Source organism: Lissotriton helveticus, chromosome 12 (assembly GCF_964261635.1).
Source record: "Lissotriton helveticus chromosome 12, aLisHel1.1, whole genome shotgun sequence".
Lineage (NCBI taxonomy): Eukaryota > Metazoa > Chordata > Amphibia > Caudata > Salamandridae > Lissotriton > Lissotriton helveticus.
The window spans coordinates 194,521,000-194,809,357 of NC_136073.1; the positions used below are offsets into that span (position 1 = coordinate 194,521,000).

Sequence of the window (288,358 nt, forward strand, 5' to 3'; positions counted from 1 at the left end):
GGTTAACTGTTGGATCATTATGTTGACCAATATATTATTTTGCTAATTGGAATCCAAATAATTCCTCCAGGAACACGTTTATTTTCTAACAGCATCACCCAGTTCCCTGGGGGAAGATTGGTTTGCCCCGTCATATAGATTACTTTGAGAAACTTGGCATTTTGTTGTCCTAACCATTTGAAGCCTGCAGTCTGCTTCTAGGGTCACATAACTGCGTGTAGTTGGCAGCTGACCATTTTATATTCCTCCCACAACAGAGGGACTAAGTTTGCCTGGGTGGGTAATCTCAAACAAGTTTGGAGGGGGGCTGTTCACAGCAACACTTGCACTTCCGTAGACTATTTCCTGCTCTCACATAAATAGCTACTAACTAGCCTATTGTGCCTGAAACAGGATGGGACCACAGTAGGGAGGCAAGAGAATTTGAACTCTTCTGTGAGGAAAAGCTTTCAGATGTTTCTCCAACTACAGAAGAGGCACAAGGCATAAAAATAGGACCCTCAGACCCACTCTTCAGTTCACTGCTGGACCTGCGGAAGGATAGTCTGCTTCTGTGGCCAGCTGTGTACTTCAGGAGGAATGCTTTGCTACACCACAGAGCACACTGCTGCCCAAAGACTGCTATGAGACCCCCCCCCCCCCCCCCCCCCTGAGGTCTTCCCTGCTCTTCTACTTGGACCAGGACTTCCAGAGTGACTTCAAGGGCTAGTTTGCTGGCCTTTTGATCACAGTCTAAGGGACAGAAGATTCCAACCATCTTGAATCTGTACTGGGACCCTGCCTGAGTGAGCCTGGCGTCCAAGTAGTGCAGCTTCAGGCCTGGGCCCTTGGAAGTGGTGCTAAAGGTACTCAGAAAGCCCAAATCCAAAACTTGAGACTTAGAACTGAGAGGAGTGCAGGATCTACTGCCCAAGGTGCATGACCTGTCAGCGTGACTTCGCTGTACCTCCTGCTAACTTCTTCTCCCTAGCAGCAACTCCTGTTCAGCAGCCTTTCACAGAAAGGGTTCAGCCTCATGGAGCCCTCGATGGCTACAGCCTGCACCTTTGTCCACTGGAGATTTTCAACTCCTAAAAAAGACAATAAGTCTAAATGTAGGAATCTTCACTGCAGCTTTGTCCAGTGGCTCCTCGACGAAGACACCACCTTCTCGGACACCACCAGATTCCCAATACACTTTGTGTATTGGGCCCGTGCTCCATTGTAGTCGGCCATCATTTTAGTCTTTGCCCTAGTCTCGTGGAACCAGCCACATCAACTAAAAACCTAATTTCTCAGAGAGTTTAACTGAGCAAAGAACAAAAATCTGTACGCAAAAAGATATTTAATAGTATACATAGCTGTACTTTCTTTGGTCATGAGCAAGAAAACACTTGACAGTAAATTTTAATGCAATCCGCACCATTGTTTCTTCTTATGCCTACCATGGCAGAGTGAAGTACACAAAAGAGAAAAAAGATTATTCAATTGGATGTAATTAGTATATTAGGCCCTGGGTCCCAATGGTAAACAGTATCCAATATATTGTTTTGCCCCCTGTCACAAACTGTGAGTTACAACTATGGCCTGGGACAGCAAAGTGGGTATACAATCTGCCACTAAGCAGGCAAAAGACGGAGAAAGTGGTCTGTAACTTAATGGCCATTTAATGTCCTAGCTCAATGGTACACTTAGAGCGCTGATCATACCTAACATGTCTGACACCATCAGCACACATCACTTAGATGGTATATTAAAACATGGTTCACATTCACAATACTGCTTTTTTTGTCCTCATAATCCACCACACTATGTGAACTGGTGGTGCACGCTGTCACGTTATATCCATTTATGTATTAAGGATATCGATATTTCTGCCTCTTCCGTTTTGTAATGCTCTTCGGTAATATCACAATACACAAATCAAAGCTTATTTAACTCCTGCCTGATGAAAACACCTCAATGGTTGCTCTGTTCTAAAGACGAATTCTGTTTAACAGCTGGCATAATGAAAAAACTTCAATAATTTAAAATTATGCAAAAGGACACAAAAGAACACATTTAAAAGGAATGAAAAAAGATTCCGAATGGTACACAGAGTTCATCTTTAATATGTTTCTTTCACTGACAATTTACAATAGAAATGCAAACACAGCAGTCAGTTATTATTACTCTTTCCATACTTAAACTTGCAAATGATTCCACACATCAACACTAACAAATGGTGAATTGAACATATAAAACAAGTAAACATTGTGAAAAACAAATCAGGCACAAACAGAAAACAGAGGCAATGATTGCAGGACGATGACCGCTGGGTTACTGAGGCTGGCAACATACTGCAGATCTTTCTGCTATACTGCAGAGACATGTCTGGCCATTTAAAAGTTATATTTTTTTCTGAAAATTCTGCAAAGAACCGTTGCCTCTGAAAGACACTCTGTGATGTAATATAGAAAATGCAATAATTTGGGGACTGTCAGACAAGTAAGAGAATCTGTGCACTAACCATCACTAGCATTTTGTCTTGAAAGCCAGTGATCCGTGCAACATTCACAAAGGGCTGCTCTCCCACGAAGTCATCAGCAGCACTCACACGGGAAAAAAAAAAGAAGATTGAGTTTTGCTGTGATTAAAAACCCTTGCTCCAAGGCGAAAAGCAAACAAGGGATATTTTCTCTAAGATTTATACTTTAAAGGCACCCTCCAGTACAAATCTCTGGGCAAACAGGTATATTGCATATGTAGAATGTTTGTGGGAATTACACCTTTTAGGCATAGGAACATTGCAGGGTAATGTTTGTGTCTGCTTTCATTTGAAACTAGGATTCCACACAAAGCCAGGTCACCCCTACATTAATAAATCTGGTATGGTATGAAAAGCTGGAGGTGTTTTTAACATGGGTTTGGCAAGAGATGACAAAGCTTCTTTGCTGGGCACTCAGTCAATTTGTCACAGTAAATCACTTTTGGGTGCAATCATTATTGCTGGTCGTGCTCAGAAAATACCCAATGCTTCGCTCTGACCAAAAATTGGAACTCGCCCACACCCTTATACTATCCCATCTAGACTAATGCAACCGCATGGGTGTAGGCATCCTGAAGTGTTATATACAGAAGACAGCTTTTGGGACAGGCAAGCAAGGTGGAGCCCAACAGTAGGTGATGTAATAAATCCCGAAGAAAGGAGTTTTATCAATATAAACTGACACTCCCCATAAAAGTAATGAATTAGGCTGGGTGCTGGCAGTCCTCTTCAAAACCTCCCTCAATTTAGGAAATGATGATAGACATGCAATTCAGACTTGTTACAGAGAGGAGGCAACCGTATTTGTTAAAGGGAGGACCTCCATCTGGAATTCATTTTGCGTTATTCCTATCAATTCAGTCCATTAACTTCTTATTTACCCATTCAAACTATTGCCTGGGCAAATCAATGTGTAGCTACTTATAAACTGTACAATTTACATCAAGCTTACCTTGTGCTGATGACTAAAGACTGGAGAATAATCGCTAGCTGAATAAAAGGGGTTTGATGTATAATGCATATCATGCATCAAGTAAGACAGCCACTGATTTAAGTTGCTTTAAGTAGTCATCTTTTGGCAAATCAAATTAATAGATAATTTCCAAAGCAAGAAGGCTATGCTGGCTAACACCGGAACCTTTCATAAAAGTAAATCTATGAGATAAAAGCAGCAGGAATTATGATTCACTCTGTAAGTACTGGTTGAGATTTGATGATTCTCATGAATCTATAGCTGTGATAAACGATTTGCACTTAAGTTAGCCCCGTAGGTGAAAAACTTACATAGTTTTTCACAAACAAACCTCCTTGAGGTTGGAAGAGCCATTCATGAGAAACCAATTACATTTGAGTAATGTAATAAAAGAACAGATGCTGCTCTATGCGATTCTAGTTTTAGAAGTCCATCCACATGACAGCTATGAATTTGTCATAAAGGAAGCATTCCCAAACAGAGGTGGAACCGGGAGGAGCGAAGAAACTGCTAAATCCAATGCTACCGAATGGTTTTTGCAAGAAGTAGTTAGCTGAGAGGTGATAACCAATGCTTTAATGATTGGACAAATTTACCATGAAATTAGAACACAAAATGAAAGCAGAAGGCATCCGTAATAGCCAAGGCAGTGGCCATGCAGATTGCTGAAATAGGTCAATCTTTGAAATTAGCTATATTCAGTCTTTCACTTTAATATAATGTGCATCCAATCCACGAGGACAGTTTCTCTTTTACGTTAGTATTAAATAGACGTGCAGATTCTACAAGTACGAAAACTTTTAATGTCTTGGGATTGCATCTAGTTCTGAAGGTTCTGGACTTGGAATGGATTTTTGTCTGAATTCCCATTAGTGAAGACAGGATTTTTTTCAGGTGGCCGATTGGATAACATACAGTCTATTTGAGAAGCGGACATACCTATTGCTGCTAAATAAAAAGTGTTTTAACCTACTTCAATGGTACTCATTTGACCTACCTAGGAAGGTTGAAAGGCTGAGTGCACCAATCCAGATTTGAACCTGTGACCATGAGGTCAAATACAGACTCCTGAAGTACAAACATTAGTCCACTGAGCACCAGATCAAACCAAATTTGTGACCTGACATTTTACCATGCTGCACAGACAAGTCCCCCTGCTCAGTCGTGTAAATTTAATGACCATTAAACAGAACAATATGATTTCCTAAATCAGACAATGACCTTCAAATATTGTAGCTCAAATCCATCCATGTGAGAAGTGTCCCTACTGAAGCTTGTGTATCCATACTAACCAAAGAATTAACAGCAACATCTATTGAATTTATAGAGATTGATTACTAGACACAAGTTCTTGTTTTCTTTTTTTATTAAAATTAAGTAAATTATATCGTACCCTTCTTAAGCAGTTCCTGAAATTCTTGTTGCACTAAACTCTGATCTGTGTAAGACAGATGAAAAGAAGTTCTATTTGACTACTTTGTAGCTTGAAGGACCCAATGGTCTTAGGAAACTTGAGAGCAATTTTCTTTAAAAAATGCTTTGGGACCTGTTAATAATAAAGGAGGTTTTTGTACACTTGCTGATGTTCGAGGAATCTCTTGAATGTCCTCTTTGAAATAGATTTTTGAAACTTCTACTTCTTTGTATGTAACAAAAGCATCTATTGTTGATTCCATGGTTTCCTCTTGTAGGAAAGAATTGGGACCTGGAGTAGAGTTGAAAACTACTGGGAGAAAACCCTCCCCCTCAACTGGAACTTCAAAACAAAAAACCCTTACTCAAAGCCCAACTTTCACTCCGAAAAGTGTTTGATCCATGGTTGTAAACGTTTTGACACATTTAGGAACCGCTTTCATGAACCGGTCTCTTACAAGATTTTGAGAAGTACTGGCCAGTTAGACGGCAGGACAAGATTAGGCAACCTTCTATATTGTGGTTCAAACAGAAAATATGGCCTTTATGTGAATGAAAGGTACTATCCAGAGGCAAACCGTACTTTTACGTTAAGATGGGGACAATCCATGCTTCCTAATGGCTAAGTTTGATACTCTAACATCACAACACAGTGACCCATTGTATACATAGACTAGAATGGTAATGTGGAGGTTTATTGCCTACAGCATTAAGTCCTGCAACTTATTATCCTTAGGTTATTACAACCAGATTGGAGTAAATTACCATTCCCTGGTGCAGCTCTGGAGGGTCGTTGATGGACAATGGGTCTTGCAATATTTTGATTCATAACAGAGCTTCTATTGTTCTGTTTTCTGCGCAAAACCAACCTTTCGTGCTCATCCTCTTTTCATGGCCATGGTTCCGTTTAGCATAGTTTTTCAATCACAAGCATCCAAACACAAGATACATGTGAACCTTTATGCCAAAAATATGGGTGACTAAATGTCATCCTTGAAATAAGATTAGAAAGCACTTTTCCTATTCAAAGTGCAAAAATAGCAAGAACGTAAAAGAGAAACACTATGTAGATTAATTACTATGTTATGAGGAAGAGACCAAATGTTGAAGAAGCTTGAGATAGGAAGGGAGTTTAGGCACAAAATGAAACTTTGTAAGTGCAGCAAAGTGAATGCTCAGGCCTCACTTGGCTAAACAATATTTACTAAAGAAGTGCGAGTGAACAGCCTCAAACACATTTGTTACGAGAAATATTTGAAACAGTAAACTCTCCTCAGGAAGTTCAAGAAAGCTGGTCCCGCACATGGTTAATACTTGGTTTATACAAAATAGATGTCAGTCATAAGCATTACTTGTTTAGAGACCATATTGCTCTGTTGCTTCCTGTAAAAGTCTAAAAAGTCCCAAGAGGAAAAGCTTACAAGACCAGGAAATTCCAAGGACCACGTTACCTCCCTCTGTAGAGACTGACTGAGAAACCAGTGTGTAAAAGGGAGGGAGGCGGGAGGAGTGTGTGCGGGAGGAGACTAAGAGTATCTTGTGGAGCCCCAAACTTGACACTAAATGAGCCTTGGGACAGCAAAGCGCTTAACACATGCCAGGATATCCAAACCTTAACGAACCAAGAGACTGTATCAAATGTGCTCAGAGGCGCCAAGTAAAGCTGCATATCATGAGCCACTTTTATAAACTTATGGCCAAACTTAGAGTTTCTGGTGATAGAAAGCATGCCAATTTCAGGAGCACAGAGCAGAATGAATGGGCAGACCTAAATCCTCAGAAAAGGACACTGAGACAAATCCCAATTACCACTAAGATGGAGGTGTCCTCCCTCATCCGGGATACATCCTAATGGAGTCAGGGAATTCTCTCAAGGTGTAGCAAAATATGTCCGGAAAAACTTAAAAAGACATTCTCAGTAGTCATAAGCAACTTTGGGGTAAAACAGGTGGAAATTGGTAACTGAATCATAACGGAATAATTTGTTGCTCACTAAAGACTAGGCAGATGGTACTAGTTCAAATAAAAAGGCACAATATTCCAAAAGCCTTTAAGGGCATGGATTCACTCCTGAGGCTACCCTTTGTCTCCTCCCTCACTGGCTTAAAATCTACAACACCACACAACATACCTTTTTACAAAGAATTACATTTCATGTTGTGATGTGCCCTCCTGGTAAGAACTGCTGTACTTGAGGACTCTAAATATCTAAGTTTCACAGGATTGTACTGAGAAATTACAACTTTAAAGCCTGGACTTGCCTTTCAGACGTACCTCGTACACTACAATTAGTGATGCATTTAAATGATATAACCTCTTAAACCTCTCTAGGCTCACAGTTCAACCATACTTATTTGCTGGCGATAAACCAACATTTGAGCAAAAGAACTGCATAAGTCAAGCACAGTGCATACAGCCAAAGCCTGGACTGAAATAACAGTGAAAACATCATTCCTCAAGGACGTGATTGAGGGTAAGCGGTGTAACAGAAGATGGCCTAAAAACGGAGAAGATGTGGAGGTGTCCGAAATGCCCACCCTATGATTTACTGCAACCAATTCCAGCAACTTCTACCTTTAGATTCATGTTTAAAGACCTCAACAATATTTACAACATAAAACATCATTAAAGCTTAAGAATAATTGAAGTCGTTCTAAAGGATGTGAACAGATTTTAACTGTACTCCTCTCACCAATATATGCAATATTGTAATGAAGTTTGGTTATTCTCCTGTAGCACTTTGACTTGACCAAAAGTGCTGAAAATTGGGAACTGAGAAGAATCCATGTCTGCAGAAAGTACACTAAAGATATAACAAATCCTCATTCTTAGCTACAGTCCCAGGATTATCGTCTTCGGACCCGTGCATATTCTGCACTACTAAATTCCTCTTCTTCCTCCTCTTCCTCCTCCTCCTCCTCTTCACTCTCGACCTCTACTGGCTTCTTGGATCTTTTTGGTTGAAGGGTGCTTTGGGCACTCTGTAGAAAGAACAATTTATCTAGTATTTAGTTTTCACAGAGAAGACAGACTTCAAGCAGAACGGTGCTTTCCAGGTATTCCTTATATTATAAATTTATACATCTAGAATTGCATTTTCAGTCATCGGACATATCTTTTCGGAGTTAAAAAACAACAATCAAACATTTTGCCTACTTGAAGGACACAGAACATCTTTTAAAGAGAGACCCAAAAGCAATATTCTTAAATGCAAAATAAAAAGCACATTTTCTGTGTTTTGTTTTTAAAAACAGAAAGTGAGAGGTGGAAAGCAAATAAGCTGAAACAAGTATAAAATTGTTTACTAAATAAAAAACTAATATGAAACAATCATAGATGTAGCCTTCTTTTTGGGACAGAAATTCATATGCTTAGTTAACAATACAAGATAAGGTCTGCTGTGATGTGAAAAACCAAAGTAGACCCCCACCCCTCCAAAAATTCAATGGTTTTACAAATTAAGACAAAGCTGACATTTGTGTACTCCAATAAGTCCTAAAAGTAGTTAAATGTAACCTTATGGAGCAAAGCAAATAATGTATACTAATTTCAATTTGTCAATATTTATTAAACAAAAAATAACCAACTTCCAATAGCTTTACATGAAAATGTAAGTGTAACCTATGAATAAGATAAGCAATACCTTCAAGTAAACATTAATACTAAATTTCAGACTCTCACGTGACCTGCTAGAACTCTGGCTGTCTTAAGCAAAAAAAAAAAAAAAACTTTCGCTCGTGATGTGCGAGAGCACTCTTTTATGACCAAAATTCTCTTTAGGCCCTGCCATAGTATCTCAGAGATGCTGAGACTTGGACTTGGCATGGCAATTCAAAAACCTTTTCTTGTTCAGCAATTACATACTACATTTTCTGGTGTGCTTTGGACCACTGTACAGTTGTGAGATACACTTTCGGGTAAGCTTTAGCTGTTGGGCAGATGGTCTCACATTTTCCTCTAGAACATGCTAGCTTATAGAGGAATTAATTGCAGACTCAATGACTGACAGTTAAGATCCTGCAGCAGCACAGCAGGCTAAAATCATCATGCCACAACCACCATAATGAACATCTGGTAGGAGGAGCTTGTAGTGATACGGAGTGTTCGGTTTTCATCAAACATGTAGTGGGTTACAGTCAAACTCCTCCCATTTATTTTCATATGTCCTGGGGACAAGGTTCCATGTTTTGTGATCCATTTAGTTGCTTTTTAACAAACATAGCCGAATTTGCTGTTTAGCAAACAAAGCTATCCATCATGGCTGTCCTTCATTGAAAGCCCCACTTGTTTAGTCTTTTCCCAATGAGAAAATCATGAACTCTAAAGTGTCTAAGGTTTAAAAAATATTTCTAGGAGCATCAGGTCTGCTGGTGCAATCAGCAACCACCTCACACTTTCTCTATTTTAAATTTGAGTTCTCATTGATTTAAAAGGACCTCGTAGTGCTTGAAAATAAAACTAGCCGATTGAACAGAAGCAACAACTCTTTCTTACGGATCCCTTTTGACCTTGGTTTATTTGATATGTTATTACAAACTTCAATTCTCCAGACCAAACTGAAAACGGTCTGATTTTATAGGTAGGTGACAACATAATCAAGTGTTGAAGCGTCCTCTGTGTAGAGGACGACCCACTGGGCACAACTTATTTCCGCTTACGTGCGTGCGAAATTTGTGAAGATATTTGATCCAGTCAAGGTTAAACTTTCATAAGTAGGGTGTTTATTTGAAGATAATTGTTGTCATTAACTTCCAAGTTAAATTCATATTGACAATTTTCACATGATTTTATAATCCATAGATTTTTTCAAAAACGTTCCCAATGCATTTCGTGCACTAGGTGCACTTCTTCAGGGGAATCTAAACGTAAAAGATCAAATGAACTCAGTATGAGGATAGGGTCCTACTAAACATATAGGTGAAACGTTTTTACATCGATCAAAACATTTTTAAAACATGCAATCTGATGTTAGCAAAAATGATGACTTGAGAAATATTGGTAATGATGATATGTCAGCATGATAAACGAAGAGGAAGATGTGGATGGGGTCCTACTAAACATATAGGTGAAACGTTTTTACATCATCGATCAACACATTTTTTAAAACATGCAATATAATGTTAGCAAAAATGATGACTTGAGAAATATTGGTAATGAAGATATGTCAGCGTGATAAACGAAGAGGAAGATGTGGATTATTTTAGTGGATCACCAAGGTGTAAACGATATTCTAATTATTCTTAGTGCATATCCGGGAAAACATGAGGTGCTTATTAATCAATGTTTGTGAAATCACTCGAAAAAGTGCATTCACTCGAGAAAGTGCATCGCGCTATTTCGCGACTAAGAAGTGTACAAGAAAGTGCTCGTGACAGATCTCTTACCTATAAAACATGCAAAGAAGTTTCAACTGGTGTCTTCCGTGTTCTAGCCGGATTCCGTAATCGAGCCCGCAGTTCAATCATTGTAAGTGTGTTTGGAAATAAATATAGGACTGAAGGGTGATGATTCGAAGTGAGCGCCATCTTGAAATGGTGAAATACATGCACAAGTGTGTTTAAAACAAAAGATCTGTGCTAATTTACTTTGGGTGCCATCTTGAAAAGGTGATGCGTAAAAGGATATTAATGGGAAAGGATTCAATGTGTAGAAATGTGATATAATCATTAAGATCAATAAGATCAATCTGAAATTGTGCACCATAAACATGTAAAAAATCGTGCAATTATAGATTAACAGTCTTAGTAAACGAATTATATGGACCATAAAACGTGCTGTAGTAAATAAGGTTCAGAAAATGATTGCTAAACTCATCGCTCTATAAGTAGCAAGAGAATTCTACTCTGTCATTGAGCCCATTCGGTTTCATGGCATTCAAATAGTATATCCAATGATTTTCTCGTTGTAACAGTGTTTGATTCATGTCTCTGCCTGGGGTTTTAACAATAGTTTCCAATACCACATATTTTAGTTCACTGATATTGTGATGTCTCTCATTGAAATGTGTGGCCACACTAGATCTCAAGTTGTTGGTTCTTATGTTGCTCTTGTGTTCTGATATTCGCACTTTAATTTTTCTGATCGTTTTTCCCACATAATCCCAAATTGTGGGGGATTGAGGTGTAGAGGGACTTGACGTCGATGGTACACATCCAGATCTCTTGATCCTCTTGTAGTTGAATGTTGGAAATTTTGTTAATGAAATCAGTTGTGTCTTTGATGTATGTGTTCATCTTGGTTATGAATGGGTGTCCAAAAATTTCCCAATAGGTTCGTGTATGCTCCCTTTTGTCGACACTATGGGTCGAAATTGAGATCTGGATGTGTACCATCGACGTCAAGTCCCTCTACACCTCAATCCCGCACAACTTGGGATTAGAATCAATAGAGGAAATTCTCATGACATCAAACCTTGAGCAAAACTTTCAAATATTTCTCATGGAACTACTCACCTTCACCTTATACCAAAGTTACTTTAGATGGGAAGATGAACATTTCTTACAACTCACAGGAACCTCAATGGGCAATTGTACCGCTCCAGCGTATGCGAACAGTTTCATGAACATTTTTGAGAACAGATACATTTTGAATCAAGACTCTTGGAAGAAACATGCTCGAGTCTTTTTTAGATTAATCGATGACATCTTTGTACTCTGGGAAGGGACATTACAAGACCTTCTATCATCAGTGAATCAACTCAATGAGATAAATGATCGCATTCAATATACCCACACCATTGACAATAAAACCATCGCATATCTAGATGTTCAACTCACACGAAACAGAGACAAGATTGAAACAACCCTATACAAAAAACAACAGACCGAAACAATCTTCTCCATTATAAGAGTTTTCACCAAACATCCTTGAAGAACAACCTTCCCATATCACAACTATACAGAGTGAAAAGAATAGTATCTGAGGAACACGAACTACAAAGGCAATTGCAAAATATGATCACAAGGTTTGAAGAAAGAGAATATCCGAAACCAATTTTGGATAAAGCGTTAGAGAAGTGTACAACCAAAACTAGAAAAGATCTTCTACAAACCACTTCAAAACAAGAAACATTAAAAACAGTGATAGTATCCAAATTTTCATCCATGAGCCACCAATACAAGAAGATAATCAAAAAACATTGGACATTGCTCACCAATGAACCAGATTTTCAAAACTTTATTGCTCTTCAACCCACATTCGGATATACAAGAAGCAAAAACATACAAGACATCTTGAAACAAACTGGAGACATGGAAACAGGCAATTACAAAGGAACTATACCTTACTATAATTGCAGTTGTTGCAATAACATAATAAAGGGCAACACCATGACACATCCAATGAGAGGGACAACCATTAAATTAAGGACCACAGCTACCTGTGACTCTCAGCATGTAATATACTATTTAAAATGTCCATGCGGACTCATATATGTGGGAAAAACGGTCAGAAAAATTAAAGTGCGAATATCAGAACACAAGAGCAACATAAGAACCAACAACTTGAGATCTAGTGTGGCCACACATTTCAATGGGAGACATCACAATATCAGTCAACTGAAATTTGCGGTATTGGAAACTATGGTTAAAACCCCAGGCAGAGACATGAATCAAACACTGTTACAACGAGAAAATCATTGGATATACTATTTGAATGCCATGAAACTGAATGGGCTCAATGACAGAGTAGAATTCTCTTGCTACTTATAGAGCGATGACTTTAGCAATAATTTTCTGAACCTTATTTACTACAGCACGTTTTATGGTCCATATAATTCGTTTACTAAGACTGTTAATCTATAATTGCACGATTTTTTACATGTTTATGGTGCACAATTTCAGATTGATCTTATTGATCTTAATGATTATATCACATTTCTACACATTGAATCCTTTCCCATTAATATCCTTTTACGCATCACCTTTTCAAGATGGCACCCAAAGTAAATTAGCACAGATCTTCTGTTTTAAACACACTCGTGCATGTATTTCACCATTTCAAGATGGCGCTCACTTCGAAGCATCACCCTTCAGTCCTATATTTATTTCCAAACACACCTACAATGATTGAACTGCGGGCTCGATTACGGAACCCGGCTAGAACACGGAAGACACCAGTTGAAACTTCTTTGCATGTTTTATAGGTAAGAGATCTGTCACGAGCACTTTCTTGTACACTTCTTAGTTGCGAAATAGCGCGATGCACTTTCTCGAGTGAATGCACTTTTTCGAGTGATTTCACGAACATTGATTAATAAGCACCTCATGTTTTCCCGGATATGCACTAAGAATAATTAGAATATCGTTTACACCTCGGTGATCCACTAAAATAATCCACATCTTCCTCTTCGTTTATCACGCTGACATATCTTTATTACCAATATTTCTCAAGTCATCATTTTTGCTAACATTAGATTGCATGTTTTAAAAATGTGTTGATCGATGATGTAAAAACGTTTCACCTATATGTTTAGTAGCACCCTATCCACATCTTCCTCTTCGTTTATCACGCTGACATATCATCATTACCAATATTTCTCAAGTCATCATTTTTGCTAACATCAGATTGCATGTTTTAAAAATGTTTTGATCGATGATGTAAAAACGTTTCACCTATGTTTAGTAGGACCCTATCCTCATACTGAGTTCATTTGATCTTTTACGTTTAGATTCCCCTGAAGAAGTGCACCTAGTGCACGAAATGCATTGGGAACGTTTTTGAAAAAATCTATGGATTATAAAATCATGTGAAAATTGTCAATATGAATTTAACTTGGAAGTTAATGACAATTATCTTCAAATAAACACCCTACTTATGAAAGTTTAACCTTAACTGGATCAAATATCTTCACAAATTTCGCACGCACATAAGCGGAAATAAGTTGTGCCCAGTGAGTCGTCCTCTACACAGAGGACGCTTCAATCCTTTTATGTGCAACACTCTAAGGGGGAGAGAGTGATACCTCTGGAGCACACTACATCAGCACAAATTGAACACGTAAAAGCCTGTGCGCAGACCAAAAAGCTTTGTTTTTCAATATAATCAAGTGTACCTGTTTGGCAGCATCTGATTGTAAATAAATTCTTAATTGATAAAGGAGCAGGAAGGGTACAGTTTTTTAAAAATACAATTTTCCTGAGTGTTAGTAACTTTTTTGTTTTATAAATGATGACAATATAAACATTAGGTGTGTTATTTTTCACATTAAGCTAAATGTATGTAATGTTAGAATTTGGTGAGGACTAGACGGTTAGTTATATATAAATATGCAAAACCACAGTCTCTTAGAGGTTTACTTTTTAATCAATTTAGTGTAGTTAGTGTAATCGGTCACTCACCTGACTGCCTATGGACCATGGTAAGCTGGAGGAAGGATTTGTTGCATGGACCGGTCTTATATCTTGGGTTCCTTGACTCATACGGATTGCTGATCTAAAATCCTGTTTTGGAAAGTTAGCAACTCAGATATACATCACCATACAAAAAAATGCAACAAACAGAACAAGATATTTGCAAATAAATTCAAACCACAACAGGTTCAAAGAGCTGTGGAGGCATGCCCTTCATAGATTGTGAACTTGCACACCGCATCTGTAGCTGTTTCAGCCCACCTCTCAATGCTCTCTGCTGTGGGAACTGCTAAGCTTCAGTATGCCCATCACCTGCTGCAGGAACAATCTATGTAAAAAGGTTTTTTTAAACCTGTTTTTATTACTTTGGTATACGGTTATAATTGTACAGGCCTATCGTGTGGTTCACAATGTAGATTAACTACACAAATTTGTGGCTGTTTACATGTGGTGGGTGGGTTTCTTCCCCCTTGACAGTTCAGTGTAGCAATTCTTTTCTTTAAAAACATTGAAAAACAGTAAACTGTATATATCAGTAGAAGCATGCCGGAAATGGTGGGGATAATCCCTCTCTCTAGGGGTGACGTGGAATAATCTAGCATGAAATTTTCATCACTCTGTGGTGGGGATTGTGTCGGGGCGTGACAGAAGTGTGATGCGCTAGTCTCTAGTGTGCTCCGTGGGTGTGGGTGGAGGGGTCTATCAATCTCCTGTGTGTTGGCGGTGTGTTCACCTCGTTATTGCCTTGGTGCTCAAGCATGAGCATTCTCATCCAGCATGCAACTCCATTCATTCCAAGTCTCGTTCTGCATTGTCGTCCATGCGCACTGCTCGGAGGCGACATTCTTCAGCTACTCTCCATTCCCTTACATACGCTTTCCATCTGCTCAGCCTGGGGGTGGTCCGCGCGGTCAAAGTATTGCAATGCAGCGCTTGGCTAGGATTAGAACCAGGAGGGCGAACCTATGTAGTTTGCGCGCCCCTTTTTTTGGCATCAGGAGCACCCCCAGGAGACATTGTTTGATCGAATCCTCGATTCTTACACCCGTGGCTGTCTGGAGTCCCTGTATGACTTACTGCCAGTATGATTGTAGTCTAGCCCTTGTCCAGGTCATGTGTATAAACATGGCAGGGTCAGTCCCACAGTGTGGGCATGTGGCAGAGCGATTGTCATTAAATCATGCCAGTCTTTGTGGCGTTAAGTAAGTATGATGGAAGTAGTAGAACTGGGTATGCTTGAACCGAGCATTGCTGGACACTTCGTCTACCTGCGCAAATACACTCCTCCACTCACCGTCGGTGAGGGGGAAAGGTAGGTCTGCTTCCCATCTGTCTTTAATTGGGGAGACAGCAACTGTGCGGTCTTCTTTTAGGGGTTTGCATATCCGCAAGATCAGTTCTCTAGTGGAACCCAGTTCTAATAGTAGCATCAGCATATGGGACTCTTCTGGCTCCTCGGGGGCAGGAGGTCTAAATCTTACTAACTGCACGTGTTAATTTGACGTACTACAAAAAATGTCCTGCCAATACATGAAACCACTCCCCGCCTCCTCAAGGCATAGAAAGATCCTGTTTGCAAATAGATCTCCCGCCATCGTACATCTCCCATAGCCCATTTGGTGATGTCCTTAACTGAATGAATTCGGAGGAATCCCTGCAACCATTAAAGTGGGCGCGCAGCGGCATATGGGGCCCAGCGATAACGCGTGTAACCGCCTGTTCCCATGCTTCAGTTACTAGTCTGACTACATACAGGCAGTCTCTCGGTGCCCTGGAGCCCATCATGAGCTATCTCGGTAGGTCATCACCACTGCTAAGGTTAGCCAGCAGTGCCTTTTCCGAGTTGCATATGCAGCTGCCTGCGTAGTAATAGAGTCTGAAATCTGGGAGTCCCAAACCTCCCATCTCAGTGCCTAGCCTCAGCACTTCTAGTGTTACCCTATTTCATCCCCCGCCCACACTAACGAAACCAGGAGGGAATTCAAGGTAGCAAAAGTGGATGCCAGGATGCTGCAAAAAGAGTTTTGCATGGTGTATAAACATCGGGGGCGTATAAACATCGGGGGAGCATGACCATCCGGAGCATGACCATCCGGAGCATGACCATCTGGAGCATGACCATCTGGAGCATGACCATCCGGAGCATGACCATCCGGGCCATGGCCACCCGGCCGGTGACAAAGGGGAGCCTGTTCCAGAACCAACCGACTCCTTCAGGCCTGTGATCACTGCCCCCATGTTCAGGGCGTATTGGGATTCTGGTGTGTGTGTGCTACTTTATGGCAAAATCTGTCCCTCTTCCAATTGAGTTCCACGTCGGGCAGGCCTGCAATGCTTCCCCCTGCCAGCAAAGGCCAATGGGAATATGAGAGATTTTTGGTGTTATGTGTAGGCCTGACACGGTCCTGAAGGCAGTTAACACCTCCAGGAGTGCCGGTATCGCCTCCTCCGGCTGCTGGACATATAGAGTGCGTCATCTGCATATAGGGAGAAGACATGCATGCGTCCGCCCACTGTGATACGCCATCTGTTCATGTTGCGCCTCAGGCGGATCGCCAATAGCTCCACTGCCAGTGCAAAGAGGAGCAGGGATGATCACAGCCCTGTCTTGTGCTCCTTGCAATGGGTACTGTACCCGATGCTAGGCCGCCATTGCGGACCCGGGCACTGGACTGGTGGTAGACAAGCTTGACCCAATTTATGTATTCTCTCCCAAATCCTATTTTCCTTAGTACCTCCCACAGATATTCCCATCTCAAGGTGTCAAAGACCTTTTCAATGTCCAGGGCAACTAATGCCACCCTCATGTCCCTGCCTGCCACAGAGTGCTTCATGTGTGAAAGGCAGTGAGATTCTTGTGTGTACCTCTTCCCGGCATAAAGCTGCATTGGTCTTCGTGCACCAGGTGCAACACCACCATGTTGAGGCGTGTCACTAGGACTTGATCTAGATTTTTTACATCTACTCCCAGCATTGATAGGGGTCGGTAGGCCCCCAGGTCCTTTGCATCTTTGCCCTGTTTCGGGAGCATAACAATCTGTGCCTTTGCCATGGACTGTGGTAGGACCCAGAGCCTATTAGCTTCCTGCAAGGTGATCAGCAACCAGGGGAGCAGTATATCTGTGTAGGTCTGGTAGAATTCCACCAGCAAGCCGTCGGGCCCAGGGATTTACAATGAGCCATGCCCTGTAGTGCCCTCTTAGTTCATCAAGTTGAATCGCGGCTTCTAGCTCGGTCTTCTGTTCCCCCTGTGGGGGTTGGGAGAGGCATCTCATTCAGAAACTCCAGGGTTCCAGTCAGGTCCGCCACTGGGCCTTGCCTGTACACCTTGACCAGGTGAGTGAGCAACATGGAGTGAATCTCACTTGTGTAGTAACCGTGGTGCCGTCTAGGGAACGAAGCGTCAGTATAAGTGGGGGTGGGCGTTCCTGGCGGAGGAGCCAGGCCAGCAGCCTACACGATTTGTCACCCTCCCTGAGGAGCAGCCCACGATACTCGTGTCTAGTGAAACAGTCCAGTCTGTCCCATACCTCTACAAACGCTGCGCTGTGCTCATAGGGGAGCCCCACCGCATGGCTCCCTGTCTTGTTCGATATGTTGTGTTTTGGTCAACTCGCCCTCCGCTTCAGTGAGCTCCAGCTTCAACTCCTAGTGCGACCTATTCTGGACAGGCATTTTTCGCAAGTGTCCACTTTTAGCCTGTCCAATTCCACCTCTCTGTTGGCTGTGGATAACAAACTGGTGGCAAAAAAACAGTTAAGACCTCTCTAAAATCTTCACTAAAAACTGCATCCCAAAGGGCTTCCGATTGCAGGTGCCACAGTGGTACCCTCGGTCAGCTGTGTTCCACCCCCCACTCAAGCAATGCTGGGGCATGGTCCAAAAGATAGGGGTCCAGTATAGTGTTCTGGGCCACCGCCGGGGAGGCCTCTTCAGAGATCAGAAATCTGTGGAGTCTACTGGAGACAATCCAGGATGGGATGTAGCAGGTGTACCCATGTGCAGTGGGTGCTGTTCGCGCCAGATGTCCACACTGTGTAGGTGTGCCATAACGCTGCGCAGAGCCACTACCATGTTGGGTTTGGTGTGTAGTTTTGGGGGATGTCTATCCAGGGTGCCATCTAGTACACAATTGAAGTCGCCTGCCCATATTAGTGGCGTCCCCATGTAGGGAATTCGCTGTCTTTCTAGTTCTAAGCAAAAGTTACCATCATCAACATTTGGGGCACAGGCTTTCACCAAGCACACTTCTATGCCATCCAACACCATGCACTACAACATATCGACCCTCTATGTCTGCTTTGTAACTGTGGATCCGCAATGGGTCTTGTGGGGCCACCAAGATCGCGACCCCCTCGCATATGTGGAGTAGGTTCTAGAGAACAGTTGTCCCCTCCATTTCTTATGTAGCTCCTGAGTCTCTGACAGATGTGTCTCCTGAAGGAGAACTACTTGGGCTCCCTGGTGTGGCAGATACGTCTGCACTCTGTAGTGCTTTACGAATGAGTTTAAGCCCTGCACGTTCCAAGTTATAAATTTAAAACATCTTTTTTCCTAATGTTGGGTTTCCTACGTCAGGTTTCACTGCCACCATTGCCGCCTGTGAAGTATCTAAAAACATTAGAAACTCCCCACCACCGGGTAAACACTGCAGAAACAATTTGTACCTCCCCATGTGTGTCCAACTCCCCTTAAACCCTCCCCCACCCCTTTTCCCCATAAGTAAGTCCAGGTGAAGTATGAGAGGCCAGAGTCGACAGCATGAGAGCACTGATCCATAACTGTGATAGAGTGGGAGTCGCTCTGTTTACCATTCAATCATGCAGCACTGACTGACGTTGCCTGCCATGAGAACTTCAGTTGCCCTACATACAAGGTACACTTTGTGCAAGCTGAGTATGGCGCATGGCCTGGTAAAGGATGTGCCAGCCAATACATCTTCCTCAATCCTAGTCTTCACTCACACTCAAGCTCACCGTCAGCCACCTAGTCACCCATCCATCAGACATGCAGAAGATTAAATAATGTAAAGAGAGGAGGAAGTGAAGAGAGAAGAGCGTGCAACTGCCCGCTGTACAGTTATTTTCACCCAGTCTCGCTATTGTTCAGCCCATGGCCGCGAGATTCCGCTGCATGGCCAACATGACCTGGGCATGGCCCCACTCAGCTCAATCAGGCATGTCTCCATCTGACAGTGCACATTCAACCGTCTCCAACTGCCAAAACCTAGGTCAGTGATCTATCAGGTGTTCTCCTGCTGGGGAGTGTCCTCTACCACAACTCCTTTGCTGGCATCTAAACTCGATGCTATGACTTAAACTAATATCCTTGCGGCTTTACGCTCGGCTAGTTGCAGTTGTGGGTCCACTCTGGGTGGCCCTCGGTCCTTAGCTCCAGAGTTAGAGTGTTCCATGTCGAAGGATTAATCTTGCCGAACCACTATTCTCTGTGTAGTACGTGCTGCAGGACCAGGCCGTCTGCTCCAACCAGTGGTCTTTCTTCGTTTACCCCTGCTAGAGGGTTTTGTTGCTGCCCCCCCACTCCCCTCCCCCACCCCGGTGCAGGGGCCTTCCATTGACACACACCATCGAGCCAATCCCTTGACTCTTCTTGGGATGAAAAGAAATGGGCACGGTCACGATGTAGGACTTTTGGCTTGGCTGGATAGAGGAGCATAAGGTTCATTAACCTAAGTTTCTGTTTCACCCTTCCAAAGGACGCTCTCTGTTGTTGCACTAGTCTCTTGTAATCTTGGAAGATGCATATCACATGGTTTTCAAATCCCGGGTCCCCATCTGGGCAAATTGCTTTTAAAATGTTATCACAGTCTCTGTAGTTTAATACTTTTACGATGATAGTTTGTGGAGGTGCACCAGCAGGGGGCAGTCGGGATAGCGCCCTATGTGCACATTCTACCATAAAGAACGTAGAGAGGTTCACCCCTGTGAGAGATATTTTGATCCATGCCTTTAGGAAGAGTTCCGGTGTTTTTCCCTCTACTCCTTCCAGAAATCCGACAAATCAGAGTTTGAATCTCCAGGAGCGTCCCTCCGCGTCTTCGGCACGTTTTCCAGGTCTGCAATTTTAGCGGTTAGGTCCGATAGGGTTTAGCAGATAGGGCCGATATCAAGCTAGACACCGCACCCTGTAGTTCTATGACATTTTTCTTGGTCACTAGAGATCTTTCTGCCACTCTGCGGAGGTCAACTCGGAACAAGCCTAGGTCTTGTGCGTTGTGTCAATCTTGGCGTGTACAGCAGCACTGGATGTTTCGATGGCCACGAAGATCTGCACTCCAGTGGGTTGGACTGGCCCATCGCCGCTGTCCATGGCAGTGTATCAGTCATTGACACACCTGCGGTCGCAGTGTATTGGTCCACTTCATTTGTTGTGGCCTCCTTTGCAGCTGGTCTTTCCACATGTTTGTGTTGCCCCTGTGGCGGTGAGGGGGGGATCCCGGGCTCAGTGTCTGCGTGGCGCTGACACAGCGCCGTTTTTTATGGTGTCTTCCCTGGAGCTCAATAGTGAGCTTGGGTGAGCCAGGCTAGCTTGAATACAGTGGCAAAGTGAGCAAGGGACCCAAGTCTGGGCATACCCTGCCAACTTAGGGCGAACAAAGCAAACACAAGGAGATGATGGACGTAGTGCTGAAACTTTTCAAACACTCACCCTCAGTCACAGATCTGGGTTGAATCCATCACCATTCTTTAGCTCACTTTGCCACCCAAGTTCAGACACAGCTATATGCAAATCAGCCTTGACCCTGTGCTTCATGGTAACAGTCTAGCCCAAACTGCCAAGCCATGTCTTCCCTGGACCCGAAACAATTGTACAGGTTTAGGGAATGAGATCTGGAACTGGTGGTTGGTTAGCAGGAACCCAGTGCACTTTAGTCAAAATAGCATTAGATACCAGGCAAAAAGTGTGGGCGACCATGTCAAAAAAGTGCACTTTTTTTTTTTTTACAACCACAGAGAACAGTGCGTGGGACATTCAGAGCCACCGAAAATGGCTGTATAAAGGGTCCCCCACCCTCTACAAACCACCCGCTATCCACAGATTTTACAATCTGGAGCCTTATGGTGGTGTTGCTCAAAAGGAGGGGGTGGTCAGCAGTTTCAGAACAGCTCTGAAGTTCTTTCCTGTATCCTTCCTTCAATTCTTGAGGATAGCCATAGCATTTCAAACAACTATGAAGGGCAACCCTGTGCCGAAGCACTCCAAATTTTTTCAGACTCATCTGTTTCCGCCCTGAACAGCCTTTAGCACTTTACAAAAAGGACACAGGTGTGCTTTGAAATTGATCCCATTTGTTTTCAGAACTGCCTTTAGAAGATATTAGAAGGTCCTAATTGAAGTGGCCTGTTAAATTCTCTGTTATCTTTCAATTCCAGAATTACCATTATCGATAGCCCAAGTAATTCCAAGGGTGGGGGAAATAACAGGGATTATAAATTTCTGAGGAATAATTTAGGAATCAGTGTTACTGCGTGGATTTTTAAATATTTACCCTAGAGTTTCTTCTAAAAATAGGACTGCTTTTAGCAGCCAAAACGTCAGTGTGGAAAATTAAAAGAATTAATTCTGATAGGCCTGTTGCATAAAAATATGCGGGCCAATCTTAAGGAGAACCATGGTGTGTATAATTCAGTTTTCTAGCAGAACCTGCTGTTAAACAGCCTTGTTCCTACAAGATCGCCATGTCTTGATGAGGTTTGATTCTGGAGGGATTTTTCAAGATCTAAAGTTACTATAAGAGGAGCACAGGCCTCAAACTCACTAAGGCATATTTGGTTAATGTGCATGCCCAGCAGCCCTTCATAACAATACAATAGAGTTTTTCTTCCTTAATTAAATTGAACTCTTCCTTTCCAAAACTCTAAATTCTGTAAAAGAACATACCAGAAGCAAGGGGGCGCTAGAGGGTGTGCAGGGAAGATGGGCGCATTAGTATGAGGCTTCGGTGTCCTGGGATCAACAATAAGGCATAATCCTACTCACGCAAGGGCTCGGACTCACCAAGTCCTGAAAAATTAAACAGGAGATTCTTTAACACGGAGCTGAGGCGGCACAGCCTTCAGAGGCCTACACATTTGACGGAACTGGCTGAGACCCTGTGGGCGGAGCTGTGGCTGCACCAGGGCATCATAAGCCTCCACCGCTCACACCGTAGGTAAGGAGTGTGCTGAGAGGGTGGAGGCCCCCGGAACGTTACATGAGCCGACAAAAACGCCAACTGGTGCACGCCCGTATGGTGTGACAGAACCAAGGACGCTCCGTAGACTACTACAGCCTTCCCGCACGCAGAGCGGCGGGCTGAGAATCGCCTGCCGCAGCAGAGGCAACTCGGTCTGCCGAACTACACAAATTGGAGAAACCGGGTGAGACTCCAATCCACGGAGCAGCGCTTGACCAGAGCAATGTACAGGCTCCCCCCCTCCACACTGCACAGAATGTGAGAAGCTCACCGGGAGGGTGTCCGCCCCCTGCACAGAGACGATTGCAGCTGAGACCATATTGCAGTACCGCCTGGCATATGCGACATGAGTTGTTTTTTTTTGCAGAGTTTTATATAGCGCAAACTAGACCCGAACCGAATCAGGTATCAGAGCGCTTTACATAGCACCAGTTACGTTACATGAGGACGGACACACATTCATTTTAGGCACGGGGAAATTAAGTGATTTACCCAGAATCACAGGAGGTTTTGGCGTCGTTACCGAGACTCAAACCCAGATCCCCAGGTCGAGCGCCCTAGCCGTTAGGCCAACTCCTCTCCCCAATCTGTCCCCAATCCTCTCCCCAACCTCTGCCTATCCTAAAAGGCCATGAGTGGCAGTGAGGTAGACCAGTTGTGCTGGGTCAGCGCTAATATCAATCGGGGAGAGTGTAGACCTCTGTTGGTGAGAAACTGCTGAGGCGAGTGAATATATGTGATCCCAAAGACAGGACCTGAGTGGGAGCTGCCCTCTGAAATGCTCTTAAGAGAATGCTGAACATAGGTCTAATTTGGGGCCAATGATAGTGATTTAATTACCTCCTCAATACCGTGGATAGAGATCCGGATCTGGTGCGTGGCTTGGGTCTCGCATGCAGCAGTCCCCTGCTCATAGCCATGCGGCCTGCGAATACGACGGCGCGCCGCAAGACCCGATTGTGGGTAACGTTGAAACGTGCATGATAAGCCTGTTCTCCTGCAGCTAACAGCATAGTGAAGATCACGCTAGGATCGATCAACTAGTGTGGATGGGCAAATAGGTCCGCTATGCAACCAGTGACCAAGAGCAGAGCACACACACTAGACCAATACTGGAGGTCAGCAAAGCGACAGACATCTCCTGCCTCAGACCTAGACACAAATCCCCAGTAACTGAGATCAATATGTATAGTCAGACAAATAAACGCAGCGCAAGTAGCCCACGTGGCTGTCGCACAATAAAGAAGCAACAGGAGACACAGAAACTGCTAGACACGATGGGCAGAACTGAGAAAACAAGCCAAACTGCAGTTCGAACCATGGAAAATGCCCCAAACTCAGGGAAATCACGAACAGCAGATGACCGACCAACCCAATAAGGCCTCACAATCCGCAGATGATAACCGCAAATCACTTCTAACCACCATGAAGCATAGCCTCACCTCAACAGAAACCAAGATGGACTCAATGCTCAATTGAATAGACTTCATGGCCCAAAAACTGGAGAAACATGACGCCCGAATTAGGGAAGCGGAACAGAGATTCTCCGACCTGGAAGATAATTCAGCGGCAAGGAAGACACAATTGACACAAATGGATCGTCTTTTAAAAGTTATTGCTGCAAGAATGGGAACCTCCAAGCGTGCTCTAGATGTAATATATGGATTTTAAGTGTGCCAGACAGCACCAACACCGGAAAATGGAAGACTATGTGGAAAGCACCACCTTTGGAGCTGAAGCTTTCTCTGCACAGCTGGTAGTGGAAAGGGCACATCGCTCACTGGGACTGAGACCACCCCCAGGAGATCCATCAAGACCCATCATTTCCAAGTTGCTCAATTACCAGGACCGCGATACAGCCCTTCGATTAGCCAGGACCAAGCAGCAGATCGCATTAGACAGACATACTATCAACCTATACCCGGACTTCACGAGTACAAGAAGCCAGGAGGAAGTTCGTACCAGTTAAGAGAAACAGGCACAAACTGATTATGCAATGATGTATCTGGTGCGCCTCCAAGTCACCCATCAGGGGAATCAGCATTTCTTCACGAACACGCAACAAGTGGACGACTTCCTCAAATGACTTAAAAGGAATCAGACCAATCAAGAGAGAGATGGCTGTGATGACCACTCGCTATCCCGCTATCAGAGAATGAGTAATTAGACTCCTGTTGGACTGGTCATGAGTGTGGTGGGGAGTTGCACAATCGACAACATCCTTGAGTCACCAGGACTTGCATGTAATAGTTAAAGTTATGCAAGATTTTACCATTGCTATCACTTGTCTGTATTGCCCTTACAGTTTAATGAGCACATTCTTTGACTGTTCCGGGCACCCCTCTCTCTCTCTCTTTCTCTCTTAACCCTTGGGTGGAGGTGAACAGGTTGTTGTGCCCTCTGGTGCCACTCTCTTTAAGGATCTCTTGGGCGGTAGGACCTCTACACATCATCCCTTCTCTTCTTCTTCATTTCACTTCTTTCTTATTTACTGATTGAAACTACTGTGGTGCTTATTCATGACAAAAGCAAGCAAAAAGAATTCCCTGCTTTTGCAGTGGTTAGTAAATGACCAGGTTCACGAGGGTGGGTTTAATGACCTCGACAAGTTTCGGTTGTCGATGTGGGCGGGGGGAGGTAAGAGGTAATGTCTCATTAAGTGCATAGCGCACAATGCAGGCAGAAGTACATTGCAGTCACAAGGACATACACGTAAAAGGACAGCTTACCTCCACAAACCAATAGCTCACCTACCACTCATGCTTGCATAACAGATCCCCAAAAATTAGAGGTACACTTTATGACCTGGAACGTGAGGGGACTTGGAAACCCACGTAAATGTAGGCAAATCCTGGCCCATCTGGATAGACATGGTACCCACATAACAATGCTACAGGAAACCCATCTTAATCCCAAAGGGCCTTAACGGTTTGCCACCCGATGGGTGGAGCATAGATGCTTCACATCATATTCCACATACTCTATGGGCACGGCGATCATGGTTAAGAAAAACACACCATACATACCTACGGGAACACTGCAAGACCCACAGGGCCAATTCAGTATTAGCTGGGGCAAACTGGTCTCCTACTCTGTTACACTGGTCAGCTGCTATGGACCCAACACAGACTACCCACAGTTTTTCCCTAATTTATGAGGCAAAATAATGGCCATTGGATCTACCTACATGATTTGGGGGCAGACACTTTAACACGACACTCGCGCCAGCGTTGGATAGATCACATTACCAGCCACATCACAACACCAATACCCAGCGGCAGATCCAAGACATATTTACTGAGAATTGCCTCTTAGACACTTGGCGACATCTACACCCAGGGTAGAAGTAGGGCACTCAATATGCCTCAGCACATGCTACATGGTCACGCCTGGATTACTGGTTGGTTTCCAGGGGGCTGGGTTCCTGGCTTACACGGGTCAAGCATCTTGCACGCACCTTGCTAAGACCACTCCCCAGTGGAGATGAGACTCAATCCTCCGGTCGCATATGTTCCCCACATGGCCTGGCGCATCAACTCAACAATGCTACTAGACACGGTGTTCCGTGCAAATATGGGTCAAGACTTACATGAATACTTTCAATGCAATATTGGTACAGTTGATCATATAGTGAAGGTATGCGAGGCTTTTAAAGTCACTATGAGAGGGATTTGTATCGTCAAAGGTGGCGGAGTGTTTAGGGATCTGCGGTCAACTCTTAATTGCCAAGTAGGAGATATTAAACAAATGGAGCAGAGGCTCGACCACTCCCAGGCTGCATCAGAAAAGGTAGCACTTAGGGACAAAATATCCGAATACAGAGACACAGCAGACCAGGACTTCCTATTTCTGGGCAAATATTTTAAAGTCTGCAGATATGGGGAGAGGGAAAGGCCGGGCAAGGCGCTAGCTGACCAAATCCGCACCACTCGCTTTTTGAACTACATATTGGAAATCCAGACACCAGGGGGAATGGCACTTGGAGATAAGACTGATATTCTCCAAACATTTAGGACATATTACTCATCACTTTGCACCACAAAAAGACAACATCCAATCACACGGTCGCCCTATCTAGAACAGGTTGCTTTGGGCTGGTTGGGGAAAGCGCAGAGGGACTTCCTCTCCGCTAAGATTGAAGAGGGTGAGATTCGGGCAGCGATCATGCAACTTTGCTCGAGCCGAGCCCCTGGCCTAGATGGCCTACCAGCTGACTTTTACAAGGCATATATGGGGCATTTAGTTCCTATTCTAAAAAAAGTGTATGAGGCGGCCAAGGAATCAGAAACCCTCTCCCCCACTATGAGGGAAGCTGCCATCATCTTATTACTTAAACTGGGGAAGCCACTCTCCATGATCAACTGTGACGTAAAAATCTTAGCAGGTTAAGCCTACTCATGGGGACACTAGCACTACCTGATCAAGCCAGATTTGTACCGGGCAGAACCTCCTTGTATAACCTTAGAAACCTCTTTACGATAATGCAAGATTTTGATCCACAGCTAGCAGCAGTAGTGGTATTTTTAAACGGGTCCAAGGCGTTAGATTCAGTGGAGTGGGACTTTCTATTAGGGATACTACAGAGAATGGGATTACTGCAAGTGTTTTTGTTTAGGATACAACTGTTATACCAACAACCACAAGCTAGAGCTTCAGTAAATGGGGTGAGCTCAGCTCCCTTCTTTATTATGAGAGGCACGAGGCAGGGGTGTCTGCTCTCCCCCCTGGTATTTACATTGGCCATTGAGCTGTTGGTGGCCAAACTCCACCAATACCATTATGAATGGACACTTTTCTACCCTACCAGACATGAGTTGATATCACTATACGAAGATGACATTACATTATATATTCGGGAACCACAAGTTAGTCTTAACCCCATTTTACGAGAATTCATAGCCTTTGGTGAACTATCGGGAGTCCAAATCAATTGGGAGAAATCCTAGTTATTTCCGCTTACCGCCGCAGCCCAACCCTACACACTATACTACCCTATTGTGTAGCGCCCTGATGAGGATGAGGTAAAATACTTGGGGATAACTATTACAAGTGATAAAGCGGAACTACTCCAGGCTAATTACAGGCGAACGCTCCAAAATTTACCGGAGTCCATTATCAGATGGATCGCCTTGAACCTGTCCGTAGCAGGGAGGATATCCCTGATGAAAATGGTTATCCTTCCTAAACTACTACACTTCTTTATTAACATACCCTTTAGTCCAGGCCGCACTTTCTTTAAAACCTTGAGATCCCAAACGATAAGGCTTCCCGGGGAGGGGCAAACAACCCAGATTGAATTGGAGGACATTGACTCTACCCTTTACACAGGGTGGTTTCGAAGCACCTGACTTTGAACTGTACTACCTCAATGCGCAGGCACACCTTGCGACAAACTGGCTCACACTGCCCCAGTACATGCCACACCTAGTGGTAGAGCAATGCTACATGAAGCAGACACCATTGTTGGGATTCATAGCATCACACGCCCGAGAGAGAGCGATACTGATCTTACTAAAGTAGCTTGCACTGTGATAGCATGGCAGAAAATTACGAAGAGATTTGATATAGCTATGATGTATTTGCCCTTGCTTTCACTGGCTCGCCATCCTGACTTGGAGGTGACCCAGTAGCTAAGATATCGCCAGTTACTAAAGAAGGTTAAAATTGCGACATGGGGAGATCTCTATATAGGAGGGGTCTTCAGATCAAAGGAGCAATTTTTCCTGAACACGGTACCAACGCCAATGGAGCTCTTTATGTATGTCAGACTATGACAAAGTGTGAAGGCAGCCACCCACGCCTGAATTCCCCAATGAACCGCCTATGCAACTTCCATTATATCGCCTACTACAGAGCACTAGCCCTTCACATGTAGTATCGCTCATCTACCACAACACGCAAACTGCTACACATAGCTACCAGATCGGATCCCGGCTATACTGGGAGAAAGAACTGGGTACATCACTTAGCGATAACCAATAGGTCTATTGCTGCCAACAGACCGGCTGCGTCTCAGCTAGCAGCAGGCTACATATCATATACTTTAAGTACCTTCATAGATTATACTATTAGCCAGTTAAAATGCTCAAGTTTCAGCTGCGGGACAATGATGCTTGCGACCGGTGTGGGGAGGAGAAGGCAGGTTTCCTGCATGGTGCTTTGAAATGTGCCCCCATCAAAAATTACTTGAATCAGATATTCAAGGCTTTAGGACAGATGACTCTAGCCCCACTGACCACATCGCCCGTTGTTGTGCTCTTAGGATATACAGAAGAGAGCCCTCCTACATACAGACGATATGTGGAGCTGGGGCTGCTGTTGGCCAAACAAAGAGTGGCGTGTAGATGGAGCAGAGGGCAGGCACCTCAATTTAAAGAATGGCTACAAGACCTCCTATTTTCGCAAGAACAAACACTGACTTATGCGGAGCTACACCCCATATCCTCTAGGCCAAAAGACCTATGGGATCCTCAACGTGCCTACCCGATTGTTTACCTTAAAATAATTAACAGACAAGGAAATGCAACCGGAGAGAGGGAATGAAAGAACTTTCCCTGCCATGGACCAACTACATCCTACTGAGAGCTAGGCTGAAATCTCACTGCACATTCAGGATATAGAGCTCACATAATGCGTCAACATGAGGGAAACATCTTTTTTTTCTGTCCAACGAGCTATGGTACAGGTATTTACAAGTGTAAATGTTATATATGATTGCGATATGAAGTGTATTCTCCATGTGCTATTAGAGATACAAACATTGCCTATGTTACTATGACTGTACCTTGATTTAAAAAGGGCAATAAAAGAAAATTACAAAAAGTAAATACCCGAAGCAAGTCGGAGTATGGGGGCACTCCCCCTTTGAGCAAAATAAAACGAGTGAGCTGAACGGCGTACAAAAGTCAATTATTAATATACTTCTATGACACTAATGTTGCAATATATCCGCAGAGCCCTATACTATTGTTGCTATAAGAAAGCGCTTTAGTGACATGTGCAATATTATAGAAACCACCTCAAACAAATATTATAATTAATAATGACAATGAAAAATAAACTTTTAAGAAGAGGTTACAGGATAGTAAAGGGACGGCAACTCTTTACACATTTTTAGTTATGACCGTCAGCAAGGCATGATAGATATATATTGAAAAAGTTGTACAGAAAGTGATCAGACAGAGCAACATACAACAGAAAAAGAAAAAGATGATACCAAGAGCTGGAGATGAAGCCAAGATATTAGAGAGAGTTTATCACTAAGGATTTCATTTATCTTCTGGTGGGCCAGTTGCCAAAAGGCTGGGGTGCAGAAGCACCACGTTGTTTGGCCCTTACGAGGCAGGCATGATCAATTTGAAGTTAGCCAAGGGGTCGGCAGCTTTTGGAACCACAACGGTTCCAGTTTTAAAGCTGGGAATACCATTGGTGATAAGAGTGGTGGTTGGTTTGTTATGTCATGGTAGCACAGAGGACCTGGCAGTAAGTTTATTTAATTTCTATTCTCCATTAAACCAATGTCCCTGATTCACCGGAAGCTCTACCAGTAATCCTTACAAAATAATTTCCATGGACAAATCCACTGCAGACCACTTTTCACAGAAATATGATGTCTGCTGGGAAAACAACCATCGTCAACACTGTAAAAGAGGAGGACGATACTCTGAAATGAGATAATCGAGCAGGCACCAATTTTTTGTGACTGCCCTGTATCCACTCATCTCTAAAACGCAATGGACATAGGTTCTTTTGGAACAAGCGCCACTCCACTCGACCCCCAATAAAAAACATTTTAATATATTACTATGCCAGATCTCATCCATTAGTATGGAAGGGATAAATTAACTGAGGAGATTGACAAAACTAACATTCTGCATTCATTGTAAGAATGACTTACAGATTACCTAAATGGAAGACACTGAGCTTAAACTCACCTCAATATCTTTCTCCATGTCACAGGTTTGCATGTTTTGGAAGGCACCTGAGTAGACTTCAAGTGCTCTAGCATGAAAAATCATCTCGATGGTTAGAAATTCTGAGAAAATTTGCTGCAGGGGATACAAATGACATGTAATCAATTTCAGTTGGTTGGAAATCAATTTGTAAATCAGTACGTCTACAGTAGCATCAGATATTTTGATTAAAAATAATTCTTAGAGTTGCACATCTGTGTGCAATTTGTAACCCTACAAACAGACCTGCTAACTAAGGAAGCAGAGAAGGACTACTACAAACGCATATGAACATGTGTGCAAATAACGATGAATCCACTGGTGAATCACATGCCAAGGTCTGCCTTGTCCCAATTCTTACAATGAAGAAATTGCATATAGGATTCTGCAATCCCACTGAGATGTAGCATCAAACCGCTAAAAGCAATTGTTACAAATTTAAATGAATACACCGTTATTAACATTTTATTTTGAATATATAATAAAAGAAGTGCACTACTTGTACAACACAACCTTTTTGTGCACGACTGCTCTTACAAAAGGCACGTTCAAATGACTGGTGCATTTTTTTTATTTGATAGCATCAGGTGCATGCAAACATTTTTCTGATTGCATTAGGCAAATTAATACAACCTAAAAATGTGGTTCAGTTGAACATAAAAAATATATTAAAAACAAAAGCCAAAACCATGGAGAATTAAGATTCTTCCAAGGTGGAACTGGAAGCTTTCAAATGCTGTTCTAGAAACATTTCTGAGTAAATTGGACTGTTCTGGAGATCAAGTTTAAAAACATGCTGAACTATGTGAGACAGCCATGTGAAGTTTGAGAGGATGGACAAAATGTTAGACTATTTCCAAGATGCACACACTGGAGTAGGAGCAAAGCTGATTTGCTTATGGTTAGTCTAGAGTGGCAAAGTAGGCACAAGGGATGTCTGGAAGGCAGAGAGTAATTACAAGTATAATTGTAATTATCAATGGCTGAGTTGGTTCAAGTATTCCACTCAGCACCTTTTTGTTTTCTTCAGTGCGACGACCAAGGAAAGAAGCATGTACCGTGCAGATTGCACCAAAGGAATCAAGATATATCTTACTGTAAAAGCCTAATAGACCAACATTGGTCTGGGGTTGCTTATGTTCCCCATCTGGAGGGCACCTGGCCTGGTAATTCTGGCTGGACCATTCCTATTGAAGTGAGACCAAGGCTGATGGCTTATGGTTTCTGGCTAGGGTGGCGTGGACGCACAAAAAGATGCACTTGAGTGACATTGAACTTGTGGATTGGATTCAAATTAATTCTGAAGTAATAACATAAGTAAAGAAATCTCTCTGATCAGTTGTGTGCCAGATTTTCTAACCGTCGACCCTTCAGGATGAAGGGAGAGGGGACTACTTGTGTAAGTCACCACATCCTGGTCAACTTCGATTTATGGAAGCCTTAAAATGTCTGCATTGTTGTTATGGCCACGGAATTTAGAAGTGTGTAATTGAGGAGGTAAATAACAAGAGCTGACCTCTCTACCTTTAGGTTGTTGTATGTGAAGTTTGTCCTGCTGCTTATTAGAATCAACATATTTTACAGCAACCTGTTCCACGAAACAAATACAGTCCTGAATCGGGACAACCAAGCTACTGAAAAGGGAAAACTATTACTTCTATGTAAGACAAGTCATTTACCAGGATTGACAGCATTGTTTTTATTTGCTTTTCAGCCCTTTCCAAGGAGCAAGCAAGATAGATCAACAAATACAAAGAAAATCTGAACTAGTTTTGTAATTAAAACATACAAGCCAATGCTGCCTACATAACTGCAGCACTGGCTATTTAAGCTGTCAGCCTGTGAGCGCCAACAGTGCCCTGCACCAGCTCAGTCCAGCATGTATTGGAATTATTTTATTTTGATCCAAGATCGACTCGAAAGTATACTAATTTGCCCACACATATGCAGGTTTCTCCTCTCTCTACCTCCCAGTTTAATGGAGGACAGGCTCACTCCCCTTTCCATATGGGTATAGACCATTGCTTTGATCGCCTCAAGTTGGTAGGGTATGCCCAGACGTGAGTCCCTTGCTCACTTTGCCACTGGATTCAAGCTAGCCTGGCTGATGAGGGGTGTTAGCCAGAAACCGGTCCCAGTATGCTAGTTTCCGGTCCAGGGAAGACATGGCTTGGCAGTTCAGGCTGGACAGTTCCCATGAGGCACAGGGCCAGGACTGATTTGCATATAGCTATGTCTGAACTGGGGTGGCGAAGTGAGCTAAAGAACTATGATGGATTCAACCCAGATCTGTGACTGGGGGTGAGTGTCTGAAAAGTCTCAGCGCTCCGTCCATCATCTCCTTGTGTTTGCTTTGTATAGACGTTATTCCACAGAAGTTGATTCTCATGAATATCTGCCAATAAGTGAAGCTATTTACCAGAAATGTAATAAAGTGGATAGAGGGCACCATTCACAACGACAAAATAGAAGTCACTGGTGCCTATTTGCAGAACGTTGGGAATACTGAATTAATAACTTAAGCCTATTTCTAAGCAACTAGGTGGTGATAAAGGCACTAAACTGCTACCATTTTCAAGCCTTTGCCAGACCATTCTTGTCATCCTATATTCACATTTTAGGTAGCTTTGCCTTTAGGGCAGATCATGTTCAATTGGTCAGGGATTTCAAAGTATGGTGGACTGCCCAGAATGGTCTGAACAATAGGTCTTCCTGGATAACTTTAAAGTACGTATATACAGATCTTAACCACCTCACATTGACACCACAAAAAGCACTGCTTGAAACATTCAAGAAGAGGTTATGGTCCAGCAGCTTTAAGGTTTCCTTGACCCTTAAGGACGTCTTGATTCACAGGCTTTGGCCCAGAGCACAGGACTAAAACATCTTTTGTATAAATAATGGATGAGAGCATGTGCTAATTTGCAACTATAAAAGGACACTGTGGGGTGCCCCAGTTTGCCGTTTTCCCCACATTTATTTAGCATCTACCTGAAGCCCTCGTGGACCAGATGTACATCAATGTTGCTTACATTTATTTAAAGATAAGAATAAGCGAGCCATTCTTCAGTGCTTACTAGCTAGTGGGTAAAAGAAAAAGAATAACTTACCTAGGAGTTGCTTTTGGTAGGCTTTCATCAAGACCTTCATGCGCCTGGGATTAGATGCGAGATCCCTACAATGTTTCGGCGTCCCCACAGAAAAGCTAAGAACTTGGGAGTATTCCATTTTCCCAGACTTACAGATTTATTCCCAGTAAATGGTCAAGTAGGCTTTCTTTAAAGTTCATTCCCACCTACCATCACAACATTCTAATTGAAGGCTTTAAACTGGGTCACTACAATGCCATCCATATGGGCCTGCCCAATAACCAGTTGATGTATTTGCAGGGAATGCATACTTGGGCTGATTGCTTGGTTTGGGGCAGAGAAAAAGGAATCCAGTCCACCACGAAGTGAGGGTTTCTAAAGTATCCCATATAGCATCCCTATTCAAATTAAAATGGTTCCACAAGCACACATTTGCATAATGTGGCCCCAGACTACCTGAAAGGCTGTTTACCTATGAGTCTGTTCACAGTAGAGAACTTAGAAATATAGATGTGTGTAGGAGAGATACTCATCTTTCAAAACTCTTACCATTTGACCCAATTTACCACTGTGTTTGCAATGCAGCCGACTTAGGTTTGTGGTGCATAGACGTGACAGCTTATATACTCTGATCATTAAATTTATCAAATATATTCCCATTTTTTATTTGAGAAATATGGATGTTTCCCAACCAAGCTACACTACCAGTCTTTAACAAATGGCCCTGGGTACATCTTCAAGAGCCCGATTAAAAGTTTAATGGTTTAGATTTATTAAAGATACTATCGGTCTTGCAATGAACTTCTGTACATAAGGGACCTTGCCTCTGGCCTAGTTTAAGTTGTCTGGGGGATAGTGTCTGTTCTGTTTTTCGCTGCAATATAAATGCCTATTTGATGACTGATGTGTGTACAGACTGAATCCCAGGTGCCTAAACAATCAGCAAAAATTCCTAACTCAAATCTCCTTACTAAAACTAAATTCAGTGAAATATTTAGGTATAACTTTTTTTTTTTTGTAAATAATTTTTATTGTAGTCATGCATGTGCAGGTCATTACATATAAGAGTAGCACCATAAAATATAGCAGATACACAATATGCTTCGTCAATCAGTACACAGCCGTCATGCCCACAACCCGGGGGTTGGGCGGCGTTGTTATCTCTGCTCATCCTTGCCTGACGTTCAATATTGAGGAGTGGATAGTGTCCGGATTATGTGCATGACTACTTTTATATTCCTACCAACCTACGCGCTAATCCCCAACTCCCATTCCCTGCGCAAAACTAAAAACTCCCCCCCTATCCCGTCCCTCACACCACCCCCCGTCTAAGGCCACGTTGCGATTATGTCTGGATTGCTGGCATCAACCCCCCTGCATACCTGCTGCTCCTAGGGCCTCAGCTTGCCTCAGCTTGCCTCCTCCGCTCCTTCCGCCCCGGGGGCCCCCTCCTCGTCTTCAGCCTCGCTGTCCCTAAGTGCCTGCACCATTACTTCCCATGAGGTCGCAGTGTCAGCTGCTGTTTGGCTGGGGGACCTGCGCGCAAGCTGGTACCTATGCGTGCTGTCAGCCGTAGCCCATTTTAGAAATTCCTGCCGCCACCTCCGCGGAGTTGGCCCCACTCTCGCCTTCCAGTTTCTAGTGATCTCCCTCTTAGCCACCATCAGTCCCATGTCGATAAACTTACTCGTGAGTTTATTTTTGGGGGTATGGGGAAACCAGTGCAAAAGACATTCCCCTGGCCCATATTCTATTGATCTTTCAGTCACCTCATTCAGCACCTCCCCAACATCCTGCCAATAGTCCCGCAGGGCCGGGCATGCCCACAACATGTGCACTAGCTCAGCCCCCTCTTCCGGACATCGGGGACAGGTCACTGTCCCATCTCCAAAATACCGCCTGATTCTACCCGGGGTCATGTACGCCCTATGCAACACATAGTAGTGGATCAGTTGAAACCTAGCGTTTCTCGTGCTGTTGCGAGCCCTACGGACCAGCTGTGCCCACGTCGTGTCAGGTACGTCCCTACCCAGGTCCGCCTCCCACTTGGCTTTCAGGGCCGTGAGAGGAGGGATATTCTCCCTAATCATTCTATTATAGAGGCACGTCACCGCCTTGATCGTGCCCGCCGCCATCATGGTGTACTGGCACGCCGCTGCCGTCCCAGGTTCCTCAAGTCCCGTACCCCAGTGGGCTTGCATTGCCCTGGTCACCGCTGCATGAAGTAAAAATCCCCCTCTCGGTATGCCAAAGCGTTCTATTAACTCCTGGAATGGGAGCAGTGCGCCGTTCTCAAAGAGGTCTCCAACCACCTGTATTCCTGCTTCCTCCCACTCCTGTAGGCGCGACCAGTCGCCGCCATGTGGCAAGGCCGTTAGCATGCCCAGGGGAATCTCAGGCGCATATGGGCGCTGGATACCCGCCCTCTTCTGGGCCCGATTCCAACATTGACGATACGTGCACTGCTCCAACGACAGATCCCGACTGTCCAGCCGTTGCCGGAGGACTATATATGCCAGGACGTGTCTGGGCGTCCCTCGCAAGCTGTCGTTCTCAGGGCCCCGAAACACCCTCGCTACCTCCTGCGTGAAGACTTGCAGTTGGGCCGCAAGGTAATAAAGCTCAAAGTCCGGCACCGCCAGACCCCCCTCATCTTTCGGGCGAGAAAGCGTGGCTAGCGCTACTCTGCATCGTCCCGATCCCCAAATGAACGTCGTAATTTGAGATTTAAAGAGTCTGAAGAAGGAGCTAGGTAGCCAGATTGGGAGCGTCCGGAAATAATACAATAATCTCGGTAGGGCGACCATCTTCAGCAGGGAAATCCGGCCCGCTACCGATAGTGGCAGCGTGGCCCAGAAGGCCATGCAGCCCTTCAGTCCGCGTATGCATCGCCCCAGGTTGCCCTCAAGCAGGTCCTCCGGCTTATGGTAAATATGGACCCCCAGGTATTTAATACAGGTAGGGTTCCAGGCCACCTCCGACCGGTGGTGCGGCTGGGCAGCGCCCTCCAACAGTGGGAACAAACTCGTCTTGGGCCAGTTAACCCTTAGGCCCGACATCTCTCCGAAGCTCTCCAGTAGGGCTTCCGCTCTCCGTAAGTCCTCACCCCCGTCGCAGAGGAACAGTAGTAGGTCATCGGCATATAGCGAGATGAAATGTTGCCCGTCTCGGGCCCGCACTCCGCGGACGTGCCGCCCCGTTCTGGCCGCAGCCGCCAGCGGCTCAATAGCCAGCGCAAACAGAAGCGGCGATAGGGGACAGCCCTGTCGAGTGCCCCGCTCCAGAAATATTTAGGTATAACAATGTAAGTGTCGCACAAGTTACTACTTGTGTAACGAGATATCTGTAAGAGACATTAGTTCGTGATAGATTCCTTACCTTAGAATATTCCCCAGGCGTCAGTCTGGATCCGGAAAGTTTTCTACTTAGCAGTACCTCTGCGTGCCAGTAGGTGGCGCCGTGCGGCTCCGCGCTAGTCACTGGCATTGTAAGCGCCGGGATGACGTCACGGAGGCTACTTAGGTGCCACCATTGTGCGGACGTAAGTTCTGTACACAACATTCCGCGCCGAAAAGCAGAGCCATGCCAGAAACAGACCTTTGGCGCATAAACTAGGACCCTAAAAGGGATGACCTTAACCCTAGTAATCAGTTCGCTGAACAGGGAGGATGGGTGGGGCGTTAAGGAATCTATCACTAACTAATGTCTCTCTCTTACATATATATCATTACACAAGTAGTAACTTGTGCATCTGAAATTGACATGTTAGTGATAGATTCCTTACCTTAGAATAGATACCCCAGCAATACCAACCCAGGTGGTGGGTTAGCGAACAAGATTACACCAAAAAGTCACAGAGCGGCCAACGAAGCGGTCTCTCCGAACCGGACTGTCAAGGCAGTAGTGCTTGGTAAACGTGTGCAGCGAGGCCCAAGTAGCTGCCTGACAAATGTCCTGCAAGGGAACACCATGTCCCAAGGCAGTAGTGGCTGCAGTTACCCTGGTCGAATGGGCATGCAGCCCCACAGGAGGCTCCTTTTTGGCCAAGGAGTAAAATTTTTGATGCACAGAACGACCCACCGGGAGATAGTCCATTTGTGCACAGCCCGACCTTTTTTGGCGCCCACGTAGCCAACAAAATGCTGATCATCCACCCGGAACTGCTGTGTACGCTGCAGATAGAATGCTAGCGCACATTTTGGGTCCAGACGGTGGAGCCTCCCCTCTTCCCTTGAAGGATGCGGAGGCAGAAAGAAGGTGGGCAAAGTGATGGTCTGCCCGATGTGGAAGGGTGTGACAACCTTTGGCAGAAAAGAAGGACGGGTCTTTAAAACCACCTTGTCCAGATGAACAGAAAGGAAAGGAGGTTTGGAAGAAAGGAACTGGAGCTCACTCACTCTTCTGGCAGAGGTGATAGCAGCCAGGAAAGCTGTCTTAAGAGTAAGAAGACGTAAAGGACAGTTAGGAAGAGGCTCAAAGGGAGCGCACATCAGAAAAGTCAAGACAAGATTTAAGTCCCATTGAGGCATTATGAAGGGCACGGGAGGAAACGTGTGTAATGCTTTTGAGAAAGTGGTTAACAACTGGGGACTTAAAAAGAGAAGGCTGATCAGGGAGCCTCAGGAAGGCGGAAATGGCAGAAAGATAGCCTTTGATAGTGCCCAGAGCAGAGCATTGCTGGGCCAAAGAAAGGAGAAACAGAAGAACCTCAGAAAGAGGAACTGAAAGGGGATCCACAGCCTGTGCTGTGCACCATGCCACAAATCTGTTCTATCGGCAGGCGTATACCGTTTTCTTGGACGGTCACCTGGCTGCCAAAATCACATTACAGACCTGGGGGGGGGGGGGGAAGGTCGAAAGCCGTCAACTGTTGCCGTTCAATCTCCACGCATGAAGGTGGAGGCTGGACAGGTTCGGGTGGAGAACTGTCCCCTGCTGCTGCGACAGAAGATCCTCCTGAAGAGGCAGACTTATCGAGGGATTGATGCTCATACTGAGTAGCTCGAGATACCATACTCTTCGAGCCCAGTTCGGAGCCACAAGAATGACTTGGGCCCGGTCGCGCCTGATCTTCTTCAGCACTCTGGGCAGAAGTGGTATAGGCGGAAAAGCGTACAACAGACCGCAACTCCACTCGCGACGAAAAGCGTCTCCGAGCGAGTGCCACCTTGGAAACTCCAACGCACAAAACTGATGACATTGCGCATTCTATTTGGTGGCGAATAGGTCTAACCAAGGCTCTCCCCACTGCAGAAAGAGACCTTGCACCACGTCCGAGTTCAGACGCCATTCGTGATCCACCCATGCATCGGTGGCTGAGTTTGTCCACCCTGGCGTTCAGAGAACCTGCCAGGTGTTGAACCACCAAGGTAATGCCTTGATGTTCCAGCCATGTCCAGAGGCACAGAGCCTCCTAATATAGGGTCCACAACCCCACCCTGCCCTGTTTGTTGCAATACCACATGGTTTTGGTCCTGTCCGTGAACACATTCACCACACTTCCCCAGACAGAGGGAAGGAATCCCTTCAGTGCAAGCCAGATCGCACGCAGCTCCAAAAGGTTGATATGGAGCCAGGACTCCGTCGGGGACCAGAGGACTCTGATCCGATGAAGAGGGACTCAGGTGCGACTTCGGCACATTGATGGAGAACCCCAGCAAATGCAGGAGGTCGGCCATAGTCTGGAGGTGGGTGACAACTGCCTGGGGCAAGCCCGCCTTCAACAGCCAGTCGTCGAGGTAGGGGATGACTGACACCCCTGACCTGCGCAGATGAGCTGCGACCACTGCCTCACCTTCGTGAACACCCGAGGGGCACTGGTAAGGCCGAAGGGGAGCACGGCAAACTGAAAATTCTCCCGGCCTACTGTGAACCGCCGGTGGGCCGGCAGGACGGGGATGTGGAAATAGGCGTCCTGCAAGTCCAACACAACCATCCAGTCTCCAGGGTCCAGGGCAGCCAGGACCTGAGCCAGAGTCAGCATCTTGAACTTCTTCCGGAGGAAGCGATTTACGTCCCGGAGGTCCAAGATGGGACGTAGGTCTCCCTTGTCCTTCTTGGGGACCAGGAAGTAGTGGGAATAACAACCACTCCCTACTTCCTGAACGGGAACGTGCTTGACGGCCCCCTTGGCCAAGAGGGCCGTGACTTCCTGACGGAGAAGAGCCAAATGATCCCCTGACATGCGGTGGAACAGAGGTAGCATGGCTGGAGTGGAGGACTGAAAGGGGAGCGAGTAACCTTGGCAGCTTATCTGCAGCACCCACTTGTCTGATGTGATGTCGCTCCAATGGTGGAGGTGATGACGAACCCTGCCACCTACCGGCGTGGGGTGCACCCTGAAGTCCGGATTCGGAAGGCTTGGAGGCAGAAGCAGCGGGAGTGGAGGTGAACTGACCCACCCTCTGGTTACCAGACCCGCCCCTGCGGTAGCCGCTTCAGCGGCAACGCTGAGGCAGGTTCTGCGCAGGCTTGGAGGAGGAGCGCGTCTGGGAGCCTCTACCCTGTCCACGAAAGGAACGAAACCCAGACGTGGCAGGGGCCTTCATGGAAAGGCCCAAAGACTTGGCCGTGGCGCGCTTGTCTTTAAAGCGCTCCAGGGCATTGTCCGCCTTGTCGTCAAAGAGACGGGAGCCATCGGAGGGCATGTCCATGAGCGAGCTCTCGACAACGGGTGAGAACCCAGTGGAGCGCAACCAGGCGTGGCGCCGCAGCGTCACCGTCATGAAAATCACCCTGTTCAATGAATCAGCGGTTTCCAAACCACACCTGATGGCAAACTTCACTGCATCCTTGCCCTCCGCAATCACCTGGGAAAGGACAGCCTGGACCTCCTCAGAGCACTGAGGCAGAAACTCTGCCACCGAATTCCACACTGCGTGGGAGTAACCAATAAGCAGGCGGTATTAACCGATCTCAACCCCAAGCTGGCCGAGGAAAACAACCTCTTACCATATTGGTCCGGCCTCTTAGAGTCCTTATCCAGTGGAGCCCAGGGAAAGGCACTCTGTGATGTCAAGGCCTGAATGACCAGGCTCTCAGGAATGGGGTGAGTGGTGAAGAAGGCAGGTTCACCAGGCGCCTAGCGACGTTCTTATCCACCGGTGCCCCCGAGGCCGGCCACAACCAAGTACCCAATAGGACTTCAGTAAGGGTCTCATTGAAAGGGAGCAGCGGCTCTGATGACGTAGACGCCATCTGGAGCACCTCCGTAAGGAGGTTGGCCTTAAGGGCCACAGTAGGGAGGTCGGGATGGAGAGCCTCCATGGCGCGCCGCAGCACCATTGTATAAGAAGCGCTTTCCTCCAGAGTAGGCGGAGCGAGCCAAACCCGGGTCAGATGACACATCAAGTTCACCTGCATGTTGAAGGTCATCCACCCAATCCTGCTCGTTGTCACACTGCCGCGCAAGGGGTCCTCGGATCCGTCCCAGTCCTCGTCTGGCTCCGGGGTAGAAGGAGCCAGACACGGCGGCAGGGCCGGACCCGGAGATGGGGTCACTGGCGCCAGGAGCGGCGCCGGGAGTGGCGCCACCCTGGGTGCGCCGGAGCCGGATCCCAACGTGGATCCCAGGCCGGAACAAAATGGTCCGGGAACCGGGGTAGGGGCGGGATAAACGGCACCCAGTGCGGTGCCTGTGGCGGAGCCAGGGGCGGCGCTGGGGCCGGAGCCAGCAGTGCTGCACCGAGGGCGCTGGATCCCGTGGCTCCGGGGCTGGCAGGGCCAACAGGACCTGGACGCGGGGCCCAGAGGCATGCCAGCGGGAGCCCGGGCATGTAAAGGAGGTCCAAGGCAGCAAGGAACTCTTGCACCTGTTCAGAAGTTGCCGACGGACACGGGTATAGCGGGTAGGCCGCGGGACTCCCAGGATCCGGAGGAGCCGCAGGGGCGGAGACTCTGCCCCCCACGTCTGCCTCCGGAGGGCGACGGGGGAAGTCGGAGAGCGAGCGCGCTTCTTTGACTTTTTTTTATGGCGTCGCTTACCGGAATCCGAAGGGGAAGACTTCGAGTCCGAGGAGTGACGGCTACGGGCCCGCTAGAGGTCCCGCGAACTGTCCCTAGACCCGGAGCGGCAGTGAGAGGAGTGCTGGACCTCCAGCAACTTTCGGCGCTGCTCCTGTATGGCCTTCGGGGCCATGACACGGCAGTCCCGACAGTCATGGTCAGGCTCCAGGCAGTAGAGGCAGACATCATGGGGGTCCGCCACCGACATATTACGGTGGCATGGCCTGCAAGATTTAAAGGCGGGCATCCGTACGTGCACCAAGAAACAAGAAAAGGAGACAAAAGCCTCAAAAAAGTGGTTAAAAAATAAAAATAACCGAAGTAAGTGCTCAATCCAGTTCTGCGCTTTCGGCGCAGAAAATGAAAGAACGGACGTCAGCGCGCATGGGTGGCGCCTAAGTAGCCTCCGTGACATCAATCCCAGTGCTTACGATGCCAGTGACGGGCGCGAAGCCGCACAGCCCCACCTACCGGCGCGCAGAGGTACTGCTAAGCAGAAAACTTTCCGGATCCAGACTGACGCCTGGGGAATATACTAACCTAAGGAATCTATCACTAACGTGTCGCTTTCAGATATAAATGTATTTATACAGATTAGCAATTAAGGTTCTTAAGTACCGAAACCCTAACTCAAACTAACATTTTAGACCGATATTTCAGTAAATAGGCACAGTTTCAGAAAGATTTTTAAAGATGCCTTGAGTATAGCTTTAAATGAAGGACACATTTGTTTTGCAAACACAAGATTCAACTCACAAGAAAATAACTTCAAATAAATCTTGATAAAAGGAACTGTAAAAAAGGATTTTGAAAGATGTTATTCTCTGTTAGTCAGCAGATTAATATTCAGGCAGGAAAATGTAAAGCCTTATTTGACATGGTGATGTGTCAGATCGGAGGCCACCGAAGTCATCTGCGGCGTTCCTCAAGGCTCCTCGCTCAGCCCAACACTCTTCAACGTCTACATGAGCCCCCTCGCAGCCATCGCACGCCAGCACAACCTCAACATTATCTCCTACGCCGACGACACCCAGCTGATCCTCTCCCTCACCAACGACCCCGCCACCGCCAGAGCCAACCTACACGAAGGGATGACAGACGTTGCCAAGTGGATGATGAACAGTCGCCTGAAACTGAACTCGGACAAGACGGAAGTCCTCATCCTGGGATCTTCACCCTCCGCCTGGGACGACTCCTGGTGGCCCCCCGCCCTGGGCAGCGCACCCAAACCCACAGACCACGCACGCAACCTGGGCTTCATCCTGGACTCCTCCCTCTCCATGACCAGACAAGTCAACGCCGTCTCCTCGTCGTGCTTCAACATCCTGCGCATGCTACGCAAGATCTTCCGTTGGATCCCCACCGATACCAGGAAGACGGTCACCCAGGCCCTCGTCACCAGCCGTCTGGACTACGGCAACTCCCTCTACGCCGGAACCACCGCCAAACTCCAGAAGAGACTCCAGCGGATCCAGAACACCTCAGCACGACTCATCCTGGACATCCCCCACCGCAGCCACATCTCCGGACACCTGAGAGACCTGCACTGGCTCCCGGTCAACAAGAGAATCACCTTCCGGCTCCTCACTCACGCACACAAAGCCCTACACAACCAAGGCCCAGGATACCTCAACAGCCGCCTCAACTTCTACGCTCCCAAACGCCAGCTTCGATCGACCAGCCACGCCCTCGCCGCCGTCCCCCGCATCCGAAGAGCCACCACAGGAGGAAGGTCCTTCTCCTACCTGGCCGCCAAGACTTGGAACTCCCTTCCGACCCACCTCCGCCTGACCCAAGACCACCTCGCCTTCAGGAAGCAGCTCAAGACCTGGCTGTTCGAGCAGTAGCGGACCCACTCCCCCCAGCGCCTTGAGACCCTCCGGGTGAGTAGTGCGCTATATAAATGCTTTGATTGATTGATCGATTGATGCAAGAATCACTTGCTCCAGATAGCACAGGAGATCGAAGCTGCTTTTTCTTTCTTTTTTTAATACGCTAAATACAGAATATTTTCCATTTAAAAATACAGCATTGTCATATGGACTACATTTTGCTTCATTACGTACATCCCTAGATGTGCCATTAATGATGGAAAGTTCTGGCGACATCTTGCCTTCCAGTCTGTACAAATGATCTAGTCTGAACACTAAATGATGATGTGTTTGTAGGAAGCTGGCTCTTTATATAGAGGACCAAAGAGGTACACTGTGTAACCAATCCAGTCAACCCTTATTGGTTAACAGAGGCAAAAAGATTACACTAAATGCTCTCTTTGGTGCTAGTGTGGGCGAACAGTTTAGGCTTATTAGGGGGTAGTGCTAGGCATTTGTTGTACTAACAGAGGTAATAAATGAGACCCACTTAAGAATTAATCTGAGACCAATTTAGAAAAATAAGGCGTATTTTTATATAGATTTTGATAGCAAGAACTTTGTTATCAAGTAAGTACTTTTTTAAATATTGAACTTCACAGGTAAGTAAACAGTTCACTTAAATTCACCAATACACAGCAATGCTTTTCTATGGAAAACAAAGACATATGTTGCATACAGTTATTTACGGTCAGTATCTGAGGGCCTCCTTCGGGACGTAGGGTTGTAGGGGGGGCAAGGTCCAATTTACCACCAACAGTTTCTGGTTACCAGCCCTGAGGTGAAAGAAGGGCTGCCACCTAGAAACAGGCTGTAGAGGGCGACTCAGGGACAAGTCAGGGAACTCCCAACGGGGAGCTTGGGTCACTGGGGTCCTGGGAACAAGGGGAAAGGGTGTTCGTCTGTACCCAGGCGGCATCCCTGCGGTTGTTGCCTGCAATGGCAGTTTACATGTTGGTGCAGAGGGAGGTCCCTTAGGGTGACAATACATGTTACAGTCCTGTGTGACCCTTTTTAGCCTTCTTGCCCTAGGTACCAGGGTCACCCTTTACAAGGGACTTACAGGGGGGGGGGCTAAAGGCATTGCCAATTGAGGGCAAAATTGTACAGTTTTAGAGAAAGAGATCTGGTACTGGGGATCTATATAGCAGAAACCCAGTGCACTTCTGTCAAAATTGCATCAAATACCAGGCAAAAAGTGGGGGTGGGCTTGTCAAAATGGGGCACTTTCCTACAGTTTCTGATGAAGAACTGCACTGAGAAGGTACAATCTCTATCATACTGGTGATGGAAGCCTTCATTTTCTGTATCACACTGGTAACAGCAAAATGGAAGGAATTGCACATACAATTCTCCCAGACTATGTTATCAATACTACAATGTTCAACGCCTTTGAGGACCAAAACAGTCAACCTGGAAATGTGTTCATTGGATGCGAACAGATCCCAGTCTGTCAACTCTCCACTTGCCAAGAATGTTACTTTAAACCTGTGAATTCAGGAGCAACTTTTGTGCTTAACACTTGGCCCTTAGGTACAGCAAAGCTATGTTAGGGTAGCTACCCTCCTTTGAACCAGCAAGTTCAGAACACTGTGAAGTATCACAGTTGTTATGCAAGATGGAAAGAGGTTCTGACAATCTTATTCGGCAAAACCAGATTAGTTTGCAGTTTTAGGGTCTATTGAACTTCAGAAGACCCTTCTGGAGCAGAGGAAATAAGAGACCTGCATAAAGGAATTCTCGCGGAGAGGGGAAAAGATCATCCTCCAAGGGCTTCTTTCTAATTTCCAGATGAGATGCAAAGTTCCAGCATTGAGGATCAGTTTTGTTGGCAGGTACTGCAAATAACCATTAGGACTTTGGCGGATGCCTGAAAGGATACATCGAGATAGACCCAAAGGGTATAGTTGCACCCAAAGACCTGCCTCTTCACACCATTTTTCAAGAACACCCTCAACAGATGGAGAAAAGGTAGGCTTTCCATCAAAATCAAAATCCATGAACTTTCAGGCCTGCATAACGGACATCTCAAATTGAATGAGTGTAAATTTGCAGAAACTAAAGGGAGGTACAACAGAGCTCCACTGTTGCTCTCCTAGTAAGGTTCTGGTGCCTCTGCCCTCTAATATCTGGCCTCTCTCCATGGAGACTCCCCTCAGTTACTCGGAGAAGGTTCAGAAACTTGGAGTCATTTTAGACGAACATCCTTCTCTTAAAAAGCACGTCAACGGTGTAGTAGGAGTTTGATTGGCTCTTCTTCAGAGCCTTAGAAAGCTTTTTCCAATGTTACCTGCTCAAGCAAATCTCTAATTGCCAGGTGGACAGTACTTAGCAGACTGGACTACTGTAATGCCCTTCTCTTGGGAGCTCCTAACTATCTGATTAGCAAATTGGACAGAGTTCAGGTTGCTTTAGAGAAACTGACTCTAAATAGAGAATTCTTATGCCGCTAATGCTCTTAGGGACCTTCACTGGTTACCCTTTGAACAGAGTATACTTTTCAAATGGCTTTGCATTGCATTTAAAGACCTCCAGAATAAGGACCCAAAGCTGTTCCAGACCTGACGGAGGAAATACGCTCCTGGAAGATCCCTACGTTCAGCTACAGCAATTCTTATTCAAGAATACAGATTCAGTAGGGTGCGTCAAGAGGGATGAGCCTTTTCTTTTAAAACTGCTCAGGTATGGAATAAGCATCAGTCTCAACTGAAATAACAGGTTAATTTGCTTAGGTTTGAGAAAAGCCTTCAAGACCAGGCTTTTCCCAAAATAATATTCATCTGAGGACAGCTACCTCCATCCCAATCATCTATTCTTATTTCCCCCCCCCCCCCTCTGTTTCTTATCATGACTTTAGCACCGAGATAACATACAATATAAATCAATTATCTTGATGTACTGATTAAGGGAAGAGTTATGAACTCAGTCTTGCCTGCACACAGATAATGATCAATTAATAGTGGTTGCTGTAATATCTACAAGAACTCTGAATTGCAGAACTGCATCTAAGGGTACCAAGTACGCAACTTTGTTGACTCTTTCTGAAATTTTCCAGGTATACATAGTCACGACCAAAAAAGAATTAATTTGTTCATGCATTCACCTCCATGCCAAGAACGGAAAATTGCCCTTCATCTGTGGGTGTCAGCACTTATGATTTAAAGCTGCAGACCTACAAGGCTCAAACTGTGGTTTAGCTATAGGAAAAAGGAATGTTCTATAATGCAAACGTATTTACTAGGAGCAGGCTGAGGAAAAGCAGGTGTCAGCCAGGAAAATAAACCTGATAAACACGAGAATCCAGTGTAAGTCAATGAATCGCATGTTGCTTTTAACATTACAGATTTTAACTGTTTATTCTGTGAATCAGGAGTGTTAGTAGCAGCAACATTTATATGACTTTTAGGAGGGTAAAGACAGACCACCATCTCCTATACTAAGAGGAACTATCTCAGCAGGAACATCCTGTTTACTTGATCCTGGAACTGAAGGACCCTGTTTAAAAATAGAAACAGCCTCTATAGCCACAAAGCTAGTTAATCAAGGAAAGCATCTGAAAAATATGGGTGGATTACAGTTTCAACATATTTTAGTTGCTAAGGCCTGAGAGCACCCAGGCTGCACCACGGTAACATAAGCAACAACCTGCCATTAGCAGTGAGCTGGTATACATTGCTGGCCAAAGTCTAGGTACCTGGAAATTGGTCACAAAACTGAATGGGTCTGACTAATACTTGGATAAGGAACATGAAAAGGAAGGTTTTTTGCCCAGCAATGTAGCAGTCCTGCTCAAATTAGAACCAAAGAACTGTTCAGAAGGAACAGGAAGATACTTTGCCTGAAACCCTTATACAGAAAAAATCTACATTGTCTCAATTTGGGGTGCAAGAGACTGACAAAAACACTCTTCAACCAAATCCCAAAGCTCTGATGGTCGACTCTGGAAGAAAATTGGTTTAATCTGCAAAGATAAAACTTTGAATTTGGTCAGAATCCCATTTGTCCCTTCCATGGACTCTTTTTAAAGACCCAGATTCAACCTGGAATGTTCAGCTATTGTTTGATGAGGCTCCAAAGGAGCACCCCTCAGTTGTAATGTTTGGGTACAGTTAGGTTTCAGCAAATTATCCACTACTGCAAAACCCCAAAACAATATGTTTACACCCATTTATATACAAGAAGTAATCTCAAGTGTATGCTGTAGTATCTTCATGCTAAGTAAACAGTAAAATATCTTTAACAGCAACCACATTACCAATGCAACAATTCAACCTTCTCTAGCACTTCACTATTGCCTGTTCCCATTGACCATTAAGGGACTCAAAGGATTCATGTGCAGCATTGAGCGTGCAATCACCAAATTATAGAATGAAATGATACGAAATGGGATTACACTCATCTCTTGTTCAAAAATCGGTCCTTGACGAATGGTGGACGACCCTTAAAAAAAGACAAGAGCCTCACCTTTGAAACAAACACCGGAAATTGAACTCATCTCCTGGAAAACAAAATAGCCTTCTCTAACTTCAAGTAAACTGAACTGTTGTGGAATCTAAGTTGCTGGCAAGGCTTGTTTGGTCTGCACTTATCAATCAGTATTTTAGAAACAGGTATATAAAAGTGCTTAGTAACTTAAGTTCAGCTTCCTTTAGAGAAATGCATTGTACACCGTTGTGTACTTAAAGTTTTCGTTTGAGTGGTTTCATTCCTCCAAGATTACAAGTGCGCTGAGCAGTTGTTTTACCAACACTGTGATACGCACTTATTTATATTCTTACAACCATACTATCAGCTAACACTGCGTTGTGTTTTCACTACATTTCTGCTTGCTAAATAATTGAAAAGCACTGAGACACGCACACATTCCACCCTTGCGTGTCAAACAATTTCATCTTTACTAAGATTACCTGGGCGTTCAACAGTTCTAAAGAAAGACTGCGAAATGAACAAATGACATTTTTTGCTCATTATCAATCAACAAAAACTGTGATGTGCACACATTTTCATCTGCGTGTCAATTTCAACGTGGGAATTTTGTTTGTTTTTTAACAACTCAGCACTGCGATACACATTATTTGTTTTGTGTTTGTTTCTCCTACATCATTTTGATAATTTATGAACAATCTCTAGAAGACTGGAACAAACTCATTGTTTTTAGATTTTGTTTCTGTATTGTCTAAATGAGTATGCAGAGTATTAATGCACCTCCGCCTTTTCTCCAAGTTCCTGGAGATCCTCCCATTCCATGGCATAGAGCTTTTACAAAATATCTTGGTGCAATTGGCTTCAACAGATATGGTCCAGAAAGAAAAAGGTTTTTATTGGAACTTAGCTTGGGTTTTGAGGGACAGTCAGTATATGAACATCTACCACCTTATGAGGTAAGAGAAGAAGAGGAAGATATTGATGAATATCATTTAGCTGTCAAAAAATTAGAAAAACAGTTTGATGTCTTATCTAGTTTGATTGTTAGACACACATTTTTCACCAGGGAGAAACAACAAGATGAATCCACTGTTACATATGTGGTCGTTTAACGCACATTAGCGGCTGAATGTGAATTTGAAGCGGGCACGTCTCAACTCAGAGAAGAGATTGTGGGCAGGTGTTGGGATGAGAAAGTTCAAGAGAAGTTGTTGACGTTGAAAAATCCTACCCTCACAGAAACTATAGATATTGTGAAAAGTATAGAACGTTCACGTAAGTCATCCAAAGAGTTAACTCGGAAAACAGAAAGCAGTGTGTCAATTGTTAAGGACTACACTAAGGAGTATACTATTAAAACACAAAAGATCCTAGTAAGGTTGTTTCAAAGACAAAAGAAGGGAGAGATCGATTTTTCCAATCAGAAGAACATCTGTTTAAGATGTGGTAACGCAAGACACGGTTAAATTGACGCCTTTGTCCTGCCATGAGTGTAAAGTGCAGACAATGTGGTAGAATGGGACATTTTGCCCAGGTCTGCCATTCCCCTAAAGATAAAATCAAAGTTAACTCCGCTGTTGAAAGAGAAGTGAGTGATGATTCAGGAAATGAATAATTTGAGAAAGATTATATTGTGGTTGTACAAGGAGGTGAGATGGATTGTGTTCACCCGTATGAGGATGTTGTGGTTGATGGAAAAACAGTTAAATTTGATAATTGATTCAGGGGCTAGGATGACAATGGTCACAAATGATTTGTTCAAAAAAACATGGAGTGACAAACCTTTACATCCTCTGGACAGAAATCCTGTTAGTTAGTTCGATCTTCCTCCCATCATACCCAACTAACTAACTGCCATTTGATGTTTAAGGAAAGGGTGATTTTTGGAAAGGTCTATGTAGCAAAGAAAGTTTTGAATATCCTTGGATGGCATCACCAAGGATTATTCAGCGTGACACGGAGGCCTGGTAAAAAGGTTCAGGTGTCATTGGTTGCAGAACGTCCTGCTTGCGAGCAGTCAGATCAAAAAAATGGCAGTGTGAAATGGATTAACAAGTTTAAAGAAGTTTATAGTGACAAGTTGGGAAGGATTGCAGGTTTTAAGTACATGATTAATGTACAGAGTGGCACCACTATGGTTAAACACAAACTGAGGAATGTTCCTTTTAGTATACGAGAAAAATTGTCACAAATACTTAAGAAAATGTGTGAAGAAGACGTTATAGAGACTATCGAGTCATCTCTTTGGTTATCTCCTTTAGTTATTGCAAGGAAAAAAAATGCCAACTTAGAGTTTGTGTAGACCTTAGGAGCTTGAATAAAGTTCTTTGGGTGGACTCACATCCTCTGTCAGATATTGATGACATCGTCTCTACATTTTCTTGTGCAAACGTTTTCAGTTAGATTGATTTGGCATCCGCCTATCATCAAGTTGTTCTTCATGAGTCATCCAGACATTACACAGATTTTGTTTCTCCAATTGGGACTTTCCAATTCAAGAGGATGCCTTTTGGATTGGCATCCGCCGCCTCAGTTTTCCAACGTGTTTTGGAAAATGTTTTGGGTGGTGTAAACGGAGTAGAAACTTTTCAAGATTATATTTCGGTGGAAACTATCTTGTGCATCATGATGAGATTATGGATTTGGTATTGAGGAAGTTACAAAAACCTGGTATTGTTGCCAATCTAAAGAAATGTGAATTTGCTAGAGAAAACAGAGTACCATGGACATGTGATCTCAGAAAAGGGGGTATCACCTAGACCTGGTCGATGCCATTACTAATGCACCATGTCCAACAACCAAGGAACATGTGTTATCTTTTCTGGGAGTCTGTGAATTCTATGCAAAGTTAGTTGAAAGTTTTTCAGCAAAAACAGCTAATTTGAGGTAATTACTTTAAAAAAATGTGTGCATGGTCTTCTGTGTGCCAAGAAGAATTTGACAATCTCAAGAAAGTCACTAGTTCTGCTGGGGTGTTAGCACCGTTCGACCCTTTGAGAGAATGTATTATTACTGTTGATGCAAGCAATGATGGATTGGGTGCAACATTGTCTCAGAAAATCAAAACTGGAAAAGAAGTCACATTGGTTTTTGCTTCAAGGTCATTAAGAGAGAATGAGAAAATATATTCTGTGATTGAAAAGGAGTTGTTGGCGTGTGGTTGGGCGGTGGAGAGATTTAAATGTTTCATTTGGGGGAGAGGATTTGTGTTACAGACAGATCATAAGCCATTGGTAAACATTTTAAGTGGCACCGTCATTACAGATCATACCCCGAGACTCTCAAGATTGAGTGCAAAGTTGTTGCAATATGACCTGAAAATAGATTACATCCCGGGTGGGAAAAATGTCAGGGCGTACTATTTATCTCGTTCTCCTTTTTCTGTTGATGTGAACTCTGATGATTGTGATGAAGATTGTGATAAGTGTTTAATAGCTGCCATGGATGTTTGTCAAGGACAGGCGTTCAGCGAAGATGAATGGAAGTTCAACATGGAAAAGGATCGTGACTTGATATTTGTAAAGAAATTTGTGATTGAAGGATGGCCGAGGGAACAAATGTTGCCTGTGAATTTGCAAGTGATCGCAAAAATTGCAGATGAACTTCATGTCCAAAAGAATGGAACTTTGATGAGGATACAGGTTTGTTCCTCCTTTTGGATTGATACAAAGGATTACTGAACATGGCCATGAGGGGCATTTAGGACAGACTATGAGTAAGAGAAAGATTAGAGAGGATTACAGGTGGCCAGTAATGGACACTGACATAATTAACAAAATAGAAAAGTGTGTCATCTGTGCCAACAGTGACAATAGTATCAAACTCCCGGCTCTTCCTCTCCAACCTTGTATCTTACCTGAAGGTCCATGGTCTAAAATTGCGGTAGATTTCATTGGTCCATTCAATATCTTACCACGCAGGTTCAAGTTTGCTCTAGTCATTGTTAACTATTACAGCAAGTGGTGGGAAGTAGATTTCTTGGAGGAACTCAACACTGCTTTTGTTTTAAGGTCTCTCAAGAAACTTTTTCTTAGGGAAATAGTGTTTATTTCTAGAGAGATGAGAGAATTTCTGGTCAAAAATATCATTGTTCATAAACGCATTGCGTTGTACCATCCACAAGCCAATGGTTTGGTGGAGAAAATGAATTGCACTTTGGTAGATTGCATTCAATGGTCTGTTCAGAATTCTGTTCATGTTCACAAAGCTGTTGAGAGCATGTTGTGGTCCCATTGCACGACTCCCAATGCTGTGACTGGTAAAAGTCTGTTTGAATTGATGAGGGGAAGGATACCCACGTCAAAATTGGGTCCCGCGTGGTTAAGACAAAACTTTACGTCCCTAAGTAGAGATGTACCAGAGCAGGATGAAAGAGTACTATGACAACAGACACAGAGTTGGACAAGACCTTACATGCATTTGTGTGGGGGATTGGGTTCTGATCAAGGGTCCTACTCATGTCGTGAAAGGGAATTTGAAATTCAAGGATCCTGTACGAGTGGATGCTGTGTCAAAGAATGCTGTTAGAGTCAATGGACATGAATGGTGGAATAAAAGCAGAGTGCACAAAGTTGTGTTCATGGATAAGAAGAATTGTGTTTGTGATGGCCAAAGTAAAATGTCTGACAAAGGGGGATTCTCAAGGTTTTCAAGCGATGAACTGAATGGCATGGGTATGTCTGATGATCACATGCAAAAAAATGTTGATAAAGATGTTTTTCCGGTAGAACTCCGCAGAAGCAAGAGGTTGGTTTCTAGGCCTATTAATTTTGTGATGTTTAGGGTTTTCTATCATTGTTTCTTTCGTTGTATTTTATTCTCACTTTTTAGATTTTATTTATTTCCCAGTTTGTAAATTGAGTACATTTGTTTATTTAACATGTTTGTGAAAGGAGGGAAATATGTTGTGATGTGATGCATTCCGCATTCCAGGCTGTCCAAGCTTGGAATGTGGAACGCACAGAGATGAAGTCTGTAATGTTCTTTTGGTGACAGTTGCTGCTGGGAAGCTGAAGATGGTTGAGCAATAAAGCTTTCTTCTACCTACATCTGGATCCGTCCGTGTTACTGTGTCTAACTTGAAGCTGAAGAGGGTTGAGCAATAAAGCTTTCTTCTACCTACATCTGGATCCGTGTTACTGTGTCTAACTTTCACACATCCTACTCAGCCGTGCTCCATTTCCATACTGCTCCATGCCATGCGGTAATGGGAGGGGTAGCGGGGGAATCGCCGGTGCAGTGTGAGCGTACCCTTGGCCAGAAGGAGCGCTAGTGAAGCAGGCACAAATATTCTGCTGCTTTGAGCACTTGAAGATTCTGATGGAGCATGCATTTCACATGTGTAAATTGGGAGCTCTGGGACTGCCTGTATGGTGGAATGTAGCGTGCCAATAGTCACGGAGGGCAGTACAGGATCAGAGCATATTCTTGAAATCGACACCTGGGTCGTGGCATCCAGGACAACTCCCTTGGAAAATGGTGAAGAGCAGGTTCAACTGTGCAGGGGTGAGATATTCCCTATGAAGTATGGGAAATTGTATATTTTTTAAACAAGACTTGTGGGCAACAATTTTGGGGGAATGAAGTGCTTTGTCCCACTGCTTATCATGCAATGCTCTCCCAAAATCATCTTACCCTTTGTGGCAGAGGGGTAACAAGGAAGTAAATGTAAGGTAACGTATGGCTCTATAGATATTTATTTATAAAAACATGTGATGAGGTGTCGACCAGAGCTCATGATGAGGATGGATTGGAATACTGGGTGAGTGGGAGGTTCCTCCCAATCACTGTGCCAGAGTTTACGACAGGTGTGTGAGTAGCCGGTGCAGGATAAATTGGCCTGGCTGAAGGCTGGAGTCCTCTGCTAGCTGCGCGAAAGAGGACTCGTCCATCAGAGAAGAGATCTCCAACGGTGGTTAGTGAGTGCTCAGGCCATATCCGTAGGGTCATGGCAGAATAGAACCTAGGAAGGCGGGGTAAACCGAACAAGGTAAGAGTTGGGGCATATGCAGGGATGTTAGAGGAAAAGCAGTGTATGTGCATCATACAAGACCATGCTACGTAGACTTGCAAGAGCCAAGGCAAGGGGGGTAGGGCCTTCAGGAGGTGTTGGCCCTGGGATATGCCAGTGGTGGCCTCCCCAAGATATTGGTTCACCGTCCAGCAAGATAACTATATGAGTTGTGTAGCATAAAAGTACACATCGGAGGACGGGGCCAGCAAATGTTGCATGATCTGCTAGGGTAGTGTGAAGAGGCGTGAAATATATAGATATATCATGTAAATATATGAGTAGATCTTCAGCATAAAGTGGTACTGCATGTGTCCTGTCCGTTAGCAGACTGTCCAAGTCACGACCCTCAGAATGCAGATGGATGGCAAGGGGCTCAATCGCCAGAGTAAATAGAAGCCGTGAAAGCAGCCACTCTTGTTGTGTGCCACGTTCGACCATAAAAGTGGCCGAGATGAGTCTCCCCAGTTGACTGCGGAAGATGTGGTTAGAATAGAGCAGGTGTCTCCACCAAGTCAATCGCAAGCTATCAGTAGCTCGTTGACACCTTAATAGAAGTTCACAGCTTTAAGTACATTTTCTTTATAAAAGTACCGGGTCACATTTTTCTTTTAAAGACATGGGAAGGCTGTTTTATTTTACATTATTATCTTCAGGTTGGAGATTGCAGGGCCCGATAATGAGCAGTGCTGGAGTAAGATTTATGATCCAGGGCACAGAGATGAACAACTGAAGCTCTGAGGTATTTACCTCTTCAATAGATACTTTTCAACTCAATATTGAAGTGTGAGAACAAAATGTTTCTTAATGCTTTTAAATGGTAGAAAATTAAAATGAAGTTCCCTTAATGATTAACTTAACTTTTCATTTTTATTTTCTCCCATTTCAAAGTATTGCATTTACAAACAGCAGGCCTCTTGCTCCCAGTAGCCTGTTGATACTTTGCCATATAACTAAAAAATACAGTCCTCTTTTTTAAATGGGAGAAAAATGTAATATGAAGAAAAATATTTCTATGAAAACATTACCTCTCTGTTTTTCTCCACTCTCAATTAGGCCAATTAAGTCTTAAGGTTTTATGAAGCATGTTCCTTCACTTTAAATTCCTCCCATTTAAAGAAATGGCAGTTTTTTCCCGTTAATAAATAGGACACTTTGTCTACAAGCCACTGGAAGCAAGATGCCTGGTGTTTGTAAATGTGACACTTTAAAATGGGATTCAATTTAAATGGTGAGTTTGATGGAATCCATATAAACAAAGTTAACTCTACAGTTTAATTTTCTCCCAATTCCTAAGTGTCGCCTTCACACACAGCAGACATCTTGCTCCCAGTGGCTTGCAGACACAGTGCCATATTTATAACTGAAAAATACAGCCATTATTTTAAGTGGCAGAAATTTAAAGTGCCGAAAATGTTTCCATATCATGAACATTTATGTAGAACATTTTCTAGACTTTAAATTTCTCCCATTTTTAAAAAAAGGTGATACGGTGCCACATATGACAAAAGGTATTCCAGTGCCACAAGTGGAAACAACATAGGCTCTCATTCACCCATACACATTTATCCCATTCGGAAGTACACATGTTCATACATCCCCAAAGGCCACACTGTCACTGACACAAATGAGAGTCCTGTCATAGTGTCCCTAGTCAACGTATTTTATTCAAACCACAGAATCTGTTTCTTTGGGCATTAGGCTTAAAGTCAGTGAAGCTGGATGTGAGGTTGCCGCGTAACAATGCGCGAGTTGCTTAGTCTTCAGTGGCTCATGATGATTTTCCCTCATCAGAAGTAGCTCTCACTACAGAAAAGGTTGGAGACCCCTGGATTTGAGTAATCGGGTGTATGCTATTAGTTTGGACTCTACTCCTATTCGGGTGAGGAATGCAAAAAGGTGAGTCCATGTCAGGGTGTTGTAGGGTTTTTCCAAAATCAAGGATAAGGCACGTTGCCTTCGGAAAGCGGCCCTGTACCTGATCATGTTTATGCAATAGTCGGCGTATAATTTGGGTTACTAACCCCCGTACACAAAGTCATTTTGGTCCACATGTAAAAGGGTCAGAAGGACTTGTGCATATTTATCTGCAAGAATTTTACCCAGGATTTTGTCAAGAACGGCGACAGGTCTGTAGAAACCAAAGTGTGTAGGTCTTTGCCTGGTATGGGTATGAGGAGGGATTCTCGTAGTGACCATGGGAGCTCTCCATGTTGGACCGCTGCCTCCTACTTATGCGAACTGGGGAGCAAGAGAGAAAGTAAAAGTGCTATAGAACTTCAAGTGCAGACCATCTAGGCCCGGTGTTTTGTTTGGTGAAAGGTCTCTAATTGCCTGAGCCACATTGTTGCTATGACTGTGGTGCCCTATTGGTCTCCGGAATAAAGCGAGGAGGGAAATGTTGTCGAGAAAGGTCTCTAGGAGGTCCTGCGGAGGGTGCTTTATATATGGAGGATTAATAGCCTTACAATGTCTGTAATATTGTCGCTAGAAGGTGGATTGTGGTTCTCTTGAGGTCTATTAGCTCAGTAATAGGGGTGCAGTAAAGTTCTGTCTGATAACGCAGGCAAGGAGTCTGCTGGCCATATCACCCTCTCTATGTACTTTAGAAGCATGTGAAGCAAAATTATAGCGTCACAAATCCTCAAAGAGGGCTGTATAGTCAGTTCTGGTTTGGGTCAGATGTGGGAGGAGTGTCAGATCAGTGTTGGAGGTCTTCCTCAGAGCTGCAAGCGTGCATTCAGTGCGTGTTATGTCACTGTCCAGAGTCCATCGGACTTCCACGATTTTTGGGATGCAAACACCTCTTGCCACCACCTTAACGTCATCCCACTCTAGCGCGGAAGTGGAGGCTGGGTCAAGTTGTTACACATTTAAAACTTCTAAAACCATGTGTTGAAGCATTCGGCTGTATTGTGTAAGCTTTAAACACAGTAACAAATATTTCTATTTCCCAAATGCAGACTGTTCTCTTACCCACCTCAGAAGGCCAAAAGGCAGCTACTTACAGATTTGAATACGCAAGTCACATGTTGATTTACATGACTCAAAGTATATAGCCCTGTTTGCTTTGTTACTTTTCACAACATGACATACCTAGCGAATAATATCCAGAGTCCTACCAGAATGGAACTTTAATAGCACGTTGGTTAAACAGCAATTGAAAGGGATACGAATGATTTCATAGGTAGTTGTACTGGAGGAGATCTCCCTAACCTGAACATCTTCCAACTTCTTCTTTTGAAACTCGTCCATTGTTTCTTCAAGTTGCTGTGTAGTACGATTAGCATCCACCGACGCTTTCTGTACATTCGATTCCGCCTGCAATTAGAAATCACTGACAATGTACAATGATCAACGTTCATTTGTAAGTCATTCCCAATTTGAATGCGCTAGTGGTGTCAGATTGTGCCTTCCTAGTTTTACTATAACAAGATGCTGGCATCACAAACTCTGTTGACATTACAGTTCTAACAAATTTACTCCGATTATAAAGTAGTTTCATTGTTCACAAAATCATCCTCAGTGATTTGTCTTCATGAAATAGAGCCATGTAAAACATGTTGGGAGCAGTGACTACTGGTTTTAGTGGTTTAACCTTGCAATACTTTAAAGGTACGATGTAAGGTTTAAAAGGTGCACCTAGACAGTAAATGACGAGTACAAGTCTGCAAACTTCCTCTGGAGATGGTGGAATGAATGAAAGTGAGAGTTATGGTCAGGGTGTTATCTAAGTGGCCTAAAAGAAGGCACTTGTGAGCATTCGACAGTAGTACAACGCAATCTATGTGTTCACGAACATAAAATTACTTCAGTTTAAATGGAATTTTAGGAAAATGTAAGTCATTAGCAAGGTTAACTGAAAACTGACCATACAAAAAGCTATATGTGCCTTTTTCATATCATAGATTGCCTCATAGCAAGGCATTTGTCAGCATACTACTGGCACATGTGCTGAATCAATTTATGCTCAGAACCAATAATATTTTCAATCTGTATGAAATCGACCATGCAGCACCAAGGGTGTGACAGATCATGGATGCATGACTTGAAAAAGCTACCGAGCATACCCCTCAACACTGATGCAAGTTAAGGAATGAATGATGGTGCTTAGGAGGCACAACACAATTTAGGGACACATTTAAAATAGGACTCAAAGGAACTTAGCACCGGATCAGCCCTATCCTCCATCCCAGAACCTCAGGACATCCTCTGCAATCTTAATAAACACTTAGCCTACTACACTTAACAGATATGGTGGCAGATCCTTCCAAGTACAGTCCTCCTCGCGCCCTTGAACTACCATCCTCAGCTACTGAGGATGGAAAAAGACGTCCTTAAATTCTGACTTTTTCAATTTTACTTTTGGATTGCACTTATCTGGTTTTCTGCTTAACTTCTATAAAATTATTGAACTTATCATTTTTTTTTATAATTTTGTATTTGTTACATACCTCATACAACTTCTTGAATATACCTTCTTTCACAACTAAATCAAGGGTATGCAAAATGTCATTGACCACCACTGCCCACCTCTTTCACCAGCAAGTGCTCTGAGACAGCTATTAGTGCTTTAAAAGCTTAATAAAAAAATAATGCTAGGATACAGAATAAGTTGGATTTACAGCGATAATGCGATTGGAGAAAAGGAGGGGGGGGGTTAGACCTCAAGGGTGGAACTATTAAGATGTATATCTTTCCAGATGACAGTGCTAAATGTTGCTATCTTTGATCAGAAGTCAAACGTTTACATTCTTTCGGAAAAAGAGTGAGAGGATGATGAAATTAAAAGTTAAGGCATGCAAGAGGCAGGAGTTAGAATGGGAGAAGTTAGGCATAAATAAAGGAGTGATTGGGTGGCAGGTGGATGCGGAAACCCGCTAAATGGGAGTTACTTTAATAATGTTGCAGATTTATCTATTTATATGTGAGTGGCAATAAAGTAAGCCTAAGCATACCACCAGTCACCAAAATGTGTGTTAGTACAAAATGTGCTGAATTAATATACATAGGTGAGACAGTCTGACATGCACACACAGACGTCCACACAAGTATAAGGACACTACAGGTGACTAATATACTAGCAGTTAGTCTAGCTCTAGTTTCTACCAGCCCTTCTAACTAATGCTGGGATTTATATTTCACACTTAATTCGGAAGAAAGGTTACACACTTAGAGGGTATGCCGTGCATGTTACCTGAGAAATAGTATCACTGTCCTTGAAAGACTGAAAAATAATAAGAGGCATGCTTTGACACATTCTTAGTTGTTGAGAGGACACGTTGGATTACCAAAGAAATAAAAAATGCATGAGATACTCTAAATGATGGAAACCAATGTAGATCTGTGAAGTCAAGTCAAAGAATTTAGTAGCAATCTTAAGTTTACTTTTGTATCATCTAGATGCCTCTGTCAACTCTGCTTACATTGACAGGTGGTGTAAACACTGCCGGTCTGTAACATCTACAAAAGAAAAACACAAACTTTGGTGGAAGCCACTAAAGTGGCATGTGCCTGTTTTAGTGACATCTTAACTAAAGAGAAAATGAGAAATGACAAAAGGCACAAGGGTGCAATTTCCTTAGAAAATATTATAAAGAGGCAGCTTACATTCTACACGCTTTGTGTAGATTTGTATTGTAGGTATGAATGCACTTAGAAAAGAGGCTTCTTTTATAATCGTGGAAACACAAATAAACAACCAACACACAACCTGCTACAACACATAACAGCAACTAAATCAAGGGAGTCACCAACTTAAGAGATAAGGGGAGGAGTACACGGAGTTGCAGAGCATAAAAGCACAAAGTTATGGAGACCAAACAAGATGCAATTTTATTTTTGTGTGAGAATCAAGGTAGTTTCTGTCCGGACAGGATGTCCATAGAGTATGCATCCCTGAACTGAGGAATATCATCCAATGTTTCAGATATAGTATCTTCTGCTGCTGTATTATAGATTCTAGGTTACATGGGAAAGTGAACATTCAGAGCTGTAGTGTACTATGTATTTGCACAGGTATTTTGAGGATAGTGCGACGGGATTCCACAAATACATTTGTTGGTGAAGCGGAGGGTCTTGATGGCGACTTCGATATTCACTGAGTGCTAGTAAATGGCTCCTATTGGTTGGGTCATTTGGTCAGAGGTGTTCTTCACATCGACCAGCAATGCTGAACCACTTTGCACCCAATGTTTAACAGTTGAGCACAGTGGAGTGAGGAGTGAATGGTGGCTACCAATTCCACTCTGAAAAATAAATAATGAAAGCACAATAGGCATCAAGTACTGCAGGAAGCTTAGGCAGGGTAAGGGCCCACAGTGTCCAGAGATTACTAAATCAACGACAAAGTAATCGTTCTGAATTAAGGGTGATCATGATCGGTTATTTCATTTAACCTAACACCACGTGGTAAGTGATATTCCAACACAGCTCTTACGACGCAAGTCTGATTTCATCTATAACAAGCATTTGCAATGCAATAGGTCTTTCGCATTACTGAAAGTTTGAGCTATTGGCGTTGCATTATTATTTGCAGCGCAAATAGCTCAAACTTTCAGTAATGCAAGACCTTGTGCATTACAAATGCTTGTTAACTCCTGCATGGAGTTTAGGATTATGCTAGAGGAAATAAAGCAGATGGGGGTCAAATTACCCTGAATTTGGCATGCAAACAGAGCAGAGTTTTTTTCGTGGGTATTTTTCCAAATTCACCTTAACTCTGTCCCATAATTGTTCTACAGTTAAAAAAAACCATTTGCTAGTTCTCGGCTTCTCAATTTTAGAAATGGCCATGAAACCTTGAACGGCTGGTCAGCACATAATTTCAGATATTTGGTGATCGTCTAAGCAAATTGTTGGGAGTTATCCAAGTTCACAGGCAATCAGGGCTGGGCTCGCCTCTCCTGTTGGGACAAGGGTTCTAGCCCCAGTAGTGCTGGCGGGGTCTTCATTGTTGCATGGTGCACATCGGGAGGGTGTCCTCCCACTGGTTGGTGTCTGGTGGCATATTGCAAGCACTGACCCGTGCCCTACTGCATGCCCTGACCAGTGTCTGACATGTGCCTTATGCACATTCTGACCAGTGGTCTTTCACAGGCTCTCACCTTTATGCTAGCACATGCAATGCCTGGCTCTCTGTGCGAGGCTTTGACCTCAACCCTGCCAGTACAGATGACATTTCCCGGGCACACATACAGCCGCACCCGGGTACTTCACAGGTCTTTAAAATGTTAATGAAGCTTTGTTGTTTTTTCACCCTTCTTAGAGCCCCTGCATCTCCTCTCTGCCTATTGCTGGAAGAATTGCTCTGGGTGCATTATAAATATGTTTTACTGAGGTGTTCAGCCCTCTCGGCTATCTCCTGATCTGTAGGTTGCACACAGCTCTTCGCAGCAGGCGCTAAACCAGCATCACCCTCTCACCAGTTACCATGTCTGCAGCTTCATCGTGTGTGCAGGCGCTCTGCAGTCCGAGACAAGAGCTGGCACTGAAATGTGCAAACTCCTTGCACAGAGGGATGGAATGGTAGAGGGGTAACTACCACATCACCTTTTGTGTGGAACAGCCATTGATGTGGTTAGTGCAGGCCATTACCCCCCCCCCCCTCATGTTCGTTCCGTGGCACCGATCTCAGTGGTTGCTCGGGCGGAGGCTTGAGGCTGTTGGGCATGCCCACTGTGTAGATGGTCAACCCTGTTAGTTGGTTAGACATTAAATGGGAAGGTCCCACAATGGGTGCATTGACCCCTGCTTGCCCGGGCCCTAACTGGGAGGTCACGGGTTATGGTTTTGGGCAGAGCGAGGACCAATGGCGTGGAAAAGGCCAAAAGCCATTGCACGGTTTGTCCCCATTTGCTGATAGTTTTATAATTCCAAAGAAAAACCATAGGACGGAGAGAAAAAATTATTAAATACCTAAATAAAGCGATACAGAGTGGTCAGCAGACAGGCCAGATTGTTATTTACACCCACACACTTTACAGAGTTTGCCAGTGAAAGCGCTACTTTCTTTTTTTCTTCTTTCTTTGAAGAACATTGTTTTCCCAGGGTGGGGAAGTGCACCATCCCTATAGGGACTGCAATACCTGGTTGATGAGTGGAGTAGAAACGTTTAATATGATCGTTTTCAACTGTTTTAATTATTATAGCTTATAAAATGTGTACTGCAGCTCTGTGTTCGGGGATGTGGTCTTTTTTTAAACCAAACTGCTTACATTTTGAAAGGATATAAGCAATGGACATTGAAACGGGTCCCTTCCTGACTGGTCCTGTAGCCATGTCCTGAAATTTACAGGCAAAATCACTTACTGATTTCTGAATAATGAGTTTAAAACTGTTAAGGTAACCATGTTGTTCCTGATTACATTTCACATGCTTTGCTTATTCTTGCATTCCTTATGAGCGTTTGCTTTTTCCAGGGTGTTCTTTGTTTTTTTCAGGCAGCATTTTACTGTTGTCTAGTGCATACTTTAAATTTAGTTGCAGCACAATTGAGTTGTAGCTTAAGGCAGTGCAAGTTTCTCTCAGTGGGGCAGTATGGTGTTCAATGTGGGAGAGGATGTGGCACTCTGGCCAGAGCTGCTGAATTTGGAACTTGAGCACCATTTTCAGCCTTCATGACCAGTCCACCAGACCACACTCCTGACGAGGCTCATTCCGATGTTACACCTTAGAAGGCCCGATAGACCTTAGAAGCCCTGGTGTCTTAGCACCCGTAGGTGGACCCTAATGGCGGCAAGTGTGAGTTACCTTGAAGGCCTGCCCACCACAATCCATACTGCAGTTCACCTCCAGTCTTGCGAGCAGGCATACAAAGAAGCACACCCTAGACACACCATCGACAGTGACTGTCACTGAGGTCACAAGATCCTTGAGGCCAGTCCACCGCACCCATTGGTACCTCCATTGGCCTTTTTTAGCAGTAGTGGTGCAACTCACCAGCGATCAGTAATGAAGGATTTGCATGCACACCAAACTTATGGGGTGATTATAATGGAGGTGGGACTGCCCCGTCACCCCCTCAGTGGCAGTTCCACCGCCATCGTTGACTGCATTACCGCCAGCAATATTACAATGTGGTACAAAAGGGGATGTCCATCACCACCCCCTTTTGTACCGCTTTGGCCGCCATAAGTGTGGCAGGGTATGCTCAGACGTGAGTCCCTTGCTCACTTTGCCACTGGATTCAAGCAAGCTGGGCTGAAGACGGCTGTAATGCCAGAAACCGGTCCTCGGAAGCTTGTTTCCGGTCCAGGGAAGGCATGGCTTGGCAGTTCGGGCTGGACTGTTCCCATGAGGCACGGGGTCAGACTGATTTGCATATGGCCATGTCTGAACTGTGGTGGCAGAGTGGGCTAAAGAACGGTGATGGATTAAACCCAGATCTTTTGACTGGGTGTGAGTGTTTGATTGGTTCAGATGCTCCGTCCATCACCACCCCCTTTTGTACAGCAATATTACAATGGCGGGTGGTTCCCTGGCGGTCGGAAAGACCGCCGCCACACACCCAACTGGCGCCTTGAGACCGCCAGTGCGGCGGAGGAGCTCGTGGTTCCTACAATGCTGGTGGTGGCTACCAGCCACCACAGTAGGGATTACGATACCCCTTACCCACCAGCCTATCCATGGCCGTTCACCCGCCATGGAAAAGTTGTTGGAAAGGGACATTGGGGGCCCGTAGCAGGCCCCTGTCCCCTCAGCCCCCAGACATGGGACCCAGGGGATATCTAAGATGCCCCCCTACATATCACTGCACCATGTGGCAGGCACCTGATTGTGCCTGCCATGTAGTGCAGTGATATATGTAACATGTCCTTTTTCACATTGCAGCGGATGATGCAGCCAGCAGCACCTGCTGCACTGTAAAAGATAGGCACTGCGAATGCCATAGTGGCGGTCACATTGTAATGCCTATCATGGGGCCGCCACCTTGAAGGCCAGTGGTCCCATTCCCCAATTCAATGGCGGACGGACTGAAGTCCTCCTGCCACCGTAATCAGCTTCTAAGTTTGCAAACTTCATAGTCTCTGCTTCATGCACAAACACTTTTAACATGTGCAGTCTGCTTTCGGGCCACTGGAGTTATGCAGCAATGGAGGCCAAAAAGATGTTGCAGTGTTGACTAAATTATGCAACAATAAAAAGGCTGCAGCGTAATGCAGTGCATTTTATGATACTTTATTATTTTGACATATTTATACATACTAACAGCCTCTGCAAAGCGTTTGCCTCATTTGTACCTGTGTTACATACAAATGCAGCAGTGGGAAAGGTGACCAGTCAACCTTTGCAAAGGGCCCTACACTTCACAGCAACATAAGTCACATTTCTCTTAGTAATTTTTGATCTGTTTGAGCAACAAAATTGTTTTTGGTCAAATCGTTAGATTATGCAGCAGATGATGTATTATGTGGCAAATATGACACAGCCATAGTTAAGTGGAAAACATTTTTCCACGTAACTTATTTTTGCCCCAGCATTGTAGTTGATCAATTTGCAAGTTCCCCAAACCGAAAAGTCGAGTTTGGGCACAATTTTCATTTTAAAAGCAGCCCTACAACACAGGGCTACTTGTAAACTGACCTCAGGCTTCAGCAGTGCACACATGCACACGCAGGAAGGGCTGCTGGCCTCAAAATTGCCATGCCCTATTATATTCTAGGGACTTAAAGGTAGTTCTAATCCCCCTGCCCTATTATGTACTAGGGCCTTATAGGAGAGGCCATGCCAATCATAGGGGTACCCTAACCCATAGTGCACCCTAGTGTATGTAGGTGTTTTCACAGTATCTTTAGGTGTCTCTTTCAGAATAACACTGGCCCCGGGCCTGTTCAGGCAGAGGCCAGGGTCAGTCAGAGTCAGGTACCACCAGTACCAGTCAGCAAAACGTTGGAGGGCCGAGGGCAGAGGATGGCTTTGCAACACTAAAGAAACACAAACTCAGAATTTAAAAGATAACACCATGGTTGTGGGATTCTCTTTAATAATCAGAATTGATTTCTATCCTAATGAACCCATTTTCTAACATTAGGATAAGGAAAGACTGGGGAAAAATCATAACGTTCTAATCTATACCTTGAAGTTTTCTTGCAGTTCTTTGATGATGGTTAATACCTCACTGTTCTATGTTAGGATTTTAACTTATAAACTGCAAATACCAAAAGAATCTCTCAGACAAAAGCAGTAACTCACTGACCTATTTACATGATATGCATTTTGTGATCTGCGTGGTACACGTACTTTGCAGCAGGCATATTACCCCACTGTGGCTACCTTACCAAGAGTCAAAACGTCCACTAGAGAAACCTCCGATCTCTCTCAATAAAGAACATTAATCACCGAAGTTATCTTCACATTTTTATTGTTGCCTGAAAATTGCTGGAGACCAGGAATGCAGCAGCAGGTATTTTTCAAACCATAATGCACTTGCAAACACAACGCCCCCACCCTAAGTCCGTGACCTTTGTTTGCTTGGTGCATGAAGATGCAAGATTCATATACATGTTTTTTTTTTACATTTGGTCTGATTACTATATGAAATAACAAACAAGCATACATGCAAACTGTGACAACATGCCTGCTTTTCTCGATATTTCACTTCGAAAGTATGCGATTGTATTTGTTTAACGGGCGGTGATTTTTATAGTGTCACTGGGAAGTCCACAGGTTGTCCCTGTCCCCCCCAGAATTTTAGTGTCTCCTACGCCCCTGGACTGGAGCGCACTGCCTCTGCTCTGCCCTACCCGTGATTTTTCCTTAATGTACCAGGGGGTGCATAATGAGGGGGGTGGCCCTACACCTCCTAGGTAGGGGAAGGGGGTCTGTGTCCACTCGAACCCCTAACCCGTGCTGGACCAATTAGAAGCCCAGGAGAGGGTGGAGGTCTCCAGCTGTGTGATGAGGGGGGGGGGGGGGGGGGAAGCGGGCAGAGCCTCCATCACCAATAGCTTCTCAGCGCCTCTCAAAAACAACAACCTCAGTGATGTCATCACCACGGTGCAGACTCAAATATCAGATAACCCTGCGCCCCACAGCTAACAAGCCCTGACCTCGGACCCTGCATACATTTTTTTTTGCAGATTTATATAGTGCGAAGGCGACCCGACGGTAATGGATCGCTTTACATGAGCACCAGTTACGTTACACAAGGACACATTCATTTTTAGGTCTCCTGGCGTTTAACAGCGCGTCAGCGCTGTGTCCGCCAGGAGATCTTTTGTCGCTGACTCTGCTTCCCAGGAGACAGCACCTGGCGCGCGCATTTTCTCTCCGAGGAGGCGATTAGAGCTGGCCACGCGCACGAGCGCTGTGGCCAGCTGCTGTCTCCTGGGAAGCTCCTACACGCATGCGCATTCACACAGACACAGACACACACACGAGCACCCATGCACGCACGCACGCACATACATACATACATACATACAGAGACACACACTCTCCCATGCATACACACACACACTAGTGCGCCGAGGCCCCCCCGCCGTCGCACACATACATACACACACGAGCATACACACACACACACACGTGCACCGATACCCCCTCCTACCTCCTACAACTAAGTTGTCCGGTCCTGTTCTCTTCTGTGCAGTCCTTGGATTCCGCCGGTTTCTCCTCTCGTTGCCCGCTGCCCGTCTCTGCCGGTCTGTGATCCCACTTCTGGCCGTTTAGCGCGCATGCGTGTGATTGCACGCATGCGCTTTCCAGATCCAGCGGCGAACACTACTCCTGCTTGAGCAGCGTTAACCCCATCGCTGCCAGCCAAGGCTGAAAACAGAGCAGAAGCAGCCAGGCAGCGGCTGCACAGCTCACTAAAGGCAGAGGGCACAGGCAGCTCAGAACGATGAAGCATCAATTGTATTTATTAATAGCAGCCACAGCAGGTCAGCTGCACTCCTATATACCGGCGCGCGCCGCGGGTTCAGGGAGGTACACTGGCAGGGAGAGCTATATCAATATAATACTATACTGCTGACTTTCAAAGGGGCTGCTTCCATTAGGACCGGAGTATCACGGGGTCAACTGGTGGCAATGGAATATTTATATACCTTATATAGCTGCCACCGAGCACTCAGGATGGTTTGCAGTGACTGCTAGGAGTCAGTGAGCTTACAGAGAGCCCCCTTTTCGGTCACAGGCTGCTCTGAAGACAGGCAGTAGCAGTAAAACACACTACTGTGTGTGTCACTACACTGTCCGAACACCGTTATCTTACTGGGACATGTGGTATGGTAACAGTTATGTATTACACTGGTGGCCAAAGGAGCTAATGTGCCTACTCCAAGGATCTGTGTTTGCTCTCCTATACTCACATGTTCACTTGTTTGATTTCACATGAGTTTACATGGCTTTTCATCCTTCTAAGGTCGATAAAATGAGTACCATTGAACAAAGGATCTTTGACCATTCAATAGCACAACTAAACTTTTCAGTGAGCTTACAGAGAGCCCCCTTTTCAGTCACAGGCTGCTCTGAAGACAGGCAGTAGCAGTAAAACACACCACTGTGTGTGTCACTACACTGTTTGAACACCGTTATCTTACTGGGACATGTGGTATGGTAACAGTTATGTATTACACTGGTGGCCAAAGGAGCTAATGTGCCTACTCCAAGGATCTGTGTTTGCTCTCCTATACTCACATGTTCACTTGTTTGATTTCACATGAGTTTACATGGCTTTTCATGCTTCTAAGGTCGATAAAATGAGTACCATTGAACAAAGGATCTTTGACCATTCAATAGCACAACTAAACTTTTCAGTGAGCTTACAGAGAGCCCCCTTTTCAGTCACAGGCTGCTCTGAAGACAGGCAGTAGCAGTAAAACACACCACTGTGTGTGTCACTACACTGTTTGAACACCGTTATCTTACTGGGACATGTGGTATGGTAACAGTTATGTATTACACTGGTGGCCAAAGGAGCTAATGTGCCTACTCCAAGGATCTGTGTTTGCTCTCCTATACTCACATGTTCACTTGTTTGATTCCACATGAGTTTACATGGCTTTTCATCCTTCTAAGGTCGATAAAATGAGTACCATTGAACAGAGGATCTTTGACCATTCAATAGCACAACTAAACTTTCAGTGAGCTTACAGAGAGCCCCCTTTTCGGTCACAGGCTGCTCTGAAGACAGGCAGTAGCAGTAAAACACACTACTGTGTGTGTCAGTACACTGTCCGAACACCGTTATCTTACTGGGTCATGTGGTATGGTAACAGTTATGTATTACACTGGTGGCCAAAGGAGCTAATGTGCCTACTCCAAGGATCTGTGTTTGCTCTCCTATACTCACATGTTCACTTGTTTGATTCCACATGAGTTTACATGGCTTTTCATCCTTCTAAGGTCGATAAAATGAGTACCATTGAACAGAGGATCTTTGACCATTCAATAGCACAACTAAACTTTCAGTGAGCTTACAGAGAGCCCCCTTTTCGGTCACAGGCTGCTCTGAAGACAGGCAGTAGCAGTAAAACACACTACTGTGTGTGTCACTACACTGTCCGAACACCGTTATCTTACTGGGACATGTGGTATGGTAACAGTTATGTATTACACTGGTGGCCAAAGGAGCTAATGTGCCTACTCCAAGGATCTGTGTTTGCTCTCCTATACTCACATGTTCACTTGTTTGATTCCACATGAGTTTACATGGCTTTTCATCCTTCTAAGGTCGATAAAATGTTTACCATTGAACAGAGGATCTTTGACCATTCAATAGCACAACTAAACTTTTCAGTGAGCTTACAGAGAGCCCCCTTTTCGGTCACAGGCTGCTCTGAAGACAGGCAGTAGCAGTAAAACACACTACTGTGTGTGTCACTACACTGTCCGAACACCGTTATCTTACTGGGTCATGTGGTATAGTAACAGTTATGTATTACACTGGTGGCCAAAGGAGCTAATGTGCCTACTCCAAGGATCTGTGTTTGCTCTCCTATACTCACATGTTCATTTGTTTGATTCCACATGGGTTTACATGGCTTTTCATCCTTCTAAGGTCGATAAAATGAGTACCATTGAACAGAGGATCTTTGACCATTCAATAGCACAACTAAACTTTTCAGTGAGCTTACAGAGAGCGCAAAGTAGTGAATGCAGAGTAGTGAATGGAGAGTAGTGAGTAGTGAGTGCCGAGTAGTGAGTGCACAGTAGTGAGTAGTGAGTGCAGAGTAGTGAGTAGTGAGTGCAGAGTAGTGAGTAGTGAGTAGTGAGTGCAAAGTAGTGAGTGCAGAGTAGTGAGTAGTGAGTGCAGAGTAGTGAGCAGTGAGTGCAGAGTAGTGAGTAGTGAGTGCAGAGTAGTGAGTGCAGAGTAGTGAGTGCAGAGTAGTGAGCAGTGAGTGCAGAGTAGTGAGTGCAGAGTAGTGAGTAGTGAGTGCAGAGTAGTGAGTAGTGAGTGCAGAGTAGTGAGTGCAGAGTAGTGAGTAGTGAGTGCAGAGTAGTGAGCAGTGAGTGCAGAGTAGTGAGTAGTGAGTGCAGAGTAGTGAGTAGTGAGTGCAGAGTAGTGAGCAGTGAGTGCAGAGTAGTGAGTGCAGAGTAGTGAGTGCAGAGTAGTGAGTGCAGAGTAGTGAGCTGCCTCAAGTGAAGTACTCTGGTACCCAAGGATGACTAGCAAACAATATTATTCACAACGTTGCTTACTATTCAGCAACATTTGACAGTTTGCAAATCATCTTTATACAACAATTCAGAGTTTGATAACAAGTTAATGTAACACATTGTAATATACAATGCCAATAGCTCAAACTTTAAAGCTGGGAGACCTATTGCATTGTAAATGCTTGTTTCGGTAGGTGCGGGGAGATGAAGTGATTTGCCCAGAATCACAGGATGCTGTGCCGACGCCGAGGCTCGAACCTTGGTTTCCCAGCTCCACAGTCGGCAGCTCTAGCAATGAGACCACTTCCTCTCCACAGGTGTACGGGGTGAAATGACGTCACAGCAAGGTTGCTCTTAGATGCGGAGCGGAGACCCCAGGAGGGATGGCAGCGCAAGTGTTAAGTACAGTTACAATACATTTCATGCCAGTGAAGTAGGAATTAATGTTTAATCTAGAATACAAGGTATTCTGTAAAGAAAAGAAGCCCTTCCGGTGTCAATGAGCCTGAAAACAGAGTAAATCTGAGACTGAATAAGAGGGATGCACAGAATTAAAGCGGCGCACCTTTTATTATTACAAGGCGCATGCACATGCTCATTCTGCTGACTGCAACACTGGCTGTTGTGTACAAACTATTTAACTCTGGGAGACAGACCGGTTAACTAGAAGAAGATATTTTGTGTTTTTATGTAAGACATTGACTGCATTTGAATGGCATTTTGGGTATGATGTGTTCAATGTTTATAGCTTTCTTACGTGAAACACACATCCCACTGAATATGCACTATAATGAGTAATAACTGAGTAATAAGTCACAAACTTTGTATCTCATTGCCCCATAATTTAGTCAGCCAAGCAGCATAATTTCATCTAATATTGCTCCATAATTCCTGTTAGTCATGTCATCACGGACTGGCCAATAAGGAGGAGACGTTAACAATGCACGAAGGAGTCACAAAGTACTGTGCAAGGTGAAACTTTCTACTTTGTCATCAAGAAAGTTCAATGCACCAAGTCATGGCATAGACTAGTAGACCTTAGCGCTTAGTTGTCAGTGACCTTAGCTCTTAGTTGTCTGTGTTAAGGAGCTCCAAGGAGAAAATACACACTTTAACATTTATTATTTTGTGGAAGCTCTCCATAGCGCGCCCCTTCCACGGACCTATCCTCTCTGAAGAACGTCACAGGTGTCATGGGGCAGTGCTGAAGCTGGCCCCAAGTGGTGTGTTAGGTCGCTGAGGGGTGTTGGTGGGAGTCAGCAGGGGGTTAGAGACAGATGGGAGGGCAAGGTAGGGGGCTGATAGAGTGTTAGAAATTGTGACTGAGGCACGTTAAGCGCGATTAGAAGCACTTTAAGGGAAAATCACTGTACCCCGGGGACAGGGGGCGCTGCATTCGGTTGGCCAGTGGCCTGGTCGAGCACGGGTTTCCAACTGTTGGCGTCACAGGAGAGAAAGTGCGGAGCCGGGACACCTCGCTCTGCAAGACCTACGCCATTGTCCCGGCTCATTAAAACAAGCATTTACAATGCAATGGTTTCGCCTTTTGAAAAGTTTGAGCTATTGGCATTGTAAATGACAAAATTTGTATTTATGTGTTGGTTTTGAAAACAGATAAATAAATGGCCTTGTCATTTACAATGCCAATAGTTTAATCTCTAGATTGTAAACAGCTACTCCAACCGGAGTGTTCCGGCGCTAGAGGTTCACAAATGACGGCAGCCAAGGACGACTTAACTCGTAAAAAGGCATGTTTTAGCGGTTTCTTAAAAAATTTGTCGTATCAGTGGATATCGAAAGCACTTTTGTATGTATATTGTCAAAAACTGCACGAAATACACTAGCTTGACTAATCATTTCACATGACAACTACACAATAGCACTAGCTGTACCACAAACCTTCCCTTGATTGAAATCACCAAATTCAGACCATTACTATCTCGACGACAGAAAAACACCGAATTCCCTCTCAAACAAACTCAGCCACATGTAGACTCTGTTTACTAGCAGCATGGAGCTTCTTACCAACAGGAGAGCCATCGGGGTTGTATGCACCAAACATGAACATACCGCACACGGACAGCGGGAGGGGGGCGGGAATGGCACACGGACAGCGGGAGGGGGCGGGTACGGGCACACGCACAGCGGGAGGGGGGGGGGAACGGGCACACGGACAGCGGGAGGGGAGGGGAGCACTCACCTGGACTTATTCCGGGGGCAACAATGACAACACCACGGAGACAACATGAGGCGAGATAGACGTAGCACAGAAACAACGTAAACATGCCGACGAAAGCATTCTTAACTCTTAAAAAGGCATGTTTTTAGCTGTTTCTTAAAAAGGTAGTCGTATCAGTGGATATCAAAAGCACTTTTGTATGTATATTGTCAAAAACTGCACGAAATACACTAGCTGGACTAATCATTTCACATGATAACTACACAATAGCACTAGCTGTTTAACCACATACAAGTTCCAGTACAATCGTCAGTAAGTTCTATGAGCCCCATCAGATGTTATAATGCAGGTCAATCCTCCTCCTGGTGATCAGTCCAACTGGCTCCTGTTAAGATACTCGGGACTCTGGAAGCACACATTCACCTCCTCGTGAGGCTACTCTGGCATGCTCCACTCACACAGCAGACACTCCCCCCTAGATATCACTGACTGCCAACTCACATCCCACCATCAGTTCAGCTGTTGCATCTGCCAAGGTTCTGGACGGTACCCAGGAAATACTAATAGTCTATTAGTTTGTCCGGCTTCTGAATACTCATGAGGATGAAAACACTGTGGAGGAAGGGGCTGAGCACCCACCCAGCCTCCTCACAGATCCAACCAACGCCAGCACCTGCACAGATGCTTCAAATGTGAAAGAGCCGGGCTGGCTGGATCCCCAACCAACTCAGCCCATGAAAATGTTCAGCGTGTGTGTTGCAAAACTGCAGACTGAAGAAGGCAGCTGCTATGGAGTCAGGTCCAACATTACCTGGCTCTGCATAAGCAGGCCTATGTCCAAAACCAAGAACAGCTGAGCCCAGGAAAACAAATGAAGCTTAATAATGTTTAAAGAATTCATAGTGATGTCTAGAAAATCACAACATAACTAATGCTAAGCCTGCGCCCTTGTGGGCTGTTGCAGAGAAGATGTAATATTATAACAGAAGCAGCTCAAACGTTGTGCTACTGACAGCGGTGTGGGTGAGGGGTCCAGATGAGACATAATTAGAGTAGCCTCGGTGTGTGAGAGAGGGTGGTGCAGCTACACCTCGACACGGCTGAACGACGCACGCTGTAGTCGATGTTTACATACTTCGAGTTATTGAGAATAACTAATCATTAGGCTTTACATTCTACAATATAGAAATGCGGAAAACCCACAAGAGGGGCAGGGTTCCTGCAGTCTTTATTTTAAGGCAGGGTGGGACCCTGGGGAAGGGATGCTGTCCACGGAAGGGCAGAGGAGAGCCTTCTTGGGCTGGGACGACCATCAACACGTTTGCAACACAGGAGGTATTCACAGGCATTCACCGCGGCCTTTTCGACCTTGTTTGCTCACTTAAATTCGCTCCTAAAATGGATTGGAGGAAATGGTGGGAGCGTCCTCTAAAACCCCCATAATTACTGGGGATGAATATCTCTGAATGGAAGGAATAATATCTTACATACAGAGAAAACAAAATGAAAATGTTCATTTATGCAACACTTACCCTGGGGACTGCCCGCACATGAGTAGAGAGAGGGGGGATACATGTGGGATACGCAGGGCTGTTCTTCGTCATGAACACACGCTGACACAGAGCACACGGCGTGCTTGCGGTGGAACACAACAGCTGTATCACGACATCCTGAGAACATGGCTCGACGTTATAAAATGATTAAGACTGTCAGGCCCTCAGCTGGCTGAGGTGCACGCTGCGAGCGAGGACAGGGCTGGTACCAGTCCAACAGGATGTGAACAAACGTGGCTCACACAAACAACGCGTCCTCTGTGGGTGCCATGTTAGTTTCCCGCAGCTCGAGGGTGGGTGCCGCGTGCCAGATTGGACGTCTCCAGTAAAGTGACACCATGCTAAGTGCATCTGTGTGCCGATGCTTCGCTGCTGCAGCCCGTCCGTACCCTCTTAATAATGCATTATCCTTTCAAGAAAGCGGGTTTGGGCTCAGAGTTTTTTTTTTTTTGTAAAATGTGAATACTTTCCACATAGCTATATATGCGCGCCAGAACGTCGAAGGAGGTGCACATGTGTTTTTTTTACATAATGTGATCAGAGGGACTTCTTGGCGCTGGACGCTTATATGACTTCGAAGCTCTAAGTGGAAAACTTATCAAACATCAGTAACATTCAGCTACATGTAATCATCACTACAGTAAAAACGCGTTCCTTACTGTCTGCATTGATTTCCGTTGGGTGGCTTTAGTGTCACTATAAAAACCAGAAGAACAAGTCAGGTCCCGAGCCGGCAGCCAATCACAGCGCGGCCCGGAGAATGACGTCACGGGGTGTCCCGGGCCGGCAGCCAATCACAGCGCGGCCCGGGACACACGGCATCAAGGGGCGGGACTTAAAAAAAAAGAGTCAGAAACGCCCACGATTCGCGTTCTGACCGGGAGAATGTGATTGACGCTGATGTCTTCCAATGGCCAGCCTCCATTTATGGAGCTAGCCAACGGGAGACAGAGGCGTGACCAAAGCCCCATATGTAAGACATAAGATTTCGCCCTGGGCGGAGCAACTGCTACGCAGTTGCAACGGCCAGGGCGAAACCTAAAAAAAAGTACAAATACCGTGTAACATCCAAGTAAAGGGGCCAGTAGACATGGGAGGAAACAAATTACAACACAGTCGTACTAAGGAGGTATTAACAACCCTCATAATGAATCAGAAGACAGAATTTACAAAGGACAAAGACACAAGACAATGAAATTTAAGGACAGGGGTAGTGGGCGAAGCTTCTCTCGGTAATCAACTAACCCAGCTCTTCGCAGAGCAGCTCTTGCGCGCTGGCTCACACTCAAACTAAAAATGATCGCTTTGTAAACATCATAACAAATAGAAAAATATCACAAAAGCCAATCAAATCCTGGTACCTTGCTTCCTTCGTGATGAACATGTTCAGCAAGAAAGGAAATAAAAGACACATCTGCTCTTCAAACATACAAAGTAACAGCCATTACCAACACATTCTGCACAAACAGTTTGATAGCTTTCCCGTTGCCAGAAGCACAGAGATCAAGTGTATGATGCCTGGGTGATGTTTCGAGAAGGAAAGTACAAATGCAATGGATATCATATTGTATACAAGTACAATTGACACTGGTGTAGAATAACATGAATTTTATTACAGTCATTTTTTATTGCAAAGGAAACCCTTGAAATGAAATGCTCGAGGGTTTTATACCAGCTGAATATATACTCTGTGTTAATGGTAGTTTCAAGTCGTTCAAGAGAGATATATTTGTGTATCTCTCACTAGTGAAAAAAAGGGTCTAATGTATGTGCAAATCCGTAATAAATGACTCCCCAAAACAAATGAAACTATGTCAACTTATGGAAATTATATCCAGATGTATGCAGGTAGAAAATGGTACCTGTCCCTGCTTGATATTACCTACTAAATGGTAGTGTCAATCAACATGTGCAAAACAGACAGCCATGCAAACAAAAGAAACAGTGGTTGTTAAACAGCAGTGCCTTAATTGACTTCCTATCTAATGAGCTTCCAAAAGACTAGGAAATGCATAGTATGTTTAGGTAGATGTATTCTTCCGAACACTCTACCGTCTATCTAGTGTGCTTGAACATTCCACAATTACAGTAGGATAAATAAATAGACGCTTACAATTACTACTACAGACGAGTTCCAGTGTGCTCCAAGCAATGTACTCTGCAGGTTTATATATTAGTTTGTGCTTTTCGGTTAATAAATTGTGATATGACAATGCATTTTGTTACAGCCGTAAATCAAATCTATTCTGAAAAATGCTATGTTCACCCTAATCCAGAAGAGCCTCACTCAGATGTAAGTGTAAAATACTGCCATGCTATACTTACCTGTTGCTATTCTTCATTCTATGCTAAGATTAGCCACGCTTACCTGTGACTGAAGAGCAGGGGTTAAGGAACAATGCAAAAACAACTTTCTACAACTGTAAATTATTACTCTAGCAGTAAGTATTACATTAATAAATAGCAAAGTGGTATCTTTACATAATGAAAGACAAAAAAATTTAATAAGGAACTGATAGAGGCAGAGGCCCTAGACTAACACAAGTTTATCTCTTTTTATGACCATAGCGCAGCATAACTGTCCCATAGTTCTAAACAGTTTTAACGATAATACTTTGTATTTTCATTTCAAATTTAAATGGGGATGGAAGATTTCCCACATTTGAACTGGATGCTAACCTCACAGAACGCAAATAGGCATGCCACTCCTTCCTTTCATCTTCTCCACTACGTACAATGGATGAAAAGTCTATTCTACGCTTATTACATACCATGCAAACTCAATCACTCGCTGCACACATCTCTATAGGGACAGTTGACAGATTATTTAACTTAAAGCCTGCTTCTATCAACGTATGTAAATACTTTTAATAGCGCAAAAGCAGACAAAATCTATAGGCATTTTCCTGCCTAGAAGAAGTCTACGTAGCAGCAACTAAACAAGCATTACCAATGCACCAGCCTCCACTGCCCATGGGTTCAAACTGGAATGGCATGGTGAGCAAAACAACGATGGATTTAGGCCCAGATCTCGTTACTGGGGAGAATGTATGACATTGTTCTGCATTCTGTCCATCAATTGTTTTTTTTTGCATTGAGGCACCATGGCATGTCACCACATCTGATCACCCTTACAAGGCACGCCGGTAAAAGTCTCTGGTCAGTTAGTACCTCAGTCGAAATAGGTCCCTGATGCTGTAGCGCCTCGTAACAAAAGCTTTTGTTCATATATGTTATTGATCTTAAGAATACAGTTACATTGCAAGATATTAGAGCCAGCCGGCCCTGACGTATGGACATCCTATTCTATCAATAAATATCCACCAGTGATCAAGGTTAGAAGCTGTGGCTCACACTACCCCAGTGCACCGCAGAAAGATCCACAGTCGGAAAAAAAAGATATACGAATGTAGAAAATAAACAACAATAAAACATAATTGCGAAACATTTACCTCTAGTGAAGGATTAGGGTACAACATAGGGGACAATATAAATATTAGCCAATACAGTGTATGGGAGGTAGGCACTCGGGAAGGCTCTGCAGGGGGGGGATGGTATGAGGGGGGGATGTGGGGTCAAGCAAAAATAGGTGACTAAAACCACAATGTGATCAGTGGGTGACCCCCACCACACCCAGGGTGGTCTCTCATCAGACCTGCCCTCCACTGTAGGCAGGTATCCCTCCCAGTCAGGAAATAGGCAGCTTCGCCTACGGTTGTGCCTCCTTGGTGCAGTACATCTAATTTTGTAAGGATCCCAGTTTTCAAATCTTGTAGCCAGCACGACAAGGGGGGAGGGCGGATTTCCAAGCATGTTTTTGTATCTCACCCCAACAGACACTTACAGTTGGGCAATCCCAGACCATTAGGAGAAAATTGGCTGCCTCAGCAGAACAACGTGGACAGGCATCCCCGACACCTGGGAACAAATGGCTGATCTGTTTGGGGGTTAGATAAGCATAATGTAAGAAATTAAATAGGACATACTTCAGACTGGAATTAGAAGAGGTGTGTTTGACCACACCTAAATACTGCTGCCACTGCCCATCCAAGCGGGGTCTCCCAGTGTGTCTTTAATGCGGTGAACATTTGTCCCATATTGTGACATGTGGCACAGTAGAGACAAGTGACAGAACGTCCATGAACAAGGAGTGTCTGAAGAAAGAGGAACATTGCAGGTTCTTTGTGTGGCCTATTCCATATCAGATCAAGCTGGTGGGTAAGATCCGCTTAGAGGAGGAAGGTCCCCGTGGTATATCAATTTCGAGAAGGAAGGTCCCTGGTGGTATACCATACCTTTCTATCAATGGTCAAAGGGGCAAAGCTCATCAATAAAGAGATTTCCCATGTAAAAAGGGCCGCCTCTGACCATGTTCTCACCTCATGCATTGAGCAGAGAGCCTTACAACACAGTAATGTCCACAGACGGAGTACAGGTGTGTAAGGGATCTGGCTGTTACGCAAGATTGTATAGGTTCCCCAGCATTTCTTCCCTACCCTCATGAGAATGTTCCCTCCTCCTTTAGGCATCACCATGTTGGAAGGCAGCAGCCACTGCAAAACACTCGTCAGAGGAGAATCTTAGAACCAGTGTCCCAGTTCCAGTGTGCTTTACCCACCTAACCAGCACGTCGGTCACTGCGGCTGAGCAGATGTATAGTAGTGCTCACAGTTTGGGGCTACCAAGCTGCCCCTCAAGAGCGGAATGTACAGTTTAGTGGTCGCTGCTTTACATTTTCTAGAGCCTCATATCAGTGCTATTGGTAATGTGCAACGCCCTATAAAAAAAGCCTTTGTTCAGCACAAAAGTATAGTAACTGTGGGAGTATGAGCATCTTAGACATAGCAATATGACCCATAGGGGAGAGTGGTAGGCCTGTCCGAAACAAGAGAGTTCTTCTGGAGGACAGAGCCCATCCTATATTGCCATCTATTAAGTCTTTCTCGTTATGGTACACACGGATCCCCATGTATGTAATGGTGTCATAGCTCCAGGGAAGGGAATGTGGGGCAGAACCGACCGCTGCATGCTGGATAACCCTGCAAGGGTTACAAACAGGGTGTACCCCAATTCACTCTGAGGCCAGAGGCCCTCCTAAATTGTTGGAGGTCAATTAAGTGTAGCATGTTACGTCCCTCATCTCTGAGGTAAAATCAAGGCGGCATAGAGGGAGATTATGTGTTGCCGACTATCTACCAGAATCCCCCAATCCGAGCCCCTAGCGTGCAGAGCACAAGCCAGCGGCTTTGTGGCTAGTGCAAACATAATTGGTTATAGAGGGCAACCCTGCCTCGTGCCCCTTTCTAATTGTATTGGTTCAGATATGATCCTGCCCAATTTCACCCTGGTCATGGGACTAGTATATAATCGAGATATCCAGGAGAGAAAAAAAACTCAGTCCCATCCAGACTATGGAGGAATTCCTTGAGATAGGCCCAACCCAAGGTGTCAAAGGCTTTTTCTATATCCAATGACGCCACCCAGAGGTCAGTGCTGGATGCACGTGCCCAGTCTATTACCATGAATAGGCAGTGCAGATGAAGGAAAATAGTTTTTTTCCAGGGATGATGCCATTCTGATCTGGGTTAATGAGCCTTTCGGCTATTGGTATCAGTTGATTAGCCAAAACCTTTCTGTGAATCTTGTAGACAGTATTTGACAACAACAGTGGGTGTTATGATCCTACTAGTAAGGGATCCCCGTCAGGTTTGAGTAGGACCACGAGTAAAGCCTCCCTCATAGAAGGTGGGAGTACCCCTTGGGTGCGGCCGAGCTCATAGTTTCGCAGTAGTCTCTGGATTTACTGTGGAGACTATGTTGCCCAAAATTCCCCTACCAACCATGAGCTTCATGGGCTTTGCCCTACGCCATTTGTTCATGATTCAAGTATACCTCATCAGAAGTTAGCTGGCCCCTTGTTCAACGCAGTGGGGGTTTGCAATCGGTCCAGGAACTCCTGTATTGTAGGGGAATCTGCGTCTCCCTGAGCAGCATACTGTGCACCATAATTGGACCGGAACATGTGATGAATTGCCTTCTGGGTATTAACTATGCCTCCAGACTGAGTGTGTATTGCTGTAAGTGGGTTTCTGGGGGACTCCGATCGAACAAGCCAAACAAGGTGTCTCCCCACATTATTCCCTTCCGCGTGCTAGCAGGTCATGTATTCTCTATGATCTAAAGAACCTAGCTTAGCGAGGGTAGTCCTATAAGCGGGTTTCGCTTGCGCTAACTGTGTTTTGGCAGTAGGGTCTGTGGACACTTGAAATTCACGGGCTGTTATATCTGCCTGAAGCTGCTGCAATTCTTTGTGGAGCATGAGCTTATTACCGTAAACTAAATTGCTTAACACTTTATTATAACTTTTCAACATTAACCTATAAATTCATTTAGTGGCTGGAAGGGTCCAAACCAATGTCCTCTCGCCATTCTTTCTCTGTTAGTTTTTTTTAAAGAATTGAGGAAATGAACTCGCGCCACACAATTAAGTGAAAAGAAGCCACACCTAACAAGCATTTACAATGCAACGGTCTCGCCTTTGCCAAAGTTAGAGCTATTGGCATTGTAAATGACAACATTTTTATTTATGTGTTGGTTTTGAAAACAGATAAATAAATTGCATTGTCATTTACAATGTCAATAGCTTAATCTCTCGCAAATGCGACACCTATTGCATTTGCACCCACACACACACACAGACTCTCACACACAGAGCCACCCCCACACACGCAGAGAGCCTCCCCACACACACACAGCCCCCCAAATACACAGCATCCCCAAACACACAGCGCCCCCACACACAGAGCCCCCCACACACACAGAGCCCCCCCACACACACAGAGCCCCCCCACACACACAGAGCCCCCCCACACACACAGAGCCCCCCCACACACACAGAGCCCCCCCACACACACAGCCACACACACACAGCCACACACACACAGCCACACACACACAGCCACACACAGCCACAGCCACACACACACACAGCAACACACAGCAACACACACACAGCAACACACACACACAGCAACACACACACACAGCAACACACACACACAGCAACACACACACACAGCAACACACACACACAGCAACACACACACACAGCAACACACACACACAGCAACACACACACACAGCAACACACACAGCAACTGTTGGACCCGGCCTCATGGCGTGGTCCTACCCCTCCCGCATGGCGGGCCCAGGACGACATCGGCCCTCCATCCAGCATCAGGCAGCCCTTTTGCCCGACACTGCACGCCCCAACATGGCTGGTCCGGCCACCATCCCAGACCCCCACTGCCGACCTGGCTCCATCTTGGGCCCACCACGTCACGACCACGTGGCCTCGGCCCCAGCAAAGCCCAGACATCGAGGCACCAAGATCCACCCAGGTGGTCGAGTGGCCACTCGACAGATCCCGGAGAAAGGGGTGTTTCGATGGCCCTCCAGCCGTCCCCGGACGCCTGGTTTCGATCGCCCTCCGGCCTCCCTGGGCGCTGGCTCCACCCCCCTGCTGGGTGTCTGGACACCCTCATCCCAGCCCCTCTAACCCCCAGGCGCGAGGGTCCGGACATCAAAGGACTCCAGTCCTATATCTGGGCCAGCCCTGGATTAGGACGTCAGTTGTATCCTGGACTGGAAGCCCTGCTGACGCTGTCACGGCCGACACCAGAAGAACTCCTTGCCTGTAACTTGAAGAGACCCTGAAAGCCTGCTGGCGCTGCCGCGGCCCACCTTTGCTGACCCATCTTGAGAGCCTGCTGGCGCTGCCGCGGCCCACCTTTGCTGCACCATCTTGAGAGCCTGCTGGCGCTGCCGCGGCTGAACCATCTTGAGAGCCCGCTGGCGCTGCCGCGGCTGAACCATCTTGAGGGCCTGCTGGCGCTGCCGCGGCTGAACCATCTTGAGGGCCTGCTGGCGCTGCCGCGGCTGAACCATCTTGAGAGCCTGCTGGCGCTGCCGCGGCTGAACCATCTTGAGAGCCTGCTGGCGCTGCCGCGGCTGACCCATCTTGAGAGCCTGCTGGCGCTGCCGCGGCTCGACCTCTAGCAACCCCCGGCTCGAGGATTGAGAGCTGTGCGCAGGGTATCCCTTCCTGTATCCCTACCGAGACTGTCCCGCTACCCTGTCCCTTTTACGAGACTCTACAGATCCCTCGATCTGCCTGTATATACCGCTGAGACCCAGCAACCTTTATTCTTGATAAAGCCTAAGAACTTAACCTCTGGTGTGGTGTCCGTTTGTAGTGTTGTGGTTACTCTGCTGTACGATCCTAGGAGAGGGCCCTATTCCAGGAGGCCTCTCGACAACGCTCGGCTACTTCTCGAAGAAGGGGTGGACCTAGGGGTGGTCAGTCAGACATCTTCTGCCTCCCCCGGGGTCGCCTTTCTAATATTGGTGGCAAGCGACGGGATCCGAGCCGACGCAGATCGTACAGAGGGTGATTCACTCACTACCGAGAAAAACACACCACGACCATGACTACGCAAGAGACAAGACCGACTACGGAATTCCAGAAAGAGAAAATGGAAGATTACAGTCACAAAGAATTAAAACAATTCTGCAAAGATCTGGGCATCGCTACCACTGGGCTAAGCACCAAGGAAGACTTTAAATCAGCCCTACAAGCATGGGTGGACACCGATGACACTCCACCCCGGAATGAAGACAACCCGGGCCCGAGCGGATGCCCGGAGACCGACACGACCCCAGCGGGGGAGAGACCCGCCAATCCAGACACGAGCCCCCACGAAGACGCCCAAGAGCGAGAGAGGAACCGGCTCCACGAGTTGGAGCCCGCCCGACTCCGGTTGGATGGAGAACTACAGCTGGAGGAAAGGAAAATCGCACTCGAGCAACGACGGCTAGAAGGAGACCTAGAAGAGAAGAGAAGAGAAGACAAAGAGACCTCGATGAAAAGAGACTCATGCTCGAGCATGAGCGCGGCCGAAAAGAACTAGAACTCAAAGCCAAAACGAATGATGACAACGCCTCCGGGGGCAAGACCTCGCCCCCGCCCTTGGACACAAAGGTGCACATACCCAAGGATGTCGTCAAGGAATATTACAAGAACGACGACATCCAACAGTGGTTCAAAGCCTACGAGGTCGCCATGACCGCCCATCGAGTACCCCTCAAGGACTGGGGCGCCGGCCTGTGGGGGAAGTTCGTCAATGAGGGGAGAGACGCCCTGCTAGAGCTCCCCGACGCCGAGATGACCTTGTACGAGCACATGAAAACCGCTCTCCTCACTCGCTATGGACTCACCCCCGAGATGTACCGGCAGCGATTCCGAGACTGTAAAAAAATACCCGGTACCACTTGGGTGGAATACGTGAACTTTTAGAGCAGAGCCTTCGAGGGGTGGATCAAAGGCAGCAAGGTCACCACCTACCAGCAGTTGGTCGACCTCATTATATGGGAACATTTGTCCAACAACTGCTTCATCGAACTCCGGCAGCACCTCCTCGACAGCAAACTAACTGAGCCCCGAAAACTCGCTGTCGAGGCGGATAGATGGGTGAGCACCCGAGTCCCCCGGAGTCCGATGGGAGACTACGGCCGGGGATCCCCGGGGATCCACCGACCACGGGGCGGCGGAGGAGGCCAGAGCAGGGGACGAGACACCCCCACGGGGTCTTCCCCTACCTCCACTTCACCAGCCCTGGGCCGAAGGGGGGTTCCCCTAGCCCGACCCGGGCCCCGCCTGAATGTGACGTGCCACAGATGCCAGCGACAGGGTCACTACGCGAATGACCCCCTCTGCCCGATGAACCAGCGACCCGGCACCACCGGTCCTCCCAACCGCCAGATCGCGGCCGCCGCCCTGGGGGAAGAAAGAAGCGAGGACGACGACAACGACCACGAGCAGGCCGAGTGGGAGCCCGCCGCCATGATCTTGGCATGCCTGGGTGATCGAGACATGGTCCCCCGAGACCCAATTCCAGGCAACACCCAGAAATATCGCCAATGGGTCACCATCAACGGCCGCCGGGCCGAAGCCCTCCGAGACACTGGAGCCAGCGTAACAGCGGTCCGACGCCACTTGGTGACCCCAGAGCAAGTTCTCCCCAATATCATGTGCCCGGTGCGGACGGCGGACAACTCCGAGAGTTTGTGCCAGATGGCCCGCATCCCCTTCGAATGGGGAGGGGTGTCGGGTATGCTGAAGGTGACCGTCCGGGACGATGCCCCCGTGGACTGCCTCCTCGGGAACGACCTGGAAAGTTCCCCCTGGGCCAGCGTCGAGCGGAGAGAGCATCTGGGGATGCTAGGCCTTCCAGAGTGGGTCTGTGCGACCACCCACTCCATGTCCGCCCGAGCCTTCGCCCCACCAGAGGATGCTCCAACCGAGGAACCAGAGTGGCCCGCACCGCCACCGCCCGCCGTCCCCGAGGACGCCGACCCTGAACCTGGCCCCCAGGGGCCCAACCATGAAGACCTCACCGAGCTCGGCCACCTTCCAGAACTAGCTCAATGGCGCCAAGAAGGTGGCCCCACCTGCGAACAATTCCGGCAGGAACAGAAAACCTGTCCCTCCCTCGAGGGAATCCGACAACAAGCTGCCACTCAAGCCGCTGGAGGTCCCTCGGGGTCCCACTGGGTCTATTGGGACCACGACCTTCTCTACAGCGAGCAGAAAGTTGCCGAACTAGGGACCAGCCGAGTACTGGTCGTTCCCCTCCGTTTCAGAGACTTCCTCTTGAACTTGGCACACGACGTGCCCCTCGCCGGGCACCTAGGGCAGGATAAAACTTACAGCCGCCTGGTGACCCATTTCTACTGGCCAAAGATGCGCAACAATGTGCACAACCACTGCCGATCCTGTCCGACGTGTCAAGCCAGCGGGAAGAGCGGGGGAAAAGTCAAGGCCCCACTCCAGCCCTTTCCTGTGGTCACCACCCCCTTCGAGAGAGTGGGGATCGACATTGTGGGACCCTTGGACCCCCGCACCTCTCAAGGGCACCGCTTCATCCTCGTCCTGGTGGACCATGCCACCCGCTATCCTGAGGCCATCCCCCTCCGGACCATCACGGCCCCAGTAGTAGGCCGAGCACTGATGGGGATCTTCTCCAGGGTCGGCTTCCCCCGGGAAGTCGTGAGTGATCGGGGTACAAACTTTATCTCCAAACATATGCGATCCCTGTGGCAACAGTGCGGGGTCACATATAAGTTCACCACCCCGTATCACCCCCAAGGAAATGGACTTGTAGAACGGTTTAACCGGACACTGAAGGGAATGATCAAAGGCTTAGACGAGCCCCTACGACGCAGATGGGACGTCCTGCTGCCCTGCCTCCTGTTTGCGTATCGAGAGGTACCCCAGAAGTCCCTGGGGTTCAGCCCCTTTGAACTATTGTATGGACACCCGGTCCGAGGCCCCCTCAGCCTGGTCAAAGAAGGCTGGGAGACGGCTGTCCGAGGTGCCCCACCAGATGTCTACCAGTACCTCCTGACACTCCGCAACCAGACTCGGAAGTTCCGGGAACTTGCCGAGGCCAACCTCGAGGCCAGTCAGGAGGAGATGAAACGCTGGTATGACCAGAACGCCTCATCCATTGAATTCGAGCCAGGCCAGCAAGTCTGGGTCATGTCCCCAGTTGAACCTTGCGCCCTCCAGGACAAATGGACGGGGCCCTTCAAAGTGGTGGAGCGCACGAGCCCCGTCACTTACCTGGTGGACCTGGAATCCCCCCGGAACCCCCTCCGGGTTCTGCACGCTAACCGGCTCAAGCCACACTTCGCCCGCACGGAACTGAGTCTGCTGCTAGCGACCGATGACGGAGCTGAAGACGACTCCGAACCCGTACCAGATCTCATGAGCCTCACCGAGAAAGACGGCTCCTTCGAGGGGGTCACGCTCTCCTCTACCCTGACCCCAGAACAGCACCAAGACTGCCGGGAGCTGCTGGGGCAATTTGCAGACCTGTTCTCCCTCACCCCTGGAGTCACCCGGTGGTGTGTCCACGATGTGGACACCGGAGACAACCCGCCTGTAAGACACCGAGCTTTCCGAGTGCCCGACCGAGTTCGGGCCTGCATTCAATCCGAAGTGGCCAAGATGCTAGCTCTGGGGGTAGTCGAACCCTCCGACAGTCCCTGGGCCAGCCCGGTTGTCCTGGTCCCCAAAGCCACCGTCCCTGACGCACCCCCGGAGCTCCGGTTCTGTGTTGACTACCGGGGGCTGAATGCAGTCACCCGGACCGACGCCCATCCCATCCCCCGGGCGGATGAACTGATCGATCGCCTGGGGGCCGCCAAATATCTTAGCATCTTCGACCTCACGGCGGGGTATTGGCAGATCGGCCTCACCCCTAGAGCACAAGAGCGATCGGCCTTCTCGACCCCTGATGGCCACTACCACTTCAAAGTGATGCCATTTGGCATGAAAAACACCCCAGCCACCTTCCAGAGACTCGTGAACCGGGTACTGGCCGGACTCGAAGAATTCAGTGCCGCCTATCTCGACGACATTGCGGTGTACAGCCGCCACTGGGGTGAGCACCTGACCCACCTCCGGGAGGTCCTGTCGGCCCTCCGACAGGCCGGACTAACAATAAAGGCCAGCAAGTGCCAGATCGGCAAAGGGTCCGTGACGTATCTGGGACAGCAAGTGGGGAGCGGCCTGGTGGCTCCCCTCCAGCCAAAGATTGACGCCATCCGGGCCTGGGAGCCCCCCGTCACCCAGACCGCCGTCCGAGTCTTCCTGGGGCTCACTGGATACTATCGGCGCTTCATAAAAGACTATGGAAGCATTGTGGGACCCCTCACAGAACTGACCTCCAAGAGGCTACCCCAAAAGGTGCGCTGGACCCCAGAATGCCAAACAGCCTTCGAGGCTCTAAAGACTGCCATTTGCACCGCCCCTGTGCTCCAGGCCCCCGACTACAGCAGAGAGTTTGTGGTCCAAACCGACGCCTCGGAACACGGCATTGGGGCGGTCCTCTCACAAGTGAACCCGGAGGGAATAGACCTCCCCGTTGCCTTCATCAGCCGGCGGCTGCTGGCCAGAGAACAGCGCTGGAGCACCATCGAGAGGGAAGCCTTCGCCGTCGTGTGGGCACTAAAGAAGCTCCGACCCTACCTCTTCGGCACCCACTTCCGGGTCCAGACAGACCACCGACCCCTGCGGTGGTTGATGCAGATGCGGGGAGAAAACCCGAAACTGTTGCGATGGTCCATCTCCCTGCAAGGGATGGACTTCACTGTGGAGCATCGCCCCGGCAACGACCACGCCAATGCTGACGGCCTGTCCCGATTCTTCCGCCTCGGCGAGGAGAATCCCCAAGAAGATGGGTGACTCTCCCCTGCCTTCAGCTGGGGGGGGGGGACGCGTGTTGGACCCAGCCTCATGGCGTGGTCCTACCCCTCCCGCATGGCGGGCCCAGGACGACATCGGCCCTCCACCCAGCATCAGGCAGCCCTTTTGCCCGACACTGCACGCCCCAACATGGCTGGTCCGGCCACCATCCCGGACCCCCACTGCCGACCTGGCTCCATCGTGGGCCCCTCACGACCTAAGCACGAGGCCGCGCCCGACTCCATCTTGGACCCACCACGTCACGACCACGTGGCCTCGGCCCCGGGCCAGGCCCCAGCGAAGCCCAGACATCGAGGCACCAAGATCCACCCAGGTGGTTGAGTGGCCACTCAACAGATCCCGGAGAAAGGGTTGTTTCGATGGCCCTCCAGCCGTCCCCGGACGCCTGGTTTCGATCGCCCTCCGGCCTCCCTGGGCGCTGGCTCCACCCCCCTGCTGGGTGTCTGGACACCCTCATCCCGGCCCCTCTGACCCCCAGGCACGAGGGTCCGGACATCAAAGGACTCCAGTCCTATATCTGGGCCAGCCCTGGATTAGGACGTCAGTTGTATCCTGGACTGGAAGCCCTGCTGACGCTGTCACGGCCGACACCAGAAGAACTCCTTGCCTGTAACCTTAAGAGACCCTGAGAGCCTGCTGGCGCTGCCGCGGCCCACCTTTGCTGACCCATCTTGAGAGCCTGCTGGCGCTGCCGCGGCTGAACCATGTTGAGAGCCTGCTGGCGCTGCCGCGGCTGAACCATCTTGAGGGCCTGCTGGCGCTGCCGCGGCTGAACCATCTTGAGAGCCTGCTGGCGCTGCCGCGGCTGAACCATCTTGAGAGCCTGCTGGCGCTGCCGCGGCGGAACCATGTTGAGAGCCTGCTGGCGCTGCCGCGGCTGACCCATCTTGAGAGCCTGCTGGCGCTGCCGCGGCTTTACCTCTAAGAACCCCCGGCTCGAGGATTGAGAGCTGTGCGCAGGGTATCCCTTCCTGTATCCCTACCGAGACTGTCCCGCTACCCTGTCCCTTTTACGAGACTCTACAGATCCCTCGATCTGCCTGTATATACCGCCGAGACCCAGCAACCTTTATTCTTGATAAAGCCTAAGAACTTAACCTCTGGTGTGGTGTCCGTTTGTAGTGTTGTGGTTACTCTGCTGTACGATCCTAGGAGAGGGCCCTCTCCCAGGAGGCCTCTCGACAACGCTCGGCTACTTCTCGACGGAGGGGTGGACCTAGGGGTGGTCAGTCAGACATCTTCTGCCTCCCCCGGGGTCGCCTTTCTAACAGCAACACACACACACAGCAACACACACACACACACACACACAGCCACACACACACACACACAGCGCCTCCCACACACACACAGAGCCACCCCCCACACAAACACAGAGACACCCCACACAAACACAGAGCCCCCCCACACAAACACAGAGCCACCCCACACAAACACAGAGCCACCCCACACAAACACAGAGCCCCCCCACACAAACACAGACCCCCCCCACACAAACACAGAGCCCCCCCACACACACAGAGCCCCCCCACACACACAGAGCCCCCTCACACACACAGAGCCCCCTCACACACACAGAGCCCACCCCCACACACAGAGCCCCCCACACACACAGAGCCCCCCCCACACACACAGAGCCCCCCCCACACACACAGAGCCCCCCCCACACACACAGAGCCCACACACACACAGAGCCCACACACACACAGAGCCCACACACACACAGACACAGAGCCCCCCACACACACACAGAGCCCACACACACACACAGAGCCCCCCACACACACACAGAGCCCCCACACACACACAGAGCCCCCCACACACACACAGAGCCACACACACACACACACAGCCACACACACACAGCCACACACACACAGCCACACACACACAGCCACACACACACAGCCACACACACACAGCCACACACACACACAGCCACACACACACACAGCCACACACACACACAGCCACACACACACACAGCCACATACACACACACAGCCACATACACACACACAGCCACATACACACACACAGCCACATACACACACACAGCCACACACACACAGCCACACACACACAGCCACACACAGCCACACACACACAGCCACACACACACACAGCCACACACACACAGCCACACACACAGCCACACAAACACACAGCCACACACAGCCACACACACACACAGCCACACACAGCCACACACAGCCACACACAGCCACACACACACAGCCACACACAGCCACAGCCACACACAGCCACAGCCACACACACAGCCACAGCCACACACACACAGCCACACACACACAGCCACACACACACACACACACACACACACACACACACACACACACACACACAGCCACACACACACACACACAGCCACACACACACACACACAGCCACACACACACAGCCACACACACACAGCCACACACACACAGCCACACACACACAGCCACACACAGCCACACACACACAGCCACACACACACAGCCACACACACACAGCCACACACACACAGCCACAACACAGCCACAACACAGCCACAACACAGCCACAACACAGCCACAACACAGCCACAACACAGCCACACACACACAAACACAGCCACACACACACACAAACACAGCCACACACACACACACGGAGCCACACACACACACACACACAGAACCCCACACACACAGAACCACACACACACACACAGGGGCTCCCCGGAACGTGACACAGCTGAGGCTCAGGCACGAGCAGCACATCTGCTTGTAGGATTTATACTATGGTGTAAAGTGGTGGCAAACGCGTGTGATATTTTGTAAGTTGGAAGAGGATGGGCACGAGAATGATGTGATCTGGGTCAACAGCAGATACTGAAAATGTGATATTTTATTTTTTGGGTGCATACACGTAATGAAGCAGATGTGGTTCTAAAGCCTCCAAGACAGCGCTGGCCCTCTGATTGAAGGGGAGGGTGGCAGAGACTGACCAAATGCCCACTCATGGCCGAGTGTCACTTTCGAGGCAACCGTCCGCATCGCTCTACTTCAGGGTGCAGAATTGCGAAGAGAAATGGGCGCACATGCAGGACCCCCTGGAGAATGGGGTGAACTAGGCTTGCTCCTGGACCGTGAGGCTCCTTGCAGCCAAGGAAGTAGCCGCTGTTTCCGTATCGCCAGTGCAGCTGAGCTGATCACAGCCTCCGTTTCTCAATTTCTCTGGTTTCGAGTTGGTGGCAAGCCTGACCCCGGAGGGAGGCACCGGAATCTGCTGAGAAGACTAGCCCAGCTCTGGGATCAGAGTGCCAGTGGGACCGGAGTGCCAGCTCGGTGATCTCCAGGGCACTCGCTGCAGCTCTGCTCCAGTCCTATTGGTGCAGAGAGCAGTTGGATGCAAGGCAGGTAAATCGAGAAAGGGTCTGAACCAGCCTCTTTCCCAGGTGTGAAGTGACCCCCGCTATTTGCTGATTTCACGAGAAACTGATCAGGCGCTCCCTGGTGCCTCAGCATGAAGGTGTCTGTCAGCCCGGCTTCGGAAATCTCAGGCCACTTTAGAAGAGAAGGGAAAAAGGCAGTAGGCGGGCACGTTCCGGAGAGAGGGAGTGCGTGGGGGTGAGGACCCAGAACTCCAGTAAAACTGTAGCACACCCAGCCCACACGAAGGATCCCACAGCGAAGACGCTGCGGGCCCTGGTTACTAGACCTCTCCTGTCATTCAATCACAATTACCAGTGTCTATCTACCCATCCACCACACCGTTCTAGGTATAGCATCATATCCTCAAGTGTCTCTGCAGCTAATCAAATGTTCCCAGTAAAGCTCTTTGTAGCTCCTCGAAGTTATCTCAGCGCTACATCAAAATGAGAAGATTGCCCAATTCGCAGAATGTCTATGTGGTAGCGATGGCTGGCTGTCTATTTGGTGACAGGGTTTTAAAGACATTCACCCGTGATGCATGTTGGGATGTGTAGTTTTGCTTTGCCCGGCGTAACTGAGTGTCTGCAGTCTATCACTGCTGTGGGGGCTAAAATGCCAATACCAGGTGCTGTACATGGCGCAGGGGGCATGGCAGACCCTGATGCACTTTATTCACTTATCTCCATTGATCGAATGGTCATGGTAAACATGGAAATTCGCTAGCACACCGCTGTCACTCACTCCTCAGGCCCGGTGTATGGCAAGTGCAAAAAGGAGATACAATTAAAAAACACACGCCCTCACCTCTGCTGCAGATGTTGCTTTCCCACCAACGTATGCTGGTGCTGCTGCTGCTGCCGGGGGCGCGGCTTGGACACCCCGTGTCCGTGATGGGGCAGCTCCTGTCCTTCCTAGCGGGATATGCCGAGGTGATTGCTGACTCGCCACACAGGGAGTCATGCCCTCAGTCAGGGAGGCCCTGCTGATTCCTCTGGGCTGCAGTCCATAAGCGCTGCCGGCTTCAAGGTGCCCCGTCCCGAGTGACGCAGCTTCAGCGCCTCCTGGAGCGGGTCTCCGCGCTTCGAGGCGCTCAGCGGCAGTTTCGACCTGCGGCAGCAGAGCAAGCGTCAGACACTGGTCGCCTGTGCACCCTGCTCGTCTCGTACCCCAAGCTGCATTCCCTGTGCCCGGGAGTGCGCGACCCCCTGTCGGATCGGAGCAGGCTGTGGTTTCTAAGCAGTCCTCGGCTTGGATCATTTTGAATGGCAGAACGAATTCCGGCTCGATCTGGTGCGCGGGCAGTTTGCAGAGAGTGAGTGTCAGGATGGGAGGAGGGAGGTGTGAGGGCAGGAGCTCTGCGCCCTTAGCCGAGAGGATTAGGGCCCTGCTGGGCTGAGAGGGTCCTGCTTGTGTACATAGTGCTTCAATAGGCCGAGATCGGCTAGTGTCTGATCCAGCGCGCAGCTGGGCCACCCCTGCAGGCTGCAGCTGAATAAAGATGCGAGGGGGGAAAGTTATCAAGCACAAAAGAAAGCAGCGTTAACTCGTTTTCAAACTACTGTGCGCGTTTTTTAAATATTGTTTTTAAAACGCAATAGACATTTACATTATTCAATGTATACTCCATGAGATCACTTAAACACCGGTTCTACGTTTCCAATATATTGTTTTATTCGGATTAAAAACTCATAACACTTAACATATATCACTCCATACATCGCAACAAACGAGAAGAATAGGAGAGTCCCCTGCGGCTGTTCCGGTCCTCCACTGTGAGGGCGAGGTAGGTAAGCGAGGCTGCTGCGAGGGGCGGAGGATACTGGTGGACTGTGTGCGGCCAGCGCCGCTGAGGCTGTGAACTAAGAGTCCGGAGGGGGAAGCGGTGCCCCTCCCCGGTTTGTTGTGACCCCCTGCATTCGCCCAACTCAGCAAAGGAATCAACGAGACCCTGTGCAGCCCGTGATGCAAGAGGGCCTGCGGCGATGGGCAGAGCAAGAACAAGCACGGGACAGCGGACAGCCTGCACACACTAAAGCCAGCCCCCCCCCCTGCTAAGTGCACAGACCGCCGGTAGTAACGTATGTCCCCGCGGAGCCAGGGAGCGTGAGGATCCTGCCGTGAGGGGCTAAGAACTACCACCAAAAGCGCGAGACCAAAGAGACCGCGTGGGTGAAGCCATGCCATGTCTGTAAGCCCTGTCCTTTAAGAGAGGAGCGCTCTACACGACCACGTTTCTCCGAGGCGAAGCAAGAATGATTCTGAGAAACGCAGCGTCATTTTGGGATTCGGGGTCGTGTTTTTCGTTCTCTCCTCTTCCCATTGGCTGGATGGTAAAAATCCAGCCAATGGGAAGAGGAGAGAAAGAAACTAAAAAACACACCCCGAATCCCAAAAAGACGGGGCTTGAACGGAGTGACGCCCCTCTCCTCCAATGGCTGGCCAGCATTTACGAGGCCAGCCAATGGAGAAGAGGGGCGGGTTCAAACCCCGTTCTCTAAAACATCAGTTTTCTCCCAGCGAGAGCTGCGCAAGCGCAGCCTTCGCTAGGCGAAACCTAAAAAGTAGTCTGAAGGGTTGTTACTCGCTACCAGCAAGCATTCGCTAGTAGGGAACTGCAGAGAATCTTACTTTAGCGAGAAAAGTCACAAAAGTAAAAAAAATTGGCATAGCGGTCATATAGTATGGAGAAGGATACAATCACGTGACGGTCCGACGGGGCCTTTTGTCGCAATTTATCCAATTTTTCCAGCTCTTTTATCTCACGGTTTCTGGCGTTGTTAAATTTCTTGATCTCTGCCTGTTGTGAAAGAAAAGCATGCTTAAACCAAAGTAACACTGCATTCTGCTCAATAAAATGATGTAACTGCTCCACCGCACTTACCCGTTTTATTTTAATAAGCGAGCCATATGTTTTGAGTGGGGTGACAACCTTCAATTCCAACCTTTCCACCTGAAAGGTAAAAACATACAGAGTTGATCACATGTTCCTTCTATTTCCGCTTTAAAGATTATTAAAACGAGTAACTAGAGCTCTCTTTCGAGTGCGGTTTTGTGGCCACCCATCTTGCACGTGCATTGTGTTTCAAACAAGCAGTCCATGAAACCAGGTTTGTTCCTTACGACAGAATTTCCCAAACGGTTTCACATTTTTACATCTCAACACAAGCTCTCAATTCTCTGTGGACAGAGGGTGAGTGATCTAAGCAAGAGTCTGACAGTTCAAACGTCACACGACCAGAAAAACTGGTAATATACTATAGTATTTATTCTGCAAAATTCTCCCAATGTAGCGCATAACACTGTGGTCCTTCTTTTTAAGCTTTACCAGGTTCGTTCACTAGCAACTATGAAAAAAAAGTATCAGAACTTCCAAAGCAATAGGCTTTAAATATCCCTATACTCGTGGCATATTACTAAGATGTACTGCTGTGTATGGACCCTTTTGTACATAGAGCTTGAATTTTACTTTCTCTTCTGCCCTTAATTATTATGGCCAAGGCTCCCGTTTTTATGGTATTTATTTTTTTAACATTTCCATCTGTATTGATCGATATTTATTTGTTTACCCAGGCAATTGTTATTTATCCCTTTTTAGCAAATTAGGAAGTAAAAAATAACAAAACACTACACCCACAGGTAAATATTAGCATTATATACAAATATATGTTAAGCTATGCCTTTATTTAAGGCCATCTCCTCCCATTTTTTACCTTCCCATTCTGTCTTTGTGCTCAGCCACTGGCTGAAGGACAGCAGAGAGAGTAACCCACAAGAAGCATCAGTTTCTGTATTTATCTGCATTTAAAAATAAATTCAGACAGGGAACATATTGCTTTATGTCTGTATGCCGAATGGATGAAAAACAGTCGCCTGAAACTGAACTCGGACAAGACTGAAGTCCTCCGCCTCCGCCTGGGACACCTCCTGCACACAACCTGGCGTTCAACCTGTACTCATCACTATCAATGACCCAGCAAGTCAACGCCGCCGACTCCTCCTGCTCCAACACCTTCCGCATGCTCCGCAAAATCTACAGATGGATCCCCACCAGAACCAGAAGGACAGTCACCCAGGCCCTCGTCAGCAGCAGGATGGACAACGGCAGCACCCTCTACGCGGGAACAACGGCCAAACTCCAGAAAAGACTTCAACGCATACAGAATGCCTCTGCATGCCTCATTCTCGACATCTCCCGCCGCAGCCACATCACTGCCCACCTGAGAGACCTGCACTGGCTCCCCGTCAACAAGAGGATCACCTACAAGCTCTTCACCCACGCTCACAAAGCACTCCACAATGCCGGACCAACATACCTCAACAAACGACTCACTTTCTACACTCCCAACTGCCAACTTCGCTCCGCTGACCTCGCCACCGTTCCAGGCATCCACTGAACGACCACCGGCGGCAGATCATTCTCTCACCTCGCCGCCAAGACATGAAAACCCTCCCCATCCACCTGTGACAGACCCAGGACCTGCTGACCTTCAGGAGACTTCTCAAGACCCGGCTGTTTGAGCAGTAGCAGCACCTCCCCCTCGACCCTCACCCCCACCTCATAGCGCCTTGAGACCCCCATGGGTGAGTAGTGCACCCTACAAATGCTTGATTGATTGATTAACTGTAAAAATCAGTAAAAAAGAAAACTGGGAGCCTCAGTTATGGCCAATGAACTGCTAACTTTCATGATATGCTCTGCACAACTGAGATAATAATAGGTTTTGAACAAGGAGCTCATCTGCTTATGCATGATGACATTTAACTCCCAAGGTGGGGCAGATTAACTATCAGGAGGAACGCCTTTCCTAAGGATTTCTAAAAAACAATCATTTACTGAAATGGTGAAAACAGAGCCCAACATTTCAGAGAGGTACCAATAAGAGCTAAATGTACTTTTATAGAGCAAAGCTGGGTCAATCTGCTTCTGGAAGCAACAAATGAAGTATCTACGGGGGAACTGTGTAATTTTTAGTTTGGTGGGCAACCCACCAGGCTTCAAGAAGATCCATCTGTGTCCTTCTGGGCCGCATTTGTAGAAGCATTTCCTGTAAAGCTGCAACACCTGGGGACAGCCATATTTTACCGGCAGCCCAGTATTTTGTTCAACTTGACAAGCAAGGTAGTATTCTTGCATCATGTGTTACATGTTGATTTTACTTGCCAGGGCCACCCTGTGTCACATGCTAATTTTGGGATACTTTTCATAAACCATGCATGATCTCTGGAGTAGAGTGCCTGGATCAGCCAGTCTTCCAGTATGAATAGACATTTTCTTCATGCTTCAGAAGGCTGACTCTACTGCAATGCACTTGGAAAATACCAAAGTCCCTGACTTCAAACAGAAAAGCAAGACACTATACTGCTGCATCCATCAAGAGGTATCTTTCCCAGCTGATTGCTGCCATGACACTGTGCAAACCCAGATATTCACCCTTTATGCCATTGGGAGCCACACGGCTCAGTCTTGACCCCCTCTTCTTCTCAATCTATTCCACCCCTATCCTTGCTTCTTGGACTGCTTCTTTCGGACTTTGCTGTTACAACAGAGTGTCCATTACCTCACAGATATACATTGGCCTTGGTTTGAACAACCCCCCAAGCCACCCTAAGGTTTGTGGGTCCTCCAAGGCACAGGGCCTGTGTCACATCCCTGCCCCATATCTACTGATCTTTCTCCGTTTTTGATTCCGCTTTTAATATTACCAAATTGGATTGCATATATCTTCCTCTCATCCCAGAGAAAACCAAGATTGTTTTTTTTTTTCCCTTCATCTTCTCATGTGCGGGCCCTCCGTTCATACATTATTGCCTTGCAACTTTCTCCCTTTGTCGTCAATGGACCATTATCTTGAAGAGATCTTTCACTTGTCTCTTTTCGCAACACAACTGATTTGCTTTTCACACTATTAAGAATCATCCCTACTCTCTTCTACCCTCAATATGGACTTCAACTTCCTAGTATATCTCCCTCATTATTTCCTTGCCTCTTATTTTGAAATCCACAATCAAACCTATTTTCTATCCTCCTGCTACTCCCTCTATCTCTCTCTTTACCTCCTCTGATGGATCCCACTCATTCTTTCAAGGTCAATGGATCGCTCTTTAATTTCTTAATGAAATCATGGTCTTGCCCCTCCCTACTTTACCTCCATCTTTTTCATATTGCGTGCTCAACATTTCCTTTCAATTTCTTCTTGTATCTCCTTATAATCCCTGTGCCCAGTCCTGGTTTTATTAATTTTCTCTACCAGTCTAAAAACACAGGAACTCTACCTGGCCCTATATGCTCCGCCCCCAAATGTCACATTTTCAGTTAATTTCTAAAGGGCCATCTTCTATTATCGATTTCTTCTCACTATTTGACTGATGCAGGTGGATAATTGTTCTCTCGGAATTCATGCACCACTATTTGATTTGCTAGCACAAAAGTGCTAAATAAATTGAACTAAAGGAAATAAAATGAAATGTTACACAAGACCCTTGACCTTGCTGGTTGGTCGCTCTCCCACCACACAGCTCCGCCTGTGTGTCCTGACCCTGCCCCAGCTGCCGCTGCTGTAGAAGTTGAGGCCCTCCTCCACCCGCAGGCTACCACCTGCGCCTCATCCCTGGTGGCCAGTGGTAGGCCTTAGGTTTGTATCACGGTCGCTGTCTGTCTGTCTTCCCTGTACTGCCCATACTATCTTCCTTGTGTCTGTGACCGCTGTTGCCGGTCTACCCCCTGTGCCTGCATTCTTATCTGTGCCCGTTCTCTTGCCTTCTGTTCCCTGATTGTGCTCATTTTCTTGCCTTCTGCTCCCCCTCGCTGCCCATGATTTGTGCCCATTTTCTTGCCTCCTGTTCCCTGATTGTACCCGTTTTTCGTGCCCTCTGCTCCCCTGTTTGTGCTCGTTTTCGTGCCTTCTGCTCCCCTGATTGCACTAGTTTTTCTTGCCTTCTGCTCCCCTTATTGCACTTGTTTTTCCTGCCTCTGCTCCCCTGATTGTACCTGTTTTTCGTGCCTTCTGCACCCCTGATTGCACTCGTTTTTTTTGCGTTCTGTTCCTGATTGTACTCGTTTTTCTTGCCTCTACTCCCCTTTGCGCCTCTATGCCACTCGTTTCCCCCATTTTTTGTGACCTTTCTGCCTTTTCTTGTGACCTTTCTGCCTCTGTGCCACTAGTTTCCCCACATTTTCTGCGACCTTTTCTGCCTTTTCTTGTGACCTTTGTGCCTCTGTGCCACTCGTTTCCCCCCGTTTTTTGTGACCTTTCTGCGCTTTTTTGTGACCTTTGACCCTGCTTGCAGGCAGGTCGACCCCACGCTGCTGCTCGTCACCTGACTGCCTGGTTCCTGCCTCCTTGTTTCCTGGGTTTTCCCTCCTGTCTGCCCTGTGCACCAGTTCCTCCCGCCACCCTGCCGCTCCCGATCCGACCCTTTCTCGCCACTGCATCCCTGCGGCCCCGCCCTCCCTGCACACCCATTCGCCTCCCCGCTCCCGCCTCCCAGCTGCTTCTCCCTCCCAAGCCACCTCATATGCAGGCCGAGAAGCAGCCGCGCAGCGGGCGCACCGCTGGCGTGCTGCGCCCAGACCACGCCCAGCGCCACAACCCCTGGACCCCGCGAATGCCACGACACCAGAATCCACTACGACACCAGCACCCTCCACGCACTCAATGCCGGCCGAAAACACACCTGCTTCCAGGCCGCCCCGAAACAGACCCACTGACCCTTCTCCTGCCACACCTGCAGCTTCACCTGCGACAGAACCACCAAACCTCCAAGGACTGGACCCAACCACCTCCGCTGCATACTCCTCAACACCCGCTCCGCACGCAAACACGCCGTCGTGCTCTGGGATCTGCTCGACACCTCCGCCCCAGATCGCGCCAACGGAATCGGAGGAGGAATAGCCATTGTCCAACAAGTGGAGTGGTGTGGCTCACTGGTTACAGGCGGCAGACCCGTAAGCAGAGAACGGCCCGGGACCAGGGTTCAATTCCCGACGCTGCAGGGTCGTGGACCAGGGTCAAAACGGACTTGATAATTCACGCCTCGGTGCCTACTCTAACCAGGGAACACACTCGGTAACTCTGGGCATTAAGCTTGCCTCATCTCTACAACGGCCCCCCACAGACGCCTGGTTTCACCTTGGAGATACCCAGAAAGGGAACATCTCACAGGAAAAACCAGGACGGGTTCCCCAGCGGTCTTCAGCGCCAGGATACTCCATGGAGTCGCAGTGCGCTTTACAAGTACACCCACATTTACATTTACATTTACATTTACAAGTCTACCCTCAAGGTCACCACCCAGGCAGAAGACACCCTCAACACCGCCGAACAGCTGAACTTCCGGATCCACACCGACCCCAACACCACCCTCAGAGGAACACTCATCTACAGACCCCCCGGACCCATGGCTCAGTTCAGCGACTCCATCACTGACCTCGCCAGCACCCACGCACTCGCCTCCACGGACTACATCCTCCTCGGGGACCTGATCTTCCACCTCGAGCACAACAACGACGCCAACTCCGCCACCCTGATCGACAACCTCGCCAACCTGCGCCTCGCACAACTAGTCACCGCACCGACCCATGCCGCCGGCCACACGCTGGATCCAGTCTTCACCACAGGCTCCCACGTCGCCTTCGACCACACCACCGAACTCCACTGGACCGACCACAGCTGCATCCATTTCACCTTCAAGAAACCAACCACGCACCACCGCACCCAACAGCTGCCTCACCTCTGCTGGAGCAAAGTCACCGAAGACCAGCTGATCACCTCCCTCGCCAAGAACCCACCCACCGACCCCACCAACCCAGACGCCGCAGCCCGAAACCTCAGACAGTGGATCGACGACTGCGCCAACACCCTCTCCCTGCTCAAGAAACCCTCCAACAGCCATGCCAACAAGAGAGCCACCTGGTGCACCGACGAGCTCCAGACCTCTAAACGTACATGCCGGAAATTGGAGAAGACATGGCTCCGCGAACGCACACCGGACAACCACGCAGCCCACAAGGTCGCCACCCGCAGACACCACCACCTCATCAGATTAGCCAAGAGATCCTCCTTCAAAGATCGCTCGGATAACAACGCACACAACAGCAAAGAGCTCTTCAGCATCATAAAGGAACTCTCCAACCCCAGCGGCAACGCCAACGACATCCCGCCCTCACAAGAACTGTGCGACTCACTAGCCATCTTCTTCTACCGCAAGATCGCGGACATCCACGACAGCTTCAACACCATGACTGCCCCGACTACGCCAAACTCCACCTCCCCTGTGAACAACACCAGCGCCAACCGCCTGGCCTCCTGGTCCAACGTCAATGACGACGAGACACGCAAGGTCATGAACTCCATTAACTCAGGATCTCCGTCTGACCCGTGCCCACACCACGTATTCAACAAAGACACAGCCATCGCAACCCAACTACGAAAGGTCATCAACATCTCCTTCGAAACAGTGACATTCCCGGAAAGCCAGAAGCACGCCGAAATAAATGCCCTCCTCAAGAAGCCCAAAGCGGACCCCAAGGGCCTCAAGAACTTCCGGCCCATCTCCCTGCTCCCGGCAAAGGTCATCAAGAAAATCGTCAACATGCAACTGGCCCGCCACCTCGAAGACAACAACATCTTGGACCCGTCCCAGTCCAGATTCAGACGAAACCACAGTACTGAGACAGCCCTTATCGCCGCCACAGATGACATCAGGCGCCAACTAGACAACGGCGAAACATCAGCCTTCATGCTCCTGGGCCGGTCAGCCGCCTTCAACACGGTCTGCCATCGCACTCTAAAGACACGCCTCCTAGAAGCCTGAATCCAAGAGAAGGCTCTTGACTGGACCACCTCCTTCCTCACCGGCAGAGCCCAGAGCGTCGGCCACCCACCCTTCCGATCCGAAGCCACCAACATCATCTGTGGCGTCCCCCAGGGCTCATCCCAACGCTGTTCAACGTCTACATGGCCCCCCTCGCACAAGTGGCCCGCCATCACGATCTCAACATCATCTCCTATGCTGACGACACCCAGCTCATCCTCTCCCTCACCAAGGACCCACACACCGCCAAAACCAACCTTCACGAGGGAATGGAGGCTGACGCCGATTGGATGAGAAAAAGCCGTCTGAAGCTGAACTCGGACAAGACGGAAGTCCTCATCCTCTGACCCACCCCCTCAGCCTGGGACGACTCCTGGTGGCCTACCACACTGGGAACAGCACCAACACCCACCGACCATGCACGCAATCTAGGATTCATCCTCGACTCCTCCCTCTCCATGTCTAAGCAGGTCAACGCCGTCTCCTCCTCCTACTACAATACCCTCTGCATGCTCCGCAAGTGGATCCTGACCTAAACAAGAAGAACGGTGACACGGGCCCTCGTCAGCAGCAGACTGGACTACGGCAACGCACTCTACACAGGAATCCCAGCCAAACACCTACGACGACTACAACGCATCAAAAACGCCTCCGCCCGACTGATCGTCAACGTCCCCTGCCGCAGCCACATCACCCCCCCATCTGAGAGACCTATACTGGCTCTCCGTTGACAAGAGGATCACCTTCAAGCTCCTCACTCACGCACACACAGCACTCCACAACGCCGGATCAGCCTACCTAAAAAGCAGACTCAGCTTCCACACCCCCACCCGCCAGACCCGCTCCACCAGCCTCGCCCTCGCAGCTGTCCCCCACATCCAACGAATGACCTCCGGCGGCAGATCCTTCTCCTACCTCGCCGCCAAAACCTGGAACACCCTCCCTACCCACATACGGCAGCCCAAGACCTACTCGCCTTCAGAAGACTCCTCAAGACCTGGCTCTCCGAGCAGTAGCAGCACCCCTCCCCTCAGCGCCTTGGGACCCTCACGGGTAAGTAGCGCGCTTTACAAGTACTCCGATTGATTGATTGATTGATTACAGTCTGCTATGCTGGAATATGATTTGGTGCGTTTTCTCTTATCAGCGGGGCTGATTGGTGGAAGCAGACAAGACAGCCTTTGTTCTGCAACTGTTGGGGATTACTATATCCTGGTGGATTGTATCTTTGGTGGTAAAACACATCTTTATCTTTTGTGACCTAGTGGTGGGAGAAGCATCCCCCCCATGTTCTGAGCTGGACATTAAGAACACCTACCTTTTGTCTAGTTACAACATTTTCATAGAGTTAGAGTTTGTTTTCGTTTTAATCTTCTGGATTTCTTCATTTGCACGAGACCCAAGGAGCATGTCTTCAGAAATATAAAGGTTTATGATGTATTTTCTACTTGCCATTTGCAGTGGGAGAGTTGAGCCACACCCAAAAAACATCTGGGGACCACACTTTGGAAAAGACAGGCAATGCTGAGGCCTTCATTTTCCTATCAGCTGTTTCTGATCAGTCCTTTGTGTGCCAGCTCCCAACTTGCTGTCCACACAGCAGGTCTCCCACCTCTGCACTACGCTTGCCTTTCACCCACCTTGCCTTTTTGCCCATTTCCTTTAGCCCGCTTTCAGTACTGTTGTAATCGTCTTTGCTTAGTCTGCACTGACTGTTATCGTTTTCACTAGCCTCTGGTATGGTTTTTGCTTTACACCCCTACTGTTAAATCGTTTTTGTTAGCTGTTTTCATTTGTTTTGTTTCAATATCCACTTTGTCGCTGTCTTGTGAATCCATTACTGTTTGTTTAATCACACTAACCACTTAAGTCTGTTCTTAATTGTACAGCCTCATTGTAAAGTGCAGTATTTATAGCAACCATATTACAGTGACTGTAAAAATTCCCCAGTGTATTTCCTCCTGTTTTGTGTTGCTGTAACTGCATTGGCTCGCTGCTTGCTTTTCCCACCTTTTTGCCACTCTCCCTGTCAAATCCCGCCAGCCCTGCGAACGTCCCTCCTCCCAGGAACTACTTAATGGAAGCCACAGCATGGCCTAACAGAAGGTGTGAGCAGCAGGCACACCACCAGCGTGTTAAGTCCGTCTGTGCCCCAATGTCAAGAGCCCTGGCTCTCTCGATTACTGCACCTCCTCCCACTCCTAGCCCTGTACCCCAGATTATGCAACAACAACTGCTGCCACAACTCTCCTCATTTCCCTGTAGGACATTCCTCCTGCAGGCTCTATCTTTTTTCCTGCAACACTGGAGCACCCACAATGACCATCCCCTCCTTTACGCCACTGAGATCTGGGACACCATTACTTCTCTCACATCAGACGTCCTCTTCCTCCCAGAGATCTGGCTCAACCGCCCATCTGCTCCAGACATTGGCTCAGCAACTCCCTACAGCCACAAGATAGCACACTGGGATGGCATCAACAAACAGAGGCAGAATCACCATCATCCACAAAAACAATTTACTGCACCACCACCGCAGACAACACCACCCCGATCATGGAGCACCTCGATTTCAAACTCCAAACTGGCGGCAAAACCACCATCAGAGGCACCCTCGCCCACAGACCTCCAAGACCACGCTGCAGTTTCTATAACGCTATCTCCGACGTCATCGCCCCACTCACATTAGACTTCAAACACTACATCTTCCCCAGAAACTATAATTTCAACCTTGACAACCTTAATGAAACCATCGCCGCTAACCACCCCAAAAGCATGATCAGCCTCACCCAATTAGTCACTAACACCCCCCCCCCTCCCCCCCACACACACACACACACACACACACAAAATCACAGGAGACACAATTAACTGCATCTTCACGGGCAGGGACAGAATAAAATACAGTCATGTCACCGAGCTCACCAGGACAGACCACGCCACCGTCTACTTCACCATCAAAGGATCTCCCGGCACCACCACCAAGCAGCTCAGCACTTCACACCGCAGCTGGAACAAAGTGTCAGAGAACCAGTGGACCGACCCCCTCAACACCTCCCAATCTGACTAAGCAACCAATGTAGAACAGGTGGTCAATAACTTCTGCACCTGGATCACCCACTGCGTTGACCAAGTCGCCTCCGCCAAGCAAACAAAACTCAAGAGATCCACTGAAAAGGCCAGTTGGTACACAGCAGAACTGTGAACCACGAAACAGCAAGCGATTAGAAAAGTAATGGTGCACCAGCAAGGAGCTCACGGACGGAGCCACCTTCAAGATATCCCTCAGCCAATACCACCAACTCCTAAAAGATGAAAAACAGTGCCCTAGTTGAACACATCGAAGCCAGCTCTAACCACAACAAAGAACTCTTGAACATCGTCAGAATTCTTCAACCCCTCAGCCACCGAAAACATCACCCCTTCACAGGAACTTTGCGACACCCTGGTGGACTTTTACCACAACAAAATCACCACCATCTACAAAAACCTCAAACCTCAACCTAACCCCTCAGACCTCTACAGCCTCCTCACTCCCACAGATGCAAATCCCAAACTCCTACTCACTGCCTGTGATCAGCTCACCACACAGAACATTAAAGCGGTCACAAACTCCGCTCACTCAGGAGCACCCATGGACCCCTATCCCCACCACATTTTCAAACTCAGGCGCAAGAAAATCAGCAACAAGTTCACAGTCATTTTCAATGCATCTATCACCACGCTCAACTTCCCAGAAGATTGGAAACACGCAGCAGTCAAACCCCTTATCAAGAAACAGTCTGCCGACTACATTGAACTAGAGAACTACTGTCCCATCTCTCTGCTGGCCTTTCTGGCCCAAGTCCTCAAAAAGTCATCAACCACCAACTCAAACACCTGAAGAGCAACAATTTTCTGGACACTTCCCAATCCCGGATTCCACACCAACCACAGCTCCGAAATGGACCTGATGGCTGCCACAAATAACATCAGAACCCTCCTGGACCGGGGAGAAACGGCAGCCCTGATCCTCCTTGAACTCTCTGCAGCATTTTCAACCCTATCCCACCACAACTTTATCAAGAGGCTCCGGCAGATTGGAATCCAAAGAGACGTCCTCAAATGGATCCCCTCCGTCGTCACTGGAAGAACTTCCCAGTGGAATGACTCCTGGTGACCCTCACCCACTCAGACAGACAGACCACGCCTGCACCTTGGCATTATCCAGGACAGCCAGTTCACCATGAGGCAACAGATCAATGCAGCCTAATTCGCCTGCTTCCTCACTCTTCCTTGGGAAAATCTTCAAATGGCTCCCTATCAATACCAGATGAACTGTCGCTCAAGCCCTAGTCACCAGCCAGCTGAACTACGGCAATCCCCTCTATGTAGGTATCACTACTCCGCTCTTGAAGAGACTGCAGACCATGCAGAACTCATCAGCCAGACTCATCCTCTACCTCCCAAGATGGACCCACATCCCAACCCCACCTCAATAAGGTCCCCATTCAGAAGGGATGTCAATTCAAGACGGTGATCCGCATCTACAAAGCCCTTCACAATCAAGGACCAGCATACATCAACCACCGCATGAACTTCCATCAGCCCACCAGACACTTGTGCTCCGCCTCGCTTTCCCTCGCAGTCCCCCCATGCATCTGCTGAAACAGTGGAGGACACTCCTTCTCCTACCTCGCTGCCCCGTCCTGGAACAACCTATTCCTTCACCTCCAGACCTCACGCTCTCTTCTGGAATTCTGGAAAGGTCTCAAGACCTGGCTGCTCAACTGAACAAACCCGAAGCAAAAAGACCCTCAGTGCCTGGATAGTCTTGCTGGTGATTTGCAGTGCTTTATAAATCCTGATCAATCGATTTATATCCATTGCATTTCACTTGCAAAGACGAAGGTTCGAAGGTTAAGGAGAATCGCTGAACTTGCTCATGAAGGCATGTAGCTGCTGGGTGTCACTCATTTGTCATGGGAAGTGGCATTACAAAGCTACATTATATCTCTTGGGTAAGGTAAAGACAATCAGACACTGGCAGGAGTTTGCCCTTCAACAGAGTACTGATCTGGCGACTGCAGTTTTTCATCTTGTTTCTCTGGTAGTGGCTGGACTAAATAATACATTTATCATTGTCTAAACCAGGTCATGGCATAGATGGTGCTCTGGGTGGTTCAAATTAGGAGGTTTCTAAAGTAATTTCAATCTAAACTTGCAGAGTAGAAGTAGTGATGCAAAGATTTCTCCGTATTATGTGACTTCATGGAAGGTGATAGTATCAATTTCAATTAGATTGGTTCCGGGGACCAAGGGAAAATACGCTCAATAAACAGATTGTGTAGACCTCATCTTAATATATGATTTTATGGGGTTTCAGTTAAAAGAACCCTCCTCTAGAAAATACAGAGGTTGGTATCCGAGGCCTCTGCTGGAGTTTCCCTTTGTGTTGATGACTAGGACTCAGGCTTCTTCTGAGCACACGGATAAAATTAATCTGGATAGCAAGGCTGAACTCTAGTTCAAAATCATGTTCGACTAAAATGAAGCTTCAACTTCAAGGCAATGCCGGCAAATTAAGGAGCAATGTCCTCCTAAAAAATTTGAATGTAGACGCTGAACATGGTACCAATGAACCTCTTGTGGTTAAACACTTCAATTTCGTGTTTCAAGGTCGATCAAAAGAAGGAACGAAAGCAATGCCACATTCTTTAAAGGATCTCCTTGCGCTCTGTAGCTAAGAATAGCTTTCCAAGAGTCAGAACCCTAAGGCTGAAAGTTCTTTCCCCTAGAGGACCAGCCTAGGCCTCAAGAGAGAAGACCTTCTCCCATCCAACTGCCTAGAAGTCATCACCAGGCATAAATTGCACTTTTCAACTTCAACTGTTCTGTCAATATTTCTTACAACGACAGAAGGCTCACCAATCAAATGGCATAGTGATTCAGAAGAAACTGTCCTAAGTAAGAAAACAAAACAAAAATAAACTACTGGACTTGGTATGAAGCCAAATAAAATAAATTGTTTTAATTGGGTAATCTAACTTATTAGGCCGAAAAAGACACAGCTTGTGTTCAGCAGGGATGTGGAATTCCTACAGCCCGGGACATATTGTTTGGGGTCAAAGGCAACAAGTTTTCATGTGTATTTTGTCCTTGGGACAAGTAGGCCCAACCCCCTACAGCACAAACCCTTTGTCTGCCAGTTTACAGTACCACATTAGGGAAAGCACTGCCCGCAGTTAACCCCTTCGACGCTGATGACGAGCTGGGCTCGTCATGAGGTAGCCTCCTCGCACGCTCATGACGAGCCCAGCTCGTCATGTAAAGTGCGAATCCCTAAAACCCAGCGTACGGGCGGAAATCCTACCGCACACATGCGGTTAAGGCAATATTTATGTCCATGAGTTAATGCTGTTCAAACTTTTATTGATGGTTCATTAATGCAAAGCCTTTATTATTAGGATGAGTGCTCTTGGTAAATGTTATAAGTTCAGACTATACTACTGACAGTGGTTCCAGTATCAAAATGTGTACACAATTTTTTCAATGTTTAGCAATATGAGGCTATATATAATGCTCCCAGAATGCTCTGATTAGATGCAAATATTTGCAGAAGCTTGAAAGCAAGACTGAGGATTATTTGCTTTTAAAATAATTATTTCACAAACAATGCAAAAACATTGCGCTAAACTACTGTAAACTTTTAGGTAACAATTCTTTACAGCATCGTTTAGTAAAATGTGTTGATGTATGCCAGTATTTCCCAAAAATATTCATAATGAAAAGTCAGTGTAAGCAGTTTTCACAAGATTATGGGAAACAAAAATAAACAAGCATTGGTAAAGCCAGTGGGTCAGAAATTGTTGGTCAACCTTTTCGTTTTGTGAATGCGTGACTTGTTTTGGCATTCCAAGCCTAGAAGTTGCTTACCAATACCTTCAGCCCTAGTATGCAGATTTGCTAAAACGTGGCAACATAAGGGAATTGCTAGAATTCAATCCCTACTATGGAAAGAGCCCTGGCATAATAAGAGAGGCTATTTCAGCGCTCATTTATAATGAGATTGCTACCATAATTTGTCTCTGCATTACATAGCACAAAAGGACAAGTGGATTTTGTTACAGGACAAGTATATTTATGAATCAACCTGCTCCATGGACAAGTAGCTTTTTTATTAAATTCCACACCCGTGTTCATGCATTGCTGAAAGCAGGATAGCGCAAGCATTGGAAAAGCCAATAGATCTGGCCTTCGCAAACTGGCACCTTTTTTATTGCAATCCTGTGCCACAAATGTAAAGAAACAAATGTAACTGCGATGTGCTTGCAAACATAAATGTAAATGAAAAATAATAACCAGCTCATATTAAACAGCATTGGTGCCTCTAGCACACGGAGGTACAAACCCTTTTTGGTTTTAATGCAAGTCATAGGGAAAGAAAAAGTAAAAAACAAGTACTATTGGCTTTCAATTGTTGTAACCAAAGTAGTTTGAACAAAAAAGGATGTCTAAAAAATATATATTAAATGGAAAGAAAAAGCATTGACAAAGTAGGTAATAGCCCATCAGCCCTGGCAATGAGGTGCAATTTTTTTCAGGTGGATGTGCCTACGAATTGGATAAAAATGATATCACTTATTGGCTGAATTGGGATAACCCACTGCTTCATGCCTTATGCTGTGGTGGGTGGAAGTCTAAAGTAAATGACAACTGAACATATCAATTTATCAAGAGGGCCCTTTTAAATTTCCTCAACATGTCCACATACGTATTTAAAAAAAAAATCTTATTGACCATTTTTTTAATTTCATGAGGCTAGTAAGAGTGTTGTAGCAGTCTGTAGGTCAGGCATAAAAACGAAATGCTCATTTGACCCAGATTGTGCACTAATGAAGTTGATGGCATACGAATATTAAATTTGAATGCTTTAGAAGAAGGCAAGAGTTAAAGATGCTAAGAAATGTTGATTTTTGTTTATTTTTATTTTTTTTACCTCTGCTTGCCTGTAGTCCTGCACCTTGGCCAAATCATCTGCTAGGTTCTTGATTGCAGTTCTCATCTCTGGTCTTTCTGTGTTCGCATAGTCAACCAGCTGCTTCACCAGCTCATCCGCCTTGTCTCGCAACTTGGCCGTCTTGCGCGTGTATGCTGCCATTATCGTGCAGAACTGACCAAAGTACTGCTCTGCATTGGTAACTGTATTTTCCATGATCTTGACTTGAGCATCTCTGAAAAGTAAGTATATTTTTCAAGAACTGTTATGATGAAGACAAAGGAGCAATGAAAACCCACTGCAGAAAACAGCAAGCAGTCAAAGAGAGACTTTACAATAACAATGCACTCTGATAACACAGGCAGGTTTTACTTCGAAGTAGGAGCAAATTGACTGCTCATTTGGTCAGGAGAACCATCATGGATATCTGATAACAGAAAACATTTCCGTTGCTTACTTATGATCTGTCAGTAGCCTTCAATAGCCCGAACAATATGGTGAAAACAGTTTATGTACCAGGGGGTGCCCTAGAAGGTTGATGCAAATATGGGGTAAATTGAATTTATACAGGGGTAATATATGTGTACCACCCAGATTACCATCGCAAGCCTTCTCAGACGAACTAGATCCCTGAAATATAAGAACACTCTAACCAGGGGAAGGGATTATTGCAATCGACCACTGTGTTCAGCGACAATGATTATAGTAGCTTCAATGCTGCACTATCTGTGAAATACGTACTGTTGATTGTTGTAACCAAAATAGCCCGAACAATAATGCCACTGTTGCTAGTCTGTACTCAGTTCAAAAACTTAAAATGGATTTCATATGACTCGCCTACTTTATGCAGAACAGACCTAGAACTTCCAAGCTAATTAAGTGTGGTGCCCCAAGAACTTCTGGTCTATAATTATTTTTATTCTTCATCATTATTCCAATGACAAGCAACTTTAAATGGAAGGGACTACAAACAGAAATGGACAATTTCAAGTCTCAAGTATACATTAATCTGCTGACAAAGCAAGGATGAACCCTAATTGGTTTAGCCTCATTAGCCTAAATTTCAAGATCATCATGGTTACCTCCACTTGGATTTCGGCAACATGTTTGTTCACCCTACTACCACTTCTTGAAAACAATGCAGCTCGCTGTGTTTCTTAAAGAGAGCAACATTGATCATGTATTTATCCTTCTTTCAATAACATTCCAGTAATTTCTGAAGTTTGTTCTCCCTCCTACATGTTCGTATTTAAGCATTGTTTAACAAGCATTCAACAAGATTCATCAGTGGACTCAAGTACTGGACCTCAGATCAAAAACAAAGGTATTTCCAATCTACAAATCTCTAACATCAGGTCTTTCCTCACAACCCATTAATGAATAACCGCAGCGCCCCGAGTTTTGGTCATAATGTACTGTCCTTGTTGTCTCTTCTCTTGCATTCTGAGTGGGTACCAAATTGCACTAAAGCAAAAAAAGTTCTCTAAATATTATAAAGTAGTCTTATATGTACCCCCTTTCTCAGCTCATAAATTAAGAACTTCCATGGACCACAAATCCTTCTCTTCAGCAGCCCTACCCTAGGATCACCCCTGCTCCTCCTCCAAATTGTTTTCATCAAATCTATGGGGCATAATCCTTTTGAGTCCAGAGGTGGCATTGTAGCATTGACATGCTATACCGCCACATCACATGCCTCTGTCCTCTGTCTCCATCATCTTACCTAGACTTCAGAAACACTCGTCTATCCCTCCACTATCCTTCTCAATCCAAATAACTGACTATTATCCACCACTTAAATTACTTTCATATTTCACCATACTAATTCACCACTAATCCTTATGAGTTCCAGAGTAGCGTGTTACTCGCCAAAAAAGTGCTTCAACACCCCATCAGGGCCAACAAGGCCTATATAAATGCAAACCTTTTTCCCTCTTCTATCCCTCCGCTATCCTTCTGAATCCAAGTAACTGACTAACCTATGCACCGCTTATATTACATTCATATTTCACTATACTAATTCAACACTAATTCTTTATGGGTTCCGGAGTAGCGTGCTGCTCGCCGAAAAAGCACATTGACGCCTCGTCAGTGTTAGTAAGCTCTATGTAAATGCAATTACAATACAATAAAATGTATATGTGAAATATGTGAATGTATATGTGAAATATGTGAATTTAACCAAAATAAGACCCCTGGATTCAACAGCATATTAGACAAGTCTTTAAAATGAACTAACATTCCCTCTCTTTACATTATCCAATGTCTGCTTTGGCAATATTGTACTAGCTCCTCATCCCCACAATAAAATGTACATCCTCGTTTATCCTGCACTTGGCATTCCACCACAAGGTGCTCCATAATTCAAAAGGCAGTAGCCAAGAAAAGTAAAGATTCATGTGCATTCGGGTGAGCATGGGCAGGTATTGACCCAACCTTTTTGTTGTGTATAGCCAGATTCTGATTAGTGAGTTTGCTATGGCTAGTTTTAGATAATCTAACAATACACCACGCTTCACAAAGCCATTTTTATGGTACTTGCTGCTTTTTGTGCACCCAGTGTCGTTCACCTTATTAACTTAACTCATTTATAAGTGAAGAACACAACCTGTGCAATATTAACGAAAACTTGAACAACTCATCACTTTGTCCTTGGGTACCACCATCAACACCTCCAATACCGTAATCTTTCAACTGCTCCACAAAAATATTCTGAATATTCCACTTGAGTTTCCTATGGCTTTACTCTCTGTACTGATGGTTTTGAAAAGTACCTAGCACTTTTAAAAGTTATAATCAGAGCCCCCTCCCTGCTAGCTCAAGAATCTAGATACTAGGTCTACAATGACTAGAAAGGTTTCTCAAACTTTGCTGATTCTCAAATATTAGGCGAGTTCAAGATGTCTATATACAGTACAAATGTTATAAAAGTTAAACACAGGATTGTCCATTCACATGCATCAAATTTCAAAACCGACTTATTTAATACACATTACACTGAAAGCCCTGCTCAACTGCAAAATTGGCTCCCTAGACACAACGTGAGCACATTTTTCAGGCTCCTCACTCGCACATTCAAAGTGCAACACAACATGGTCAGGACTACCTGAAATATTGCAACTCAATCCATCACTGCATCTCAGGCCATCAACCAGTCAGACAACTCCACTCAGCCAGATTCCGACTTGCATACACAGAAACTGAGCCAGAGGTGGAGCCTTCTCTGAAGTCACTCCTGAAGCTTGGAAGGACTGCTCACTACACATCAGAGCCTCCTCCCCTCTACCCAAGTTCCATAAGAAGTTGAAGACTTGGCATTTCAAGCAACCTTACCCCATCCACCGAGACTATGCCCATACACCTGCTCAGCGCTAGGATATCCTCGCGGGTGATAGCACGCTTTACATATACACAACATTTAAAAAAAAATAAAGAGTATCCAGGGAAGTGTCCACAAACTGCTTTGACACAAAGACAAACACGCATTTGCAATGCAATAGGTCTCGCATTAATTAAGTTTGAGCTATTGGCATTGCTAAATATTGCAACACCAATTGCAACAAAAGTCTATAAATTGTAGGCCAAAAAACTGCATTTATTTTTGTAGCAATGGTGGCATGCTGCGCTTTAGATGAATATGTTTAAAAGTAAAGTGCGCCATTCTGCGATTGCTACAATAGTTAATTGATGTGTGCACTGATGGCGTGTGTGCCTGTAGAGATTGTGCACTGATGGCTGGTGGTGTGTGCGCCTGGTGGAAGCGTGCACTGACGGCTGGTGGTTTGTGTGTGTGTGCGCCTGGTGAAAGCGTGCACTGACGGCTGGTGGTGTGTGTGTGTGTGCGCCTGGTGAAAGCGTGCACTGACGGCTGGTGGTGTGTGTGTGTGTGCGCCTTGTTAAAGCGTGCACTGCCGGCTGGTGGTGTGTGTGTGTGTGCGCCTGGTGAAAGCGTGCACTGATGGCTGGTGGTGTGTGTGTGCGCCTGGTGAACGCGTGCACTGACGGCTGGTGGTGTGTGTGTGCGCCTGGTGAAAGCGTGCACTGACGGCTGGTGGTGTGTGTGCGCGCCTGGTGAAAGCGTGCACTGACGGCTGGTGGGGTGTGTGTGCGCCTGGTGAAAGCGTGCACTGATGTCTCGTGGTGTGTTTGCGCCTGGTAAACGCGTGCACTGACGACTGATGGTGTCTGTGCCTGGTGAAAGCGTGCACGGACGACTGATGGTGTCTGTGCCTGGTGAAAAGTGTGCACTGACGACTGATGGTGTCTGTGCCTGGTGAAGTGGGCACTGACGACTGATGGTGTCTGTGCCTGGTGAAGTGGGCACTGACGACTGATGGTGTCTGTGCCTGGTGAAAAGTGTGCACTGATGACTGATGGTGTCTGTGCCTGGTGAAAAGTGTGCACTGACGACTGATGGTGTCTGTGCCTGGTGAAAAGTGTGGAATGGCTGTGTGTGTGTGTGTGGTTGTGGGGATGTGTGTGTGTGTGTGGTTGTGGGGATGTGTGTGTGTGTGTGTGTGTGTGGTTGTGGGGATGTGTGTGTGTGTGTGTGTGGTTGTGGGGATGTGTGTGTGTGTGGTTGTGGGGATGTGTGTGTGTGTGGTTGTGGGGATGTGTGTGTGTGGTTGTGGGGATGTGTGTGTGTGTGGATTTGTGGGGATGGGTTTGTGTTACTATCCTTGTGGGGACTTGGGTGTGATAACACACTCACGCTGTGGGGACTTGATTGCACTGTGGGGACCTGAACCCAGGTCCCCACAAGGCAATGTCTTCTAAATGATAAAAATGGCTTCAGGAACATCTGTGTCAATTTTTACAACTTTTTAAAAAATTGCCTTGTGGGGACCTGTGTTTCATCAAGTGTGTTTATATTTTTGCTCGCTCTGCCCCTGTAGACAGGAGGCGGTACTGCAGTCTTAAACACACTTTGCATTTAAACACACTTTTCTTTGCAGAAGGATAGACTAGCAGCAGAAAGAGCAGATATTTCAAAGGAAAAACTGCATAACCCTGTGTTTATCCAAATATTTTGAATGCAAATTAACCTTTTCTGTATTTATTTATTTATTTTATTAAAATGAAACTTCATTTACAGGAAGTATTCAATTTAAACTTTTTGTGTTTGAATATTGTTATTGATTTTATAAATATTGCTGAAAGCAATTTGGGTCAGTTTTGAATACCAGAATACTTTACTATTACCGTTTGATTCTAAACTGTAGTTATAGAGTGATGATGCACTACGCTGCAATACAATATAAACTGTTTTTTATCATTTTTGGCGAAAAACTCAAGGCATCATGAGTTTTTTGCTGAGCAGTAGGTGGTGGTATTCTAGTCTTTAAAAAAAGGTGCAAGGCTAGTGCTTATATCAGGAATCGGGGATGTGTGTGTGTGTGTGTGTGGTTGTGGGGATGTGTGTGTGGTTGTGTGGGTGTGTGGTTGTGGGGATGTGTGTGGTTATGTGTGTGTGTGGTTGTGGGGATGTGTGTGGTTATGTGTGTGTGTGGTTATGGGGATGTGTGTGGTAGTGGAGATGTGTGTGGTTATGTGTGTGTGTGGTTGTGGGGATGTGTGTGGTTGTGGGGATGTGTGTGGTTGTGGGGATGTGTGTGGTTGTGGGGATGTGTGTGGTTGTGGGGATGTGTGTGGTTGTGGGGATGTGTGTGGTTGTGGGGATGTGTGTGGTTGTGGGGATGTGTGTGGTTATGTGTGTGTGTGTGGTTGTGGGGATGTGTGTGGTTATGTGTGTGTGTGGTTGTGGGGATGTGTGTGGTTGTGTGTGTGTGTGGTTGTGGGGATGTGTGTGGTTATGTGTGTGTGTGGTTGTGGGGATGTCTGTGGTTATGTGTGTGTGTGGTTGTGGGGATGTGTGTGGTTATGTGTGTGTGTGGTTGTGGGGATGTGTGTGGTTATGTGTGTGTGTGGTTGTGGGGATGTGTGTGTAGTTGTGGGGATGTGTGTGTGTGGGGATGTGGGTGTGTGGGGATGTGTGTGTGTGGGGATGTGTGTGTGTGGGGATGTGTGTGTGTTTGGTTGTGGGGATGTGTGTGTGTGGTTGTGGGGATGTGTGTGTGTGTGGTTGTGGGGATGTGTGTGTGGGGATGTGTGTGTGTGGTTGTGGGGATGTGTGTGTGTGGTTGTGGGGATGTGTGTGTGTGGTTGTGGGGATGTGTGTGTGTGGTTGTGGGGATGTGTGTGTGTGGTTGTAGGGATGTGTGTGGTTGTGGGAATGTGTGTGTGTGGGGGGATGTGTGTGTGTGGGGATGTGTGTGTGTGTGGGGATGTGTGTGTGTGTGGGGATGTGTGTGTGTGTGGGGATGTGTGTGTGTGTGGGGATGTGTGTGTGTGTGGGGATGTGTGTGTGTGTGGGGATGTGTGTGGGGATGTGGGGATGTGTGTGTGTGTGGGGATGTGTGTGTGTGTGGGGATGTGTGTGTGTGTGGGGATGTGTGTGTGTGTGGGGATGTGTGTGTGTGTGGGGATGTGTGTGTGTGTGGGGATGTGTGTGTGTGCGGGGATGTGTGTGTGTGCGGGGATGTGTGTGTGTGCGGGGATGAGTGTGTGCGGGGATGTGTGTGTGCGGGGATGAGTGTGTGCGGGGATGAGTGTGTGCGGGGATGAGTGTGTGCGGGGATGAGTGTGTGCGGGGATGAGTGTGTGCGGGGATGAGTGTGTGCGGGGATGAGTGTGTGCGGGGATGAGTGTGTGCGGGGATGAGTGTGTGCGGGGATGAGTGTGTGCGGGGATGAGTGTGTGCGGGGATGAGTGTGTGCGGGGATGAGTGTGTGCGGGGATGAGTGTGTGCGGGGATGAGTGTGTGCGGGGATGAGTGTGTGCGGGGATGAGTGTGTGCGGGGATGAGTGTGTGCGGGGATGAGTGTGTGCGGGGATGAGTGTGTGCGGGGATGAGTGTGTGCGGGGATGAGTGTGTGCGGGGATGAGTGTGTGCGGGGATGTGTGTGTGCGGGGATGTGTGTGTGCGGGGATGTGTGTGTGTGGGGATGTGTGTGGGGATGTGTGTGTGGGGATGTGTGTGTGTGTGGGGATGTGTGTGTGTGGGGATGTGTGTGTGTGGGGATGTGTGTGTGTGGGGATGTGTGAGTGTGGGGATGTGTGTGTGTGGGGATGTGTGTGTGTGGGGATGTGTGTGTGTGGGGATGTGGGGATGTGTGTGGTTATGTGTGTGTGTGGTGGCGGGGGTGGTTGGTCGGGCGGGCGGTTGGGCGGGCGGTTGGGCGGGCGGTTGGGCGGGGGTTGTGTGGTTGTGGTTGGTTGTGTGGTTATGTTTGTGTGTGGTTGTGTGTGTGTGGCTGTGTGTGTGTGTGGTTGTGTGTGTGTGGTTGTGTGTGTGTGGTTGTGTGTGTGTGTGGTTGTGTGTGTGTGTGGTTGTGTGTGTGTGTGGTTGTGTGTGTGTGTGGTTGTGTGTGTGTGTGGTTGTGTGTGTGGTTGTGGTTTGGTGTGGTTGTGTGTGTGGTTGTGTGTGTACAAGACATCGTTCACACTGAGCTCTGTATCTAAAGGTCATGCAATTTGTACATGCGATTTTGAAAGTATTCTATCTTTGAGAGCAGCACCCATTTTGTTTTCGATACCTGCTTACAAGACGACACATCTTCTTTACAAAGTAAAGGAGGCCCTCCCTTTGTAGGGAAAAACAATATAATTCTGTTGTTAAATGAGTGAACAAAATGTATTGGGGCAGAAAAATAAAAGGGAAACGAAGCGGGAGTGAAGTGTGTGTGAAAGGGAGAAGGCTGCCAACTGTTCGCCCTAAGTTGGCAGGGTATGTCCAGACGTGGGTCCCTTGCTCACTCTGCCCCTGGATTCAAGATAGCCTGGCTGATGAGGGTTATGAACCCGAAACCGGTCCCAGGATGCTTGTTTCCGGTCCAGGGAAGACACGGCTTGGTAGTTCAGGCTGGACTGTTCCCATGAGGCAAAGGATCAGACTGATTTGCATATGGCAATGTCTAAACTGGGGTGGTGGAGTTAGCTAAAGAATGGTGATGGATTACACCCAGATCAGTAGACTGGGGGCGAGTGTTTGATTTGCTCAAACGCTCCGTCCATCATCCCCTCTGGAACCATTAGTATTGTTGGCACAGCTCGCTATTGACAGAAAATGTGACTTCCCTTTTAGAAATGAGAAGCATTCGCCCCCAAGGAGAGAAGTGTTCTGGGAAGACTAAGGCGAGAGGGCGCAGGGGGGGGGGGCATGGAAAAGAACAATACATATCGAGGAAACGTGGAACTGGAAAGAGGAAGGGTGTTGAGGGAAGGACGAGTGAAAGAAAAAAAAAACCTGATCACTGGGGAGAGAAGAAACAGGAGGGTGACAGCGAATGAGAGGAAGAGACAAGACAGAAAAGGGGGCAAGACTGAAAAAGATAGAATAGGAAAAAGAGGATAGTTGAATAGAATGAAACGGAGGAGAAAACTAATAAACAGCAAAAAAAAGTACCAGACTGGGTATATAAACACCATATCTCTGCTGAGGTGAGAGAGTTGAAAAGGACTTCCATGCTGACACAGTGACGCAAGATGCTGGGGTTTCTGCAAGCAGACAATCCAGCTCGCAGTGGTCTGACATCCCTTGCGAGGTGTCCACCTCTAGACCAAGACAGGGTCCCACAGTCTCTCACTTCAGGTAATGGGTATGACTTTACCCTAGAGGGATTCTTGGATTCTACACCTACATACATGCTAGGTACACTTAAGTACATCTAGTTAGAGTCGCATCGTAGGAGTACGCATTTTATGGTCATGTATTTTTATATTGGCCTGTATTCATGGTTTTAGCACAATGGTAGAAATCTACCCTCCTTTTACTCTGTTGGTGCTTATGATCATTTATATCTGTTTCTATCGTATGGTTGTTTCAGCACACCCTTTTTTACATTAGAATGATGCTAGTTCAATAAATGCTCATTGAAAAACGTCCCCACCGTTTATTCTGTTTAACTCGCGGAGACAAAGTGAGCACGAGTGACTGAACGAAAAGTATTGCACTGTTTCCACGATCCTGAGGGATCAGGGTTGCCATGTTCAACAGTTGCAAAGAACTATTCTCTACTTGGTAAGACGGGGTTTCTAGTGGCACTGTGAGCTAGCTGGTATATAGGCTAACATACCCAGTGTGGGTGTCTAGAATCAATCTGGACAACAATCCTACAGTGTGTGTTGTCTAAAATGCGCAGATCCTATATAGGTATATACTCGCTGAGGGCCTGTAATGGGCGGATTAAAGGGGACATTCCACCAAAGCATACCTTCAACAGACCAGGATACGAGTCAAGAATCGACTATATCCTGGTCTCAGTGAGGGATTGGGATAAAGTGAGGGACTTTGGAATAATTGCCAGGTCTGACAGTGACCATAGCGTACTCTCATTGAGAATTGCGATCCAGGGGTCACACACGGCTTTGGCAGAAGAAAATTTAGTAGGCCCAGCAGACCTAGTTCTAACCAGCAATAGACGCAAAATTAAATGGCCAAAACTGCTGGAAAACCCATCCAATATTCAAAGGCTGTATGTGCTAGTTGTCCCTGCACTAGAAAAGGTTGAGATTCTTAGGCACCAGCATTTTAACGTCATCGAGCCTGGTGCCCTAGACAAAGCTGAGGTCCCTATCACCTTGCTAGCCACTTCTCCAGAGCGCAATGAGCTTGGGGACATTCACTCTGAGCTATGCATTAACCTGGCGGAAGTGCTGAACCCTGTGGCTAGGGCGAAGAAGCCTAAGAAGAAGAGAGCCACATGGTTCAACACTTCCTGCAGGAGAGCAAAGGCCGTACTGTTAGAGTCCCTTAAAACACGAGAAACTCCCAGTAAGATCAGGGAAAAGCGGTTAGCTTATAAGTCCATCCTTCGTAGTGCTAAAATAGAATGGGACGAGGGAAACTGGTCTGAAATGTCAGCCGCCCTTACACTACGAGATGCCCGACAATTTTGGCAAATTGTTAAGCATGGCTCAGCTGAACGCCTAGCGGCAGTAGAAGCAAACATAGCACCCTCTGTCTGGGAGGAACACTTTAAAACCCTGTATAAATCATACAACCAGGACCAACTGGTGACCCCATCAGAAGATATAACGCACCAACCTAATGACAGTGTAGTTCCCATGGACGGATTCACTCTGGCAGAAGTTAGTACGGCAATCATGGGCCTGGCTGATGAAAAGGCGCCAGGTCTAGACAGGTTGCCAGGGGAAAGTCAAAATTTGAGCCCCGTACTTCTGGGTGCTGTTCAACGCGATCTTGAATGGCATGCCAATCCCCCCAACTTGGCTGGGGGCAGAGATAGTCCCAATCTTTAAGAGGGGGTCTCCTCTTCTCCCAGTCAATTATAGGCCAATAAGCCTGATCGACGTTTCCCAAAAACTGTTTGCCAGGCTGTTGTTGGACCGCCTGTTGGATTGGACGACGGAATATGATATCCTGAGTCCTTTCCAAGCGGGCTTTAGGGAGAAGGTCTCAACGATAGATCAGGTCTTTCGGCTTGTCCTCATTTTCTGGAAAACGGTGCAGCTGGAGGGTGGCAGCCTCTACACTGTATTCGTGGACCTGAGGGCGGCCTTCGACCTGGTCCCCCGCAAAAAGCTTTGGGAGGTGTTGGCCAAACTGGGTGTCCCCGAGGGTTTGTTGGAGATGATTGTCCGTCTCCACAGTGCAAATTTTGCGCAGGTGAGGTGTGGCAAGGTGGGAGCACTGTCAAATAGGTTCCCCGTTGACAGGGGGGTAAGACAGGGTTGTGTGCTTGCACCGACCCTGTTTTGCCTCTATGTCAACGGGGTTATCTCTCACCTAAACGGGGTTGCCAACTCAGACGCCCCCAAGCTGGCTGGCACCAGGGTGCCGGCGATTATGTTCGCCGACGACACCCTGTTGCTTTCAAAATCTGCAACGGGCATTCAGCGCGTACTTGACGGGTTTGCAGACTTCTGCGGGGTTCACGGTCTAGAAATTAACACCTTAAAGACCAAATTCCGCTTTAGCCCGAAAATCGGACAGAGTAGACTTGAGAGGGTGAAAACTTTCGAGTACCTTGGTGTCATGTTAAACGATAGATTGTCCTGGAGTACGCATCAGGAGAAAGCACTCCTTAAATTTACTCAATATTCGGGGGGTATTATGAATCTCCTGGGCAACAATAAATCATCTATTCGGCCCATAGGTCCCCCCATACAGATCTACAAGGTACAGGCAAGGGGGGCCGCCATGTATGGGTGTGAACTTTGGGGTCATGCAGGAACACAAGACCTGATAAAAGAGGAGAACAAATTTATTCGGAGAGTTGTAGGACTCCCACCCAGTACGCCTCTTGTCCCTTTAAGATTGGACCTAGGGTTGCGGCTACTAGACGAAGATCTGGCTTTTCGTCCACTGGCTTACTGGCGTAGGTTGTGGGCAACTCCTGAACTGACCAGCTACAGACAGGGACTACAGGAGGTGCTTGCTATGCCCAATGCTGGGAAAATTAGGTGGCTCAAATTCATCAAATCAGAGTTGGAGGGTCTGGGACTCCCGAAGATGTGGTCTGATCCTTTAACCACTTGTCCGCTTTTTCCCAAAAAGAAATTAGCTAAGGCATACCACGATAGTAAATTAACGGAACTCCTAAACCATCAAAAATCTGGCTCATTGACTGACCTTTTTAGGGCTCGGGCCTAAGCCACCACGAAGTGGAGGCGGAGCTTCCGAGCTCTTATGTGTTAAAAAAAAATGCAGAAAGGAGTCCGGCTGGCACATTACTTAGTTTTTTATGGCATCTGCCTAGTGATTAGTCTTCGCTGTGCTGTGTATTTAGTAGCGTTGACGTGATAGGCTATAAGTAATTTACACGTGCCCGATGTGGCATATTCTGTGCGAGAACGAGCACGGCAGAGTGATTAATCTTAATTAGGAGCTGTCAGAGTGCCCGTGTAATGCAATCCAGATGGTGCGAGCGCGTTCACCATTGCATTGCATGTTTCATGCGCGCGTTTAACATTTAAGTCTCCCGGTCTGGCTGACACGCAGGAATGTTGAATATTTACAGCCTGGGCTGATTGGCTTCAGAGAAGGTAAAGAGGACAGATAACGTGGTTCATCATACAAAGGAAGATTTTGTTTTGTTTTATCTTTTCCTTTTCCCTCCCGATTTCCTTACACTTTTTCTTGAGGTGTTTACTCTTTTTGTTTATATTTTTAGACGCCCCTCTCGCCTTGTTTGTGAATATAGAAAACATTCAATCACACAATGTTTGCTCATTCTCTTCTGACAGCATGCCGTCTGACCCCAGTTCCCACGTCACGACAGGCGGCTGAGGATCCCGTCTCTGTGACTAGGGCAGTATTAGTTGAGTCTCCGGGCAGGAAGCGCCTTGGTGGGCGTGAAGGGGCGTGTAGGGTCACATACACCACCGAATCGAACACGTTAACATTTGACACCTTGTCTCGTGGGCGCGAGTGACCGCTCGCAGCCTCAGACCCAGTGGAGAGCAGTGCGATCCTAACATTAGAGCAGCTTGTTAAAAGCGACGTATAGCACCAAGAAGGCTTCTTGGCGCTGGGATATCACTGCCAACCGACTGCCAAGAGACAGCATGGTAATCACAGGAAGGATGTTTCCGATTAATACTGTGGGTAGACTCAGCTGAGAGGCCATGAGTTGAATGATCATGGCGGGTAAACAAACATCCGATAGGCCGTTTTTTGGTGGGCCATCCTCTTCTGTGCCTTTTTTCTGCTTGTCTACAATTCCAACGTGTCCAGGTCCTCAGAGCTATGCTGTTTTTTTTTTTTTACATAATATAGTCCTTTATCACCATAACATGACGCAGCACAACGCTGTTCTTTATCGAACCGAGTCTGATGCACACTGACTAGGTGTGGTGAGCCTCGCTCTTACGATTTCAGTGCCGAAGTTGTGTCACCTTTTTAGAGCATTAATCTGCGCAGTAGCGCCCAGAAGCGGTCCACCTTCGGCCAGGCACAGTAGGCAGGCCACTTATTTGCCTACTCTTTCAGTCAACATCTTTTTCATTTAAAATGTCAAAAACTCCACAGGGGGTCTTCTCTGTGGCAGGAATGAGTGAGAAAATTAACCTTTTAGCTGGCAAGACAGCTCAGAGGGTTGAGTCATCACTGCAGATACCTGCTGGTTCCGTGATCACAGCAGTGCGGTGTGTCAGCCTTTCCTCCATTTAAAGTAGATGAAATGCGTAACACTGAGATGAGAAATTTAAATTGCTGACGAACCATGAGTGTTATTGTTGCACCCGTCACGTGTGGAAGGGGGAGGGGGTGAGGGGGGATACACGTTCACCCTGCTGGCGTCTGTTCTTCAGAGCATCAGACATTTTTCTAAAAGTCACTTAAATACCTCAGATGTTTCTGACTGGGAAATGGTAGTTTGACTCTCAGGCAACAAATTGTCCAGAATTGAGTTCATTTTTATTTATAATGTTCAATTATAGTGCCGTAAGCCGAGCTTTAAGAACCAGTAACAAAAATTACAAAAGTACAAACAAGACACCATAAAGGCAACAACAGAGAGACAATGAAAGAAAACAAAAAAATGCTATAACATCATGACAAAACCGTAAACTAACAACGAGGCACTATACTTGTTTTTATTTTTTCAAGTGCGTGCTTTTTTTTCCCCCTGGCACCCCGGCCCCTTTAACAGAGTAGCTAAAAAAGGGCGTATTTATAGGGCCGGTAAATTACTTTATCCAGCGGTGTAATTTATAAACAAATGTGAATTCACTAGGAACGCAGCTTCCAGCATTTGATGACACCCAGCGTCATTAAGCAGTAGAATGAAACTGGATGTGGACGCTCTGACACCTTCGGGTAATGTTCGCGCTGTAGAAAATCGCATAAAATAAAATAAAATAAAATAAATATTTACACTTCGAGGACGCATTGCAGAGTCGGGCCAAGCCCTCGGGCAAATGCGTGTCCCAAAACAATTTTCATCCATGTTCAACGTGAATAAGTCACAAATTACCACGGTTTGTCCGAGAACATGAAAGTGGGTTGAGGATACACTTAAAATTATCTCCACAGCTGAACCACTGAAAACACCGCTGGTTTAACGCTCCCCACACATCAGCCGGCGCCTTTACGCCACATTCGGCACTTGGAGGCCTTCATTTTGGGAAGAAATATTCATTTCGACAATAAAAGATATTGTTTGTCGCTTCCCATTTTCCCGTGTCGGTAAAAGTACTGAGTAGTGAGTACTGAGTAGTGAGTACTGAGTAGTGAGTGCAGAGTAGTGAGTGCAGAGTAGTGAGTGCAGAGTAGTGAGTGCAGAGTAGTGAGTGCAGAGTAGTGAGTGCAGAGTAGTGAGTGCAGAGTAGTGAGTGCAGAGTAGTGAGTGCAGAGTAGTGAGTGCAGAGTAGTGAGTAGAGTAGTGAGTAGAGTAGTGAGTAGAGTAGTGAGTAGAGTAGTGAGTAGAGTAGTGAGTAGTGAGTGCTGAGTAGTGAGTGCAGAGTAGTGAGTGCAGAGTAGTGAGTGCAGAGTAGTGAGTGCAGAGTAGTGAGTGCAGAGTAGTGAGTGCAGAGTAGTGAGTGCAGAGTAGTGAGTGCAGAGTAGTGAGTGCAGAGTAGTGAGTGCAGAGTAGTGAGTGCAGAGTAGTGAGTAGAGTAGTGAGTAGAGAGTGCTGAGTAGTGAGTGCTGAGTAGTGAGTGCTGAGTAGTGAGTGCAGAGTAGTGAGTGCAGAGTAGTGAGTGCAGAGTAGTGAGTGCAGAGTAGTGAGTGCAGAGTAGTGAGTGCAGAGTAGTGAGTGCAGAGTAGTGAGTGCAGAGTAGTGAGTGCAGAGTAGTGAGTGCAGAGTAGTGAGTGCAGAGTAGTGAGTGCAGAGTAGTGAGTGCAGAGTAGTGAGTGCAGAGTAGTGAGTAGAGTAGTGAGTAGAGTAGTGAGTAGAGTAGTGAGTAGAGTAGTGAGTAGAGTAGTGAGTAGAGTAGTGAGTAGTGAGTGCAGAGTAGTGAGTGCAGAGTAGTGAGTGCAGAGTAGTGAGTGCAGAGTAGTGAGTGCAGAGTAGTGAGTGCAGAGTAGTGAGTGCAGAGTAGTGAGTGCAGAGTAGTGAGTGCAGAGTAGTGAGTGCAGAGTAGTGAGTAGAGTAGTGAGTAGAGTAGTGAGTAGAGTAGTGAGTAGAGTAGTGAGTAGAGTAGTGAGTAGTGAGTGCTGAGTAGAGTAGTGAGTAGTGAGTAGTGAGTAGTGAGTGCAGAGTAGTGAGTGCAGAGTAGTGAGTGCAGAGTAGTGAGTAGAGTAGTGAGTAGAGTAGTGAGTAGAGTAGTGAGTAGAGTAGTGAGTAGAGTAGTGAGTAGTGAGTGCTGAGTAGAGTAGTGAGTAGTGAGTAGAGTAGTGAGTAGTGAGTGAGTAGAGTAGTGAGTAGTGAGTAGAGTAGTGAGTAGAGTAGTGAGTAGAGTAGTGAGTAGAGTAGTGAGTAGAGTAGTGAGTAGAGTAGTGAGTAGAGTAGTGAGTAGAGTAGTGAGTAGAGTAGTGAGTAGAGTAGAGTAGTGAGTAGAGTAGTGAGTAGAGTAGAGTAGTGAGTAGAGTAGAGTAGTGAGTAGAGTAGTGAGTAGAGTAGTGAGTAGAGTAGTGAGTAGAGTAGTGAGTAGAGTAGTGAGTAGAGTAGTGAGTAGAGTAGTGAGTAGTGAGTAGTGAGTAGTGAGTAGTGAGTAGTGAGTAGTGAGTAGAGTAGTGAGTAGAGTAGTGAGTAGAGTAGTGAGTAGAGTCGTGAGTGCAGAGTAGTGAGTAGTGAGTAGTGAGTAGAGTAGTGAGTAGTGAGTAGTGAGTAGTGCGTAGAGTAGTGCATAGAGTAGTGCGTAGAGTAGTGCGTAGAGTAGTGAGTAGAGTAGTGCGTAGAGTAGTGAGTAGAGCAGTGAGTAGAGCAGTGAGTAGAGTAGTGAGTAGAGTAGTGAGTAGAGTAGTGAGTGCAGAGTAGTGAGTAGAGTAGTGAGTAGAGTAGTGAGTAGAGTAGTGAGTGCAGAGTAGTGAGTAGAGTAGTCAGTAGTGAGTAGAGTAGTGAGTAAAGTAGTGAGGTGAGTAGAGTAGTGAGTAAAGTAGTGAGTGCAGAGTAGTGAGTAGAGTAGTGAGTAGAGTAGTGAGTAGTGAGTAGTGAGTAGAGTAGTGAGTAGAGTAGTGAGTAGAGTAGTGAGTAGAGTAGTGCGTAGAGTAGTGAGTAGAGTAGTGCGTAGAGTAGTGCGTAGAGTAGTGCGTAGAGTAGTGCGTAGAGTAGTGCGTAGAGTAGTGCGTAGAGTAGTGAGTAGAGTAGTGAGTAGAGTAGTGAGTAGAGTAGTGAGTAGAGTAGTGAGTAGTGAGTAGTGAGTGCAGAGTAGTGAGTAGAGTAGTGAGTAGAGTAGTGAGTAGTGAGTGCAGAGTAGTGAGTAGAGTAGTCAGTAGTGAGTAGAGTAGTGAGTAAAGTAGTGAGGTGAGTAGAGTAGTGAGTAAAGTAGTGAGTGCAGAGTAGTGAGTAGAGAAGTGAGTAGAGTAGTGAGTAGAGTAGTGAGTAGAGTAGTGAGTAGAGTAGTGAGTAGAGTAGTGAGTAGAGTAGTGAGTAGAGTAGTGAGTAGAGTAGTGAGTAGTGAGTAGAGTAGTGAGTAGAGTAGTGAGGTGAGTAGTGAGGTGAGTAGAGTAGAGAGTAAAGTAGTGAGTGCAGAGTAGTGAGTAGAGAAGTGAGTAGTGGGTAGAGAAGTGAGTAGTGGGTAGAGAAGTGAGTAGTGAGTAGAGAAGTGAGTAGTGAGTAGAGTAGTGAGTAGTGAGTAGAGTAGTGAGTAGTGAGTAGTGAGTAGTGAGTAGAGTAGTGAGTAGAGTAGTGAGTAGAGTAGTGAGTAGTGAGTAGTGAGTAGTGTAGTGAGTAGTGAGTAGTGAGTAGAGTAGTGAGTAGAGTAGTGAGTAGAGTAGTGAGTAGAGTAGTGAGTAGAGTAGTGAGTAGAGTAGTGAGTAGAGTAGTGAGTAGTGAGTGCAGAGTAGTGAGTAGTGAGTAGAGTAGTGAGTAGTGAGTAGTGCGTAGAGTAGTGCGTAGAGTAGTGCGTAGAGTAGTGCGTAGAGTAGTGCGTAGAGTAGTGCGTAGAGTAGTGCGTAGAGTAGTGCGTAGAGTAGTGCGTAGAGTAGTGCGTAGAGTAGTGCGTAGAGTAGTGCGTAGAGTAGTGCGTAGAGTAGTGCGTAGAGTAGTGAGTAGAGTAGTGAGTAGTGAGTAGTGAGTGGAGTAGTGAGTAGAGTAGTGAGTAGTGAGTGCAGAGTAGTGAGTAGAGTAGTCAGTAGTGAGTAGAGTAGTGAGTAAAGTAGTGAGGTGAGTAGAGTAGTGAGTAAAGTAGTGAGTGCAGAGTAGTGAGTAGAGTAGTGAGTAGAGTAGTGAGTAGTGAGTAGTGAGTAGAGTAGTGAGTAGAGTAGTGAGTAGAGTAGTGAGTAGAGTAGTGAGTAGAGTAGTGAGTAGAGTAGTGAGTAGAGTAGTGAGTAGAGTAGTGAGTAGAGTAGTGAGTAGAGAGTAGTGAGTAGTGAGTAGTGAGTAGTGAGTAGTGAGTAGAGTAGTGAGTAGAGTAGTGAGTAGAGTAGTGAGTAGAGTAGTGAGTAGAGTAGTGAGTAGAGTAGTGAGTAGAGTAGTGAGTAGAGTAGTGAGTAGTGAGTGCAGAGTAGTGAGTAGTGAGTGCAGAGTAGTGAGTAGTGCGTAGAGTAGTGCGTAGAGTAGTGCGTAGAGTAGTGCGTAGAGTAGTGCGTAGAGTAGTGCGTAGAGTAGTGCGTAGAGTAGTGCGTAGAGTAGTGCGTAGAGTAGTGCGTAGAGTAGTGCGTAGAGTAGTGCGTAGAGTAGTGCGTAGAGTAGTGCGTAGAGTAGTGAGTAGAGTAGTGAGTAGAGTAGTGAGTAGTGAGTAGTGAGTAGTGAGTGCAGAGTAGTGAGTAGTGAGTAGAGTAGTGAGTAGTGAGTAGTGCGTAGAGTAGTGCCTAGAGTAGTGCGTAGAGTAGTGCGTAGAGTAGTGCGTAGAGTAGTGCGTAGAGTAGTGCGTAGAGTAGTGCGTAGAGTAGTGCATAGAGTAGTGCGTAGAGTAGTGAGTAGAGTAGTGAGTAGAGTAGTGAGTAGAGTAGTGAGTAGAGTAGTGAGTAGAGTAGTGAGTAGTGTAGTGAGTAGTGTAGTGAGTAGTGAGTAGTGAGTAGAGTAGTGAGTAGAGTAGTGAGTAGAGTAGTGCGTAGAGTAGTGCGTAGAGTAGTGCGTAGAGTAGTGCGTAGAGTAGTGCGTAGAATAGTGCGTAGAGTAGTGCGTAGAGTAGTGCGTAGAGTAGTGCGTAGAGTAGTGCGTAGAGTAGTGAGTAGAGTAGTGAGTGCAGAGTAGTGAGTAGAGTAGTGAGTAGAGTAGTGAGTAGTGAGTGCAGAGTAGTGAGTAGAGTAGTCAGTAGTGAGTAGAGTAGTGAGTAAAGTAGTGAGGTGAGTAGAGTAGTGAGTAAAGTAGTGAGTGCAGAGTAGTGAGTAGAGAAGTGAGTAGAGTAGTGAGTAGAGTAGTGAGTAGAGTAGTGAGTAGAGTAGTGAGTAGAGTAGTGAGTAGAGTAGTGAGTAGAGTAGTGAGTAGAGTAGTGAGTAGAGTAGTGAGTAGAGTAGAGTAGTGAGTAGAAAGTAGTGAGTAGAAAGTAGTGAGTAGAGTAGTGAGTGGAGAGTAGTGAGTAGAGTAGTGAGTAATGAGCTGAGTAGAGTAGTGAGTAGAGTAGTGAGTAGAGTAGTGAGTAGAGTAGTGAGTAGAGTAGTGAGTAGAGTAGTGAGTAGAGTAGTGAGTAGAGTAGTGAGTAGAGTAGTGAGTAGAGTAGTGAGTAGAGTAGTGAGTAGTGAGTAGTGTAGTGAGTAGTGAGTAGTGAGTAGTGTAGTGAGTAGAGTAGTGAGTAGAGTAGTGAGTAGAGTAGTGAGTAGAGTAGTGAGTAGAGTAGTGAGTGGTGAGTGGTGAGTAGTGAGTAGTGAGTAGAGTAGTGAGTAGAGTAGTGAGTAGAGTAGTGAGTAGAGTAGTGAGTAGAGTAGTGAGTAGAGTAGTGAGGTGAGTAGAGTAGAGTAGTGAGTAAAGTAGTGAGTGCAGAGTAGTGAGTAGAGAAGTGAGTAGTGGGTAGAGAAGTGAGTAGTGGGTAGAGAAGTGAGTAGTGAGTAGAGAAGTGAGTAGTGAGTAGAGAAGTGAGTAGAGTAGTGAGTAGAGTAGTGAGTAGAGTAGTGAGTAGTGAGTAGTGAGTAGTGAGTAGTGAGTAGTGAGTGCAGAGTAGTGAGTAGAGTAGTGAGTAGAGTAGTGAGGTGAGTAGAGTAGAGTAGTGAGTAAAGTAGTGAGTGCAGAGTAGTGAGTAGAGAAGTGAGTAGTGAGTAGAGAAGTGAGTAGTGAGTAGAGAAGTGAGTAGTGAGTAGAGTAGTGAGGTGAGTAGAGTAGTGAGTAAAGTAGTGAGTGCAGAGTAGTGAGTAGAGAAGTGAGTAGAGAGTAGAGAAGTGAGTAGAGAAGTGAGTAGTGAGTAGAGTAGTGAGTAGAGTAGTTAGTAGAGTAGTTAGTAGAGTAGTGAGTAGAGTAGTGAGTAGAGTAGTGAGTAGAGTAGTGAGTAGAGTAGTGAGTAGAGTAGTGAGTAGAGTAGTGAGTAGAGTAGTGAGTAGAGTAGTGAGTAGAGTAGTGAGTAGAGTAGTGAGTAGAGTAGTGAGTAGTGTAGTGAGTAGTGTAGTGAGTAGTGTAGTGAGTAGAGTAGTGAGTAGTGAGTAGAGTAGTGAGTAGAGTAGTTAGTAGAGTAGTGAGTAGAGTAGTGAGTAGAGTAGTGAGTAGAGTAGTGAGTAGAGTAGTGAGTAGAGTAGTGAGTAGAGTAGTGAGTAGAGTAGTGAGTAGAGTAGTGAGTAGAGTAGTGAGTAGAGTAGTTAGTAGAGTAGTGAGTAGAGTAGTGAGTGCAGAGTAGTGAGTAGAGAAGTGAGTAGTGAGTAGTGAGTAGAGTAGTGAGTAGAGTAGTGAGTAGAGTAGTGAGTAGTGAGTGCAGAGTAATGAGTAGTGAGTAGAGTAGTGAGTAGTGAGTAGTGAGTAGTGAGTAGTGCATAGAGTAGTGAGTAGAGTAGTGAGTAGAGTAGTGAGTAGAGTAGTGAGTAGAGTAGTGAGTAGAGTAGTGAGTAGTGAGTAGAGTAGTGAGTAGAGTAGTGAGTAGAGTAGTGAGTAGAGTAGTGAGTAGAGTAGTGAGTAGAGTAGTGAGTAGAGTAGTGAGTAGAGTAGTGAGTAGAGTAGTGAGTAGAGTAGTGAGTAGTGAGTGCAGAGTAGTGAGTAGTGAGTAGTGAGTAGAGTAGTGAGTGCAGAGTAGTGAGTAGAGTAGTGAAGAGTAGTGAGTAGAGTAGTGAGTAGAGTAGTGAGTAGAGTAGTGAGTAGAGTAGTGAGTAGAGTAGTGAGTAGAGTAGTGAGTAGAGTAGTGAGTAGAGTAGTGAGTAGAGTAGTGAGTAGAGTAGTGAGTAAAAAGTAGAGTAGTGAGTAGAGTAGTGAGTGTAGAGTAGTGAGTGCAGAGTAGTGAGTAGTGAGTGGAGTAGTGAGTAGAGTAGTGAGTAGAGTAGTGAGTAGTAAGTGCAGAGTAGTGAGTAGTGAGTAGAGTAGTGAGTGCGGAGTAGTGAGTGCGGAGTAGTGAGTGCAGACTAGTGAGTGCAGACTAGTGAGTAGAGTAGTGAGTAGAGTAGTGAGTAGAGTAGTGAGTAGAGTAGTGAGTAGAGTAGTGAGTAGAGAGTGCAGAGTAGTGAGTAGAGTAGTGAGTAGAGAATTGAGTAGTGAGTGCAGAGTAGAGTGGTGAGTAGAGTAGTGAGTAGAGTAGTGAGTGCAGAGTAGAGTAGTGAGTAGGACATCACAGGCAGCAGCTGTGCAAGCTTCTTACACTCACAAGGAGACCACAGGCAGCTGAGGTGCAATCTTCTCCCACTCACAAGAACGACATCACAGGCAGCAGCGGTGCAAGCTTCTCACACTCACAAGAACGACATCACAGGCAGCAGCAGTGCAAGCTTCTTACACTCACAAGGAGGACATCACAGGCAGCACCAGTGCAAAGTTCTTACACTCACAAGGAGACATGCCAGCAGAGGTGCAAGCTTCTCACACTCACAAGAAGGACATCACAGGCAGTAACGGTGCAATATTCTCACACTCACAAGGAGATCACTGGCAGTACACACCACATGAACACACTCCACAACACATAGCAACAATACATTGGCATTTATAATGCCATTAGCTCAAACTCAAATAAATCCGAGCCCGATTGCATTTCTAATGCTTGTTCTATGTATTAAGGATACTTACAGCTTTGTACCAGCTCTAGATAAACTGTATCCTCCCTTGCTTAGGAAATTATATTTGCAGTGGAGGCATGGGTCCCTCCCCCTTCGAGCTTTCACAAGCAAGTGGAGTGAACAATCAGTCAGCTTGTGTCCAGCTTGCAGAATGTCCGATGAATCTGAACTCCATATAATCTTTTTTTGCCCGGTCTACAGTAAGATTCTCAAGAAATGGATAGTTCCCCTATGCAGAAACCTGGGATTCGTAGAGTGTTTGGCTGCTTTTAGAGTTCTCAAATTAAACCTGTAGGACTACATTGTTTTTGCAGTGGCCAAATATCTGGGTGCCATTTGGTTACTGAGAAGAAAATGCCTCAAGGCTGGCCACTGACCCTAACGTACCAAGGACAGATATTGTACCAAGAAACTCTGTTTTATCGATAATGGATGATTTTACTAAGTATATATTCTTTTATTAATTTTATGGATGTTATAAATGTCTTTTATGGTGAATTTTTTTTACCGAAATAAAGATTTATGAAATGAAATATAGGTATATAGGAGCTACACGACAAAATGAGGACATATTATCCAGTGGAGCCATTTGAGTCTAGAATACTCACAATCACTAGGGATGTGCGTAACAAGGAATGTTAAAGTTGATCTGATGTTTTCCTGTAGCGTGGTCAGCACCAACGATTGTTGCTATTGTTGATGGAGAAATGCTTTGTAATTAGTCTACAAAATGACTCCGTAGATATCCAGGCATCATTGCTGAGCATACATAAACAGTGTAGTCGCCGTGATTCAAATTGCTAGGGCCACCTACTTTTCTTGATGCCACATATGACAGTAGGGTTCACATGCAAATTGCTCGGTCCTACACAAGCCCATAACTTTAGTCAAAATAAATATCATGAGTACACTCATACAATAGGCATATTTACATGAACACACCACCCATGCTCTAAATAGCAACTCAAATCAAAATAATTGATGTGTTTATGCAATTATGAGGTCTCAATTAATACAGTTAGAGATCTGACTAATTTACCTCATCAAACTTGACGGTTCGAATGAAACCATGCAATAAACATAACGTTCTAACTATATCATGGGCAGGTTTTGCTGCTGTCTCTGAACCTCAGAGTCTTGGGTAGATTGTAGTAAAGATTGAAGGCCACTGCACAAACATCTAGAATCCTTGTTCCCAATCACTGTCCATAGGATTTACTTGCATCCCCGGCATGCCTGAACGGTCTTAACTTCACAGTTGGAGTGCATCACAAAGCATAAATGTTTATCAAATCTAGTTTCATGACGGCCATGATTTGAATTTTCTGGTCCCAGAGAAAAATTGACTATTGATCAGTTAGAGTTAGAGCTCCCTCAGAGGCTATAATGTTGCAGCTACAGGGTCACTATCGCCTTTGTAGCTGTACAACTTGCGTCAGGGGCTGCCAGATACATTGATCTTATTACTTGGGCAACTGAAATGTTTGCCAACTTGAGTTCTGGTGCACAGACACCAGCACTGAACCTCAATACTTTCCTTTAGGGGGTCAAAAAGATATTTGTAGTTCACACTCCCAGCACAGGGAGGCGATTGTTTTAGGAGGGAGGTGTGGGAATCATAAGCCCTGCTTCAACACCCACACAGGGACGTGGGAATGACCAGAGTTCTGGAAGTGTACCAAGGAGTGTTGGGTGGAAAAAAGTATTCTGAATGGCTTTGGGAAGCTATTCCGTTTTGCCTTTGCCCAGTTCCTTGTTTCTCCCAGAAAACTTGATAATCATTTAAACCAAGTGGAAGGGCTCACTGAGTTTTACCTTTTTGGCAGCAGCCGGCTAGCATGTCCTTGAGTGGTATATGGTGAACAGTGGTAGTGTAATTTTAGTTAGATGCAGAAGCCTTTAAACTTGTTCCCTAGTAGAGAGACAGTCATCCAGCTGTTTCTTCTAAAAGGCCAGTCATTTTTCATAAATGGGATATTTTGCCTTCATCATATTATGACAAGTATAGACCTATTCTGGTTGTTGGTTTTGGAATAAATGAACTCCTGCCCGCTCAGTTTATTAGACCGAACATAAAATTGAGACCACCTTTGTGTTGCGCTGGGATGTTTATCTTGGAAACCCCAGCCTGTTTACAGCTTATACAAGCTACTTGGCCCTTGCCCAGAATATTTTTTACCTGTGTGGTGGGGAAGATCACCAACCAACTCTTGGTTTGTGACATAAGTTTCCCCTGTCTGGGTGAAACCAAACAGTCCCAGATTTCTGTATTGTGGTCACCTCCTAGGACACCAGGTGGAGCAAGCATTTGTAATGCAATAGGTCTCGCATTTGCAAGAGTTTAATATATTGGCATTGTAAATGGCAATGCCTTTTATTTATATGTTTTGATAATTAACACATAAACAAAAGGCATTGTCATTTACAATGCCAATAGCTCAAACTCTAGTAAATGCAAGACCTATGCAAAGCAGCGGCCGCCATTGTCCCGGGCTGCTTGGAAAGTGAAGGAGCGCATGGCATGCTGAATGTTGCAGGAAAGCATGTTGTGCCTGCAGCATGAGAAACTACTTAAAGAAAATAGTGCTTAAAGTCTAAAAAAGACTCACTGTGTAACAACCCAAGTAAAAGCACCAGTTCTCATAGGAGGTTACGAATGAAGACAAGGAGGTACTAAGGAAGGACTAACAAGCCTGTTAATGAATCATTTGCCAGCATTTACGAAGGACAATGACAAGCCAATGACCAATATGGGGGGGAGTGGGCAGGGCTTCTATTCCATATTCCAATATAGCATGGCTCACAGAGCAGCGCATGCGCGGCCCAGGCTTGACCTAAAAAAAGCATCCAGACAGAAACTAATCAAAACTGGCTTTACTACAAACTCTGGGCATCAAGTGGAAAAGGTAAGGATATTTACAATGCTTGCGTAACATGCTCACCTAATGTAATAGCTAACCAGACGTTGGGTCTTTAGGCTGTACAGAATCACAAATACACGTATGGTCTTTGTGCCCAATAGACCGTGCACATTATTTAAAGTGTAGCTCTTGCATTAGAAGCCAGATAGTCCCCTGATTTGTGAAGAGCTATATTTATCTGCAGAATTATTGCATTTATAATGAGAAATTGATGTTAAAGGAGAAGAAATGTCATATCAAGCAGTATTTTATCAAAGTCATAAAAATGACTTGACAATCCATTTATTGTGTACCATTTGTATGTCGTCTTTGTATAAGCTTTGTTCCTACACCACCCTACAGGACTAAGTTAACGATCTGTCACCACTACCATACAAACATACGAGCCTTAATGAGAGGTTCAGACATTTTTGTGCACTCACGAGAAGCCTTTTTTTCCTGAGGCCACAAGAACACCAAGCAACACTTATTAATTACAAGAATACCCCGTTGCCCACTTACTTTGTGTTCAATGTTAGTAATGTATACTTGCATTACTTAAGAGTGCAGTGCCCGCAAATATGTATCACATGTTCTAATTTTTAGGTCTCGCCTACGCAGTGCGCCTGCCCTGCCTAGGCAAAAGACCTTTTGCAATCGCTTCAGCTTTTCAGCCACAAACGTGCATGCATTGCATTGCTTTGAATGCAACGTGTGCACGTGTGGTGATTCCCTTGCAGGAGCGAGCAGTTGGCGCCATATGTTATCAATTATCGCAGCATGCTGGTCGCTCCCGCAAGGGAATCGCACAGGGCCCCTCCTTTCTCCCCTCCCCCTGCAGCCGCGCGAGGTGCGCGCACTTGTAAACCCTTTCATTTAACCGGACTCACACATGGCTGGATTACATACCGCACAAGCGCCTCTGTTCTGAATGCGCACAATGGGTGGAATTGCTGAATATACATAGTGTTCCTTGTACAAAAAAAGGGAAGTGATAAACTTGTTCCGTGACATCTGCTTGCACGCAAATCGAGGGTCTCAGTAGAGGACGTTTTAAAACAGCAGAAGAACATCGACCTAAAAATGGAATCGGACCTTGTGTACTGCATTCTGGTGCTCACTTAAAAGCGCCAGTGCTCTTGTTTGTGACAGCTCTTGCACACGGAACAGAGCTGGCAGCGAAGTCCACCGCGGGCATGTTATTTGACTAGTAGGTTTTTTCTTGTGCGAGATGTAGCTTCTTGGCAGAGTAAACATTAGGAGAGTATTTCCAGGAAGGCTGTTCGTCTTCATAAATGCCAAAGGTTACAAGCAGGAGATGTTGGCAGTTTAGAGCCCCTTGTTGTCACTGATGAGGGGAAACTGGAACAACCAAATCATATCCGAAATGTTCTTTCCTTTTTTTTGTGTGAAATAAATCGTCTGTGCATTGCGGCAAAAAAGAGAAGTCTTTTTTAGCATGATAGTTAGAGAATATACCCTTAAAATGGTCGCTGAAACGTGATGCAACAATGTGACTGTAAGTAGAGTTTACATCGGCTGGCAGGGCAAGCACATCAACATAATAAATTACTAGATATGGCATTGAAGTGGTCTGTTTTAATTAGGAACAATTTGGGTGCAGGAGAGTCATCTTACTTTACCAATTGGCTGTCTTTATTTCGAGTAACTGCACAAACTTTGTGAACATTGCTCATATTCACTTGAAATAGTTCATTTTTCTTTGCTGACAAAAATGGTTCAAAGTGTGCTTTTTATATAATTTAGAGTTTGTAATAACTTAAGTACCACCTATTTATTTTGCCTCCACCCATAGTACCCGGTTACAAGGTGATTTGTTTTCCCACATATTTTAAAAGCTGCGTTTTTTAAAGTGGCTTTGTAACATTCCAGCGGACTGAGTGCTGGGTTTGGTGATTTATTCCAGTTTCCTTCACAAATAAGGACATGCTTATCATTTCAAAACGTTTTTATTTAAATAAGTTATATAGTAAAAGGGGCCACATCTGTCATTTACTATTTGTTTAATATAGCAGCAAGTTTATTTTTTTATTTTTTTTGGTCGAAAATGTTTGCAATAAAAACAAGCATTCGCATAGCCAATAGGTCTCTCTTTTGGGACCTTATAAGTATTTAGTTATGCAGCACAATATCCTTGGTGCAACAACAACGGTTGCATGGCTAAGCACTTAAAAGGTCCTAAAGGCGAGGCCTATTGGTTATGCCAATGCTTGTTCAGTTTTACAATGGTTTAGCATTAACTACAATAAGGGCACAGAAATATGTGGGTACTTTAAGAACAGCAGCACTAGGACAGTGACACAATAGTATATATCGAAGCCACTGTATCAGTATATCTACTCAAGGATTCACCCCATACATGGGTCACCCACTGAATAATTCAATGATCTATTAATTTGCTCATCGACCCAATCGCCGATCTATTCAATGGACGCTTACCACTCATTCGCTACACAGTGCCAGGCTCAAGATGTAGCAAAGCAAATGGAGATACACATGGTACAATGGTAAATGATCACAAAGTCGATGCATTCCACACGCCATCCACTCATTACTGCATCACTCCTGAATTGCCTACAGAATAAGTAGACCAGAGGCCTAGAGATCGAGGAGAATGGGTATACGGTGGTCAGCCTATCAGAGACCAACATTTAGAAAGACTACTGTGCCAGACTGATGCACTTCCAGAGCAGGGTAATCAGTCAGCACAAATAGAGAGTTCATCCCGAATACCCTTGACTGACAACTCTCTATAATTTGCTCCTGGCTTCTCGCTCCTGTGAGTTTATCACCTGGCTTTGCAAACCTGCACCTTTGTTTTTCTCCCATTTCCAATCCCCTTACGAATAAGTTTGCCATTAGATGAATGCATTTCTTTTTTGCTAGTTTCTTTGTGCTTTGCAGCTTCCCTCTTTAGACTTAGTACCTCCTGTCTCCTTGGTTCCATGCCCATCTCATGGTTGATTCTGGGGCTTTCTAAAGCATACTATAGCTAAGAGACTAGCGAGTCATTTTGGCATACTAATCTATTCAAAATTAATGTGCACTGCTTGTGTCCTCAAGCCAAAAAACAATGGTTTCTTTTCATCTAAAGTTTCTTAAACTTGTATCCCGCCATTTACCAGAGGAGGCGGAGCACTGTCCATACTAACTAGACAGGCTTGTGTGTGTCTCTCCCTCTCCCCGTTTTCCCAAAACTCCAAAATCAGAGTGTTGCCAGTTTACTTGGGGTAGGACTGACAGGCTACAGAGACTATTTGTTTTTAACTCATTTTAACTATGACAGTTTATCAGGTCAAACATCATGGAACCATTGGAGAATTTTCTTCAGACTATGACCTAAGCAATCAAGAAAATCTTGCGCATCATGAGAGAACGACTTACGTAATACTAATCAGCTTGCACCTACTTCTAAGATAGGGTCATTGATGTCTAAGCAAGTAGACATGGCTATCGGTGCACAAGTAGGTGGGCACCAATTCACTCCCCCATGTAGGAAGCTGGCTCTCTATGTAGTGCACCAAAATGTGGTACACTGTGCAGAGAGTCCAGACAAACCCCAAAGGAATAACAGAGTCGCAAATGACACCACAAATGCCCTATTTTTGTGGTAGTGTCGGCTAGCAGGGTCGTGCTAAGCATTTATTACACACACAAAGGCAGTAAATTAGACACACAAAGAAATCTGACACCAATTAAAAAAAATAACAGGTACTTTTATATACATTTTGATATCAAGATTATCAGAATCGAGATTAATTTTTACAGTTTTCAGAAAATGAAACAGAGCATTTTCAGGACCGGCAATGTTATCCTATAGAGGAAAAACATATTGCATTTGGGCACTTCTCAGCAACTTACGGGACTGTTCTTCTGGACATGGTGCATATGTGGCAGAGTCCAAGGTCACACCAACAGGTCACCTTGGGAGGCTCTGGGGCGTCCAGGTGCCTCAGAGGTGTGTCATGGCGTCAGATGTCCTTTTCACATTAATGGGAGAACAGTCCGGCAAAGAGGCTGCAAGCCGGGACTAGGGGACCAGTCCGGGACTACCCACAGGGGGCTCGACCCATGAGATCCTCGGGCAGCAGGGACACCTTTGGTCCACTTCTCCTCGGGCTGTAGGGCTCAGGTACAGTGGCATCTTTGGAGGTCGCATTTTGGTGCAGGAGTCTCTTGCGGTTGGAAGGGGCTTGCAGGTGGTAACTGTAAATCGGTCTGGGCAAACCCAAACGTGGGCTCGGCACTTGTGCGTCTGGGGACCCCAGTGGAACCGTCACCTCCCTTGGCTGTGGAGCGTGGGTGCATAGGTGCTTTGGGCGTCTGGTGGCGGCAGTCACAGACTCAATCTTTCTCTTGGTTTCTGCTGCAGATGCGCAAACAGGACAGCTGGGCCACTCTCGATGTGGGTCTCATCGTCCCTGAACCTGCAGGTCAGTCTTCCTCGGCGTTGGTGTCTGGACACAACAAGCCTTGGCTGCTGCAAGGGGTCTAGTACCTCTGGAACTGTTCCTGTGCGACTTTGGTTGATCCTGGTGTCCTCTAACTCGTTGGGAGGACAGATCTGACCTTCAAGAGCACAGGATCCTCTTCCTGGGAAGCTGCTGCATCGAGCGCATCAGCAACTCCGAGGACTGCACCTTGCGTCTTGAATGCCTCCAAGGGAGATTTTTTGGCAATTTGCCAAGCACTGGCAGCTCTCTGGGTTTCTGGAGGTCTGAACAGCAGTAGGAGTCAGATGTTCTACGAGGGTCAGGTCCAACAGGCAGGTCAGCAGGACTGCCACTAAGTCAGTCGTGCTCCTCAGCTCTCTTCTTCTTCCACTCCTCCTTTTGTGACCAATTAAATCAGACGATTAGGGGCACTAAGGGGAGTGAGGGGTAGTAGTCAATGGTCTGCTTACCCCGGAGGTCACTACACTCCATCGATGACCGCTTCCTGTGGGGAGTGGGTATCAGCTTGTCTCAGAATTCCTAATTCCACCTCACACAACATGGTGGAATTTCGAAAGTCGTGCTCATGTTAGACTTTGTCACCCTAGAGGTGTGCCCAGCATGGCAAAACAACACACCTCCTGCACATGGTTCCCTCTAAACTGAGAGTCTGAGCGGGTGTGCACACCTAGGTTTCCCGCCGTGTAGACACCTATAGTCAGTGCCCACTACAGAAGATTCCACTACATTCAGTAAATACTACACTGGAGCCTCTGAAGTGCGGCCGATGGCGATGATGCTGCGCTTCTAAATGCATTTTGAAAGACGTGTTTTTCATCTTTAGAAATGCTATTGGAGAACATTTAAATACGTATAGTGCAGTCATTAGACAGCAGAAGAGAATTCCCAAAGCGAGCCTTCTCTGCAGCCCGAGCCCCATTTGCCAAGTCCACAGAAGGCTCCTCCACCTTTTGTTTTCTCCTTCTCTGTCTGGCTGTGGCATGGCACATGCTTGTCTGAGACCTTATCAGTCTGCAGGCTCGCTGTTCTCAGTTAAGCAGTGTCTGCTATTTTTGCTGCAGTGACTTGTTAAACGCTCTACATCAGCATGATGCACCTTGCATCACTGCCCCCCCACTAGGCCACCTCTTGATTTTGCCAGTACTTTTTTTTTTTCACTGTGTGCCCACTGGCTTCGGCTGTGTCTTCACACGTGTTTTTACTCTTTGTAAACTGGTTTAATCCAGTACCTCGCCTTCAGCTGTTATTGTTAGTCAGTTACGTCTGTGGTGATTCCTGAAATGCTCCCTACTGCATGCTGCCATTCACATTCGTATCTTCTGCCTGAAACTGCGGAATATGCTAGTTTTTATTCCAACCAGCACTTCTCTAAACTACCATGAGCTGTTGACACTTAGACAGGGATTACAAACACAGCAGCAGGGCCAGTTCGAGGGTTTGTGGGGCAGAGACAGATGAGGAACATGCGAGTGCCCTTTTCATATCTTTTGTTAGTGCAACAGGTTATTGCCAACAGTATAAACGACAAAGCAAAAGATGACCAAATAGGGCAAACATTTCAGGCTTAGCTGAGAGTACACTATAAGTGGAAATTGAACATACATGCTCAGGCACTAAGTACTTGAAAGGTCATCAAGCATTTAGGGCCACATGGGGAATGATTTCATAATATTACTTACCTGATTATAACAACAAAACGTCAAGTATTTCGGAACGTGTGCCAGAAAGCAAGGACTTGCAGCCGACTTCCGAAACAATAGGCTGTTACCCACAAACCAGCCGTGATCCATGCAGGTAACAGCAGCAGGGCCATGTAAGGGGGGGATTTTGAGGGACGATGCTGAGGGAAAATTAAATAAACAATGACGTTTCCCTGTACATCGTCCCTCAACTGCGGCTGCCCCCAACCAGTTCACCGAGTGCTCCCACTCACCTCAGAGACAGTTCAAGAGAGCCCCCAATGGAAACCTGAAGGCCATTCTTGACAAGCCAGCCTCCAGCGAGCTGTCTGGTAGTACATTTTAGAGAAGTGGCAAGTTCTCCCTCTGGGGCATTTCAGCTAGGTAACTGTGGAATCAGTTGGTCCTTTATGCAAAGGAGATGCACCACCGTGCATTCAGCTAGGCAACGGCACCCACACCCACCCCTTTACAATATCCTCAGGCCTTTGGACAATAAACATTAAGAGCTAAATATAAATACTTATTGTATTCACCCATTCCATTAGAAACTTTGCGAAACAACATTTTTCAAACAATCAAACTTTTTTAAAGTAACTTTATTTGAATCAATCATCATTTGTAGAGTGCAGCACTGTCACTCCTAAGGATATCTAGGTGCTGGGATGCAAGGACTCCATCAAAAAGCCAGGTCTAGAGTTTGTTTCTGAACTTGGCCAGGGAAGGTGCTCTGGGGGGAGGGAGGGAAAATGCAGGAAGAAGGCAAAAAGCTAGCAGAAAAGGCAAAAAGAAGGCAAGAAGCGATCAAAGAGCAGAGAAGGCACAAACAGAGGGCAAGAAACGAGCTGCTGTGTTTAACTGTGCCTGACATTTTTAGGCAATAGCATGTTTTATTTTTTTTGCTTTTAATCTTTCAATTTATCTTGCAAATGCGGCTCAACTTTTATGTGCTGTATTGTGGTTGTGTAAGGTAGTGAATGCAAGAATCTATAAGTGATTTATGGATGCACAAGTGCAAGGATGGTTGACAGAGTACATGTGTGATGACTTATTCCGTGCTTCAACCAATAGGTAACTTAGAAGTAACTTTAAATTAAAAGCAAGACTTATGGGCAGTGCCAATGTTTGTTTAATAACTTGAAGTGGTAGCTGATCAACTTCCCTTGTTGGACATATTATCACTCACTTGCGCACACCAGCAAGAAAATTGTGCACGCCAACATTCTATTGCTGCACATAAAGAAAAATTAGACGGAACATTGCTCCTGCATAACTAATAATCCTGCCTGTGTTGACACCAGATGGCTCAGGGCAGGAGGGTCGGCTTCTCCTGAGAGAGGCCAGACTTTCATACCAAAAGGCATTGGGCTCTTTGAAGGCACTGCCTTCCTGGTGGAGGAGGAGGAGGTGAAAACACCACTCTCCAGAGCAAGCCTTGCTCCCGACCTCCTGACAGCAAAGGCTCTCAGGTCAAAAACGTGTCTGCGGCAGCAGACTGGATTGAAACAGTCAGCTAGCACACTAGAGAGCTGGTAGGTTTCAGGGGGCACCTAAAATGCCTCTGGGTGCATGCATTATTAAATCCAACACTGGCATCAGTGTGGGTTATTAAAACGAGATGTTTGATATCAAAATCTCTATTTTGAGTGAAATCGTGTAGCCGGGCACTTGTTTTCACCAGTGTCTAGCAAATGCTTTTAAAATGGCTTCCCTGATCACTTACAATATCTAGTAAAATAATTAGACATCACAGGGGCATATCTGCTCATGCAGATATGTCCTCACATAAAATATAATGTGCCCTGACTTAGGTCTCAAAGGCCTGCTGTAGGGGTGACTTAGATATATTTGATGTCGTGATTTTGAAATGACACACAGGAGTATGTCGGTGTTTTCCGTCACGGTGTGTACCATGTCACGCAGCCTGAAATGGCAGTCTGTGTGGAATTTATAAGTGGGTTCCTTAGAGTAGCATAAGGTGTGCTGCAGCCCTTATGGACCCTCTTTAGAAACCCTGCCCTAGGTACTTGAATTACCATTAACTAGATCTTACAGTGGTAATAAAGTCATTTTCCAATTATAGAACAATTAAACAACACCTTGTTTTAGGGGAGGAGCACTGACACGAAAGTCTGATTAGCAGGCAGCAGTGCATTGTCAGAGTCGAAAATCAGCATCCAGTAGCTTAAAAGGGAGCAAAAAGTGGGGGGCAACTGCAACAAATGACCAGTTTGCTACACACCAGATCATGCTTTATCAAGCTCATGTAAGGGTGATGGTTCTAGCCCCACCCATCATGCATTCTGGTGAGCTTCTAAGGTTCTAGTAATTTCTCACAGTGCCAGTTACATTATAAGTCATACCCTCAGAATGTTTTAAGTGATACAGTGAAAGTGGCATTCCTCTTATGCTAGTTACAAAAAGGACACTTTGGCTTGGGTGAAACCTCTTATTCTGAATCCTTTCTTGCAGAGACCCTGGTTATCAATTTATGACAATTTTTTTACTTAATATAGGGCAATACCTGGCAAGTTGAAAACCACACACACAGCACATAAAGGACTACTTTACACCTAAACAAGGAAATAAGACTAGGTTATATTATCAACTTTAAGGAGCTGAAAGCAGAGGCTGCCTTGATCGATGACGATTTGGGCATGAGAATTGAGGATTTGAACATAGTTTTAGAGATGAGTCAAAAGACACCATGGTTTCAGTTGTAAAACAGCCTACTCCAACCACCACAAAACAATAGACTAGACTCTTCAGAATGAGCCACAACAAAGAAATCGGCAATCAGAACTAAGAGGATATCTGCAACGCACTTGGAATGCACCACAAGTAGAAACTTCAGAACTGACTCCTAATGGGGAAGATCTCAGGGAGTTTTATCTAAGACCCTCACCCAGGAAGAGAGGTAAAGAAGAAGGACAGCGGGGCTTTGTTTATGTAGAGCAATATCAGTATACTTTAGAAGTCAGTGTCCTAATCGTCAGGACACAAACTGGCTTGTCCACAGACGACAGCCCTGGAGTGAGAAGACAAGTAACCAGTCTACCTTTCACAACAAAGGTACATTCCCACATTTAAGTGTCCTAACTAGGCAGAAGAGATCATTTCCGGACTAGTTGATTCTGGAGCCTTAGGTGTTTTCTACGTGCCATTTATGTCAGATGAAGAGGAATCATTTATCCAAGGAAAAGACTACCCTGAAGACACTAAAGACATTGTTGGTATGACACAGATCTCAGAGCTAGCAAATAAGGAGACTAATAGTTAGGTCCATGCCAAATGGACTGGTGGAAAGCATTCACTTTAACCTCTCATTTGTGCACCCGCCTTTCCTGTCATTTATAAATCACTTTGTTACAGAGACATAATCAATTGAATAATGGCATAAGCATTCTATAATGTTTTCTTCTCCACATTATCAAAAATACTGCCATCTGTGCGTCAACCCAGAAAAGCTGTTACCATTAACCTGCTTCTTTCTAAGAAATACGACCATGGAATTGAAGTTGAAAAAGGCACTATTGGAGGAAGATGGCTTAACCGAAGCATAAAAGAATTTCAGGAATGTCCTCAGTAAAAAGGGGGCAGATTTTCCTTCCCAGTGGGAAATATGAAATGTTAATAATGTGGTTCCAGAGGAAAGCAATTTTCATGGCAAATCTCTCCTTTGACAATGAAGGAAGAGGACATGTTATGTCAATACCTGTCAAATCTTGAGAAAGTATTTGTCCCTTTACAAAACCTGTTGGGGCACCCATTTTCTTTACACCTAAATCCATAGCAAGTACAGACTCTGTATTGATTACAGGGAACTTAACAAAATCATAATGGTTACACTATGCTTCTCAGTTCAGTGCTGCTGGATTAGAAGAAGAAAAAAAAAAAAAAAGATGCCAAGAATCTTTTTTGAAGCTCGACCTCAGAGCTTTCAACCGGATACGTTTATGTTAGGGCAACAAATGAAAGATCACTTTTAACAATAATATGGCACTAGGAATTTCTCGTAACAACGTTTGGTCTTTGCATTGCCCCAGCCGCCCTTTCAGCTTTTTGTGAACGATATATTCAGAGATCTACTAGACATCTTTATGATGGTATATTTATATAATGTATCAGTTTCCAAAAATGTGGTAACATTGGCTTATCCACAATTGGCATATTTAGTTTACTTATAAGTCCCTTGTAAAGTGCACTATAGGTGCCCAGGGCCTGTACATTAAATGCTACTACTGGTTTTTTCACCCACTTCAGTAGCCGTTAAACATGACTCAAGCCTGTACTGCAGACCCTGCGGGTGCATAATCAACTGCAATTGCGACCCAACTTAACCTATTTGCCTGGCCCAAAACTTCCCTTTTATTACATATAAGTCAACCTTAAGGTAGGCTCTAGGCAGCCCTATGGGCCTGGTGTAGTTGATTTAAAAAGTAGGACATGTACTTTTGAGTGTTAAATTTACTGGTAGTAAAAAACTGCAAATGTTGTCGTTCACTACTTATAGTCCTCTCTCTCCCATTGGTTACCATTGGGATTGCCTTAAACCATCTTTTAAGTTTAATTTCCAATTGGGAAAAGATATAGATTTGGAGTTTGGTGTTTCTAGATTCACAGATTAAAATTTCAACAAATGGTGGAGTTGGATTTTGAATTGTAAGTCTGGGTTGGGTGACAGTTGGGCTTTGTGCATTCCCAGTAGACATTCACACAAAGGGAGCTGGGGTGTGACATTTGCATCCTGATTGCCCATCACCAGGCTGATGGGCCTTCCTGAGGTAGACTCGGAGAGAGGAGAAGACACTTGCACATCAATAGGACTTTGCCTGAGCCAACTCAATGAGCTGCATACCCCCTGTAGTGAGTCTGGAGCCAGGGTAGGAAAGGCAGGGAACTTGAGATCTTCAAAGGACTCTGTGAAGTCTCGTCTGCTTCAAAGGCACAATTGGGTATACGTACTGGACCCTTAACACCACCAAATCGGAGCTCTACTGGAACCAAGGATATTCTGTCTGGAAGAAGAGCTGCTGTGCTCTTGGAGGGACTGCCACTTTGCTACCTTCTCTGATGTGTTGGCCTGCAGTCTGCTACTTTTTGCCTGTTTTCTACATCCTTGAACATCTACATCCTTTAACCGAAGTGTCTTACTGTAATTAAAGTGTGCACAAATACTTTACACATTGCCTCAAGTTTAGCCGGACTATTCTGTGCCAGGCTACCAGAGGGTGACCACATGTTAATATAGGTTGTGTACCTGACTTTCGCTGATTAGGGTTGTGGTCCCTACATGGACAGGGTACAAACTGCCAACTAGAAACCCAGTTTCTAACAGCTACGATGAAACCTAAGAAAACTGTGGTACAATCACCTATCCATGTTGCTGAGTTTCAACACTGCTGCTGATATGGGACTGATATCAGTGAACTGCATTATGAACTCCCATCATGAAATTGTAAGTCACTCTACTTTATCATTTCATAGGTTAAGACTACTCAAGACAATGAAAGAAAAGTTACATATAAAAGAGGATGTTCATCCTGTTGCACAAAGACACAGACAAATTGTGTTTCACTTGCAAGAGGTTGTTGAAAAGGGACTTAATTCACTGCTTAAACATGACATCATTGAACACTCCACTGGTCCAACGCCATGGGTTATTCCCATTGTATTAGTGCTCAAAAGAAACAGCAAAGGAGCTGTACGCTTATGCACTGACATGTGTCAGGCCAACAAGGCATTTGAGCGAGAGACATCCAGGTCCGCACATTGCGGATATGATAAATCAAGTGAATGGTGCAAAGTTCTTCTCTTGACACAACTTAAATAAAGGAGATCATCAATTGGAGCTTGAAGAAAACTCCATATACATTACAACCTTTTCTACGCATATTGGTCTGTTTCGCTACAAGCGATCGAGTTTTGGTATCCTCGTATGCAGAACTTTCCTAAGACGTCATTTGGTGTATCATACATCCTGCAGTAAATACATTTAATATAGCAATTTGGAGATACACTGAAAGGGCATGACATAGCTCTTATACAAGTATCTCATTTTCTGAATGGTGATGGTTTAACTCAATGCTGACAAATGAGAATTCTACCAGAAAAGCTTGAAATTCTTTGGCCATATATTTCCCCATGAGGTTACGAAACTTGATCCAACTACAGTGCAAGCGTTGTCTATTGCCAGTACCCCACAGGACATTTCTATATTATGATAAATTCTTGGAGTGGCTAGTTACTGTTCAAGATACACATGAGAATTTGCTACCTTTAGTGCACCATTACAAGAACGGAGGAAAATTAATGGGTCTTTTCATTGGTCACGTGAATGTGAGAAGAGCTTCCAAAAATATCAAACAAGTTATTGAGAAGGACACTGAAATGGCCAGCTTTGATCCCAACCTTCATACAGAGGTTGTAATGGACGCTAGCTCTATCCAGTGAGTTGCAATCCTGGCACAGCACTGCTGACAGCTGGATGCTCAGAGACCTATATTGGCATTCGCCAGCAAAAGCCTGTCACAAACAGAACATGATTACACACAACCTGAGAAAGAAAGATTGGCAGTGGTCAGAACTTGTGGATATTTCCATGTGTTCTTGTACGGAAAGCCTTTCACAGTAGTGACTGATCATCAAGCACTGTTGACGATAATTGGCAATCCTAAAGCAAAAATGCCTCCTTCAATTGAATGCTTCTTTTTGAGGTTGCAAGAATTCAACTATACAATTCTCCATCTTACAGAGAAAGATCAGATTCCTGCGGATTATTTTTCACGAGTGCCACTGCAGTGTCCTGGTACCTCATCTAATACCACGGAGGCCTACATCAATTTTATTGCGAAATCGAGTACACCAGATGCCATGTATTTAGAGCAAATTGTTACTGCCATGTGCCAAGACAGTTACATGCTAAAGTTAAAAGACATTATCACTCATCACTCGTGGAACCGGCACTCTTGTCCTCTCACTAATGACAGAGAATACTTGAAGTTCAAAAATGTAAGATAAACTTTCAGTGACTCAATAAGGCCCTATTCTGCAAGGTACACGAATTGTGATTCCCGAGAGTCTGCAAGTGATCGACGTCACCCATGAAGGACATCGAGGAATTTTTACCACCGAGAACTTTCCGCGACAGACTTTGGTTTCCATATCTCGACAAAAGGGTTGGAAAAAAACTATAGACTTGCCATATATGCAACAGTCTTTTGTCTTAAGTCATTCAGCACTCTTTGAATGTGTGAGAATTGCCACATTATGCGTGGAAGAGAATGGCTATTGATTTCTTAGGTCCTCTTGAGAATGGAGATCATCTTCTATTCATTGTTGATGAATACTCCAGTTTTCCATTGGTAGAAGACCTTTTATCCACTACACATGAAAAGTTTATTCAAAAGTTAGATGGCATCTTTGCGACAAGGGCTGTACCTGCAATCTTGAAGTCTGACAACAGCCCACCTATTACTAGTTAGGAATTCAAAGACTTTCCAAATCACCTCGAAATAAAGCATCAAAAAAGTACTCCTTTTTGGCCCCAGGCCAACAATCTGGTGTAACGGTTGATGAATACTCTAGTAAAAGCTTTTCTGAGAGCTGCATTGGAGAAACTTGACCTCAAAGGTGTTTTCACACTACTCTCAAGCTTACCGTTCAAACCCTCTCTCAAAGACAGGAGGGCGCCCTGCAACTAATGTTTGGAAGAGCCATGATAACCAAGCTGCCCCAATATAACAACCTTAGAACCAAGACTGAAGAAGACATTCAAACTATGGACTTTGGTCACAAAGATAAAAATTAAATTATATGCGGACAGACGACCTCATGTAAAAGACGTCATCTTTACAAAAGGAGATTGAGTGCTTGATAAAGACAAAAAAAGAAAGTCTGATGGACCTTTTAAGGTTGAACCATTTATCACTAATACCAAAGAAAACATGGTGACTGCCCAACATCCTGGGAAGTCCCTTACGAAAGACTCCTCTCACTTTCGACATGTGGGCCATCACTCCACAAACAAACATCGATGGCCATGTAGAGACTGTGTCCACACAGATGTCGATGACTGTGTCTGGTGATGAGGATTCCAACTCATCCAGTGTAGATCACCAACACTTCGACTGCCAGTTCCCAGTGACCCAATCAGGACATATGATTTAGGTGGTAGGACGATTAATTGAAGAATTATAATTGCTTGTAAATCTATAATCATCTATGTATTTGTGTGTTCATTCATCTATTTAGTTATTTATCTACTTTGAAAAGTTATATCTTTTTATTTAACAAAGCAGGAGATATTTTAAATTAAGAAACATTGGAACTCTTGTTTCCCACTGTACACCGTAGGCCGGTGATCTAAGCGTTGGAGGGATGAGTTGTAGACACTTAGAATGTTGAGTTCTGACTTACACGAAGCAGAATAAAGACGTGTACAACTACTCTCTGTGTGTGGCTTGGCTATTGGCGAGTACCTGGGGCTGGCAGGACGCTACAGTAGAGACTGATACTTCCTTCTTTTCCTTCTAAGCTGTACTCTCACAGCTAGCTCTCCTTACTGAGGCCCTGCACCATTCAGATTTTGATTCTCAAACCATCAGCAAAATAGAATTCTACCATCTATGACAGATAGCTACTGGCAAACAAGTAAGCCTTCACAGTGCTGTGTCACTTTCTATAAAGGGACAAGGCAGGAGGTCACAGTATGAAGAGATCACAAAACCCTTCATTATCTTACCTCTATGGAATGCACTAATGGCAGACATGCTGCAGGGACTTTGTTCCTCTTTTCATTACTTGATCACCCATCAACATGGAAAAGGACATGGAAAAGGTGCAGCCTTTTCCAGACAAGAGGAGATATTGGGGAAACAACACTTCCATCGGCATTCTTTCCATCATCACATCGAATGACCCTCTCACCAAGTTCACTGATGAAATAGCTACGCTCAGTATACTACAGATGGGAGACAACAGCAGTCTAAGGTTTCCTATAGCCATGAATAGAAAGGAGAATAATTACGAAATAAAGTGCTCTACCATCCTCAATACATTTTCTTCACATGCCGCATGCTCAATATCGCATCACACTCACATTGTCTCTAATAATTACCTGCTAAAAATCCATGTGCACAGCGTTGTTGTCTGAAACTCTACAACTCTTATTCTGTTGGTCAGAACTAGCAAATCAAGGCAGATGCTATCTAAAGAGGTAGGCATAACACCTAAAAAAGGCCTCCGAAACTGGACTATGGAAAGTGGTTGCAACATTCTAGGGGGTGCACTATGAACTAGCTATATTACTATATTACTGAGCAGGCGCACCTCTAAACTGGGCAATATATGCCATAAATTGTCTCAGAATTGGAACAACACGTAACAGGTGCTCCCTATCCCCTCGCCCAGAAATGGAAACAACTTTTCAAATGAGGCTCAAAAATGGAGTTCAAGACTCAATATGTGGTCATCAGAGAGAGAGGCAATAGTGCGGATGCAGTACCTAAACATGTTGATAACATGCCTGACCACAAAAAAATATTAGCTATACTCTCAAGGTGGCACCATAACTGGACTAAATACTGTTGAAGTATCGTCAGTTCTTTCAACCAATAGTCCCGATATGTCCCTACCAAATTAGGTGCAACATGCTTGATGAAGCCTCCAAGAATAGACCATACTCCGAACTGGTCTTCAAAAGTGGACACACTAGGCCAGGTTTTTGCCTCTAGAACTGGAAGCAGTATGCCAGATGTAGCTTCCTGTACTGGATAACTCAACACAACAATCCATAGGAAGTCTTAGCAGTGAGGTCCAAGCTGAAATAATCATCCCTTTTCTTCTAATCAAGATTCAACCGACATTTAGACATACATTACTAAATGTAAGGCCTTGCCTACTGAAACTGATAGGTCATATATTTTCCCTCTTTAGAAAAGGTCTGAAAGAAAAGCTGAACGACGAAGTAGCCAAAACAAGGCCAAAGTTCTTTCCTGATCTAATAATATCCGTTGTTTTTAAATTAAAAGGCCTGTTGCAATTAAGTACAAAATTTTCACCCCGAAATATTTTTCTAATGACTTTATCCACATGAAATGTGGACTCTGAAGCTGAACCAATGCAACTGGGGGTTAAGCAAGGACCTCCTTCTAAAGAAGAAAGGAACAGAAGATGTAAGAAGGGCACTTGTCTCTATTGTGGTACTACAGGCCAAATGTATCAAGTTCAAGCAAAAACAGTACTGATCATATCCTAGCAGTATTATAATAACGCAATACACGCATTCTTAATCCAGTCCTCCGGAACCTAAATGAATATGCAATGGGCAAAAAACTAAAATTCCGGTAGCCGTGAAAGAGGTGCCTTTTATTGTGGAAGCTGTTGCTGGCACACCAGATTCCTCAGGACCAGTCAAGGAACAAGATTCACCTTTGTAGCTCCATGCATCCTAAAGTAGTGTATTTTCATTTAGTAGCACCTCCTTATTATCTATTTATTTTGGGACTGGCATGGGTTGCAAAGCACAACCTCTCTATTAACTAGCCAGCCAAAATGATGATTCGCCAATTTTGGAGGCCTTCTCTGTATTATGATTTTAAAATATGTGTCAATTCTTGGATATCTTTGCACATGGTAACAACAATACGCAAGTCAAGGTAAGATTTTTACAGTCCTTAACACCTTGCGAAATCATCTGACTAGAATTTATTGTTGATTTACCTAAATCTGAAGGATGCAGTAACATAAAGGTTACTATGGATTCTTTTTCCTATTATGCTCATTTATTACCCTTGGAAATAGACTAAATGGTGACTTTTAGTTAAATACCTTTTTTAACTTCATGAGTTAACCAAGAAGATTATTTCTGATTGTTTTCCTCAATATAATAATAAAAGGCAGTTGCCCTGATCTTTTTAGGTCTGTCCGCTGCCTTTGATACTGTCTCACATTTCCAGCTAGTCCGTAGGCTTCATTGAGAAGGCTTGCACTCTACCATCCTACAAAGGTTAGGAGTGTTTTGTCTAACAGATCTCATTCTTTCTATTTGGCTCAGTTTAAATAGACCCCCTTGCAGGGCAACTGTGGAGTACCAGAGGGGTCATCCCTAAGCTCGTTTTGTTTAATATATATATGTCACCCCCCTGGAGAATATTGTTAAGTCCCGGGGATTTAAGTCATTTTCTTATGCAGATGATACCCAGCTCCTTTTCTCCATTGATGAGCGTCCGCCTCGAACCAGCAAGAATCTACTGGGCTGCCTCTCTGATGAGGCTAGCTGGATACGTTGACTTTGTCTGAAGTTGAACGCAGAAAAAAACTGAAGTTGTGCTATGTGGAATGCCAGACAAAGTATGGAATAACACCTGGTGGCCCTCCTCTCTCGGTGCGGCTCCATTAGCCAGGAGAGCCGACAAGAATTTGGGAGTCGTACCAAAGGACTCCTTTTCGATGCAGGACCAGATAGACTCAGTGTGAGGGAGATGTTTTGGTTTCTTACGCATGATGAAAAAGTTATCCAGGATGCCTTATCCTGCTGTTGGACAGTTACCCAGGCTCTGATCTTGAGCAGACTGGACTATGGTAATACCTTCTATTTAGGAATGGCCGATTACTTATTTGGCCGCCTTCAGCTCGTAAAGAACAAAGCAGAGAGTGATCTGTAACAGACCCAAAAGGAGCTTAGTATCAGCAAGGTTCAAACTACTCCATTATGTGCATAAGTCACTGCGTGAGTCAGGGTCAGCTATATTGCGTGGCAAAGTGGCTTTCTATAAACCCAGTAGGGCGATGCGCTCTTCCCTTCAAGCTCTGATCCGCAGCACACGAATTTGGAAAGCCAGGTTGGGTGGTCGATCGTTTGGCAATCGGGCGGCACATCACTGGAGTGCTCTACCTCTGGAAATGCGTCTTATGTAGGACCTTTTTGTGTTTCGTAAACACTTGGATGTTCCTGCTTTAGGGGCATTGAATTGCAGAGTTTCCTTGTATTGGTTCTAGCAGAGGGTTGTCCCTTCGGGGATGATGCATACACTTTATAAATCAAATAAATAAATATACTTCTAGATTTTGGCACTTAATCTGGTGACACGCTAGGTATTAAAATAGTCTTATTTCAGGGTTCCTCTCTACACTCAAACTAATGGACAAAACAAAATGAATTAACAGGGGTCTGGAAGAGTAGCTACACTGCTTTATTCATACAGCCTAAACTAATTGGAAATCTGTATTACCCCCAGCCAAATTGGCTTATAATAATGCACAAAATTGCTCCACCAGATACAATCTTGTTTTCGCTTCTTATGGACTCATTCTTGATCCTGTTTTTTGCCTTCACCTGCTATATCAGTTCTTACCTTTCAAGAGGCCCTTTGCATCATCAATAAGGCACAAATACATCTGGTAACCAGTTGAAAATTAATAAAATGATTGTGAGACTCAATGTAAGAGATACAAGACTAACCTCGTCTTACAAGATAAGGGGTTATAGTGTTGTTGTCGTCATCTGTCAATTTACCTACTAGAAGTCATTGGTCGAAACGAAATCCAAACTATTATGGACCATTTACTGTAAGTTATATTATAAAACCAGCAGATTTCTGTTTGAAGATGCCCTCTTCTGGTATTGTTATCCATAATTTTTATGTATCCTTGCCAAAAGCTGTTCTAACTTCTTTTTGTCTTAGAAAAAAGATTGAACCACCTCCTAGACCGATTTTAGTTAAAGAGCAAGGACATCTACCACTCCTGTACTGCTATGAGAGCATTACAATATTAATTTGATTGGAAAAGTTATTCCCCTTGGGATATGTCTTTGGAACCTTCCTCTGTCCTTCATGCTCCTCGCCTTATTCAACTTTTTTCATTTAAGTCAGCCCAAAAACCTGGTTTTCGAGAGAGGAGGCAGAGTGTAAAGGCTCTGGTCAAGCCGCTTATTCTTACCTATTGGAATTTTCGCTCTTTGCCATAAGTGGACATTATACGCAGTCGCAGGGTTTGTCACCCAAGCAGAGGATGGGTCTTTGCTCTAACTACTAGAGCGCATAGCTGCGCTTTCTTAACCACAAGCAGTCAGCTTCAATTTGCCCACTTGGGAGTGTTCTGCTGGGGCTGTGAAGAGTACAGCATCTCTCTCGGCTTCAAACAGTCCAGGCAATTACTTTTAATTCACTAGAATGTGCCGGACTGCCATTATCCGATACAGGCTGGAGGTGTAGAGTAATAGTTCTTGGTCTGAGCAGCACTAAATCCTGATCCAGGAATTACCAGAGCAATAGAAACGCAGAAAAGGGAGAAGGAATGAGAAAGAGAAATAAAGGACAATAACAAAGTGGATACAAAGCACATGTGAGATAAAGAAACAAGAAGTGGGAGGTGATATAAGAGGTAGAATCAAGGCTAGGCATCGTTAGTACTCAGGCAAAGCCGACATTCGACAGTGCCCCAGGAAGGTTCTTAAGAAAAACTGTGGAGCTCTGACCTCATTTTATTTTAGCAAAGCCTCAATCCAACTGATGTTGTAAAGATCTTTGGGTTAGGTCTGGACAGGAAAGCTAGAAAGTCCTTGCTGATCCTGGGGAGGCTCGCATCCTAGGTCTAGTAAGCCTTTCTCTCGTTCCTCCAGGTCGTTCCTCTTGCTCAGGCCTGTTACTCTCTACATACTGGGCAATTTAGCTGCTATCTCTCTTCTTCCAGGAAAATTTACAGCAGGATGGCATTGCCATATCCTAGGGTTGGTCTAGTCTTCAAAGCAAAGGGCCCTATGCAAGTTTCTTGTAGAAGTCAAAACAAAGTAAATGTTAGTAGAAGAGAAGAGCAGCATTTGAGGGGCACTGTAGGGAAGGCAGAGTCAACCAAAGTCACATTAAAAAGGTTGACTTCTTGGACTACCCCACCCAAGTTAATCTTCGTAGGTTTTCTTCCCGAATATTTGCAGAGCAGGGAGGGGCGAAGACACCGAATGACCAATTTTAGGATTCCATTGAGAGGCCAACCTAAGATCCCTCTCCAAGCGTCTCTCTTACTATGTGATCCCCTCCATACCACGGGGAGGAAATTATGTTAATGTTATGGGTGTCTTATATAGCGCTCGGCTACTCCGAGGAGTGTCCCGGCGCTTTCTAGCCCACAACAGACTACAGAGGGCAGGCCAAAAAGGAAAACGAACAAGCAGATTACTGTCCATAAAGCCACGTCTTCAGACCCCTTCTGAAGGCCAGCAGGTTCGAAGTGCAGCGGAGTGACAGAGGAAGGGTATTCCATAGCTGAGGAGCCAAGCGTTTGAAGGAGCGTCCCCCCATCCTTGCTTTCCTAACAGTAGGAACATTGGCCAGACCCAGAGATTCCGATCTAAGGGATCTCATAGGTTTGTAGAAGGCAAGACGCTTCTGAATATACACAGCTCCCACAGCATGGAGTGCTTTATGCGCCAGCGTCAATGTTTTAAAAACAATCCGCTTCCGGATAGGCAACCAGTGTAGAGAGTGTAAAAGATCAGAGGCTCTCGCTCGGCGAGGAAGGCCAAAAATTGCCCGTGCCGCCGAGTTTTGGACCACCTGGAGTTTTTGAAGTAAATAATCAGGGAGACCCAAATATAAAACATTTGAGTAGTCCAACCTAGAGCAAATGAGAGCCTGGACAGTAGTCGTCCTATGCGCTAGCGGGAGCAGGGGAAGGAACTTGCGTAACATTTTGAGGAGGCCATAGCAAGTGCCAGTCAGCCAAATATTATGATAATACACTCTTGGTGGGCAGTGGTCTGTCAGTTTGTTTATGTTTTTTCCCCCACCTATACGATCTAAGAGGTACATGCTCAAGGGAAAAGAAAAAAAAAAGCTGTCATGTCCAGAGAGACGAAGACAGCCTAAATTGGAGCCCCTCACCATTTCCCTCCTCACACATGGGACCCCCGTCTCGGGTGATGAGGGACTGCTGAAGTCTAGTCAATTCTTCACAATATGTTACGCTGGTCAGACTCAGAGAATGATGGTGCCAAGCCTCCAGGAAACCTGCCACCCAGCAGCTTGCTTAATACTACTCATGGTGTCAGGTTCAGGGGCTAGGCCGAGCAGGGTGTTCTGCTAAGCAGGATCAAACAGTAACACCGGCCAAGATCAAACAGCCATAGTTCCTGGCTCAGAGGTGATGCTAAACAGCCATCCCGGGGATGGAGGCTATCCAGTCCCAGTGGCTGGGGAAGCCAACGAGGTTCTGGGAGGCAAAGGGGCATGTTAACCAGGCTCAAGGTTAGAGAAGTAAAGCTGGCCACAATTCCTTGGCAAACAAGTGAGTTATTCACCTGCAACCTCTCGAGCAGGGAGGAGCTAGCGACGCACCCTTTGGGCATAATGCTGTTCACTGGTACGGGCTCAAGAGCTACCACCAAATTCTTCTCCCATCAATATTTACCACACTAGACAACCCTTCATTATAGCCCAGTTTCTCTGCCCAATACGATCCACTCACCTGAGTTTCCTGCGTTGCTTTGTATGCAGAAAAGGAAGACGGCAGAGAGGTTCTGCAAGACCCTAGCGCACAACACAAAATGGCAAAATGATAGTCTATTGAGCAATTTCCAACCAGTCTCGACTTTTTAGCTAGCATATCTTTGCATGCTGGGATCTGTAAATATACATATATATATATATGCGCTTCTATGCCTCGCCGAGGCTAGTACGCGCTATATGAAACACGATTGCAATATGCGATTTCAAAGAGAAACGACAGGTTCCAGAATGCATTGAGCCGCTAACTAAAGAGTCAGGTCTGTTAGTGAGTTCCTCCTGCCTGCGCTGCTCTTGCATCCAGTCCGCTGCCGTATTCCTCCTCACCTGGACATGATGCTGTTCATGGCGCCTCCGAGGTGTGCAGCGGGCTCGTCCTGTAGGGTTCTGGGGGGACAGCAGCTGGAATCCGCCGAAGCACAGCGGATGTATCGAGCGAGTCCTGCTACTGACCGGCCCCGAGCCCACGGCTAGCGCTTCGTATGACCGGTGGCAAAGGGATCTTGTTTCCGAAAAGGCAAACAGAAAGGCGGGCTTGTCTGGAGCAGGCTACCCAGTGGGGATGGTCGGGTATATATACTTGTGTAGCGGGCTGCGTCTGTGGGCCCGGAGCCTGCACTGTCCGGGGTTCAGGCTGGGCCGGGGCAGAAACACACACCTCCGCCCACAGCCGTTACTTTGGAGACGAGTCACTAACAGGAGCAGGGCTTGGGCAGGCCAAGATGCCGAGATAGGACCGGGGAGGCGGGCAGAGGGTGGGGCCATGCCCGAGCGTCACCGACCCAGGGGTGGGCCGTGCAGGTTTCCAGAGACCTGTCCCTGTTACGAGAAGAGCACTCCCAGCGGCCAGAGAGTGTATTAGAAGCACGAGTGAGCAAACTTGACAAAGCCTCTTCGGGCAGATAGTAGCGTGCTTCTGTTGTTTACTCTCTTTCAGAATAAGTAACTGCCTGATAATTAAAGGTGGGCGAGCAAACTATTTCACGGGGAGAGAGAGCCTAGCCAAGGGTTTGGGTTAGCTTTAAGAGCAAGTGAATCAGCCGAGCAATAAAAATGGGATGCCACGTAAATCGTGCACCAAACACAATGACAACATACGGTGCTTTAAATGGGAAAAAATAAGTGCAGCTACTCATTAAAATGACCTCGAGGTGTAGCAAGTGGGCAGGGCTATGGGCAAAATATAATGATAATGACTTCTAAACCAGTTGCAGCACATATCAAAACACAACAGAAATGCATTTATGTAAACAAAATTGGTTAAATCATTACACAAAATGAAAGCCAAACAGGATATGTTAACATTTTCTTGTTTTGTAATATTGCAACTTCTTAATGTCATACCGTTATATGTTGTTGTGTGGCACAATGCTATATATTCTCAAGCATGCATGCACACATACAGAAACAAACAAGCAGACGTACACAAAAGCATTCTACCCAGGCCCGGTTCTAGCGAGTGGGCCAGGTGTGCCAGACCCACCCAAACATGACAATTGGCCCTCCCAGTCGGCAGAGGAGGCCATGAGAACAGTCAAACATTATGATGCTTTTTCACTTTGTTTACATTAATAATCAATCTGGGGTAGCGTAGTCACCTTTCCAAAAAGGAAATACCGGCTATTTGTTGTAGTTTAAGAGTGTCCACAGGCATGGACATGATACTCAATCAATCAATCAATCAATCAGTGGTTTGTAAAGCACGCTACCCACTGGTGAGGGTCTCAAGGCGCTGGTGGAGGGGGTGCAACTCCAGATCAGTCAAAGAGCCAGGTCTTGAGGAACATCCTGAAAGTTTGTGCAGGGTGGGGTAGCGTCTGATGCTGACTGTGAGCTCGTTCCAGGTCTTTGCTGTGACGTAGGAGAAGGCTCTTCTGCCTACTCTGGTTCTGTGGATGTGTGGGGTCTCTGCCAGGGCGAGGTCCGCGGAACGGAGGTCCCTTTTTAGGCACGTGGAAGTAGACTCTTTCATTGAGGTATTAGGGTTTGATGTTGTGGAGGTATTTGTAGGCTTGGGTAAGTAGCTTAAAGGTTGCTCTCTTTTCGATGGGGAGCAAGTGGAGGTCTCGTAGGTGCTGGGTCATTTCTCATGTCGTGGGGTTCCGAGGAGGAGTCTGACTGGGGTGTTTTGGATGGTTTGGAGCTTGTGAAGCAGGGTTTTATTGATTCCGGCGGAGAGGACGTTGCCGTAGTCCAGTCTGCTGGTTATGAGAACGTGGGTGAGGTCTTCTTGCATTTGGGGGAGGATCCACTTGAAGGTCTTGCGGAGGATGCAGAGGGAGTTGAAGCAGGTGGAGGCGACTGGGTTGATCTGGCGGGACTGGGTAAGGGAAAGTCTAGGATAATGCCGAGGTTCCGGGCATGGTCCGTCAGGGTGGGTGGATTTCCGAGGGCAGGGGGCCACCAGGAGCTGTCCCACGCCGTGGTGGAGGGTCCGAGGATGAGGACCTCTGTCTTCTCAGAGTTGAGTCTTAGGAAGCTGTTGCTCATCCAGGTCACGACGTCTTTCATTCCTTCTTGGAAGCTGAGTCTGGTGTCTTCGGGGTTCCTCGTGAGCAAGAGGATGAGCTGGGTGTCATCGGCGTAAGATACTATGCTGAGCCCATGCTGTCTGACGATGAAGGCGAGAGGGGCCATGTAGATGTTGAAGAGCGTGGGGCTGAGCAAGGATTTTTGGGGTACTCCACAGTTGATGTCATTAGGTTTGGAGAGGAGGGGGGAGTCTGATCCTTTGGGTTCTGCCGGAGAGGAATGTGCGGATCCAGTCGAGGGTAGTTCCTCATATACCGGCGTCATGGAGTCTGGCTGAAAGAGTACGATGGGAGACGGTGTCGAAGGCTGCAGAGAGATCTAGTACGATGAGGGTCGCAGTGTGGCCCCGGTCAAGTAGCATGCGGATGTCATCGGTGGCGGCAAGGAGGGCGGTCTTGGTGCTGTGGTTGCTGCGAAATCCAGATTGGGTGGGGTCGAGAATGGTGTTCTCTTCGATGAAGGTGGTCAATTGGGTGTTGATGAATCTCTCGGTGACTTTGGGCAGGTAGTTTTTCAGGCCCGTCGGGTCGGCCAAGGGTTTCTTGAGGAGAGGCTTGACCTCTGCCCGCTGCCAGTCATCAGGGAAGATGCCGGAATCGAGGGAGGCGTTGATGGTCCGGCCTAGTTCGGGTGCTATGGCGACAGTGGCTCTGTGGTAGATGTGCGGTGGACATGGGTCCGTGGGGCCTCCTAAGTGGGTGTTCTTCATGGTCGAGGTGGTGTCTTCAGTGGTGGCAGGTTTCCAGGTGGTGATGGTCGGCTGGTTGTCGGTGGTGGGGAGGGGGGCGATGTCCGGAGTCTGCTCGCTGAAATTGTCGTGGAGGGCCTTGATTTTCTGGTGGAAGTAGGAGCTGAGCTTGTTGCAGAGGTCTTGAGAAGGAGTGACATCCGTGGCTTTCCTGGGGGGTTTGGTGAATTGCTGTATGATGTTGAAGAGTTCTTTTGTGTTGCTTGCATTGGTGAGGGTCTTGTTCCTGATAAAGGTCTGCTTGGTGGCTCTAATGCGCTGTTGGTATTCCTTCATGGTGTTTCTGTAGTTGTTCTGGTCTTAGTGGTTTTCCTGTTTCTCCAGAGTCTCTCGAGGCACCTGCAGGAGTGCCTGGCTTCTTGGAGGTCAGTGGTGAACCAGGTGGCCTTCAGGGGGCGATGTTTGATGGGGTGGCGGAGGGGTACAAGCTTGTTAGCGCCGCTGCTGATCAAGTGGAGTAGTTCTTTGGCTGCAGAGTTGGCGTTGGTCGTCGTGGGGGAGGGGGTTGTCATAGAGGAGGATGGTGTTGAGGAGGTCTTCTGTCTTCTTGCTCCGTTCCTCCGTGGCGGTCGCTGGACGGGTTTGAGAGCGGTAGTGGTGTTGAAGGTGAAGTGTACACATTGGTGGTCTGTCCAGACGGGTTCTGCGGTGTTGCTGAAGTGGATATTAGTCCCTCCTGCGAAGATGGGGTCCAGGGTGTGTCTGGTTCTGTGGGTGGGTGTGGTGATGAGTTGCTTCAGTCCGAGGTTAGAGAAGTTGTCAAGAAGGGTGGTGGAGTCGGGGTCGCTGCGGATGTCGAGGTAGAAGTTTAGGTCTCCGATGAGAATGTATTCCATGGAAGCAATGGCGTGGGGTGCGGTGAGGTTGGCAATGGTGGTGGCGGAAGAGGCGCAGGGTACAGGGGTCTGTAGATGAGGGTCCCACGCAGTATGGTTCTGGGGCTTATTTGGATCTGGAAGTGGAGTTGCTCTGTGTTGGAGAGGGGGGTCACTCGTGCTGGAGGTGGGGAGTAGGAGGGACCTCTTGTGTAAGATGGCGAGTCCTCCTCCTGGGCAGTGTGGGCAGTCCTTTTTTTGCATTTTGTATCCGTCAGGGATGGCGGGTCGTGGACGGGTGCAGATGGGCTTGCCTTTGGCGCGCCGGTGTTGCACCTGCTGCGCGCAACAGTGATTAAGTAGGGGAGGAGGGAGAGAGGAGAGGCTGGGAGGTGGGAGGGCTCGTTTCCGGGGGGGAGGGGCCGCAGGGGCAGCAGCGGCGGTAAGGAGGAATTAGAAACAAGACACAATGGACACAATAACAGTCGCAAGACACAAACAAGACACAAATAGACACAATAACAGTGGCACAACAGGGATACAATAAAAAGGTTACGGTGGCTGTAGGCAGTCTGGTCCCAGTAGGAGAGGGCAGCAGGCTCAGACTCGGGTAGCAGCCTCGAACCTCCCAAGGTGGAGTTCGGGGTCTTGAGGGCAAGAGATGGCACTGCGGAGCTGCGGGGAGAGAGAGGACCTAGACCTAGGGTCAGAGGTCTCATTCGCGCTCCCTTGCAGCGGCCACCATTAATTAGGGGAGGTGGGCGGGAGGAGAGGCTGGGAGGTGGTAGCAGGGGTTTCCAGGGGCAGCAGCGGCGATATGGAGGAATTAGAAACAAGACACAATGGACACAATAACAGTGGCAAGACACAAACAAGATACAATAACAGTGGTAAGACACAAATGGACACAATAACAGTGGCACAACGGGGAGAAAATATTAAGCCAAAAAGGGCTGAAAGTGGCTGGAAAAAGGTTAGGGTGGCTGCAGGTAGTTGGGTCCCAGTAGGAGTGGGGCACATGTGTGGGCAACAGCCTCGAACCTCCCAAAGATGAGGTCAGAGTCTGGAGGGCAAAAGACAGCACTGCAGAGCTGCGGGGAGAGAGTGGGCCTAGACCGATGGTCAGAGGTCTCACTCGCGCTCCCCCGCAGCAGCCACCATTAAGTAGGGGAGGTGAGAGGGAGGAGAGGCTGGGAGGTTGGAGCGGGGGTTTATGGGGGGGAACGGCTGCAGGGGCAGCAGCCGCGATACGGAGAAATTAGAAACAAGACACAATGAACACAATAACAGTGATAAGACACAAACAAGACACAATGGACACAAATAACAGTGGCAAGACACAAACAAGATACAAATGGACACAATAACAGTGGCACAACAGGGAGAAAATATTAAGCCAAAAAACGTCTGACAGCGGCTGGAAAATGGTTACGTGGCTGCTGGCAGTCTGGTTCCAGTAGGAGCCTGCAGCAGGCGCAGGTGCGAGCAGCAGCCTCGAACCTCCCAAGGAGGAGGTCGGGGTCTGGAGGGCAAGAGACAGCACTGCGGAGCTGCAGGGAGAGAGTGGACCAGACCGAGGGTCAGAGGTTTCACTAGCGCTCCCTGCAGCGGCCACCATTAAGTAGCGGAGGTGGAAGGGAGGAAAGGCTGGGAGGTGGGAGCGGGGGCTACTGGGGGGGAGGAGCCGCAGGCAGAGGCAGCCGTGGCGATATGGAGGAATTAGAAACAAGACACAATGGACACAATAACAGTGGTACGACACAAACAAGACACAAATGGACACAATAACAGTGGGACAAGAGGGAGAAAATATTAAGCCAAAAAATGGCTAAAAGCGGCTGGAAAAAGGTTACGGTGGCTGCAGGCAGTCTCAGTAGGAGCAGGCAGCAGGCGCAAGCTCTGGCAACAACCTCAAACCTCCCAATGAGGAGGTTGGGGTCTGGAGGGCAAGTGACGGCACTGCGTAGCTGCGGGGAGAGAGTGGACCTAGACCAAGGGTCAGAGGTCTCACTCACGCTCCCAAGCAGCGGCTGCCATTAAGTATGGGAGGTGGGAGGGAGGCGAGGCTGGGATGCAGGAGCGGGGGTTTCCAGGGTGGTGGGGCAGCAGGGGCACCATCAGCGGTCTGGAGGAATTAGAAACAAGACACAATGGACACAATAACAGTGGTAAGACACAAACAAGCACTGAAAATGCAATAGGTCTCGCAACAGAATAGTTAGAAATTTTTCCTTTTGCAAATGGAAGAGTGGTGTTGCGTGGATGAGTGGCGTTGCGTGGATGAGTGGCGTTGCGTGGATGAGTGGCGTGTGTGAGTGGCGTTGCGTGTGTGAGTGGCGTTGCGTGTGTGAGTGGCGTTGCGTATGTGAGTGGCGTAGCGTGTGTGAGTGGCGTTGCGTGTGTGAGTGGCGTTGCGTGTGTGAGTGGCGTTGCGTGTGTGAGTGGCGTTGCGTGTGTGAGTGGCGTAGCGTGGATGAGTGGGGTTGGAATGCAATAGGTCTCGCATTAGAAAAGTTGTAGTTATTGGTCTTGTAAATGACATAATTTATTTATTTTTGCGATGTTAAAATTGCTATATTGATGGCTTTGTCATTTACAATGCCAATAGTTATAACGTTTGCAAATGTGACACCTATAGCATTTGGAATGCAACATGTTTTGTATTTACGTGACTTATATGGCAGCTCTGGTCGTTATGCTACATCTCTAGATAGGTTTCAAAAAACAAGGGAACCCTAAAGGTATAGCGTAGGGACCTTGGGCATTACATATTACAAAGAACAGTGGTCCCTATGTGCATTTAATATACAGTACAAAATAATCATATACTTGATAAGTAATATGTCTTCTGTCCGTCCGGACAGGATTTATTAAGTTTTAAATCCAAAGATGAAGTTTTTTAAGGAAAGGGATGTCAAGTGGGCACAGCCGTGACCCTCAACATACAAGACAAAACAACAGAAAAGCAATGTAAACAAGGCAAAGGAATAAGTCTGCGTACTTGTACTTCAGTAAGGCAGGCATAAGTTACAGAAAAACACTCCATTGCATTTTGTAAATTTTGACATAAATAATGCGCATATGGGGTTTAAAAGTCGACGACGTTTCGATGCCTATAGGAATAGAGGCATCATCATCAGGACAAGAGTTGGCACTATTGTTGTCTTGAACAAGAGCAATAAAAAATGCCTTTCAATTACATTTATTCATTCAACTGAAATCGCTCCCCGGAATGCCTGATCAATGGATCTGGCGGTGCGCATTGGCTTAGTCGGCGGGTCTGATAACCCGGTGGTTCAGGACAATGTTCATAAGTAAAAAAGTATTGCCGGGACTCTGACGCTGCAATGGCGGCGTAGCGTAATAGCTACTTGGTGAGTGCGACGGCATTATGGCGGGAGTGACGATCAGATCGCCACTCCCGCCATAGTGCCGTCGCACTCACCAAGTAGCTATTACGCTACGCCGCCATTGCAGCGTCAGAGTCCCGGCAATACTTTTTTACTTATGAACATTGTCCTGAACCACCGGGTTATCAGACCCGCCGACTAAGCCAATGCGCACCGTCAGATCCATTGATCAGGCATTCCGGGGAGCGATTTCAGTTGAATGAATAAATGTAATTGAAAGGCATTTTTTATTGCTCTTGTTCAAGACAACAATAGTGCCAACTCTTGTCCTGATGATGATGCCTCTATTCCTATAGGCATCGAAACGTCGTCGACTTTTAAACCCCATATGCGCATTATTTATGTCAAAATTTACAAAATGCAATGGAGTGTTTTTCTGTAACTTATGCCTGCCTTACTGAAGTACAAGTACGCAGACTTATTCCTTTGCCTTGTTTACATTGCTTTTCTGTTGTTTTGTCTTGTATGTTGAGGGTCACGGCTGTGCCCACTTGACATCCCTTTCCTTAAAAAACTTCATCTTTGGATTTAAAACTTAATAAATCCTGTCCGGACGGACAGAAGACATATTACTTATCAAGTATATGATTATTTTGTACTGTATATTAAATGCACATAGGGACCACTGTTCTTTGTAATACATCTCTAGATAGTTTTATCTTCCGCAAATGTGACACCTATTGTAACACAATATGTGTTGTGAGGGTGAGTGAGGGTGAGGGGTTGAGGGTGAGGTGTTGAGGGTGAGGAGTTGAGGGTGAGTGAGGGTGAGGGTGAGTGAGGGTGAGGGGTTGAGGGTGAGGCGTTGAGGGTGAGTGAGGGTGAGGCTGAGGTGTTGAGGGTGAGTGAGGGTGAGGAGTTGAGGGTGAGTGAGGGTGAGTGAGTGTGAGGGGTTGAGGGTGAGTGAGGGTGAGGGTGAGTGAGGGTGAGGGGTTGAGGGTGAGTGAGGGTGAGGGTGAGTGAGGGTGAGGCTGAGGGGTTGAGGGTAAGTGAGGGTGAGTGAGAGTGAGGGTGAGTGAGGGGTTGAGGGTGAACGGTTGAGGGTGAGTGAGGGTGAGGGTGAGGCGTTGAGGGTGAGTGAGGGTGAGGGTGAGTGTGGGTGAGGGTGAGTGAGGGTGAGTGAGGGTGAGTGAGGGTGAGGGTGAGTGAGGGTGAGTGAGGGTGAGGGTGAGTGAGGGTGAGGGGTTGAGGGTGAGTGAGGGTGAGGGGTTGAGGGTGAGTGAGGGTGAGGGGTTGAGGGTGAGTGAGGGTGAGGGGTTGAGGCTGAGTGAGGGTGAGGGTGATTGAGGGTAAGGGGTTGAGGGTGAGTGAGGGTGAGGGTGAGGGTGAGGGTGAGGGGTTGAGGGTGAGTGAGGGTGAGGTGTTGAGGGTGAGTGAGGGTGAGGGTGAGTGTGGGTGAGGGTGAGTGAGGGTGAGGGTGAGTGAGGGTGAGTGAGGGTGAGTGAGTGTGAGTGAGGGTGGGGGTGAGTGAGGGTGAGTGAGTGTGAGTGAGGGTGAGTGAGGGTGAGGGGTTGAGGGTGGTTGAGGGGTTGAGGGTGAGTGAGGGTGAGGGGTTGAGGGTGAGAGGGTGAAGGTGAGGGTGAGTGAGGGTGAGGGTGAGGGGTTGAGGGTGAGTGAGGGTGAGGGTGATTGAGGGTGAGGGGTTGAGGGTGAGTGAGGGTGAGGGTGAGTGAGGGTGAGGGTGATTGAGGGCGAGTGAGGGTGAGGGTGAGGGGTTGAGTGTGAGTGAGGGTGACTGAGGGTGAGTGAGAGTGAGGGTGAGTGAGGTGTTGAGGGTGAGGGGTGAGGGTGAGTGAGGGGGAGGCTGAGGGGATGAGGGTGAGTGAGGGTGAGGGGTTGAGGGAGGGTGAGGGTGAGGGTGGGTGAGGGTGAGGGGTTGAGGGTGAGTGAGGGTGAGGGTGAGTGAGGGTGAGTGAGGGTGAGTGAGGGTGAGGGTGAGTGAGGGTGAGGGGTTGAGGGTGAGTGAGGGTGAGGGTGATTGAGGGTGAGGCGTTGAGGGTGAGTGAGGGTGAGGGTGAGTGAGGGTGAGGGTGATTGAGGGCGAGTGAGGGTGAGGGTGAGGGGTTGAGGGTGAGTGAGGGTGAGTGAGGGTGAGTGAGAGTGAGGGTGAGTGAGGTGTTGAGGGTGAGGGGTTGAGGGTGAGTGAGGGGGAGGCTGAGGGGATGAGGGTGAGTGAGGGTGAGGGGTTGAGGGAGGGTGAGGGTGAGTGAGGGTGAGTGAGGGTGAGGGGTTGAGGGTGAGTGAGGCTGAGGGTGAGTGAGGGTGAGTGAGGGTGAGGGTGAGTGAGGGTGAGTGAGGGTGAGGGTGATAGAGGGTGAGTGAGGGTGAGGGTGGGTGGGGGTGAGTGAGGGTGAGGGTGAGTGAGGGTGAGTGAGGGTTAGGGGTTGAGGGTGAGTGAGGGTGAGGGTGATTGAGGGTGAGTGAGGGTGAGGGTGAGTGAGGGTGAGGGTGAGTGAGGGTGAGTAAGGGCGAGGGTGAGTGAGGGTGAGTGAGGGTGAGTGAGGGTGAGTGAGGGGAGGGGTTGAGGGTGAGTGAGAGTGAGGGTGAGTGAGGGGTTGAGGGTGAACGGTTGAGGGTGAGTGAGGGTGAGGTGTTGAGGGTGAGTGAGTGTGAGGGGTTGAGGGTGAGTGAGGGTGAGGGTGAGTGAGGGTGAGGGGTTGAGGGGGAGTGAGTGTGAGGGTGAGGGTGAGTGAGGGTGAGGCTGAGGCGTTGAGGGTGAGTGAGGGTGAGTGAGAGTGAGGGTGAGTGAGGGGTTGAGGGGTGAACGGTTGAGGGTGAGTGAGGGTGAGGGTGAGGTGTTGAGGTGAGTGAGGGTGAGGGGTTGAGAGTGAGTGAGGGTGAGGCGTTGAGGGTGAGTGAGGGTGAGGGTGAGTGTGGGTGAGGGTGAGTGAGGGTGAGTGAGGGTGAGGGTGCCACTGGTGAACGATCACAGACACCCAAGGATAGGCTTCCTTCCGTGATAATTATTGAAAATATGATAAAGTCTCCTCAAATTTAAAAAAAGTGTACTTATTTAACATAGAAGCTTTGACACCAATAGGCACAGCACCCTAGAGAAACAGTGAATCGGATAATTAAGGGCAAGTAAAGAAGTGGGAATCAGCCTGGGTGTCAAAGGATCAGGCACTCAAACACTAAGAGTAGCAATTGGCAGGAAAATCCAGTAATACCTTCAACATATCCTCAGAAGTGCCAAGCCAGCTTAAAGCTCACCAGCAGAATACATATACCCCCAGTTGCTCAACAATTCGATCAGAGAGTACCCATGCAACACCAACAACCCGTTTGCGGAGAACCCGCCACTTTAAACATGCGTTCGAAAATAAGATGCGTATCTCTTGAGGGCACGGATGGATGAGAGACGAGAGGAACGTGTTGTTGACTATAAATAATTGCATTCGGAGAACAACCAGCCCTGAACAGCAGCAGTACTGTGGGTCACGGTGAAAGAGAGATGTCGGTCACGTGGCTCTTCCGGGAAGCGGGCTGGCGGGCTCCCCTGGGCATCACCGCAGGGCACCTCTGACTAAAACTCCAATCCCTTGTTTAACAGCCCTGTCGGATCGCAATCTGACAGCCAGGACGCGCAACTAGCAAAAACACACAAAGAAAAAAAAAGAAGTTTACAAGGACCGTACAACGTGTTTTACTTTCAACAAAAACACAAGGAGTCAGGCTGCAGTGCCTACTCGAATGATTTAATAACCAGACGGCACATAAATGGCAAACCTCTTAGAAAGTGAATTTTCCCCAAAAAGAAATGTATTTCACAACGTTAAACGAGTAAGCGGATGGGCGCTTGAGTCCACGCTCACTCACTCGGATTACATAATCAAATGAAGGTACTACGGCCGCAGGCCAGACAGCGGAGGTAAAAGTTTTGTCCGCGGGCACTAGGAGTGCAATGGTTCATACGGAAAACTGGCATGCAGTACCCTAAAGCAGAGTGCCTACTTGCATTTGAGAAGTGCTGGAAAACAGCGGAGCGCGTAGGATTCAGATAAACATAGGCACAGCTACCGAGAATGAATGTATAAAAACTCCTTCATTGTTTTGAAGTCACAACAAACAAGCCAGAGATAAGAATGTACACAGGCTGATAACAAGCTTCTGTGATCTGCGACACGGCGGGCAGGGGAGGGGGCGGAGCGGGGAGAGGGGAGAGGTGCGACACGGCAGGCAGGGGAGGAGAGTAGGAGGAGGAGGGGGGAGGAGAGTAGGGGAGGCACGGCCTAGCGGCCGTGCCCTTGAAAGTAAATAAACAAGTTTCTGTGATCTGCGACACGGCGGGCAGGGGAGGGGGCGGAGCGGGGAGAGGGTGTGAAAACAGCAGGGGCCTGGAGTGCGGCTGAGGGAACTGATGTGCACGCGCTTTTAAGCTCAATGCACATGCGCATTGAGCTTAAAAGTCACGGGCACTGCAAGGAATCGCCACGATTCCTTGCTTGTTAGTTAAAGAGTGGTTAAGCCGCAATAGTCTCGCAAGCTCAATGCGCATGCGCATCGACAGGCGAGACCTAACAAGACACAAATGGACTCAATAACAGTGGCACAAGAGGGTGAAAATATTAAGCCAAAAAATGGCTTAAAGCGGCTGGAAAAAGGTTGTGGTGGCTGCAGACAGCCTGGTCCCAGTGAGCGCGGGCAGCAGGCGCTGACTCGGGTAGCAGCCTCGAACCTACCAAGGAGGAGTTTGGGGTCTTGAGGGCAAGAGACGGCACTGCAGAGTTGCGGGAAGAGAGTGGACCTAGACCTAGGGTCAGAGGTCTTACTCGCGCTCCCCCGCAGCGGCCGCCATTAGGTAGGGAAGATGGGAGGGAGAAGAGGCTGGGAGGTTGGAGCGGGGTTTTCCGGGGGGGGGGGGGGGCAGCAGGGGTAGCAGCGGCGATACAAAGGAATTAGAAACAAGACACAATGGACACAATAAAAGTGGCAAGACAGAAATGGACACAATAACAGTGGCACAACAGGGAGAAAATATTAAGCAAAAAAACGGCTGAAAGCTGCTGGAAAAAGGTTACGGTGACTGCTGGCAGTCTGGTCCCAGTAGGAGCGGGCAGCAGGCGCAGGTGCAGGCAGCAACCTCGAACCTCCCAAGGTTCTAAATAGAACTATTTATAAAATTGCATGTATACATTTGTACCATTACTTTTCCTTCAGTTTTTCCTATATTTAACAGTCGGGAATCTTTGCAGCTCTAGAATCCATTTAAAAGTGTTTTCCATTTATATTTGCTCTTTGAATTATGTACAGATAAGGGCTAAAACTTCTTGTTTAGGTGGTTTTGCAAATTTTTGTACGAGCTGGGACATTAAAATACCGGTGGTGCCTGTAAAAAAATCGGCCAGGGGGCAGCCCTAGTCAGGTGTAATTAAGGAACCTCTAGAACACATTTTAAAGTGCATTGTTTTTATAAATACTGTTCTAAGTATGGACTGTAATTGGGGAAAAATGCTGACTCTGGGTAATTATCTCTATTTTTACACACTGGCTGAGACATTAAAATATTCATGTCAGAAGAAAACGGCAATGGGACAACCGTACCTCATGTCCTCCTGTCATATGACGTCAGCATCCTAATACAAGTGGTATCTAAAACAGACATTTTTCAATGTTGTGTTAATGTATTAGTCATGTTTTATTATTGTTTTGGCATGGTTTTTGTAAAACCTTATTGGTGTGGGACCTACCGGGCCCTCGCCATTATAACAAACATTTGCAAAATCCCCCCAAAAAGTTTGGTCTCAAAAAGCAAACACTGCCACAGTAGTTACTGGCACTGAACAAAACTAGTTTGTCTGCCGATATGCTCCTTGTGAAAGAGCAGAATACTGCCACTCACAGTGAAGCCAGCTGTTATATATAGAGAGAGACAGAATTTTAATAAGCGCAAAAGGTCATGGTCAATGCCAGACCAAATTCGGGGCCAATTATTAGAGAAAGTCTTAAAAGTGCACCCATGGTATATGTCCGTGCATTAAGTGCAGCTATACGGCTTTCGTGACTTCCCAAGAATTTACAGAAGTAGAACAAGAAAGAGTACTCCTCGAAAATATTTGTGAACTGCATTTTAACATGAACATGTATGCATGTGTAGATTAGCTCATGCAAAAATCTGAGTGTTTGCAAGTTCACTTTCTCTCCAACCACTTTTTTCCCCAACTCTGGAATAAGGTTTACCTCTGCCATTGTCAGGAGTAAAAGTCCAACATTTTTCAGTATGGGAAACAATTAGAGAAGACGTGTTGAAAACCCTTAAAACATGCAAGTTAGTAGGTTTGCACAGACTTAAAAGGGCATTCTAACCCTGGAACTATTGCTTACCACTCCGTTCAGCCCCAGTATGTGGATCTGTGGAATCGTGGCAACATAAGGGGATTGTAAGTATTCAAACACTACTATGGTATGAGCCCTGGCATAATCAGAGAGTCTATATCACAGCGCTTATATAATGAGACTGCTGCCATATTTTGTCGCCGCACTACATGGCACCAAAGGGACAAGTGGATTTTGTTACAGTACAAGTAGATTTAAGAAGCAACCTGTCCCGTGGACAAGTAGATATTTTATTAAATTCCACACCCCTGTAGAGGCTCTAATCCGCTGTAGGCGGTAAAGTGCAGCGGCATGGGTTCACAGGATGATGGGTGATGAGTGCGTAAAAATGGAACTGACACATATTTTGATGAAAAGAATATTGAGGAGGGGGAGATCATTGAGAGCGAAGAGGGAGCACAAGAAGGATGGAGGGGGGAGGTCATAGTAATGAGGTGCCTAGTGTGTTACAAGTGTCCAAGAAAGGAGAGCGTCCAGCTCGGGACATAGTGGTTCGATCCCCTGCACGACTGGTTAGGCGGCTGGATCCGGTGCAAGCGCCAACCTTTATGCCAGGTAAGGGCAAAAAAGGGCGTAGTCAGCTAAGATTACCAAAGGTCGGGATTTCGGTGGGGACGGATGCACATAGAGGTGACGCAGAAGGGGAGGTACACTTGCGGAAAGGTTTTTATGGGAAAGATACGGGGTGGGTACAGAAGCACACTCGGAAGGAGATACGAAAAAAGGGGGAGCAGCAGTAGGTCGACAGGGTGATGGATGGGAGGCAGCGACAAGCAAAGACAAGACGGCTGAGAAGGGAATGGATGATATGGGGTACGAGGAGACTTCGTAAAGGAGAGCCATGAGATAAAACTCAAGAAGATGCCATACATGTGGGTGACAAAGCCTTTGGGAGCCCACATCCTGCTGGCAACTAAAGAAAAGATTTAGAAAAGAGAATTACGTAGAAATGCTGACATTTCTACACAGTGTGCTAAGGGCAAAAGAGGGTTCAAAAGAAGAGCTGGGGTTGCCAAAAGGCCTAAGGTGCCCATGACAATTGAGAACTGGACGGCAGCCCTCCTAATATTCGCAACTGTATACTGCGATAAACATCCTGAGAGGTGCGTCTCCCTTTTTAAATACATGGATGTGATCAGAAGGGCTTAGGTGACTGTAACCTGTGGGGTAGGGAAAGGCAGGAGACGGGTCTTTGTTCGAGTAGGCTTTATTTAGTGAAACAATAAGTCAGTACAGGTTTTCCGAGGTACGGCTCCCCTAGGGGATTTGCTCCTCTCTTTGCGGCACTTCCTCAGGATTCCTTCCTCCCTTCGGCGAGTCGGGCTCCTTCTCCGCTTTCCGTCTTCGGGCTCCGTCGTGACACAGGCTCCGCCGGTGGGGGAAACACAAGAGAGGGAGGTATCAGTCCACACGTTCTACTCGAATCACAATCAACGGGAGGGGAGTGAAGGAAACCAAAGTGCTCGGGGTATTAGGGAAGTGAGGGCAGTGGATACCAGGGGACTAGTGAATGCTCACGGGTTGCCTCTTTCCTTCCTTCCAACCCAGCACGAGATACGGTTACGCACCTCTGTTAGCCACACTCCTCCTGGTGTGCGGCTGGGCGAATCGTAGTGCTGTTGGCCTCCTGGCTCCTGCGTCTCCTCCTGGCCCCTTCTGTTCTTCGCCTCCGATGTTCCTCGCGTCTCTCTCTCCTCCGTTGTTCCTCGCGTCTCCTCTGTCTCCGTTCTCCCAACTCCGCTCTCGTCTTCACTCTTGCTCCACGCCGCTCCTCTCCACACGCTGTCCACTCCTCCGGTGTATAGACACACCTGTGCTTTCTCGCTGACGTCCTTTAAGGCGGGACCAGACTCCTCCTCCTCCGTGCTCCTGCCGGTCCAATTAAAGGGCCCGATACCTTCATCTTCCTCGTCACAACTGTACATTTCCTCAGGCATATTCCACACAGGGGGCATTGGCGGCTGTGGAAACAAGAGGGAGGGGTCACAGGTTAAAGGCTCACATCGGAGTTCAGGGTGCGGCGGCAACCCGTACCCGTTACAGTGACCTACAGGGGCTATGCTTGGTCCCATTACGATGAGGAATTTAGGGCCAAGCTGGCATGGGACCCGGAGGCAAAGTGATTCTTCATCTTGCATTCTTCTTCCAGACATTAGGCCAAAGGATTGACTGAGTGTCAGTGTCTTTGGACGGTTGAGAACAACTAATCACAACACAGAATGGGTAATCCATTGTATAGAAGGCTCCTGTACCTTAGGAGAATGCACTGGTTTTGATTGAAAGAACATTTCCCTCCTTCTATTGAAATGTTATGTCTGAATGTCTCTGGCTACTGAAAAAGACTTACCAGAAAAGTGCAGATTTCAGAATAGGATGTGAGCAGCCTAGTACTACCAGCATGTGATGCTTAGATTTTCAATAACTGCACATGCCCAGGAGCCAATATTGTAACCCATGAACTTTAAAACAAACATTGTGGAAGGAATATAAAAATCCAGAATCACATAATTATTGTGGTTATCATAATCTCAAATGTGCACAAAATCAACTGCAATTATTAGCCCAGTTCCGGATACAACCAGCATGTTATTCAGTAGTGGCTGCACGCAAGTATTCTTCAACTTGATGCATTTCGGGGACATTTCCTTAATCACAGGTGAGTATACACTTTACAAGGTGCAGGTGCCTATAACTTCATTGTCACGTGACTGTATAGTACAATATTACAAGTCTCATAATTCATTATTGGCATCTCAAAGTCACTGGCATCTTAATTTAGTCACGGACATTTACATTTTCAATTTCAAACACCTTGCAATGTTTATTTCTTTTCATGCTGCTGCCACACATACAAAAATGTCTTTCAATGCAGAAAGTCCAGTCCTTACCAAGACAAGGTGTACACCTCTCGTCACCCTTTCTCACATCCATACCGGCAAGTGTCATCTTAATCCATACGGAGGCAAGTGGGTCATGCCCCAATGGAACAATTCTTACAACAACCTCCATCGTCTGGGGCACCCAACACTGCAGGGGGCCTTGGCAAGACGGGGACCGAGAATCCAGTTACTCATTCCAGCAAAAAAGAGAAGATTGAATAGATAGATTAACATAACAGGCCCAGACTTCACTTGTACAAAAACATTGAAATTCAGCAGTTATGGTTACCTGAGCTAACTAAAACTTTCTCCCCCGAAATGCACTGCTTATGACATCACATATTACATCACCTTTGACATCATTGACATCTCTGATGAAATCATTGATGAAATTTCAAATTATATCACCGATGACATCATCCAATGAGTGTAAGTGTTTCATAAAGGTTTCTGAGAGTTAAAGATATATTGTTGCAGGGATTCTGCACATACACAGAACTATGCGCAGGAATATGGGACCTCGGTGTATAGGGGTTAAGCCTTCCCACCACCTTAGTCCCCAGGACCGACTAGCTATAGTGTCTCATTCGCTCTCCTACACACTCATGAAGATACAAATGATTAGACACCCCAGAACACAACACTGTCGTATCTCTCAGCTATCCCGGTAACAGAACACACCTTTTCGCTCACACTCTTGTACTTGTCCACAATAAGAACTGACTGTAACACAGATATAGTTTAAAATGTTTATTTTAACTATTGTGCTCTAAAACCCAGTATGAGAGCCACAACCGGCAGAAAAATGCATAAAACTAATACAGTTAGCATTGACGCTAGGCCATATATCATAAAGGTAGATGTCATCATATGAAGACGGTGGGGAAAGGACTATAAGGCCTAACCACCCTTCTCTTGGTAAGAAGAAGGTTAATATATAATAGAAGATCTCTGGGTTCAGCAGACCCCATACCTTAGTACCTAGATGGTATATCTACATCATAGGAACAGCGTTGCCCTTCTCCCAGGAAAGCTACCTCACCAAGTGTGTTTACCCTAAACATGCATCCCCATAATATCAAAGTATGAGTTTCCAGCAGCAGCTGCATTAGCATGTTTTGTCTAGGAGCTAAGCATGGACCAGAACAGAATAACAATGGGCATTGTTTATTGGCCTTGCTCACAGTGTGCAGACTAAACTCCAGGAATAGGCAAAGAATGAACAAATTAGACGGTCCTCATGTGAAAGACATAAACAGAGTCTTGCAAAAATAAAGTCATGTAGTAATGTGCGCAAAAGCTGCATCATAGCTGCTGGGCTCCTGCTAACTTAGCGATGTCGACAATGTCCCTTTTGGCCACGTGGCACCCTCCCCTTTGTAACGCTGTAGCACATACAAAGAAAGAATGCAACTGTTTAGCAGACTCAGAAATAGAAACTTTTGTAAAAAATTGCCAAATCGTAGAAATTGGCAATAAGTTAATGAAAAATATTTTGAAGACGAGTCTGGAAAATTGATCAGATTAGGTGCACCGTGGAGTGCAAGTTGTTACAAAAGGTCATCCCTGTTGTTCATAGCAAAGAGGGATGCTATCCAGTTGAGCAGATCGAAGGAACACACGTGTTCTCCATAATCCGATGCTTCCAGGAGAATATGCTGGCAACTTGTGTGATATTCGATGAAACTTCGTTGCTAGAGGCGCTGTACATCCTAACAGGTATTCCAGTCTGCCAGTGCAGCCACACGCATCAAACAGCCGTCCCCAGAACATGCCAGGCCAGTTACGAACCCATTAACAGATCATAATCTACGCCAGCACATGATTATTGGAGAGCATATATCCAAGGCCCAATAGAAAGGCCACTGACGGCAATAGAACACAGGTTGCACGCAAGTGAAGTAGGTGAAGTGAAAAGTAAGTCCATAACTCACACCAAGCGTCGCCAATGGCAAACATCCAAACAGTTGTTGCATTCGGTCACGATACGGTCACAACTGGCCGGGTCTGTGTAGTACCACAAGATGGGTAGCCAGCAGGAGTAGAAGTACCAGCATGCCACACGCCAGCAAGAGGATCGATGGAAATCCAACGTGGAATGAATAAAGGCCGGTTTCACTCCAAAAGTCTTTGAAAAGAGGACACAAGGCCGGATCCCACAAGTTAAAAAAAATTAGCAAGGCCTTCAGTATCGGGCGCATTAAAAATCTGGTGTATTAATTCTCCAAAATGGAGTGGGAGATTTGTGTTCAGTAGCGAGGAAATCTCACTTGTGATTCTCACCACCTGCAATTCGAAGGTCTCTCACTCTGATGTGAGAACCACTTCTTGTTGAAACAATAGCGCTTTGAGTCTGCTTAGTTTATTGAAATCTATCTTTAGAGTGGAAATGGAAGGCCAAAGCGAACTATCTACAATCCCATGCGGGGGTGGAAATAGGACATTGCTGCAACTAGTAACACGTTGGGAAACCGTTACTATATACGGAATGCCAGCCCACAAGCCACATCAGTTGTGATTATTCAAATTAAGATAACTGCCATTCGAAAGCAAAATGAGTGCAGGAATTATAGCTGGGGCAGGCGTTCCTTTAAAAAAAAACAAGCCGGATGAGGTGCCGACACGTTACAGGCGCTGTGCAATTTAACGTGTTTGCAAACTAGGGAATGTCCTACAGTGGAATAGCAAACCTCCCCTGATAGGAAAACTTCTTTATCAGCGTGCTGACATCTGTAGGTAAATGGTAATGACCACAATTTATGTATAAAAGCACTTCCCAGGAGTTCAAAACATCCAACCGGGAAGTGTTTCATTCAAGATGTAAACTGAAACAGTGAGAAGGGCATCAAAATAACTCCATGTATTAACCATACAGCTGAATCTGTCTCTGCTACAGAAAAGGGCAACCATTCTAACTGTTCAATATGTAACAACGTGGTAGTAGCGTCTTTCATGGACATACATTTCTGTTTATCAGTCAAATTAAAGGGTAAAAACAGTGCAGAAGCATTCAAATAATCCCATGCAACTTTCGCATTTTGAGCGTTTGTAACGTCCAAGCAAATTGCATTACAGAGAGCAATTGATTTTGATCATGATACAACACAGATACATCGTTCTGCACAATATCAATAACTGAGGAAACAATATTATCCAATGTGTAAATACAGGAAGACAATGTATTAATGCTGTTATCAACTACTGCAAGAACTTTTTCCAAGTTAGGTTTGTCAATTTGGCTTAGGCGCATTGCAGCCTCCTATTTGTGATAGTTTCCACAATTCATGATATGCTTCATAAATAAATTGTTTAAATCTAGGTGGTTAGGGACCTAAGATAAAACCAGCCAAATCGATGTCACCAGACAAAATGGACAGGTGCTGTTTCACCGAGGATAGTGTAGAGTGTCCCAGATACTGTTGACACAATTGGCCCACTGAATAAGTGATGACTGAATGAGAATGAGGGAAACTTGGATTTGGTCTATTTTGCATGAAACCAGAAATTGTACTAAGAAAACGTCGTTGACATCGATTGGAACTTGTTGGCCACGTCAACCAACCCAAGTGGTCTATATCAGAAACATTTATACTACCATTTTTGAACAATGCAAGCAGTACATCAACTGTATGATTGGTGAGTTTTCACCACATATCATACTCAGGCAACAAAGGACGGAAGGAGCATTCAAATTTCTGACTGTAGCCAAACTAAAACAAGTAGTCTGCTTCACCGTGTCATTTAAAAACATATTTGAGTTAGAATCAAACATCCACGATGCAGAGCTTCAGTACCTTGGACCTGCCAATCTTTTGTACCCCAAATAGATTTTAAGTCTATGGTGTCCTTCCAGTGTTCGTAACCTTGTAAGGGCAAATTGGTCCAAAGGGAATTCGAATAAATCAATTTAGTATGTGTCAATATGAATTTAGTTTGTGAGGGCAATTTTAACTTACAGAAATAGGGCTCTGGATTGGACATATTGCAATCTGAAAAGTATGTGAACTTACTCCTTAGAGTTGTAGAACTCCCCTGTAAAGGAGTCGGACAATGTTCCAACAGAGTAAAATTAACAATTGGTCTAAACGTGTTCGTTTTATGAAAGAAATGGTGGCCATAATGTTAGTAACAGAACAAATCCACATAATTGGCCAAATTCAAAAATACAAACCTTCAGCATGGAAAGCAGCATAATATTTTAAATCTGAAAATAATGAGTGAACGGCTTTAACATCCCAGTCGTCAGAATATATGTCCTGTGAAACCACATCTCCTATTGAAATGCGGAACACGTATGGAATGTTCAGGACCTCCGTCGGACCATGGATATTAAAAGCAACTTTATCTCAAATGATGTGATCAGCAACAGGGAAAGCCAAAATGCTCATGATGGCTTGATCACGTTATATGATCTGGAATGATGTATGGGGAGCCAGATTTCAGTCAACCAACTTCACATCATAGCATTCGGGCAAATAATGACCATTGATGAGCAAGAAGAACACTGTCACATACCCAATCCACATGAAAAGGCAGACAAGCGTAAGCACCAGCCAGATGTATGTCCAGGGTGGGACCAGGTAAGTCTTTTTGAACCTGACAATGAAAAGATTTGTACGGGTCGGCGGTGATGACACAGATGAAGAGGAAGATGATAAATCATAAGAGAAACTGTCACGATCCAAGTAATAACCGCTTGCTCCGAAACATAATAATGGAGGCTGATCAGCTCCAGATGTATCATGTTGGGTACTCTCAGGAATGCCAACTATGAACTCAACTTGGGGTGAATCATTCTCGACGTTTGCATTAGTGGAAGTAGAAGGCACAACAGGCAAGGCCTTTCCTATTTGAAATGGTCAAATACATGTTGCTCTTTTAATCTGAGGGTACCCACAGCACCCAATAAAGTATGTTTGTTTGCAAGTGAATTACATCTCATTTTAGCTTGGAGAAGCAAACTTCTTTCTTTTCACGATGGGGGCCCAGTTGGTATAGAATGACACACGCACTTAGAGTGCATTCATATACAAATCATTTATTTCTTTTCTTTTCTTCACCTCTCAAAATCTGGACACCTTTTTAGGTCGAGCATGTCAATGAGCTTGCGCATTGAGATTGCGAGAGATATTGGGGCTTAACCAGAACTTAACCATTGGGCGATTTGATGCTGTGCCCGTGAAAAGCAAGCTCAATGCGCAAGCGCATTGACCTAAAAAGCGCGTGCACATGAAAGCCTGCCATCTGTTGCTTTCCCAGCGTGGTGCCGCCAGCAGCTTCACTTGAAAGGGATCTGCTCCGCCCCCTGCTGCATCAAAGGCTTTCATTTCGCACTTTTCACGTCCGCCAGGCCATGTCGCATTTCTCCTCCCCACAGCAATGCCAAGAGCTTGTCTCCCTTCTAACGTACCGGCTTGTTTCTTTTATTCCCTCTTTGACTTTTAATTCCTTTCCCTACTCTTTGTTTCTTTCTCGCTCGCTGTTTCTTTTGCCCTCTTTTTATTTCCTGAGAGACCTCACCCCTTTCCTTCAAAGCCTTTCTTCGTTTGCTTCCCATTTTCACTGCATTCACTTCACTTTTCACGGCCGCGAGGCCGTGTCGCATTTCTCCTCCCCCCTCCCCACAGCAATGCCAAGAGCTTGTCTCCCTTCTAACGTACCGGCTTGTTTCTTTTATTCCCTCTTCGACTTTTAATTCCTTTCCCTTCTCTTTGTTTCTTTCTCGTTGTACCATCGTCCATCTCTTTGTGTTCTCCTGCGCATATGCCCCTCCGAGCCTACCCTCCGAACCCACTCTGCTTTCTCCCTTACATCTCCCAAGCTCTGTCTCTCTTGCCTCCATTTCCATTGTTGCCCAAAGTCCGAGGCTGTCTGACATCTTTACTGTGTGAAGATCAGGTGTGTGCAGCTAAATTCAAGGGTAAAATGATGAGAGTGGCAACAAGGTCATATCAGTAAATACGAGTTCTTGCTCTGTTGGTTCGTAAAAGCAGTTGCATTGTACATCGATCTTCTATTGAATAGCCTTTCTTCTCCACGGTAGGGGAACAGTGCCAGGCTGGAACAACGACAGGAACTCACTTGTGTCTTCCAGGCGTATCTATTTGTGTCATTTGGAAATTAGATCGCAGAAAGCACCCCTCCTTTACTTGATTTATCTACAGCTGTTAGAAGCTTGCAGTTGGCAATTCCAGTGATCTCCCAGATCTTAACTCTTGCAAGGGCTTTGTTGAAGATTCTAATTCAGACTGACATTTTCTGGAGGGACTGCTTCTCTCTGGATCTTGCGGAAACACCCCTTGTGTATCCTCGATCACCCCTGGCCTGTGACCCTTCTGTTTAAGTTGAATGGCATGGATAAAATAATACATAGAAGTGAGCTATAAAGAAATAAATCCGTCTATTTTACTAAGAACATTTTCTCAGTCCCCAAAATGACTGCGCTGATTTTTTTGTCTCTAGAAATGAAATTGGAGATCTTCCAAGACAATCTATGAGAAGGTGAAAGATCAGCCCGATCTTCCACCTTCTCATAGAAAATGTAATCTTATTACAGAATTTTTTGAGGAAAGAATTTCCTTTATTACCACCACTTGTTTATATGTACTGTTTAAAGCCTAAACAGGCAATTAAACAAGCAGGGCGGGGCGGGGTCTGTGTTGTGTATTCAGTACATGCACTCACTGTGTGTGTGTTGCTTTCTTTGTGTGTACATCATTGTCTCTGTGTGCTTCACTGTCTCTGTGTGCGTATCACTCTATTATGTGTACGCATTTCTCTCTGTGTCTGCTTCTTTGCATCTTTGTATATGCGTCTCTGCATATGCGTCTCTGTATGTGCATCTTTGTATGTGCGTCTCTGTATGTACGTCTCTGTATGTGCATGTCTCTTAGTGTGTCTCTGTCAGTGCGTCTATTTGGTGTGTGTCTGTCGGTGTGCCTCTCAGTGCGTCTCTGTAGTGCGTCTGTCACCCTCACCCTCCCTCACACCCTCACCCTCACACCCCCTCACCCTCATCCCCCCTCACCCTCACTTACCCTCTCACCCATCTTTACCCACCCTCCCTCTCACCCTCCCCCACACCCTCACACCCTCTCACCCTGTTATGTTATGTTAGGGGATGTTTAGTATAGCGCTCAGCTACTCCGAGGAGTGTCCCGGCGCTTCTGACCTAAAACAGACACGGGACAGACAGAAGGGAAGCAGGCACTACTGAACAAACAGCCACGATTTTAAATCCTTCCTGAAGGCTAACAAGTTGGTACTCCTTCTCAAAGAAACAGGCAGGGTGTTCCACAATTGAGGTGCCAGACATCTAAACGACCGACCTCCGATCCGTGCTCTTCTGATAACAGAGACTGAGGCCAAAGCCAATGATGCTGACCTCAGAGATCTAGAAGGCTGATAGAAGGCCAACCGCCGTTGGATGTATTTGGCGCCAGTGTCATGGAGAGCCTTGAAGGCCAGAGTAAGTGCCTTAAAAATTATACATTTCCGGATGGGGAGCCAATGAAGAGTCTTCAGGAGACCAGAGACTCTGGCTCTCCGATGGAGGCCAAAGATGGCACGGGCAGCCGAATTTTGAACTATCTGCAGGTGTTGGAGAAGATACTCTGGCAATCCGAGGTACAGGACGTTGGCGTAATCAAGGTGAGACCCAATTAGAGCCCTCACACCCCCTCACCCACCCCTTCACCCTCACACACCCTCTCACTCACCCTCTCACCCACCCACACCCTCACCAACCCCTTCACCCTCACACACCCTCTCACACTCACACACCCTCTCACCCACCCTCACACACCCTCTCCCTCACACACCCCCTCACCCTCACACACCCCCTCACACACCCCTCACCCTCACTCACCCTCTCACCCACCCTCTCCCTCTCCCCCCACACCCTCACCCTCACACCCCCTCACCCCCTCACCCACCCTTTCACCCTCACACCCTCTCACTCACCCTCTCACCCACCTGCACCCTCACACACCCTCTCACCCTCACACACCCTCACCCTCACCCACCCCTTTACCCTCACACACCCTCTCACTCACCCTCTCACCCACCCACACCCTCACACACCCTCATACACCCTCTCACCCTCACACACCCTCTCACCCTCACACACCCTCTCACCCACCCTCACACTCACACCCCCCTCACCCACCCTCTCACCCTCACCCTCCCCCACACCCTCCTCCACCCTCACCCACCTCTCACCCTCACACACCCTCTCACCCACCCTCACCCCCCCTCCAACACCCCCTCCCCTCACTCACCCTCTCACCCTCCACCACACCCTCATCCTCACACCCTCTCACCCACCCCTTCACCCTCACACACCCTCTCCCCACCCTCACCTGCACCCTCACACACCCTCTCACCCTCACACACCCTCTCATCCTCAAACACCCTCTCACCCACCCTCACTGTCACACCCCCTCACCCTCACACACCCCCTCACCCACCCCCCTCACTCACCCTCTCACCCACCCTCTCACCCTCCCCCACACCCTCACCCTCACACCCCCTCACCCACCCCTTCACCCTCACACACCCTCTCACTCACCCTCTAACCCACCCTCACCCACCCGCACCCTCACCCACCCACACACACCCACACTCACCATCACCCTCTCACCCTCACACCCTCCCTCACACGGACTCACCCTCACACCCCCTCACCCTCACCCACACCACTCACACCACCAAACCCCCTCACCCACTCACCACACCCCCTCACCCTTACACCTCCTCACTCTCACCCTTACACCCCCTCACTCTCACACCCCCTCACTCTCACACCCCCTCAGATGATAATATTTCACTTCTGTTCTTGGATTTTCGTCACAATAAAATACACTGAACATAATCTTCACAAAAGTTATTTACAAAAGTTTAAGCTATTGCCATTATAAATTACAATAACTTTTATTTAAGTATTAATTATTTAAAAAAATTAAGCCATTGTTATTTGTAATATCAATACATCTAAGTCACGTAAATACAAAACATGTTGCATTACAAATGCTATAGGTGTCACTTTTGCAAAAGATAAAAGTATTGGCATTGTAAATGACAAAGCTATTAATTTCGCTATTTTCAAAACCAACATAAATAAAACATGTGTCATCTACGAGACCAATAGCTCAAACTTTCCTAATGCGAGACCTATTGCATTGCAAATGCTTGTTTTCTTCTATGGTTATGAAAGTTACCAATGATGATAGTGGGGCAAACTGATGAGTACCAACCAGGAGCTCCCTTGGTGATGCTTACATGAGGTACTTTCTAACCCTTCATACATTTTTTCTCCTTGCTGTTTACAAGATGAAATGCCACTTGGTGTATTAACAAATAGCACAATCATTTTAATGCCGAAGAGCATTTTGTGTGGGGTCCGCCCACCCTGAGATCTTCTAGGGAGATTATTAAGTGCACGTTGTACTCCATACAAATGATTCAGCCAACACCTACCCTCACCTAAGACTCTAGCTGTCAAAGGTTGCTTTAAGTCACGGTTCATTCGCTCCACTATAGAATTGGTTTCAGGCCTGTTTGGAGATGAAAACTGCACCATCACCCCAATGACCTCATTGCTTCCTTGAAAGCCTTAGAGGCAAACGCAGGACCTTGGTCAGAATGGAAGGTGCCACGTGCAAAAGTCCCAACAAAGACGCGCAAATCTCTAATGACATTTTGAGCGTCAGCGCTTCGTTGAGGCCAAACCCAGAGGAATCTCGTGCACAAATCCACTGCATCTAAAATATGTTTATACGCAGTGTCTGATGTCAAAGGACCACAGTGATCAAGATAAATACAACAAAATGGTTGATTTGATATGAATAGCTTTGTATGTGGTGGACGTGCAACCGTAGAGGGTTTAATTTGTTGACAAATGTCACAGGACAGTACATAATTACAGGTAAGTTTATATAAACCACACCATATTTTTATTTTCATATTTTTGTTTTTTTTATTTAAAGAGTTTTATATAGCGCTGGCTAGACCCTAAGGTATCAGAGCGCTTTACATTAGGTTTCACAATGTAACAGAAAATGATAACAATTACACATTATGTCTAAAAATAAGCAATACATTGAGAGAGGAGAGAAGGAGAGACATAAATAGTGGAGGGGGAAGAGGAAGTGTGAAGAGGAAGGATGAGGGAAGAGACGACAGGAGAGACGAAAGGAAGTCTGTCTAAAGACTGACTGGGTAGGTGAGGTCCAATAAGGGAATCCACGGCCCGTCTCCCCTTTAGCTAAACCAGGTAGCTCCATCGGGCATGCAGTCAAAAATAGCTAGGTCTCAATTGATGAGGGAAAGTTTGCATGTAAACAGGGAGGGGACTGAGGGCAAGGACAGGTGAGGGCAAAGGTCCGAAGCTGGAAAAAGGAGAAGAGTAGAGAGGAGAGAGGTAGGGGGTAGGGGGAGGAGGGAGATAAGGTCAAGAGAGACGCAGGAGGGATTGCCCAATGACCGGCTGGGTAGGTGATGGTCAAGGAGGGAATCCACAGCCCATCTATCCTTTAGCTCACGAGGTAGCTCCACCGGGCATCAGTCAAAATGGCTATTTGGTTCATGCTAGGAGTTGATGAAGAGGGTTCCTCGCTGAGTCTGACTGGCTATGGCAAAGCCCTAAAATGGAAACAGTTGCAGAAACTCCGGCATGTGCAGAAGCCATGCCTTCATGTGCGGCAATGATCAGAGGAAGCATGTGGTCCTCGTTGGGAATCAGACGATCCCCAACGGACGGGATCGTAGCAAACAGGACTTGCTCAGGAGACAAATGATAAGAATATTTAGAAAGGAAACCCTGATGAAAATCCGTTCATCTTAGTCATGGACATAGTTACGGCTGCTACAGAACATGTGACTACTGCAGATTTGGTTGCCTCATCAGCCAAAGAATTACCAACAAAGTGCTTCCACATGCTAATGGCCAAGAGTATAAATAACATGTGCGAGTGGCAAACGTTCTTTAAGTACTGCCACTCGGACCCAACGCATTTTTTTATGCTTTATTGCGCTACCTTTAGAGTCTTGATAGTCATTCTGAGACCAAAAGAACAAGTTGTCATTGAAAGCCTGCACACAGTAGTATGAATTGCACACACTAAGAGTGTTTATATCAGGGTTAGCGAATTCTAGAGCTAAAACTAAAGCCCGCAGGTTCGCTAATTGAGCTGTACAGTCCCCAAGCACTTCCATATGGACTATGGAAGATTCTACATTTACAATAGAGCCTGCTACTTTAGCACAAGCTGCTGAATAAGCATGTTTAGACCCAACAGCAGGCTGGGCAGATCCGTCGGTAAAGATTATACATTAGTACTGATCCAAAGAAAGCAACGACAATGGAGGAAGATGAACATGTTTATATTGTAAAAACTTATGTATCCTGCAAAGAGGGATCAAAGATAAACTTGAGATTAGCTGATGTCAAAGAATTTGCTCATTGTATCCAACAGGGATGCAAAGCTTTAGAATTCGGTACACTCGCCTTTGTCACTGCTTCTAAAGCAGGCATAGGCAAAACCATAAGAATGAGTTTTCCCTGCACCAGAGAGCATTCCTTCAGAATCGCCATCTGGACAGCTGTCAATATTTTCTCAACATTGGAAAAGCGTATTTCCGCTGATGTGTACAAATGCGATTTGTAAGCAATAGGTACTTTGTCATGTTGTGTTACGATTTAGATACCCGTACATAGGTTTCCAGAATCATGTCCTTATACAGGCACAACTCACGTTATCCTTATTTAGGCATAGAATCCCAGTCCTTATTTAGTCATTAGCCATGCTATCCAAATACAGGCATGGTCACCTACATCCGTCCATCCCACGTCACAACGAGTTCTTAGAAACCAGACCCTTAAGCCTTTGAGATTTTCCCTGCTTGGATTATTGATTTCTCCAAGAACTCATTTATTATGCATGAACTACTATTCCTTAGGGGTTCATTCATGACGTCTTCCTCTACCCGACTTTACGTCAATGCTAACATTCCTAGCCACCTACCAGGTATAAATATACCTTCCCTTACCAAGGCAAGCCACAGCTCGACTACAAGACATGGCTTGCCTCAGCAAGTTCGGAAGAAACCACAACTCCAGAAGAATCGTATCCCAGCCTGACGCACTGACCAGACGCTGCCCTCCCTGCTTCCAGAGAATCCACCTTCCAGTGTTCTGACTCCCTTTGCGGGGTGTTAGAGTTTGAGATCCAGGGAAAGAGATTTCAATCTCTCTCATTCTAAGGTATGGAGACGACTAGAACCTAAAGGGACTCTTGGCATACAAAACATAATACTAACGTAGTATTTACCAAGCTATAAAAAACAGCACCTACTTCTTACCTCGCACTACACTTAGGTAAGGTACACTGGGGTAGAACTATTTGGAAGCATCAGATGAGTATCCATATTTTAGCCTGTGTTATTTATGTACATATATATGAATATATGTCATAGCTAAAAGACCATGCTATTGCAGTATTATTTCGTCTTACTGTTTGCGCTGTACGTATTATATTTCGCATACTGTTTTGTAATTGTAACAGCTCATATCTCTTGCACGAGAAGTAAGACTGTTCAATAAATCTGTTATTGAAACGCCCGTCTATCTATTTCTGTGTAACTCTGAAGAAAGTAAGCATGCACGATTGACTGAGTGAAACTGTTATCTATTGTTTCCACAATTCTGAGACTGTTCCGATTCTAAGGAAAACAAAGTTGTCATGTTTATGCGGTTGTCAAAAACTACTCCCTTCTTGTTTATTTGAGAAGTTTCTAGTGACCTCTGAGTTAGCTGGCACACAAAGTAATTAAGTTTAATATACTTGATAGAGGCATACTGACCTCAGTCCTATGCAGAAAACTATAGTGTATATTATTCCAATGTGCAGAGCCTAGAAGGGAAATAGGAACTACACTAGAGTCACCTTCATTGAATGTTAAATACGTGAAACCCACTGTTCCTGGCACAATTCTTACGATCAAGTTCTGAGAATTATCACGTGTCAACAAGAAGTTGGTCGAAAGCAGATCAGACTGCAAAGACCGAAGAATCGTGGTATGTTGCGGAAGTGGAAAAAAGGGTTGTATCAACGCATAAAGCGGTTTGATATGCTGGGTATATTCCACCTGAAGTTTAAAAAACCCAGCAAAGATTGCAATGTTTTCAATGGAGACCGGGGCTGTAACTGTGCACACTTCTCTAGAAATTGGGGGGTGAACAGCCGACCTTCATTATTGAGCTCATAGCCCAAAAAGAGAACGCCCAAACAAGCGATGTGTGACTTGGCAAAATTACATTTGTAGCCCAGGTCTGCAAAAGAGAGAATGATGCGATCCACACGCAGGAGATGCGGGACTAATTCATAATCTGTCAAATAATTATCATCAACGTATTATAATGCTTCTGGGGCAATGTCGTGTAAGAGTGACACAACACACACAGCAAAAGCCCAAGGACTGTTCATATAGCCCATGGGCAAACGTGCAAACTGTCCCTGATTGCCAACAGCAGTAAATGCGGTTGAGTCACGGCTCTCAGGAGCCGATTTGTGACTATAAAAACCATTGGATATGCCCAGTGTTTTTTGTATTTTTTACGAACTATATTATTCACTAACACAGAGCTGTGTGTGCTTTGTACTGCAAATGTACAAACAGTACTGTTTGAATGTCTATAATCCTAAACTAAACTATATGAACCGTCCAGTTTCGATATCAGAAAAAGAGGATTATTCATGGATGAAACACAGGGTTCAATAACACCCTGATATACCAAATGGGTTAAAATTTCATTTATGGATTTTGATTCATGCCTAATCGGATATTGAGCCTGCGGCTGTGACATAGAACGTAAAGGTATTTCATGTGCTGGAAAGTCATTATCCCAGCCCACCTGATTAAGATACAAAGCCGGCGCTAGGGCCAAGGCCCATTCCGCAGTGCAAGCTTGTTTCTCCTCGTCCGGGACGTAACAGGAAAAACTCGGGAGTATAAAATCTTTCCCTCGAGAAGTAGACAAAACAGATGGAGGAGGCCAGTCTGTCTCCACCAACAGCATGTCATAATAGGATGTAATGTTGTCCCAAAAGACTCCCTTAATCATGCGTCTAACATCACCCCCAATTTAGAGGACTATTTCATAAAGCCTGTCAGTGGGTGCAACTCGTGTATCCGCTGTTTCCACTACTATGAAGAAATCATTTGCTCTCGCCTCCAGATAAGGATGGAGTGCCTCCCGCAGTACCGTAACTTCCACTACGCTTTCAAGGAGTGTCACAGCCCATCTCCAATCGAGGAGACTGGTTCTCACCATCCGAGGCATACATTGCTATCAAAGCTGCAACCTTCGTCTTCTGAAAAGGGGCCCGAAAAAGAAGCAGTCCCTCCGGTTTGGCTTTCATGTCAAACTTTCATGGCGGATCACAGCGCTGTTGAGTGGTCTCGCCCTACATGCAATTCTGGGGTTCTCCGCCACCGATCCTCGAATCCTGCCACCAGCCAGATGTCTACAGAGACCGAATGATGCCTTAAACCACCAGACATGCAGTGTTTGACATTTAATGCTACATGTTGCCGTGATTCTGCCAGACTCATACCGACCACAAACTGGACATTGACTGTCATTTAACCTCTCAACTCAGGCTCTGAGTGTTGTGATACTTTTCGACGTTCAGATACCAGTCCTAATTCATCTTTGACGTCCAGATTTATGACCCCACTTGTGCCTTTCATCTTTAGGCCCCTTTGACCCGCCAATTTGGAGTCTGCCTAATTTTGAAGATTTGTCTGTCCTACAAACCTCCTGTCCTGATGAAGACAAGCTTTTGTCTTCCTCAACTTAGGCTGTTTGGTAGGGTCGAAACATCGACGGTTCTTTGTCCATCCATGTCCTAAAATCCCCTTCTAGCACAGAAACTATAGAATTATTAAGCTAGGGGTGATTTTGCACGAATTGGACCTTGTTCGCTATGCTTTTGTTGTAAATATATGTACAGTATTATGTCACCCTTGTATTTAAATACACACATTTTGCACTTTTTCACTATACTCACTATGTCACTATAATCACGCCCACATGCAACCTTTTTATCGATTGAATTACTGGACAGCCCTTTGTTCATTTTGTTTTGTCGAGGTAATTGCTGTTCCGTTGTATGAACAATTGAATAACAAACTGTACAATTTCACTCATTCTGATAATAATATAGACGATCAGTCTCTCTCTGTGTGTGTCTAGTTTTCTTTAGTATTTCAGTCATCTTTTTAAATGTAAAAAAACTAAAAACAAATTGTTGTCTACCCGTCAGAACCAATTGTTGTTTATAGTATATATGCCAAGGATCTGAGGGATACTGGGTTACCCCATTGCACTGCACATTAATTATAGAGTGGGCATGCAAATCATATTTACGCTCAGAAACCACGGTGTCGGTGAACTAGCCCGCTAACCTTGCTTCTGTCGTTGCTGCCACTGATTCTTATTCCTGTTCTTTTTAGGAAAGACTGGACACCCATCCTTTTCAGGTTGGGCGTCTTGCTGAGAGTGTACAAAATGCTTAATTTCCAGATTATTTTGCCCTAAGGGCTTATATACTTTAGTAATAATCTTTGGCAATTCACTTTCTTTATCCACGTCAGCAATTTCCTCTAGGCGCTGACTCACCTGTAAGCTAACTGCTTCCCCCTTGATGTTAGCAAGGATCATATCGAAACAATAGGGAATACTCCCACCAATCTCATCCCCAACTCCAGAGCCGTGTTAATCCAGAACCTTTTTAAGTACTGACGGTAGAGCGGTCACGGGGGGGGGTGCCAAAACACAGTGAATAAACAGCTGCAATGCTTTTCCCCAAGTGGTGCTATCAGCAAAATCGTGAATCAGTCCTTTAGGTAATCTCATGGTAAGGATCCTGTGTTTCTCAACAGGGGGAGTATGCGGAAAGACAGCTTTGAGTTGCTCAAATTTTTTCTGCAAGCCAATAAGGGAAATCATCCTTATTTTGAAGACGTTTACCCATCACCAACTTAATCCTGATGGGACTAATAACAAGAGTCCCGGTGGTTGTGCAGCAGCTCCTGGGGGAACCACCTGAATGTTACGTGACATAAACTGAATTACAGCTCTATGTATATGTATCAAAGATGTATGTAATTGTCTCACCTCTACAATAGGAACATGAAGGTAAATCGGATGGGGTGTAAACCCAGCCAAAATGGGCCACGTGGCCCCATCGACTGATAAGGGACCTAAACGAACCACAGAAACAGGGTGAGATAGGGCGCCATTAAATCATATGGTATGCTGCCAATATGTCAACAGAACTTCAAGTAAACGATAAGGGCGATAATCCCGCGGGTCCGCGGAGGCAGTATATTCGTGAAGTAAGTTATAGTTCCCATCCACTGCCGGAAAAGTAACCCAAGAATAGAAGACCTCGAAGCGGTATGCTACATCCGCATCAACAACAAAAATAAAATCTGCCTCTCCATTAGGTACTCCATGTTGAGGCAAATAAGCTGTGACCGCAGCGAGGTTGGGTGCCACAATAGCGACCGCCATTCAGAAATATAGAAACGATGTTTAGAAACGTTAGCACAATATCGAGTGAAGAACAAATAAAACCTTTTAAAAAATCAAGCTTGAATAAAACTATAATTCTCATATATAGGAGGTTAAGCCCATATACTATGGGCCATCTCCGCAACTGGTTAAAGGGTATTGAGGACAAGAACAAGTGCTATTCATGGGTCCTGTGTATAAGTACCAGACCTAACGTTGGTGGTGCCATGTTGCAGGGATTCTGCACATACACAGAAATATGCGCAGGAATATGGGACCTCGGTGTATAGTGGCTAAGCCTTCCCACTGCCTTAGTGGCCACGAGTCCAGAACCGACTAGATATAGTGTCTCATTCGCTCTCCTACATACTCATGAAGAAGCAAATGATTAGACACCCCAAAACACAACACTCCCATATCTATCAGGAATCATAGAAACAGAACATACCTTTTCACTCACACTCTCACACCTGTCCACAATAAGAACTGATTGAAACAAAGAGATAGTTTAAAATGTTTATTTTAACTATTGTGTTCTAAAACTAAGTATACGAGCCACAACCAGCAGAAAAATGCATAAAACTAATACCGTTAGCATTGACGCAAGGCCATATATCATAAAGGGAGATGTCATCATATAAAGACGGTGGAGAAAGGACTATAAGGCCTAACCACCCTTCCCTTGGTAAGAAGAAGTATTATTATATAATAGAAGATCTCTGGGTTTTGTCAGCAGACCCCATACCTTAGTGCCAGATTGTATATCTACATCATAGGAACAGTGTTGCTCTTCTGCCTGGAAAGCTCCCTCTCCAAGTGTGTTTTCCCTAAAAATGCATCCCCATAATATCAAAGTATGAGTTTCCAGTAGCAGCTGCATTAGCATGTTTTTTCTAAGTGTTAGGGACTGACCAGGACAGAATAACCATTGTTTATCGACCTTGCACACAGTGTTCAGACTAAACTCCAGGGACAGGCAGAGAACAAACAAAGGAGACGGTTCTCATGTGAAAGGCATAAACAGAGTCTTTCAAAAATAAAGTCATGTAGTAACGTGCGCAAAACCTGCATCATGGCTGCCGGGCTCATGTAAATTTAGTGATGTCGACAATGTCTCAATCAACCCCGTGACAATATACTAAGCTACTGTACAGGTTAAACTACTGGTTCTAATATACGTCATCTGAGTGGCACTATGACTGTCTGTATCAGTGTAGGAATAAGTGTCTGATTGGACGAGTGGGTGTCTGAATGGATGTATGGGTGTGTGAGTAGCTGTGTGGGTGAATAAGTGGGTGTGTGAGTGGCTGTATGGGTGATTGAGTAATAGTGTGAATGGCTCTATGGGTGAGTGACTGGGTGTGTAAGTGAATGTATTGGTAAGTGAGTGGCTGTTTGACTGGGTGTATGAGTAAGTCAGTGGGTGTTTGAGTGGCTGTTTTGCACAGTAAGTATTTGTGCAAGTAGCTGTATAAATGAGTGAGTGGGCGTGTGATTATATTGATGTGTAAATGGGTATGTAAGTGTTTTTTTGGATGAATGAATGGATGTGTGAGTGGCTGTATGGGTGAGTGGGTAGGTCTGTTAGTAGCTGTATGGGTGAGGGTTTGTATAAGTTGCTGTTTGGGTATGTGAATGGGTATGTGAGTGGGTGTATGGGTCTATGAGTGGGTGTATGAGTAGCTGTATGGGTCTGTGAGTGGCTATATGGGTGAGTGAGTGGCTGTGTGAGTAGCTATATGAGTGTGTGTGTTTATGTCAGTAGTTGTATGGTCTGTGAATGAGCATGAGATAGGTTGTGTGGGTGTATTAGAGGTTGTATGGGGTGAGAGTGGGTGTGTGAGTGGTTTTGTGGATGATATCATCAGAGACGTCATCAGTGATGTCACTGACCATGCCATGAGTGATATAATATGTGAGGTAATAAGCAGTGCATTGTGGGGTGAAAGATATAGTTAGCTCAGGTAACTATTACTGCTGAATTTCAATGGCGTTATATGAGTGAAATTTGAGCCTAACTATAATGTCCCTATAATCTTTGTTTTTTTTCAGGGAATTTTAAAGTTTTGTTTAATAGTATATCCTAACTATAACGTCCCAGTAACTTTGTTTTTTCAGTATGTTTCAACAGTTTTAAAAAAAATGTAGTTTCCTAACTGTAACCTTTGAGAGTGGTTGTGTGAGTGGATGCATGGGGCTGAGTGGGTGTGTGAGTGAATGTATGGGGGTGTACATGACTGTGTAAGTGGGGGAAGGGGTGCCCATGTGCCTCTGTGACTGGGTGCATGAGTGTCTGGTTGGGTCTGTGAGTTGGTGCAGGTGTCGCTGTCTGTGTTAGTGAGTGGGTGCATGAGTGTCTTTGAAGGTCTGTGAGTAGATGGATGAGACTCTGGGTATGTAAATGAGTGGGTGTGTGTGTGAGAGCATATGTGAGTGGTTGTGTGAGTCTGAGTGGGTGTGTGAGTGGGTGCCTGAGTCTCCTGAGTGGGTCTGCAAATGAGTATATGAGTGGGTCTATGAATTGGTGGATGGATGAGTGTCTGAGCTGGTCTGTGAGTGGGTGAGAGTCTCTCAGTGGGTCTGTGAGTCAGTGAGTCTGTGAGTGGGTGCAGGTTAGAAAAAAAGGAGGGGGCACATGGGAGCAGGTCATCATGCAGGTTCCCCCTGTGATAGTACTCCTGTCTAGCTTGTCGGCAGTCCGCTATCCTCTGCTGCCTTCGGATTTGTGCCTTCTGTGCTTGTTTTCGGCTTGGTTTTTGTTGTCTCTTATTTGCTCACTCCTGCCCTCTATTTTGCCTCTTTCTGCTTAGTCTACCCATTATTTTGCCTCTTTTTGCTCGCTCCTAGTCTTTATTCTGGCTCTTGCTGCTGGTTTCTGACAACTATTTTGCCTCTTTCTGCTCATTTCTGACTTTTATTCTGCCTCACTCTGCTTCCTTTAGATCTTTATTCTGCCTCTTTCTGCTCGTTCCTCGCCTTTGTTTTCCCTCTTCCTGCTCTTTGCTGACCTTAATTTAGTGTATTTCGCTCATTTCTAACCTTTATTCTGCCTCTTTCCGCTCCCGTCTGACCTTTATTCTGCCTCTTTTTGCTCATTGCTGACCTTTATTTTGCGTCTTTCTGCGCGTAGCCGACATTTATTTTTTCCGCTTCCTGTTCATTGCTGACCTTCATTTTGCCTTGCTCTGCTCTTTTCTCCCCGGGACAGCTGGGGGAGCCTCGAGGCCTTAATGGTACCAGATAGCTCCTCGCCTCCTGCAGGAGCCAGCATTGCTCTTGCACAAAGAGAGCTGTGAGGAACGTGTGCAAAGCCAATCATTTCATCTGAAATGAAATGAGGGATTTAAAAGCGCAACAAAAACCCAAAGGTGTCTAGGTGCATGTCTGCAGGCAGGAGAATAATCCTCTGTTTGCAGGATCCAGGAGCACTTTGACAGCTCTGGAGTGTTTGCTTTTGCTCCCGTCAAGCAAAAGGAAACAGCTATGCCCCAGGGGTGGGCAGCCTGGTACATAACAGGAGCTGGCCCTCGGGTGGTGGTGTGTGGCGGCCCCTAGCTCCACATATGGCTTCAGGAGGGTGACCTTCCTTTGATCTGTATGGGCCGGCCACACGGAGGTGGTGGTCCCTGTGGCAATATATGGCCTGGGAGGGATGCTGCATGGCAGCCCTCACACTTTTAAATGTTATTTTGGGCCCAGGTAGGTAGTGGTCCCCAGGGCAAAGGTGGGGGTTTCCTGTGCGCTTCTTGCAATATTATTGAAGTAGCTCCATGGAGGTGGGGGTCCCTGGGTTTGTAACAGCCCAGGAGGGGGGTCAGTGTGGTCCCATCCATTAATTAAAGCCTCAGGGCTCAAATGAGCCCATGGAGGAGGAGGGCACCCGGCCCACCTCAATCAACTAAAATAAAACCCCAGGGAGGTGGTGGTCAGGAGGGGGCCCATGCATCCCCCTCTTTGTTTAAATGTTATGCTTTTTTTACAAAATGCCCCCGTGACCTGGCCCACCTCCATATGCAACAAGAATCACTGACACACTGTTTTTGGGAAAAGTTAGCGAAGATTTGTCAAACGGCACCAGAGATATAGGCAAGTCAAAAAACTTTTCCTATGGAAACATGATCCTAACTATACACGGACATATACACTGAAATCCAAGATAAAAAAAAATAGGAAGGGCCACACTCAAATACGGTGTAATTTTCAATTTTCTGTTTATTACATGCCCAAAACAATCTGATTTCGTTATGCACAATACAATCCACTGTTCCCCATTCAAATATCTTTACTAAAACTTCCTTAAAAAGACACAAACATGTGTTTCCGATCTATGTCATTAATGCAGGTGTTACAAGGAGATGTTCCCTATGTTATTCTTTCTAAATTAATTGCCACTCCCATATATTATACCCAGTCATCCATGTAATACATAAAGACTACAGGCCTTAGTTTTAGTAAAAATATCTCCTCCTTTATTGACAAAATGATTGTATATACACCTTTAAAACCAAATCAATACATAAAAACCATTGCAAGAGAGGACACAGTTCTATTCTCATAAACTCTCTCTCATGTGTATCGTAATCCTTTACCTATACGACAATTTTAAATTAGCACCGTCCTTTGTAGTACAAATCACACAATTCCAAATCCGTATAAAACGGTATCCAGTCGTATGCAAATGAAGCATATATCATTAAGTCTCTGTGGAGTGGGGGTTGGGGCGGGCCGGAATAACAGGCGCGGAGGCCGGATGAAGTGCGCTATGATTAGCGAGAATTTATTGAGTGTACAGGTCTTTGGGGTACAAGTGCCAAGGGTGGAGTCCAGATAGGAGATGCAGGCTGGATCGTTGTGGTGAGGGTCCGGTGAGGGGGTTTCCTAAAGATGTCCGCTGCTGGGCTGAGGTCGGCTGCTGGGCTGAGGTCGTCTTGCCGAGGTATAGGTAACGGTGTGTCCCTCGGAGGTACAAGAGAAAAATACAGGGCGATTAGTCCTGAGCAAAACGGACTTAGGAGTACTTTCACCCGCACCGGGGAGTGAGGGGGTTGTAAAGCGAGCGTGAGGGAGGGACGGTAGGGTAGGTGGAGAAGGTAAGTAAAAGACGGGTAACGGGGAGAGAGTGTTGCTTGTGAGGAATTGGTGTCCAGTACTATACAGTGCCAGGGGTGCGTCTATGTTACAGTGGGTGCTACTCGTGTCTCTATATTTACACTAACTACAAGGGGAAACACGGAGAAGGTGACAAGGTACTCACGTGCCCCGCCGTGACTCTCTTCCGAGTTACGGCCGCTCTCCAGCCACCTCCTGAGGTCGCCACCAATCCTCGCACCAAACGTCCTCCTCCTCTTCCTTCTCTCGGTTCTTCCTTTCTCCTCCGCTCTCCGCTGCTGGTTCTTCGCTTCCTGGTAACTCCTGCCACAAGTCCACTGCTGGGGCACTCTCGTCTTCCTGCTTGTCGGTTTTTCTATCCTCCGGACGGGAACCTGAGGAATGACTTCCAGGGTCGGGTGTGATCACTTCCTGTCCTTCTTGAATCGCCACACTTCCGGGGTCACGAGAGGTCGCTTCCGGTCCGCTGCGCACCGCTGCTGCTGTCGGCGCCTGTAGGGAGAAAGAGAGAGGAGTAGCCCGGGTTGGTGGAGTTGCGGCATGCGTGGTTCCGATGGCAAGGGAGTCCACACTGGGTCGCCGCCCCGGGGAGGTAAGGGTCGCTTCTTCACATCCCCTTTCCCTAGCAGTCTTTCTTGTAGGGGTTGTGGGTGGCGGATAACGGGAGAGGTAGTCCGCATTACCCTGTTCTAGTCCTTTCCGGTGTAAAGTTCTGAATCGAAAGGGTTGCAGAGAGAGGAACCACCGGAGTACTCGGTCATTGTGGCCTGTGTTACGTGCCATCCATTCGAGTGGGGCGTGATCGGTGTATAAGAGGAACTCCCGTCCCTCCAGGTAGTACCGGAGGCTTTCTACTGCCCATTTAATAGCCAGTGCCTCCTTTTCAACAACTGAATAGTTCAATTCACGTGGAAAAAGCTTTCTACTGAGATAGAGGATTGGTTTTTCTGCCCCCTCTGAATCCTTTTGGGACAGTACAGCCCCCAAACCCTGATCGGACGCGTCGGTCTGTAGGATGAAAGGCTGGGAATAATCGGGACTCATTAACACAGGTTCAGAAACCAGGGAATGCTTGAGTAGGTTAAAGGCGTGTAACAGCAAGGGAGACGGTTGTTTTAGTATCTCTTCTGTTTTTGCAGTTTTCTTTAGTAGATCGGTCAGAGGAGCCGCGGTTTGGGAAAAGTTGGGGATGAATCTCCTGTAATAGCCCAACAACCCTAGAAAGGCACGGAGTTCTTTCCGTGTTTGGGGGAAGGGTATGTCTTGAATGGTCTTGACCTTGTTGTCCTGAGGACGGATGTGTCCTTCTCCCAACAAGTATCCTAGATACCTTACACTCTGTGCTGCTAAAGTGGTCTTGGAGGGGTTGATGGTGAAGCCATATTTACCAAGGGAGGAGACAACAGACGTCAAATGTGAAAGGTGTTGTTCCCATGTATCGCTATATATGACGATGTCGTCCAGGTAAGCCCCTGAGTAATGGGAATGGGGCTATAAGACCAGGTTCATAGCCCTCTGGAATGTAGCCGGGGCTCCATGGAGCCCGAAGGGCATTACTTTAAATTGGAATAAGCCCTCTGGGGTTGAGAATGCGGTCTTTTGTTTGTCTTCTTCTTTTAATGGGATCTGCCAATAGCCCTTGCACAGGTCAAGGGTGCTTATGTACTTGGCTTTGCCAATGTTCTCCACCATCTCGTCTACCCGGGGTAGGGGATAGGAGTCGAAGGCAGAGATTTTATTCACCTCCCTGAAATCGATGCAGAATCTAGTAGAGCCATCGGGTTTAGGAACCAATACAATGGGCGAATTACAGCTGCTGCTGGAGGGTTCTATTATGCCCATTTTCAACATCAGGTTGGTTTCCTCTTTAATGACGGCTCTACAGGCTTCAGGGATTCGGTATGGTCGTTGTCTTACCGTCTTTCCTGGCTCCGTGTGGATGGCATGTTCCACCACGGTGGTGTGTCCAGGTAAGGAGGAGAACACTGGTTGCAAAGGGAACAAGGACCGGCGGAGGTCCTGTTTGTTGCATTCAGGGAGGTCTGGGTCAAAGCATCCCTCGAATGGAAGGGGTAGACTACCAGATAAGACGGGACGGGGTCCCTCCCATTTCTTTAGGAGGTTAACATGGTAGATTTGGGTGACCCCTCGGCTGGCGTCCGTTTCGATTTCATAGGTGACCGGAGTCACTTGTCTTAGGACAGGGAACGGGCCCTGCCACTGCCCGAGCAGCTTATGGTCCGAAGACGGTAGGAGTAGTAGCACTAGGTCTCGGGGAACAAAGGATCGGGCTTTGGTTCCTTTGTCGTACTGGTGTTTCTGGGTGGTTTGGGCGGCCAACAGATTCTGTCTCACAATCTCTCTAATTTCGCCTAAGTGTGTCTTGAGGTTGTCTACATATTCGGGTAGAGGACGAGTCCGATCTGGCTCAGCTTCCCAGGCTTCGCGAGCCATGTCCAAGAGAGTCCGGGGGGCTCGTCCGTATAACAGTTCGTAAGGTGAATAACCCGTGCTGCTTTGTATCTTACAGCGGATGGCAAAAAGAGCGAGAGGAAGCATCTCCTCCCACCTTTTGCTCTCAAGGCCTAATAGCTTTTTGAGGGTGGTTTTCAAGGTAGCGTTATAACGCTCCACCAACCCATCTGTCTGGGGGTGGTAAGCAGAGGTTCTTATTTGCTTGATACCCAGATTGGAACAGACTTGGCGCATAAGGGACGAAACAAAGGGCGTTCCTTGATCGGTCAATATCTCGCGGGGAAAACCCACCCTAGAGAAGATGGCAATGAGGGCTTTGGCTATGTTCTGTGTGGTGGGTTGACGGAGGGGCACTGCCTCCGGGAATCGGGTGGCGTAGTCTACTAATACCAGAGCGTACCTGCATCCGCTCTTAGAGGGTAACATGGGGCCTATAAGGTCCATCCCTACTCTAGTAAAGGGGACGTCTATGAGAGGGAGGGGTTGGAGTGGTACCCTCGGGGGTCGATACCGGCTGGTTTTCTGGCACACCGGGCACTCCCGGCAATATCGTTTAACTTGGGCATATACGCCTGGCCAATAGAATTTCTCCAGGATCGTTTCTCCAGTCTTTTCATCGCTGAAATGTCCTCCTAGTAAGTTACTGTGGGCCAGAAACAGTACCTTATCCCTAAACAGGCCAGGGATAACCAACTGGGTTTTTGTCTGGGGCCCTCCCTTCCTGTACAGGAGTCCATTCTTTATGAAGAAGTAAGGACCTACTTGCAACGGATCCTCATTGGGGAGGGCACGCCCCCAGGCGTCGTGTAACACAGGATCTTCTTGCTGAGCTGCGCAGAATTCCCTGTCTGTTTCCCACGGATGTGTGTCCACCTGTGTGGGGCAAGCCAGGGTATAGTCTCTTTTCTCCTTTTTCTTTTGGGTTTTGGATTTAAGTGGTTTGGTGGAGAAGTCCGAAGAAGGAGAGTCATGGGAAAAAGGGGCTTCTGCCCACCATCTCTTCAGGGAGTCGGTTGTGTCCTGTAGGAGGTGGGGGAGACCACTGTAGTCACTGCCTAGAATGGCTTGTTCGGGAAGATTGGGTAACAGACCGACCGTTAGCAGGCTTCCTTTATCGGTGGGGTGTTGCACACACACTCTTGCGGTCGGGTAGCTCTTAGTATCGCCGTGGACACATTTAATGGCCACGGTCCCTGTCACGGGTCCAACGGGGTGGGGCAGTTCTTGTGGTCGCAGAACGCTATGTCGACACCCCGTATCGGCAAGCGCCATCATTCGGTGTCCATCAATCTGGACAGGACAGCGGAATGGTGGAGGGGTTGTTTCCGTAGTGAGACAAACATAGTTCTTAGTTAGTCCTATTTCCATGGGTTCCTCCTTCTGGGGGCATATGCGGGCTATGTGTCCATACCCACCGCAATGGTAGCACTGTGGACCGGGTTGTGGGGGCCGAGACATGACAGGATAGGGCATCAAGGGAACAGGGTCTGGTTTTCTGCCCACTGGAGGGGGTCTTTGCGGCCGGAGATGGCTGCCCTGGTGTATGCGTGGGGGGTGTTCATCCTTAACCCGCTGTGACTCTTGTGCTCGGCTATAGGCGCTGGCGATCTCCACTGCACTGTCGAGGGTCAGTCGAGCGTGTTGGCGTACCCATTTCTGTGTGGCCGGGTGTAATGACGCTAGGTACTGTTCCAGATAAATCTTGGATAGAATCTCTTCCTTGCTGGAAGTGGCGGGTTTCAACCATCTGTTAGCTAGGTCCTGGATACGAAATGACAATGCCCTGGGATTTTCCTGGGGTCCTTCCCGTGCCTGGCGTAGCCGAACCCTATATGTTTCGTCGTCAATTCCTAGACGTTCCAAAATGCAAGCCTTTATGTCGGGATAGGGGGTTTGTCCCTGTATGTTGGCTTGTTGATAGGCTGCTTGGAGTTCCCCTGTCAAAAGAGGACCTAGGTAGTGACCCCATCGGTCGGCGGGCCAGGTGGCAGCCTGGGCCAGGCGCTCGAAATTCGTGAAGAAGAAATCGGGATCTTCACCTGCCACATATTTCTGTAAAACCACGGAGGGTAGAGAGGCCATTGGTCTTTGTTGCCCCATGACAGTCGTAAGCTTCTCAAGGGCTTGGTCCTGCGCAGTGCCCTGACCCTTCAGGACATCATGCAGTTGGCCACGATCATCTTCCGCGGTCTTGAGGAACCGTTCTATCAATTTCCCAAGAAGTTCTTGGCCTTCCGCCAGCTGTTTGACTGCGGCCTCCATGCTTCCGGGATATCCCACTTCTGACACCAACTGTGGAGTGGGGGTTGGGGCGGGCCGGAATAACAGGCGCGGAGGCCGGATGAAGTGCGCTGTGATTAGCGAGAATTTATTGAGTGTACAGGTCTTTGGAGTACAAGTGCCAAGGGTGGAGTCCAGATAGGAGATGCAGGCTGGATCGTTGTGGTGAGGGTCCGGTGAGGGGGTTTCCTAAAGATGTCCGCTGCTGGGCTGAGGTCGGCTGCTGGGCTGAGGTCGTCTTGCCGAGGTATAGGCAACGGTGTGTCCCTCGGAGGTACAAGAGAAAAATACAGGGCGATTAGTCCTGAGCAAAACGGACTTAGGAGTACTTTCACCCGCACCGGGGAGTGAGGGGGTTGTAAAGCGAGCGTGAAGGAGGGACGGTAGGGTAGGTGGAGAAGGTAAGTAAAAGACGGGTAACGGGGAGAGAGTGTTGCTTGTGAGGAATTGGTGTCCAGTACTATACAGTGCCAGGGGTGCGTCTATGTTACAGTGGGTGCTACTTGTGTCTCTATATTTACACTAACTACAAGGGGAAACACGGAGAAGGTGACAAGGTACTCACGTGCCCCGCCGTAACTCTCTTCCGAGTTACGGCCGCTCTCCAGCCACCTCCTGAGGTCGCCACCAATCCTCGCACCAAACGTCCTCCTCCTCTTCCTTCTCTCGGTTCTTCCTTTCTCCTCCGCTCTCCGCTGCTGGTTCTTCGCTTCCTGGTAACTCCTGCCACGAGTCCACTGCTGGGGCACTCTCGTCTTCCTGCTTGTCGGTTTTTCTATCCTCCAGACGGGAACCTGAGGAATGACTTCCGGGGTCGGGTGTGATCACTTCCTGTCCTTCTTGAATCGCCACACTTCCGGGGTCACGAGAGGTCGCTTCCGGTCCGCTGCGCACCGCTGCTGCTGTCGGCGCCTGTAGGGAGAAAGAGAGAGGAGTAGCCCGGGTTGGCGGAGTTGCGGCATGCGTGGTTCCGATGGCAAGGGAGTCCACACTGGGTCGCCGCCCCGGGGAGGTAAGGGTCGCTTCTTCACAGTCTCTTACATGGAAACATACATACAAAATATACACCTTAAAGAAGGATATGTGAAAAAAACCACTAAATAGAAAACAGTTGTCAACGCGGCGTTTCGGTCGATTAAAATTGGTTGATGCATTTTTGAGGCCCTCGTAATGTGAACCTAACAAAGAAATGAAAAAATCTTTTTTCTTTCTTAACGCAGGACATAAGAAATCCACCGTATTGTACCTAGCAACAATGGCATCCAGAAAATAACATATAGGTGATTACCAGCAAAGGTATTCCCCTTTTTAGGTTAGAATATGTCAATCTAAAACCAAGTAACAAGATAACAAAATTGCAGGTAATATTGGGGTTTTTGTAACAACTGGTTCATTATTCTTTCATTTTCAGAATATGAGGGGTAGATTCATCATATCCGGCAATCACCAACAGTTCGAAAACAAATAAAAATTTGCAACGAAAGAGAAAAAATTGGATAAAAAGTAAGTGATCTTTTAGTATAACTACGAAGAAACGTAGGGCCTATTCCAAGAAATTGATGAATGATTAGGTTAACTTTCCAATCCTGTACATTATGAGAAGAAATCCGACGTATCTGCCTAACACCAACAGTTAGAAAACGAATAGAGATTTGCAACAAAAGAGAAAAAATCTGATCAAAAGTAAGTGGTCTTTTAGAATAATTACGAGGAATTGTAGGGCCAATTCTTAGAAATTGTTGAATCATTAGGTTAACTTTCAATCCTGTACATTATCTCTTTAGAGAGAAGAAATCCGACATACCTGCCTCCGTAGCAGCACCTCTATCTTATATCTGAAGACCTATTGCCTTTTAACAATAGGAATTAAATATAACCACCATAGATACTGTACAGACTAGAGATAGTATGAATAAATAGCACGGAATTGAAATCTTGCTCTATACAGAGGTTACAATGTCTCTAACAGGGTAACATTACTAACTTAGACAGAATAGTGATGATCATTTGACATGAAGAAATGAGCGAGTTATAAAAACATATACACTCACATAGATTCATTTCTATCTTTTTATAGTGTGAATACAGAAGAGCAATCTAAAGTTACTTATTTAATTGAATGAAGAGTGATGTCCTAATAAACTACAAGAAGAATTTAGTACAGGTAATCCATCTTAAACAAAAGGAATCATGTGTAGCTGATTGTAATAGACCGTAACATCGCAAGAAGTATACCGACTTCATGAATTAGAAATCTATTGTGTCAGTATGCACATGTAGAGCCCGAATAGGCACTATGATATAGGACCGTAAAACGGCCTAATATATGGAAAACATTAGGACCCAGGCTGGCCTATATTACATTTTTGTTCCTTCATACACTTTTTTGCCACAAAGAATGGAAAGAAAATAATAGCACTATGTCACTTATGTAAGCGAGAATGGTCCACTCTTAACTTCACGGCGTATTTTCACAGTATGACTTAATTTTAGTTGTCTTAGTTTCTAGACCAAGCTTAACAGTAATACATCAAAGTTTGTATATTAGACATGGGCAAACATTCTACTGCAGACGTGGTGCGCCTCCGTCCTTTGCTGTTCTGGGTGCGCCTGCGAAGGACGCCAGAACTGGCAAACTACGTGTTGGTCCAGGATGAGCTGATTACCCTGAACAGTGCAAACAAGATACCGTGGCTAACCAAACTTAAGCAGCTGGTTTTGAAGCTAGGTTTGGGTGAATTTTGGATCACCCAGTCCCCTCCCCACAAGCAAATTATCAAAAAAATCTATTGGGATTGGGTACAGGAGAAGGAAATAAAATACGCAAAGTGGGGGGCACTAACAACCCATTTTATGGAATTCAAACTTAGTAAAAAAACTCGAGCCCTTCCTAGATTTTATTCAAAACCCAAGGGATAGGTCTCTCTTCCTGAAAATGAGATATGGGATCCTACCCTTGAAGAACTTCATTGAGGGATGGAAAGGAAGGGGGGCACATGCTCATTCTCTTAGCTGCCCAGGGTGCCCATGCACAAGCAAATCTCTTCCCCACTTCTTGTTCGCTTGTAGGGCTTATAAACAAAATGGTTAAAACCGGTATGCAGAGAGTTGGGTATGAGAGAGTCCAGAACTGCCTTGCGCATTCTCTTGTCAGATGCTACATCTATGTTAGTTGTATGTGGGGTCGCTAAATATCTAGCCAGTGCGTGGTTTTTCCCGCCAGACTGTTGGTCGAGGTCAAGAGATAGGCTTGGGCAGCCAAACTGATGTATATACCTACTGCTGCTAATGTATCATTGATTTTTTTCTGTTTTAAATGTAAACATTCTGAATTTTATTTTTTTATATTATGGCAAGAAATGTAATGAATATTAGATTTTTTAAATATGTGTTTTTATGTTTGTACTGTTTGTACTTTTATGATATGCAAATATCGAAAAAAGTAGTACAAATACAAAATACAAATATATAGAATTGAGAAATATAGTTAGTTTTAACTCTAGATTACAATTGTTGTTTATATATTTGTTTATTTTAGTAAACCACTGGTAAGAAAATCCTGAAGAAGGCATTTGCCGAAACGCGTTGGTGGTATTCTACAAATCATTACCAGTGATGACATATATGGCTTTAATATCTTCATGGTGATTTGTGTAACAACTATACAGATTATGAGGAACGTAATGTACTGTCTGAATAATTGATTGTATATGAGTTAGCAGAATTATACCAAATATGAACATCACTTTCCTTCAGGACAGTTTTGAATCAATCCATCGATAAGGTTTTTGATCAATGTATTTAAATTCCTGAAAGGTATACTCATTCATGTTTTGAAATTAACTATGTGTAAATAGGAGAAAGGAAAGAAAAAAACATGTCTTAATACTTATATATTTTTTGTACACATAAAAACAAACAAAAAAGAAGAATAAAAAGCAAAAATATTTTTCTAGATTATGCGTTCTAATGTGTTTCATATTGTTGTGTATCTAGAATTTTCACAATCTTTGATAGTAAATCAGCACTGTTCCCGGAGCATATACTTTCCCAATGAGTTAAAATTGGTTGACACCACCTTCTTCAAGATGGACTTATAGATTAAAAACAGTATTGTGACTATATGCATGTATAAATATTCAATAAAAAAGGAAATTTACTATCACTAAAAACAGGCTCTGGGTTTATTATTATAAAACTCATTAATTACTCATACCACTAATGCCATGTAGTTTAAAGGTTTCGAAAGACTATCAGTCAAAAACTATGAAGTTTAACACTAATGTCAAAACCTTACTCCCCAAGATAGCATCTCAGTACTAAACATTCATTATCATACACTCCCACTACCTTGCTAGGTAGTTATTTACTTAAAAATGTATTCTAATTTTGTATATTGAGGTTCATCTTATATGGTTCTTCTCTACAATAAAATTTGATCCATATGTAGTAGGGTGTTCTCCTCCTGTGATGCTGACAATCTGCAATATTACATATTTAATTAATCAGCCTTTTGAGTGAAAGACCTATACTACCACAATTAATTAGTGACAACTCAATTTGCTCATTCTTAGGTTCAGGATAATATAGCTTTTTCCTTGAATCCACAAGGTATTATGAGGCTGTAACCTTCTTTATGGTTTAAGGTTCTGGCATGGGACTCTTTACTTTCTTCACCCAATGGCCAATTTTTATGAGCCACCTCTTGTGTTTGTTCTCAGTCACAGTGTTTGTTAAATATACACAAAATCATTTTTTGACAACTATTTATAAATCGCATTATTATTTTCTCTGACTTAATTAAAAAGAAGTTTAAAGTTAATCACACCGCAACTGTTATTTTAATATTATATCTTCTCATTAAAACCAGTAATGTTTAAATCGACATACAGTCTCCGCATAGATTTTAACTTAATTAGAAACTCCAAGATGGGTTTCTATACATAGCTCTATCTACTTGCAAATTTGAAATTGTTTGAGATAGAGCGTTAAAGCCACTCAACTACATTACGGCCCCTAGAACAGGTTTCCCTAAATAAACTCACCGCACACAGATAAATATGTTCGATCCAGTCGAAAATCACCCACGTAGTAATCTTTAGCGGTCGGTTTTAAATTGTATGTATAGACCAAGTGTGCCTCGTAGTATTTCAATTTGAGCCGCCTTTTCCTGTGGTCTTCATCTTGTAGTCCCAAGTATTTCTAGGGTCGTGCATACCTCGTGCTGTCTCCCTTGGGTCTTATTTTTAGTGGCGGCCATCTTCAAATATCATCTTATTACAGGTAATACTAGTACGGACACACTTTAAATCAATAGAACGGATCTATTTATATGTGTCATTATATCTTAGCACGTATCACATACATATAATAGTACCTATCCAGACACTGCTAAGAGCTCTGTTGATACAACTAACCATGTCCACTACAGGGGCAGCCATCTTTGATCATAGTGTATCTATTACAGTCACAAAAAATATATCAAACATTACTAAATGAATGATTGAGACGGATTGCTCTCTTAACACTGTACTTATTTTATTATCAACTAATAAGTAGATTAAAGCTAATAGTAGATCAAAGAGTGATCCAATCTAATGCAAAATAGTGGTGGCCATCTTATAGTGACAATAATTTATCAGTTAGTATCACCATATGACCTCCGCAATATTATTGAAAGCAATTTGAATTAAAACAGCGGTTTGTAAAATATAACATAAGCCTTCAAACGATTTACTGATTGCAGGCTATGTGATTCTGATAATACAATGTGTTTTTGTTCCTTGTTCCTGAGAAAATTATATTGCTTATGCTAAATGAGATCTCATGAACCAATGCTGATACCGCACATAGTGATACCTAGGTGGGAAAGATTCTCGGTATCATTAAGTTCTACATTTTGCCATCTTCACTAGAAAATCATATCTAATCAAGTACCTATCTTAAAATTCTTTCCCACTCATCCCTACTGTTGAGTCCATATATATAGGTCTTAAATTCAATCAATAAAATACTTCTCTGCATTTGAGTTTTTTTTATTCAAGGTCACCACCTCTTGCAGTTCCTGTAATTTTTTCCAATATGCACCACTTGATGTCATCCACTTTGTGGTTACAGGCAAGCCAATACTCTGTTAAACAGGCATTCCTTTTACGTGTGCGTAATGCAGATCTATGCTCATTTAGGTGTATATGTACGTCTCTAGAAGTTTTGCCCACGTATTCTCATTTTTAGTCTTGCAGTATAAACTGGAATTAAAGGTATGTTTAATACCGTCCATTACAATTTCCATGCCTTTAATGATGGAAGTACAGTTGGTGCAAGTTCTACTCCTCTGTTGAACTTGTTTCGGTTCTCTATATGTCTGCACCACATTGTTTCTTGGGGTTATATTTCTATGGTAAGAAAAGAGTGGTTTGTCTAGCACTTCTTGATCTTTTTCTAACAATAGGGACCAATTTCTATTGATCAAATGTTTTATTTTATTACTGATGTGGGAGAAATTCATTACGCACACTATTTTGTCACTATTTCTATTCTTTTCCATAATATTATCAAACAGGAGTTCCGTAATAAAATATGTCGCTCTTTTGAATTTTTTTAGGGTAGCCTCTGTCATTTAGCTTATCTTTCAAAATTCTAGCATGAATCTCAACGTCCCCTCTATTCGTCCAGTTTCTCCTCAGACGAAGAACTGACCAAAGGGTATATTATCTTTCTGGCATCTTGGATGATTACTTTCATAATGAAGGATAGTATTTCTATCTGTGGGTTTGGTATAAAATTCTACCTCCAAATTACCTTCTTTAGTTATAATTTTAATATCTAAAAAGTGACAAAGCTCCTTACATAGTGGATGTAAATTTTAAGTTTGGATCTTCATAGTTCAGCCATTGTATGAAGCTATCCACGTTATGTTTGTCGCCTTCCCAAATAAAGAACACATCATCTATGAAGCATGACCAGTGTGATACATTCTCATAGAAGGGTGCTGCTTCATTGAAAGACACTGTGACTGAGAACAAACACAAGAGGTGGCTTTTAAAAATAGGTCATTGGGCGAAGAAATTAAAGAGTCCCATGCTAGAACCGTAAACCATAAAGAGGTTTACAGCCTCATAATACCTTGTGGGTTCAAGGAATAAGCTATATTATCCTAAACCTAAGGGTGAGCAAATAGAGTTGTCACTAATTAATTGTGGTAGTATAGATCTTTCACTCAAAAGGTTGATTAATTAAATATATAACATTGCAGATTGTCAGCATCACAGGAGGAGAGCCCCCTACTACATATGGACCAAATTTTATTGATGAGAAGAACCATATAGGATGAACCTTAATATACTAAATTAGGATACATTTTTAAGTAAGTAACTGCCCAGCAAGATAGTGGGTAGGGTATGATAATGAATGTTAAGTACTGAGAAGCTATCTTGGGGAGTAAGGTTTTGACATTTGTGGTAAGCTCCATAGTTTTTGACTGATATTCTTTCGAAGCCTTTAAACTATATGGCATTAGTGGTATGAGTATTTAATGAGTTTTATAATAATAAACCCAGAGCCTGTTTTTAGTGATAGTAAATTTCCTCCTTCATTGAATATTTAGACAAGCATTGTTTTTATTTTTAGAGTCAACAATATTGTTTTTAATCTTCAAGTCTGTCCTGAAACAAAAGGAGTCTAGCGGTTTATTTGAAGAAGCCCTAGATGATGCCTAATTTGTCTCCAAATCAAAAAGGCAGAGATCAGCACTTTAAACTTAGTTTTTTTTTTATAATAACTAGGTTCCAGAAGTTTCAAGAGACAGCTGTTAACCTCTTCACCAATTGCAAATTTTTATATTGAGGGGTTATGACATGGCAGTAGTTTGGTTTTTTCACCTACAACTAGAGGGGAGATAAATCGCAAAACCGATGCCCAATAATAAAATAAAAAATAAGGAATACCCCACCCCCCACTAACTCTTGGAAGTACCATTTTTTTGAAGAGCCCTTCTATGTCGTTTATACCCCCACAGAAATCTAGAGGAAATATTTTCAAGTCTTTTAAAGCATTTTAAAGGAAATTCTAATGGAACGGATCTAAATAAATAAAGAAATTTGGGGAGAACCATCCTTTTTAAAACATTTGCTCTTCCGTATAATGATAAATGAAGGTGATTAAGACGCTCTAAAGTGGAGTTAACTTTATCTAAAACAGGATTGATGTTGATTTCCGGAATCTTATTAACTGGTGAGGTAATTTTGATCCCTAAATATGTTGCCTCTGTTACAACTGACATATCCCTCGGGGGATCACCCCCCAAATACAGGATCTGAGTCTTATTTATGTTTAACTTGTACCCAGAGAATTGACCGAACTGCCCAGCAAGATCTTCTATAGTTATTAAAGCCAACGGTAGATCAGGGGTTATGACAACAATATCATCTGCATAGGCGAGGGCTCTATATTCCACATCACATATATTTACTGGTTTAATCTGTATACAATCTGTTAATTTTGCCAAAAAAAGTCAATATATAACGCAAATAATAGCGGTGACGTAGGACAGCCTTGCCTTGTACCACGTAGGATAGGGAAGAAATCAGAGTCTCTACCAACTAAACGAATTGATGCTATACTCCTTTTGATTCAGTCGCCCTCCTCCCCATTGTTTTTTGAAATGCAACAACCAGGAACTGGCGTCAGCTAGGTATTAGTAGTTCAGGGGATATGTTTCAGGATTTCCAACCTTTGTCTTTCATTGAGATACAACGTAAATATGGTGTGCAAAAGAAGTTTTTTTTTAAATTTTTACAAATTCGTAGCTATTATGGGTCGCTGGGGCAATATAATTCTCGGTTCATTAAAATTCCTTTGATAGAGGGGATCGGAAAAGGGATGTCCATTGGGTTTTTTTATGCAAATTTATTACAGATATTCCCAGATAATTTATATCAATGTCAAGATAAATGGAGAACTAATCTAAATTCAGGGACAATCGATCTCCATCCCTCTATCACCTTGGCTAATGAAGTTTTGATTTCTGGCAGGATGCGGGCACAACACTATATGGTTTTGTATGATTTATATTATTCTCCCAGAAAAGTTTCTTAATGGTGTACCGGTGCGGGAGCCAGTTGTAGTAGATGTGGTTGCTATGCTGCAGATGCGCAGCATATGTTTTTTTTATGTCCCAAGCTTTCAGTTCTTTTAACGTCTATTCAACCGTTTTTGATAGAGATACTTGGTTCCCCAATATGTATCTCAGCAGAGCTGGTGATGTTAGGTACTGGCTCTAATGTGCAAAACAGACAAAAGGCACGTGTTGCTTTTCTTTTTATTTGTATGGCTGTCCTACGCACCTGTATTTCCAAGGATTGGATATCTCCAGATCCCCTGTTATTTTCCTCATGGAGGGCACAGTTATTATCCATGTATAACATTGAAGTTGCCATATTTAAGAGGGTTAAAAATCTGGGCCCCTTTAACTGAATGGATTTAATGGACTGCAGAATTGCTTCTTTTTTTGCTTGCATATTTTTGTAAAATATTAATTGTATTTTTCTATACAATTGTTTCTCCTTCTTTATCCTTTTTGTTGTTATGAAGGATAGAATCATGTAAATCCTCCTTGATGCTATCTTTTGACTTGTCTATATGTTCAAATTGTATCACTGATGTGGCTTTTTTCCTTTATTGTTATTGCTCATGGTCTCTGTATTTCCTCTGTTCCTGCATACATTTAAAAAAAAAAAAAAAAAAAAAAAAAAAAAATCTGTCCTGAAAAGGGGGTGTTAACCACTTTCAATCCACCGAAACGCCACGTCGGCAACTGTTTTCTATATAATATTGTTTTTAATGTATCCTTTCTTAATGTGTATATTTTGTATGTATGTTTCCTTGTAAGGGACCCAATGAGATATGCTTCATTTACACACAACTGGTTACCGTTGTATTTGGAGGAGGAAATAAAAGAAATGTGCTAATTTAAAATTGCCGTATAGGTAAAGGATTACTATAAACATGAGAGAGAGTTTATGAGAATAGAACTGTGTCCTCTCTTGCAATGGTTTTTATGTATTTATTCAGTTATAAATGTGTATATATAATCATTTGGTCAATAAAGGAGGCGATATCTTTACTAAAAATAAGGCATATAATCTGTATGTATTACAAGGATGAATGGGTATGAAGTATGGGAGTGGTAGTTATTTAAGAAAGAATAACATAGGGAACATCTCCTTGTCATTAGTTACTCTAACCCAGTTCACTTTGTGCCGGAAGAGTTTCTCCCTTATTTGTTCTTTGAATAACTGTAAGTGTGTAATCATGGGGCCTTTAAATAGTAAATTGCTCAAGTGCTGAACTAATTCTACCGTAGCTATGAATGCTGGTCATTGTAGTGATCGTGTTTTTAACCAAAACGTCAGTGCATGAGATCTAGGGCCAGATGTAGGTAATCTCAATTTACCTATTCTTAAATGCCGAATTTTACCAATTCAGTATTTAAGAATAGGTAAATGGGATGCAGATAATTTTTCGGTAAAAATTACCGAATCTGTAAGATTCGGTAATTAAGAATCGGTATTTACCGATTACACCGATTCAGTAATTCCATTTCATTGCTACCAACTAATAGTTGGTGGTAAATAATGAATCCTTTAATGTAAGAAGCACTCACTTGAGTGCTCCCTACATTTCAAGATGCGGTAATTTACCGAATCGGTATTTTAAGAATTCGGTAATTTACCGATTTCTTAAATTACCGATTCGGTAAATTACCGAATCCTGAAATGTGGCCTCCTACATCTGGAAAGCCTAATACCGGTCGATAACACCCAAAATTCGGTAATTTCGGCCGTTACCGAACGGTATTAGGCTTCCTACATCTGCCCCCTAGTGTGTCAGTAGCCAAGCCCAAGTAGCAGTAAACGGAAAACACCACCCAGAAATCTGTGGAAATATACAGAAGTAAATGGAATGAGAAGCACAACTCCGGGAAACACAACTCAACTAAACTAAACACAGTTTCAGATATGCAATAAGAAACACGTTTCTAACACTATAATGCAGAAGGGAGTGACATAAAGTACTTAACTCATGGCTAAGCAGCAAGAAAAAAGGGATCCAGGTGATTATTTTATATAGATTAAGCTTATTACTGGTTAGTGGTTTTACTTATCACTCAAATAAAGAGTACCACCATGATAATAATTTAAGGCTTGGGAAAGGGGACATAACAAACCAAACACTAATGAAAATTCATCCTCAGCCTGTACAATTCTTACACAGAACTAATCCTGAATAGACCAATCCAGTTATAATTACAAAGAAAATGTATTTCCTTACAAATATAATCATTACTACCTTTATATATATATATATTCACTGAAAAAACCATAGGTTATAGACCATATATAGTTAGGAATTAGCATTTACAAAACCTTATTTTACTCACACAAAACCATTGAAATTCCATATATAGTTAGTTGCACTAACTATATATCGCGCATCCGCAATCCACTGCTGATGATGTCACATATTACATCATTCATGACATGGTCAGTGACATCACTGATGACATCACTGATGACATCTCAAATGACATCACTGATGACAACATCCAGTGACTGTATGTTTCTGTAAAGTTAAAATATGTTTTACATATTGAAGAATGAGTAGATGTATAAGTGTCTGAATGAAGGTTTTAGTAGGTGCGTGGTTGACTGTATGAGTGAGTGATTAAATGCGTCCTACTGAATGCATAGGTTAGTGACTAAACTGTGTGAAAGTTTGCATCAGTATGTCTGTTGTTGTGCAAGCTGCTGCATGTGTTGATCAGTAGCTATATGAGTGGCTATATGGGTTATTGATTGGTTGGCCAAGTATTTGTATGGGAGACTGAGTGTGTGTGTGGCTGGTTGGGAGGTGTGTGACTCTGTGCAGATCAATGTGTACTTGTATCAGTGATTGTATAAGAGAGTAAGTATGTGTTAGTATATGTTTGAAAATGTAAGGTGCTCTATGTTTAACTGTATAGATTAGAAAATGGAGGTGTGATTGATTCTTTGCATGACTGACTAGGTGTGTGAGTAACTCCATGGATGAGCAACAGAGTGTAAATGTCTGTATAGGTGTATGAGTGCATATGATAGTGTTGTAAAGATGAGTGATTGTATGTATGAATGATTGTATGGATGAATGAGTGAATGTGTGTGTAGACGTAGGAATCAGTGAGTGCGTATGTAGTAACTAGTATTGGTGTGTCAATGGTTTCAAAAATTATACTCTGTATTTAACACTGGTTGTAACAGAGGTTATATTAAAATGTGAGGAGATGCATTGTATTGTCACATGAATGATATCATCAGTGATGTGGTCATTGATGTCAAATGAGATGTCATCAGTGATGTCATTTGAGATGTCATCAGTGATGTCATCAGTGATGTCACTGACCATGTCATGAATGATGTAATATGTGACATCATCAGCAGTGGATTGCGGATGCGCGATATATAGTTAGTGCAACTAACTATATATGGAATTTCAATGGTTTTGTGTGAGTAAAATAAGGTTTTGTAAATGCTAATTCCTAACTATATATGGTCTATAACCTATGGTTTTTTCAGTGAATTTTCAAGGTTTTGTAAATGCTAATTCCTAACTATATATGGTCTATAACCTATGGTTTTTTCAGTGAATTTCATTGGTTTTTTAACAGCTAATATCTGTAGCTGTAAAATGTATTCTTCTTTAAATCCAAAAATATATTTTATATGTTTATGAATACATTTTTTTAAAAATATTTTTTTTTCTTCGTTCCCGCTTCGCGAATCGGGAAGCTTCCCGTTAGCTGACCTTGATGCCGCGAAATAGACCGCGAGCCGGTAAACGTTTCTTTACCGCAAGTGCCGCGTTAGAAAACAACATCGTGACGCCTCCCGTCCGAATGACGTTTCACGTTGTCGCATGATACGTCATATGACGTGCTACGTTAGCGAACTGGTACGCGAAGCGAGTCGCAAAGCGCAGGTTTCTGGAAGCAAACCGGGAGGCCCTGCAAAGCGCTTAACGTAAACACAGCAGGTCATGTGACTTGGTAATAACACTTTTCATTGGTTCATTTCACTTTTGGTTTCCTAATGATGTAAGACTAGGTCATATAATCTAAAATGAACACTTTTCATTGGTTGAGAACTCTTGTTTTTCCCAAATGATGAAAATCCCTCCTTCTTCTTTCCTCACTCTGACTTTCATCATTGTGAGAGAAAGACCCTTTGTGATCACTGAGCAATGGCTTCTTTAGTAGCTTCAGCTGGTGCTTCCCCACCACCTCCACCACATCCAAGGAAGAGTGGACCACCTGCTCAAGTTATAATTCAGCAAGAAGAGGAAGAAGAGGAAGACGAGGAAGAGCAGGAAGAGAGGCAGTTTTTGCCTGAGGAGCCCAGGACGTCTCACCGGAAAGAAAACTTCATTTGGCAATTTTTTTAAATTCCCAAAGGTCAGAAAAAAGTAAATGCAAGATACGTAACTTGCCTTATATGTCAAGATAGACTGTCCAGAGGAACCGCGAAAAAATACAGTTTCGGAAACTACACAATGCATCGCCATATGACTAGGTGGCATCCTAACAACTACAGTGCTGCACAGTTTCGTAACAACCTAGATAATCTCCCTATTATGGCCAGAAGATCTGTTGTACCGGAAGTAACGGGACCAGAGGGCAGGGAGATGGTGCCAAATATACAAATGAGATTTGGTGAAGTAAAACACATCTGCGTATTTTGCGATGGATTCATTTGCTACGGAGAAAGAAGCATCACTCTGATCAACAGAGCTATTGACTATCATATGCAAGTTTGTACGAAACGCCCAAAATAATAAATACTTTTTTTTTGTTTTGTTGCTCCTGTTGAGCCCTTTACAATGAATCGTTTTCATTGCCCCCTCCAAGAAAAACCCAAAAAAATATAAAACTGTTCAGAAAAATTCAAAAAAAGTAAAAAAATGTTCCGAAAAATAATAAAAAAAATATAAAACAACAAAAACAATAAAAAAAAAGTTCTTTTCAGAACTACCTCCCCGTTATTAAAAAATTGGTACAATATTTGGAACTGTGCCAACCTCTATTTCTCTTAGTTCGCTTCCCAGTTCGCTCGCCGGTACGCGAACTGGAAGCGAACCAAAAACAGTAAGTATAAGGGAAGGAAACAGACACTTATGTTAAAAGAAAGACAGCTATAGGGGAGTAAACTAGAGATACTATTACCCGTAATCCACTGCTGATGATGTCACATATTACATCATTCATGACATGCTCAGTGACATCATCTGCATCGGATAGCGGGTTTTTTGGCAACGTGCCTTATCCACGGTTTAATAACGCTGCCTTTTGCTTTATATAAGTTTTCAAATTGTATGAAATATATACCAATAGGTCGTTATGAACCTTTAGGTAGTGCTTTTCTTCATGAGGTCTGGTCGCTTCCATACACATACAGATGTTTCAAAGATGATCAAGAAGTTTATCTGAATGGAGAGGAATGCACTGAGACGCCAGATCATTCACTAATGTGTAGACACATACAGTTACACGGTTCATGCAACAAACACCGACCAAATATGGCTTGCGTGTTGCAAGGCACGCCAGTTCCTGCTATCATCCCCACGTTCAAATTGTTGGAAAATGGTAGTTATTTGATGCTCAATAATGAAGATTGTTCTGGGTTAATTAAAAGTATTCCTTTTATCGTAACAGTAAGTGAACGGGTTATTTGCTGCAGAAATGTTCTATTTCCTCCCACACATGAACATAGGGAGTTTTCAATCTGGCCACAAATACCAACCTTGGGAGCAGATTTCAACGGCATGGCAAGAATAAGAGCTCTTTTGTCTCAGAGAGAGGTGGCCTTGAGTTCGGCCCGTGAAACTTTCGTGCTTCACATAGCGAACACCCGTACAGAGGTGCAGACCCTTTTCAATTCAGATTTGCCTTTCAATTTCAGCAAGATGGTTCGGACTATCTTTAACGCATCCTCCACAAAGGCCTTGGCGCACTTTTTTAAAGTTGTTACCAGTGGTCTCGTGACTTCATTTGAGAAAATCTTTGGAGTCATCCCTGCTTTCTTTCATTCTATTTTCTCCACTCTGCTTCGTGGATTGCCATTTTTACTTGCATTACCAGCGGACGCTCTTGTGCTTTTTTACATTTTTAAATATGGATGTCCCTCCTATGCAACCTCCCGCCCTGCAGCTGCTGACACTGTTCCGCAATCGCATGCTAGAATATTATGGCACAATGCCGTTGGCGATATTAAGCACGGCATATGGATTATCTTTTCGATTCTCCTACTTCACCTGTGTCCAGCCTGTATTTCACATCCTGACCTGTGATTTCGATTGGGCCATTGATTTGTGTCTCTGCGGACCGGTTTCTCCTGACGTCGACTTTAATCAGCTGATGACTCCTATCATTACTCACGAGTTGGTTTGTCCTGGCGAAAGGATTATGGCTGTGGCATTGATGCATCGACTAATTGGTCCCTGGAATTTACCGGCGGCAGCACAGTCTTTCTTGGAACAGAGCTTTGTTGAAAACCCACTGAGCTGTCCTCTGATGGTCATAGAGGATCCGGTGCTGGGAGAGCATGTATGTTCTTTTCCGCTTCTAAATTGGATGGCTGAACTGTTTTCGGATGAAGACGGTGACTTCCTATTGGAGGCTGTTGCAGCTTATTTTGCATACACAGTTATGTCATAGACCTTTTTCATGTTTGATATGCTGAGTACTAGCATTTCATTGACAATTCATTGACTTATTTGTCAAGTTTTTATTATTTACCTTGCCTATTGGCTTAAGACTCGATAAAGTACTTGGCTGTTTTATTTTTCTTTAGCATTAAATTTTCCTAGTTTTTAATGCTTTACCTTGCGGACCGTCCACATATAAACTTGCAATCTGCTCTCATGAGATGGCACTTCTATTATCTTATTCAGTTCGTTTCCGGATCATGGGGAGGTGTCATCTAGGTCCTGGATATCTTTACACCGTGTTAAGTTAGCATGGGCTCATTACCGGTTTAAACGCCATTTTTCCTTTTTTGCAACTTCTGCACACGACACTTAGTTGTTGCTTTAGCTTTCAACCTAGTAGTTCATCGTGGTTTACATGAGAATAATATGTTATTGCTCTACTATCTGCTTTGCTTGTTAAACTATATCTGTACAGCGAGTGCTAAAGTTTCAAGAACAACACGATACAGAATTGTTATGAGGTCTGATCTCCACGACTTCATACTCATAACATAAGTGCAACTTCTGCCAATTCTGGGCATGAGGCGGGTTTTATATTACTTTGCCGAACACACATACACAACACTTGATGCGGTTCACATGAAGAGAGAGCTGGTGTATGCTGATGTGATTCCTTCAAATCTAAGACACTAAAGTATGGGCACGCCCTAAACCAACACAAAGAGACCTTCTTAGCAAATAATATAATATGTGTATTAGGGAGGGTGAAATATAAGCAGCCGCGGGCCGTGGAGGGAGTTACGGTGAGGCAGGGAGGCGGGGAGGGGGAGAAGCAGGGTGGAGCCCTCTCCACCCTGCCCCTCCCCCTCCCCGCCTCCCTGCCCCACCGTAACTCCCTCCACGGCCCGCGGCTGCTTATAAGTGTTGCTAACTCTTATTCATTTACAGCATGTTAACATACTATCACCATTCGCTTTTTATGTACTAGTAACTATGCTGGTAATTTTGCTACTGATAATATGTGTACTTGTATTCTCCACCCTGCTTCTCCCCCTCCCCGCCTCCCTGCCTCACCGTAACTCCCTCCACGGCCCGCGGCTGCTTATAAGTGTTGCTAACTCTTATTCATTTACAGCATGTTAACATACTATCACCATTCGCTTTTTATGTACTAGAAACTATGCTGGTAATTTTGCTACTGATAATATGTGTACTTGTATTATCTAAGATACTATGCCTGAGAAGACGGCATTAGTAAATAAACATTTCAAATACACATGTGTTCTTCTTAACTCCATGTTCTGGTTTCTAAGAAATATATAACGACCGACTGTTCATGAGTTCCACGTATCCTGAGGTACTATAAGTTCATATTCTGGATTGTCTAAACATTGAGAGTTTGTTATATCCAATGTGACACTGTACCTAGCTTGCTAAGGGGTTTTTGATTACTAACGTGAGTTTTGGGACACCCTAATTCACCGAGGTTCCAATCCTCTGTCCACAGTTCTGTGTGAGAACAGAAACCCTGCGACAGGGGCACCCCCGACCCTTGCTGGAGCTTCATCACACTTGCGATACAACTCCAGCAATGCGCCACCTTTACGGCACAGATACATCACGCATCTGTGCTGTTTTTGCCCCATGATGCGCCGCATTGTAAATGCAGCACACCATAGGTGACGGAACAGCGGCACAGAATGACTAACACATCCCTGGTGATGCGCCAGTCATCATAAATCTATCCCTATGCTTCTTATCTTGTTAGAGATGAACCGCCATATGTATCATCAAAGTTTTTTGCATTTCCTAAATAGCGAACTTTAAGGAATAAATAGCGATTCTTTACCATTCCTAGTTTGCGATTAGCTATTTGCTAATTACAAATTACCCATTCATTTCCTTCATTTCCATAGGGCGGTTGGACTCACTTTTAGCTCGAACGGCTGAATGGATTTCCACGAAACTTGGCAAAATTGTAGGGACTGGTAGCCCGATGTGCCTTTGCTATGTCTCAAGATATATGCTCCAGTGGTTTTTACGAAAATTAACTTTGAAAAATATATATTGGGCTACATTGGCCTATATATATGTTGGAGCCCAAATGTAGCCCAATGTAGCCCAATGAAGCCCAATGTAGCCCAATGTAGCCCAAAGATGGCCGCCAGAGACAAAAAAAACAAATGTAGCCCAAATATCAGCCAGATGTAGCCCAACTATAGCCCAGTGACAGAATGACCAATCAGCTTCGCAAACCTCCGTTACGCGAAGCGGAGCGCTGTTACAGATATATATCTTTTTTTGAACGTTAATTTCTCAAAATCCACTGGAGCACATATATTGAGACCTAGCAAAGGCACATCGGGCTACCAGTCCCTAATATTTTGCCAAGTTTCGTGCAAATCCATTCAGCCGTTCGATTATTATTATTATTATTTTTTTTTGCCCCGCGGGGCGCTTTTAAAACCTCCACATCAAACCTAGGGGGTCAGCGAGGATCTACTATGCCCCCTTATAGTTATTTCCCCCTTTGTTTTGGCCTCCTCTTGTCTCTCGATCCTACCGAGAGACAAGATGGCGGCCGCTACGGACTTTTTGGAATGTTGACAGACGCCAGAGAACCAATCAGCTTCGCTTCACAAAGCTCCGTTGCGCGAAAAGTACGCGTCCTGGGACGCTGCCAGGTCCGCTGTTACAGATATATATCTTTTTTTAAACGTTAATTTCTCAAAATCCACTGGAGCACATATATTGAGACCTACAAAAGGCACATCGGGCTACCAGTCCCTACAATTTTGCCAAGTTTCGTGCAAATCCATTCAGCCGTTCGGGCTAAAAGTGAGGCCAACCGCCCTATGGAAAACTCAATGTTAAAAACACGTTTTGGGACCCCCCTTTTTTCTCGGCCCCCCCTTGACGAACCCCCCCAAATTTTCAAGGGCTGCTCAGAAACAAAATGTGCAATTTTCCTGAAAATTTCAGCCAATTCCGTCCACAAACGCCAAAGTTATTAGACATAGAATTTTCAAAAATCCCATAGAGAAAAAATCCTAACTATATATACCTACTGGCGACCGCCAGTAGGTAATATATATATATATATATATATATTCTTTCATACCATGCTTGTGAGATTCAAGAAGGCGCTGACTCCGTGGGTCTGAATCCAAACTTTTATTCAAGGATCAGTGTCTGCTTAGACGCGTTTCGGCGTTACCGCCTTGTTCACTACCAATATATATATATTACCTACTGGCGATAGCCAGTAGGTGTATATAGTTAGGATTGTTTTCCATAGGGAAATCGCAACATTCTATTGGGAATAACTTTGGCGCCGGTTAAGGAATCTTCCTGAAATTCTCCTTAACTTTGCCTCGTGGCGCTCCGGTCCTTCCCTGAAAGTTTGGGGGGGATTCGTCAAGCGGGGGCCGAGATAAAAGGGGGGTCCCAAAACGTGTTTTCCCCATGTTAATTTCCATAGGGCGGTTGGACTCACTTTTAGCCCGAACAGCTGAATGGTTTTCCATCAAACTTGGCAAAATTGTAGGGACTGGTAGCCCGATGTGCCTTTGCTATGTCTCAAGATATGTGCTCCAGTGGTTTGTACGAAAATTAACTTTGAAAAAATATATATTGGGCTACATTGGGCTATATATATGTTAGAGCCCAAATGTAGCCCAATGTAGCCCAAAGATGGCCACCAGAGACAAAAAAAAACAAATGTAGCCCAAATATCAGCCAGATGTAGCCCAACTATAGCCCAATGACAGAATGTCCCAGAGTGTTCTAAAGAACAACTAGAGCGCTAACAGTCTTACTTATGACAAAAGTATGACACACCTGAAGTCATCTTGATTGGAATACAGTGTTAACACTTAAAACATTTAATTTGCAAAGGAACAAAATGAGGGGATTCATTTTGCCATAGAAATTATGATTAAGGCTGAAGAAAGAAAAATTAGGGCACATTTTGAGTGACTTCTCAAATCCTCTTATATTTCATTAAAAAAATTCTGATATGCAGTCTCCCAAGATGGCAACCAGAGACAAAAGAGCCTGTGCTTAAAAACTCTGTTAGCAAAGCAGGCATTTGAGATTTAAAAAATAGTTAGGATTGTTTTCCATAGGGAAATCGCAACATTCTATTGGGAATAACTTTTGCGCCGGTTAAGGAATCTTCCTGAAATTCTCCTTAACTTTGCCTCGCGGCGCTCCGGTCCTTCCCTGAAAGTTTGGGGGGGATTCGTCAAGCGGGGGCCGGGATAAAAGGGGGATCCCAAAACGTGTTTTCCCCATGTTAATTTCCATAGGGCGGTTGGACTCACTTTTAGCCCGAACAGCTGAATGGTTTTCCACCAAACTTGGCAAAATTGTAGGGACTGGTAGCCCAATGTGCCTTTGCTATGTCTCAAGATATGTGCTCCAGTGGTTTGTACGAAAATTAACTTTGAAAAAATATATATTGGGCTACATTGGGCTATATATATGTTAGAGCCCAAATGTAGCCCAATGTAGCCCAAAGATGGCCACCAGAGACAAAAAAAAACAAATGTAGCCCAAATATCAGCCAGATGTAGCCCAACTATAGCGCAATGACAGAATGTCCCAGAGTGTTCTAAAGAACAACTAGAGCGCTAACAGTCTTACTTATGACAAAAGTATGGCACACCTGAAGTCATCTTGATTGGAATACAGTGTTAACACTTAAAACATTTAATTTGCAAAGGAACAAAATGAGGGGATTCATTTTGCCATAGAAATTATGATTAAGGCTGAAGAAAGAAAAATTAGGGCACATTTTGAGTGACTTCTCAAATCCTCTTATATTTCATTAAAAAAATTCTTATATGCAGTCTCCCAAGATGGCCACCAGAGACAAAAGAGCCTGTGCTTAAAAACTCTGTTAGCAAAGCAGGCATTTGAGATTTAAAAAACGTTTTAATATATAAAAACGTTATCCGCTAATAGAATTAGCATTTAAAAAACCTTGCGAATTCAATGAAAAAACCATAGGTTTCAGGCCTTATATAGTTAGGAATTAGCATTTAAAAAACCTTGCGAATTCACTGAAAAAACCATAGGTTTCAGGCCTTATATAGTTAGGAATTAGCATTTAAAAAACCTTTGAAATTCACTGAAAAAACCATAGGTTTCAGGAGTTATATAGTTAGGAATTAGCTTTTAAAAAACCTTTGAAATTCACTCAAAAAACTATAAGTTTTAGTGGTGTTATAGTTAGCTGGACATTTTACTCATACAAAACCATTGAAATTGCTCATATATAGTTAGTTGTACTAACTATATTTCGCGCACCCGCAATCCACTGCTGATGATGTCACATATTAGATCATTCATAACATGGTCAGTGACATCACTGATGACATCTCAAATGACATCACTGATGACATCACTGATGACATCATCCACGTGACAATCACATACACCTTTTCATACACTATTACAATTTTTCATCACTCTGTAAAATACAGAGTATCATATTTAAATCCATTGTCACAGCAATATAAGTATCTAAAAATCCACTCAGTGATTCATAGATGTATACACACATCTAATCACTTACCTATGGATTCACTCATACATGCTGTCAATGAACAATAGAACACTATCAAAAATACTTATACATCTATATCGACATTAAACAACAGCACGCATCCTATTCACATATGAAGTCATCCTACTCACTTATGCAAACAATGGATCATACTTACATATTTACTTAGCAAAACACTTATACAAACACCACTTCTTCTATTCATTTAGATAGTAAGTCATACTTAGTGAATTATAAAATCATTATTACAAGTATACAGTTATCCATACAGTCACTCACACAATCATTGTGTCTTATGTATACTTATTTATATACAACAACTGACACATACACTGCCTTTTATTTTTCTAGTTTGTTGGACCTGTACCATTGAGAAATATATTTGCTCATCACCACACCCATAACGATATTCACTCACCCAAACAACTGTTAGAACATGTAGTTTTAACTTCATATATCTACTGAATCAACTATTCACAAACCCCCCACCGACTCCTATACAAATACTCAGTTAACTAATCAATAACTAATATAGACTTTCACATAGCTAGTAACCAACTGTAGAATCAGTTTACACAACAACTGACAAAGTGATACAGATATTCACACAGTTTAGTCACTATCCACTATATTTAGTGAGACATTATAAATTGGTCAAGTAAACAGTCAATTACACTGCTACTAAATCCTCCATCCAAATATTTATTTATATATATCCACTCATTCTTCAATGCAAATTGTTATATATATATAATGCATATTTAAATAACGAAGCAAACCACATTCACTGGATGATGTCATCAGTGATGTCATTTGAGATGTCATCAGTGATGTCACTGACCATGTCATGAATGATCTAATATGTGACATCATCAGCAGTGGATTGCGGGTGCGCGAAATATAGTTAGTACAACTAACTATATAGGAGCAATTTCAATGGTTTTGTATGAGTAAAATGTCCAGCTAACTATAACACCACTAAAACGTATAGTTTTTTGAGTGAATTTCAAAGGTTTTTTAAAAGCTAATTCCTAACTATATAACTCCTGAAACCTATGGTTTTTTCAGTGAATATATATATATATATATATAGATTGAATCAATTTTGCAAAACACAAATGTAGCAATATCAAATATCACAGCAGCAGAACTAGATGAACAGGGAAACTGATCAATAGCAGGTTGCACATTCTCATTCACAGTAACAGGTGTGGGCTGCACGCAGACTGCCCAATCAGATTCTAAAACCAATTTACATTTACTCCGGATAATGTTAGCTTGTTGATTGGATAGTTTCACAAGTTGGTGCTTGTGAGAAGTTGGCCTGGGATATGCTGTCCACCTTGCACCAGTCCATCCAAACCTTATGGTGATTTAAGAGGTCAAAGATAACCATAGAAAGTAATCCAAGTGGTAGCTGTGGAGAGCAGCCTTCAGGCTTAGTCTTGAAGGAATGTTAAGCAGCTTGTTTTACCAGAATATAACCTTATAGTATTGGTTAAATGAAGGGAGAACCACAAAGTAGTTATAAAAATATGTATTTATTAATATAACACTCTCTAGTACAACACATTATCTTCTACAAGTAGATACTCACAAAGCACACAATACTGTAGCACAGAAACAATAGTAAATAGAACTAATACACAGTGGGCTCCAGGGAGAGACCAGACCAGATACTAAAATAGTGGTATATGAACCATGACAGTGTCTATAGGACGTCGAATCACCGGGACACCAAAAAACCACCCAAGATGACTAAGTAGGGACCCCACGAAGGACGGGTGCAGTGTGGGAACACGACTGCGGGCTGCGTACAATTCTATCGGGAAGTCGCGGTTGAAGTTTTAAAGTTTAAGGACCCTTCCCAATGGACTTCGAAGAAACACCATGGAAGTTAGGAGGTTGGAGAGCCACCCCACCCGTGGATACCATAGTACCAGAGTTGCCTATCCCAGGGGAGCCGGGTGCATAGGTCTGAAGTGGCGTCGGATATCGCAGTCGAACCCAATGGATGTTTTCGAAGAAGAGCCACTGCTGGAAGGAAGAAATGTGTCAGTTGGAATCCTAGGGTGGATTATTGTAGAAGGGTAACTGAAAGCAGAGGGGACAGAGTCCGGGTCACTCAGGAGGGACCAGGGGCTCGGTAGACAAATGCCCACTGATGTCGGGTGTTTCAGGTGCGTTGAGGGGGTTCTTGACTCTACAGCCAAAGGGGCCAGGAGACGTTGAGGACATTAAGGAGCTGGATACGAGCTGTCCCACAAAGGGTGTCGAGTGCTGATGGGCTGTGTCTGGAGTGACATAAAGTACTTAACTCATGGCTAAGCAGCAAGAAAAAAGGGATCCAGGTGATTATTTTATATAGATTAAGCTTATTACTGGTTAGTGGTTTTACTTATCACTCAAATAAAGAGTACCACCATGATAATAATTTAAGGCTTGGGAAAGGGGATATGACAAACAAAACACTAATGGAAATTTATCCTCAGCCTGTACAATTCTTACACAGAACTAATCCTGAATAGACCAATCCAGTCATAATTACAAAGAAAACGTATTTCCTTACAAATATAATCATTACTACCTTTATAGATATATATATATTCACGCTCTTTGGGGAGTGTCCAAACAGGTAAGAAACACTCGAGCACCACAAATGCTTTCCCCAACAAGCTTTATTCAGGTTCAAACACTTGCTTTTGCCAGTAGTGGGCTGTTTCATCCGGACGCGTTTCGGGCATCTCCCTTCCTCGGCGGTATACAGTCCATGAGACACCATGTTGTCCCGCCTCCATTTTGAGCCATTATCGCATGCCAGATATATATATATATATATATATTACTTACTGGCGGTCGCCAGTAGGTATATATAGTTAGGAGTTTTTTCTCTATTGGATTTTTGAAAATTCTATGTCTAATAACTTTGGCGTTTGTGGACGGAATTGGCTGAAATTTTCAGGAAAATGGAACATTTTGTTTCTGAGCAGCCCCTGAAAATTTGGGGGGGGGTTTGTCAAGGGGGGGCCGAGAAAAAAGGGGGGTCCCAAAACGTGTTTTTAACATTGAGTTTTCCATAGGGCGGTTGGCCTCACTTTTAGCCCGAACGGCTGAATGGATTTGCACGAAACTTGGCAAAATTGTAGGGACTGGTAGCCCGATGTGCCTTTGCTAGGTCTCAATATATGTGCTCCAGTGGATTTTGAGAAATTAACGTTCAAAAAAAGATATATATCTGTAACAGCGGACCAGGCAGCGCTCCGGTTCGCGGACTTTACGCGTTACGGAGCTTTGTGAAGCGAAGCTGATTGGTTCTCCGGCGTCTGTAAACATTCCAAACAGTCCGTAGCGGCCGCCATCTTGTCTCTCGGTAGGATCGAGAGACAAGAGGAGGCCAAAGCGAAGGGGCAAATGACCATAAGGGGGCATAGTAGATCCTCCCTGACCCTCTAGGTTTGATGTGGAGGTTTTAAAAGGGCCCCGCGGGGCAAAAAAAAATTAAATAATAATAATCGAACGGCTGAATGGATTTGCATGAAACTTGGCAAAATTGTAGGGACTGGTAGCCCGATGTGCCTTTGCTAGGTCTCAATATATGTGCTCCAGTGGATTTTGAGAAATTAACGTTCAAAAAAAGATATATATCTGTAACAGCGCTCCGCTTCGCGTACTTTTCGCGTAACGGAGCTTTGCGAAGCTGATTGGTTCTCCGGCGTCTGTAAACATTCCAAACAGTCCGTAGCGGCCGCCATCTTGTATCTCGGTAGGATCGAGAGACAAGAGGAGGCCAAAGCGAAGGGGCAAATGACCATAAGGGGGCAGAGTAGATCCTCCCTGACCCCCTAGGTTTGATGTGGAGGTTTTAAAAGGGCCCCGCGGGGCAAAAAAAATAATAATAATAATAATCGAACGGCTGAATGGATTTGCACGAAACTTGGCAAAATGGTAGGGACTGGTAGCTCGATGTGCCTTTGCTAGGTCTCAATATATGTGCTTCAGTGGATTTTGAGAAAATAACGTTCAAAAAAAGATATATATCTGTAACAGCGCTCCGCTTCGCGGAGATAAAATTATCTCTGTATTACCTAGCTGTTGCTAACACCAGTTAGCGACCGCTAGTAGGAGATAGTGACCATCTTGGGCCCCACTTTGCATGTCAGTGATATTTATCACTAATGACATGCAAAGTGGGCATGCCAAGATGTTAGCGACTGGAAACAGTCGCTAACATCGCTATCTCCTATTACCAACTTTTGGAGATATTCGCGCTAAGCGCGAATATCTCCAAAAGCTACCACCTGCCCTGAACAGTTCTTAGCCATGTTATCCAATGGGAGGTGGATAACATGGCTAAGAGCATTAGCTCGGTAATGCATGAATATCGCTGAGTTTTCAGCAATATTAATGCATTGCGGTCGTTTTTTATGGCATTTGCGATAAACCTTGATAATAGCAAGGTTTATCTGCGATAATTTCTGACGATGCTTAGCGGTAAAAAATTCGTTGCTAAGCATCGTTAGGGATAAATATCGCTTAACTTTGGTAATATGCCCCAACGTCTGTTAACGTTCGATTCGAAGGAAATCAGGAAGTGTTGAAAAACATTGTCTGCGCCATCTTGCCTTTTTTCAAATGCCACACTTTTGTCGTGCACGGCAGTCATTTTAGATGCCTTGACCAGACCCACTCTCTGCACGCTGTCGATCCTTAGCATGGCTCCCCACCCTCGCAAGCATTTCCCCCAGGCACTGGTCACCCTCGTTCTCTGTCTTATGCATGGGTAATAAACCTCCCCCCATCTGCGCTGCTCTTCCCTGAGAATCACACCCTGTGCCCGCCCGACACCTCCCTTTCACCCTATTCACTACCGCACCCTCTGACACTCCTTTTCCTCTTTGTCCGATTGTCCAGGCCGGTCCTAGGCTATCAGCTAGCCCTGCAGATGTAGTTTATGGCCCCAGCTGTAAAGAATCACCCCTCTTCAAAGGAGTTATAGTAGATCAAGGCCCACACTCGATGAGATCCGTCACAGCACACGCGTTCCTACTATCTGAAAACCATCCTGTATTGTGATTGGGGAGGGGACCGAGCCTGAAGCGGAAGATTCCAGGGATGACTCTTTGTACATCAAAGTTTTTACAATTATGTGTCACATTAAAAATATATAGCACTCCAACAAAGTAGTAAGATTATAAAACTTTAATAACTTATAAATATATACAACAAAACAAAAACAGTAAAAACATATAAACATTTTTAGGGAAAAACAACGAAGTAGCGGTCGGCTGTGCGAATAGTCCCAACGCAGCACAACGTCCAGATTTCTGGACGGCACCCAGGTGATGTTGCCTGGGTGCGGCACTGATTTCGGCATCCGGCGTGGGGCGTCGCGGGGGGTGGGTCATCAGTAGCAAACTGTTGTGCGAATAGTTCCAAGGCAGCAGAACGATGGCACCAAGGTGATGTCCAGTAAGTTGCCGCACTGGTTTTGGTATCCTACAATGCTGCTCCGAATAACGGCGTGGGGCGCCCCGGGGGGGGGGGGAGGCGGCGTGAACGGGCCTCTCCAGGTGGAGTCTCGTCTGTTGTAGTGGGGCGCCCCTTTACCGTTTCAGTTGCCATTCCGTCCGCTTTTGGTCCACTGTGTCAAAAGCCGCAATTCAGCTGAGTTGCGCCCACTCTTGCGGTGCAGCGATAGGCGGCTGCCACAGGACTCTCAAAATGGTGGCAGGCTCTTTTCTTTTTGGGCCTGGTCCACTGAAATGGCCCTGGGACACCTTGGAAATCGGACGCTTGTCTGCTAGGTCTTGGACCCCATTCTCGAAAGCGTCCCCTCCGCCTTGAGGATTCAACAAAAGTTTTGGGGGCCCCCGACTCCTGCAGGCTTCTGGTGGGGAGCGGCTGCCATGATTGCTCGCGGAATGACCACGACGGAGCCACGAGATGGTGGTGCTTTCATGGTGACGCCAGCTTCAGTGTGAAACATCCAGAAACAAGGTGGGGCTTTCATCGTTTGGGAAAAAAAAAAGTTTTCATCCAATGAAAAGTGTTATTTTTAGGTCATATGATCAAGCCTTCCATCATTAGGAAACCAAAAGTAAAATGAACCAATGAAAAGTTTTATAAACAAGTCACATGACCTGTTATGCGGCATAGGGTATAAAAAGCGTAGAAAATCCGTTGGCACGTGAGGCGGCGTCAGTAGCGGACCGATGTGCGAATAGGCCGAAGGCAACACAACGCGCCAAGATCCGGATGGCACCGAGGTGGTGTCCAGCAAGTTGCAGCACTGGTGTGGCCATCCTACAATGCTGAAAGTCGGCGTGGGGCGCCCCGTTGGCCTGTGAGTTCGCGTCAGTAGCGGACCGATGTGCGAATAGGCCGAAGGCAGCACAACGCGCCAAGATCCGGATGGCACCGAGGTGGTGTCTAGTAAGTTGCCGCACTGGTGTGGCCATCCTACAATGTTGAAAGTCGGCGTGTGGCGCCCCGTTGGCCTGTGAGATGGCGTCAGTAGCGGACCGATGTGCGAATGGGGCCAAAGGCAGCGCAACAATATTTTCGGAATAGAAGACACCACAAGGCGCTGAGATGCCAAGATCCGGATGGCACCGAGGTGGTGTCTAGCAAGTTGTGGCACTGGTGTGGCCATCCTACAATGGTAAAAGTCGGCGTGGGGCGCCCTGTTGGCCTGTGAGATGGTGTCAGTAGCGGACCGATGTGCGAATGGGGCCAAAGGCAGCGCAACAATATTTTCTGACTAGAAGACACCGCAAGGCGCTGAGATGCCAAGATCCGGATGGCACCGAGGTGATGTCTAGCAAGTTGCTGTACTGGTGTGGCCATCCTACAATGCTGAAACTCGGCGTGGGGCGCCCCATTAGCCTGTGAGATGGCGTCAGTAGCGGACCGATGTGCGAATGGGGCCAAAGGCAGCGCAACAATATTTTCTGAATAGAAGACACCACAAGGCGCTGAGATGCCAAGATCCGGATGGCACCGAGGTGGTGTCTAGTAAGGTGCACTGGTGTGGCCATCCTACAATGCTGAAAGTCGGCGTGGGGCGCCCCGTTGGCCTGTGAGATGGCGGCAGTAGCGGACCGATGTGCGAATGGGGCCAAAGGCAGCGCAACAATATTTTTGGAATAGAAGACACCACAAGGCGCTGAGATTCGGTTAGCACCGAGGTGGTGTCTAGCAAGCTATGCAGCTGAGTTGCGTGCGCACTTGCGGCGAATAGGTCGAAGGCAGCACAACAATGTTTTCTGAATAGAAGACACCACAAGGCGCTGAGATTCGGTTACCACCGAGGTGGTGTCTAGCAAGTTGCTGCACTGGTGTGGCCATCCTACAATACTGCTCCGAATAACGGCGTGGGGTGCCCGAAGGGGGGGGGGAGGCGGCGTGAACGGGCCTTCCTAGGTGGAGGCTCGTCTGCTGTAGTGGGGCGCCCCTTTACCGTTTCAGTTGCCATTCAGCTGAGTTTTGGCCGCTCTTGATGCTACAGCGACAGGCGGGTGCAACAGGACTCTCAAAATGGCGGCCTGTTCTTTGGATTTGGGCCTGGTCCACTAAAATGGCCCTGGGACACCTTAGAACTCGGACGCTCGATTTTTTTTTCCTTTCCTCTACATGCAAAAAAAGGTAAATGCCCGGTACGTTATACGCTTCATCTGCCACGATGTACTCTCCAGAGGAACCGAAAAAAAATATAGTTATGGTAACTATACCATGCATCGTCATATGGAGAGGTGGCACCAATTAATTATAGTGCTGCATAAAAGAGAGATTTGGAGGAGAACCCCCGACCTGCCAGTACATTCATCAAAGAAGTGGCACTGACAGCATCAGAGGCAAGGGAAACGGTCCCAAATATTTAGAAGAACTTTGGAAAGATTAAAATGACATGTTTAGATTGTGGCAAATTAATTTCATGTGGACAGATGAGTGTTACTCTATAAATACAGCATATGAACATCATCATAGTCGATGGTTGGTAGAGACATTTTGACTATATCCTGGACCTGCCCGTCCTCGCCCAAAATGGCGCCGGAATAAATGGGACTCGTAACTCCTTGTTGTGTACTGGTTGCAGAACCTTGAAATCACGAGATACGTATGCAGTTTTGAAGCACATGGCGGGCGGGGACGAGAATTGATTGAGTATTTCGACATCCCTATTGATATTAAGTTCTGATGTGTTATTGATTACTGTACTATTGAAAGTTCGAATTAACGTCACGCATGGTACTTGCCCACAAATGTATATCTAGATAATTTTATTGTAACTGGCCCTGTCGTATTTTAATTATAAAATGCACGTCCACCGATTCCGCAACTGTTAGACACCTTAGTTCTTGCAACCTAATGGCCCGCCCGTTACGTTCCTCTACAGTGTAAATGTCTACTCATCATATACGATTACAGTTTGCTCCGTGGCCGGCCCACGTGGTTATAGGCTCGTATTTGTATAATGACATTTTCACAATAAAGGTTTTTAAAAGAAAACATGGTAGTAGTATATACATTGGTAAAGTTTTTAATAATAGTCACTGTTTTAGAATCATTAAAAGGCAAGTGAAATAAAGCAGACCAATTACATGAAGGGTAAAAGGTATAATACGCAGGAACGCAGTAAAGATAAATGGTCAAGGGCTGTTGTGTTTTCTACTCCTGCAACATAAAGTGATCGATAAGAATCTCATATTCAGGCGTATCGGCGACTAAGACAGCAGGTCGACCCTCTTTTGCTCAACGGCTCCGTCATGGGACGAAGAAACGCCCTTTTTCTCGAAAAAAGAATATATTTTACTTGCAGGACAGTTGTAAATTTTCCGGGAAAGTACATTAGCCTGGAACATTATAACATATATTTAAGAAAAAATAATGTTCGGAAGTAATAAAAAGCGTAATTTTTAGGTCATATGACCAAGCCTTTCATCATTAGAATAAGAAAAGTAAAATGAACCAATGAAAAGTTTTATTAACAAGTCACATGACCTGTTATGCTTACATTACGCGCTGCGCGTCGCGCCCCGGATGACTTCCGGATGCGCTAACGCGGCGCGTCATATGACGCATTACGCGACAACGCAGGTCCAGAATATAGTCAAAATGTCTCCACCAACCAGCGGTCGGAACACAACCCCTTTCAGCAGGCTAAATAGTTCTGTTAAATGACAACAGAAGGGACAGGCAACAAGAACCATCAGTCAAAGAGGGGAGGGCTAGTTCTTCTCTACCGGGTTACATTGGGGCGCTACCGGAACTGATCGAATTGGTAGTCTACAGTGTTTCTGGATGTTTCAGACTGAAGCTGGCGTTAGCATGAGAGCACCACCATTTCGTAGCTCCGTCGTGGCCATTCCGCGAGCAATCATGGCAGCCGCTCTTTATCGTTATTTTGGGCGGGGTGGGTGGCGGAGCCGAGCTGTATTGCAGCCATCATGGTGTGGAGTTCAGTTCATCTCACTAGTTTCGTATTTGTCATGAGGGGTTGTTCTTAATGTTTCTATTTTAGCGAGGTCAAAAAGAGATCCCATTAGTGGCCTACTGATTTTGCTCGATTCCTTTTGTTTTTTTACACGATTTTTCGTTATCTGCAAAGACTAAACAGAGTATTGCGACTCTGTGTTTGTTTGTAAATAGAGAATGAACCAAAGAGAACCAATTCTAAAACAGTAAATGCTTGGATAACAATCAATCAAATGGAGAGAGAAGCAGGCACGACGTATTACAACGGGGGCAAAGGCCTGCGTTAACTACCTTTCACTATCTGCAAAGAGAGAGTACTCCTAATAGAAATGAGGGGGGGGCAGCATTCAAAGCAGATCAGTGTGCATAAACACGAAAATGTTTTTACTTACCACGTACTTGACATTCGACAGCTTATGATATTTGCTATTAAAAAACCATTGAAATTCACTGAAAAAAACATAGGTTATATATAGACCATATATAGTTAGGAATTAGCATTTACAAAACCTTGAAAATTCACTGAAAAAACCATAGGTTATAGACCATATATAGTTAGGAATTAGCATTTACAAAACCTTGAAAATTCACTGAAAAAACCATAGGTTATAGACCATATATCGTTAGGAATTAGCATTTAAAAAACCTTATTTTACCCACACAAAACCATTGAAATTCCATATATAGTTAGTTGCACTAACTATATATCGCGCACCCGCAATCCACTGCTGATGATGTCACATATTACATCATTCATGACATGGTCAGTGACATCACTGATGACATCACTGATGACATCTCAAATGACATCACTGATGACATCACTGATGACATCTCATTTGACATCAATGACCACATCACTGATGATATCATTCATGTGACAATACAATGCATCTCCTCACATTTTAATATAACCTCTGTTTCACCCAGTGTTAAATACAGAGTATAATTTTTGAAACCATTGACACACCAATACTAGTTACTACATACGCACTCACTGATTCCTACGTCTACACACACCTTCACTCATTCACCCATACAATCATTCATACATACAATCACTCATCTTTACAACACTATCATATGCACTCATACACCTATACAGACACTCACAGTCTGCCACTCATCCATGGAGTTACTCACACACCTAGTCAGTCCTGTAAAGAATCAATGACACTTCCATTTTCTTGTCTATACAGTTAAACATAGAGCACCTTACATTTTCAAACATATACTAACACATACTTACCTTCTTATACAATCATTGATACAAGTACACATTGATCTGCACAGAGTCATACACCTCCCAGCCAGCCACACACACACTCAGTCTCCCATACAAATACTTGGGCAATCAATCAATAACCCATATAGTTACTCATATAGCTACTGATCAACACATGCAGCAGTTTATAGAACAACAGACATAATGATGCACAAATTAAGACAGTTTAGTCACTAACCCATGCACTCAGTGAGACACATTTAATCACTCAGTCATACAGTCAGTCATGCACCTACTAAATCCTTCGTCCAGACACTTACACATCCACTCATTCTTCAATATGTAAGACATATTTAAACTTTACAGAAACAAAAAATCACTGGATGTTGTTATCAGTCATGTCATCAGTGATGTCATTTGAGATGTCATCAGTGATGTCATCAGTGATGTCACTGACCATGTCATGAATGATGTAATATGTGACATCATCAGCAGTGGATTGCGGGTGCGCGATATATAGTTAGTGCAATTAACTATATATGGAATTTCAATGGTTTTGTGTGGGTAAAATAAGGTTTTTTAAATGCTAATTCCTAACGATATATGGTCTATAACCTATGGTTTTTTCAGTGAATTTTCAAGGTTTTGTAAATGCTAATTCCTAACTATATATGGTCTATAACCTATGGTTTTTTCAGTGAATATATATATATATATATATATATATATATATATATATATATATATATATATATATATATAATCAATTTTGGAAAACACAAATGTAGCAATATCAGATATCACAGCAGCAGAACTAGATGAACAGGGAAACTGATCAATAGCAGGTTGCACATTCTCATTCACAGTAACAGGTGTGGGCTGCACGCAGACTGCCCAATCAGATTCTAAAACCAATTTACATTTACTCCGGATAATGTTAGCTTGTTGATTGGATAGTTTCACAAGTTGGTGCTTGTGAGAAGTTGGCCTGGGATATGCTGTCCATTAATTAAAGTGGGCACCTTGCACCAGTCCATCCAACCCTTATGGTGATTTAAGAGGTCAAAGATAACCATAGAAAGTTATCCAAGTGGTAGCTGTGGAGAGCAGCCTTCAGGCTTAGTCTTGAAGGAATGTTAAGCAGCTTGTTTTACCAGAATATAACCTTATAGTATTGGTTAAATGAACGGAGAACCACGAAGTAGTTATAAAAATATGTATTTATTAATATAACACTGTCTAGTACAACACAGTATCTTCTACAAGTAGACACTCACAAAGCACACAATACTGTAGCACAGAAACAATAGTAAATAGCACTAATACACAGTGGGCTCCAGGGAGAGACCAGACCAGATACTAAAATAGTGGTATATGAACCATGACAGTGTCTATAGGACGTCGAATCACCGGGACACCAAAAAACCACCCAAGATGACTAAGTAGGGACCCCACGGAGGACGGGTGCAGTGTGGGAACACTACTGCGGGCTGCGTACAATTCTATCGGGAAGTCGCGGTTGAAGTTTTAAAGTTTAAGGACCCTTCCCAATGGACTTCGAAGAAACCCCATGGAAGTTAGGAGGTTGGAGAGCCACCCCACCCGTGGATACCATAGTACCAGAGTTGCCTATCCCAGGGGAGCCGGGTGCATAGGTCTGAAGTGGCGTCGGATATCGCAGTCGTACCCAATGGACGTTTTCACAGAAGAGCCACTACTGGAAGGAAGAAATGTCTCAGTTGGAATCCTAGGGTGGATTATTGTAGAAGGGTACCTGAAAGCAGAGGGGACAGAGTCCGGGTCACTCAGGAGGGAACAGGGGCTCGGTAGACAAATGCCCACTGATGTCGGGTGCTTCAGTTGCGTTGAGGGGGTTCTTGACTCTACAGCCAAGGGGACCAGGAGACGTTGAGGACAACAAGCAGCTGGATACGAGCTGTCCCACAAAGGGTGTCGAGTGCTGATGGGCTGTGTCTCGCGGGAGCACCTAAAAGCCTTGGCAACAGCAACCCATGTAGAAGGTCAAAGAAGGTTATGGTTCAAACCAGCAAGGTCCAGGAGACTCACGAAAGCAAGGGGAGTCAGGGCAAGCCTGGAGCAACCAGGAGAGCCCAAGAAAAGCAAAGTTGACCCTCAAGTGGACTCACAGGCTTGGAGTTGAAAGAGGACCTCGAGCACTTTCACCAAACAGCAGCCCATACAGCACTCGGTGTGAGGAGGCGGAGTTTTTGGTAGGAAATGGTGCCAGAGTTCGGGACTACACGGAGCCCAATGCACTTGCTCTGAAAACGCCAACAAGCATATGCAACTGTAAAAGAACATGGTGCACAAGGGTACAGATATTGCAGCCCCCACGAGGGATTCTCAGCGTAAGCTTGGTGAGAGGGCAGCTCAGGCCTCAAGGGACGTAGGAACCCACCTCCTGTGTTGCTGGAGCCTTTGGAGTCCATAGGAGCTCATAAGCATCAGACTTATCAATCGTGATGTAGTGCCTGCGGTTGCAGGGGAGTGACGCCTTCACTTCAAGGGAGAAGTCTTTGGTTGTCCTTGATGCTCCACAGGCCTATTGTTCAGCCGTCCTGTCCTTGAGATTCGCTCAGCAGCAGGACGGCAGAAATGTGTCTCTTGACAGCAGCAACCATTTTGCACAGCCCGGGACTAGAAGGCTGGTACCGGGAACACCGGGGACCCATTAAAGCTCGCTTCTGAGGGCTGGAATCATACTTCCCACACCAGTTACCGGTGTGGGGTAGGATTCCACAATGTTTGACACCAAACACGATAGGGTTACTTTCAGCCGTTTTAGAGTTGGTCATCAAGCGGTCGCATAATGCCACTCAATATGTCGTAAATGGCTCATACAATGATAACCCAGGAAAATGGACTCCATAGGCTACAGGGGTGTCCTGCTCATGCAGTGGCACCCTCACACTTAGAACCAAGCACCCTGCCTTCAGATTCGTAAGGTCTGCTATTGGGGTGACTTGTAGGTTATAAGTGCAGTGACCCTTAGATATAGTAAACCTATATCTTAAGTAAGTGGTGCACACACCATCTTACACAGGCTGCAATGGCAGCCCTGTAGTTCCATTTTGCATGGCCTCTCATGGGTGGCATAATACAGGTTTCAGCCTATGGGAGGTCTATGGGGTACCTATGTCCTTGGTACATGGGTACCATATACTAAGGACTGACAACGGAACCCCAGTATCCAATCTGGAGTGAACCTAAGTACATACCATAACAGTTTGGGGAGAAAGCAGATAGACTGGGGTCAGACTAGTCAAAAACAGTATCACATTTAGCACAAAGTGGGGGTAACCATAAGAAGCAGATCCTACTTTCCTACAGTGCTTATTTCACCCCTTGTTTATGAGTAGTGCCGCACCCTTCCCAACTCTTTCAACTCTAACAGGCGCTTAATAAACAGATTCATCCTTCTGTACTTTGACTGGAGTTTTGATCAATACACAGTCCCCTTTACCTAAATCTTGGGAAGAAACATTGTGCCTATTGTCAAAATTCTCTTTCATTTTAAGTTGAGTGGCAACGACTTTTGAGACAAGTCTTTCCTTACTCGTTGCTTCCCTAGTTCCAACATTCCCAAGCTGTTTCTCCAACCATGTGGGAAAGAGGAAAATATGGTAACTTCTGTCCCTTAGCAAAGAAAAGGGTGTCACTCCGGTAGTACAATGTTGGGTGATAACACCATACCTTCTTTTTTGGAAATTACTTAACATTCAAATTGGCAGCTAAAGCAGTTTGCTCTCCCTGCTTGATGATCCTGTTACCTCTCTCTACTAATCCGTTGGTGGAAGGGGAATACAATGCCACTTGCAAATGGGTGACATCCTGTTTTTTCAAAAACTTAGACATGCGCTCAGAGGTAAAATGTGTCCCTTCATCGGCAACAATACTTCTGGGTGCCCCTTCTGAACACCAGCTCCATGAATGTCATTGCCAAGGCTGTGTCAGGTGACTACACAAAAGAAAAGTACATCCACTCTGAATGATAATACTTAACCAAAACCTAAAAATCTCATGGTGTCCAGTAATAGCACATACAACCCAGAAAAGTCCATTCCCAGTTTTCCCCATGGGGCAACCGGGTAAGCCACAAGATGTAATGGGTCTTGTGCACTTTCCAGTGTTTATCTGACAATAAACATTCTGGACATCGAGCAATTTGAATTTTTTACCTGTACGTCTATACCTGCCCACCAATAATACTGTTTAATACTCATTATGGTTTTGGTTGCACCTAGATGACCTTGATTTGCTTGTGTTATTATGTTATCATCTAGTTTGGTGGAAGGTACATACAAGTCCCCTCTCAAAAGCAGACCATTCGCCTAAGACAATTCATCATCCACTTGACCAAACAATTTCAACTCTGCAACAAGATGTCTCTTCTCAGGCCACCCTAATACAACACACTCATTTGCCTTGTTCAAAGTATCAACACTTTGACAAACAGACAAAAATTCAGACCTGTACTGAACTCCTTGCTGACAGCGTCAACTGACGCTACACACTACGTCATACAACATGCAATCAACACTCGTATCCTTAATTGACATGCGTGAAAGGCAGTCCACACCAACTTTTCTGCCACCTGGAACATGTTTAACTTCAAAGACAAATTCTTGGAGTTTGGATACTAATCTGGTTAGCCTGGCTGACAAGTTATTACCTGAACCACCTGTGAAAAATATGAACCAAAGGCTTGTAATCCGTATTCAACTCAAATTTACAACCCCATACATACATTTTGAACTTGTGAATGGCCTAGACACAGGCTAGGGACTCGTGCTCTATAGTGCTTTATTGATTTTCAAACTGCTTGAGTGATCTGGATGCAAAGGCCACAATGCGTTCTCTCAAAACCGCTCTCAAACCCCTCCGGCTAGCATCTACAGTGATGATGAAGATTGACCTTCCTGAAATGCACTCAACGCAGGGGCCTCTTCGGTGAGCATTTTAGCCTTTTTGAAAGCGTTCTCCTGGTTGACAGATCAAAGAAATGTGTCACGTTTTCTCTTAGAGGTTCCATAGCTTGCATGTATCCAGGAACAAACCTGGCATAATACTCAGCAAGGCCAAGAAAGGAGTGCAGGGCATCCATGTCAGAAGGAGCTTTTGCTTCTTTAATGACCCTGAGGAGAGAACACTTGGGCCTTATTCCTGATGTGCAAATGGTATGCCCAAGATATTCCAACTCACTAGTTGCAAATTTACATTTGTCCTCTCTAATAGTTATTCTTGTTTGTGAAAGCACAGTAAATACCTGTCTCAACACCTGGTTGTGTTCTTCAATATTGTCTGTAGAAATCAAGACATCGTCCTGATAAACCTGCATCCCCCTAAGATTGCCAAACATATGAGCCTTCAGCTTCTGAAATACACTGCCAGCTGACGCCAGGCCAAACGACAATCTCATGTATTTGAATGCCCCAAATGGTGTGACAAAGGTAATCGATTCCTGTGATTCTTTCGCTAGAGCCACCCAATAACAGGCTGACCTTAGATCAATCAAAGAGAACCACTTTGCACCACCTAAATGTGCTAAAAGCTCCTGAATCCTAGGGAGAGAGTGGCAATCAATCAATATGTTAGCATTTAGACTTCTTAAGTCGGTGCATATTCTAAACTCCCCAGTCCTCTTGCGTGCGACTACAATTGGTGGGACCCAGAGTGACAAATCACAATGGGCCAGATGTAGGGCGGCTATTACCGGTCGGTAACGGCCGAAATTAACGAATTTCGGCCGTTACCGACCGGTAATAGGATTTTGTTATGTAGGGGGCCAATTTACAGATTCGGTAAATACCGTATCGGTATTTTGGTAAATACCGAATCGGTATTTACCGATTCGGTATTTACCGAATCAACATTTACCGATCCGGTATTTACCGAATCGGTAAATGACATGTAGGAAGCACTTTAAACAGTGTTCATGTGCTTTAAGGATTTGTTAGTTACCACCAACTATTAGTTGGTGGTAAATAAGGAATACCTTGGAAAATGCAAATCAATGCATTTTCAACTGTGCCATGTGGAAGACATACATGCCCTTGTGTGCCACATATGCACACAAGCACTAATCAGGGGTGCAACAGGGTGTCAAAGTGCCACCCTGCCACCCTTGACTCTTTCCCTCTTTTACTGAATACCGATTCGGTAATTGACATTCTTTCCTACGGGCCTCCAGGCCCATAGGAATGAATGGCAATTACCGAATCGGTGAATACTGATTCGGTAATTACCGATTCTTGACGATTCGGTAATTTTTTACTGATTTTTTATCTACATAGTAATTACCGATTCGAAAATACCGAATCGGTAAAATTCAGTATTTTGGAATCGGTAATTTACAATTACCTACATCTAGCCCAATGTTCTATAATGCTTGTGAGCACAAGTTCTGCAACATGAATTTCAATTCTTCCCTGACACTCAATGGGACCAGTCTTACTTTGTGGCCTCATGTGGTGCTCGAAAACTTTCACGCTGCTCAACTCCTCACTAAAGAGCTCTTTTAATTCGATCAAAATACCTTTTACCAAATCGTCCACTCTGCAAATATAATCAGCAGGCAAATCTCCTAATACAATTGGAGTAGCAGAGCCAGGTTTCAACAGCAGGCCTTTCTTGGATTTTGTGAGACGAGCAACTGAACGTATATATTCCAATGAGCAACACCAGACTGGGCTGCAGATGCTTGAATGGTTGGCAAATTGACAAATATTTGCTGCGCAGCGAGCTCCAAACAGCCAAACAATTACGTAAATTTACGCAGAAGACTATATTTGCCCGCATCTATGGCTATGATATGATTCTCAAATAGTCTAAGCCATTGTGACCACTTAATAGCTGGTTTCCCAGGCCGGGCCAAAAATGGAGGCGGCTGGGTAATTTGTTGAGGTGTGGCCATGTCTGTACAGTTATGACAAAAATATGACCCTGAAAAATTGTTGAAGAAACCACAAAATGTTGTGCAAGAATCCAAAAATAAAATAAATAGTAATTACGTAGATGTTATGAAAGACTGTGGAAAAGTTGAATATGCAGATTTATAAGCACTAATAACCAGTAACATCACAAGCACTAATTGTGGGATGACCTTCGATCTGCAGCGCTCAATCGAAAGGAGACCAAATGAAGTAAATACTGCATGTGAAATGAGTACTTCTGATTTCAGTCCAATCCAATATGGCTGGCACGTTGTACACGAATGACATCACAACGTTGAGCGAACAGGCACAGTGCGTGCAGTGGCGCACTACAGCATACAATGTCTGAAGAGCAATTTGTAATATTATAAAAAAATCCCCCAAATTCAGTCCGGAAGGAGTACACGGTGTTCACGCGCTAGCAGAAATGCAGGCAGCCAAAAGGAAAACACCTGACGGAGTTCCAGCGAAGCAAGAAAACAGAGAATTCTGGTAACGCTCAGAAATTTCAGAAAAATGCGTCAGTGGGCAAGGAGTAATCCTGGGTCCGCTTGTTGCTAATACATTATAAGTGATGGACTCTCCAGATGGATTTAAGGAACAAGTTTATTCCAAGTATTAGTGTCCACAGCGCACTGCGACCAGTCAGACAGGATCCCAACAGTGAGTGGCTCAACTGTGGAAGCAATGCTTACTCACCACTCACAGAGCACACGAGGCCATTCAAAAGAATACATGTTATGCACAATACAATATTAAGGTTAAAAAGAACCTGTTACCTATAAGAACTTAAACCACGTGACAGGTACATGACACTAACTATGTCACACTACTACAGGTGGTCCTATCTTTTGGCATTATGCCACAGAGGAAACAAGGATAAATGGGGGAAACATGGTTGAAAAAGAACCGGCAAGTGGGAGATAAAGAGACAGTGTAGGGTGGTGGAAGAAAGAGGCATGAGATGGAACAAAACTAGGCACCCTTGATATTGAAAAGCATGGTTATTCACCAGTGCAGGCCACGTAAGAAAACTGTCTGCCCTCTGCATTTTTGTTCCTTTTTTTAACTAATTAAGCAATGTCTCTTCCTTCCGGCTGCAGTGCTCAAAACAATAAAGGCTGACCTACAACTAACATAAGGCACCAGTACATACTTAGACATGTTAAGTGAGTCATTAACTTTGCTTAAAGTTTTGAAGAAGAGGGGCATGGCTAGAAGCTGACGGTAATTGCCACACTTGAGTGAAGCTTCAGTCTGATGTAACTGAAAGCCCGAAATAAGCACACTGATGCGGTCCTACATCGGGGCGAAAAACCCAGAAAACAACCCCAGGACCCCCGACCCACAAGAGTTACAGCCTGGAGTCGGAGGAAACCAGGCAGTGACGGATGGAGGAGATGCTAGAAATGCTGCATGTGGACCTTGGAGCGCACAACCAGACAGAATCGGAAGGCCGCGTCTGTAGAATCGAAGGCTGAGAGTGGGCTGTGTGACGCACGGCCAAAGGGAGGCATTGGGTGATGAGGGTTTCCACAGATCCGGGGAGGTTGGGGAGACGGCCTGCCCTGCCTGAGGAAGAGAAGCGGGTGGCAGGAGAGATCGAACAAACACAGCAGTGCGAAACCTGGCTGAGGAATGCGATCACAGAGAGAGACAGCACGAAGCCAGGCTGATCGACATAGCTAGAGTGTACGCCCTCCAGCCCAGGACAACATAAGGGGGAACCATTGAACCTGCAGGTACCCAATAGAAACTAGTTGGACGGTCGGTGGGGGAATAACGGGGCATCGCAGCTACATCTCACATAGCGCAAGGAAGCCAGACGGGCAGGACGGGCCCAGAGGCAGTGCTTGCTGGAACGGAGGGAGCATAGTGCAAGGGCCCGAGTAAGATGCCAAAGAGAGTCAAAGTCACCCCTTAAGGGAGTAGCAAGGTCGCCACGATCTGCTCCCAATTAAATGTTCGCCCAATGGAGCTGTGGAAGTGGCCAGGAGAAGGGGAGAAGATCCTAGAGCCCAATAAAGGAGGCACCCTGAAGAGTAAGGGATATAAAAAGGAGTCAAGAGAGCACATAAATTAGACTTCCTCCTGGACTTCCAAAGAACAAAATATGGTGAAACTCAAGGCTTCCTCCACCATACAAGCCAACAATATGGACAACAATGCGGTCACAAAGCCCCCGGTGGTGGCTCCGGATGTACAGACGGAGGATGGAGGGACAGATGAACCCTCGCTGGCAACCATGAGGGCGGCCACAGCAAACCTCAGAGGTACAATAGAACCAAAGAGTGACACAGTCACAATTGAAGTAAATTTACTGAGGGCAGATTTTTGGAAAATAATGGACAAAGTAACAACAGCGGAGGGGAAAATAGCATAGCTGCAAACCACGGCACATAAATTGGAGGAACAAGTTCAACAACTAAAGCAACAGCAAAGCGTCATGGCGGCAAAGCTCAAAGATCATGAGGGTCGCGCAAGACGCAACAACATAACGGTAGTGGGCATTCCAGAGGGAATGGAGGGCCAGAGGGTAGACCTCTTTCTAGAGGATCTCATTCTAAATCACCTATGCCCTAAAAGGCTATCATCTTACTTCACGGTTGAACGTGCGCACAGACCTGATAAACCAAAACCAAGCCCGGGATCACCACCTTAGACAATAACTGCAAAGCTCCTGAACTATAGGGACAGAGACGCGATCCTGCAGGCAGCAGGTATATATGGTGACCTCATACCCAAAAATGTGACAATACTTTCCTTCCCAGACTTCACTCTGCAAGTCCAAAAGCGGATTAGTAATTTTGAAGCAGTTAAGAGATCTATGGAAAAAAGACATTAAGTACATGATATTCTACCTGCACGGCTGAAAATATTGGCAGAAGGGAAATCCTGGCTCTTCTCCACACCAGAAGAGGCCTGGGAGTGGATTGAGGGGTGGAGAGTCGCAAAACAGAAGCCTCCCAAGGCAAGATAACAACAGATGCCCACAGGCCCAGTAGGGGGTAACAGAATGGAGAGGAGAGGAGCGGAGAAATCAGGACGAGACGGAGGACACTCCAATGAATGTGACTGAACTGAACTTTGATAAGGACAAGCAGCATGGGTTAACCTGGCCTTTGTTTAACTGGTGAGAGGGTGCAGGGGGAGGGGGAGTGGATCCGGGCTGGGGAGTTACTAGTAACGAAGAAACATGAACACGATGTAGGAAAATGGGATAGCTGAAGACGAAGGGGCACATTATAATATAGTAGCAGAGGGCTGTAGCCCACCCCAGCATGGCACAGTTTAGAAAGGGATGACAGGCTCTCTGCAAGTTGGGGGAGGCAGGCAGTTCTAGTCCTGTCCAGCAGGGTGGGGGGAAATAGGTTGGGGACAGTAAATAGACACGTTGGGCAAAGTTATATTTTTGTTGCTCTGTTCATGCTCAAACATCATGGACGTGGGCACACACAAACGCACAACGTTTCAAGCCATGGGGATACTGACCGGCTCTTATCACCTAGCAGATCAAACTTACTGCCTGGCAGTCAGGGGGCATATAATAGACACATGGGGGATTGTCTGGGACATAATACCAAAGAACACAACATAATATGGCATTGAAAATGTTTACATGGAATGTCAATGGACTGGGCAGTAAGATAAAACAAACACTAGTACTGCAATACCTGAGATGACATGCCTCGGATATTGTATTACTTCAGGAGATGCATTTGAGGGGTAATCATTAAAGGACGTTAGACCACTGGGGGTACAAACTTCATGCACACGTGGGATATACATCGAGTTCTAGGGGGGCTGGGATACCTATCAAGACATCGGTCCCATTCATACCAGCTAGGAGCTGGTGTGATAGCATGAGCAGATATGTAGAACTGACTGGCATTTGGGAGGGCAAAACAATAAACATATGCTCCTGCTACGTTCCCCAAGATTACACACGGACACACTCCCAGTAAGACTCGGAGACATAATACTTGAAATGCCCTTTGGCTCCTTATGGACCTGCAGATAGACAGATTATCAGGGCCCAGGGCAGCAGGGACAGGGAGTAGAAAGCCCCTAGAGGGATTTATAGCAGCACTGGGGTTGATAGATCTACGGAGGACACATAACCCAACGAGTCGACAATATACATATACCTCAGCAGCGCATAACCGTCACTCCCGGATAGACTACCTGTTTACACTCAAGAGGCAGCAGGGCCAATTCAGGAGAGCATCCCACAAAGCACGTGGTATTTCAGACCACTCCCTAGTGGAGGTCCAGTTGCAGGGGTGTGCAAGAAGTAACGTTTTGCCCCCAAGACTGAACCCATGGTATTTCAGGAGTAAACAATTCACTGAGAAAGTACAGGAAGGCACAGCACAATATTTTCAAGATAATGAGGGATTAGTAGAGGAGGCCTCCACCCTCTGGGAGGCATATCAAACTGTGATATGGGGATACTTCCAGGCAAAAATAGGCATTCAAAAGAGAGAACAAACTAAAGAATTTGAAGAGCTCGAAAGCAACATAAGCCAACTTGAAAATTTGATTTTCGAGGCGCGCAACTTGGACACGAATGCAACGCACAGGCTTCGGCTAAAACAGCAAGAACTCAGAAACTTGAGTGTGCATAGGGTGCATACACACATATTGGCATCCCAGAGGAAATTGTGTGACACTGGTGATAGTCCAAAACAAATGCTTGCCTGGCTTGAAAAGAAAGATAGGGAGAGGGATTGGGTGCTTGAGATACATACTCCAGAGGGAGGCACTCATAGCACAGGGGACGATATAGCAGAGGCATTTGCACAATATTATGAAACACTCTAAACCCCCTCTTTGACGGGCACAGCAGAGACTGTGCAGAATTACTCAGAGAGATTAACCTCCCATCATTGTCTGAAGAAGATAGAGATACGTTAGATCAAGACTTTATGATAGAAGAAATAACGAACACCCTTACCGATTTACAATATGGGAAGGCAGCATGTCCAATGGTCTGCTAGTGGAACTGTACAAGTTTGGCAAATTAGATTGCACCCCACCTGCTAAACATGTATCAGGAGTCCAGGGAAAAAGGGGAGCTGCCTGCAGATGTACGATCAGCCACGATAAAAGTGATACCAAAGAAAGGTAAATCCCCTACGGAATGTGGGTCCTACAGACCAATTTCACTATTTAATGTGGAGGCGAAAGTACTAGCAAGGGCACTGGTGACCAGACTACAAACAGTGATTTCAGGCTTGGTCCATCCGGACCAATCAGGGTTCATGCCCAATAGAAGCACGAGACTCAATCTAAGGAGATTATATGGGGTGATGCACTGGTCTAAAACGAAGCAAGGGGAGGATGCAGTGCTCCTATCACTAGATGCCCAAATGGCGTTTGGTCGTGTGGAGTGGCAATACGTGTTGGAAACACTGCACAGACTGGGCTTAGGCCCTAAGTTCTGCGAGTGGGTAATGCTTTTGTATCAAGACCCACAAGCTAGAGTGTGGGTTAATGGTGTAGTCTCACGCCTCTTCCCACTTAGGAAGGGCATACGACAAGGCTGTCTGCTCTCACCATTGATGTTTGCACTGGCAGTGGCACTGGAACCCTAGGCAGCATGGGTGCGGAATGATCCAATCCTACTAGGAATAAGGGGTGGAGGCAACTGGAAGGATAGCAAATCCCTGTATGCGGACGATGTACTCCTATATCTTACTTATCCATACAGATCTCTGCACAGGGGTGCTACACATATTCCAGCTGTTTGGCAGCTACTCTGGGTATACGATCAATTGGAATAAGTCCCTAATTTTTCCACTGAAGGGGGACATCCCTCAGAGACTGATTGGGACGATTCCACTAACTCTCAAACATATGTTTACATACTTAGGCATACGAATCTCAACGAAAGAAGGAGACTTCCTTGAAGATAACTTGTACCCTCTGATGCAGCGATTAAAGAATGATGTGGACTTCTGGAGGAGGTTGCCTATGTGATCTTACCCAGACTACTCAATATCCTACAAAATACCACTTACAAAATACATAAGGCTGTGTTCCAGGGTATAGATAGCGAGCTATCAAGGCTTTGGTGGGACTGAGGCTGTCAAGAATTGCACTCTGTAAGTTACAAAGCGGGGTATGAGGGAGGGCTCGCAGCCCCGGACATTAGGAAATACTATTGGACCTAGCAACCGACGGTGGTGAAAACTGGGTTTTCACGGATCGCAATGACCCGGCCTTTTGGGGAGACCATTGGGACATGGGAAAGAGAGGCTGCCTAGCAGCAATTTATCACAGAGGAAGAGAAAAATAACTTTCAACACAAACACAGACGGTGGTGAGGGCCTGGCAGGAAACTTCCAAACACCTAGGGTGGGAAGGGAAGTTGACGGGGAAGACACCCCTGTTGGACAGCGATCTACTTTAAGAGGTGGGGGGCTTGCCTGGTTTAAAAAAATAGGATCTGTTTGGGATAGAAAGTGTTAGACCTGGCACTGTTGGCGTGGATCTCCCTTCCATTTTTTGCTGTTGCCTCATGTGTTTTTGCTGGTAATAGATGCTTTGGGCACAGTGCCACTGCTATTCAGTGCCACAGTGCAAGTGCTCCCTATGGTAAATTGATGTATGGATTAGTGATTCCATGATTGGCTGGTTTGGTTTACTTGTCAGACCCTAGTACAGTGCACTGAGTGTGCCCAGGGCTTGTAAATCAAATGCTGCTGGTGGGCTTGCAGCACTGGTTGTGCCACCCACAGAAGCAGCCTGTAAAATGTGTCTCAGGTCTGCCATTGCAGAGCCTGTGTGCAGTCTGGTACTGCCATGTTGACTGGGCAAGTGCACCCACTTGCCAGTCTCTAAACATTCCCTTTTCTGCATATTAGTCACCCCTATGGTAGGCCCAAGGGCAGGATACATTATAGGTAAAAGGTAGGACATGCCCTGGTGTGTGTGGCATGTCTTAATAGTGAATTAGAGCCATTTTCTTTATTTACTATTGCAAGGCTACCTGTTCCTCATAGGCAAGAATGGGCAATTTGATTATTACATCTTATAATCCTAACTGACGCAGGGGACTAGGTAGAAATTCGAGTTTAGTATGCCTGAACTCAGAATGATAAAATACATATTTTAGTGAAGGTGATTTTAACATTCTGTGTTTGAAAATACCACTTTTAGAAAGTAGGTATTTTCTTGCCTAACTGTCCAAGCCTGCCTGGTCTAGGTTGTGTATTCCTTGTGTGGAGTTTGAGCGACAGGGGCTGGGGATTCCAGGAGACAGGGTGAGTCAGCATAGAGCTGAATAGAGCTATCTGCATGTAGATGGGTGGGAGGAGTACACCTGGGACCTGAATAGGGCTGTGCCTGCCTTCCACAATGCTGGCTCCACCTCCTGTGGTGCGTCTGATGTCCCTGGCCCACACTGTCAAAGGAAAGGAGTCTTGTCAACAAAGTGCTCCAGGACCGCACAGAACTGGTTTGGACTGGGTACAGGACCCTCTGCCTTCAGAGGACAAAGTATTTGCTAATATAAATATTGATACCCAGACCCAGACCCAAGAACTTTTGATCACTTTTGGGAAACAAGAAGTACCTTTGCTGAGGAGAGGAACCAGAGAAACTGAGGAGGAGACTGTTTGGGGGATTTGCCTGCAGTGGCTGTCTGACTGCCAAGGAAAGGAGAAAGGCCTTTGTGCTACTTTCAAATAAACTTGTAAAGGATCTCCAAGGGCTTGAGGTAGAGCTTGCCTCCTGCTGAAGTCTCAGGGACAACAGACTTCACCAACCAGCTCCCCTGCCTTCCCTTGCTGGGGACTGAAGTGCCTACTGTTGAGCTGGGCCTTCTGAGAGACTGCGTGTCGCTGGAAGCGTGACTCAAGACGAAGAAGCATGTCACCACCGCAGCCGTTGTCGTCGCATCACCGTAGAAGAGTGTCGCCGTCGCAGCAGATGCCATTGCATCACCGGAGAAGCATGCTGCCGCTGTCGCAAGAACCTCGCATCACCGGAGAACAGTGCCATCGTCGCAGCAGACGCCGTCGCATCACTGGAGAAGCGTGTCGCAGGGTCTGTCGCAGCTCAGAAGAATCGGTGAGTCGCTGCACGGCGGTCGGGCATGCCTGCATCAATGTTGCATCAAGAAGAAGACGCCATTTTGTTTCATTGCACCGGATCTTCATCGCATCACGACGCTGCTGGTCGCATCCCCGCGCAGTAAGACTGACGCATCACCTCCCGAAGCGGACAAGAAATGACGCATCCCCTACGCAGCAGTAGGGACCCGACGCATCACCATTCTTGAGTGTAGGGAACCTACGTATCACCTTCCCTGCAACACTTTTATTGTATAGCGTTACGCATCCAAAGATACATTGAACTCAAAGTGTCGCATTTTACATCTAAAGAGAACTAAGCTATTTATACAATTTTTAAAGTACAGTATTGTGGATTTTTGTTGTTTATGGTCTTGTGTTAAGTCTATATAAAAATACTTATTTTTATACTACAACTTGTGTGGTGTCCATCTGTAGTGTTGTCACTGGGTTCCTGTATGTGTTCACAAATGCTTTACACACTGCGTCTGAGATAAGCCTGCCTGCTTGTGCCAAGCTACCAAGGGGGTGAGCAGGGGTTATTTTAGGCATGTACCCCCTTACCCTGACTAGACGCAAGGGTCCCTATTTGGTCAAAGGTACCTACCTCTGCCAACTAGAGACCCCCAAATCTACCAGAAAGCCTGGGCGATATCTGAAGGGGACATGCACAAGCAAATTTTGAAACTCTACAAACAGAGTATGAGTTGGCGGGCTTGGAAAGATACAAATATCTCTAACTGGGACATGCCCTACGCCAACACATTACAGAAGGGAAAATCTCTCCAGAGTACTCGCCACTAGAGGATAGATTGCTGATCGACCCCATGGGGAGCAAGTTAATCTCTTTAACATATAACAAACTAATATACAACTGGCCTAACCTGGTGGACCCCCTGCAGGGAGTGTGGTAGAAGGAACTAGGACTCCTAGAAGATGATGAGTGGGAGGAAGCTGTGCAAAGCCAGAGGGAGGTAGCTCTAAGGACCCGCTTTCATCTCATTCAGCTGCGCATCCTACATAGGTCATATGCCCCCAGAACAACGCTACATCGAATCGGTATGGGCATGTCTAGGTATTGTGCGAGGGGATGTGGGGAGGTGGGCTCATTTTTAGGTCTCGGCCTATTGTACACTGCACAGCAGTGTCGCGCAGCCAAGATGTTATGTTTTCCTAGATTGGGGGCTTGAACCCGCCCCTCTTCTCCATTGGCTGGCTTCCTAAATGGAGGCCAGCCATTGGAGGAGAGGGGCGTCACTCCGCTCAAGCCCCGTCTTTTTGGGATAGAGCGGTGTGTTTTTGCTGTTCTTTCTCTCCCGGACATCATCGGGAGAGAGCAGCCCCTCATCACGCTGCCTGCACGCCCAAGTCAGATCTCTGATTGGTGTTCCTTATTAACCAATCAGAGGGCTGACTTGGGTGTGCAGGCAGCGTGAGCAGACATATCACCTTAGATTTGTGGCGCAGATTCCCTGTTCTCATGGCAGGCCACGTATGTATACCAAACACCTCAGTATCCAGTCAGTATTCCCCAGTGTGACACAGGAGAGCCCTCGGGTCACTGTATTGTCAAACAAACATGCCGCGCAGCTCCCCCAGCGTATTTCTCCTAACTGAGGGCCGAGCGCTGATATTCACCCATGTCAGAGGCCTCCACGCAGCTTCCAGGGGCCCACCAGCTCCCATCACCATCACTCCGGTCCTGCCCTTATACGTAGGTCGTGTGCAGCTTTCCACCACTCCTTCCCGCTACAGCCACCAGTCCTGGCCAGTGTCCCTCCTCTGCGACCACAGGGGCACCAAGTTGTCACGCTGCGCTCCCAAGCAGTGATGTCCTCTGCAATCACAGGGGTACCAAGGTGTCACGCAGCTCTCCCAAATGAATCATGTCTCTCTTACCTCCCAGGGCATGGCAGGCCAATGCGCAGCTGTTTCCTCCACATAGGCCGCATCCAGCAACAGCTGGCCCCTGCCTTCTCTCCGTGTCAGTGTTGCTGCACACAACTTCACTCGGCCTTAGACCAGGCATTCAGGAAGGTGTTCGGGATGCCTTCTCAGCCAGTCTCTGCAGTTCGAGCCGCCCGACTTCCTTCACAGTAGGGCACGCCCAAGTACCTTTTTCACTTTTCCGGCCTGCCGTAGGCCACCGGAGCACTCGCACCTCACAGTTGTCTTCCGACCGTACATTGGTCATCACTGTGCCGCAACTAGCGCTTGAGTTGCAGGACCAGACCCGTCCTCCCTCAATTGCCCACAGCGCCCCCAGGATCCCCTTGGCCAACGCCACCTGTCGCCTCCGGTATCTTCGGGGCCAACTCCTCGCCTCCTGGTTTACTTCTTACCGCCTCACTGAAACGAGGCGTCCACAGGGGTTTTGCTCCTTAAGTCACTGCCAACCGGGGCCCAGTCACAGATGCCCGCCTCTTCTATTTCGCAGGTGGCTCTCCGTCGCACTCCTTCAATGGCAGTACACCTGCTGGTGCTACACGATCCGCGCCCCTTCGAGCCATCTCCTTTATTGCTCCCAAGACATGAAACGAGCTCCTCATCCCCTTCAGAACTGCCAGCTCCATCCCTCACTTCAGAAGGAGATGGAAATCCTAGGCTCCTCTTAGCACAGCTTTCTCCTTCTGGACACCCTCCCCAGTGATTAGCACACCATACAAATCGCAACAACTTGACATGACCAGCCCCTTCATTCCTCCGGTTCTGCCTCATGCATGTGAAGTGTGTATGACAGAGCGTGGGCATTGAAGTAGAGGGGAATCATGCTGGATTCTCGTTTTATGTGTGGCGCAACTCCATTGGTTTTAGTTGTGGTCAGTGCCTGTCTTCTCTTCCCCTACATGCAAGTACCCGACCTGTGCCTCCCACCTCTCCGAAAAGTCTTTGTGAAGCAGAGTGCAGATGTATGGCTTAAATCCACATCTTTGATGGAGTAGAGGAACACAGGTTGGCCTATGACCTTGCCACAGAAACACCAAACACAGGTATGTCCTCAAATGATTGCTTGTGGTTGCTGTCCCAACCCCTCGTTGCTTGTGCTTGCTCTCCTGCCCCCCTCGTTGCTTGTGCTTGCTCTCCTGCTCCCCCTCATTGGTTGTGCTTGCTCTCCTGCCCCCCCTCGTTGGTTGTGCTTGATCTCCTGCCACCTTGTGCTTGCTGTCCTGCCCCCTCGTTGCTTGTGCTTGCTGTCCTGTCCCCTCGTTGCTTGTGCTTGCTGTCCTGCCCCCTCGTTGCTTGTGCTTCCTGTCCTGCCCCCTCGTTGCTTGTGCTTGCTCTCCTGCCCCCCTGGTTGGTTGTGCTTGCTCTCCTGCCCCCCCCCTCGTTGGTTGTGCTTGCTCTCCTGACCCCCCTCGCTGGTTGTGCTGGCTCTCCTGCTTGCTCTCCTGCCCCCCCATGTTGGTTGTGCTTGCTCTCCTGCCCCCCCTCATTGGTTGTGCTTGCTCTCCTTCCCCCCTCGTTGGTTGTGCTTGCTCTCCTGCCCCTCCCCTCGTTGGTTGTGCTTGCTCTCCTGCCCCGCCTCGCTGGTTGTGCTTGCTCTCCTGCCCCCCCATTGCTGGTTGTGCTTGCTCTCCTTCCCCCTCGTTGCTTGTGCTTGCTGTCCTGCCCCCTCGTTGCTTGTGCTCGCTCTCCTGCCCCCCTCGTTGCTTGTGCTTGCTGTCCTGCCCCCTCGTTGCTTGTGCTTGCTCACATGCCCCGTAGTTGGTTGTGCTTGCTGTCCTGTCCCCTCGTTCGTTGTGCTTGCTCTCCTGCCCTGCTATTGGCATTGTAAATGACAATGCCATTTATTTATGTTTTAAAAACAAAAACAAAAATAAAAATAATGTCATGTGCAATGCCAATAGCTCTAACTTTAAGAATGCCGAGACCATTGCATTGTAAATGCTTGTTTCAAATAATATGGGAGTGTAGAAACATTCATAATTATTGGACGGCAGTGACTCGAACAATGTCACAGGGCACCAACCTGGAGATTCCCGTGGAGCCACGTTGGCTGCTTTTGTGTGTGACAGGCGAAACAAAATGGGCTAAATACACACTAATAAGGCTCAGAATAGTGGCAGTTGTGGCAAAAAAAAATATAGCCAGAACATGGGGGCAAACCAAAAGCCTGACCTGAGGGAATGGGAGGAAGACATGGCTTGGTGCTCAAGAGCCGAGAAAGCAACATATCAAGCGAGAGGTTGTCCGCAAAATAGGACAAAGTGTGGAGGCCATGGATTACATGTCAGGGACATTAAAACAAATGTGCGGGACTGTGGGTGTCAGAGCAAAGATAAGATCACAAAGGGAACAGAAGTAGGATCCCATAATTCCAGTAGACCACGTCAGCAATAAGCTGAGATCAGCTGGAGAACACATTTTTATTTTCTAACTTTGGGGAGTGCTAGAATGAATTAAAATCTTTCTATTAGTAAAATAATAATAATAATAATAATAACTCTCAAGTGGTGAAAATAACAAAGATTAGTCATGTAGCATTTTCAGAGTGTAGTCGGCTGGTTACAGATATTTCAGAGCTAGTACTAGGTGGTCCAACATCACGTCATGTGACATTTTTAGGCAGTACTGCCTTTTTACCTTGTCATTTTTAGCAAGCTGGGTCCCATAGGCCCATGCTTGTAGCGGGAAAATCCACAGTGCAATATACTATTGGTTTAAGGGAAGAGGGGGTGGGGGGGTGGGAGGGCTGGCTAACTTGCCCAGGAGGCAGGGCCGCTATATCACTGCACAGTACAGCTTTTCCCAGTTCTCTTTTCTACAGAAAATACTGAGTGAAAATGGTTGCCATGCAGAGTTGGGTAGGTGAAGAAAAGCAGACTGGTTTGATAATTGTAGAAGTAGTAACCATTTTGTAACATATATTGTAATTGAATTTATATAGCGTTTACTACCTCCAACAAGGTGAGTGCTTTTTCGGTGAGTAGCGCGCAACTCTGGAATCCAATAAGGATTAGTGGTGAATTAGTATAGGGAAGCTTGAAATTAATTTGAGCGGTGGACATGTTAGTATGATATTTGGATCGAAAATGATAGTGGAGGGATAGAAGAGGGAAGGGTTTACATTTATATAGCGCTTGCTACCCCTGATGAGGTGTTGAAGCACTTTTTGTTGCGTAGCACGGTACTCCGGTACCCAAACACGATTTGTGGGGAAATTAGTATAGGGGAATATGAAATTATACAAAACAGCATATAAAAGTTAATTAAAAATGGAAATAATAATTAAAAAAATGCAATCGCTAATAAAAGACAAGTTTCCAAACATGTAGAGGGCTACTTCAAAGATTATAAGATTTTTGCAAGTAAAGCGTAGCCAAACATCTAGAAGAAAGAACCTCCTGCATCAGCCGGGCAGCTTGCAATGGCATTCTCCTTACTAATGAAGGCAGATGCACTTTATTAGCCAGAGTGACCCGAAGCCAATCCTTCCAGCAGACTTTGGGGCATCTTTAAGGGGAAGGAGACAGGTTTCGGCTGTACCATAAGAAGCTGCTTCCTAGTGTTTTATGAAACAGATGTACAAAAGTCTGATTAACTTAGGATATTCTATCAGATTTTCTTTGGGTCTTGGCCAATTGAAAAGACCACCAAGATCTAGGAGACTGAATTTGAAAGGTCCTGCGAAATTCACTGCTACTTCCACCAAGAATATATTGTTTAAGGCGCTTATCCACTAACATACAATATAGGTTCTGTGGTCAAAAAGCATGTCAGTTTTGTTCACAGAGGACGGAAGTGCAAAACCAATGGAGATACATTGCCACTGTTAAGGCAGAGCCCTACGAATCCAAATTCATTGCATTTCTTTAGGCAGAGTAAAGCATGCCCCATATAGTCACGCTTGCATCCACAAGCAAGCCAACCCTCTACTCAACTAGCTTTCTTGCTTTCATTCTTGCAAAATTGTGAGTCTTTATTCCGAGCATGGGCAGTGAAACTGCTTTTTACTTAGCTTAACCCATTGCCACTAACTTTGTTTCTCAGTCAGGAGTCGCATATTTGTGAATGGGAGAGAACATGGAAACATACATGTGCACGTTTTTGCATGGTATAAAGCTGGGTGCAGTTTTACTCTGAGCTTTGAAATAGGTTGTTTACAGTTTCACCACTAGAGGGGTTCCAAAATGTTGGGAATTAGGTTTAGCTCCAATGCAGGAGAAACAACAGAAGATCATGCCCATACTGAGATATCATTCATCAGTTGCAACCATCAAACAAATATGGATTACTACAAATTTCTTAAATGCTATATCCTGTTCCTGTTGGAATGTAAGCAACATACCACAGCACAGCGGTCACTGGTAATTGAACACCCAATCAACATCAACATTATTTATTTACTTTATTTTATTTTAGAGTTTTATATAGCGCTGGCCAGACCCGGAGGTATGGGAGTGCTTTACAACATTTATAGTGAAGAAAATCGAGCAAATAGTATGGCAATCGTAAACACAATGAAACATTGGTAAACAATGAGACGCGACGAGTCCAGTTTACCATTCGGGGGTGTATGGTTGAGGTAGAGGTCTTTGAGCTGACTTTTGAATTTTAGGAAGGAGGGGATGGTTGCGATATAGACTGGAATGGAGTTACATATTTTGGGAGCGTTTCCAGAGAAGGAGCGTGATAGGGTTTTTTGCATGCGAGTTTTCGGGGGAATGAGAAGTAGAGTGTTAGTACTCCTGAGGGTTCTTGTCTGGCCGGCCTTAATGAGTTTGGCGGAAAGTAGGCAGGTTTCCCAGTGTGCAGCGATTTGTGCGTGAGACAGGCAGTTCTGAAGTTGGCACGCATTTCGATTAGGAGCCCTTTTAGCTCTCTGAGAGCAGAAGAGATGTGTCCATATTTCTTTACTCCAGTGACCACCCTGGCAGCTGCATTGAGAGTTGATCTGAGGGGAGCAAGATGGGTTCTTGCTGTGCCTGTGAGGGAAGCATTCCCGTAGTCCAACCTGGATAACACCGGGGATTGAGTTGCCTGTTTGAGGTCATTGGGAGGGATGAAGGGTTTTATTTGGTAGACAAGTTTTAGGTTGAGGAAGGCGCTCTTTGCAGTGTTTTTGATATGTTTGATCATGTCTAAGTTGGGATCCAGAGTGATTCCCAGTGATTTAACTGAGTCGGCTGGGGTGAGCTGGCAGTTGAGAGCATCGATAGATTTCAGCCATTCTGTGATTTAGGGAGTCTGTTGTTTATTAGATATGAGAAGTGTTAGAACTGGCTATTTCTGGTAGGCTAAGGCTGATGCCAAAGCCAGGCAGAAACCACCATTCTAGTCAGGGCAAGGGAGCCACACGCCAAGATAACCCCTGCTCACCCCCTTGGTAGCTTGGCACGAGCAGTAAGGCTAAACTCGGAGGCAATGTGTAAAGCATTTGCGCCAGCACACAACTGCAAACAACATCCTAGGCACACCACAAAAGGAACTCCACACAAGGTTATATAAAAATAACTTCTGTATTGTCCAAACACATCAGATAGAAATCACACATGTACATTGTGCCAACTGGCACAGGCAATATTCACAAGGGATTATGTACAGGACAGGGCCACATGGGCCACTGTCAGAAATCAGCACTTAGCAGAAATAGAAATACTGTCAGAAATAGCACTTTGTAGATCATAGAATATAGGATAGAAAATCACTATAGCACAAATTAGCAAGAATAGCACTCAACCAGTAACTACTGGTAACAGGTAAGTACCACCTACGCAACCCTAACCACCTTAGGAGAATGTCACGCAGGGGACCAGGACCTCACTAGGTCCACCTGTACTGGAAAGAACAACCACCTAAGAATAAAATACATTTAGGGGTGTAAGCAAGAACACATTACACATGATGCATCCCAACATTCAGAGGTGTAGGGAAAAAGGTAAACACATGATGTATAAAAACACATTCAGCGGTGTAATAATAAGGCACATGATGCATCATAAACACATTCAGAGGTGCAGGGAAGGAAAAACACATGATGCATAAACCAACACATTCAAAAGCAAAAATTTTAGGGGTGAACCTGCCAAAAGGGCCAGGTCCAACAAGAAGGATTTCCGTCTCTTATCTTTGTTGAATTTCAGGTGGTTGAGGGATAGCCAGCGTTGTACTTCTTTGAGGGTGTTGTTTAGTGTCTGAATGTCACCGATGGAAGAAAAAGGACATCAAAAGGACTTTATTTTTGATCACTGTGGATCATAGAAGTACACCATAAAATGACGCACTTACAGACACACAGTATGTGTAAAACATCTCATTATGAATAACTGTTTACTCATTATGAATAACCATTTACAATGTGTTGGACCTGGCCCCTTTTGGCCGGTTCACCCCGAAACTTTTTGCTTTTTCCTAGCCTGTTTCTTTGACCTGGTGTTGGTGATTTTAGGCCTATGCGCACTTTTTCACTGTGGTACAGTGTAAAGTGCGTGAGCTCTCTGTGTGTGGTGCGAGTGACCTGCCCTCCCATAGGAATGAATGGGGAATATGTATGCCCTTGGTAGTTCCTGATGTGTAGGAAGTGCAGGGTCGAGTTTGGTATGTGCGAACTCGTGAGATTGAATGCTGCGCAATGGTATATGCGGAATGATTGTGTCTAGTGTAGAAGTGCCACTTTTAGAAGTTGGCATATTTGTGTAATTTGTGTCTGGCGTGTGATTGGCTGAGGCTGGCTGGTGAGCCTGGCTCCAAGAGTCTGGGAGGGTCTGCCCCGGTGGTGAACTGAGTGTTTAGCATGCTGGTGTGAGGGGAGGAGTGAGCCTGGGCCTGCTTGTGGATTGACTGTCTGGGTTGAGGGTCCTGAGTGAGGCTGGGTTTTCCCCACACAATGCTGGCTCCACCCCCTGGGGTGCATCTGATGTCCCTAGCCTGGCCAGTGAAAGGAATTCCCTATAACCAGGTCTAGCTGGTTCTCACACTGCCTGCACCCTGCTAGACAAAGGATTTCTCTGTATAAAAAGGGTGCTGTGACACTCTAAAAATGTTCTTGTTTCTGACTTGAATCCTGCCAGGGGCGTGCTGCTGCTTGGGCTCAGGGGAAGGCTTGCCTCCCTGAGCCCTGCCCAGCCCCTGGACGCCTGATGGACTTCTCCTGGGCCCCTGAAGGACTTTGTGGAAGACTTTTGGGGCACTAACGCCTGAGGGGAGCTTTACTTGTACTTTTGCGGGACTGGTGACCTTTGGTTGCCTATAGCGCTGGGAGCGCTTTATTTTCCCCTTCTAGCTCTTGGGAGTGCTTTGTTTTACTTCTAGCGCTTGAGGGCGCTTTTTCTGGACCTTCAGCGCTGGAGAGCGCTGTGAACTGCCTTTAGCGCTTGGGAGCGCTTTATTTGATTTATTACGCTTTTCTCTGCTGCTGCCCGGGGCCTACAATCATCAGAGCCCTTGGCCGTGGATCGCGGAGAAAGATCGAAGCATCTACGCTCCCATTGGCAGAGAGCGACGAGCCGCACAGCGATTGGCTGAGGCGTCAGCGTCGTCAGAGGCTCGTCCCGGGAGCCGCACTGCCATTGGCTGGCTCCCGGGTGTCTGCAGAAGCCGCCATGAGAGCCGCGACCGGGGATATGCTGAGAGCCCCGCCGCCCAAGAGAGAGAGCCGAGTTTGTGTGCGGAGAGCGGTCCGTCTTCCCCGAGAAGCCCGGGGGGACGCGGGGGCAGTTCTGGTTCTGTTCCACGAGGGAGCAGAGGGACTGGAGTAGTGCCGGTGCGTGGCACGGTATCAGAGCGGCCCCGTGTGATAGTGGGCCACTCCAACGTAGGGAGAAGTGTTCCCTGGGCTAGAAGGCCCGTGATGGCCCAGTAATGGGGTATATTTAACTGTGGTGCATTAAGGGCGGCCCCGGTTGGCAGCGGGTCGCCCCAACGTTGTCTAGAGCCCCGAGAGGCTCCCTGGGGGCATGTTTGTTTAGAGCCCCGAGAAGCTCCATGGGGGCGTAGGTCGGTGCCGGTGTAGGTACCGCGACCACGGGGGCAGTGTGGTTCAAAGAGCCTGTGTGGCTCCCCTGGTCCCCACCATTATTTGCAGAGCCTAGAGAGCTCTAATGTGCCCAGTATGTAGGTGCAGAGTCTGTGTGGCTCCAACCGAAGGTGCGGTTTTATTTCCAGGGCCAGTGAGGGCCCTGGCGCAGTTTTGAGTCTCCAGCTGCCCAGCAATTAGTGGGCAGCTGCACCGTTTAAGCGCAAGATGGAGAGTGGGTCCCTGAGAGGGACAGAGGTGGCACAGAGGTGCCAGGCCGGTCACAGCTGCGCAGCACTTAGAGCCAGCTGCAGCGTTTAGGCCCTTGTGACTGTTCCCAGGTGCCCAGCAAGTTGTGGGCACCTGCAACGTTTAGGTTTTGCGCCGGTGGTGCACCCCTGACAGGCGCTGCATTGGCAGCGCGCCCTGACATTCTAGACACAGGGCTCTGTAGTCCCATTATTAGATGGGGGCTGGTATGTGATTTTATTTAGGCGCAATGTGATTATCTATGTGATGGTAATTGCCTAATGTGAGTTTTGCGCAATGTGATGTGGTGCTAGGAAATGTAATGCATTTAACATGATTACGCACCTTGATCTTACACCTCTGAATGTTTTTAGGCATCATGTGTTTTTGCCCTATTGAGATTGTGTTCTGGCACCTCTGAATGTTTTTATGCATCATGTGTCTCCCTTGTTCTTACACCTCTGAATGTTCTATGCATCATGTGTTTTCTTTCCTTACACCTCTGAATGTTTTAGGCATCATGTGTTTTCCTTCCCTGCACCTCTGAATGTGTTTTGATGCATCATGTGTAATGTGTTCTTCCTGATACCCCTAAATGTATTTTATTCTTAGGTGGTTGTTCTTTCCAGTACAGGTGGTCCTAGTGAGGTCCTGGTCCCCTGCGTGACATTCTCCTAAGGTGGTTAGGGTTGCGTAGGTGGTACCTACCTGTTACCAGTAATTACTGGTTGTCTGCTATACTTGCTAATTTGTGCTACAGTGATTTTCTATCCTATATTCTATGATCTACAAAGTGCTATTTCTGACAGTATTTCTATTTCTGCTAAGTGCTGATTTCTGACAGTGGCCCATGTGGCCCTGTCCTGTACATAATCCCTTGTGAATATTGCCTGTGCCAGTTGGCACAATGTACATGTGTGATTTCTATCTGATGTGTTTGGACAATACAGAAGTTATTTTTATATAACCTTGTGTGGAGTTCCTTTTGTGGTGTTCCTAGGATGTTGTTTGCAGTTGTGTGCTGGCGCAAATGCTTTACACATTGCCTCCGGGTTTACCCTTACTGCTCATGCCAAGCTACCAAGGGGGTGAGCAGGGGTTATCTTGGCATGTGACTCCCTTGCCCTGACTAGAATGGTGGTTTCTGCCTGGCTTTGGCGTCAGCCTTAGCCTACCAGAAATAGCCAGTTCTAACACAATCAATATACAATCACAATAAAATAGATTAGTCAAAGTGCATCAGTGTATGTGCAAAAAAAAGGAAGTTCACTATGACAATAGCAGTAAATAAAATGACTAGTTATTTACAATTACAAAACCTCATCAAGGTGTATTAGGGGAAAGAATGGAACATGTTTAAAACTAGACTCTTTTTAAAAGCAGAACATAAAATAATTAAATGACCTTCACAGCCTATTTACAGTACAGCAATATAAGTTGACCAAAATACATATTAAAGTGCTATGTGCTTGTACGATGAATCAGAACCCCCCCGATAGAAGCTTTACGGCGCCATAGTAATTGGTACACCCTAAATCCAAGAGCCTAGAAACTGACAGGGGAAAACTTTTAGTGCCTGACCCACACAGCCATTAAAAACTTGGATATGCAGAATACAATCATACGTGTTGTGTTCGTCTTCAATATTCTGTACGCCTCCTTATATCTCCTAACTCCCAGATTTTTGCAAAGGGAGGTAATCCATTTCAAATGTGATCGGGAGTACAAAGGACAAAAACATAAAACATGTTCAGGTGACTCGGTAACCCCTAGGCAACAGGGACACTAATCTTCAACGCTCTCTCCTGTTTTACACCAGTTAATTTTAAAGTGATTTAGGGGTAGGCAGCCGTACCTAAACTGTAGGTATAATTTCCTCGCAAATGGAGGTTCGATTTCATCCAGTGTGGGCTCAAATAACAAGGTCTGTTTAAAATTCATAAAATCATTTGAAAGTGATCCATTACAATTCATTATCAAATCTGTTTCAATAAAACCCTGATACACTTTTTTAAGACTATACTTATTAATCTGACAGAGTGTTTCTGGTTCTCGCCAATAAATAACCAATCCTAGCTTAACTACCAAATTCTTAACCGCAAGTATCCAGGGTATCTTAAACACACAAGATGATATCATCAGCTCACGAAGGCCAACCCTATAAGGGGTGAGTGCTGTAGTGGTCCATAATCAATGCCAAAACATAAGTGACCGCAATCTAATTTTATGCAAAATCCTCTTCTGACCAAGATCTAAATAGAGAGGGATCAAAAGAGTAGACAACCGAAGATTAACTAGGGATCTTAGAATTTCTGCTCAATAATTGAGAGGTTATTACCAATAGAACAACCCCAGAGCTCAGCACCATATAAAGTCGCACCTAGGGCTTTAGTATTGTAAATTTCCAATGCCTGGAGCAAGCTTTCTAGAGCTAGTTCTCTTATAGATTTTCACTATACTTGCCGTTTGGTGAATCAGAGTTAACTGAGCTTTATTCAGTTGTGGGGCCCAACTCATATTCTGGGTAAGTTTAATGCCCAGATAATCAAAATCTGTCACTAATTCTAGTGGCTCACCACCCACATAAAGTTGTTTCTTACATGTAGTCGTTGAATTAGATGAGAACAGCATACATTTAGTTTTGGAACTATTTAGCTCCAGCCCCCTACCCGAGCAAAATTCCTGAAAATCATCTAGCTGCTGCTGGAGCCCTTGTAGGGACTTAGATATAACAAGTAAAGAAAACAAGGACCCCCTTAACAGTTGATAACACAATTCCTGGGACAGGGTAAATATGTATGAGGAAAGTAACTCCTAGGCAATCAAATTAATTTAAAACCACTTAATAAACATCATAATATAAGGAGCAACAAAAAGGAAAGAAGAATATGTGAGAAATATATTTCCACTTTAATAATCATTCGTTAAAAACCTCATATATAAAAAATTGTACACATTGCACAATACATCAATATTAGTTATGAAAACATATATGAAAACACATTAAAAAGTGGCAGTATCTTAAACTTTCAACGCGCGTTTCGGCGTATTCAACGCCTTCCTCAGGAGTAGCCACACATTTATTTTAAGGTTTGAAGGGGGAATAGTTTTTTATTACCAAGCCTTGGTGATATTGCCCTTCTCTCTAATGTCCTGATGAAGATTTGCACAGCCGAGGTGTTCTCTACCCGTCGGGCCACTAGACGAGTCGAAACGTCGACACCCTATCCATGATCTCACGCGGACCTTGACCCCCTCTACCCCCCATAATCCTGACGTGCTTATTTTAGAACCTATGTCCATTTTTGCATTGATCAAATTATAAAGAAGAGTATTAAGGCTGGGTGTTTACTGAGACGGTATTTTTCAAAACCATCTGTTTTTCATTGTAAAGACTGTTACTGTATTTGTTGTCACAATTTTTTCTGATTCTTTCTCTTACTTTTCTAAAAACACTTATATCATTCCTTATCACGCCTACTTTTGCACATCCTCTCTTGGGGCATAATCACCTTTGGCCAAGTTGTTGTATTAATGTATTGAATGTGACACTTGGAAACTGTTTTTATGAATTCAAAATATCCATTGAATTAGCAATGAATTAAATTGCCTGGTAACAAATAAGTCTGTTGCTGTTTTGCTTGTTTACTGTACCATATGTAAGATTCATCTCATAGAGCTGCAGAATTAAGATATGCTCTAAATAATGTTGACTCAATAACTGTGTATTGACTCATGCTATGCTTTATTGATGGTAAGGACCCTTGTTTCTCATATCGCAATTTACCCAGGTCCTGGACCTATTGGGTTGCCCCATTTTAGAAAATGGCATCTGGAAAAAAACACAGCTGGAGAAGAGCAGATGAATTCACTCTATATCTGGGTCACATTAATCCCCCCTGAGTAATTGGTCCCATAAAATACCGTATATACGTATTGGACAACAATCTTTGATGATAAAATGTATACCACTGCGGCCCAAAAAATAGCCCCCTCGCACACAGGTTTCTAATTAAAAATGATACAATAATGTACAAAGTCCCAGGTTTCTAATGTAGTGGCGTGGTGGTCAGAAATCGAGTCATACTGGAAGATTTGCTTATCTTCACTACCAGGCGCATCGGTGGCAGCCTTCACGACTACACACGACGGGGCTTTGGGCTCGCGGCCACCCCCAATAGAACTCAGGACAGCAAGGGTCCATCTTTATATCAATGTTTGCTCTGACTTCTACTTTGGGAGGGTGGGGTCCTACGCTGTACCCTAGCCTCCTCGATGGATCATTGAGTACTTTGAAGATTGTAGAAAAAACAAGCATTTGCAATGCAATAGGTCTCACACTTTCGAAACTTTTACCTATTTGTATTGTAAATGACAATGCCTTTTAATGACAATGCCTTTTATTGACAATGCCTTTTATTATTGCAGGATTTGTAAACACATAAATAAAAGGTATTGTCATTTACAATGCCAGTAGTAACAAAATCTCGCAAATGCATGCACTGCCAAGGCTCGAACTAAAAACCAGAACTTCAAATACCATAATGCACTTTATTCACACACCAATTAGCAGCCAACATTGGACACGAACATCAAGACTGGTTTAACTAGTCTCTGCTAAGGGAGGCGCAGTGCGCCCCATCAATGATCTATAATAGCATATGTTCAGAGATGCAAAACAGTTCAAAACCGTCATGACGAACAAAAGTGGACCGATTTAAAACTGATGTTTCCACCCGCATCCCCTGCCCGTTCGCTCGCCCTGTATCACAGGTGAACTGATGAAGAATAACTGACTCGTCTTTTTTTCTTTGAAATGTAATTAACCAATGAGGCAGCTCGGCCAATCCCCGCCCCTTCCTCTGCACTCCTCGGGATGTTATAAATCACTGGGTCTGGCGGGGCTTTAGTTTGTATGGGTTGTTACAAGGGGAGTTTACTTGGGCGGGTGTTGTAGAATTTTTCCACAAGCCATGATTTTGTTTTGAAGTTTACGAAGTTCTGTTTTTCCACTGTGGGTTAAAAATATTGTTTCGAGGTTGTGTTTTTCAAGCGGTTTTTATTAGGAGCTCTATAGTCCAGTATCATGAAAATGCATGTATTTGTTATTTGTCGTTGTTAGTTTTGCACTTATGTCAAAGAATGAAACCTATTTTTTGTACTCGAAAGACCTATCGTTTGAAAAAACTGTTCGAATGAGCTATAGTTTGATCATTTTTTTCACGTTTTTTGTTTGAAATTGAGCACGCGTTGTGATGTGTTAAGTGCCTGAAGGGTCAAACCGTGAATGGAACCGACTGAAAATGTGCAGAACTATTATAGTAAAACACATCTTAAAGGGCCGGAAAATGCTTATCGTACATCGTTAGTTTAGAAAGTTTTACTTAAAGAATAGATGCTTAAGACTGCAAGAATCGCATGCGGGAGTTTCATTGTATAGCATTTTACTTGTTGAAACACGTAAATTACGTTATTAGTATGCAATTGAAGTTGCTGGACTACTCCATGCCAGTGTTGTACATAATTTGCTCAGAATCGGATATTTCAGCCCTCCAAAGCATGCACCCTTTTTGGAAGGTTGTCCCGCCTGCTTTTTGACAAAAGCATTACTAGTTTGAAGGACGTCTATAAATAGTCGTCTGGAGTTAATAGTAATCTAGTGGTAGCTTGAAACGACCGATTCTCCAAACGAGTTGCGAAGATTTTTGGGGGGGAATTCTTTAATTTTATCAATTAAGACAAGGACTAGGCCATAGTTGCTGACTTTGGACCTGGGGAACCGGGTTGGGTGAGATTCTTGTCGGCTCGTGTAACGCGATCCAATACCTTCCGGCCGAGTAGTAGTGTTGTATAAACATTGTAAAAATTAAAAAATGGCTCTTAATATTCAGTCTTTTCTCTTCCTGTTTATTGTTCGCAGCACTTTGACGATTTGCAGCACTCACAATCCTATGGATTTCAACAGGAATTAACATAAATAATCCACACAGTATACATAGGCCAATGAAAGCATGGTGTTCTCTTTTCCTGAGTTCCCAATAAAGTTTTTCAATGTCCGTCTAGAAAACATATCATTGGAAACATGAGAAAATTCCACACTAACCACATTCGAGCTTCATGTCCTCTGCATTTTTTTCCTGTACCCAGAAGTCCGAATGTAATTGACTGGCACAGGTTGGCTCCAATGGTTCAGGTGTTAAGTAGATTTACTGGCTGCCCAAGGAGTTGTACGAAGTTCACAGAAGGACTGTTAAAAGCCACAAACTGTGTAGGAGAAAATAATGTTCGCCACCGTTGTCTCTAATGAAATTGGAACGCTTTCACAATTGGCTAGTAGGGTCTGCAAATCTATTGCAAGAAACAAATGCTTTATTGTGCGCTTTTAACGCACATTAACTACAGACATTAAAGAAAAATGAACATATTTACATAGAAGTTTCTAAAAGTTGATACCCGAGATCAATCTTCAGTTTTACGATGTGCTCCAACCTAGCTCCTACCAGAAAGCCTTGGCAGCCATAGTCCCTTTGGCCAAATGTGCCCCAAAAGATGTACCCACACCCACCTTAACAGTCCCCTTACATCCATCTATGCAGGTTGCAGAAGTTATTTGTGTGAACGTTTTTGTCTGAAATATTAATAGCTGAAGCCACTCCTTTGTTAATTGGATATATTGTTTAAGACCCCTTGCTACAAAAAGTTTGGGATGAGCAAGAAATCTCGAATTTCACATGATTCGTTTTTTGTCCTCCATGTGGAAAAGCACTCCGTTGGAGTGAATTGCATATCGGTGATATGTAACGGTCTAGCATCAAACTCGTAAAATAAATTAAAACAGCAAAATCACCAATGTTGCAGTCAATGCTTACTTGACAAGCATTCTTTGTCTTTGCAGATTTCAAATAAGTGCAACAATCAGATTGACACCCACATGATTGTATACATTGGCATATGAGATTTCATGTACCTGATATCTTTCAATAACCTCCAAATTAAGGGATACTCCCCAATTGTGTTCCCCTCATCTTTTGTGATGCCCCCTTGAAATGGCATACCTGTACCCATTAATCATCCTGTGATTTCTGTCTTGTTAGGCGGGTCTGGTGGCTCAGTGAACTAATGCATCCACTGCAGGGGCCTGTGTTCGACCTGGCGGGTCCACTCAGCCTTTCATCCATTTGAGGTCGATAAAATGAGTACCATTGAGTTGGGTATCCGTTTGAGGTCGATAAAATGAGTACCATTGAGTTGGGTAACAATATACATCTGTTATTTCAGCGCCAAGATGCCCTGTTGCTAGGGCAAACGTGTGCTTTACAAATACACCTCTTTGTGTGTTATGTTACTAAGCATTCTAAGAACTTGAACACCCCCCCCCCCCCCCTCATTATTGGCTCACACTGTATCCAAACACCAGCTACTCCACAGCTCCCAGGCTGGTCTATAAGCTTTTTATAGTGCAAGTGGACCAAGGGATTAGATGTAGCTGAAGCTTCATAGGAACGTCCTGACACTTTTCCAAGCATCTTGAAATGTACCATACTACTAGGATTGGATTATTTTGCAAGACCATCATGTGTTTGCCTGTACTGGCTCCTTGACATCTGAGGGAAAACTAGCAACTGCACCGGGAAAGCCACTGAGCGTTTCAACAGAGTGCGGTGCCAAGGTTGCTACTCCAGAGGAGTTACCATTACAACCCTCATCTAGTGGCAGCTGGTGACATTTGAAATGGGTGTGATGTAAAAATGGGGGATGAGTGCCCTCGGGGGGCATCATCTCCCTTGGGAACGTTTTGAAAAAAGTGGGCAAATGGTACATTTGTGTGCAGATTTGAGAAAGCTAGAAGGTTAATCAAGCAATTGTGAAAGTGTAGTTATGACATCCATAAACTGCCTCTGGGTGGCATTACTTAAACTGCAGATACTGTGGCAAGCTGGGGTGTTCTAGAAATGCATTCCAAAGGCCCCGGGTTCTTGTAAGTACTTGCACATTGAGGAAGGTAGGACTGTGGAACAGATTCTAATGCTAAGCTAGAGCATCTGAAGGCTTGGTGGGCTGGACCAAATGGTTCACTAGTTTTTAGAAAACCCAAAACGTAACAGAAGAAATACAAATATTGTATAGTACACTAACTTTGAAAACTCAAAGATCTGAGAAGTATAAAAATTGCATATCACAGTTGCTGCGGAAAGACAAAGATTGAACTGAAGCACAAAGATAGGATAGTACACTAGCTTCAGAAATGCAAAAGTCAGACAGAAGAAGCTCAAAGATGGTAGAGGAATAGTTCAGTATAAACTTTAATAAGCACAAAGGTGGAATGAAGAAGTACAACGATATGGACAGCTAACTTTTGGAAGAATAAGGGTCTACAAATGTAGTTTGGTGCACTAGGTATCAAAAGAACAAAGCTCTGAGGGAAGAAGTACAAAGATGCTATAGTACTCTAGCATCAGAAATGCGAATGTCTGAAAGAACTAAAAAGATCGTATAGCGCGTAGCTTGGGAAATACAAACATTTGGCCAATATAAAAATGGTATTATGTTGTCTTCAGAAAGACAAAGGTCCACCTGAAGGAGTACAATGATGTGATAGTTACAGTGCACTAGCTTTTAGAATACATAGATGGTTTATTATTCCAGAAACTAAAAGGTTAAACAGAAGTAGTAAGGCTGTATGGTATAGTGGCTTTGGAAAGGCAAAGCAATGACCAAGTACAAAAATGGTACGGTACTCTAGGTTTGGAAAAGCAGACCTCAAACTGAATGAGTACAAAAATGACATAGAAAACTGGTTATCACAAAGGCAAGACGGCAGAAGTACAATGATATTACAGTGCAATAGTATTCAGAATACAAAGGTGCAACAGAAGAATCTGAAGAAATAATTCTCTACTTTACCAACGTTTCAGCTGGACCAGGTGGAGGTGTCGCAACAGCACCCCTATTACTTTTCTTTTGTTCCAATATCTTTATTATTTAAAAAAAGAAATACAAGTCAATTCAATTATAATAAAATGCAATACAACTTCGCATTGTGAACCATAAATATCTAAGCATTTCATAAATACAAATATAATGTATATAATAAATATTGTAAGTAAAAGATCATCATATCTGGATAAGCAAAGAACAACTTCAGCAAACTAGTTGCATTGCTTAGATAAGTAAAGCAACAGGATAAAGGAAAGAAAGTGAGAAGAGAATAGTAAGTAGAAAGAAAGAGGAAAGAACGGAAAAGAGGGGACGAGCAATAGATGGGGACACCTGCTTCATTGAGGGAGAAAAGTTAAGAGGAAGAGGCAAAAGGATACTGAGCCACCAAACCTTGCAAAGCCAAGTTCATATTTATCCAATGACCTCCAAACAGTATTAGAAATGGCAGTCATATAGTGCTTCGCAACAAAAGTATGACCCCCCACGATGATATGAGACCCATGCCCACCAAGTATGATATGAGAATAAATTAAAGGATCTCCACTCTGTTAATATAACTATAACAGCAATTGATATAAGGAGATTCAACAATTGCATATCCGTATCATCGAGGGGTAAAGGAGTTGGTGCAGCCCACGGACCCAACAGAATTAGAGGAAATGAGAGCTCAAATGTAATACCGAAGATTAGTGCTAGATGTTTGTGAACCAACTCCCAGAAGGGTTGTAGCAATAAACATTCATGAGTGCCAGAGACCAACTTGCAACTCCAACAAAGATCATTATCCCTAAGCTTCAGTTTATGCAAGCGAGCAGGGGTCCAGTGTAGAAGATTTAAAGTGAAACATTTAGATTGAATAATGGAAGGAGCAATCTTGTTCCATAGTGTAAACTTCCAAATCAACTGCCAGGTCTCTTGTGGAATATGTTTAAAAATATGTTGTTCAAAATGATGTGACCATTTATCTTGTGTAATCGTAGACTGTGAAGACAGTGTAGCGGATTAAAACTTATATATTCTGAAAGCAGTATGACCTGACCGATACCACGTAGACAGGTGTGAAATAGTTGCTGAGTCTGGATAAAGGGGTATTTTAGAAAGGGCAACCTTTAATTTCAGAAAGGAATAAATATCCATATTGTTAAATTATACTCTCTAGCCAAAGAGGAAAAAGGAATAGGATCATGATTGGAATCAGATCTTTGACCAACGTAATGTCTTTATTAGCCCAGGAAGACATCGTAGCAGGATCGATATCAATCACAATTTTAGGATTATACCATAATGAAGACCATCTGGATTTATGAATTGGTTTAGAGACCTTTTTGTCTATATATTTTAACGCATTAATTGTATCTAAGATAATACAGCCTGAATACGGTAGAACCAGCTTAGAAGAGGTAGATAGAGAAGAGCACAATTCTCGTTTAATATAAATCCATGGGGGTGTTTGAAGGGAATCCAAAGCAAACCAAACCAAAGAGCACCTTGAGACGCCAAAAAAAGCAATCTGATACAAGTTACAGTCCAGAAAATTACATCCTCCCAGAGCATAGGGCTTTCTAAGATGTTTATATGCGATTCTAGCATGCTTATCGCTCCACAAAAGTTTTGAAGTGAGTACCTCAATCTCATGTACGAAGGATTAGGAGAGCTTTATAGGCAACATAGAGGACAAGAAATTGACAATCGGAGTGATCATCATTTTAAGAGTTGGAAGTTGTCCCCACCAGGAGATATATTTAGGAGACCATGGGGTCAGCAGATCTTTAATCTTAGCTATTATGAGATTCATTATAAGAGATAGTATCTGAAAGGTTTTTACAGAACCAAATTCATAAATATTTAATACGACCCGATTGCCATTTAAAACCTGCAATACCCATGTGAGAAGGGAAACGCAACGTATTTCGAGGAAACATTTCCGTCTTATCCTTATTCAGAGAATACCCTGAGACAAGCGAGAATTCTTCAATAGTATTGGAAATGGCAGGAATAGCAGTAGCAATATCCTCCAAAGATGAGAACGTCATCCGCATAAGCGGCAGTTTTAATTTTCTGCAAGCTAAATTGAAAGCCTTTGATAGCTTGATTCAAGTTGAGTAACCGAAGGAGTGGTTCTATAGACAGTAGAAAAAGGAGGGGTGATAACGGACATCCTGGTCTAGTGCCCTGACAGATTGAAAAAAGACGTAGCCCCATTAATTCTAATATTAGCTTTAGGATGTGCATACAAGGACATTACCATGTTAATAAAATAATCTACTAGGTTGTGAGACTGAAGCACTGCTTGTAAAAAAGACCAAGAGACTTTATCAAAAGCCTTTTCGACGTCCAGGGCAATCTCTGCCGATGGCAAAGCTGAAACCTTTGCTTTCTCCAATATATGTTAACAAGTTTGGATATTATCTCTAGCCAGTCTTCCCTTAACAAAACCAGTCTGAGAGGTATGGATAAGACTAGGGAAATGGTCCTCTAATCGTTTAGCCAGAATCTTGGCAAAGATCTTAGCTTCCATATTTAAAAGCGAGACTGGATGTAAATTTTTAGGATCAGAATGATCCTTGCCCTCCTTAGGAATTACAACAATAGTAGCCTCAGTGGCTGAACCAGAGACTTTACCTGTCATAACAAAATTATCAAAAACCTCCTTGAGAAATGTTATTGAGGATAAAAATGTTTTATAGAAAGCAATGGGAAACTCATCAGGCCCTGGTGTCTTCCCCTACCGAGTAGCCCTAATGGCCTGAATTATCTCTTCAGAATCAATTAGTTTCCCCAAAACCATCATGTCCGAGTCAGCAATAGTGTTTGTAGGGATTGAGGCCAAGAATTGTTGACATTTAACAAGATTGCATTGATCTTTGGGGGTATATAGTTTTTTTTTTAATAAATATCATGAAAAACGTCAAGAATTTCTTGGGTATGAAATTTCCTAGAACCAGAATTATCATTTATATAAGAAATCTGAGCCGTTTTAACATTTGTGTCCTGATATTTAAATGTAGAAGCTAACGTCTTCCCTGCTCTATTTTGTAACAACAATTGACTAGATTTTTTAGCATGAACACCAATATAAGCTCTTTTCGTAACTATTGAATTAAAAGAGTATTTTAAATTCTTGATGTCTTGAAGGAACGACTTGTCCTTAGAGCCTCTATATAAAATCTCTTTACTTTTAATGTCATCCCCCAAAGATTTTAGTGACATTCTAATATCAGCATACCTTTTTGCCGTTTATTTGATAATATGGCCTCTGATAGTACATTTAAAGGCGTCTCACAAGACGTGGAGCTCACCGATTATTCATTCTTTGAAGAAGTTATACATTTCTTCAGTTAGTTGTTTAACTTCATCATTATCATCCAAAACCTCTGTATTAAGGTGCCAAGTACCCTGTCCCCTTTTATCCGTAAGACTAAGGAGAGTGAATGAGACCGTTGCGTGATCAGAAACAACTATTAGATGAATCATAACATTTGTAGTATGCTTTAAAAGCACTGCGTCCACTAGGAGATGGTCAATACGAGAAACTAGAATGTGGAGAGGAGAAAAAGGTGAAATCCCGTTGGATTATGCATTCTCCAAACGTCAATAAGCTGAGAAGAACACATATTAAGCAAATGTTTGTGCACCCTAGGGGGACGGAATTTAAAAGCAGAGTATCCATCTAAAATAGGGTCCATAGGTAAATTGAAGTCACCACCAACAATTGTTTTAGCATTTTGAGGAATATCCGAAAGATTTTTAGTTGGACAACGCCAAAAAAAGTTGATCATCAGTGTTAGGGGCATAGTTGTTCATAATGTACATATCAACCGAACCATTGGACAAGCAATCTTGCAGCCATTTATCATCAGAATCATGCTCTGCAGTAACAATAGATAGACCAGAAGTTTTGGAAATCAACGTCACAACCCAATTCCTCTTGCCAGATGCCTCGGAACAAGCTACATCAAGGACCCACTCCTTCCGTAAAAGTAAGGCTTCCTTATAGGCTTTCTTAGTTTCCTGAAGTAAAACAATACCACCAGATGAGCTTTTGCAATAACCTAGAATCTTGGCCCTCTTAACAGGGTGATTCAGACCCCGTGCATTAAGTGAGAGCACATTCAGACCAGACATAAATAGACATAAACCAACATAAATAACACATTTTGATGTAGGAGAAAAAGAGACCAATCTAACATTACATCTTGGTATAGGGGTAGGTGAGAGATAAAAAGGACTTAAAGCAAAAGCCGAAGCAGGTGTCCCCAGAGAAGAAAAGATATATAAGGAGAAAGAAAAGACTGGAAAGAAGAGAAGAAGAGGGAATTTCAAGAAAAAACTGAACACAAAAAAAGAACCGCACCAGGGGATGCCAGTAATTGACAAAATACATGGGAGGAAAAATGTGGAGGATCAACCACAGAGGCCAGCACACACAACTCAGCCTGCTCAAAAAAGATAATGCATTGAGCAAGGGAACAATAAAAACTATATTGTACAATTTCATTAGTCGATCAATAAAGTTAAGTGACAAAGCTTCCAAAACCTATACATATCGTATTGAAAGCATGTCCTACACATTTTCATGTCCTTAAATAAACAAATGAAACAATGATACATGATAGGTATCCAGTTAATATCTTCTAAATAACAATAATCCGAAATAAAGGAAACGCCTAAGGCGTAATTAATATAAGTGGTATAATAACTATCAACTTGATAGATTATGAATACTAAAAAAACTTTAAAATTACAAATCATTTATGATACAAACACTATAGAAATTGATAGTATCTTGGGAAGAGTGTTCGGGTAGGAGGTAAATAGTAAAAACCTCTATATAATTAAATAGAGAAAAAGTACTATAAGATGTATCCTATTTTGAAAAGTAAGCATCTAAGTATCAATCCTAAGGAATATGAACAATGAGGAAGTAATTAATGAAACCCACATAAGACACCGTTCATTCATAAAATGAATAAAAACAGACATCAAGGAGCGATCAAGATAATATACAGATTCATATACAACAGAGAGGAGTGTAGAAGAAAAATATATCCACTAACACCCCAATGTAACACATATTTTAACAATTAATAGCACTCACGAACAAAATCCTAGAATCTATATAAATAAAAATGTAAATGTTCGTTTGTTCAAAATCTTAAATCTCCAAAAGTTCTTCACCGATTGCTTTAAAATGTTGACACAATGTTGGATTCGATTAAGCGCGTGATTATATATACACACAAAGTTAAATTCGAATACATGCGTGTTTTTAATCACAAGCCCGAACAAATGCATAAAAATTTTAATGTTCATTTGTTCAAAATCTTAAATCTGCGAAAGTTCTTCACAGATTGCTTTGAAATTTTGACACAACATTGGATTTGATTAAGCGCGTGTTTATATAGACACAACGTTTGATTCGAATACGCGCGTGTCCAATACGTGCGTGTTTTTAATCGAAAGGCTGAACATACCCTATTGATTAGGTTGCTGCGCAACAACTACAAGGGATGCATAGACAATAGTCTACATTTATTAGGATGGACAGTTGGTGTCAGGATGGCAGACCGCGAAGTGGTTGGAGGGAGGGGAAAGGAGTTGGTTCACATTGCAACATTAGCACGTGTTTATATATACACAACGTTGGATTCGAATACGCATGTGTCCTTAATCGAAAGGACGAACAGACCCTATCGATTAGCTTGCTGCGCAACAACTACAAGGGACGCATAGAGACAATAGTCTACATATATTAGGATTGACAGTTGGTGTCAGGATGGCAGACCGGGAAGTGGGTGGAGAGAGTGGGAAGGTGTTGGTTCACTTTGCAACATTATTTAAAAGAACACGATGCAACCGCGTCCTGCGGTTCTATTACATGTTATATATTAAGGATGCGTCCAACATCTACCATCTATACTGATTCTTTCTGTTATATCAACTGATGTGATGTGATTTAAATATGTATGAAATTGATATCAGGGAAAAACTGGATAACAAGCAGCAAAAAGAAAGATACCTTGAGTACTTGCTATGATACATGCACTACTAACAGTGGTTTTCAATAAAGTTTGTTATAAAAAAAAATAACAAAGCTCAGGGCCAATCTTTAGAATTCTGTGGTTTAGATCTAGACACGGATTGCTTCTCACATGGACAATTATATGTTGCCTGTTCTAGAGTCGGCAAACCAGACAATCTCTGTATCTGCACAGACAATGGAACAAAAACATATTGTATACCTACAAGCATTGTGAAATTAAACACATTAGAAACGTGTGCGTACTCTTTTCTTTCTCTTCTCTTTAACCAGACTAAGCCATAGCAAGGCGGTCCTGGTACAGCTTGTCTATAATATAATAGGAAATAAATAGCAACACAATAAATAATACACATACTATAAAATTTGGCTTATTGATGAGTACCCAACATACAGCCATCTAAGAATCAGAATGTGACGATGAGCTAAAAGATAAATAGCAAACTGCACATAGTGTAATTTATAACTCCTGTTTATAAATATTAGAAGCCAGGCACAAACCAGATACTAATAAGTTCATAAGTAAAGTATCATACAAACAGAATACAAAAGAATATACAGGAAAGATAGTATTGAACAAGGTACGGATGAGTAATAAGCACCCAGGAGAAAAGTAATCGTCACATATAATCCACCGAATAATAAAAAAATTAAATAAAAAAGTACAATGAGAAGTAGACACACAAGATAGCTAATGAGCAGCAAGAGCTAGCGTAAAGAGAGAAGAGACATCAGTCATAGAAAATGAAATAAATCAAGAAAAAAAAGACCCAGCATAGAAAAAGAATACTGTGAAAAGGAGGAAAGAAAGACACAATAATCACTCGTACTTAGCCAGCTAATACCAAAATAATACCCCCATTTTACTGAGCCATGAAACCTGTAAAGGAAAAGTTAGTAAAAAAATAAACAGCAAAAAGCTAATAACCCTTACAGTAGATAATCATCCTTACAACAAGGAACCAGAGAACACCAGAATTCACAAACTAGTGGAAAGGCACCGAAAGCATTGAACCAACCCCTCTGCAAAGAGAAAAGGTTAAGAATTAGAGGTACCTGGAGGAGATTCAGAATCCATCTGAGATTCAGACTGATTATCCAAAAAGGTGGACAGGTCTGAGGGGTCATAGAAAATCTGGGAGCGACCTCTGTAAGTTATTCTGAAGAGTGAGGGACCTGCAAAGGAGAATGGAATATTAATCTCTATAAGCCTTCTACGTAGAATCAGAAAACCTTTCCGACGAATGACAGTGTCTCTGGCAGAGTCTTATGATATAGAAATTGTGACCATCCCATTGCAATGATCTAATTTTCCTCATTTGAACTAAGATTTGTTCAGAATGTTGGTGCCTCAATGGTTTAAAAATCACTGGTCGTGGAGACGCCAAGGTGTTTGGTTTAAAAGTGGGAACCCTATGGGCACGCTCTATATCAAAATCTTTTTAGAAAGAGCTATTCAACACAGTGGGAATCCAGTTGAGCAAGAAATCCAACATTGATGAAGCACACTTTTTGCAATCCTCCGGCAACCCAAAAATACGGAGGTTACTCCGACTATTCCTGTCTTCCTGTCTTCCTGTTCAGTGAGGTCTCTCTGCAATGAAACCAAAGAGCGATCCATGTTCTGCATATGTTTAGCCTGTTTAGTCGTGGAGTACTCAACTGAACTAATATGACATTCTGCATTAGAAACACGTAGAGACAGATGTTTAAGATCATTCCGAATTGCCGCCACCTCAACCTGAAGTAAATCAGTATTTGTTTTGGTGCTCTGCGCAATATCATGGACTGAATTGAGCCGAGAAAGAATAGTATCCAAGGTAGTGACGGAATCTAGGTTGCCTTTAGGTGTTAATTCCGGAGTAGGGGAAGCTTGTTTAGACCTCTTCAAATTTCCTTTAGAACCTTTGTCCTTTGAGGAGACACCCATGCTTTTTGCCATTGGAACAGGCCAGATATTAGAGTGTAATTCCAAGCTATGAGTATCTTGTACCACAAGAGGGATAGCACCACTGTTTACAATATGGTCAGCTGAGCAGGAAGTCACATGTTATGTACTCCAAATCTAAAGGATTCTTATCAGCAGAGCCCCTAGAGTGTAGATATTTATAATAGCAGAGCCACACTCAGAACACGACGGGACTCCTGTCAATGATAAGCACACAGAGCCCACAACAATATTAACAACAGCAGCGTGGAAATGAGTATCGGAGGCTCACACCAGCAGGGAAGATTAAAAGCATGGCAGTAATAACCGAGTGCAGTGGCAGACGCCATTTTGTCCTAGATGATGCAGTTGAATATACACTGTATGAGCTCACGACCAACAGCGCTAAAAAATAATCACCCAAACAGTAGAACACTAAGTAGTGAATCACAGTGAAGAAGAGCCAGCTGGGACTTAGCTCAAAAGTTAGGAAGTGGATATGGGTGTTAACGCGGGATTACTGGTTACTAGTTACCTTACCAAATCCCAAACCAAGTCGACTGAATCGTTGGTACCTGTCATTGAGTAAAAGGTAATCTAACAATAAGTCAATCAATTTAAGAACTTACACCACTCTAAATGACCACTGACCAAATTTAAGTTTCGAAGATTTAATATAAAGTCAAAGATAACTGAAGATACAAACTTCTCAAAATGAGATTCAGAAGATAAATTGGTATCACTATGAACATGAACTTTTTGAATAGTCTGAGTCTGAAAAACAGAATAATGAGTACAACTTCAAATAACATAAGCGTTGCCAAAATGGATACAAGTTGCAACCTCAAAGTCATTACAGAAAAGAAAATTAAGGTTAGTCTGTCCCTACACTATACTAAGTGACATCCCTACTTAACAAGATCTTTTACCACTCTAGGTGTCAGCCGTGGTGACTTCCTAAGAAGATCACGCACTTCTCTTTGTCTATTCTCTGATAATGGGTCTCTCCTGATCAGCCTATCTGCCTACCCATCCGCTTCCTTAGGCTCCCAAAATCATCTGCTCTACTCTCCTCCCGGGTCGCTTTCCCTAATACCAAATCACATTTCCAATAGAAACGCCCCTTGGGACGCCCCTCACGTGGTACATCTTTGCGCGGTAAGCTCCATGATGGTACTCTTCAAGACCCTCGTTATAGTTGACCTTGGTTCCCAGGCTTCTTCTCCAGTGCGCCGATACCCCCTGAAATTCCTGGAAACTCCTACAGGCCTGCGCCAAGCGCCACTGAACAAAGCCCCTTTCATTCTAGCTGATTAAGACCCTCGCACCTGCATACAGTCCGTCCTGCAGTGGGCCTCAAATTCCAGACTCCACCATATCTATAGGTCGTAAAGCACATTCGAAGCTCTGTGCTGGACACCTCTCGACTTCTCCTCTAACGAGCACATGGCACATCAAAGGAGATGACATTATCAGCACAGGCCTCCTTGATTTACATGAAGCGAGTCCCTGCACTCTAAAACATTAACTTGATTTAAACAACATTCTTAACTAGCATACGTTTCTAAAACAACACATCTATAAAACATATATTTCAAACTTAATTCGATAATACATTTGTGGAAGAACCAGGTTAACCCCATCTCACATTATTTTAGCAGCACGTTTAGATTTGCTGTGAATTGCCCTAAGGCCTACACAATATACTGGATTTTCAGAGTTCTATTCAACTCTAACATGATTCCTTTAACATGAGAACATGAGGTTTTCATATTCATTCCAACACTTCTACATTAATCTCACACAGTTATGATTATTGTTACTCTACTTAAACATTCTATACACTTCACTACTGAATATAAGACACTCTGTGTATTTCACTTCTAAATATAAAACACTCGTGTGCAAAAGCATGTTTAAACTAACTACGTGCTTGTAAATATGGTGCACTTATACATTTTTCAGACTTGTGCTCTCTCAATCCCCCCTTTGATGACCTTCAGGGGTCATCACCATCAAGACACCATCACAAAATGTAGAACCCTTCAAAGTGAAGTCGTGGCAGTGCCACCTCTTTTCATTGTCTCCAATGCTTTTAGACTCCTGTATTAGTGTCCTGCATCGCTGTCAACTTTTCCTCCTGTTTCCTCATAGATCTCTGCAACCTATTTGCTCTATACCACTGATACAAACGCACCAATCCCCACAAAGTGATTACGCAAATCACAATTATGATGATGGGTTTCAGTATGTACCAAACGATACCCTTTCCTAAGTTGGCAAACCAACCTCCAACTTTACCCATTCCATGACCTACTTTTTCCCACACGTTTATCTTTGTCAGATCCTCAATTTCGTAGTGTATGGCAGTGATGTTTCGTATATACTTCTCTAGAGGTTTTGAATTGTCTGGAATGTAAGTGCATATTCAACTACTAGGAGTCAAGAGGGGCAGAAAGGACTGGATCGCCCTCCACTCAATCCAACACTAATCAAAAAATGACCCAGTCCTCAAGGCAACACAGAAATAAGTAGGGCTGTAAACATTTCTAGATCGTCCAAAGAGCACTCTAATTATATCTCTATTCATAGAGATTATAACACTGTTTCAGGCTGTTGCCAACGTTAAAAAATGAGCCCATCTCTGATAAACAGAAAACCGTCCAACACAGTACAGACATTCACTAGAGGGACAACATTTAGGAAAAAGGTGTGAATAGCTAGATGACACCTCACGGGCGCACCACCAATGGGGCCCCTGGTTGGTACTCACCAGGTCGGCCCTGTTCTCATCATCGGTGTCAAATAGCTTAACGAAAACGTGTCCAAAACCCAAAGTAAGGAAAATAACAGTGAATGGTGCAGTGTACAAACAACATATATGTGACATGGACTAACAACGTTCAACATATAACACACACAAAACTGCGCAGCAAGATACTACTCATTACTTTATTTATATCTTCTTGTTGCATTGCAGTTTAACTTATAATATAAAAGGGTGAGATATGAATACTACCTATCGCCTCATACTCAACCCGCAGCCGACATGTTTCATTGCCTTAGGTATTATATCAGGCAATTTCTTCAGGGCCAACGTATATTTACGATGTCACTGCCAGCGATACTGTGCTTTTAAATGCTGGAAATCAAAAACATAAGACACACATATATATATATGTGGGCATCTGCCTGTAGCAATACTGCATATTTAATATCCACATTGCACCCTGTTATGGATTAAAAATGCTCTTTACCTAGATAAGTCCTTTACTTTCATACCGTTACCGCTCTGGCTCTGTGCAAAAATCTCAGACCCCCTTCCGATCGGACCTTCAAAGCCTTACAGACTCCTCCCTCTTTAGCTAACAGAACATCTAAAGCAAGTCGGTTCTGAAGAACCATTGCCCTAATCGATTGCATCTCACCTTCCACCAGCATCAATGATCTAGCAGTACTGGCAGATAGCCTATCTACGACTGTAGCTAACCTCCTGATCTTAATGTCATTCAATATCACTCCTAGGATAGGGAATGCAGCACCGAATACATCTCCAATTACTTCTGCTGCACCCAGCCCTCTCTTCCCTCTAGTTGGTATTTCTTTCTTCGTCGTTTCTAAATTCTCAACATGATATATTTTAGGGAAGACAATAGCCAGATAGCATGATCCGTACCAATTATCTGGTAGCTTCACATAGGCATTTCTTCCACATACAAAATATACATTTGGAATTGCTTGCATCTCTTTCAGAAAATCCTTAGAGTAATACTCCAGTTGAAAGGCATGTTCACAATTGACTTGACCTACATACAAATTCTCATAATAGGAGTAACTCCTGTGAATGCACAGTTTCCCCCATTTCTCCTTGTCTAAAGCAATTGGACCAAAGCTACCCTTTCTTTGATGTATCCTTTCCTCCTTGGTCCAATCTGTTTCCCATTGTCCTAAGGCCTTCAGAATCTTCTGCCTCCTGTATCTAGTATCTACCTGCCCTATAAACTTTTTCTCAATTTCTGACACTTGACAAGTCAGATTGTTTCTTCGAGCATGTGAAGTATCTAACGTTTTCCATGGAATAAACCATTTGTGTAATCTGTCTTCGCTTTTGTAATAGTCCCATTTGTTCAAATGCTTGTAATTTGGGACCTCTGGCAATGTCGAGTCGAAATTCGAGAAATAATACTCAAATCCTTCTCGTCCATAAAATATGCTCAACAACAAACTGCACGTGATTCCATATGTCAATGGAAGATGATGGTATCTGATACCCTCCTCTACCGAAGCTGGTAATTGCATACAAACGTAGCAATTCTTCGCCTCCATGACATCAATGTACTCATAAAGTAATTTAGCATAAGCATTTGACCTGAAATTTCCCTGTGACTCATCTGTGTGTAACCTTTTTATTTCTGCATCTAACAACGCTTTGTCTTTATCATTGATGTTTCCCTTATCATTAACAATAGTGGTTCTCGGTGTTGACACTCCCTTGACCTCCTTGACTGCAGTTGCATCTCTCTCGTGTCCCACTATGTATGAGACAGTAACCACTAAAATTATCAGGGAAATCACCACTCCCAACAATGTGCCAACTATACATTTTGCCCTGCGGTTCGGGTTGCCAGCCTCCATGTTCTCAAACAGTGTAGTTCTTGACGTTCCTCCAGCATTCGCTTCTTCTTCTCTCTGTACAAAGTCTTTCTTTTACATATTGTCCCCCTTTGGAACACTTGGAAGCCGACAATTTACTCTGCAAAACAGTTTAAAGTCCTGTAGAAAACAGACAACCCTAGCCCTTCTCCATCCGCTAAAAGGAAACCCCTACCAATTTTCTTCTTCCACTCGGCGCTAGGTTATCTTGCAGTAATTTTCAAAGTCCTTTCAAAAGTCTTTTTACAACAAAGTGTTAGTCCAAAACAATGCGATCTCCGAGCAGTTCTACTACTCGCTCAAGCATCTCCAAACGAAGAAGAGTTCCCTCTAATATTGGATATCGTGAACAGCAAACTGGAAATTCAACTGTTTCTAAGAGCAATTTTCTTATTCCGCTTAAGAGAGGAGAATAGACGATGTTGAGTGTCAGCAACCTTTCAGTCTCCGCCCCCGGTAGCAGGAACAGTATTTGCACAGTGATGATTGGGTCAGTTCTGATCAGGTTCACTTCCCTGACCCTCCCGGTTCTGTGCCCCACCGACATCTGCAACGAGGTAGGTCCAATCAGGAGTAGAGTATCTTCTACTAGGCACTCGCACCCTCCTTGATCTTCTAGGGCCCTCCTCTGTTCCCTCCTGGGTATCTTCTTCCTGATCCGAGTCTTCGGATATAGGAACAAGTGTTTCTTCCTGGGCCGACCTCAAACTTAGCCTCCTGTCTCTCCCCGGCCAAGTGGCAGCCTCACACCTTGTTCTCCTATATCTCGTCCTCACACTCGGTTCTTGATCACTCTGGTACTGATCTGTGTCTGTTTCGTATTCACTGCTGCTCTCTCCTTCAGTTGCGTCTTCAGTCTCACTGCCGTCCTGCCTTCGCTCTTCTTCTGAATCCGATGCGTTCCCAACTTCTTCCGACACCCCTTCAGCTGCTTCAATCCCTTCTTGCGACTCTTCTTCCACTTCCGGGCTTTCGTCTGGGATAGGAGCTGTTTCTTCTAGAGGTGCTGGAACTCTTCGAGTATGGGATGCATGGATCCAATTTGGTAGCCCCCCGCACTTCACCGCGGTGTTCGTGATCAGGATTACCTGAAAGGGCCCACGCCAGCGAACATCTAGGCAGTTCTTCCGGACGTGCTTTTTAACCAACACCCAGTCCCCTGGGTTCAGGTCATGACACAGGTTCCTCGATGCTGGAACTTCAGCCGCATGCACCTGAAGGGACACAGAATGGATGGCGTCAGACAATCCTTTACAATAATCCAAGATCAGATCATCTGTAATATTCAATAGGGCAGCAGTTGGAACTGTGGGAAGTCTCATGGCCCTCCCCATCAGAATCTCATGTGGAGAGAGACCTGTCCTCCTGTCAGGGGTGCTGCGCATGCTCATAAGCACTAAAGGAAGAGCATCTGGCCAACTCAAAGATGTGGATGCCACTACTTTAGCCAATCTATTCTTCAACGTGCCGTTCACTTGTTCCACAATTCCTGAAGCTTCTGGTCGATATTCAGTGTGGAGCACAACATCTTCACTATTTCGCTGTTAAAATGTTTTCCTCTGTCCGATTCCAGAGAGGCAGGCACCCCGAAGCGCGGTATCAACTCCCTGAGCAACAATTTAGCCACTGTGAGTGTATCGCACCTACGTGTAGGGTACGCTTCAACCCATCTGGAAAATACGCATACAATCACCAACACATACCGAAGGCGATTTACTCTTGGCATTTCGATGAAATCTAGTTGCATCCTATTGAAAGGCCCCCCCGACCTCCCAATGTGACTCAGTGTGACTGGTGTTCGTTTGCCTACGTTCAGTTGTTGGCAGGTAACACATCGCTTACATACTGATTCTGCTGCTATTCTAAATTTAGGGCAATACCAAGTTTGCCTAAACACTCATCATAGCATCCCTTCCTAGATGTACTGGACCATGTATTTCTCTCGCCATGGGATTAGCTAATTCTTCAGGTAACACAGCCCTCCCATCTGCTGAAACCCAAAAATCCATTTCACTTCGCACGCAACCTGCTATTTCCCATGCCTTTTTCTCTGTTTCAGGTGCGTTCTCCTGCATCATTCTTAAATCCTCCCAGGTGTCTACAGTTTCTAACATCATACTTAATTCTGTCTTTTCTTCAGCACCATCTATTTCCACTTTTGAAAACGAATAATCTTGTTCCGCACAATAACGTGCGACTTCATCAGCGTATCTGTTGCCTTGTGACACAAAATCTGTATTCTTAGTATGAGCTACACACTTTACGATTGCAATGTCAACTGGACCTTGTAATGCTTCTAACAACAGTCTCGCAAATTCTCCGTTTCGAATGGGCGAACCAGAGGAGGTCATGTAACCCCTCTGAGACCACAACTGCCCGAAATCATGAACCACACCGAAACCATATTGGCTGTCAGTGTATATGGTGACTCTCTTTCCGTTTCCTGCTATGCAGGCACGAGTTAGGGCAATAATTTCTGCTACCTGTGCGGAATGTACTCCTTCCAGGCAAGCGGCTTCCACAACTCCAGTAATGGTACAAACAGCATAAGCTGCTCTCAACCGACCAGTATCGTCCCTTAAACATGAGCCATCAACAAAATAAATTTCATCGGGGTCAGACAACGGCTCATCCACAATATCTGGTCTGGGTTTCGTGCATAGTTCAGTCACATCAAGGCAATCGTGGTCTTCACATCCTTCGCCTTCTATTACAGTAGGTAATGGCATTAAAGTAGCAGGATTCAAGACAGAGCATCTCCTGAGGGTCACGTTCTCCGCGGCAAGAATAACTTGCTCGTAGCGCGTGAGCCTACTATTGGTCAGATGCTGCGTCTTCGTCCTGGTCATTAGCAATTCAACTGAATGTGGTACATACACCACCACTGGATGTCCCATCACAATACTCTCGCTCCTTTCAATGCTGACACCCGTTGCAGCAACGGATTTGAGACATCCGGGCAACGCTGCGGCTACTGGATCTAATGTAGCCGAAAAATATGCAACTGGTCTACGGGCATTTCCGTGGGTCTGTGCCAAGACTGACAAAGCACATCCCTCTCTCTCACAACAATAGAGTGAAAATGACTTCTCGTAATCAGGCATTCCCAGAGCCGGAGCACGACACAAATCGTCTCTCAGCTGCAAGAACGCCACCAAGCATTCTTCATCCCATGGTACCGGATCACTCACCTCCTTGTGCGTCAGTTTCTGTAAGGGCTTTGCTTTCAGTGAAAAGTTAACTATCCACTGTCGGCAGTAACCCACCATTCCTAGGAACATTCTAACTTCCCTCTGTGTTGTAGGCGCATTCATCTTCATTATCGCCTCAATCCTCTCTGGTGACACCTTACGTTTTCCTTTCTCTAACCGGTGCCCTAAATACTGTACTTCTGTCAGACAATACTGCAACTTGCTCGGAGATACCTTATGTCCATTTTCGGCTAAATGGTTCAGTAAGGCAATTGAGTCTATTTTACAGGCTTCCTCTGTCTCTGACGCCACAAGTAGGTCATCTATGTACTGGACCAGAACCGAATTCTGCGGCAGTACTAGATTTTCGAGATTCTTCTTCAACAACTGGTTGAAGATGGATGGACTGTCTGTGAATCCTTGTGGGATTCGACACCATGTTAAAACGCGATCTTCCATTTTAAAAGCAAAAAGATATCTGCTCTCTTCATCCAATGGGATGGAAAAGAAAGCCTGGCAAAGATCTATCACTGTGAACCATTCTGCTTGACATGGTATTTGAAACAGTATCACTGAAGGATTCGGTACCACGGGACAACATGAAACGACTATGTTGTTAATTTTTCGTAAATCCTGCACTATCCTGAATTTCCCGCTAGGTTTCTGCAAACCCATAATCGGGGAGTTACAAGGACTACCCACGATTTCTTTCAGTATTCCCTGTTGTATCATTGACTCGATCACAGGTTTTATCCCCGCAATCGTTTCCTGGGACAATTTGTATTGAGGCGTTCTTGGAAACTCGGCATTTGGTTTTACCAGTATTTTTACCGGTTCTACCCCTTTAATCAATCCTATTTCTTCTCCTGTGAAATCCCATACCTCTGACGCCACTGCATCTCTTAAATCTTGGGGAAGATCTTCTACTGTCAGAGTAGGATATAGTTCTACACAGGATTTTGAATTGGCCACCTTAAAGGTAGCATCATCGTCGGTAGTCTGTACCTCCACTCCTTGCGGGGTGCAGTATATGGTGCAGTTCAATTTGCACAACAAATCCCTTCCTAACAGACATACCGGACTCGAGTCACAAACCACAAACTGATGCTCGTTCATATGGTTTCCTATTTTCACAGACACTGGTTCTGTCAAGGGACTAGTCAGCCTTTTGTTCGCGACTCCTACCACTTGAATTGTTTCCCCTGACATCGGCAAGTCTGGAACCACCGCCGATCTCAGAGTTGATCGGGTAGCCCCAGTATCCACCAAGAACGTAGTGGGACACCCTGCCACCTCTGCCTCAACAAATGGCCCTCTCTGATCCACCTCTAGGACTGCCCCGAGGGTACAGTCCTCTTCACTGCTCACACGTTGTCCTGTCAATGGATCAATGTAATAACACTTTTCTTCCTCAATGAATAGAGGCATTTGTTTAAAGACCTTTCCCCCTGTCGCTACCTTCGGTGGCTGTGGGAACTGGGCCCGTGGAGCCGAAGTCCCCCCTTTGGCCACCTTGCTGCCTGGAACTGTTACCTTTGGAGTTGGTCCTTCTTGAACCTGCTCTTCTACTTCTAGCTCTCCATTTTCAGGGTTAAAGGGACACTCGCGTCGCCAATGTCCCACCTGGTGACACTGATGGCACTTTGTCGTTTTCTTTAAAGTGGCAAAGTCTATCCTAGGTCTCTGCCCTTCTTCATTATCTTTGTTCTGACCGTTTGGTTTTCGTCCCATCCCCTGCTTCTGCTGGCCACCCTTCCCAGCGGACTGCATTTGCACCACCATCAATTTCTCCTTTAGACTCTTGGCTTTAGAATCTATCTCGTCACTACAGTATCTCGCATAACGTAAAATCTCATCTAGTGGTTTGTTCTGCCAACAGATTAAATGTTGCTGTATCATCAAACAAATATCAGGTCTCAACCCCAAGACAAACTTTGATACAAACTGCCCTATATCTTTGGGATCCATTACATCTAGTCCGCTGTATTGCTTGAATGTTTTCAATAATCTTTCATAAAACTCGTGAACTGTCTCCTTGGGTTCCTGCCTCGTTCGGTCTATTTTCACCCAATCTATATCCTGTGGTGGTACCTTATCTTTCAACCAAGCTATTACCCTTTCATACTTTCGCATGACAATCTCGGACGGTCCATTAGTCCGAGCATCCCTCACTGGTTCAGTATTTGGCCATTCAACACTAGTCTTGCACGGGGTCCACAAATCAGATGGGACCACGATGTCAAACAACGTGTTCAAATCGATCCGCAATACTTTCGAGATCTTGACAAACCTTTCTACCTGCTTATACCACTCAACTGGATTGTCCCTTAACTTCGGAAATGAGTTGGTAAATGCAGCTAAGTCTCCTCTACTCCAGGGCACATGTACATAATTTCCGTTTGATATTTCTCGCAAAGGGAATGCCTCCATATGCATTACCCTTCCCTCGGGGGTCATCACATTTGCACTTCGTCTAACTGTGCCCTTTTTCGACCACCTTTCTTCCCATTTGTCCAATTCTCTCCACACTCTTATCCCTGATACCAGCTCTCTTATGTGTGTTTTTAATCCAGTAGTTCTCTTCTCATCTAGATCCTGGTCTGCGTACTGTAAACTGTGGTTACTCTGCAATGCCCTTGTCCTAGATAAATCCACGGCATACCTGTCTGCCAAATCAGTCAGTTTCTCATGAAACGCTCTAACTTTCCTAGTAATATCCTTTGCCATGAACAATAACTCATCCTGTTCATACAATTCTATCCTTTCCAAAGGCAATGTTCCATCTATTATCTCATCAACATCTGATTTTAAACTAGTAACATCGAGCCTCTTTGCCTTAATTTCAGCTTTCAAGACACTAAATTTAGCTCCTCCATCCGCATCTCTCCCATCCCAGCTCCGAGATCTACGTTTAGGTATTGGTGAGTTATAGGGAGTCCTCCCCTGTTCCCATCTCTCTAGGTCCCATGCCTTTCCATCTTCTCGAGGTGGGTGGTGAAACACTCCTTCACGCCTCATAGCCCCTCTCTCCCCATCCTGGCTAGTTTCACGGGATGCAGGGTAAGATGTTCCATTACTCCCTCTTTCTACACTACTTCCCTGTGATTCCTGATTATTCGAGGCGTGGCGGGACCTATCACTGTTCTCCTTTCTCCAATGTTGAACGTCTTCTCCGAGTACATGATGAAGGCACCTAAACCTATTCTGAAAAGCCTGTACCATTTGGTCTCCACCTTTCTCCCAGAGACGGGACATCTCCTCACACTCTACACTCCTACTATTTTGCTCCTGCTGTTCTCTCTCATCCGTAGGACGTGTAACTCCTCTGTTCTCCTGACTTTGGCCTTCCCGCCCCTGACTGCTTTTGCTGGCCCCACAATGAGATACAGTCCCGTTACCTCTGCTTTCCCATTCTGGTTCTGTTCTTGACCTATTACTCGGGGTTACTGCGGACCCATCCCATTCCCTCAAATCAGCTCTTAATTCTGTATAGGACTTTGGCCGCGGTCCCCTTAGGTCCATCGGTCCTCTCTGACCTCCCTGTCCTGTGTTGGGGCCTACAGATGTATCTAATGGGGTGTTCCACGTTACCGAACCTGGCAATTGCTTCCATGCATTTGTCACGTTATTCCTCCTTTCCATCTCGATCCTTTCTCTATCCAATTGCCTCTGTTCTTCCTCTCTATCTCTCTCTGGGCTATAGATCGATACTATAGGTCCTATGGTAACAGGCACTTGAAGAGCATCTGGCAATCCAAAGGACTCAACCCTTTCGGTGGCTGGCGTTTTCTGCACCACAAACCTTCCCACTACACTCTGTACTGTGCTAGGTTGAGGTGTCTCCCCACCTTTGGTAGGTGTCCATTCCGATATAGGGAGTGGTGTATACCCCTCTATGGCATTCCCATCTTCCCTTGCGAGCCCCCTATCTTCTATCACCCCCACTCTCGGAGGTGGTCTGTCCATTAACAATCTGTTTATCAGATTGTCCTCTGACTCGCTTTCCTCGTCTTCTTCCATGAGGTTTCCTCCTCCTCCTGCCACCTCCCTCATCGGATACATTTTTTCCACCTCAATAGCCTGTACCCTCCACCGCTTTGCTTCCTCATCCCATTTAGAATCTCGCACTGCTCTTACCGATCGCGTCAGTCTTTGTTGACGCCTGTTCAAATTTCTGTCGTGTGCAGCCCTAATCCATGCATTAAGGGCCTCAAACTGTGTTGGTCTGGGCGAGGGTTTCAATGAGGACATGGTTGCTTTTAGCCGATGTAACACCTCTAACTTAAACGTCCCGTACCTCGGGAACTGCATTTCCTCATTCCCTTCCGTAAGCTTATTCCAAGCCCCAATCCATAATATCGTATGCAGCCCAACATTCGTTGCCATATAATGAGCTGGTGTACCCTCCGGCGGAGCCTCTTCCCCATAATAATGTTCACTTCGTTTTCGTTTAAAAATCCCTTTCAAACACTTAAAACACTTCATGATTTCGCTCTTTCTCCGCGTTCGTTTACTTCCTGATGATATTCCACCAATCTCAGCCCCGTTCTCACTAACTGGCCTATCCGTACGCGACTTTCCTCCGACGTCACTCTAGCCGCCCAACCAGAGCGCGGCTCTAGCTAACGTCACACCAACCGCTCAATCACAGCGCGGCTCTAGCCGACGTCACCCATCCCCCTTCGCAGCAGTTCCCCTCCTTTCTCAGCTCGTCTCCTCGGTCATGCACGCGTCCCATTCATACTCTGAAAAAATGATTACTTCCGTCCAAGCGATCACCTTTCTTGACTGTACGCCCACAGTCTTTCTGTAGTTGTCACCTTAACTTGGCGAAATGTCTTTCCGTTTACTTCCAGACAATCGCCTTCTCCGATAGGTTACTCACACGCAGTAACTTTCGACCAGCGTCCGTTACTCATACACTCACTCTTACACTCCCCCTATCTTGGATCCACAGCGGTCAATGGTACCTCGTGACCTCCGTACTATGGTCGACAACTACCCTGGATGTTCGATACACCCAAAACCACTTAAGCTCTGGCCTGAACTTAAGATTTCACCAGTTCACCCGTTTACCAGGTAACCAGTTTACCAGGTTGCGCGCGCTCACAACCTTCTCTCATTCACACTACAGGCATTCAACTCCGCAAGACATTACAATACAAATACAGCACAAAACACCGCAATCTGTTCACGCATGACCCTTTTTATACTCACTCTCCTCCGATACTGCTGCTTTTCTCGCACCGTCTGCACCTTTCGGCACACGATTCTTCCGCTGCTCGTCTCTCGACGTCTAGGGGCCTTGGGGTAAACTACCCTCTCTAGATTACCTTCCTCAAGAAGATAACCATCCTCACTCTGCTACCAACTGTTAACGCGGGATTACTGGTTACTAGTTACCTTACCAAATCCCAAACCAAGTCGACTGAATCGTTGGTACCTGTCATTGAGTAAAAGGTAATCTAACAATAAGTCAATCAATTTAAGAACTTACACCACTCTAAATGACCACTGACCAAATTTAAGTTTCGAAGATTTAATATAAAGTCAAAGATAACTGAAGATACAAACTTCTCAAAATGAGATTCAGAAGATAAATTGGTATCACTATGAACATGAACTTTTTGAATAGTCTGAGTCTGAAAAACAGAATAATGAGTACAACTTCAAATAACATAAGCGTTGCCAAAATGGATACAAGTTGCAACCTCAAAGTCATTACAGAAAAGAAAATTAAGGTTAGTCTGTCCCTACACTATACTAAGTGACATCCCTACTTAACAAGATCTTTTACCACTCTAGGTGTCAGCCGTGGTGACTTCCTAAGAAGATCACGCACTTCTCTTTGTCTATTCTCTGATAATGGGTCTCTCCTGATCAGCCTATCTGCCTACCCATCCGCTTCCTTAGGCTCCCAAAATCATCTGCTCTACTCTCCTCCCGGGTCGCTTTCCCTAATACCAAATCACATTTCCAATAGAAACGCCCCTTGGGACGCCCCTCACGTGGTACATCTTTGCGCGGTAAGCTCCATGATGGTACTCTTCAAGACCCTCGTTATAGTTGACCTTGGTTCCCAGGCTTCTTCTCCAGTGCGCCGATACCCCCTGAAATTCCTGGAAACTCCTACAGGCCTGCGCCAAGCGCCACTGAACAAAGCCCCTTTCATTCTAGCTGATTAAGACCCTCGCACCTGCATACAGTCCGTCCTGCAGTGGGCCTCAAATTCCAGACTCCACCATATCTATAGGTCGTAAAGCACATTCGAAGCTCTGTGCTGGACACCTCTCGACTTCTCCTCTAACGAGCACATGGCACATCAAAGGAGATGACATTATCAGCACAGGCCTCCTTGATTTACATGAAGCGAGTCCCTGCACTCTAAAACATTAACTTGATTTAAACAACATTCTTAACTAGCATACGTTTCTAAAACAACACATCTATAAAACATATATTTCAAACTTAATTCGATAATACATTTGTGGAAGAACCAGGTTAACCCCATCTCACATTATTTTAGCAGCACGTTTAGATTTGCTGTGAATTGCCCTAAGGCCTACACAATATACTGGATTTTCAGAGTTCTATTCAACTCTAACATGATTCCTTTAACATGAGAACATGAGGTTTTCATATTCATTCCAACACTTCTACATTAATCTCACACAGTTATGATTATTGTTACTCTACTTAAACATTCTATACACTTCACTACTGAATATAAGACACTCTGTGTATTTCACTTCTAAATATAAAACACTCGTGTGCAAAAGCATGTTTAAACTAACTACGTGCTTGTAAATATGGTGCACTTATACATTTTTCAGACTTGTGCTCTCTCATGGGCGAAGACATTCAGTCAAAGAGAACCATATTATGTATCCAGAGCGTGTAGTTAGAACATCTCCACAGGACATTACACTGTTGCGAGGGATAATCATTACTCAGGTACATACCTCATATATTGAATAAAATATAAGGACCCAGGGTCGAAATAACCAACATTCAGGCAGCGTCATGACGAAATTTCTTCAGGCACTACCATTTTGAATGTCCCATCTGAGGAGAAAATGGCAGCGCCCGCATGGATAGGAGCGCCCCAAATCCTCCCAAAATTGACGCAGCAGATCCTGAGGTGTTCCGCTGCACGTTCCTATATGCTGGTGAGCAGAAAGTTACCCGCAAAGCATGAAGAACCAAGCGTCTGCCTCGGCGGTCCACCGGAGCTCAAAATAGCGCACCCATCCTAGTTGCGTGCAAGCCACGCCCCCCTCAAACCCCTATAACTATTGAAAATTCAAAAAACATCTTCGAAGTTGCCCAAATTGTTCTAAATTGCTTTTAAGGATAGAGACAGGAGGCATTTTAATGTTATTTTGAAGGTTTTATATAGCGCGAACATGACCCTTGCGGGTATTAGAGCGCTTTACAAGAGTCGTGCATAGGGAACAAAAGAAAGTTGACCCATAGCCCACTCTATACACTGTAATACGGACTAAGTAAGGCAAGGGTACGAGTCTTTTCTTCTGATTTTCCATAGGAGGTTGTGTATTTCTGGTGTCTCTGGAGCACAGAAGGAGGCCAGGTTGGATTTATTACAACAATCGGGTGTGGTTACTAAATTCACCTCATATCAGACCGTTTCAAAGAAGGAATACAGCCTGGCTTGTTGTAGTTTCTCTTTTAGTCTGCAACTTGCTTTTGAAATATCAAATATAAACTTGGAGGCCTAGCATTTTACTGATATTGATTCGGTTTCATAAATATGGATCTTAAAAACATGTTTTCATTCTTACTAGCAGCGTTTTGTTGATTAGCAATTCAGTTGTTTCTAAAATAAGTGTGTATGTTTTGCCTTTGTCCATTGTAGATTTTGCATCTGAAAAACTGTTATAAAGTAACAATGTTTTTCTTTATCCAGCCAGCTGGGTGCCTCCTGTACTAAGGGGAATCAGTTTCCTAAAAGTAATTTTCCAAAATGTGTTTTCATTCTTTTTAGCAGTTTTCTCAGCATGATATTATTACATTTATGAGGTACGTTTTAAAATATACTTACATGCTTCGCTTTTCAAAAATGTACTTTCTGTACCATTGTACCGATAAAGTTCTTTTTGTAGCAAGCTTATTTGATTTTCAGTTACTTTCAAAATAAAATTGGCTGACACTTGCATCATACACATTGCATCACTTTAACACATTTTCAAAATGTATTTGTTTGGTTCTTTATTCTCTGCAATTAAAAACAAGGAAAGATGTTAACTCAAGCAAGGACTTTGAAAAGATTTTGTGGTACCATACCTCTCAACCTTTAGGGGCAGATTTGAGGATGGGATCCTGACAAGTGATGCAGGTGACCGGAGATGTGCTTCCCAGTCAAGATCCAGAATGTGATGTCACAAAGTGCCATGAGCAAGTTCTCACATTTAAAAGTATGCAGTGAAGGGTTGACCGAGAATACATTTGGCTAGAGAGCAGGGCTTAATTTGTAAACAAAAAAGTGACTGGACCCTCATTAGAGGGTACTGCAGCTAGCACAAAATATTGCCCCATCCGGAGCTGCCAATAGTACTAGCACAACTACTAATCATCACACTGACAATTCAGACTAATCCAGGCCCACAAATATATAAAAACGGCATGGGCAGCAGATAATAGCCATTTTTAATCTATATTGAATTCATAAACTACTGCTGTTGTGGGTACCTCTAAATTAGCCAGACAGTGTCACCATGTGGCAGACATTTCACAAGCGCTGGTGTTGATAATTATATGCCAGTGCCGAGCAACGGAAACCACTGGTTCAAATTAATCATTGCTGGAGAGGAAGAAAGTATAACAGAAGTTGCCACTCCAAAGAGGGAGTTCCATTATAGGCAAGTGGATGCAGAAGTGATTGGAAGATCAGAAGGAAGATATAAAAGAAGGCGGCTACCTGGTGGACGGTGTGTTCAAGTGGCATTAGAATGGCAAAAGAAAAGCCAGAAATGCCTGGAATGAAAAAAGCATGAAGGACCTGGAGAAGTGGAAACTAGGAGCAGAACATGGAGACCGGGATGAGGATCGGATGTCAGAGCATGACCTGGGCAAACCTAACAGATTTAGCACTGAGGGGGCAGAGCTCCAGGTGCTGAACTGTGTAGCCTAAGATGAGTAATCTAGGACTGGTGGGCATCTCATAGGTGGGCAGCGAGAGGGTACTGAGGGACATGGAGATTAACTAGGAGAGAACCAGGAGCACTAAACAGGTGAAACCAGAGGAACCTTTGGTCTGTCTGTATAATATTGGTGAATGGGGAAAGCATAATAATAATAAACCTCACCGAAATCTGAACCTTTCGCAGAAGCCAAAAGGTGTGTGATGGTTGTGGCTGTTCCACTCCAAGGCTGACCTGGTCTGTATGTTTCGCGTGAAATCTGATGCCATTTGTTGTCTGGAGGTGCATGTTGCAGCATCTCTGTGATTGTCACCATATTTGTGCCTGTGATCTGGTGATGGTGGTGGCACTCATAAACTCACCAGCAATGTTGAGTGCGGTGTCTATCCTTTTCGATGGGCTGACTGGTGAACTCTGACTGGATGATAAACACTAGTGACACACAGGGTCAGAAGATATAGGACCAGGCATCAAAATAAAAATGTCCCTCCAGTTGCAAATCAGATACCTATAAAAGTGGCCGACTTTGACATTTGGAAATCAGGGTAGTTATGAACTTGTACAAGCTGT

The 288,358-nt window shown here is 45.2% G+C and overlaps 1 protein-coding gene across 1 annotated transcript; it reads right to left on the reverse strand.

The window, feature by feature from the left end:
• Positions 1-2,065: 2,065 nt before the first annotated feature.
• On the reverse strand, positions 2,066-154,220 carry CIBAR2 (CBY1 interacting BAR domain containing 2). Its single transcript, XM_078668368.1, has 9 exons — positions 153,797-154,220; positions 107,666-107,900; positions 92,756-92,824; positions 92,570-92,671; positions 75,494-75,499; positions 57,007-57,111; positions 30,374-30,487; positions 14,231-14,332; positions 2,066-7,873 (listed from the first exon to the last, which is right to left on the reverse strand). The coding sequence occupies exons 1-9, from the start codon at positions 153,814-153,816 to the stop codon at positions 7,739-7,741; spliced, it is 888 nt and encodes a 295-aa protein (XP_078524494.1). The 5' UTR covers positions 153,817-154,220; the 3' UTR covers positions 2,066-7,738.
• Between the last annotated feature and the right edge of the window lie 134,138 nt (positions 154,221-288,358).

What these genes read in the sequence shown, in the direction of transcription:
- CIBAR2 (XM_078668368.1), bottom strand. Translation starts at nt 153,816, where the DNA reads ATGAACAGCATCATGTCCAG. An exon ending in CGCTTATTAAAATAAAACGG is followed by an intron (nt 92,672 to 92,755) that starts GTAAGTGCGGTG and finishes CTTTCACAACAG; the next exon opens with GCAGAGATCAAGAAATTTAA. An exon ending in ACATGGAGAAAGATATTGAG is followed by an intron (nt 14,333 to 30,373) that starts GTGAGTTTAAGC and finishes TTTCCAAAACAG; the next exon opens with GATTTTAGATCAGCAATCCG.